The sequence below is a fragment of the Pelecanus crispus genome, chromosome 3 (genome assembly GCF_030463565.1).
Source record: "Pelecanus crispus isolate bPelCri1 chromosome 3, bPelCri1.pri, whole genome shotgun sequence".
NCBI classification, from domain to species: domain Eukaryota; kingdom Metazoa; phylum Chordata; class Aves; order Pelecaniformes; family Pelecanidae; genus Pelecanus; species Pelecanus crispus.
The window spans coordinates 63,811,514-64,076,990 of record NC_134645.1 but is presented as its reverse complement, the minus strand read 5'-3'; the positions used below and the strand labels follow the sequence as shown (position 1 = coordinate 64,076,990).

At 42.3% G+C, this 265,477-nt stretch overlaps 6 protein-coding genes across 6 annotated transcripts; 4 read left to right on the top strand and 2 right to left on the bottom strand.

Annotated features, from left to right (window-relative positions):
• Positions 1-28,323: 28,323 nt before the first annotated feature.
• ADAT2 (adenosine deaminase tRNA specific 2) lies at positions 28,324-39,229 on the bottom strand. Its single transcript, XM_075707798.1, has 6 exons — positions 39,173-39,229; positions 38,790-38,894; positions 31,319-31,469; positions 30,643-30,749; positions 28,773-28,845; positions 28,324-28,654 (listed from the first exon to the last, which is right to left on the bottom strand). The coding sequence occupies exons 1-6, from the start codon at positions 39,227-39,229 to the stop codon at positions 28,614-28,616; spliced, it is 534 nt and encodes a 177-aa protein (XP_075563913.1). The 3' UTR covers positions 28,324-28,613.
• A 115-nt stretch (positions 39,230-39,344) lies between these two features.
• On the top strand, positions 39,345-59,180 carry PEX3 (peroxisomal biogenesis factor 3). Its single transcript, XM_075707011.1, has 12 exons — positions 39,345-39,427; positions 47,219-47,350; positions 48,684-48,765; positions 52,590-52,633; positions 53,896-54,020; positions 54,680-54,746; positions 54,847-54,901; positions 55,169-55,325; positions 56,264-56,334; positions 57,157-57,279; positions 58,456-58,552; positions 58,959-59,180. The coding sequence occupies exons 1-12, from the start codon at positions 39,355-39,357 to the stop codon at positions 59,040-59,042; spliced, it is 1,110 nt and encodes a 369-aa protein (XP_075563126.1). The 5' UTR covers positions 39,345-39,354; the 3' UTR covers positions 59,043-59,180.
• A 1,734-nt stretch (positions 59,181-60,914) lies between these two features.
• Positions 60,915-71,805, bottom strand: FUCA2 (alpha-L-fucosidase 2). Its single transcript, XM_075707953.1, has 7 exons — positions 71,582-71,805; positions 68,319-68,506; positions 66,340-66,679; positions 65,509-65,719; positions 63,907-64,097; positions 62,540-62,648; positions 60,915-61,055 (listed from the first exon to the last, which is right to left on the bottom strand). Exons 1-7 carry the CDS (start codon positions 71,803-71,805, stop codon positions 60,915-60,917), a joined length of 1,404 nt encoding a protein of 467 aa, XP_075564068.1.
• A 3,323-nt stretch (positions 71,806-75,128) lies between these two features.
• On the top strand, positions 75,129-217,094 carry PHACTR2 (phosphatase and actin regulator 2). The gene is made up of 13 exons (XM_075707975.1): positions 75,129-75,273; positions 168,944-169,111; positions 179,393-179,473; positions 182,459-182,617; positions 192,722-192,958; positions 196,611-197,160; positions 198,435-198,637; positions 200,937-201,093; positions 203,262-203,317; positions 209,640-209,701; positions 210,750-210,887; positions 213,195-213,271; positions 217,060-217,094. Exons 1-13 carry the CDS (start codon positions 75,129-75,131, stop codon positions 217,073-217,075), a joined length of 2,049 nt encoding a protein of 682 aa, XP_075564090.1. The 3' UTR covers positions 217,076-217,094.
• Positions 217,095-227,020: 9,926 nt separating this feature from the next.
• LTV1 (LTV1 ribosome biogenesis factor) lies at positions 227,021-237,526 on the top strand. Its single transcript, XM_075707505.1, has 11 exons — positions 227,021-227,025; positions 228,366-228,497; positions 229,007-229,195; positions 230,832-230,919; positions 231,850-231,970; positions 232,716-232,965; positions 233,696-233,823; positions 234,780-234,919; positions 235,201-235,253; positions 236,010-236,210; positions 236,784-237,526. Exons 1-11 carry the CDS (start codon positions 227,023-227,025, stop codon positions 236,895-236,897), a joined length of 1,419 nt encoding a protein of 472 aa, XP_075563620.1. The 5' UTR covers positions 227,021-227,022; the 3' UTR covers positions 236,898-237,526.
• Positions 237,527-238,534: 1,008 nt separating this feature from the next.
• ZC2HC1B (zinc finger C2HC-type containing 1B) lies at positions 238,535-247,374 on the top strand. Its single transcript, XM_009483061.2, has 7 exons — positions 238,535-238,571; positions 239,928-239,992; positions 242,136-242,255; positions 243,245-243,383; positions 245,468-245,592; positions 246,329-246,434; positions 247,292-247,374. The coding sequence occupies exons 1-7, from the start codon at positions 238,535-238,537 to the stop codon at positions 247,372-247,374; spliced, it is 675 nt and encodes a 224-aa protein (XP_009481336.2).
• The last annotated feature ends 18,103 nt before the right edge of the window (positions 247,375-265,477 follow it).

Sequence of the window (265,477 nt, the reverse complement as noted above, 5' to 3'; positions counted from 1 at the left end):
AGACCAAGTCGTCTATTTCCAAGTGCAAGTCTATGAAAAAAAAAAAAAAATGTCTGGAAAACTTTTCTCTACTTTCCTCTTGCTGTGGAGCTGGGTCTTTGGAAGAAGGATACTGTTTATGTTAGTAATACTTCTGAATTTATGGGGAAAATCTATCCATATTTGTCCAAGTTTTAGAAAAAATGTTTGCACTTCCCTGTAGCACACAGGTAATCCTCCAAAGTCAAAGTGTTTATCAACTTTGGGAATGATCCATCTTGTGGCTGAACAGGATTTTCCCTACCGTCCCTGATCTGTTGGCTTTCTGCAGGCCTGACTCGACAAGACGCACACCAGAATGGGCAGCCCGACTTTGGTTCCCAAGTAATGTCAGTACCTCCCCAAAGCTGATGCAAATAAAGCTGCCTAGACCAAATATGAAGGAAGCAAAGCTTTGATAAAAACCTGAGCAATGAGAATAGGTTCTAGATGCATAAACTAAGTGAAAAAACTCTAGCTTTTCCCTTGAGGACTGCAGTAAAATTAAATTAGTAATGTTTGTTGAGTATGTCATAGCTGTAATGATAAACCACATAGAAAGTTCTGTGAAGGAATCATTAGTTTTGTTGCCAGAGAAGAATATAGCATGCAGTAAATAAGGCAGGCTGCCACACCTTGAACCGCAAGGCAAAAACAAAATACAGTTTCATCATTCAGTGAACACCATCCATCATGTGTTATGAATGAGGCATAGGAAAAAATATTGTGTGATCATCTAATTAAAGGCAATATCATAATTCATACTCGCAAGGGGCCAAATTAGGGTTGAACAGACGGCGTTAATTCTGACATTACCTCACTCTTGAATGCCTGACTTAGCAATCTTAATAATACTCTCTTGACTTAGTATAGAACATAAAAAAGGAGGGATTTTTTTTTAAGGCTGGCTAGAAGGTCTAGCCACCAAGTTGCTGTGAATTTCAGTATGACTGTATCCTATTTGGCTTTAGAAAGCTCATCCTGAATTTCTGCATGCATTTAGCTATGCCAAAACATATATGCACAGTTCCCATACCACTCTGTTACAAAGAGGTTGCCATAATTTGCAAACTTTTGCCACAGTTTCAAAATTAAATTATTTTAGTCTGTGATTTAGCTTGTGTGTGATAAAACTACACTTTGCCGTCTCTCTATAGCAACCATTGCCTCATTTTAAAGGAAAATGACAAAACATTTTCCCTAATTTTAAGTTGATCCTTTGCTTCTCTGCCCGCATGAGTAATATTAGCTAAGTTACCACCAGTGCGCGTCAAAGCCACTTGGACACTGTGAGTAGACTGAAAAATGGCTAACCATTCCACAGGCTCCCACATTGCAGTTTGTAATGACGGCATGTAAGGCACACACTTCTTAGTTCAATTTTCCTAATGAATTTGCTATTCAAAGACTATTTCAAAGCCTAACAACAATTTCTTCTTCACCTTTTATTTTCTATGAAGATTGGTCAGTCTGCAGGGCTCTGATACACGCTTTGGTAGCCTCGGATACTGTTAGACTGAACACTGAAGGGATTTATAATCTAAAACTTGAGTTAAAGTATAGTCCTGAAGAGACCATCAACCCGAGGTTAGCATCACTGAGGTAGGTTCAGTGTTCCTGCCCTGGGAGTAAAGGAGGAAGCAGTAGGAGATGTGTAGGTGAGGTCGCCTCTGAAGGCAGCCTTGGGGAAGTTATGCTACTAATCCTGTCTTTTAATGCTCCCATGTTTCGTGTGAACAGAGGCAAATGCTGGTGACAGGTATTTTCCATCTGCAGCAGCAAAAGAAAGCTGCTGATCAAAGCGTAATGCACAGCAGTAGAAGAGGTCATCTGCTCTAGGGTATCCCAGCTGCCCTGCTCTGCTCCCGTGGTGCAAAGCTTCCCGTGCCGCTGCAGCCAGCCGCTTAAGCTGGGGTCACAGGTGTTGCAGGGAAGGAAGGAAACCTGGGAGTTTTATTATATATTTCGGCCATCATGTTTGGGCCGACATGTTCGTATGTGTTGTAAAAGCACAGGTGTCTTGAGTCTGACTGCAGTATTAAACCTGGGGTTTGACTATTGCAGAAGTGCCAGGAAAAAGGGCAGTTGCAGGTTTGACTGGTCAGCTTTCTACAGTGGCAATGATCTCTCCTCTTGCTGAGGGAAGAGGAGCAAAGGGGAAATGAAATTAGCCTGGAAAGTAAAAAGATGTAGCTGTTGACATCTGTTTAGAACAGTACTTAGGCGCATGCTGAACTCAAAGCACACACACAGGTGCTTTTCAGCACAGGGGCTTTGCTGAATGAGGAGGCGAATGGACTAGCAGGTGGGACGCTTTCTGTAGTGCTTCTAATGATGTAATGAAAGCTTTTTGTGCTTAGAGTGCAAATAGGTCTTTTGTGCATAGTGACTTCCTCTTGTATTATTAAGTAACTAAGAAGAACAGAACTGCCCAATTTACAGACCATAAACATAAAATATATTTAACGTGTATTCTCCAAAATAAGCAATTTTATTTTTATCAAAAATGCACTCTGTTTTGTTCAAGTAACAGACGGAAATCAATGGTTTTTAATGTAACCCAGAAGAGCAAGCTGTAGTCTTATTCCCTTAAGTGCCCTTTTCTTGTTCAGACCACAGCTGTAAAGGGATTTGAACCTCAACACAATAAATGCCAGTACGGAAACTTGAAAGGTAGGCCACAGACTTCGTGGCCCACTGGAGGAGGTATCTGTTGTTCCTTAGAGCTATGTAAAATGAGACAGAAGTAAAATAGCATCTTTTTCGTATAATTTGTATTGTAGCTAGTCATGGTGTCCAAATTCAGCATTTTATATATAGCTTGTGTATTAAAAAGTAAACATCTAGCATCAGGCTGGAGAAGTATCTCCGCAGTGTGCGTTCTAAATATAGAGATTGCTGTGGTACAGTCAGTACTAGGACATAATACCTCTTTGCTTTTTTAATATGCAGATGATAGCCCCCGCTGTATGTATATTGTGTACATAAAAGTTAAACACACACATGTGTACAGAGATATATATACACACGTACACGTACACATACAGACACACATGATCTTCTGTAGAAAAAAATAATCACAGTCAGATGTTAAATGGCAGTTACTTGCTTAACATGGGAAGAAATCAGGCACTGAGAAAGGTATCATTCTTGACATGGGCAGTAATTCCACCATAACTCCCAACTGGCAGCTCCTTGTGCTCCCACTTTTCCCCTGGGAGTAAGGCTGGTGAGCTGCCGGCCATCCTGCCCATAGCAATAGGGACAATCGGCGGCTGCAGTACTTCACAGTACTGCATTTCTGGGTGTTTAATTTTGCAGGCAGAGCAGTGCCTGGATACCTTTCTACATAATCGTCTTAGCTTATTTACTACGTAAAATGAAATAAATTGTTCTTATTTAATAATGATTCCCAGTTTGGCTTCAAAGTTTACAACTGGCAGACGTAATGGGATGAAAGAGGGGGAGGTCACCCCTCTTCTGCTACTGGTATTAAGCTGCAAACCATTTTCTCTAGAGGTGGCTTAACAGAACAGGAGTGTTATTAGTCATAGAGTAGGAAGAGGCAATTAAGCGCACAATACTTAGGCAGCAAAAATTATGATAATGGGGGGCCTCAACTACCTGTACGTTGTCTGGCCAAGAATCGCCACGGGACAAGTTATAAAGAAGGAATTTCTCGAATGGTTATTTCTTGGAACGAGCAGCTGTAGAGTACACAAAGGCAGGGAGGGCTCTCAAACCGGGGTGAAGCTCAGGAGCTCACTGGAGATGCAATCCCAGCTGAACCATTAAGCGATACTGGCCACGACATAATTGACATCCACCCTGCCTGGGGAAGGCAAGGTACCGAAGCTTTGTACAGTGACCCTAAACATTGGAGAGGAGCGGCGGGGAGGACAGGAATGCGAGCGGGGGGAAAAATATAAAAAGCTGCCACTATCTGAAGGTGACTTGCCTCCAGCAGGCCATTATACAAAGGAGCTCCCTTGGCACAGAGAGTGGGAGCGTCTGCCACCCAGCAGGAGCATTTTGCAGTGAGCACTCATGAGGCAGCTCTGGAGAGCTGCGTAAGAAAGAAGACGACCAAGAGAAGGTAAACTAACCTGCTTAGAAAAACCACCTCGCTTAGGTGTAGCCCACAGCTAGGTGCATCTCCAGTCCAGAGAGAAGCACTCAGTGAAAGTGGCGTTGGTGCCCCTCTGCCAAGGCCACAGAGGCATGCAGGATTTTGAGCCCATTCCGTGGAGAAGGAGCTACTGAGGCCAACCCTTACGTAGAAATGGTGCCATAGGCATCCTGCCAAGGACAGCACAGCATGTAAAATCCCAGGTCTGAGGAAAAAATACGTAGGCATATGACAGTATATTGTGCTACTTCTAATGTCAGAACCACTGGCAGGATAGGCATAGTTAAAGGCATATATATATAGCGGTATGATTATATTCCAACTATTTCTAGTGTTACGGAGTTTTTGAAGGGAGCCACAATACTGAATAGGCGGTAAGCTTAGAAAGAGGTCCACTGGATGGCCTGTGTTACGATTAAATCAAGAACACTTCTAAAGTCAAGTACCTGGCTGCCACTGCTGTCAGGGTTGCAAACATGGTTTCACTGCACAGTGTCACAGCATCCTGCTTGCGCTGGCCCACAGCTTAGCCCCGTGTAACGTGTGGTACTTCTCCTTCAGCGGGAAGTCCACAAAGCCCAAGCCATCCCAGGGGTTAGATGGCCCTTGGCTGCAAACACATAGAGTATTCTGCTCTGCTTGTGAGCTCAGCTCCTGCATAGGGTGACATATATATTGACACGTGCCATAGGTATGGCTGGCATGTGCGTCTGGAGATTTCAGACTAACTCAAAGCAAAAAAACAAAAAAAATATGCAAGGCTTTGTTTAACAGAGCATTAATTATGCAGGTACTGGAAGATTTCTAGTTCCTTTCAGCACTTTTACGCAGAATTTAGAATCTGCTGGATAGACTTAATTTTTTAAAACCCTCTACATTTTGCAGTTTACACATTTGCATAGCGTAGGACTACTGTCAGGAACATGTATCTGCAGATCTGGGGCATGAGCTGTTCTCATCATTTCAGTGGGATGGAGAAGAGAAAACAGTTCAAAGGAGGAGGATGGGGGAAGGGAAGCATTTCCATATATTTTTTAAAGGAATCATAAAGACACACAGGCAAGTGTGTCAATCATGAGACATAGTTCTCTCTTTAATATTGTCAGGAATACAAAAGTTCACAGAGCACATGTGTGAGAGGGTGCTGTGCTGCCTTGACTACATGATCTGCATGATACATGTCAGAAGATGGGAATGTTGCTATGGCAATTCTTCCCTTTCCTGAATACTAAGTTGATGAAGAAGCCAGTCCACAATCAGGCAGGCTCACTTATGAACTTGCCTGCTTGGAGATGCTAAATACTATTTATAGTTTCTCTTGAAATGAGACAACATTGTTTTCTGCCCAGGCGTCTTAAGGCCCCGTGCCCCAGTCCTCCTATATTCCCAAGGTTTCTGTGATCTGGAAGCTGCTGAAGGCAGAGATTAAACTGAATTTTGTGCTGAAGACTGTTGGGGTTTTCCCTCAGCTTATACAGTGTCCTTCAGTTTCCAGCTTGCTAAGAAGGCAACAGACAGATGGGTCTTCCTGCATTTCCAAAAGTCATCTTGCTGTTTTATAAAGTTCTGGATCAAGTAATCCATAAATCTTTATTTTCAATCTGCAGAGGAGTAGCCTGTTCCCATTTACATTTCCTCCTGGCAGGACAGCGAGAGGGGGACTGGAAGCCTGCTGGTTCCCCCTACCAACTTTTTAGCTGGGTGACCCTTAGAGCCCGTCCTGTCCTTGCTTGTACTGTTGAGCCTTTCTCACTGTGCTGTGTGGGTACTGTGATAGGAAAGATAAGCCTTTACCACCAGCTCTCCTAATTGCACCTTTGATTTCCCTTAGAAATAATATTCTGGTTTGCTTCCTACCCTAAAAATCTGTATAGCACTGCTTTGTGGAACCAAAGCAACTGGCAGCTCTGTTGCACAGGTGTCAAACTTCAGTAGATGGAGTGATTCCTGTATTATGGTGTTTGCCGTTGTCCAGGTTGTATCGTATTTTCTAGTAGCAGGCTCTGATTTCAGTTGTTTTCCTCTTACCTAACTTTCATTTTTTAGACTGAAATATTCCCTGCTAGGAAAATTCTACATGTTTGATTCAGGCTAAATACTGGGGGTAATTTTTCTAAGATGGCTCAGGCACTCCAAAAATGAAGGTAAGGAAAAATAGACTGTATTGTCCATATTAAAAAAAAAAAAAAAAAGTTCCTTCAAATTACTTGATGACATTGTTTTTATTTTGGACTTTTTTCCTCTTTTTTTTTTTTGGTCAGGATGGATACTGCTCTAGGGAACTGTGCAGGGAGGGAGGATGTAAAAGCCTCATCTGATATGCCGTAAATGAGGCAGGACACCATAGGCAGAGAAAGAGGGGGAATCTGAAGGTTGCACTGCAGAACTGGATGCTCTGCTTACATGTGTGATGCTGGGTAAATTACTTAATTTTACCACTTCACAGTTGGCCAGTAACTTTTTTTATAGTTTGAACTGTTTATTTAGCACCTCCCATGGGCTCTAAAAAGTACTAAAACAAATGAGTTCTGCAAGGGCAACTGAGGAAGGCAAAAGGTATCATTGAAAATTATGGCAATCTGTATACCAAATCACTCCAATACGCACCTCAGAGAATGTGCCCATCATATGCATTTATTTGATGCTTCAGTGTCCAGTTATACAGTAACAAAGCCAACAGAAAATATAACAATCTGTCATGGGGAGAAACATGACCAAAACAACAACAAAAGAGAAATTTTATGTCAAGTTTAATACGTGTGCACAAATTCCAATAAGGCCTACCAAACTCTCTCAGACAAGTCACGGGTTAGTGTAGATGAAGAGGCACCTGCAAACACGGGACAGCTTTGGAAACTGCAGGACCAGGTGCTCTCCAGAGAAATGTGCCTTCCTGATGCGGCATTCATTTGTTCTCTGTAGGAACAAGAAATAAATGGAAGAATTTCAAATTTAAGGCTTGACTCTGTAATGCATATGCAGGCATAATTTAGACACCACCACCCCACCCCACCCCACCCCCCAAAAAATCTCATTGACTGAATTATTTATTTTGTGTCTGGTTTCTACTGCGCTTATCAAGAGAGCATTGCTCAGTCCAGCTGGTCTGAGGTTTTTGATACCCATCTGACTCAGAGGCAGAACTTCAAACCACAGTGGCCAGTACAGAGACATCAAAAGCTTCCACAGTGCAAAGGACACAGGAGTGAAAAGCATTTACTTGTTTAGCGGGATTAACACAGAGAGGACGCTTAGCAGTTTGCAACCATCCAGACCTAGGATTCTTCAACTATGCTCTGTCTTCTTTCTTTTCCAACTGAGCTCATTTTGTTTCCGGAGATTTAAAGGACGAACTTGAGAAGCCACCCCTGCTGCAGGTACTTTCCGTGTTTCTGAGTGAGCGGGCCAAGAAAAACAGCAGACGAAGGTAATTTTCCTCCAGTGTTCCACACCAGCTAGAAAAGATGATGAACTGCAGCAGAAAATTCGCTGACAATTTTAGCATACAGTGCAGCTCACCCCACTGAAGGGGGACCAGCAGACGCTGCTTTCTGATGGGCAGCATCACCACGCCTCCAGGTCAGGATGTTGTGCTGCAGCTTACCCAGAGCAGGTGTGAAAGGGCTGGGAAGCTTAGATTTCTCTGGTCAAAGAGTGGCTTCTACCTCGTGCTGCCAAAAGCTGTCTGCGACCATGAAGCATCGTCTGGGACGTGACGGTGTGAGCTTCCTCGGCCACGCTGTTTGCAGGCTGCCTGCCTCTAGTGACCGCAGCACTACCCCTTTGCTCTCCCCAGTGAAGCCGAGATTCACTTGCCCGTCCCTGGAAGAGCTCCTCAGCATTCACAGCCATGAAAAACCACAGGACTGGTTATGGAGTAAAAGGAGATTTATTCAGAAAGAGGGTGCGAATCCAATTAGAGCAAAATAAACAGTCTCCATGACACATTTCTTTCTCACCTCTGCAGAAGCTAATCTAGCTAATCCCTTTGTGTTGTAACAGGAAAATAATCGATACCTTACAACTCCGCAGCCAGTATTGGAGGACGCAGGCAGCAAACACCAGCTGTCTGGGCCTCCCGCCCATCCAGCTCTGCGTTTCTTACTGTGAGCCAGCAGCTGCCTCTGGTGTGTCCTCAAACTTTCTGCCGCGGTGCCTACACACAAGCACTCACTTGGGGCCACATCTCTTTTTCTCATTCCCAAATAAGCATTTTGCTTTGCCGCTGTGATGCGAGTTTCCTAAATAAGAAGACGTTCTGGGAAAGCGATCTTCCTGCGTGCTCTTGAGAGGAGACAGTCATTTCTTTCGGCAAGCGTGGCATTCGCACAGGCTGCACTGACATCCTGTGGCTCGATTTCCCCGCCTGGAAGGAGCGCGAAGGGACAGCGTCTCCCCCATCGCCTGTCCTCCGTGTCCCCCCTCTGCTCCCTGGAAGAGGCGTCTGCCCCCTCGGTGGCTCCAGCCCCAGCTCCTGCCCACCACGCCAGGCTGGAGCGTCCTGGGACCTGACCTCAGCGCAGCCCCACTCGCCCAAACACCCCCGGCCTCGGGGGCGAGCGAGCATCTCCCCCCCGCCTTTTTGGCACCCCCTGCATCGCTGCCCACAGCAGCAGGGCTGGGTGAGGATGAGCTGCAGTGACCCATCGCTGGCTGGGGTGTTGCAGGAAGGGTGGGGGCTTTTTTAAGGGAAAACCGATGAAAATCCCTCACGCTCCCCCAACCTCTGCCTGCTGGGACTCCAGGTAGAGCCGGGAGGGCACTCGCCACACGCGTTCACGGCGCCGAGCCCTGCCACGAGGCACCCAGGGTCCGCAGCGAGCTGCGTCCCCCTGCCCGGGCTCAGACACTACGTGAAATAGCACCCAGCCCCATCAGAAGTCGAGTTTAATTTTACCTTCCCCTGGGGAATAGTGTTAATCTGTAACTTTTTAGGCATCACTCGATCAGCTGAATAACAGCTATTAGCTTTGGACTCTAGGCATTTTTATGAGATATTAGTTCCAGGGCTTGTGGTTTGGCATAGAAAGCATATTATTCACACACAAAACAACTGCATTAAAATAACATTAGGAATCTGGCTTAAACTGACAAAACCTAGGAAACTCGGAATTAAGGCTGAAAGCATGTCCTTAACTCACCCACCGCGTGCCTGGTACAGCAGCTCGGGGGGTACGTCGGACCCGCTGGCTGCGGCCCCTGCCGCCTCCGGACCAGCTGTGCTCCGCTCCCCACTTCCAGGGAGGAAACAGGGCTGCACCTCGACCGTGATCCCACCACCCCCGGCGAGCAAGGACCCGTCTTTGTGCCGTGGAGTCCTTGTTCGCTCAGACGTGTGGGACATAAGTGTAATGCAGCTCTTTTCTGTGCGTCTTTGCTTACAGAGCCAGGTTTCCTCCCCGGTCACCAGCATCACCGTGGTCAGAGCAAAAACTGCTAAGAAAGCAACACAGGCTGAGGAGGAATTTGTCCAGCGTGTGGTCAGGGGTGAGACATGAGCCGGACGAGCAAATCCACACGGTGCCTGCCTTTGACCTGCCCTTGATTTGCTTTGATTGATCAAAGTACTGCAGCCAGAACGAAACGCAGCCGGGGCAGCGACTGCCGGCTCGCGCTGGGGACGGCGCTCAGCTGCGGAGGCTGGCTGGAGACAACGCCAGCCCCGAGAGCAGCAGACGGGCCTTTCTGAAACCTGCCGGGGGAAAATCCTTGGCCCAGAAAACACCTTCTAACGTTCACTTTGTGGATCGCCTTACTGCGAGGGGACCGACGCCAAGAAGTAACGCGGGGACACAGGTTGCTGTCACCGGAGCTGAGGGGAGGAGGGGAACTCGTGCGCCAGCGGTGCCGAATGGCTCCCCTTTCACAGGGCCTGTACTCAGAGGAAGCCATGCCGCACATCAAGAAATGTGTCATAGCATCCAGTGGCTGAAAAATGAAGGAGGGTCCCCGAAAGGTTCATGCAGTGGGTCAAAAAGCAGCATTGCTGGGGGCATTCCCGGTCCAAACATCTACTATGCTCCTATTTTTCTCCCAAAGCCCTGCCCTTGGTCACGGGACACAAACATCAAAATGCTCATCTGGCCACTGGCTTTCCGGAGGGTGTATTTGAGCTTTGGAAAAGGTGATCTCAGCTGCAGCAAAAGCAAACAAAGGAAAGCAACAGCCTCGGGGGTATCACAGCTCACATCCTCCAAGAGAAGAATCACCACAGCCCCTAGGAAGGACCAACCTGCCCACTCCTGGTGACAGACTGGCATGGCTCATTTGAAGATTTTTTTTTTTTTCCTCTATGGCTAAGTATTTGCCTCCAGATTGCCGTCAGACCGGCTCCTCCAAAAGCATGTTTGATATGAGCTTCACTTCTGCTCTACCCATTCCTTTTATTTATGAGCTCTGCCATTTCGTAGGAAACAACCCAAGATGTTCATGCATGAGGCATCTCTCAAGGATAAACCACATTAAAAGGAAGAAAAAAACCCAAAACCAGGAGGTAGCAGCCAAAAGAAAAAAAAACACGTTCAAATTGCAAGGTTGTCACGCTGCTCAGTAAAAAGGGGTGCACCTTAACCATATTGGGTGTGATTTTTTCCTCTTAGTGAGGTGAGAAAGACATTTGCTATTCCCATCTTGGAAGCAAAACAAATAGAATAATTATTTCCTTTCCCAGCAAAGGCAAACGCAGCTGAACTTAGCTCTGTGCTTTTTACTTGTGTGTCATAAACCAACACATTCCCTCGCTGGCTGTCATTTGCAACAGGCCACAAACACGGTACAACACGTGGCACCAAATTTGTGTTTCAGGTCAGAATTGAGACGTTCTGGTGATAAGATGAAGGATGATTGTTCTCTGGACTCCCTGTCCCAGAAACGCTGTAGCTAAATTTACCATAGAATAATTCCAGTTTAATTCTTAGGAGGTCTTTTAATGAAAAATAAATGTTTCGCTTGTTGTGGAACCACTCTCCAAACATAATTTGGGACCCCAGTGTCAGGCTTCCTTGGTTTTCTTTTAAGGTTGCTGCGTGTCTCCGTGTCTCTCAGAGTACAGTCAGCACCACAGGTACTCACTGCTTCCAAAAGACAGGTCTGAAATGACTGGGTGCTGCATGACGTATGGTCTGCGTCCACAACACGCAAGTGATGACCACATGTGAGTAGACCCTAATCCTCTGCTGCGCTTCCTAAAGAAAAAAAGCTCAGCCCAAAAACAGCAAATAGCAAAATCTCCTCTGTATTGGGCCCACCTCGTGCCACAGAGCCAACATGACCTGTTACAGAGCAAACGCCCGGGCCTTGCGCTTCCCGCGGCCGCAAGGCACTGTGCGGGGCAGTGCCTCCCCTGCACACGAGCGTCCGCTCATCGTTCGGATCTCACGGGACGGACGTTCGGAGCTGTGCCAGCGGGTGTCTGCAGGATGGAAAGTGCAAGCAGATGTACACATATATGCAGTGCATTTGCAGAAAATGATAGAAAATCGGCCTGGATGGGTTTTCAGGGGCCACCTGGAATGATCTGTTATCTCACCCATGCACATCTGCAATCCCCACAAATAAGTTTTTACCAGAAAATGAAAAGAGGTTGAGACTCCAGGTGTGTGCATCTTATTAAGCACACTGTGCCCCTTTAAAAATATGGTTTAAATGGCAGGTGATTGTTTCCATATTAAGGAAGGCTTCAGACTGACAAGATCTGCCTTTGCAGCTCTTATTTCTGCCAATCAAATTACTGAGGACAAGAGTGAATAGTGCATATTTAGAAAATGTATTTTTAAAGTTGGGCTTTGACTGAACAGGAACTTCATGAGAAAGTGAAGCCTCCCCTTCCCAACTCGCCGTGACTGAAATACAGCAAATGAAACAGGAAAAAAAAAAGCATTAAAAAATAAAGAAATGAAGCCGTAAAACAAAAAGGCAGTTTTGCCAGACATGCGCCAGCACCCTACACCCTTTTCTCAGGCTTGGGATCAAAGCTGGGTGCTTGTATCCAAGGGCTCTGATTAACCCTTTCCTCCCACCCTGGCTACCACCCACATCTCAGCTCTTCATCAGTCCCTTCCTTCTTCATCTGCTCTTGCTGCCAGGTGGTCTGGCATTCCCTTATCATGGCCTCAAAGGACTCCACAGTATGGGGGATTGAAAAAACAAACCAAATTCTCCTCCTGAGCCAGGCAGGTAGGTCCCCAGGTGCCTGTCCTCATTACAGAGATTGCTTTGGGAGCTGGATCCAGCTGGCAAAGGTTTCTCATTAGGATGGCAAGGCTGAAAAAGTGAAGCTGGAGGGAAACTATGTAGTTGTGGAGCAGAAGTGGCCTTGAGGCTGGGGTTAAAGAGGTGGTGGTAAGACTTTTTTTTTTTTTTTTTTTTTTTTTTTTTTTTAAGCTTAGCATTGTGGGATTCTGTTAGTCATGGAAGTGGCAGCACTTTTTGGGTGTGTTCAGGTTTGTTTGGATTCCCCTCCCCCCCCCCCCCCCCCCGCTCTGGAGATGTTATAATCTTGCAAGTGTTAATTTTGACTAGTTCTAGCACAGACTTGGGACAGGAAAAAGCCTGTTTTAGGGCTGCTTGAGTCTGGATTGTGTGCAATGTGTGGGAGTTGTGCTCTAGCTATTTTTCTGGTAAGTATATGAGGAAAGGCAGGGAGAGTGGGCAGAGCTCAGACTCTGCTTATTTTTATGCTAGCAAACAGCATAGCTCTAGCAGAGGAAAAAGGATTTAAAATGTTGAGCTGACATGTTAAAGCCATGGGCAGCTCCTGACAGCATTTTCTCTCTTAGAAATATCACAGACATATGAGAAGATGGTCGAGAACATGGGCTGCTGCTATTGCCCTTTTGACTGGAAAGTGTAGATATGAAGAGAATAAAAATAGAAGAAAGAAATTAGATGCAGGACAATTGCAGAAGCTTTAGGGGTCTTGGAGTCCTTGTGTTTCAGCTCTGCCAGCCCTGTGGAAGCCCTGCCTCATTTAATGTGGTTAGCCAGTGCCCTATATGACAACCCACCTGCGTGGCTGCTAAGAACCTTTTACAAAACACGCTTTATGTGGCTGGTTATAAGCTCTGCAGTGCTCTTACAATGGCACAATATTTATTTGTTGGAATTGTTGGGCCAGTTGGACCATTATGTATAGAGCCATGTGCCTTCCCAAAAGTGGGTAAGATGTGTGTTTGCACATCAAAGGAAGCTTTGCCTGGAGTGCAATTCCACCGTGATTGTTTCAGTGGCTTCTCTCCCCCTTGACTTTGTGTACAGAAGGACAGGTGTTCTGTGTAACCCAGCCAAAAATGGCCCAACTCTGTTCTACTTAACTTTCAAAGGATCAATAAGTTTAACAGCTGCACTTATTTAATGGTGATAAACACCAGCTGAGGTAGCTATTGTCTGTTAAGACAACATGCTTGTGTCCATTGGCTCTTCTTGTCTCTTATTCTGCTCTTTGCACTGATGGTGTCTGCCACATCCAGTGTTGTCTTGGTGCCAGGTGACCATGTGATCTAGCCATCCGACCACTTTTCAGTGATAAATTACTATATCTGCTGCCGGCTGCATATGGAAGGTCAGCAGCATCACCTGGTTACATGTGGTGAATCTGCATTGCAGCTACTCTTTTCTAAAGAATGTACTGGAGAAGAGGAGACTTAAGAAAAAAAGGGGTGGGGGTGCCCACACACAAATTAAATCATATTGGGGAAAAACTAGAGGAGTCTTTTAGTCTTCAGCTCTGTAGCCTAGTTCAGCTGAGGGCATAGGAAAGCTGGGCAAACACAAATGAACTGCCAAACTTTGAAATTAGCCCACCTCATCCATCCCTATTTCCTTCCATTGCAGGGAGGTTGAAAATCTCCATGAAGTAAAATTATGATCATTGAGTCACTCCAATAGCTGCAATCCTGGCTGCCTGCCCCTGCCAGCCTGCTACGCAACTTGTATACTAATGTTTGGATTTTAGTGGTGGGAAACGAATGTCAGGCTGTACTCTCTTCGTGCACCATTGGGCTGTGTTTATGGTCGCTCTTGGCAGCACCAAATGATTAAACAGATAAAACCATCAGTCTTTTTATTTCCAAACATTAACCTAACTGCTAATAAACCGTAACCCGTGTCATCCTTACGGACTCTGCAGAGCTGAGTCATATTAAAAACAGGATCCGAATGCTGGAAAAAGCCTCGTACTTCTTTCCTGTGCTGAGAGGCAGTGCCCCTCCGTGCGCAGAGCTTGCCTGGCAGAGCTTTGCCTTGGGGCTGTAGTGCAAGAGCTGCGTGGGGAAGCTGGCTGGGCTGGGCTAAGGAAAGCAAGGAGGCTGCGATCCGCACGCTTCGGCGTGAGCGCAGTGGGCTGCTGTGCTGGTGCCCTGGATGGATGGATGGTTGCATCCCTTGCCCCTTCTCCTCTCCCTCCAGTGCTCAGCAGGGATCTGCTCTCAGCCCCCCGGGGCAGGTGGGGAAGGTTTGCCAGGCCCCAAGACAGAGGAAATGGCATGATTCTCCCTGTCGCTGGACTTTGCCCTCAGTGGCTGAAGATATTTTTCCCAAAACATCCCCAGCGAAACCGGAGGGGTTTTGTAAATTCATTATGTCACTGAGGAATCTGTTTAATCAGCTGCCTTTCCCTAGAGGCGCTTTACACTTAATGAGAGACATGATGGAAGGAATCAAAATTGGTTTATGAGTGTTTAGCCTCAAACCCCCCAGCTGATGCATTACTGAGTGTGCTGTAATTTAGAGGAGCGAACGCAGACACTGAGCAGCTCTCGCCCTGCCTGCGCAGGTCAGTGGCAGAGGCAAGACGTGAAGCCTCAAGCTCTGTATTGCATTATTCCTTTCCTAGGTTTTATCACAATGAATAGCAAAAGTCTCTGTGTTACCAGGAGCCTGATCTGTGCTCCTGGTACAACTTGGCAAGCGCTCTTTCTTATTCCCCAATGCATTTTGCCAGTTACACAGTAAGGCATATCCTAATTTAGCTTATTTATATATGAATATATTAATTCAAAAAGCAGCCAAATGAGAAACATTGCATATATGTGAGAAGGAACTTTGTGAACTAGATAAATAGTGGGACCATATAGCTAGAATATAGAGTAGTTTCAACTTTAGGCTCAAAAGCCATCATAAAAAGATTTGCACGTAAAGTTAACGTAGCACGAAAGGACACTTAGTTGTTTTCTCTGCTTGCTCGTTTTCCCCAGTTGCCCATGCTACGCCTAGTCCTTTCAATTAACTTGTACCCTGCTTTCTAAGTGTGATGGGAAAGGCTGATGTAGCAGCAGCTCTCCCACTACCAAGTCATGCATATGAGTGCAAGGTCCTCGGGAAATCTCGCTCTGAAGGACTCTCTGTGGACCTGTGCAGATGTTGTGCCCTTAGAAACATGCAAAGTATTTTATTACCGTAAAATAAACCCCATGCCAGTATCTCATTAGCCTTCACCTTTTAGCTTTTTAATTTTTTTTTTTTCCTAAGTAAATAAAGACTAAGTTATTGGGAAGTGGATTTTCCTGCAGCATAATTGCTGTGCTAGCAACAGCCGAGCGTTTTCTGCAGATCAGGGGATCAACACGCTCTGCTGGGAGGGGAGCGTGGTTTGTTCGGTCCTCTCGAGCTCGCTGCAGAGACAGGCTCTTCATGCTACCGCCCTGGGAGCTGGGAGGGGACCACCACCCATTGCCATTCAAGAGGCTTTCAAAGGGATAGCCAAAAGTGAAATCCTCTGAACTGGCTGGCTCCTTTTTGACATGTTCTGGGTTCCAGCAGGCTTAATGTTGAGCTGTCATATATTATGAAGATACTGTCCAAAATCACACCCTGGAGTCATGTTTATTGAAAGAAGTGCAATTTCGCAAGGGTGAATCTATTCATTTACCTGCCAAAGCATCTGTGATAGGTCTTTTCTCTGTGGAGTTCTATTAAAAACTAGTGGTTTATTACTCATTTTTGTATATTTTATAATACACTTTTCTGTAATTGTGCATGTCTTGGATGTAGATATTTAGATTTTGATATGTCTAAAACAGTTTCTTTGTGTAAACTTTATAAGATATATAGCTTGGAAAAAAAATAGCATTTTCTCACAAAGATGAGATGTAATGGATAGTAAAGTAGATGTACATTCATCACATTTACTTTCAGCTGTTATAATTGATAGTCTCTATAATGTACACATATAGGGTTTTTGATATAAATATGGGTTTGTGAGTGCCACTTACCATCAGTCTGGAACATATTATTTAGAGATTATTTATGGACTGTTGGTATCTTTCCCACCTTTTTTTTTTTTTTTAAGTTTAAAAGGACTGAAGGGGAAAGCACCATTTAGCATGGAATTGATTTTACATCAGCTGGTTTTACATGAAATAATATTACAGTATTAAAGAATTGCATTGTCATCTCTTCCTGTGAAGTTGCATTATGTTCTGTAGCCTTGGCTCATTTGTTAATCCTTCAGTAGTGCACACTTAATTGTTCAGCAAATGACACAACATGTGAAGAAATAATACCTATGATGTGATTTATACGTCTTCAGGCAAAGATGCTGAGAACTGGATCATCTGCCTTCACTTACTATAGTTCAACACAGGAACAGCCACAGGATCTGAAACAGTGGCGAGTTAGGAAACACTGAGAATACGTGCCCCGGAAACAAAAGGTACATTTGCTCTATCAGTCAAGCACAAGTTTGAATTACTCTTAAATCTAAACACATGCATGATGTATTAACGTACACATCCTGCAGTGGAGAGGACCTTTGGGGCTCCAAGCTCGTGTATGCTGGGCAGATCAAGCACAGTGTGATCACTAAAGCCCAGCTTGGTTGCTGTACACTCGCTGTAGGGAGCAGGGGTGTGCAGCCAAATAAATACAGTCTGACTCCACTGGGATAGAGACACGTTAAGCTAGCAGGAATTCTAGGGGAAGAGGGAAGGGGAGGGTGAGCAGAGAGAAGTGATTTTTATAGCTGGTGGGGTTTCCCACTATGAGTCTACCTGGAGTAGTAAACCCACCTGCCAACACAAGCGTCAGCTAACTGGTTTCTAGAAAGTGGCTAGAAGTGGTGGAGAGCAGAGTATACTAGAGATAGTTTTTAAGAGCTAGCTCTTCCACAGCAGAAAGATTGCATCCAGTCCAATGCCAAGCTTTGTCATGCCAGACTTTGAGTCTCCCCAAATACAGCATATGTTAAAGATCAACTACTGCAAAGATCAAGTAAAAAACCTGGAGTGTGTAGACTGTGTGGCTCGCTATGATTACATCTCCTAGTGTCTTGCTCTCTACCTTGAAGGACAAAGGGTACAGATCTTCTGGTGTGACCTGTTATGGAGGTTAGAACCAGTTCAGTCTGTCTGTTCTCCTTCAGCCTCCAGAAATAGCTGAAGAGCAGAAACCTGATCTCCACCATGTTCCATGGGTGCATGGGTCATTTTTTTTAGTTAGTTCAAACTCACAGCATTTATTTTTCCTCCAACTCCACCACACCCACTTCTTTTGCCTTTTCCCAAAGTAATTAATTTAAAAACAAACATGTTTTTAGCAAAAGGAAGTTAGAAGATAAACGTATTGGAAATAGGACTGTTTTCTTTCCTTGTAAGCAAAACAGGCTCCCATGTGTGCCCTACATGTTTCCCAGGATCAAGGCTTTAATGATGTTGCATATTAGCATTTTGCATTTGTGGTGCTTTGACTTGCTGTGTCTTTAATGTTTATTTGAATTTTCCTTTCTGTGCCAATTTTTTTTCCTATTCCTCTCTATTTCTGATATTTTTATTTTGTCAGGAAGAAAAGTGCACTTCATAGGCCAAATTGAAAAATCACTTGGATATTTCATAGGTTGAATGAAACACTATCCCTGCAGGGTGCTACTTGGAAAGTGTGAAGGCGATGGTAGCTAAGTGGCAGGGTTCTCACGCACAGTATACCTCAACTGGCTGCAAGAGGGCTCTTAAGTTCATTCACGAGGTCAGACCTTGTGTGCCACCTGTACAGCTTATGGCACCTATGCTGCATGGCCACAGGCTACGTTCTGGAGATCTCTGAAGGGCAAAGTCCAGGCACGCTCACCACATTAATGTGTGTCCAAGGTAGTCTGGATGAGTCAAGTATGGACAGACTATATTTCAGCATGCTACCATCTGCAGCAAGGCCTGCCCTTCATTTGTAGAGTGTGGATGGCCCCAAGTACGCACAAAATGCACACTGGAGTTGAAAGGTGACGGTATAGCAGGAAGGCTGGAGGGGTGGATCGTAGAACTTACTGTGCTCTTCACCTCATGATGCTTTTGGACATAACAGGGTTTAAAAACCTTTCCAGGTTCCTTGCTTCAGTTTGGGAGAGTCTCCAAATCCCACCAAGAATCCTTTATGCTGGTTATTTTGTTGATTAACCTACTCAGGTCCTAAACGTTACTGTTCTAAATTATCAAGCTGCGTAGTTATGAAGAAGCAATATAGTGAGGGTTTTGTGCTCAATGGGACTCGGGCGCACAACTGCATTGTACTTGCATTTCTATGGGAAGCAAAAGTGGAGAATCCTTTGCTTACAAAATGGTGGAAAAACAGAAACTATGAGCCATAAAGAAATGCCTGGGAACTGCTGGCAGTACAGTTCAGGAAGGAAAGCGCAGGGTGTTATGCGATCCCTGTGCATGGTCATCTGTTGTACAAGCTATAAACCCTGTGGACCTTAAGGACGTCTCAAAATTTTGAGTTCTAAAATCCTGTAACTAATCTGAGTCATTTGCACAGCTGAACAGACTCAAGGTCTCTTAAGTAAATTGGAAATACCTATAATTCTGCAGGAAATAAGGGAACAGTTAGGTAGTCCCATAGCAGAGGAAGAAATAAAAAGGAGTCATAAAACCTCTGGTCTCTGGGAAAGCTCTGGGTGAAGATGACTTTCTAATAGAATTTTCTAAACTCTTTCAGTCTCACTTGGCTCCTGTCATACGGAAAAATGTTCGTAAGGCCAAAGCAAAAGGATTCCATTTCAGCATTAATTGCAGTGTTGGGTTTTCTTAACTCTCTTTCCTAGGAAATAACTCATTGATGCACCATTTGCAATAATTAAATTACAGGCCAATTCTTTTGACTAATGTGACTCAGAAGACACAGGTTAAAATAGCATCTAGAAAATGTCTGAACAGCATACCTTATGGACAAGAACTTAGCATATATTCTGAGGTTCACATTAATCAGAAAGCTGTTACAGAGTCTATAGGCCTGTTATTATCATTTGCTATTTTTAAAATTCTCTGAAGTAATCAGAAAATCAACCAGCTCAACATCCCTAAAGAGAGCTGCTTCCCACCCACCAGCAGTGGCTGACTTCACTGTTGACATAAAAACCATGAAGATCTCAGTCTAGTGTTCTGCCATGTAATTGTATCCTTAATTTTGGCCTTGTTGAAAGTCTGCTGGAAAACTGAGCTTGTATGTCCTCATTAGAAGCAATTCATATGTAAATCATTTAAGATTTTTTTTTTTTAAACTTAAAGAAAGAAAGCATCCCTGTGACTCAAACATTCTGCAGGCTTTTGCTCCTCTTGTGGCTCCTGTGTGGCTGTGGCTCCTGGCAAATCTGATGCAGAGTGAGAGGGTTGCTGGCCACGCTCTCGGCTTCTCTTGTGTTAGCTGCCCGAGAAAGCACCCGTCACGAGACTTTACCTTCTGCTGACCTTGGTTTAGTCATTGAAAGGATGTGAGATGAAGCCGTGCTGTCTTCTACACGCTTGTGCGTGGCGTACACCCATGGAAGGTGCTTCCCTCCCTTCGGTCAATAGTAGCCATCTAGTTATCAACTTCTCTGCATATTGGAAGGCTTAATTTTTGCTCATTTATGTGCAAAAATAAGCTGAAGTGTCAGCTTAGCAATAGTGGAATGACATCTTAGTGTTAAAATAGAATGACTTTGAAAAGACATTAAATAAACAACAGTCAGATGAGTTCTCTGGACCTTTATCAATAAAACTGATGAAGAAGCAGATGAGGTGACAGCCAAGTGCTTGTCTAAGAGTACAACTTTGATAAAGTTTGGGCACTATTTCTTCTGAGTATTTCTGGAGTTGGAAATGGAAGTTATAAGTATGCTATTGAAAGTGTTGACAGCGATTTGAAGGTGTAAAGGAGTATCACGTCTTTACCATGTTTTCTGTGCTTTTGAGTTGGATGAGCTGGGTCCCTTCACACTCTTAACTATTCCTAAAATATAATGTCTGAGGTATTTGTCTCTAAGAAAGCTGAGTCTTTGTTGCTCATGAATAAATTTTGAACTATTGCTGAAGGTGTTCGGAGCTTCCCTTTGGCACCTTCTTATTGTAGATACATAAAAATGTAGACAAGTGGGACTAGGTAGCAGGTGATGCAATTCAAATTGATTAAAAACTGTTTGTCAAAACCCTCTGGTTTTTTCTTGTGTACAAGAATTCTACATGGAAAAGTAGCAGGGGAAAAAGAATAAAGGTAGAGTCCAAGGTAATCTAGGAGGCAGGTAGTTGTTTATTGTTCACGAATTGTCCAGTTCATTGCAAAAAAAAAAAAAAAACCCTATAGCTGCTAGAAATCTGACCTTGTGCCCAGAAAATGTGTAAAAGCACAGCTGGCCCTGTCTGGGCTGGAAATCGGCTTTAAGACTAATGGTAAAGACTTTATTTCAAGAGAGTATTTAGCTTTAAAAAATGAATAGGGGCTGCATGTTCCAAATGTCATCCGCCAGTTTAACAAATGGCAACTATATACACATCTTAATGCCAGATTGCTGTTTCATTAGGCTTCTTGTGGGTTATTCCTTCTTGGTAGCTGGCGTTACTCTAGCTGGAGCGGCAGAAAGGCAGGAGGGCAGAGGCTCCTCACCGCTGCCGCTCCTCAGCTGCGCGGTGCAGCCCCTCACTGCTTTCGGGGGGCAGCAGGAGAGAAAAGAGGGTGCAAAATGAAAAAATGCTGGACGAGATCAGTAGGCATGTTCCTCAGTACAGCCCGGGTGAGCTCGGCACAGGACTAGACACAAAGATATCTTGGAGTTAGGTTTGTGACTACAGCCTCGGCACACAGGCAAGCGCTGGCGGCCGCTGAGTAGCGCTGCCCAACGGGGGTCCGACGCCTGAAATGGACAGGCGGGTGGCTTCAAATGGGAGCGCTCTGCAACTCTGCCGCAGGGTATGAAGGAGGATTAAAGGCTCGCCCTACCTTGGCTAAGACCTGCAGGAACGGACTGAACAAACTTTCAGTACGGCACAGGTGAGCGAGTGCCGAGGAAACAGCCACAGCACCGGGTTAAGGTAAAGACGGGAAAGGGGACAAGTCTGAGCCGCTCCCCTTGGCCCAGCTCCAACCCGTCGCGACGCCGTTCCCTCGCTGCCCTCTGTGGCACTGCAGCACTGCCAGGGCTCTCTAAATCCACCGGTTGAACCTCTTCGAGCTGCGGCTGCCCCACCCCGAAGTTGCCAGCTCTTCCCCGTGGTGGAAGTGCCACAGAAGTGCCCTGCGTTGTAAGCAATCAAGGTTCTGTTGCGACCGTGGCTGGGAGCTTTCGGCCCTCCCCGTCGGCGCTGGCAGCTCGAGCATCCTGATGGAGCTCCCTGATGGGATAAATACATTTAAATATCAAAAAGCGCACTAAGGTATAGTTTTGAATGATTCATTCAGGCTGGTGCTGCCAGTGCAAGTGCTGCACAGCATGACTAGAAAGAAGTTGCAGAGAGTAAGAAAACGAATTGCTTTAAAAAAAAAAAAAATCTAGTATTTGCTGTCTCCAGGGTCAGGTTTAGTACTAACAGGCTGGCCACTACGCGAGCGGAGGGTTTCCTTGCACGGAGCTCTGAGTGTACCGGTGAGGCCAGAACACAGGAGGGCAGCTAGGTTGTTTTGTTCCCAGGCTAAACTGATTTCACTTGCTCGTACGATGGCATTCAGGGGAGTTCATGCTGTGATTTGTAAACCACAGGTAACATGAACTACTCTCCCTCTATCCCACAGCATTCCTGCTAGGAAGCTGCTTCTCCTCAGGAGAGTCTCCCTGCTCTAGGGTGAGGGGCTCAGTACATGAGCTGCTGCGTTGAGCACCTCGCTGGGAGGCTTTTGGGAAGGGAAAATGGTGTTGGGTCCTCATGAAGTGCTGGCACACGCGCCGACATGTCTGTGCAGAGGCAGCACAGGGGTCTGCTGGGGAGTTAGGAGCAGAGTTTACCACAAGTCCAGTCTGCTACAACCTCTTTTCCTGTTCAATTTGTCAATTTTTTTTTTTTTTTCAAGAAAAGCAAGGTTTGCAGGGAGATGGTATATACAAACATGTACATACTTATTTTTGTTTTACTTCCATTAGGTGTGTGGAAAAAGCTGGTAAGCTTTTGACCTCGGTGTCCCTACAGCTGGTTGTTGAAAAGCTTGCCTGTTTTTTTTCCAACTGTATCATTTGGCTTAATAAAAGATATTGCCTCTCCCTACAAATCTTGTTTCTCTTGCATAATGTGGCTGCACAGATAATGGCAGTTGTTTATATCCTCACGAATTAATGCAACTGTAGTGGCTACCTCTCAGACTTCAAAAGAAAAAGTAGGAATCAAAGTCATGGGGAGCATCAGGTTTTATTATGCTGCCTCCTTGCACATAGAGAAAGCTCCGAAGGTTAGAGAAGTGCCACAACGAACCTTCCCCCATACGTAAATGTGAAATCCTGACACCGCAAAAATCAGTGGCTGGGCAGTTTCCCCTCCAAGAGCACTACAGTCTGAGGCGCTTCTTAATATCAGAAGCTGTCCCTGCTTTATCCAGCAACTTTATCCAGGCGGCCCCCACAAGCGCCACGGTAGCCGAGGCTGGCGAACGCGACCGTGGCCGAGGTCAGCGCACCGCTCTTCAGCCAGAAAGCAGCAACGAGCCCAAGTCACTACTCCTGGGAAGGGCAGAGTTAATTATACTATGGTAAATGTTCAGGTCTACAGAGATCTGCACTTTATTTTATTCTCTCCTGCCTGTGCTGCCACCCCACCCCCCCCCCCCTTTTTTTTTTTAATCACTTAGATTTTTTTTTAAAAGACAAAAGGAAGGCACCATGTGAAAACATCACTATGGAAACATCACGGGCTCACTTGTGCTTGCCTGCCAAGTGACTACCTAACTGAAGTTTTACATCCTATTGGATCACTGTTGGCCATCTGCTCTCCTTCAAACTTCTCCAAATTCCTTATTTCCCTGAAAAGTTCATTTTTAGAAAGGAGGGAGGAGGAGGCGGCAAGGGGAGAATCCAGCATTCTTGGCTAGTGCAGAGCTATTGTGAAAGAGGAAGATAAACTCACTTTGGGGCAGCCCCTTAAAAAGACAAAGATCCATGTTTTGCAAAGTAATTTCATAGAAAATACCCCGTTTCTAGATGCGCTTAATGATAAGAGTATATATTGGCAGCCACAAGGCAAAACAAATAAACAGCTGCTTCTAGTACTCTCGCACTAATTGTCTTCCTCTCCCCTTCTCTCATTTAGTGTCAAACGTATTTTCTTCTAAAATGTAAGTTACTGCCTACACTGGAGCTGTTGGCTGCAGGCTCCCCAGCCTTGCTCCAAATAAAACACAGAAATAGATTTCCTGCCAAGCACTGGGGAAGTTTGAAGACTTCAGTTTTTAAAAATACAATCTTTTTATCAGTGCCCTGAGCCTGCCAAAGGTAATTATGGGCCATGGCGCATTTACATTAATGCATAGGACCTACAGACATTTCAAAAGCTTAATGGAGAAACTCAATAAATGTACATATCGAAAAAATAAATTAATTAAATTAAACTGTCATGTAAAGATATCACTTAATTTCGCAGAGCGGAAGGCGCTTTTAATGGGAATGGAATGGATCAGTGAGCATTTCAAAACCCAAAGCTATAATTTAAATTCAGGCTCTCCTCTAGTGTGCAAGTCACAAGACATATTTATTACAGCCTTGGATTGTCAATTGCAATCGGTTTAGCAGAGACAAAGCCGTGTTGTTTTGCTTCCTTGCCCTCCTGGCTGGTTCGATATATTTTGATGTCAGACTATTGACAAGCAAACCAAATACAAAATATAAAAAATAAAATCATGTTCGCCTGTGAACTGGCAAAAATGCAGTCCAAGGTAAATGGAACGCTGTAGCCTACGTATTTATTTATCAAGCAGCAAGGGAAAAATGGTGATGTGAAGCATTTAAACCTCTTTAAGTAAACTAGTTGAATACATTTACTGCTGCTCTTGAGGCCTGCTATGTGGCAACATAGACACAAATAGATAAAAATAAGTAAAAGCACTGTGCAAATGAATAGCATCATTTATAAGCCGCTGCTCTGAGTTTTGCAGGCGGCAGTAACAATCAAAGTTTTTTGCTCTTGACACTCTTTTAGGGCTAGAGCCAAAGCCTGAGACCCAGGTCCCCAGCAAGCGGATGGCAACGCTTCTTCCAGGCCGTGCACCCCTCCAGCTCTTCATTCCCGGGGTGCCCCCGGCATGGTTTGCTGCAGGATTTTATTTGGTAGCGACAGCTACAAACCAAGCCTGTGCTTCCGCAGTCACGAGCGACCGTCCCCTTCTTGCTGAATGAGCGTTCCAAGAACGGTTCGGTTCTTTTTCTGACATTCTTCTTTCTGTATTCTCCAGTTCTCTTTCTTGTTAAGTTCATTTTCTGACCTGGAGCACTGAAACTGGTCCGCTCATCGGGTTACATCTGTCACGGCTGCCTCCCGCCTTCTTCCAGCCCCCGTGTTGAGCTTAGCCGTGGAGATGTTTCTCCGAGCCTCAACCTAGAGCCCTCTGCCCAGGATCTCCGCAATTTCTTGCGGAGCGCTCAAGTTTGTGAATCCGGCAGCACCGACAAACTCAAACCTCGCGGTTAGGAAGAGCTGCAGCACCGCCCGGGGCGGGGGAGAGGAGACGACGGCCGTACGCGTGTCACGATGATGTCACGATGTCACGCCATGCCTCTGATGAGTGGCTTGTCTTCAACCACGAGTTAATTTCGTTCTTTTATAAAAATATCTGCATATCTGCATTTGTTCTTACGCAAATAAGTAATAGATTTTAAGGAAAATGGGCTAAATTTTTGCTTTCAGTGTAATCTTTTAGCAGTTCGTTCCCCAAGCTAATTATTATACTTAAAAACCCCACACATCCAAATGTGCCTTTTAATACTAGACTGGGGTTTCTTTTGCTCACACATTACACTATAAACTAAACAGAAGCACCTGTTTATAACCTTTCTGTATGTGGTGGGTTGACCCTGGCTGGATGCCAGGAGCCCACCAAAGCTGCTCTATCACTCCCCTCCTCAACTGGACAGGGGAGAGAAAATATAACGAAAGGCTTGTGGGTCAAGATAAGGACAGGGAGATCACTCAGCAATTACCATCATGGGCAAAACAGACTCGACTTGGGGAAATGAGCTTGATTTATTACCAATCAAAACTGAGTAGCGTAATGAGAAATAAAACCAAATCTTATAACACCTTCCCCCACCCCTCCCTTCTTCCTGGGCTCAGCTTCACTCCCAGTTTTCTCTACCTCCTCCCCCCGAGCGGCGCAGGGGGACGGGGAATGGGGGTTGTGGTCAGTTCATCACGCGTTGGCTCTGCTGCTCCTTCCTCCTCAGGGGAGGACTCCTCACACTCTTCCCCTGCTCCAGCGTGGGGTCCCTGCCATGGGAGACAGTCCTCCATGAACTTCTCCAACGTGGGTCCTTCCCACAGGCTACAATTCTTCACAAACTTCTCCAGCGTGGGTCCCCCACGGGGTCACAAGTCCTGCCAGCAAATCTGCTCCAGCCTGGGCTCCTCTCTCTCCACGGGTCCACAGGTCCTGCCAGGAGCCTGCTCCAGCATGGGCTTCCTACAGGGTCACAGCCTCCTTCAGGCACACCCACCTGCTCCAGCGTGGGGTCCTCCCCGGGCTGCAGGTGGATATCTGCTCCCCTGTGGGCCTCCATGGGTGCAGGGGCACAGCTGCCTCACCATGGGCTGCACCAGGGGCTGCAGGGGAATCTCTGCTCCGGTGCCTGGAGCACCTCCTGCCCTCCTTCTGCACTGACCTGGGGGGCTGCAGGGTTGTCCCTCTCACATATTCTCACTCCTCTCTCTGGCTGCAGTTGTGCAGGGTTTTTTCCCCCTTCTTAAATACGTTATCCCAGAGGCGCTACCACCATCACTGAAGGGCTCAGCCCTGGCCAGCGGTGGGTCCATCTTGGAGCCGGCTGGCATTGGCTCTGTCGGACATGGGGGAAGCTCCTAGCACCTTCTCACAGAAGCCACCCCTGCAGCCCCCCACTACCAAAACCTTGCCATGCAAACCCAATACACTGTAACACAATCGGTTTTAGCTTGCTATGCTATTCCTCTTTCATGCCCCTTTTCCAAGATGCACATTATTACCCTTGATCACTCTTAAGAGAAATTTTTATTTTTTGTCACCCTCTTCAGTCTTTGGCTTTGAGCGGGACTTAAACTGTTTTCCAAGTGACAGGTTACCACTGACTGCTGTTACAAAATATTTTTTTTTTTCTGTTTCTTCACTTTTAAGGACTGCAGAATTGGACACAGCATTTAAAGCGTGTTTTGTCCCACTACCAGTAATCTTTCTACTTATTTACATGGCTCCTACTGTCACACTATCCAAATGCTAACAACATTCTTTGAAAGAAGGCAGTGGGGAAGGAAAGCGCTCTTAGCCACTCTGCAGAAGAACAGGTGCTGAGAGATTTAGGGCCTGCTCCAAAACAGCATGTAGGCTCCAATTCCTACTGTCACTGATGTCAGTGACAAGCCAGAAGTCTAACATCTTCCTTCAATTTGGACTTCAGTGACTTCTTCAAGGTATAAGAAAATTATGGTCCAGTTGAGGACTGTATGTATCTGTATAGATAAATAGCTATCTTGTATCACCAGCCAAATACCATAACCACAGGTGTGACCATTTCTTTCCCATAAAGCCATCGCAGTCAGTAAAAATGGTCTTTTCCTAAATAGCTTTTCCAGCTTAGCTGTCTGGTTCATGAGCCCTCGCAGCTCTGAAGCTGATGAAATCTAGAGAGTCATAACTTCTTTTGCTTATGGAAAGGAAAAGACTCCAAGTGCTGTAATAGTCAGGAGAATAGGATAGGTCACAGGTGTCAGTTAAAGGGCTTAAGTTAAAGGAATACTATTTCTAAACTCTGAAAATAGCTATTACAGTAAAAATGCTTCTTTTTCCCATGTCACTTTGTAAACAATAAGTGAATACACAAAATACAAATCCTAAGCTATTAGGAGCAATGGTGACAAAGTAATGCTCTTAATGCTCTTTTAAAAAACATTTTTGAAAGTATTTATTTGAAATCTATAAAAAGTTTCATTGTATTCAGCTTTTATAGTCATAGAATTCTAAAAAAAAAAAAAGTTAAGGCATTTCTCAAATTTCTGAATATCAGCCGAATAAATTACAAACAGTTTCATACTTAAGGTAAGTATCAACTAAGAGGTATATAATCAAGATTGAACTACACTTGTATTCTTAATTCATTAGTGGAACTGTAAGGCCCTCTTCTGGATTATAAATTACTGCATGAGCAAGCAAAGTCCATGGAAATGACAAAGCCAAGCAATGCTACGAAAAGATAAACATCTCCAAGATATTTTCTTCATATTATTACCAATTTCATTTCCTGGTTTTGACATGTATGTGCCCGTCTCGGTTACTATCACTTAGTAGCTGAGAACAACTTCAACTTCTTAGCGGATTCTTAACGCTAAAGCATTTCTTACGTTAATATTCACAAGAGGAGTGGACAGTCTAAAGAGAGTTGTGGAGAGTTTCTTCACAGCTTTGTTTGAAGATGCCGTGCAGCCAAGTGATGCTTACGCTTATTAGCAATAGCATACACAAACCGAGACGTGATTCCGCATATATGCCTGTCTACATATGTATGTGACTTTCAGAAGTTATGTTTGAAAATTTGGCTTATGCTAGAGGGGGTGTAAAAAAACAACGAAGAATCGTTACAATGGTCTTATCTCAAATCTTCAAGGACTGTACAATTCCTTATATGCCTTTTGATTAAATATACACACAAGGACTGTGAAGGTCTTACAAATGCAACCTCCCAAGAGATTTACTTGGGTTTGCCTAAGCAAACATTTACTATTAAAAAGCAAGATGCTTCTCCACAGACAGAAGGAAAGAAAATATTCTAGAATGTGCTGTACAGAACGGCATCATTTTAATGGTTCCATCTGGCTGTAAACAAGTGAACTTGAATGATAAATTTTCCTCTTTCTAAAAACAGCCACTTACTCTTCTGCTTGGTCATGTATGTAACAAGAAATCACATACATAGAAACGCAGGAACAGGTAGCAAGTATCCTATCAGTAAAAACTCTGTACAGAACATTAGACATAGTTTAATTGGACTGTACATTTTAAAAAAGAAGGATGCTGAAGAAACCTTCATGTATCTTTTTTTGGTAAGTTTCTGTCTCCCATCAGCATAGGGCTAATTACAATGGTCCTTTTTCCGTACTTTTGATTTTGGTGCTGCCAAGAAGAAACAGAAAGGGAGAAAAAACAACAGAAGTGAATTACAGTAATGCCAGTGCCAGCATTCTTTTAAATTAGGTTGGGATTAAAATGGCTCCATTAATGTCAAACCTACCATTGGGATTTTCTTGTCTGTAGAAAGCTTTTAACATTTCCACTGCTTCTTTGGCACGATAGCCAGAAATGCACTGTTCAAATTAGAATAATGTTCATGAGCACATCTGAGAATAACATATTTATGCTTCACAATAATGTCTTAAGTACAGAATAATTGTAAACAATGGTACTGTCTATTCCACTAACTTAACATGCACCTTTAACTATCTGGGGGTCAGAACATCTCCTTTTCAGGTTGAATATCTCATATGTTTGAAAAATACTATCTTGAGGCTTAGTAGAGTAAATAATTTCCCTAGTAACTTAAAGTTAGGCAAAACAAACTTTCTTAGTAACTTAAGTAAAATTTTTATGCAATCTCCAATTTCTTTCTTATTAATGTGTTTCCAACTTACTTCATATACTCTTCAAGCACTTGGTAATGTGAGAGACATACACCTAGGTATTTGTAGGTAAGATTCCTACCAGACAGCGTATTCCCACAAACCTATTCTTTATTCCTAACAGTCACCCCCCAGACCTTTTTGGTCCTTCCAAAATATTTTTCCAAGCCATGAACATTAATGACAAGGCATTTAAACGTCACTAACACTAAATGCATTCTCCACCCACACTAGAAAATAATGAATTACACCTATACATCCCACTGCAGTTGCCTACAGAAAGAAAGGAAGGATTTATAGTAGCAAGAATCTTCTCCTGTCTTTCTTCTGAACATACAGAAAAGTTAAATACCACGTGCCAATGTTAGCAAATGAACACTCTTCCAGTACTGACTATACAAATTAATTCAGATGCTAGTCTCACAAACATAGTGACAGAAAGATACTTAGTATGTTTACCCTGGACTGCCAAACAGTATCATCTTGCTGACTAAAATTCTTTCTGAGCCTTGAACCTTTAGTGCTTATATTTCAGCATTGAAAATATTACCTATTTTTTACATTCATTAAATCATAAATGTTAAGTGTGGAAAAGAACTCTAAGAACCCTCATCAGGATCCTTGTATAAGGCAGGATCATCTACAACTCCATATAATATAATAAATATAATCTTATAAATACTCTCTATCTATATGTATGTATAGGTATACAGGTATACTAGTATAATGCTGTAAAACGTCTAGATTTATGTGTCCTATAGAATCATAGAATGCTTTGGGCTGGAAGGGACCTTTAGAGGTCCACTGAATATACCTCCACTGAATGTCTGTCCAGCCTTTCTTAAATGACAAAGAAGCCTCACTCCCCTCAGACACTCTGTTCCAGTCCTTCGGCATCCTTCCTGTTCAGAAAGTTTCCTGATACCTAAACTAAATCTCCTCTGCTACTTTTTCAGTCCATATTTATTTTGGGATTTGAACTATATGAAGTAGATCTAAGCTAATGCATTGTACCTCATATACGGACAGACTGGGAGCAAAAGTACAATAATTTCCAGTGGTTCAGCTAAAAATCACCAACTTAGTAAGTTGCTGTTACTTGATCTTTATTGATGATGTGTTTGTATATTCTGCCATTTAAAATAATTTTTCCCTCATCTCTTCCTGCAGCATACACTTACTGTTCTAAGTATTACACACCTTTTGGATATATTTATTCCTTACCTTGTTCCACAAGTATAATTGTTTCCTTTCCTCTTTGATGCAGCCTTTTAAATATTTAAGACTGTCATCAGGCTTTTCCTCAATTTAATTTAAGCACTTAATTTTTTTCACATTATTTTCTTGTAAAGTCAAGTTTACTTGACTTCTGATCACCTTTCATCTGAGTTCTCTTAAAGTGGTGCATGACATTCTCAGTGCATGGTAATGAAGCTAGGCACAGTACCCTCGCTGAAAAACAAAGGAAAACTTTTTATCGCTTACTTCAAATGGTTCTCCTGTGTCTACCATATCATCAGATGAGATGCTCAAAACTGAGCCACAGCCTCCAAATCGCTCATTTCGGCAGCCATATATGACCCGTGGAATTTATGTGAATGAGTTAAGGTGTTAAGTTAAAGTGAAAAGCAAGCAGGAAGTAAAGTAGCCTGATTTTAGTAGTCATTAAACGTCACTAAAATGTGCTTGTACTTTTCAAACTAAATTAGTTTGCACTACAATTCCTCCCTCATAAAATGAGAACTTACTTCTGAATAATGTAAGATGTATTGCTGAAGATGCACATCCAGCCTTCCTCAGAAAAGGAGAAACATGAATCCCAAAGCAGAGGCATACAAAGCCACAGTTACCAATTGTTACACAACGTTCAAAACTGAACACTGAACTGAGATTAGCTCATTTTACATAACAACAGGTATCTCTAAAATGTATTTTTACATCCCTAAGAGAAATAATTGTTTGTCATAATTGCACCATTTTGCTTTCGTTCTTGAGTCTCTCAGTATTTATCACGCAGTAAATGGAGGTGGGTGCAGACTCTCAAAGATAGTAGCCCTGTTGGCTTTGCTTGACAGTGTCAAGCCCTTCTCTGTGGGCTCACTGCCAAAAGAGCAACATTTTGACATATGGTTTCCCAGCATGAATAAGCATGAAAGGATACTCATCAAGCGGACGGCAGCTGCACACATGATACAAGGCTCTACAGTTACATACAATACTGAGTGTGCAAACACTTCTGTATAATCTCTGTTGTGTTGCTTGCACCAGTCAAGGACCTGATCGATTGCCACCATTTCTGCATGTCGAGTAGCCTAGGAGATAAAAATAAACATTTTCTTAAAGTTTGCACTGATTCACAGCTTTAAGCTTCTCACTTGTAGATACAAATGAAATAAAATGCAATGTCATAAAATTATTCTTTCAAGTCAAAGGCACAATGGCCTGACATCTAATTTATTAATAATGCAATTATTTTCACTTCTGTTAAAGAAGTAATGTAATGCTTTCTTGAGAAGTCTCTTTTTAGTACACCTCTTTGCTGGTTCAAGCTGCAGAAGAAATTTGACGCAGCCCAAACTGCAGAAGAAATACTCAACCCAAGAAAACAGACATTCAACCTCAATCTCATATGCAGCACACACAAGATCCACAAGCACAAACCAGTTTTTTCTTCTACCTGTTCCTAGGCAGAGGAGTCTGCTCAGAAGTTCTCTCTCTGTCGTGCCAGCATAGTAAGACAAGACGAAAGCTCTACTTAGGGCTTAAGGGATACACAAAGCCCAAGAGAACAACTGATCTAGCCCACTGTGCTTCCAAGAGCAAGAATGCAAGCCAGGTTAATTTCTCAGGAAATACTAAGAAACTGCTCCTACCTGGTACCTTTTCCTCCCTCTGACAATGTTACTGTGCCTGCACAGAATGAATACGCTGTGAGTATGCAGTAATTTCAGTATGGTTTTGGAACTGCTTGACCTACTGTGTAGACACAGTATTTTCAGGTTGCATCAGGTTTAATGATGCCTGGGAATATGTACGTGTACAGCAAGTCCCTCAAGTAACAGGCAGGGATTGCAGCATATGCCTAATTACAAAAAGGCAGAAGAATACTGATTTCTCTTTTTTTAATCCAAGACGACTGAATGATGAGTATCTCGGAGGTCACAGCAACAGGTATGGCACAAAAACCTGAACAGAAAAGAAGTAGCGTTGACTTTAATTGCAGAGAGACAAAAACAGTCAGTAATGTCCCAGTATTGCTCTGGAATGTCTGCAGCACTGTGTTTTGCCAATCAGATGTCACTGCAAAAATATCACAAAGTACTAGTTATTGAAAGGACTCTGCCATTACAAAGCCTGATGCTTATTTGAATTAAGGCTGTTACTATTTTCCTTCTTTTTAATCTGTTCTGGAAAAAGGATGGTTTTGATACAGGCATTAGACCAAGACTTAATCAATCCAAATTACACTTGTACCTCTGCTACAGATGTCTTTATGTGACCTTAGATAACTTCCTTTCAATACATGAACTTGGGTTAGTATTTTAGCACTGTGAAGATCTGTGGTGATAACTGTGAGGTGCTCTACAATATATGGCAAAGGACTCGTATAAATAAGTTAGTGGTAAGTTTAATACTGCTTAAAAATGTTTTAGAACTCCTACAGAGATCTACGTTGCCTATGCCTACATTAGCAAATAGTGCAGTGCAAGAGGAGCGATCTGTAGAGCAAAACAGTGCTGAGGACTCAACACCAATTCAGGGGAGTTCACACCGGCCTAGCTCCAGTTTAGTCCCATGCACGGTATGTTCCCAGCAACAGCTGGAGTGCATTAGGTATGCTCCCTGAGTGCATCTTTTCAGTATAGTTTCACCTAAAAGGAAGACAGTTTGTCATCTCTGAGACACAAACCAAAGCATGGCAAGCAGACACAATCAAAAAATTTATTCCATGAGTGCACTTGTGATCTGAACTAACATTGTAATGAACCCACTTGGAATAAAAACTTGGATCTAAATCAATATGCAGACATGATTCGTCCAGACCTACCAGTGAAATGTTGCCATGAAGGTTCCCTAGCTGAACAAATGAGATCACACCAGCTGAAGTCTCAGTGCACACACCTTATGGAGACATAAAGCACAATGCCCTCCAGCAGAACGATGCCTCAGAACTACTACAGCTACCGTAACTCACACGTGTAAGTTGTGGCCATGCTAATTTTGTGCCCCTGAGATCAGAAGAGACATGAATACCCCATATTGGCTTTTCAACTCCTGAGCATGAATTGAAAGCATATAAGCAATAAGCCTTCATTACTAGAAGAAAAAACATGCCTCTAACCTATGACACTGCTTTATACCAAGTACACCGAGTAGCTTTTAGGCCTCTGGTGATCTTGGGAGTGCAAGTTAAGAAAAAACATGCAGCTGCTTTAAGTCATACCAGCTTCTGCAGTAACAGAACTACACAAAAGAGATTACACTAATACAGCATACTACTAGACTCCAGTGCATCCACATCTTAAGTAATGCATACTGGTTTGGGCATCTCACCTCATGAGGACATGGGAACACCAGGACAAATTCAGCACAGGGTGAGAAAGGATTATCCAAGTTGCAGAACAGTCTCTGTACAGAGACTAAAGACTACGGCTCTTAACTCACCAGATACAGTCATTCATTTTCTAAGTTAAGATTACTATGGTAGAGGTTTATTAAAAAAAATCAAGAAAAATATGGAAAAGCAAACAGTAAATTGTTATTTATTATTTCTCATAACAAGCAGGCACCCAATGAAATTATCAGGCAGCAGATTTAAAACAAACAAAAGGAAGTACTCTTTCACAAAGCACATAATTACATTGTGGAACTCATTGCCACAGGATGCTATTGAAGCCAAAAACACAAATGAGTTCAAAAAAGGTTTAGACAAATTCATGGAGGATACGTGCACAGACAGCTATCAGAAACAATGATGCAGATACAGTCTTGGGCTCTGGAAGTCCCTAAGCTATTCACTTTCAGAAGTGGAAAGGATATGCAAGGGGAAGGTTTACACTACTCTCTTCTTGTTTCTTGAGCTCCTTCCTTAAGCATCTGCTAAAGGTCCCTCTTAAAGACAAGATAGGGGGGAAAAACTGACCTTCTATGTCTGTCTTAAAATTTTATTTTGTATTGAGCTATGAATAGTCTTTTTTATTGACTTGCTGTGCGTAAAATAACATACAAAAAAGATGATTTTCATTTTGCGTCACTGACTCAATTCATAAGCTTCTATAAGCCCCTACTGTTTTTTAACTTGCCCAATCTTATATGTTATTTTAAAGCCAAGAAAACAAAAGCTGGTAAGAGTAGCAAGGGAAAAAGACAATTGTTAGAAAGTGGCAAATGGTGTTCCAAGGAGAAATTATTTGAAGCTGACGTCAGTGGGCAAAAAAAGCCTTGACAAAGCCTTAAAATAGGGCCCCAAACTGTGGCAAATGTTTTATAGACAAATAAAGATATCATCACTGCCCTGAAAAGCTTACCTTCTAAATCTCAGACAAGAATTAACAAGTGAGAGTAAAGGGGGCCAAAGCTCAAAGTTCTGTATTACCTTGTGGCTTCATTAGTAATTTAAGAGTGCAAACAATACTTCATTTTCAATTATCATGTACTGTACTTGCAAGATGATCTCGGCAAAGACACATGCTACAATGACACAACAGAAGATAACAGAGAAGTCTGCATGTATCAACAAAGGACCTAAGACAGCATTTTAGTGGTAAGTGAATAATTGGATCACACATGGGAATAAAGATGCCAAAAAAAAAAAAAAAAAAAAAAGTTCTAGTTGGGAAGGGTCACAAATGTTATAAGGAAGAAAATTTTCAGGTTGAGCTGAGGCAAGACTGTGAACAACCAAGTGTGGGAGCTGCCACAGGAAACACAGTACTGGCACAAGCTTGTGACTGCATCGCCAGGCTGTTGAAAATGAGTGTCTTGCACAGACATTTGTTACACTGTTGCCCAACCAATACAAGTAATGACATGCCTAACTATTTTGAAATGCTGGTTCCACAGCCATGCTCCTAAAAAAATAAAATAAAACAGACACAGCTGTATATAAACTCCCTTCTTCCAACAGCAACTTTTTCCAGAAGAACGTGATGGCGATCAATAATTTTGCAAATAACTTCCACAGAGTAAGCAGCAGTATCTCTGACATTAATGTGTTCTGCTGCGGACGTGCAGGGCAGGAACTTTTATGCAGGGTGACAGGAGACAGACTGAAAACAAATCAGAGAACTTTCACCAACTAAATCTTCTTGCCAAAATGAGAAGTTTAGGAACAGAATGAAAGAGGGCATAAAGAAGACACTACCTGCTCCTAACTCCAGCCAGTTAGATCAGAGGATGCAGGGACTTACTTAAGGAGCAGACAGGGAATTTATTTGACAAAAAGCCTAGTGGCAAGTTGATTCCTGAGCAAGGGCAAAATTATAGGGAAGGACTGCAGATCTAACTGAATAAATGATCATTTTTTAAAAGTGGAGAGAAAGTTTGCAAGGAGTGAAAAAAAGCCAATAGCAAAGGCTAAAGGAAAATCGCCAACTGTCAACCTTGCAAAACACATTACATAAAAAGTAAAAATGTCAAGACAAAACATGTGAAAAATGAGTTAGAAATACTATAGATGACACTCAAATATAATTATAGTACTACTCTGAAACAAAATTAATATTTTGCCTTTTCAGTAAAAATGATGCAGAGAATGTGGTCAAAAGGCAGTATAAGAGTATGGAAGCAGAAATTACAGCATACGGGATACAGAATTACTACGTTAAAATGATGAAATTGCCTAGGGCATGGAAGAGGGATGAGGGGCAAAAACCCAAGTTAATAGATCATGTCCATCAGAAAAATACTAAAGAACTCATCCATGAGGCTGCCAATCCCATAGCGATGCTTTTGATATATCAAGGGATGCTTTTGATATATCACGGGAGAGTATCACATGACTGAACCCCGTTAGAGCAAGCAGAGTCACTGTAATGAAAAATAGGAAGGACATACAATCCTGACATCTACAGATCCAGGACAGTCTCAAGAGCAAAACACGCAACACAACAAACTTTGATGGTAATATTATAGGGGCCGGTCTATAAAAGGGAAATGAAATAAAATACAATGTGGATTTACACAAGATAGCTGACAGTAAATTAACCTAGTAACTTTCTCTGACAAAGATTTTTTCTAGGCAAAAGAAACACCAATCTCATCTCTCTGAACTTCTACAAAGCACCTGGCACAGCACAACAGGCAAAATTATTGTCAGTCTGGGGAAAACAGCATAGCACAAGAAACGTAAGGTGAACAAGCAAAGAATAGAAGTTGCATTGAAAGGGGAACTATTTATCCAGAGGGAACTAACTAGGAAAGATGCTCAAAGATAATTTTGCTTAAATGTTTTCAGTTGTGACATTGGCATTAACTGGGAAAAGACCTACAGAAAATAGCTAACAATGCAATGTCATTCACGTGATGAATGACATCATCAGAAGAGACAGGATCAGAGTATCACTCAAGAAGTGGATGGCCTTATAGATGGGATTAAAAAAAAACAAAACAACAAGTGAAGAATAACAAAACAGCATTAAAGACCAAGGTAGCTCCAGAAAGGATGGGCGGACTTATTTCCAGGAAGAGTGAGAAGTATTGTTGTTATCAAACAAGGCACAAGAGAAAGTCCATCTGGAATAAAGTATACAGTTCTGGTTAAGTGAATTCAAGAAAGACGAAACAAAGCTGGAATGGATGTATACAAGAAGTATTAGAATGAACACAGAAAGAAAGCCTATCTTCTGAGAGGAGACTAAACAGCTGTCTTGGGGAAAACAAGGAAAAACAAAAGCCAGAAGGGAGTAAGACTTTAAATACCTCCAAGCTACATAAAATAAAGGATGATGCTGGCACAAGAACAGAGAGATATAAACGGACCATAAAAAGTTTAAAACCGGAAATCAGATGTTTTCTAGCCATCTGAGGAATGATGTTCTGAAGAAGTCCTCCAATGTGAGGTGAGACGAGAAATTCATTTCAAAATGGACCTTGACAAATTTATGATGTCTGCTGGAGCTACCTCAATGGTTCAAGAGGGGTATTTTTTCCCCAGGATTGTTCCTAAATAATGCCAGAAATCCTTAGGAGAAAACCAAAAACAATTTCCCAGCAAGTGCCTCTTTCAAGCTCACATTTCCCTTTAGACTCTATGGAGCAATTACATAGCTGATATAAAACTCAGAAGCACTGACTACCCAGCATTTCCAATCACTAGAACATATGCATTTATGAAAATTAAGCCACAAAAAAATTGAAACTTGAGCCAAACAGGAATTGAAAAAAAGACTGGCTTTCAAAGATATCAACAGTTTACTGTTTCCAAATTGCAGACGAATTTTTGAAATCAGGCTGCTTGGATTTAAGTACATACCTTCAGGCAACCCTGATGTTAATACAAAAAAAGTCTGAAGGCTTCCCTAACATTTTTAAGTTGATTCTGATTTTGTTATCAATCTTGTCAGTCACGTTCTGCTCGTGTGATTTTTACACAGCATTAACACCTCTGGCACAATTTTCCCAAGAAGCGTTGTCTTTGCCACAGTGTTTACAGTGATTTAACTTGAGATACTTAGCTTCTCTGTCATCTGACTTTCGTGAGCTGTATTAGAGCTATTTTAATACATTATGGATTGCCCTGCAGCACAAGTCTGTATAATGATTCATTTTTACTATTACACTTTTGAGCTTAAAAGACTCGTTTTCTCCTTTCATTAGATTTTCAGATTTGAGATATCTAATGTAAGTTAGAGCCAGATCCTGCAATCAGATCCATATATACAAAACTTCCAGTTGCACAAAATCCCCGTTGGCTTTAACGTGTCTCTCAGCACATATAAGGTCTAATTTGATGGCTACAATTGCAAGCATCACATCTAAAATTTACAGGCAATATTTTTTAGAAAGAACAACTTTGTCAAAGGAAAGATTTCTGTAAACGAAACGTGAGATTTTGTTAGCCTACACATTCTGTAATTCTACACAACCTCCCAACAACTTGTCTTACCCCACCCATGCCAAAATGAGACTATTGTTCATTTATTCCTTTATTTGTACAGCAGTTAGCCTGGAAAAGCAACAGAGCTCGATTTTCCAATTTATATTTCATTGCTTTTCAGGTAACCTTAACGCGTAACATGAAAATGCTAGCTTGCGAACAACGTAAACTGTTTCTGGCGTCTCTATGGCAAGAATTTCAACAGAAAGGCTGCACAGGTCGCTCTTTTCTCACTCGTTACGAGTGAGAACTCGTGTGAATGTGAATGTGTGAACACCTGCCAGGGACGACAGCGTCCCCAGTTCACAGCACGCCCTTACGCTCCCCCCTGCGCCGCTCCCTGCCCCGTTCCTCCCGCCACCCGCTTGCTCTCCCACCGCAGCCGGGCGCCGCGACGCCACTTTCCCAAAAACCGCCCGTAACCTCCCCGAAGCCCGCCGGTGACGGCCGGCGGCTGGAAGCGCCGAAGCGCGCCCGGGCGGGCGGCAAAGGCGGCCTCGCCGGCCCGCCCCGGGGCCCCCTCGCCCCCACTCACGTTCTTCGTCTCGTTGACCTCGTTCCTGCCCCTGCCCACGACCTCGCCGTTGTACACCAGCAGGCAACCCACGGGAACCTCCCCGCACTCCAGCGCCTCCTTAGCCTGCAGGACAGGCAGACACAGACAGACAGACAGACGCAAAGAACGGGACAACGTCACCTGCGGGAGGCACCAGCCAGGCTTTAACGAGCCCCCGTCCGCCCGCCCCCGCGGCGCTGCCGTGAGGGAGGCGGAGGCCCGCCCGTCCGCCCCCGGGCTCCCCGCTCCCCTCAGGCCTCCGCCGAGGCTTCCCCCGGCGGGGGAGCGGAGCCCGGCCGGCCGCCCGCACCCCTCACGGCCGGGGAGGCGGCGGGCGCGCCCCGACCCCCGCCCGCACTGACCGCGTCGAGGGCCTGGTCCATCCAGGCCACTGCCGCCGCCTCCTCCGCCTCCTCCATGGCCGGCACCGGCGGAGCACGGGCGCTGTTTCCGGGGGGCCGGGCGGCGAGGCTCCGCGGGCGGCGCCGCTGCCACCGCCCCTTCCGCCGACGCGGGGAGGCGAGGGCCCGGCCGGGCGCGCAGGATGCTCCGGTCCCTCTGGAGTTTCCTCAAGCGGCACAAGAAGAAGTGCCTCGCCCTCGGCACCTTCCTCGGCGGTGAGTGCCCGGCAGCCGGGCTGAGGGGCGGCGGCGGGCGGTAGCAGGGCTCGGCGCGGAGCCGGCCGCGGGGCCTCCCCGCTCCCCCTGAAGCGCTGCCGGTTCCCGCCGGGGCGGCCCCCTCAGAGGCGGCGCTCGGCCGCGGAGCCCGACGAGCCCCCGCTGGTCAGGCGGGTTCCCCGCTGGCAGGAAAGCTGCTCTGCCGCCGGGCGAGCCCGGTGCCGGCCCGCCCCGGCCCGGCGGTGCCTTGGGCCCGGCTGGCCTCGTCCCTGCGTGGCCGCCGCGGCGGGCTGTTGCGCAGGGAGCTCCGCGGTGGCGTGGAGCGGCCCCTCGCCTCGCTGGTGACACCGAAAGGCGCCACGGGCCGCCTTTGGGAGAGCTCGGGTGGCGGGAGGATTTTTCTCATCGGCAGGGAGGAAGAATCTGCACGTCGTCCCGTAAGTCCCGAAACACAGGGATTCGCGTTGCCTGGGTGTTGTTACGGCGGGCGTTTGTGTTGGTTTGGAATGACATTTAACAGTGCAAAGCGAGGGTGGCGTTTGTATTATTACTTTTAGGATGGAGGCTGAAAGCCTGTACTTTTAAAAGTGACTTGTGCATTGAGGTGAATTGTCAAGTGTAAACCAACTGCGGACACAAAACTTTACAGGAGAGGAGGATTTATATTAATTATGCAAGCCGTTCTTTCTCCCTTAAGGCTCTCGTCTAACCTGTAGGGTGGTTATGGTCTGGTAAGCACCTCCTTTCCTTGGAGTTATTATAGGCTTATTTTTAGCCAGAATTGGATTTAAAGGAACACCTTGGTTCTATTTCTCTGTTTAATAATAAAGTGCATATCTGTGCAGCTGGAGTTTAGATACTCCTCAAAAGGTACAGCCATGTCATTGCACGCTCAGTCATGAGATGTAAGTACATCTTATGCAAATGACACAGAATTAAATATTACAGAGTTGCTAAGGAAGGTTTGTATTTGTTCATACCTACTGGAACTTGCCTGAACAGTTAAATATTCTGAGGGCTTCAGAGTTTTTGCACTACATTTTGTCTCATGTTCAGGTGAGGTCTCTTGTGAAGGTGAATTGTATGTACTTCTGACTTGCCTTGGTTGTTGTGTCCTCTGCATCCTTTCAGCTTGAACTCCTTCTGTGTTTTTTCCAAAGAGTGCCGATTAATACACAAAAATAGGTTAGACGGTGGTTCCTGAAGTACTTGTCAGACCGTTTCTCCAGTTTACCCCTTCACCTGCAGGTTTTCTGACTCTGCAAGTAGAGCAGAATGTAATGTCTACCAGTTTCTGAGCCACCATACTTACAGCCCACCATCTTAAATAAACAGATTTACTTTAATATACCAAGCTGTAACCTGTAAGCTGTTCCCCCTCCCCTTAAGCTGTCTTTGTGAGAGTGGTGGGTGGACAAATGGGAATAGTAAAAACGTCAGTTTTCCCAGTTTCAGCTAGTAAACGTGGATCAATGTCCAAGGGGGAAAGCAGATGTCGGGGAGGTTGTGGCTCTTGGTAGCCCTCATAGCCTGAAATCCCAAATTCATCATGTATAAACAGCCCTCTGCCAGCCTGCAAACCATCCTAATATGACTGAGTTTTCAGCTTTTTCCTTATGATTGGTGCTGTTTATGTACAGTTCAGTGTCACTTTGACTAAAATGCTACTGACTGGATGAGGTACACTTAAAAAATAATCAGGGACTAACATAAAGTCATTTAAACTATGACCAATCCAGAAAAACCCAAGATGTTCCTCTTGTAACAAGCATTTCAACTTCTGACTGAAAATACTGAACTATGCTGTCATTGCCTGCAGCATGGATTAAGGTACTTACCTGTCTACCTGTTTCCTCAGGCCATATTGCATTTGAGGACTCTGTAGTGAATTGTGGGTTTTTTTTATTTTTTATTTGAGACTCTGTAGTTAATCAGGGCATCCACACGCAGGAGAACATCATTAGCTGCCACCAGCTGCAACTTGCACCATGGTATTTTAGGACAGCCTGGGAGATGGGGAGGGATTTACTGCAGAGTGCTGCACTACAGTTGTACAGCAGCTGAATCTTGAGTGCTTTGGCCATCTACATATTAGTGTTGGCTCAGACCTTAAAATAACTCCAGGGGCTATGGTAATGCCACTACCAATAAATCAGAACTCTGAGATCCACAATGGACTCTCCTCCAAAAAAATACTGCCTAACATTGAAAGGTAGAAAGCAACTTTACATCGCTGCTTTTACTTGAAGACAGAATGTTTGGAAGTGGCTGAATGGTTTAAGAAGAGCATCCAAATCTGCTGATTTAATGTAGACTGGGATCTACATCTCTGTGGTGTTTGTGGTTTTTTAAGAGCTGTAGATGCATTTTCTGGGAAGGAGGATGTAACAAGGAAAATGGGACATCATTTGGGGTTTAATGATTTTAAGTCTTTAACTGGCACATGGTCAGAGATTAATGTGAATATTTAATGTTTTGTTAGACAGTACAGAAGAGTCATGACATTATTAGTGATACAATGTTGTATCAGCGTTGCGTTACTGAAAAATTATTGCACCAAAATCTGAGTTCGTTGGTAGTAGCCTTTCCTCTGTTTACTGAGATGGCTTCCTCGTGCATTATCAGTGGCTGTCATTCTTAGTGTAGTTTCTGTCAATCCCAACATTGCAGCAGATTTTTCTGCTTATGAAGATACAAAACTCAAAAAATAAGAGCTCAAATTGAGGGAAAAGCAACTGAGATAAGTGTAATTTTCACTTAACCATAGAGCAGGGTTGAGAAGACCTCAACTTAGCAAAAACCCTGTACAAACCCTTTCTTAAGTCTGTTCTTTTAGCAATGAAAAGTAAATTGCATACTAAAAAGATTTAAATCTCTTTAAGCAAGCAAAATCTAGTGCTCTGGTATCAAACCCACTAGAAATATTTAAAGTAGAGAGAGAGCTAGTGTGACAGAGCTGCAAGGATGTGTTGTGTTCACTTGTTCTTATTGGATAGGTAGATTTACCTTAAAGTGGTTTCTACCTCAGTGCTTAGTGTTCAGGGCAGGTTTCAATGGATATTACAAAACGAGTCACTGTTGAAATTCTCTCACTGCAGTGGAAGAGCAAGTTTGGGGTGTGTCTGCAATGTATGGTTCTGATTTCAGTGGTGAATGAATTATTGCTCAATTTCGTCTGTTGCAACTTTCAGCTTGCGGAAAGAGCATTTCAGTTCAGAAGTCTGTCTGCTTAGCAAAGAAAGTTGTCTTGGTTCATGGGTGAGTGCAGGGATGTTAAATAGGTTTTGGTGGTACTCTGTGGTGCCAAGAGAATAAGGCTTTAGTGCCTTTTTATTTAAAATACGGTTTTCAACCATAATGGGACAGTTGTATGTCAGTTGATACATGGCTTGCTTGTACATAAGGACAAACCACAGCTTACAGAGCTGTTGGTGTTCTGGAAGGATGCAGGCTTCTGTGTGTCAGCACAATTTCTCCATAGTGAAATTCTTAAAACTGAAAATTTTTCCTTTTTTTTTTTGTGAGGGAAGTATGGCAGTGAGGGTGAAGGTTACATAGGGTTGTAAAGAGGTTTCCTGAAAACTTGATGCCTCCTAATTACCAATCGCACCCTTCTACCTATCTCTTTGTTCCACTTGTGAAGAAAGGAAAGGGCTGAGGGAGAGGTAAGCCATAACTTAACATGATGTGAGAAATACCCTACCTGTTTGAGACCACTGGCACGAATATGGAAGAGCCTGCAGATTTTGTAAGCTACTTCCATTACTTACATTTAGATGCGAAGAGACTGTACAATGCTACAGCCAAAGAGGGCTATAGAGACATTAGAGCATATTTATCTTGATTGACTGTTAACAGATGAATCAGTGTAGCTTCCACAGGGTATGGGTACTGTAGACCACAGGTATTCCCAGTGTTGTAGGACAGTGTCGTGATTTAACCTGGGCTGGCAGCTAAGCACCACACAGCTGCTCACTCACTCCGACCTCCTCCGCTGCCCCGGTGAGATGGGGGAGTGAACCAGAAGGGTAAAAGTGAGAAAACTTGCAGGTTGACATAAAAGCAGTTTAAAAAAAAGTTATAATAAGAATTGTAAAGAAAAGAGGGGGGAAGATAACGGGGGGGGGGGGGGGGGGGAGGACACACACACACGACACGGACCAAGAAAGACAAGTGATGCAGATGAAAACAGTTGCTCACCACCAACTGATGGATGCCCAGCCAGTCCCTAAGCAGCGGCCCCCCCACCAACTTCCCCCTAGTTTTATTACTGAGCATGACATCCTGTGGTACGGGATATCCCTTTGGTCACTTGGGGTCAGCTGTCCCAGCTGTGTCCCCTCCCAGCTTCTTGTGCACCCCCAGCCTACTCACTGGTGGGGTGGGGTGAGAAGCAGAAAAGGCCTTGGCTCTGTCTAAGCACTGCTCAGCAGTAACTAAAACATCCCTGTATTACCTACACTGTCTACAGCACAAATCCAAAACATAGTCCCATAGTAGCTACTGTGAAGAAAATTAACTCTACCCCAGCCAAAACCAGCACAGACAGCCAATACAAATGTAAATACATTTCACTTTGTAGATCAGTTTTAAAGCAGTATGAATTGTAGTTCAAGATCCTTACTGAGGTTCCTGTACCTGAAGGCTCTGAGAGGTAAAATTAGCTGTTGTAAAAAGTTGGTATCCACTTTGTTTATAACAACAGATACTTTCAAAATGTCAGTTTAGTTTCTTACAGTTATGTTAGCTGACTTGACGTTATGGCAGTTCTTGGGATGCGGCTTTCTCTGGTCCTGCTTCCAACTCCAGATGACAGCATTTCCATATGATGCATTCAGCCTGGACTTCTAAGAAGTCTGTGTTATTTTCAAGTCTTCTGAATTAATACTACATGTATCAATATAGATACACACGGTAGTTCTGAAGTAATATGCGAACACATATAAAGTAGTAGGTGAACACATGCAGACCAACTCCCAGGCTGGCAGCTCCTTGAAATGTCCCATAAGCTGGAGACTTGCAGAGGCTCTGATGCCGCGTGGAGGGACAGGTGGGCAGAAGTTCATTGTCGCAAGCTCATTGTCACGAGCAAGGCTCGGATTTCCCAAGTGCAGTGCTGTGTCCTCCAGGCGACTTAGAGGCACTTACAGGCCATGAAGTTAGTAACAGAGGCAGTCTGCTGTTGCCATCAAAACGTTTTTGTTGTTCATTGGTTTTGCTTAAGCTGTGTGGGTGGTGTAACTTTTACTTTGGCTAACTTCTATCGCATTGCATTTCCAAAGATGAAGGTGATACTGGAGTAAATAACATCTGTTAGTGATGGGTCAAAGTTATGGCTTAGTTCAGGGGAGGGGTGGGGAGAGAGAAGACTATTAGTAGCTGCTGTTGCATCATTTAAGACAAGTGTTTTTTCTGGAAAGTCCTTGTTAAATCTGGATGACTGCTAATGCAACTTTGGACCCTCACGGGGCACAGCAGTTCTTAGTACAGAATAATCACACAGCTTTAACAATCGAGTATTAGGCAATTAGGTGTCTCGGTCTTAATTATAAAGGTGCTGCTCCAGCATATCACTCAAGGGCACGCACATGATTCTTCTTGAATTGTTTGCATGTCTTCCTGTATCCTGTGCAACCTGCAGGAAGAGGGGTTTTTTTTATACTTAGGAGACTTTTCTGACAGAAAACCCGGAGTTAAAGCATTTATTTTGGGGGAGAGAAATAAACAAAAGTAGTCATTTGGACAAATGACTGTGAATGTAATGTGAAAAATGTGATGGGATAAAATGATTGGAAAAATCTTGTGTGCAAAAATTATTTGCTAATACTAAAAAAAGCTGTTGCAGTTTCAGTATGTTAGCTGAAAAAAAAAAGCCCCAAAACCAAACAGTACCCTGACAGTTGCGTTCTAAATACATATTCTTGGCAGAAATGGATAATTTTTTAGAGAAACATAATCCAATTGTTATTATGAAGTCTCATTTTGGTTAACAATTTACAGTGGTAAAATTGCATTTTATGTATATAGAACCATAATATTAAAGTTTGCATCTAATGGGGTGAATCTTTCACATGGCAAATGCTTACTCTGCCTAAAGGGTGAAGCAAGAGAGACTGACTTCCCCATTTTTATTTTATGAGGCTTTTGAGAAATAAATGGAAGTGGTTGTGGTTTTTCCAAACTAGTGCAGCTTGTAGTTGCCTATTAGGCAACATAAGGCCGATACGAATAGCCGGATTTTTTTTGAGCCATGAATATTGGGGCACAAAGTTGACAAGCCTTTTGAAATGCTGCTGGTAGTTTTGGAGAATGTATTGAAAGGTTTTAATTGTTTAAAAAATATAGCTGAATTCAAAATCTTGGAGAGTTTGGGTTTTTTTTTAGTTTTCGTGGATTGGGCTTATAAAAGTAGTTTTAAAACTTTCAGCGTTCAGCAACTGTTAAATGCCTCATTCATTCAGATATTAACTTAGAAATGTGAAAATTGAATTTTGAAGAAGACTTTGTAGCTCTGTGTTTATGACTTTTGAAAGTGCTTGGTGGAAAAAAATAAAGACTTGATTTCATATTCGGATTTCTTCTGTGTACCATTATTGACTTGATGAGCTGACAGTCTGTTAGAGGAGTTTCAGTACTTGGGGGATTGCTCCCCAGTGGACAGAAGATGATCAGCTTGTACACTAGTCTCTTCTGTTTGGGTTTGTTCCTCCCTTATCTCTCCCTTTTCCCCACAGTCCACCCCCATTCTTTCATGAGAGAACATGGGAAGAGCTTGTTATGCACCTAAATAGGTAAATGCTGCTATCAGTGCATACAGGAGGCAGCAAATGAACTTGATACACAGGAGGTGGTGTGAGAAGCCCTGGGTGGAGGGGGGGAAATTCAGGCAAAGCAGCTTGCAGTGGGCAAAGGTGCTGAGGATAAGTATAGAAGACGTAGTGGTATCTTGAGGAACGGCTTAGAAAGGGGGATGGAGATGAGGAAAGATAGAAGAGGGCTGTGGGCAGCCTGGAGGGATCTCTGAATGCCTGGTGGTGTGGGAAGAGCAGCTGAGGAAAACTTCAAAGGAATGTATGTTGGGAGAGGAGGAAATGTAGAGCAAAAATTTTTGGCGGGTCTTTGTGGAAACGGAGATTCATAGTGAGGGGGATGAGGGATGATCAGATCCTCCATGGTAGGAGAAGTGTGGGGCTGGAGATTAGGAACCAGGCATGGTAAGAAATAAGAGGGCCACAGTCAAGCCCCACTGAAGCTAAGGTTCTCCCTACAGACAAGTTGCAGGACCAAATGAAGGAAGTGTTAGTCTGTAACATTTTTCTCTTCTGTGATTTTTAAGACTTGAGTTTTAGCTCTAACTTCTGCTAATTTTAGAAAGATACTTGTAAAAAATTTAAATTTTCATCTATCTCCAGACCCTGTGCATTTCAGTTTCTTTTCTCTATTCTTTGTTTTTGTTACCCTACATTTTTTTCTCTTCCCAATATTTGCTTCAGTCTCTTCAGTACTAGTTGTTCATGTTGCAGTAGTACCAAAAATGCCTTCTTTGAAAGGCAAGAAATCTCTTCTCAGGAAAGTTTCTTATACTGATTCAAGTCATTACCCTTGACGTTTTAATTTATTTTGAAAATGTTATTTCTGAGTATTACTTTGTCAATCAGTATTAAAATACGCAAGACCCACGTATCCCAAAAAAGTCACTATGCACCCTTATGGTTTAAAATCAAAGAAAGGGGCTGAAGGGGCCTTCCTCAAATTTTTAAAGCAGCTTGTAATATGAAAATCTCTCTGTAGGAGTCTATTTACTGGGAAAATATGGGCAGAAGAAAATCAGAGAAATCCAAGAACGAGAGGCAGCTGAATACATTGCCCAAGCACGAAGGCAGTATCATTTTGAAAGTAATCAGAGGACGTGCAATATGACAGGTAAGATAAGGGAATAGCTGCTGTTCTTGATAGGGGGAATTGTTTGGGGATTTATAGTACATATTGACAGAGGGGAAGAATAAGAAGAAATGTAGGTGAATTCAAAACCTTAATTAAATACTAGTGCATAAATAGAGTCACTTTGCATAATAAAAACAGAGTCTGAAGAACAGAGGCTCAAAGGGATTTCTAGGGGTCATCTTAACCCTGGGTTTGAATATATCCATCTATAATGCATACAAATATACATACAGGTTACAATTTTTTTGTTACTTCAAGACCCCTTGTGTATTGCCCTAAACTTCATGTGGTACTGAGGTATGAAACAGCACCTATATTCAAACAATACTGAATTTACGGCAGGATTACTTTATTCATTATAGCACTTTGTTAGTAAGATACACAGAGAGCTTGGTGGGTAATTTTTATTTTTTATTATATATAAGAAGCATGTCAGCCCATTAGCCCATTGCATTTTAACAGTGCAAAGGTACCTGACTAGCTGGGGAGCAAAAAGTGAAGGTATTTATATTGCAGCGCTGGTTGTTGGATTTTTGGAGAGGAGATGGTAGGGTAGAGTTTAACGAAAACCTTGTTATTCTTGTAAATACAGGCCATTCAAAACTATTTCTATAAAACAAATTGGGCAGTATTTTTTTCTGCTGTTGAAATTTGTAATAATGGCTTCTTGGGTGGCTGCAAATGCTTTCTGTGCACTGTGTTTACCCTGACATGAAATACCCTGGTATTTCATTTTCATCTTTTCCACCTTGTAGTGCTGGGATTGAGTTTACTGCAAGGACTACATTTTTCTTTGCCCTTTGTTGTACAAGTACCTCCTGTTCCCATCATATAACAGCAGATTGGACATTGAATATTCTGAAAGTAAAGGATTTTTTTCCCCGCAGCTTTCTTTTGTTTAAAATGGACCTTTCTCTGATCCTCTTGTTGGGGAAAAAAACAAATCTCACATCTTTTTCTTCTCATTTGGAGAAGTGCAGCAGTGTAGATTTTCACCAGATTTTCTTCTGGGAAGTTGAAGGCATGTATATGCAGATGTGCAGGATGTGAGTACACATCTGCAGCTAGAGCCAACAAAGACATGTAGCCACGTAAGGGCAGCATTGTGCCCAAGCTCATAAGAAGCACGCAGGTAATTGCACTTCTGAGTACCCCCAGGATTTCCTGTTTTGTTTGTCCTCCCAGCTTTGCCTGTTGAATGATGGGATTTACATTGTATAGCAGCAATTGAGTGAGAGCTGGGGGTAGGTTTATGATGATTTTTTGATGTTAACCCTTTTTTTGGTTTTCTTTTTTTTTCTTTTAATAACAGTGCTGTCAATGCTTCCAACATTGAGGGATGCCTTAATGCATCAATTAAATTCTGAGAGTCTCACATCTCTCCTTAAAAATAGGTAAGACTATTTTGTTAATTGTGTTAAAGATCACTTGTTTTGATCACAAGAGAAGGATTTGGGGTTTTGGGTTTTTTTTTTTTTTTTCAAATTATGTATTTATAATGTAGAGAGCGTGCAGGATTTTGGTTCTGTGTCCCATTGAGTCACTAGTCTTAAAGTATATTGAAATTACTATGTAAATATTTTGTTTCCTGTTAGATGTCTTTTGATAGATATGGCTGGCATTTTCCAAACATTACAAGAAATAATAGTTCCTTTAAGATGCTGTAATGAGAGCCATGGTTTTTGTTGAAGTGCTTAGAAGATAGGCAGATACAGTACTTACAGGATCTAGTCCTCTCTTAAACAGGTCAGAGAGAGTATCTTCACTGAGTTGTTGATGTTGTGTTTGTAAAAATGTTTATGTAATCTTATCAAGGTCAGCTGTGAATAGTAGTGGAAAGTATCAAAGATGAGATTGCAAATGGATGTAAGCTATGAGAAATATTTTTTTTTTCTTTTTGAAGTAGAACAAATAGGGGCATGTCATACATTAAGAGGAATGCCTCCCTGTCAGAAAACACCTTTGGTTTCCTTATAACTGCAGGAACAAATAGCATATTTTTAAATGCATAAAGTGCATAATAGCACACCTTAAGTAGAGTAAGCTGCTTGGCATTTGGCACAGAGTAAAAGTGTTATGTAGGCAGTTAACACAGGGTTTTTGACTCACTCTAGACTGCCTTTCTAGTTTACCTCCCACTAGCTTATTTATATAGCTGTAACTTTTGCTGACCAGTGTTTAATAGATTACCTATCCAGTCATTGTCATCTTTCAGTCAAAAAATTCCCACAACAAGGCAAGAGAATGTGATATTTGAAGTGGGAATTACAGCCTGAACGATATTTTTATAACAGATTATCTGTGAATTTATAACTGTAATTGCATATTATTTACCCCAAACAATAAGAAATTAGGAAAAGTTAATTTTAGTGGAATATTTAATATATATGTCATAATAAGAGTTTTACTCAGTGAAAATTTAACCTGAATGAACAAGAGATCTTGTGGATCACCATATTTGTCTTCTGGACTGTGCAGCAAAATAGTCTCCAAATGCCTGTAATCCTTTGTTCAATGGTGAAGACATATAACGCCTTAGTTTGTTCTCTGTAGCATGCATTCTTTTATCAAAATGTATCTGGTGTCCCTAACTTGTTTGACTAGTTGAAAGAGTTTACAGGTATGGTGGCACACTTCTGAATTCCAGTAATCCCAGTGAAAATAGAGATGAGACTTTCTGGTACTACTGTTACGCATTTCTGAAAATAAATAGTTTTTAAAATGCTGGTTACATGCAATATCCTGTAAGCGTGGATGTCCATTTAGAGTGTATCCTACAGTGGAGTTTGTGTCTTAATGCCTCCTTTTTAGACTTATGCTGAGGAATTTTTAACTAGATGCTTGAACTCTTTGAACTGAAAAGGTAGAGAAGGGGTTGGAAAGGCACAGATCATGGAATGAGCTGTCAGGGCTCATTCCGCTTTGAAGTGAGTCTTTGAAGAAGCTCTGCATTCTTGTGCTATGCATGGAGGTATAGATTTTTCTTTCCGCTTCCATTTGCAAAGAGTTATCAAACGTCTCCGGACCTTTGAGTACCGTTGTTGTTGAATATACAAAAGAGTAGATGTGGAGATTTACCTTTCTAAAAGTCCCTGAAGATGTAGTCTTTTTCTCCCATCATCTGTATTGTGGCTTAACGTGTTACGGATCTATGTTATCATATGTTACAGACCATGTTACGGCTTAGGTAAACTCCTTTAACTTAAAATCCATTCACTTAAATTTGAAACCTTTTTACATTGTTTTAGTAATTTGGGGTAGCCAGTGGTAGGTTAGGGGTGTGAGCAGGCTGAGTCTTCAGCCTTCCAGAAAAACTTTTAAAGAGGGAGCGGCACGCAAGACCACAGACGTTCTTGCTCTGTCCTCCTCTTTTCAAAGACAATGTGATTGAATGAGATGAGGTGAAGTACCTGCTGCTGTAGCCTTGCAGGTGTTGTGTACCTCCCTCCTATTCAGCACTTAGCTTTATTCCAAACCTGTTTTGGGGGGGGGGGGGGGGGGGGTGTTGGTGTTGTTGTTGCTTGCATTGCTTTTTGCTTCCATAGCAGATAATGGTTTTCCAAATAAATAAATGTGAAATAGAAGTTGAGTTTTGAGTAGCAGCTGAGTCTTAGTAAATTGCAGCAGATGAAGACTGAAAAGTCCATTTCCACTGTTAGGCTTAATACTTGCAGACTTAAACTGTTACCTGGCTGTTGCCTTATGTTGTGAGGAGAAACTTTGTAAGCATGAGCTCTAGAAAATGTTTTGACATAATAGGTGCAAATGTAGTTGGCTGGTGTTGATGTATTGGCTTCTCTTTCTCTCTTTGGTTGGCATGGAAAACTTACCACTCGTAAGTAACAAATGTGGGTTTGAGTCCTGTTACATGTTTTATCTATAGAAATATTACTGTATTTTTTTTAACGGTCTTTCCTTTGTTTTGCTTTAGAATAGCTTTTAACACTGTTGATTTAGCTTGCAAAAAGAGAAGTATGCAAACTGTTTTTGAATGTGCCATGGATCTTTGTATCTCTTCCAGCTATCCTTTCTTTAAGCTGTCTCTTTACTTTTTGGAGTTGCAGACTTAATAGTATATTATATCAGTTCATTTGCATTATTCGATAGTGGTGAGCTTAAAAATTCATTGTTTATGTAAGTGATATCATGGTCAAACTAATGCCAAAGTGCATGTGTTTGTTCCAGACAGATGAAAACATTCCTTAATGGTTAATTGTGCCTGTAAAGAGAAATGATTTCTGGTGAAAAGTATACTATTTTTTATAAACTATGTTACTGTAAAGTCTAAGCATAGGTTAATCTGAACTATCTGCCCTAAATGTTTAAGTGTTAATTCTGATCCTAAGAAATTACCAGATGTTTCTCTGAGTGACTTTCACAAATTATTTCTTCCATAGTAGAGTAGCCATTCTTTACTGACAGCGCTTAACAGGCGAGAATGGCCAATGAAACTTTTTGGATGGTTAGCTTGCTCTTATCTCTGCTACTGCTGCTATGTTGCTAACATTACCTCTGGATAGTAGTTATAAATATGCAGTGTACCTTAGGCAGTTCAGGTGTCTCTGTGCAATCTACAGCCTTGCTCTTTTGACTACAGAACACATAAAATTTTAGGAATTGGTCAGGTCAAAAAAGTAAACACACCTCAACAAAAGAAAAAAGATCAACTTGCATTTGTGTGGATGGCACAAGACTTCTTTTCCACAAATGGTCATGATCTCTTTGTTTCTTGATGATCAAATCTGAACTTTAAAACCAAGTCAGGCAATGGTAAATCTTGCAAGAAAGTAGGATATAGAAATTCTGATCCTGCGCTTATTACGCACAGGTAGATCCAGGAAGCCCTACTGAACTGAGGTCTGTGTTAAGTATATACAGGATCAAGGCCCCGGAAGAGAGCACTTTGTACTGCCAGTGGGCTTTTTCTGACTGCTTAGCGTAGTAACTCAAAATTGATAATATAAGTGTATAATTGACATCATTAAATACTACATTTATACATTAAAGTTTGAATATCTTTTCTGTGACTTCATAGTGTATTGTTCATATACTGCTTTCTTGAATGAGGCAAATCAAGGTAGACATGAATCTGATCTGAATAATTATAGTAGCTAAATGAGCTCACCTTAGAGCACTACTATTTCATTTAACAAATTTATTAATTTCCAAGGAAAATATACTTTTTAATGTTTAATATTTCCATTTATTTTTTCCACAGGCCAGCAAACAAGTTAGAAATATGGGAGGATTTAAAGATAATAAGTAAGTGGAAATGAAAGATTCCATGTGCATAATATTTACCATAAATTTAAAATGTCTTTCACACCCTTTAAAATGCACGCTTTACGCTGGGCTGTTTTTTCAGTAGATATGAAGATAGTGTAACACACTACATGGCAAACCTCCTCCCTGCCCCCCCCCCCCCCCCCCCCCCGCCCCGCCCAAGTTCCTCATGAAGGAATTTTTTGTAGCCCCAAGGGAAGTTAGAAGCTCAGAGACAAAGGTGAAGAATTTTATTGGCCTTATGTTACCCTGCTCAAGAAGACTTTGTGAGAACTTTCTGTGCCATCACAGAAAAATCAGACTGTTTTTTCAGAAAGTTCTAGGCTGGACCTAACAGAAAACATCAATCAGAAATGTAGGCCAACCCTTACATGGCCAGCACTTTGCTCTTTTCAAGCCTGTTGGAGATAACCACCATAGCAGTGGTTATGAACCCTTTGGTTCATCATCTTATTTATTGGCTGATGGAAGCAGTGGAAGGGAAAGAAAAACAGTGAAGTCAGATAATTATGTAGTGAGTACTACTGAGACTTGGTTTTACTACTTTTGATTCCTTGGTACCATTTGTTATCCCTACCACCTTCCTGATTTTGTCTTTCCTTCCTTTCGGTTTTGTTTATCCTTTTCACAACACCTACACAGGTCCTGCTTTTGATCCAGCTCCTTTCTTCCCATGTCCTTGCTACTCAGCATTCATCCATATTTATTCATGTCGACTTCTCATGTCCCTTCTTCCACACATCCTCTGTTGCCTAGTGGCTGGTAGCTGGTGCTCGTTTTCATTTTCTTTCTTTAGATATTAGCTGCCTCTGCTTTAGGTAGCTGCTTTCCCCGCCCCCCTCCCCAAGCTGCTGTTATGCCTTCTGTGTCTTAACTGCATGATGAGGGCTAACATACTGTGTGTATTTCCCTAATGAAGAAAGTAATTTGACAGTACATCCATTTTCCTTCTGGAGCAACTTTCTATAATTTTCTTTTTTTCCAAAATAACTTGTGTAACATGCAAAATGATATGAATATAGGACTTCAAATGGGACACTTTAGATGTAGATCCAACACATATTAGACTCCTGACCATCTTGGGTATGTGTTGTGAAAACGTGTATTACGACAACCAGTGAGAGAAATGTGACCCTGCATTTAAAAATCATCAGCACTTCCTGAGTTTTGGAGAGCACTCTCCCTCCTTGACTCACCCTTATTTCTTTGAATTTGAAGTTATTTTGTTGTCTCTTTTCAAGGTTTTACAAGAAGCATTGTAGCTGTATATAGTACCTGTATGCTAGTAGTTCTTTTGCGAGTCCAGTTAAATATTATTGGCGGCTACATCTACCTAGATAATGCTGCACTCTGCAAAAACGGCACAGTAAGTTTTGGGGTTTTTTGTTTTGTTGTTTTGCTTTGTTTCAAAGGTAGAACTTGCTTTCCTTGGAATTGAAAGGATTATTTAGTGAGAGATAAAAAGGGCATAGTTTAGGAGTACTAGAATGAAACCAAGAGTTCTTATAAGGAGTGGGAGATGTGGAAGCATTACTGAAAGTAATGTATATTGATGTGTTTTAATAGCCTCTAAATTTGGATGATTCAGTAATACTGTTGCTTAATGAAGTACTAGCAATATTGAAGAATACCTTTTGTCTGCATTTGTATTGCTTGAAGAAGATTACTTCAGCTCTAAACACCAACATAAAATACAGATCTCTCTCCTGTCTTCAGTGGCACAGTTTAAGAGACTTTCCTATATATGAATGAAAAGTAAAAGATGTTTCTGTGCCACTGAAGACAGAAGAGAGATCTGTATAGTATTGAAGAGAAGAATGCCAGAGGACTTAGGAAAGATCCATGGGTTGATGGCAGGAAGAGGGTCATGAGCTACAGAGGTGCATGAGAATGGGGGAATCCATCTGCTGCAGTGTGTTATAAAGATTAAGGAAATCGGTTGCAACCGGTTTGAAGTGATTTTTGCATTGTTCTCTACTGTTGACATGTCACACAACTGTTGTTTGGTTTTTCTTTTTCCCCTAGACACCACTAGCTCCCCCTGAAGTTCAACAGCAATATTTATCAAGTATTCAGCACCTTTTAGGAGATGGTATGGTCCCTATTATGAGCTAACTACACTTTATAAAATTCTACTTTTTTCTAGACTTGAGAAAATCATTAGAATAATTTTGACACACTTCTCCTTCTAGGACTGACTGAGTTGATAACTATTGTTAAACAAGCTGTGCATAAAGTTTTTGGAAGGTAAGAGTCTATATTTCTCTGTGGTTAGCTTTTAAGTTTTATCGTGATGACTGTTCCCAAAACAATGAGTTTTATTGGAATTAAAAAAAAAAAAGGAAGGTGAATTGACTTTTTCCAAACCAACTTTTCTATTATAGCAGGCTACATCTGCCAGTGCAAACCAATATAGCAGATTGTGATCCTGTTACTTGTGAACATGTTACTGGTAGGAGAACAAAGCATCATTATTCATTTTGCAACCAACACTGTAGTCTTTTTCCTTTCCAGTATTTCCCTTAAGCACACCCTATCTCTTCTGGAGCTGGAACAGAAACTTAAAGATATCAGGAAAGTAGTGGAACATAAAGATTCAGATCAGATGGCATCTTACTCTCCTTTATGTCATTATCTGATGCCAGATGAAGAAAACCCCTTGGCTACCCAGGTACTTGTTTCAATTTCTTTTCATCTACCTTTTTTCATTCTGCATTTTTTGTGCATTTGTTTTGGGGAGGGAAGGGTGCTTAACAGTCCTCTAGCTGTACCATGGTATCTGTATCTTTAATAAATGGCAGTGCCTCTTCCTTCATAAAGCAAGTGTCCTTATCTCTTTAATCTATGCAAAGTAAAGTTGTACTTTCTTCAGATTTGTTTGAAAACAAATGTCATCCTCAGAATGTCAGCTTTGAGCTCAGAAACAGAGCCCAATTACTGCTTTTAGACTATGACATATGCTGTAACACAGTGCAGCTTCACTCAGCCCTGAGCTGAATTGTATTGCCTTGCACTTGTGTACCAGCAAAGATCATGGACATTTGTAGCATCTTGGCTGATGCACGAGGAGGTGATGGTGTGCTGGAGTCCTTTGTTGCTTTGGGCTGGGAAATGAACAGCAGTTGAGAGAAAGGTGTATTTAATGTTAGTTGTAACATTAAAGTAATTTCCTACATTTCTAAAGGTGTTTGTCTCCATCCACACCACAGGTTGGAGAAAACTCATTCTTAACTTGATATTATACTAGTATAAAGAAGAAACCTAGGCTTCAGTGTGTGACTACATGCGCTTATCTCTTTAACTTAAGCTGATAGGGAGGGTTTATTTCAGTTTTGGAGGTCAGAAGTGGAAAAAATACTTTGCTCAATTAGTCTGGTATTTCCAGCTAATACTGTTTTTTGTTAAAAAAAAAAAATCCTACAGTGAGCATTTCAAAGGAAAATCAGAACACAAATTACTAAGAATCTGATTTATGAACATAAATCTTCTTTTTCAAATAGATTTGACTTATACATCTTTACTTAATTCTGTGGTACAAAACTCTTCTTTCTAATCTCACGGTTGCAAATTGGTTTCTTACTAAATAGTGCCTGTCTTTGCTTTTTCTAGGCCTGTGGACTCACAGAAAGAGACATTGCTACAATTAAATTACTTAATGAAACTAGAGATATGCTAGAAAGGTATAGAGAAATATCCTGTATTCATAGCAAAGTCCTCCTCACAACTATTGTTTAAGTAAGACAATTACTTTCATAGAAAAAGCTGTGAACTTTCATTTGCGAAATGTGACCACTCTGCTTCATTAGATTTTTATATTCACTAATTGTAGGCTAGGATTTTCAAAATTTGAGAGCTCTGAAACTCATTTATAAGAAATAATCCTGCCTTAACAAGATGACCAGGATGTGCTTCCCAGTCAGACCCCCTTATCTCTTCCTCACCTTTTCTGTAGTTACGCAGGAACAGAGGAGTACTTCTCTTCTGCTAAAGCAGAGTAAATTGAGAGTAATTTTATTGGATTTACTTGCTGTGATAAAATGAACAGCAGTGTTGGCTTATCAGAATTGATTTTTAATGCATGGCTTTGAGAGTGGTTGCATGCATCCTTCTACCAGAGCTACTGCAGTGACGTTTCTATAATAAACACTGAACACGAGTGAATTGAGCCAAATGCCAAACTATTCTTACAATTGAGCTGCTAGAGAGCTGGGACATTTTAAGGATAAGTCCCTCCTATGTTACTACTTAGGAAGAAATAGAGAAGTGAGGAATGCTTTAGATTTATCTGGTTTTAGTAACCTTAGGGTAGAGTGTAGGTTGTTGATTGGTTTGCTGTGGAGTTACTGGGGAGCTGGTCCTTCTTGAGGTGGCTATGCTAATGGCCTTTCGTCTGGGTCATACATCTTCATGGGAGGGACATCGGTAGCATTGAATGCTTGCAGTGTTTTTTAGTTTGAAAACATAAATCCAAGGCATCAAACTTTTTTTTCCTCCCTCCCCAGTCCAGACTTCAGTACAGTTTTGAGCACGTGTTTAAATAGAGGATTCAGTCGACTGCTGGACAATATGGCAGAGTTTTTTAGACCTACTGAACAGGACCTCTCTCAGAATGGCTCTGTAAATAGGTAAATGTTCTCTGTTGTTGTGGTTCTCATATGAGGTTCTCATATCAATAATGCTTTGGGTTCATAGTGAATTCCAAAAAAGGCTATTGATTTTCCTGCGTACTTGAAGTTACCATGCTGGAAAGGATTCTGTTTCTTGCTTTTCAAGAATAAATAGAGTCTCCTCCCTTCACCCATGAAGTTGCTAGAATTCACATGAGGTATCTTTCCCACCATTACTTGCAGATCTAACAGTAGAAATCAGAAGATGTATACTTCCCGCTTTTTGCCAAGACTGTACAAGCAGACTGCCTTTCTAGCTAAGGAGGATTTACCCCACTGGTGGTGACTACTAGAGAGATGCACTGCACTACGTCCCCTGTGAGGCCGCAAGAAAGATAGCGTTCCCATACAGTTAGCAGAAAAGCTCTGTATGCCCCAGACTCTGACTACCAGTTGCTGTAGTTCTTAAGGAAGGTGGGCACTACCACGATTCTCCAAATAACACGTAGCCAAAGCACCTACAGAGCTTTAGGTTCTTCGTTGGTATGCTGAAAAAAAGATGTTAACATTCAGAACCTTCTGTCTCTTCCTAGAAGACTGTTTAAAAAATAGCTTTTATTCTAAAGTTAGCTTCTGTTTTAAACAGTGCAGTAAGAGCGTTGCAAATCCAAAAGCTGAGTTCAAATCCTTGAAATACGATTTCTAAAATATTAAAATTAAAACCTTGAATAACAACTGGTTTTACTTGTTTGTTTTATTAACTGATGGCTCTGAGTAATCTTTCTATTTAAATATATACTATACATCAGTTAAAATATCCCAAAGGCTGTAGTTTCACTGTCTGTCCTAAGCCTGGTTTAGAGTTTGAAATAGCATGAGATTGTAGACAGGCACTTCCAGTGCCTGTTTGCATACACATGCATGTAAATACTCTGGCTAAAGCATGTTTCTCCTGCATGAGAAGCAAGCATGAAACTGTGTGTAACAGGAACACCAACTGAAATTTGCCTTGGTACTTTTCTGTATCAAGTGAAAGACTTCATAGGGAAAAAAACTTGATCTGTACATTTTAGTTTGCAGTCTTTCAACTCTTACTTTTGAAGTAGTAATTATTTAGAATTGTAATAACCACAGTTTAGTGGCTTTACTAATGCCAGAGCAGGTCTAGGTCAATGTTTTCTGTTCTTTTTCTAGTCTTTCCAGTGTCAGTCTTCCTTTAGCCAAGATAATTCCAATAATAAATGGACAGATCCATTCGGTATGCAGTGAAACACCCAGTCACTTTGTTCAGGTAAGAATCTTACTTATTTAAAATATCCCAAGTAAAATTTTGAAATGAATGTTGTATGTTTCTTTCTAATAATGTACTTCATTCTGTTTAATTTCAGTGGCTTTAAAAAAAAAAAAAGGTAAAAACAGTTGGCATAACTTCAACATTTTGTAAGCTTGTATCTTCCAAAAATACACTATTTTTCTAGAACCTCTTCCCTCTGCTAAACTGCAGAAGCACAAAAAGGTCTCTCGACTTGGTTCTGCTTGCAGTTCTGTCCATAACCCTTTCTAAAGCAAGAAATTTGAGTTAGATCTCTGTGGGAGTGCCAGCTGTTTTTCTCATGATGGACTATGTATTGCAGCAAACGCAGAATAGTGGTGGATGTGTTTGCTTAAGCAAATTTATTCTTTTAAATGTCTTCCAGGACCTGTTGATGATGGAACAAGTGAAAGATTTTGCTGCTAATGTTTATGAAGCTTTTAGTACCCCTCAGCAACTAGAGAAATGAACTGCACATTTATAGGAATAGATCGTGTATTTATAACAAATCCCTTGTGACTACTGATGAGACTTGGGTTAATTTTATAATGGTGTAGGAGTGGTAGATCAGCAGAAAGAACATTTGGAAAAAAGTGAGAGTGAGCCCATATTTTTCTGTTTCAAACACCAATTAAAAATATTCTTGTTGAAAGAATCATTGTATGTAAAGACTTTTCTATTAAAAAAAAGTGGTTGAACTCTTCCATAACTCATTTGATTATTTTCATTGCATCTGAAAGGCATCTGGTGGCAGTATTACAACAAGTTCCTAAAAAAATCCATTTGTTTGCCTGAGGTTTGTAAGTTTTGGAAAAAACTAATGATAGTGATCTAAGAATAGCACAGAGTAGCAGAATGAAGTAAGGCTGCTTTCTTCTTTTTCTCCCAAATTTTTCTCTTTAGAAAGGAAAAACTCTTTTCCTTAACTTTACAAACATTATTCCAAAGAGTCTCTCATTCTTCAGAAAGCCTTTGCTGACTGATGCATGTTCCTCTTGAACAAGCTGGGGGGGTGCTGTCTCATACTAAAGGAATATGGATTTTTAGAAGTTCTCTTGTTTATGCTGTTCGAACAGCTACACTGTACACATTAACTTGTAAATATTTTATCTTAATTTGTATTAATTTTGAGCCCAATGTCTGTATTGTAATAAAATATTTTAATGTAAAATTTGTGCGTGTATTAACATTACTAGCAGGAAAGGCAATAACCTCATTTGGCCCATCACTTAAAACCTTGACATAGCTGAAAATGAATTTAATTTATACAGTAATAGTTTTGCACTTATTAAGAATTACTCAGGAAAAATAAGCCTTTGATCTCTACACTGAAGCAATTCATGCTTTTCGTTGTCCTGTGCCTCCCCCTCTTTGCAAACTTCACACTGCAGGTTTGTCCCTACATATCCTGACACGTGATGAGTTTGGGAATTTTTCAACTTGGATACAGTCTGCCCTCTGCTTAAAATGTTGTCTCTCTGCCAATGTTGAGGATCCTAGCAACTCCTGATTATTTCTCTTTTTAAAAAAAGTTAGTCACTGAAGTGTATGTTTTGTTTAATAGTCCACAGAAGGCACCCTGGTAACTGTGTAAAAACAACAGCTGTAAACAAGAGTCAGCTTTAACCATATAAAATTATACAAAACAGCAAAAAAAAAAAACCAACCCTCCCACTTTACTTGTATCCCAATAATGGATGGAATTACTCAACAGTAAAACAGGTAAAATTAATGATTTTCATGATGAGAAGTGAAGATGTACATATGTGTTGCCTCCATGCATTTGTGACGAATTCCTAATCCTTATAGGACTGTTCTTGCAGATACATTACCCTACCCAGCTGAAACTACCAGCTGCCAGTTGTTGCACACAACTGGAAAAAGTTTATTCTTTTCTCTAAAACTGACAGTTTTTACTGTGTGGTTTTGTGGCAGGCAGTTGTCTACTTTCTTTAATGCAAGAAATCTAGCTTCTGTATGTTTGAACCCTGGCTTGAGCCAGCTTTGTTTTTTCTTATGACTTTAAAAAGGTAGTGCCTGATTTTTTTTCCCCTGTTCTTCACCTAACTTGCAAAAAACCTACTAAAAAATTGGACAGGTCAAGGTAGATGCTTGGTTTTTCACACAAGTTCAAAGAAACAAATTGTATGCAGAGATTCAACTATCTAGTGCTAGATTTCATGTGAGGTTCATTCCATTCCATCTTTAATATTAAACAGCCTACCTTTCACAAAAAAGTGAAATTATTGATGTTTCTCAGTCAAGCAAGTAAGAGTTAGAAACCACTGATGAGAAACTGGGCAAACCACCAGCATGCCCAAAGGCTCCAGCAGTGTATGGCTCAGTTTATGTCAGTCAGTTGCAAAGTCCAGCCCCACTGACATGGCAATTGCTTAGGTGTTAATTGAGGTAGAGCGATCACCATTCCCTTTTCTCCCACTGCAACCCATTTCAGCAGTTCCTTGTAGCCAATCAGCTTCACCTGAGACAGAAACATACACTATAATTAGAACAGTGCCTTTTCAAAGCGCATATAATTGCAAAATCAACAAAAGAAATGTTGTTCCATGGCTACTTTACTATCCAATTATCCTTAAACACCACTTACCAACCAAATGAATGATAAAACAGTGATAAAAGGTAGTAGAGAAATACTTGCAAAGTAGATATGTAAGTAATAAAGCTAGCTATGTTGGGTCTTGAGAAGCACTTAGGTCTGTAAAAGGTACATTAAACACTTTTCAGAAGTATTTGGGATGGGATTTGGGTCTAAGCAGGGATCCAGGCACCACGGTACACAGTGCTGCATCACCTTTTTCTGAAATGCCTGTTTCCCATGGCGGAACTTGTAGTCTTGAGCGAGCAGTATTTCTTACAGAGTGCAGCCAGATATCTCAGAAAAAACCTGGCCTGAAGAGCCTCTCCGCTAGAAACACACAAATAGGTTTTACAGTGAGACTCTTACGCTAGCTGGTGAAATACTGAAAATAGTGGAGCAGCTGAAGACCCATCTCGACCCCTGAGGAACATTACTCTCTTGTGCACATACAGTCTAGATGCCTCTACAAAATTCAAGACGCATCTACATCATTTCTGCAATTACTCTTTCTCCCTTATCGCAGCGGTGCCTTGGCACTGACTAGATTCTTTTCATATGGAACTAGACCAGAAGAGACAGTCTAGAAACACCCTTAATGCATTTCAGCAGCTAGTGGACATCCAATCCATGAGACCAGGACAGAGCTAAGCCAGAGTGAATCCCCACCTTAAGTGCACAGTGTTGATACTAAGTCCTGAGCACCAGCTGTTCTGCTCTATAAATCCGCTTCCATTGGGTTACGCTACTCACTAGTGCAGGTGTGGCATCAGTGTCCTCAACTTCTGACCACCGCTTGCTCCGAGACACACAGCTAGGGTTGCGCTGACTTACTATTTAGCATCCCTGGGCAATGAAAACCTCTGTGTGTTCTTTCCCTTTCTTTGTGCAAGGCTTTGACTTGAAACTACTGCACCATTACAGCAATTACAATATCACCAAAGTCATGAGGATGGCTATTTATAGAGAAAGGTCATGCTGAGTTAGTCTACACAGGAAACAGGAGGGGCAGCAGGGTTTTTTTTTTCCTGCTACGTGGCCTCTTTTTATGATCCTTAGTTTGCAAGCTAAAACATATCCCAGCAACAATTCAGTCTAACTTTGTTGGAGAAGAAACATCCCACTGGGAGGACTATGACAAGGAGGTCCCTGAACGAAAACGAACATTTTGCTGGGTCTCTTCCAATGTACTCTGTCCTAAGAGTTATGCATTCCCAAAGATGCCAGAAACTAAAATAAACACTGATGGAACATGACAAATCTTAGAGGTGTTTTCCTTCAGAGTATGTTGATTTCTTGCACCGTGTGTTAAAAGCCTCACTGTTCTAAAGGTGAAGGGAGAGAGTGTGTGTGTGGGTGTTGTCCTTTACCTGTGTTTCTCCAAGCTTAGCCTGTGGCTCACCAAGTTCCAGAGTCCCAGAGTCTGGCCAGTTAAGGAAGATAGCATTGACTTTGCCTTCTTTAGGGCTGAAAGTGTACCTGGTTGGAAAAGGGGAACAGAAATGCATGTCAGGTTTTCCTTGTAAGTTTTCTGAAGCAATATATAGAGTGCTTTCAGGATGGGAAAAATGGATTTGAAAAGTTGGCATTAATTACATTTTCAAACACATAACCATCTTTTCAGACAATTTATACCCTTTAATAAAGTACTGTTCTGTGAAAATATGTTCTGACAAACTAGAGGTAATAGAGACTATTAAAGAACTGAATTTAGAGGTAAACATCTGTAGTAACTTTAGCAAGCATGTAACAACTCACTGCTGCTCAGCCACCTAGAAAGGAGGTACTTGCAGGGCGGGGGGAATCATTAACAGATAATGGTGGGTTATATTCAGAAAAATATGGTAATTCACATCTATTACACAAACATACAGACATTCCACTAAAAAAATTTAACAAGAGTATTTGCAACAATGAAGCTTCCACCTTGCATAGCTAGTTTTCTAAAAATTTCATTTCAGCAGACATTATCTACAGCATGTCCTTGGAAATCTTGTGGCATACATTTGAAACATTATTCCTCCCTCCTTCCTTCATTTAGTTACAATTTTTTATTGCTCACGGAAGTGGTCTTACTAAAGAGTCAACAGTTCAGCATTCCAAGGCTAAGGCCAGATAGCCAAATCTTACTGGGAATAGGAGTAAAAAGGCCCACTGAGGCACAGAAGAGGGTCAAGACCAGAACCCTCATGGATCATCAAGGCGTTACAGCAGCTGTGAGGCACAAAGGCAGAGGAGAGTCCAGAGACTGGCTGAATTTAGTGACCAAACAATTGCTGCTATCTTCCCATGCATTTTTACCTTAAAAAGAAATGTAGAATATGCTAGAGTGATTTCTAGATTTTCTCTCTAGACAGTGACATCAAGCATTCCTTTGTACAAATAGACACCATAGCAGTTTTATATGTCTGGATTTTTTTTTCTTTTTTTTTTTTTTTTTTTTTTTTGTATTTTGTGTTCCCAGCTACACTAAGAAGCACAAGATCACTAAGGAAACACCTGCAACCTTCCCATCAGCATCATCCCAAAACTACATTCTCTGGCACCCATTGTCTACCTACAGTTTTATACACACTTTTATGTGCATTGACTTAAACTGTTTGACAAAAGCGTTACTTTCTTCACAGCATACAAAGTAAGATGGTGATTTCTGTAGCATCAAGTCATTAAGAATTTCAAAATTTCACATACACTGCTGCTGCTTTACGCAGCCCACACTTTGGTTCAGTAGCCTTACCACACTTCTGGTGTGACCGTGTCGTTCTGTGCTCTCCACGGTTTCGTTCCATAGATGGCTTCTCCGTTGACTTTCAGCCAGGCACCCATCTGCCTCAGGCGCTCCTCAAATATAACAGCGATGCGACCATCGTGAGTGGGCCCGATATTCATCAAGAGATTTCCTCCACAAGACACTGTTTCTACAAGTTGCTGAAGTGTTTTTAAACACATACACAGAACATATGGTTAGGGCTAATGAAATCATATATTTGAAGTTCTTTCTAAAGCCAGGCACACTGGTTCAGAGGGATGAACTGAACGAGTTATGTTACTGCTGCATGTTTAGACTTTGGGGTCATCCCAAACAGTCAATATAAAATTTAAGCTCCCATAAAACAAAGCTCTACTGTCAATTTTTATGGCAGAAAACAGCCCAAAATACATTTTTGCACCAATATGTCTGACTGAATCTACATTAGAATCAGATGCTACAACCTTTTAATATTTCAACTAATACGGGAATTCCATGAGGGTTTTACCGATACAATGGATAGATGACTTCTCTATATGAGAGGAGAATAAGGCTAATAGATGCCACTTCATTTTTTGACTGAAGCTGAGAGAAGCAACTCCCTCCTCCTTCCTCTGCTTGATGCTCTCCATATTTTACAGACATCTGTAAAACACTAGGAAGCCTTCTACAGAGTCCATAAATATTTGTGTTCACATCCACACTGCCCTCCAGAGATCATGGACTGAGATGCACAAGTCTGTCTCCAGCTGTCTGTTCCTCAAGCTACTGAATGAATTTAAACCTTCTGCCTCTGAAAAGAGGTTACTTCAATTTGAAATTATCTTTTGCAAGGACAGTACTAGGAACAGATTTGGATTAAGCAACAATAACAATCAATCTTCCCCTCATTAGCTGAATTTTGCAATTAAATTAATTTATCTGAAAGATTGATCAGTCTTTCTTTCATTCAGTTTTCCTAAGCTTCAAATCTATTTTTAATACCTTAGACTAGCAAAAGGGAATCAATGTTCTATTAAGACCAGCTATCTGCATAGCCTTTATCTGCATAGTGTTTATGTCTGTAATGAGTGTGTCGGCTTTTTTTCTTTAAATGAAGTGGGATGAAAGGACAGTTTCTCGCTACAAGGTAAAAAGACTATTCAGAGTTAGAAACTTTCTGGCTAGAAGGGGGAAAAGATGCAGCCTTCAGTCAGGAGCTCCTAAACAGGAACTGGGAAGCTGCAGCTGTTTGCTTCTCATCAACTTAGGTGCAGTTACTAGAAAAACTTAGTAGAAAAAGTAATTATGAGTCTACCCAGATCAGTCTTTGGTCAGTTACTCACACAGGAGACAGTTTCTAAGAAACTGACTGAATTTTTACTAGACAATTTTTCTCTTAGTCATTTCTCTAAAATTAGTAAGGATTACATGGACATTCCATCCTGCCAGTGTTAGGCTGCAAATGTACAAAATGATCGATTATTTCATTATTCAATTAAAATAGTATTTTTTATAAAATTAGATATGCAATTGAAATGTTATATAGCACAATATAATGATCAGGAGGGAGAATCAGGAGTTGCAGGCAACTCCTTCGTCCCACTCTACCTTCACCAAGTCCTCGGTTGTGAGGTAATCATCAAGTTGTGCGTTCCTCCTGTACCCCCATGACATCTTGTCAATAGTCATACAGTTCTCCCACTTGTGAGGCAGGAGGTGGCCGGGGTTATACCGGTCCCTACAAGTGTAGAAGCCACCATGTGTACAGATGCTGCCAACTCCCCAGCGGTCATTGGTCACAACTGTGTCCCGGACTGGACTGGAAACAGAGAAATTTTCGGTTTATGATTTTTATTCTAAGAAACGCAGTCACAGCCAGTGTAATCCCTTCCCACACACACACACCCCTCCCTCACAGGGGATGACTGCTGCACTGTTCATTTATTACAATTAGATTACATGCAATTTCAGGAATCCTGTTCTCATCCTTTCCTAGTAAAAGGTCCAGATCAGCATTTCTTAGGGAAATATGCTGCAGACTTTCACAGGAGGTCTGCCAGAAATCAGCCTGCACTTCACATCCACTGCCAGATGTTCAGTCTGCGATGACAACAGTGTACCCATATTCTCAAATTATCCTGCTATCCTGTTTGTCTGTGCAGCAAACAATACTTAGGGAAGAATATGATTAGATAGAATACTCAATAACATCTTAACTGATAAATTTGCAAGTGTGGTTAAAAAGGTATGAAACAGTCTTTTTCTAAAGCAAGCTTTGATGGTTCTAGGGAAGACCTAGATCCTATATTCAGGAAAATTAGTATTTAGTTAAGTTCTCATAAGTAGGGGTAACAGCTTCCACAAAATATACAGAAAATGAGACAAACTAGAGACAGAGCAGAATTTCAGATAAGGAGCTGAACCAGCATAATTACATACCTGTCATTATACAGCCAAGCCAAGAAACCAGTGCTGTTCCAGTAAGTATCTGGCACGTTTCCATCCCCATCAGACCAAATTATTTCTGGTTGGTACTTGGTCACAATTTCATAGAGTTCTGGTAATGATTTACTGGTTGGAAATTTTCTTGTCTTAAAGGCATTGGTGGCATCCTCAAGGAAGAGGGGATTAAACCATTCGAACAGGGAGTGATACAACCCAAAATGCAAGTCAGTCCTGTTTCTAACAGATGTTGCTAGTTCATCCACAAGATCTCGTTTTGGTCCTACATCAACAGCATTCCAGTTCCAAGAATATTTGGACCCCCACAAAGTAAAGCCTGAAAAGAGAAAAATCAAAAGATAAGAAAGGGAAGCAGAAGAAGGGAAGTTATATGTCCTCCTTCTGGAAAGTAGTTGGAAGTGTGTTGCAAAAAATAGGTATAAAATAATAAAAATCATATATGTAATAATATTGTTATCATGGTATAGAGTATGCCTATAATCTGTTTCTGCATGGTGATAGTAGTCATAACATCAGAACACCATGTCAGGTATGTTTATGGGGTTTTTTTTATTCATACACATATGCATTTATATTTTTATACATATAAAACATTCAGTTTTCCAGTTCTGTACTGCTTAGGGTAATTATTCCTTCTCCTTAATTATTCACTCCATTCATATGTCCCAATTAAATTAACCAAAAATACAGCAACTTTTGAGGCATCTACCTTTTCACTGAATGTATCAAACGTGAACTGTGAATACACATTCAACAACCGGAAGACAAAAATGCTTTCTCAGTTGCAGAATCATTTGCACTCAAAGACTATTCTCCTCCCTTCTGTTTAGATCTTACGCAACTGTTCACTTTTTATTTGTCTTGACATTTATAACAGCCTAATTGACTACTCGGTACGTGTATATAAGCAGAGTGCAAAAACTCCTGAAACAGCTTTTAAATTATCAGCACGGATTTCACGTTTCAGACATCCAGCAATCCAGCATAAGCACTTACAAGTATTACTACACTGCAGACTCAGACCACTGCCAGAGAAGCTCCGCTCTCACCTTCAAACTGCTTTATACTTGTTGCCTAATAAATCTTGTAATGTTTTTGTGAACTGGATACATGTGATTGCATCAACTAGACAAACAAGCTAAAAATTCATACCCAAGGCTACAGGACAGACTAAATGAATCATGGTTCTTTTGAAGTCACTGGGAATTACGCCATGGGCATCATCAGGATCAAGATTTTATGTGTGTTAGAGCTGAGATTAAAATTCACAAGTTACTAGTGCTGGTCTTGAACCCACATCTCCCCAGACATTCACTAGATGTACTGTCATATTGCATCTTAGTATATTACACTTTCTTTACTACCATGTTTCCTACGAACCACTTTCTTTTCCTTTACTTTTCCCTGCAGAATATCTTACAATTACAGTGCCAAAAATCAATCGTGCCTGTAAATTTCCAGACCCGGTTCAAGGTTTTGGCTTCTATGCACTGTATCAGGAAGAGCTATACCCTGTGTACGTTTCTAACTCTGAAGCTGACTCCTGGAACATACTCCTGAATTCCTTGGAGAAACCTACAGAGCTCGTTAACTGCCTGTACATAGCAGCTCTCCATACAGGAAGCAGTGCAGCATTCATTTCTGTGGTTCCTTGAGCAATAAACTGCACAATAAAAACCAAAGTATGGCTACTGCAGGAAGCTCAGCTGCCCCCACCGCTTCAGGCTGTCCTACCTACAGCAAGAGAACAATGACACAATATATTTCTCCTTCTATGCAAGCCTCATGGTCGTAGCGTTTGCGTAAGAGCCAGGAAAACACATGCACATTTCTTGGGTGGTTTGCTTCCTCTTTGCCTGGGTTGGGCAGCCAAATCCAGGCAGGAAAGTCACCTGGATTTTTCTTCTGGTGACAGAAATGCAACAATTACTAACATTCACCAACTTTCCACTTACCTTCATGATGTTTTGAAGTTAAGACAACATATTTTGCACCTGAAGCCTGCAGAATATCTGCCCACTGGTTGGGGTCAAAGAATTCTGCTGTAAACAGTGGCCCAAAATCTTCATAACTGAACCCAGGTGGGTAATTTGCCTCCATAAATTTCACATAGGGCTCTCTCTTTTCCTTCTGCCAGTACCACCTACAAAATATAGAGCAAAAACATGTCTGCTGGTGTATTTTTAGACAAAGAAAAGATAATTGAAATCATCAGCTCCTCTTTGCAATCACACTGAAAGGGACATGCACTGGAGGTACATGACACTGGCAACGAGGTAAGACTTCTTCAGAACGTAACAGTATTAATTATCAAAGATTTCCTTTTCTCTGTCCTCTTGCCTCACGCTCTGCTTCTTTCAAGCACTCCACTTGGGAAAGATCCCAGGATTTCATCCAGAGCAACATCACAAAGCAACTATACTTGGCAGTCTCATTGACTACCCAAATCCTGAAACCATACTAAGAGAGCACAGGACACGGTCCACATAAACAGCTCAGGTGGCATGAGGAATGCACTTTTTCTGGACTAACAACTCACCCTCCTCAAGTCTCACATATCAGCCATCAGGCATCTCCGCTCTGCCCCCCACGCTGCAACACCTGCAAACCACAAGCGTAAGGGCCAGCAGCTTTACCTCTCCGCTGGTCCACAGTCCTCTATGCCAAACGCAGCTGAGTGACCTGATGTGTGAGCGGATGCCCACGGTCCCAGAGAGAGCTGTGACTGCAGAGCACTGCAGCTGCTGCACACGTGAGGCTCTGAAGCAAAGGCACCCTACTAGAAGGCACGTCCTTCAACAACAACCTGCCTCTGAAAGAACCCCACACACTTACAAATGCACCTCAGTCACAGGCTCTAGCATGCAGGCACACACATACCTCGGTCCACTGGACCGGTGCACACACATTTAGGAACCAGAAGGAAAAATAAGCCGACAACCTCTTTTTGCATCCCACCTAGCAAAGGCAGGGACAGTTTCTATCCTGTGTTTCCCCATCACATCAATCCCTGATTCAGTATTGTCACTATTCCAAGCAGTCTAGTCCACAGCAAGGTTTGGACCTTTGCTCTGTGGTCCGAGGGTGGTCTGTCACCCTCATGATGAGCAGAGATCATAAATCACCCATAGAAATACTAGTTATTTTCAACCTGCTGCATCCCTCCTCTACCTAGCAATGAAAGAGGAGCTCCAGAAACAATATCCAACAGTCCTTACCACATAAACAGCCTTACTGCTGGAGACCTTCTAACAACAACATACATTGTGACTGCTAATACAGGAAAAGGGTCTGAAAGCATTCACCTTTCTATGAATGCAGCCAAGCAGCAAAAATCCTGTTGGCAAATTTAGACATAAATGAAAACAAATTGAAAGTGAAGGAACAAAACAGGCCAGAATCTGAATGTTTGAAATGTGTCTCTCTCCCGTCCTGAGCTAGGCTCTGACCTCAGTTCTGTAAGACCACAGTAACGTATGGATATTATTGTAACCTTCCCAAACAGACCAGCATAAACAAACACAATCTCTGGCAGCTGAGGGGCGGGGGGGAAAGAAGCTGAGACAGCCTCCCTCCATGAAAGAACCTGAAAAAAAAAACCCCAAAACCTCTGACTTTAAAGTATGTAATTGCTTAAAGAAACAAATAACATCCTTGCTTCTTTTCCTTTGTCACATGGTTTGCTAACAATGTGAGCATTTCTAGTCTGACAGGATTAGGTTCTAGAAACACCCTGACCAAGATTATGCAGCTCTGAGCGAAGGAGGACAGGCTGGATGATATCAGAGTTTATGACCATGACCTTCCATTTGAAGCCGCTAACACAGGATCTCAGTCATCTGACTGCATACACTGCTAGAAAGCCCTGAGGCAGCTTCAGGGCCACATGCCTAAGGATGGGAAGCAACAGGGATATAAAAAACCCAACTTCTTCAACTACATAGAGTGTTCTGGGGCCTTTTTAGAACAACAACAGCAACAAAAAAAATGCTTGAGCCTGAATCTGTGTACCAGTATCAGAGCACAGCACTCAGAGTAAGGCTTGAACTCAAAGCTAGCCCCCGCCCCCAAAAGTCATTAATTAGTAACCAGAGTCTACCTTGAAAAAATTGCTGAAACTCTTGAACCTAATTCTGAAAAAAGCAGGCCAAATATTGCCTTCAGAAAACTGTGGTTTGTTTATATTGATGCTGGTTTGTTTTACAAATATTGCATTTAAGGTTTACCAGAGCTCTGCCACAGAGCTGCTGTTATCTTCATACTGCAACTGATAATGTGACTCACTTGAAGCCATACAGGAAGTATTTGGTAGAGCATGGAAAGAAGATGGCAAACAAATTAGAGCCAAAGGGCCTGAACCAGTGAACACTCACAAACCAAACCTTTTATTCAGCCTTTGAAATAAAATTATTTGAAGGATCAGAGCTTCAGGTTCTTTTAAGTGGAAAGCACTCTTTAATAAAAAAAAAAAAAAAGAAGAAAACCATCAACAGCACAAAATGTGCACGAGAAAACTGCAGGCACTTTGCCAAGCAAGGGCAGCGATGTAGGGAGCGAGTGATGGACTCCCACGCTCCCCACAGCGTCACGGCCCTCCAGCAAGAGCTGCTCAGGGCTCTTTCGGGGAGGCTGGGAGATCCCCAGCGCTCGTCCCCACAGAGCCTGGGGAGAGCCCCTTCATGAGGCCCTGGAGAGGTCTCCCTCTGCCACTCAACCGCCTCTTTGCCTAACGCTGTGGAAACCACAGCTTTCAGCTCCACAAGCTCTCTGGTTCGCTCAGCCAACGTATTCAAGAGGGCTGGGCAGACAGACGGGCAGACAGGCCAGAAGCACATCAAACTCCGCTTCCTTCACAAACGGCCGTAGAGTCCATGGTCTCACTGACCCGCCTCAGGTAGAAATAAACCTCTTCCCACACACCCCAGCTCCGGGGTCAGTCTGCAGAGGGGCTTCAAACCTAACCATGGCTTTGGGGCGAGGGGGGGGGACACACACCAAACCAAAGGGGCGAGGGGGGGGACACACACACACCAAACCAAACTCCACCTGCCCCAAGCAAACCCTCCGATCGCTGGTACGACCCATCCGCAGCAGCAGCTACCTCGGTGCGACCCCCCCAGCTGCCCCAGGGCCGCCGGGGCTCCGCCGCCGGGGAGGCCCGCGGGCCGGGCCGGGCCGGGCGCTGGGGCCGGGGCCAGGGCCAGGCCGGGGAGCTCACCAGAACCACTCGCTGCCGAAGCTGGGCACCGAGAACACGCCCCAGTGGATGAAGATGCCAAACTTCGCCTCGTCAAACCAGGCGGGCAGCGGCCGGGCGTCCAGCGAGCCCCAGGTGGGCTCGTAGCGGGGCCGCCCGCCGACGCTCGGCGGCCAGGCCGGCAGGAGCCCGGGCAGCCCCAGCAGCAGCAACAGCTGCGCGGCGCGGCCGGGCGGGCCCGACATGGCGGCGGCAGCGGGCGGCGGGGGAAGAAGCGCCTCGGGGCGGGGGTCGCGGCGCTGCGCGGCCGCCCCGGCGTGGGGGGGCCCGGGCGGGGCGGGCCGAGGCGCAGGGCGGGCTCAGGCTCTCCCCGCCCCGCCGCCCGCTCCGCCGGAGCCCGCCGCCCTCCGGCCGGGAGGCAGGCTGGCCCCGCCGCCGGCGGGTTTGGGGCTCCGGCTCTGCCCCCGCCGAGGCCCGGCGGAGCCGGCAGCCCCGCGTCCTTCCCCTCCTCTGTGCGGAGGAGCGTTGGGGGCCTCGCCCCCGTCGGTGCTGTTCTATCGCTCTGCTCGAGCACAAATTATCACCTGGCTTTTAAGGATTTGAAGAAAATCAAATCTTGACTCCTGCCTTGGCCAAGACCTCACCGTGCGCCTCCGGCCGCCCCAGGCCCCGGCCGCCCCCGGCCCTGCGTGGCTCCCGGCTGCCCTCCTCGCCCCGGCAGCGCTGCCCTTCGCCTTCGGCGCTTGCCTGAAAGCTGCCTGCCGGGGTCTGCCGCATCTGCAGCCTCATCCAGCCCCAGCCTGGGATCTGCAGCCAGGCCCTGCTTCAGAGGCGGCCTGCTGGGTTTGCCCTTCCCGCCTGCTTCCAACCTGTGGCTCAGCGTCCCTTCTCTTCCCTTTCCCTTTCCCTTTCCCTTTCCCTTTCCCTTTCCCTTTCCCTTTCCCTTTCCCTTTCCCTTTCCCTTTCCCTTTCCCTTTCCCTTTCCATGTTCATCGCTCTGCAGCTCCAAAATCATCACCACCAACGGAAATTTCTTAGGCAATTTCATCAAAACAGTTGAAAATGAATGAGCAGACAACCCAATTAATCTCCCTCCACCTGGGAAGGATGTGTACTTTACTGCTGCTCTATGGAAACAGAACTTCAGTTTCCAGAGCCATTAACCACAGCTGTTACATTTCATCCAAAAATATCTAAAGGGCTGCGAAAACAGGAAGTACATAATTTTTTAATATTTTCATTTATGCACGTACCTTGATGAGTGTATTAAGTTACAGGCTGATAGAAAACATTGTGACTTCCATGGTATTATTCTCTCTGCCTGACTGTTCACATTACTCTGATTTACAAAAGCACTTTGATATCACAATAGGAGCCTCTTCATATTTCTTTTACATTCAGTGTTGACCTACTTTCTCTATGTCTTCTTTTACCTTCACCCCTTTAGGTGTCACTTTGCTTCTCAAAAGGAATCCTTAAAAGCCTTTGACCTCTTGCTATGGTATCTTTTCTAGTTTATCTTTGGATTTCTTCATCTTCTCCTTTTCTTTTTGATCGTACCAAAGGATTGCAGACACTGAGCAGCTCCTTAATGTGGGAATTCTGAAGTAGACTCTCTGAAGCTTATTCTGTACAGCATGCCAAAGTTAGAACTGCTCTGTGGCTCAAAATACTTTGAAGGAAAAATGATTTAAAAAAAACTCAGGGGTCTGACCCAAAGCCTACTGACATCAGTGACCTGCCATCAACTTTGGTGAGATTTGGAGCAGGAACTGTGTATTTCAGTAATGAACTTGATCACATCCTTTAAATTAAAAAAAAAAAAGTAAAAAAAAAAAAGTAAAAAAAAAAGTAAAAAAAAAAAGTAGAAGAAAACAGTTCAGTAAATAGCAGCCATGAGTACACTTCTGATTAAGGCATAAACAGCTTCAGAAAATGTCACCAGCTCACACAGGCACAGCTACCGAAATCTCCAGTGAGGGAAAAGGTCCTCAGTGCACAGTCACATCTGTAATGATGCAAGCTGCAAAAGGTAAATAGGAAAAATTGTACATTGTAAGATTTTGTGAATAACTCAAGACTGGTATCGGCGACTGCAGAAAGCTCTCTAAACCTGGGCACAGCGTGCCTGCCTGCACGATGCTGGAGCCACCGGGTCCCCGCGGGAAGGTCTGTAAGCGGGGAGCTCGCTGCTGCGCCCTGCGAAGAGAAGCCCCCGCCTCTCACCCTCGCAGCACAGTCCCACTGGGAAAGCTCGCCGCAGCTAGGGAAGGAGCAGGCTGCTCTGCCAGCGGAGGGAAGAAGGAAAGAATGAAGGCAATTCCCTGGGAGATGCTGAGCAGAAAAGACCTTTTGACCTGTCTAATGGCTGACATACAAGACTCATGTACTGGATCGATTGCTTGGAGAAAGGCGAAGGGTGCCTGAGCCGTGTGACTGCTGGGAAGACCACAAAACCACCGCGCCTGGGGAGCTGCACGGGGCTTGGCTGTTGAGAAGGGGGCACTTGGTTCCTTGGTGGGAAGCAGAGGCCAGTAACTGAGTTTCACATGGACGTGTTTCAGACTCGATAGGATTTGATTCAGACCTGCGGAGTGGTAGTTGCTAAGATGATTTCATACAGCCCGAATGGGACTTTCATATTTGATAGCTGGATAATGTGGCACTGGATGCATTAAAAACACAGGGTGAAGTCCTGTCTATCTTTGCCATTGTGCCAGTGGCTTCAGGGCAGCGAGGATGTTATTCACAGCGGAATATAAAATGATTTGCCTGTAAGCAGCAGTGAAAACATTACATATCCTTTTAAAGACGAATCGTGTCATAAAAGCATATCTGTAAAACAAACACCAGAAAATGAAACCACGGGGCTTGGGTTCACTTTTGCCGAAGTTGGTGTGACTCCCGCTTCTGATTTGAAAGGCAGGAGGAGTACCTTCCTCCCAAAACGTTGAGTCACACGGTGGTAAAACTGGTTGTGAAAAGCCTCTTGCCTGCAACCCAAACCTTAAGACCAAGTGTGTGTGTGTGGCGGGGGGGGGGGGGTAGATTTGACTCACCACCCTCCCAGCTCGGCTGCAGGGGTGCGAAGCCTTGTGCAACCTCCCGGTTTAGCGGGGGATGGCCGGGGGAGGAGGGAGGGCACCCGGTGACACAAAACAGAAGTGGTGGTGTCGGTTACTCGGCTCTTTTTTAACCGATTTTTTCTTTCTTTTTTTTTTTTTTTTTTTCTTCCCGGGAGTTGGAAATGACGGGAGCTGGGAGCACGAAGACACCCTGAGGGGGGATGCAGATGCGCGGAGGGAGGGGACGCGGGGGGGACCCCCGCGTCCCCTCCCTCCGCGCATCTGCACCCCCCCCCCCCCTTGCTTTGCCCCTGTGCAAACACAAAATTTAGGCTCCAACAGACCCAAAATCCCCGTCGCCGTCCCGGCTGGGCGGCCCCGCTCCGGCGGGGCGGTCGGAGGCGAGGGGCGGCTCTTCCTCTGCAAACTTTCCCTTTCCCCTCCCTCGCCGCCTCTCTCCCTCCTCTCCTCTCCTCCCTGCCCCTCTCGGCTCCCCGACGGCGATGGCTGAGACGCCGGGGAGCACCGGGGGAGCACCGCTGCCTGCCTGGTCCTTGCCCGGTCCCCGCGGCCGCTCCCAAAGCGACATCTCCTCCTTCTCCTCCTCCCGGAGAACCTTCCTGCTCCGGTCCAACGTGGGCGGCTCAGGTAAGGGGGAGAGAGGGGAGGGTCCTTGTGTCTGAGCCCCGGAGCCGAGCTGAACTGGGGATTTTGGGAAGAGACATCCTCCTCCACACCCTGCCCTGCCCTCCCAGACCTGGGACTGTCTTCTCTCGGTGGCCGAAGTGTGGGTCCCTGGCTTAAGTGGTGCTTGATCTACCCATCGAGATGATGTTAGTCAGGTTCCTGGCTTTTCGTACCTGTGTTCTCTGGTTTAAATGAACCCCAGTAAAGTCTTGGGTACCCACCCGTTCGCCGAAGCATCTCTGACTGCAAGGGCAGAAGAGCCCCAGGAAGGCTTCAGCGTGTATTGCGGGGACATCAAAACTCCTCGTCCTGCCCCTTCACACATTATGCTTCAATTGCAAATTAGGATTTTACTTCATGCACTTACATCACCTTCGGGTTTTACACTAACAGGCGAGGCAAAAAAATGCGTGAGTTGGTATCCCACCGTCCTCCTTCAGGAGGTAGCCACTGCAAGTGCACAGGGGGTGATTTGGGGGTGGAAGCTGAGACAGAGTAGGCTTCTTGCAGGATTCGGAGTAGTTTTGCTGTGTAAAATGAGGAAGCCAGGGTCCTAGTTTATAGTGCAGATATCTGAAAGTGCTCTAAGTAAAATAAATACATACTCATTTGGGCTATTCTTTACTCAGGCTGTTTCCTGAGGTCGGGTATTAAGAAAAATGAAATTCTGGTCTCCATACTGCTGAGAACATTTTGAAAATGTGTGCTCGCCCAGTTGCAAATCAGCCCTGTTCTACTGACTAAAACAAGACTGTAGGCACAGACGTCCCTGGGGATGTAGGTATTTTGGATGCACTTGTACACTCTACTGCACAGAGGTACCCGTGAACCACAATGCCATCAGGGAAGCTCCGGAGTGCACTGAGGAACCTCCTGTGCTGCAGCACAAGTAGGACAGCACAGTGCGTGGTCGGGTCTGCAATGGACCACAGTGTGCTCTTACGTTTGCTCCTCAGGGATTGTTAAGATGAAGCAGACCATTTGCTTGGGGGAGCTCAAATATATGGCTATGCCTGCCTGATGAGGAGAGAGGGAGCAAAAACTTGCTCAGTCACATAGGAGCAGGTGGATTCAGCTTGTGGAGCCAGAGGCTGCAAGCAAAAACTACTCTACGTGCCATTTTCTGCATCATTTTCTGCTCTACCTTTTTCCATGTCTACTTAAAAGTTATGTTGAAGGACATTTGGGACAGGGAGGAGGGGGGAGGTTCCAGTGATTTGTCCAAATCAGAAAGTACTACTTTTAGGTGTAAGGTGTATTTCAGCACTGTCTGGAAGAGTGCCGCACGAACAACGCACTACGACTTCATACGTACACAACATGCCTTAACCTGGACGCAGAGGGGTTGCCACAGAGGTTGGCAAGATTGAGACTATGTCAGTGTTAGACTATGTTGGTTTTTAGCTTAACTACAAAGACTACTAACAATGAGCTGGGTTCGTTACAAGAGACTGGCAGATCCAGTGGAGGTAAAGTGATGGTGTTTTCGAAGATGTGTTCTTATTTGTAGTTTCTTACACACAAAATTTAGGCCTCCCTGTTGCCCTACCTGATTTTTTTCTTTTAATTTTGAGGATGTGCTTCCTGCCAGTAAGTGACAAGAGTTGCTTTCTCTGGTTTTTAGTTTTCTTTGACATCTTTTCTTTCATTCTGTATTTTCTCCATTGCTGCTTCCTGTATTTTTTTCCGGCTGCTCATTGGGCACAATAAAAATACTTACATGCTGCCACACAACTGTTGATTCTGTCCTTAAAAAAGAAAGTATGCATTAAAGATGCAAAGCTGTTTAATTTTTAATGTGGTGGTTAGAGAATTGTTTTTATACTGAGATGCCATTAAAATAACCTGCTTTTTCATTCCCCCACTAACCTGGAGAACAATCATAATGGGGACAGAAATGTGAAGCACTTAGAGAAACAATATGAGACATCATTATTTTTGCTTCTACCTCTTTCTCTAGCTGTACCATTTGATTAAAGTAGGTCACTCATTTACATCAGCTGTTACCTGTGCTTCAGCTGCTCCATTTAGAAACAAACAATTTGCATTTTAAATAACCTGCAAAATGTTTGCTTACTGCCTGTTCTTGGAGTGATTCACCTGCAACTGTTGAAGTCACAAGCTGCAGCTGCTGTTGCGTATTTGTTTTCATTTTCTGGATCCTGATGCCAGTTGTGCTGAGCAGACGATATCGTCTCCTCGCGCTCCACCAGTGAGGCGTTGGTACCCCTATAGAGAGTTCACACTGTTGTTTATTTTACCACCTTCCAATCTACCATTCTCAATGCAGGATCTGTTAAGATGCAATAGTTGTAGAGACCCTTCTAGCTAAGGGAAATATAACAGCCTTTCTAAAAGCAGCTTTGGCAGCGGCTCATAAGATGCATCTGTTTGTTATTCTAGGTCAGTACTGTATGTGTGTCGATAGTAGAGCGAGGCTGGTCCGGTGGTCCCCATGTTTATGCTGCCCTGTGCTTTCTTACCCCCACTCCTTCCTCTGCTATTACCATATGCTGAAAGTAGCAACTTCCTGGTGTCACTTTTCAGCATCTCACTTCATCAGCTGCGGTCCAGTTTGTGAGGACAGTATATTTTCAGGTTTTTTCTTCTTCTTAAAGCTGGCTCTTTCTTTTATGGTTAGTGCTAGAAGATTACTTCATTTCCCTCTCTGGGCTGTCACCTCACCCGTCGTTGTATCAGGCCTTTACTTTCCAACTCTTTCTTTACTTCTGGTAAACCCTGGGAGGAATAAGGTGATCCTCATCATGATTAAGAGTGGCATGATCTAGACTTTTAATTTAGATCCTGAAAAAGTACAATGTCAGTCAAGTTCAGAGCCTCTGTGGCAGACGTAGCCTGTGCATCACTTCAACATCGTGGTACGCCCCGCCTGACAACTGGCTAGTTTGTCAGAGCATCTCTAGGAGATTGTTGAAGAAAAAAACATTCTCCTAAAATTTCAGAGCAGTATCAGAGCCACTACAAGAATGCTGCTTGAATTACATACCTTTAAGCAGCCTTCCACATTTAGTGACTAGATTGAAACCCACCTTAAAGGTGGATCAAGTTAGCCAAGTTTCTTGATTTGCCCAGCACAGATGGGGACCAAACTGCATTTGAAATAAAGACCCTGTTCAAATGCTTTCCCAGCACTTCTCCAAAATCTAGATTTGGTGGCCATGGGGCTGAGGGTAGCTCTCAGCATGAGTGGTGAGCCCCAGGCTGCAGGGTTGGGGGGGAGGCTGCTATTTCATATTAGCCACCTTTGTGCTCCAGTTGTGATGCGATGCCGGCGCTTCTGTTCATGACAGCTCTCAGGCACCAACCTCAGCTACCGCAGTGCCCGTTCTTTATCTGCATGTCCATGTAGACAGTTTTCAGTTTGTGCTCTTTTTAGTGTTGTGGGTTTTGCTGTGCAGCCTTGCATTTTTTTCTGAAGGTAGTGAGGTTTGTGGTGAGGTACATCTTAGTGAAAAGGGAACTTTACTGCTCAGACTAGAGGTCAAAAACTCACCCATTTCTCCACTCTGGGACTGACACTCTCATATTGTTGCAGTTCCTCTTGAGATCTTGCTCTTCAGCAAGAAGTAGAAGTTTCAGGTAATTTGTTCCACTGCTAAGAAGCACACCTTTCAGGTAGAGGTGAGCTCCTCATGCATGTTTCTGTTTCTTTCATGCTTTTTTTTGTGTCTTTCTGATGATAGACAAAAAAAACCCCAAAACCTACCTGGGAATTCAGACAGCAATTCATCAATACCTCAGGCTACACCCCAGATGCTGGGTTGCCGCAAACAGTGAAAGGGTGAGCGCAAATGACAGTCCTGCCTCAAAACTTGTACATCCCAGGATTATTCTGGGAATTTTTGGCTAGCAAAGTTGTCCTTTGCAGGTTAATTTATTCAAAATGATAATGAGTAACAGCTAGGATTCCTTCTGCAGCTGACTCCAGAATAGGGTGGGTGAAAGGATGGCTTAAACTCACCCACCTCAGTGAAGAATCAGGGAAGAGTTCATGTAGTGATCAGAGTGGCTGATGTTAGATGGGAAGAAAATTTATGATTTTTGGAATTATTGGAGCTTTTCATTATTAGAGTGCTCCACTTTGCAAACTTAACAAATGTCAGATTCTCTTCTTAAAGGACAAACTTTCTGGCTTATGCAATGGAAATAAAGTGGGTTTGACACCTGGAGGCATTTGAGCATCTAGAAAGAGTGAAACCCAAAAAACTCTTATCTAGAGATTGACTTGACTATCTGGGGGCTTGGGAACTAGGAAAAGAGATAAATTTTTGGCTAGGTAGATAGGTAGCTGTTAAGGTTTGCCTGTATTTCCCTCTGCACTTGTATTTCCCAAAATGGCTACAGATTCCAGTTTCTTGGATCCAATTTCTGTATCCACCAAGCAAGAGTCCTACCAAAGTCTATGGGAGTTGAGTTCAGTGTTGGTGAAGAAGACATCAGATGTGCTTTGGGCGGGTGGTTAGAAAGATGGCATTTTTCAGTCATCAGATGGGGGTGAGGGGGGAGCCGCCTCACGATGTGGAAGAACACTCATAACTGAAGCATCTAGTTTTGGTACAGTATATGAAAATAGGGGAGTTACGGGAAAGCATGATTCTCCATTGTATCAAGCAGGACTTGTTTGCAACATAAATTAAAATACAGAACTTTGCAAGAAGCCCAAAGCAGATAATTTGGGGTAGAAAACTATAGTAGAAGTTAAGACAAATCATAGTTGTTCGGGGTTTGGAAACTAAACTCAAGACAACTCTGTAACTACCAAGAAATAGTGCATCCTGTCCCTAAGTCCACATTGAGAGTTTCCCATCAGTTTAAAAATTTGAACTCTCAGAAGGAGGCAACAATCATAACCATATGAAATTTGGCATATGCTTATGGAATTGAAACATCTACTTCTTCATAATCTGGAAACACACTTAGACCATCATCCCATAATATTAAATCTCATTCCAGTCATCCTTACATGTAGTTTCAGAAGTGTGCTGAGGAAAATACCAGGAATCATATAACATTTTCTACTGCATACATTGATAAAGTTTAAGTCTGCCTGAAAACTGGTTTAGTTTATAAGATTAGGTGGGCGTGCAGGGAAGAAGTGTGTGCCAGAATATCACCAGCTGTTTCTAATATGAATTTATACAATATTACATACGAAATAAGAATCTGCTGGTTTTGTCCTGGTCTAAAAGACACTATTCCACACCCAACTCTTGCAGAATAACTGGGATACATTCTTGATATTAACCCTGATTAAGTGTTGAAACGGGGAACACTGGGAACACAGGGAACACTATGATTTACAAATACAAACCATCTATACTATCTGTCATTTACACATGACCCAGTTTCTGGGACAACTTTACAATCAAATATTCAGACTTCAGCTCAGGATTAAAAAAAAAAGTATTTTCTAAATGTGGTAATAATCTTCATGGTTGACTAAGTAAAAATTGGACTAGAAAAATTCACAGTGTATGATTTAATGTGTATTTTGCAGCAACTAATCAGTAGCTGACTGTGGGATCTGTTCAGCATTTTGCAACTGTGTGTGTTTTAGTTTCTCAAGGCCCTCTGGCATTTAGCGCTTCCTGCTGATGTGTGGCTTCTAGCAAGTAACCATTTAATATCAGACCGCATGTCAAGTATGAAGCCTGAAGAAGTGATCTAAAGAGGAGCTAAAGAAGATATTTTATTCCTTCTCTTGCTGAATGTAAACAACTTGTTCCAAAAAGGCATTTGTTTTGGTTTTAAAACCTAAATGGTTCATCAGTCAAATCCATCATTAGCATAAATCATTTATCTTTCTTCCCCACTCCCCCTCCCCCTCCTGCTCTTTTTGCTGTTATTTCCTGAAAAAGCAGGCACTATTTAAGGTCAAAGGGCTGGGGATAGTTGGCAGGTTTTTAAAGATTGGTGAAGAATTTGCATTTTTATTTATTTTTGCTTTTTGAGGTCAGAATCTTTTCAGTGCCAGAAATTCTGTAGGATTTTAGTTTTCAATAACACCAGTATTAGTCTTGCTTCGGAATTTTTGGTAGTTCTCATTGAATATGTTTTAGCATAAGACAAAGATATCTTCAGTGGTAATCTTTTATTTACTTATTTATTTATTTATTCCCACTAGCATTTTACCTAGCATGTTGCTATTTTTAAGAGATGGAGAAGTTAGTTTTTTTTCAGGTACAAACCAAGTGGCACAAAAGGAAAAATATCTAGAAGAAAATAGAAAATCCTGGCTTCAGTGTTCCAAGTTCAATCACTTTTCACTTCATCTTTGAAATTGTCAGTCTTAAAGCACCACAACAAGGGATGCTCTTGCTTTTCATTCATGTGGAAAGCACTGTGATCTTCCTGAAATACAAGCATAGTTTGTAGGCAGTCAACACTTCCCTCGGCGGTGAGCTGAGAAAACTTGTTCCCCATCATGCAGTTTTGATGCAGAATTGGACTTTTAATATGTTGTGTTGTATAAATTCTATGAGTGCCTTTAGTATTGTTAGGATTTTTGAGTTTTGAAAGGCTGAAGCAGTGAAATATTAGTAAATTATATCAGTATCAAGTACTTAGTATAATGGGCTCAGAAGCATTGGCGCTGCTTTAATAAAGTCTGAAGCTTCAAAGCCACTATGCCTTGCAAGTCTGCCGTGCTCTCAGGTAGAGGACTCTATAACAAAGTGGAGCTAAAAAGCAACTTAAACCACTGCATGCTTTGGCAGTAAGACACTTTCTTACCCTCTCTCTTCTCTCTCGTGTTTCTTATATATTTCTGGCACGTTCTGGATTGCTCTTCCCATTTCTCATATTGTGGTTAAAACTTCTTGGCCACATTCAGAGAAATACAGGGCCGAACAGTGGGGAGCTGGGAGGGAAATGTGGAAGAGGAAGCGTCTACCAGAGGTGGCAACGTGGCAACTCTTCACATGCTAAAATACTGTGCGTAAATGGCTTCTCTTTGAAATAATGGTCATGTTTGTTACTAAATGTCTTATTTTTCAGAAAATGTAGCATTTCATGGTTATTTTTAATTAAACATGTATTTTACAGCTTGCCCTACATTTTTTAATGTTTGCACAATTTACAGTATCAAGAAGAAAAACTTGTTTGGGGAAAGTGGACTCCTATTAAAAGCACTTACTTCTTCTTCACCTTCAACTCCAGACATGACTTCAGTGTCACACACAAATTGTGTTGGTTGCCACTTGGGGAATTTGTCCAGTTGCACAGTACCACACACTATTTCTGTTAACCGGATGCATCAGTCGGTAGTTCAGTTTTGGCACCTTTACCCAAGTTGTCCCTACCCAAACTATACTGGAAGTACATCTCTTTCTTCCTTTCACCTTCTCCCCACTCTTTCACTCCCCTCTCCCCTACTAGCTTCTTTTCTATCTTCTCCACAGCTTCTAATAAATCTCATTTACATTGTGTCAATAGCCTACGTACCACTTTTGATGATCCTCTCTCTAGGTCTGGCTGCGTATGCGTTAGGTTCTGTCCTCCCCACTCAAGTCTGATGCACTCCAGTGCTTCCCAGATGTTGGAGGCTCTTTGACCCCAGAGACTGAGATGTGAATGGACTCAAAACCTGCAAACATTGAATTTATTTTCTGACTGTCACAGGAAGATAAAGGTCAGAATTTGTACAGGTCAAGCAGAGATTTGTTCAGTTTTAGGAATTCATTGGGAAAGGAAAAAAGAACTCTGAAAAATTGAAAAAAAAGGTTGCTGAATGTTAGGAATGGAGGAGAAGTTCTTCAGAGCCTTTTTAAGACAAAGCCTGGTGCAGTGGTGAGGATCAGGAAAAGGCTGAAGTCTGGCATGATCCCTACATTATTGAAAGTTGTTAAGTTAGCTAAAGTTTCTTTGAATACAAATGTATCCTGATGAAATAAGAGTTTTGTGAAAATCCACTTTTTTGTAGAAACAATCCTGATTTCAGGCACATCTCTGCATTTTCAGGAGAAATACCTGACAAAATTTGAAAATGGTAAATTGTCACTTCAAAAAATCAGTCTAAGGTTTTTAGAATTTTTCACCATATGGAAGTTTGATATAGGAGGCTTTTTTCTTCTAGTTTGGAGAGCAGTAATAGGAACAAAAGCAGCAGAGAAGTGTCAGAATTTCCCTGGCACAGAAATGTGATTATTCTAAGGGACCCCATCCACCTATACAGGGCAAATGTAACCACTGCCACTTTACTTTGTCATGGCTAAATCATTGGATATCAAATTCTTTAAAGGTTCAAATGCCTTCTTGAAAGAATAAGGATGTATAAGGAAGTATTTCATGGAACCAGGCCCTAAAGAGTACATTGAGCACATGTATTTGCTTTTTCTGTTTTTGGGGGAGAATCGAAGCTTTTAAGATACAGCTGTGACTAATATACACAGTACTCAAGAAAATTACAGGCACCAAGTAGAACTGGTGTTGAAAGTATTGTTTTGTATCTGCTAACAAGCACAGGAAAGAAGGGGTTGCGGTGCATTTGCAGTTGAATGTGTCCTAATTGCAGGCCTTCCTTGTGTTCAAACACAGGCAGCTATATTTAAACTTTGTGAGTGAAAGGATAATTAACAGTCACCTGCTTGCCACTTTTTTATTTCCTCTGTTGCCCAGTGTCAGGGCTGACAGTTAATGTCAGTGGTTTAAACCACCGATGAAACTGTGAAATTTTTATCTGAAAAAAGATGAGTGCTACCAAAGCGCAGCGTGAAAAGGCAGTGTCTACAAGGCATAATTCTGGTGGGTTTTTTCTGATTAAAAGCAGTTTTGGCAAGCTCAGAAGGGTTGGATTTGAAACAATTTGGTTTACTTACACAGCCAGAGAAAGTGTAATCCATTGGGGACCAGTGGACGTCCCAAGTCATGATATGAACTGCTCTAGCCCCAGGGATGAAGCGTGGCATGCTGCTTTCATTACGTGGGCTATACGCACCTCGCTCTGTGTTTCTCTGAGTAGAATCTCAACTTTGTATCCTCTGGAGGGAGATGAGAGGGAGAGTAACATCTCTCCAGGGGCACGGCATCTTTCTTCCAGCCTTTTGACTTTTGAGCCCTGAACATTTTAAAAAAATAATGGTGTCTTCCTGTTATGCCTTGCTGCAAACAAAACTGAATGGCAATATTTCACACCATGTTTATTTTAGCGAATAGCAAATCCAAAAAATATGCTGCCACCCAGCTATTTAAGCCTTTGGAAACACATCTGCTATGAATTTTGCCTTATTCTTTGGAAGTTGAGATAAACAATGGCTTTTGATCTGCAAATAGCAAAAATCATTTGAGGGAAAGATTTCCAAAGGATTGATGCAGTAATTTTCAGAGCTTTCTCTTATTTATATAGTCAACTTGGGATTTGTCTAATGGGGTCTTCACAAGGTGAACTAGTGCATGTATATATGATTTGGTAGGTGATTTTGGCTCACAAGCCAACAACGCCCATTTCACTCTGTGGTATGGGTGTTTCTCACCGGGCAGGTGGCACGTGAGCGCGTTGTACTACAGCCTGTGCATTTAGTGGTCTGTCAGAAACAGCATCTGAAAGCTATACCCTTGCAGTGCAGAATCTGGAGGGAAACAGCAGAGTGAAGGAATGACTTTCAACTATAGGGGTGCAAGACTTTGGGGTGAGCTTGAGGCTTTGGCTGTGCTACCTGCCCTTTTTGGTTCTGTGTCAAAGAGCTCTCCTGATCATCACCAGACCCTGGAAGAAAGTTTCTCCCCTTGCAGCTTCCATGAGGACAAATAAAGCCTTTCACTCAGTGCCTGCCACAGAGGCAGCACCGGGAGGCCAGCAGCTCTGCAGATTTGCCCATCCTTGGGTGAGGGAAGGTGGCACGCTCTCTCGAAATAGCAAGGTAATTGCCTAATAGCAAGTTAGGAGTTACTTTGAAATCACTCTTAACTCAAGCTGGGTTAAGAAAAATGCAAACAAAAGCACTTTTTTACAATGTCTAAAATAACGCAGCTACCAGTCTTTTAAAAAGAGAAAGGAAATACAAGCTACAGACCAGGCGCTGGCAAGATGTCTGTAACCAGTCTGCCAAATTCAGGGGGAAAAAGACCCATCAGACTTAGTCTTGGTGTCAGCAGTTTAACTAAAGATTTTCTTTACTTATTTGCTTATGTCTTCTATGAAGTTTGTAACGATATTATCTGTTTTGGATGGTTTTGCACTTTGGTGGAGTTGTCATTTATTAAAATTAGAAATCATCTATTGCAAGCAACACACAAGTTGGTATCACGTAAATTCCTGATGAGTGAAAGTAACTTGACGGAGCACACAGCTTCTGCATTTTTATCGCATTATTGTGTAAACTCTGTGGGGAAGAAGACGTTTGTTCCACTAGTTCTAGGCCAAGATTAGAAAAGTGCTGCAAGCACAGGAGGGGACATGTGTAAAGGAGGTTTCTTGGGAGTGAGGGACATGTGTAAAGGAGGTTTCTTGGGAGTGAGATTTATTGGGCTGGGGAATAGTCTTCCAGGAGGAGCAGTGAAAGCAACCCTGCTGGAAGCACTCAAAATCAGAGCTGGAAATGCACTAAAATGTGAAAAGAAGCTGGTTTGCAGCAGCAGTGAGCAGGGTCTTTTGCAGTTGCGGGTCTTTTTTATTGTTCTGTGTTTAGGCCGCGTCAGGAATGACAGTGGGAGACACAGGACTGAGCATACAAGCCATCCACCTGCACCAGACACACTGCGCTGAGGAGGTGAAGATGGATCTTGCTTTTTGGCTGGATGGAAGAGCCACATCTATGTCACCCCATCTGTGGCAGAGGGAAAGCAGAGGGAAGTGAAAGAGGTGGGAAGGAGTTCTCCCAAGCAGCAAAGAAATAACTGACAATAAGATAAGTGAAACGAAAGGGCAAAACCAAAGGAAATTCTCCTTCAGTGTTTTGAAGAAGCTGCATTGCACTCACTTTTACCCTAGGCTTAAGTTAAATATATACTTAGATGACTTTAGATGAATATTTAGAATATTCAGATGAATTCTAGGCAACTGTCTTGACAGTGAGAAGTCCACTGAATAAACAAGTTTTGTCTGCTTTCTAAGCCCATTGCTATTTTTAAAGAAACAATGTCAAGGAGATTTTAATTCAGGCACTAATTAGTAAAGTGAATTCTGATACTTACTAGAACTCCATACTTCTGCTCCAGTGAATTTGTCTCAGTTATATATATGCCATAGAGGAAATAAATCCCAGAAAACTAAACTTCATGCAGATCATGTATGAAGTAAATGAGATATGATCCAAAATGTTTTTATACAAACATTGATTATCATAATGGAAGAGAGGGGAAAAAAAATCCAGAAAGAGCTCTGTAAATGGCAAATATGCATCTCTCAAACTCAGGATTAGATGCTTCAAATTATGCACCTTTATAAGAAGGACCTGAGTTTTAAAAATACATGCAAAATGATTTCTGATTCTAATCCTTTTAAATGTCAATAAAAGCTATGAAAATATGCTTACTCTCCATTTGTTAATGGAGCTTAATCTTTTTGAAACAGAGTTGTTGCAGGAGTGGCTTTCATGTTTTGAGGCAGTTTGGGATCACTGTGAAAGTGATTTGGTCAGTGTAACAATTGTACCAAGGAGAAATCAGAAGCCAGGTTCAGTGGCATTTGGCAGATGCCAGATGTCTGTCTGGATTCACTCTGACATGGAAGACTCCTGGTAAAGGCTGGTGTGGTCAGGGAACCCAAATTCTTTGCTTGTCTTCTAATGGAGTATCTTCTCTCTGTGCTGCTCTGAGGGATGTAATGTCCCTAAGTGGATTGCTCTGAGCCCAGGAATTTCTGTAACAGCACTGAACACTGGCTGAGTCGTGTGGATAGTGGGCATTGAAATACTCTGCCATAGACCGCAGGGCAGTTTTTAGAAAAGGGTTACATATTTTATACATAAAATTGCAGTATGGGTTCTTCTGTTGAGAATTCATGACATTGTATTGGGTTTGTGTGGCAAGGTTTTGGTAGCAGGGGGGCTACAGGGGTGGCTTCTGTGAGAAGGTGCTGGAAGCTTCCCCCATGTCTGACAGAGCCAATGCCAGCCGGCTCCAAGACAGGCCCACCGCTGGCCAGGGCTGAGCCTGTCAGCGATGGTGGTAGCACCTCTGGGATAACATATTTAAGAAGGGGGGGAAAAAAACCTGCACAACTGCAGCCAGAGAGAGGAGTGACAATATGTGAGAGGGACAACCCTGCAGCCCCCCAGGTCAGTGCAGAAGGAGGGCAGGAGGTGCTCCAGGCACCGGAGCAGAGATTCCCCTGCAGCCCCTGGTGCAGCCCATGGTGAGGCAGCTGTGCCCCTGCACCCATGGAGGCCCACAGGGGAGCAGATATCCACCTGCAGCCCGGGGAGGACCCCACGCTGGAGCAGGTGGATGTGCCTGAAGGAGGCTGTGACCCCGTGGGAAGCCCATGCTGGAGCAGGCTCCTGGCAGGACCTGTGGACCCGTGGAGAGAGAGGAGCCCAGGCTGGAGCAGATTTGCTGGCAGGACTTGTGACCCCATGGGGGACCTATGCTGGAGAAGTTTGTGAAGAATTGTAGCCTGTGGGAAGGACCCACGTTGGAGAAGTTCATGGAGGACTGTTTCCCGTGGGAGGGACCCCACGCTGGAGCAGGGGAAGAGTGTGAGGAGTCCTCCCCTGAGGAGGAAGGAGCAGCAGAGACAACGTGTGATGAACTGACCACAACCCCCATTCCCTGTCCCCATGTGGGGGGAGGAGGTAGAGAAAACTGGGAGTGAAGCTGAGCCCGAGAAGAAGGGAGGGGTGGGGGGAAGGTGTTTTAAGGTTTGGTTTTATTTCTCATTATCCTACTCTGATTTGATTGGTAATAAATTAAGCTAATTTCCCCAAGTTGAGTCTGTTTTGCCTGTGATGGTATTTGGTGAATGATCTCTCCTTGTCCTTATCTTGGCCCACGAGCTTTTTGTTATATTTTCTCTCCCCTGTCCAGTTGAGGAGGGGAGTGATAGAGCTGCTTTGGTGGGCTCCTGGCATCCAGCCAGGGTCAACCCACCACAGACATGTGAGGAATAAGAGCATGTCAAGTATGCCCTGTCCATAGGCATTGATAGGTTCCTGGGTATGATGATGTGTGTATAGATGAAAAAATTACTAACCACCTTCAGTTCAGTCCAGTTCATTTAAATGATGTTCTTCTAAACCACTGAAATATAAGCATCTAGCTATCAGACTCGTGGAGCCTTGCTTTCTCTGCTAGAAAATACAGGTGCACAGTCACAGGCAAGGAAGGAACCAATTGGTAGCTATCAGGCATCTCCAAGAGAAAGGCTGAGGGCTGAAGGCTGGCCACGCAGACCTTTGCTCTTAACAGGGAAGCAGGTTTCGGTCACTGTGCTTTGAGATTGCCATGGAAGGAGAAAGGGCTGGGCACCCCCTTCATCTCCCCCTCCAGTCTGTGCCGACATTTTTCCTCCCATTTCAGTGTATTTGGTGTACTCTTAGTAGATAACATGGACATCTTGAAACCTCAGCAAATGCATTGGCCTTGAGAAAAAGGAGGAGACCCAGCACTTTTAGCGGAGTGAGCATTCTTCAACAGTGCATGCAGCTCAGGCTATGCCAGCGTGGCAGCGTGGTCCAGAAAAGCCATCACTGTGACTGCAACCCACCCGAGCTTCACCTTCAGCTGCTGTGCAGTCGTCTTCTAAATGCAGCAGTAAACTGCTGTGGAAGTCTAATGCAGTGTTTCTGTGCTTGTGATTTCATTGTGACTTTCCAGTGTTTAATACTGTTTTGGTTTGGCTCTTATAGTCACATTCTCAGTTGTTTTTTTTTCAGTGGCTGCAGGGCTTCTTTGGTGTTGGAAACTTCTGAAAACATGATCCTGCAATGCTCAGGCATTCAGAAACTAGAAGAAAAAGAAAGAGACGGAGAAGTTTACTGTTTCTTGGTTTTTTTTTTTTTTACTTTAAATGAAGTTATAATATGCTTTCTATGTCACCCTCATGTTTCTGGGGGCCTGACTCATGATTTTTGTATGCTTTTGGCTGGCAATGCTGCTATTGACTTCAGAGGGCTTTGGCTCAGGCTGAAATACATCGCTGCAGCTTTTATCCCAGGAAGGCCTCTTAACAACACTTTACGAAGGTGAGGTGACCTGAAGTTCAATATAACAGTCCTTCAGAAGGCAGAAGTCCCTCTGAGACCAGACTAGTTTTTTTTCAGTTCCAGTCTCTTAAGAAAATCCTGATGTAAGCAGGCATGAGATGCATTAACACGTTTTGTGATTGTCCAGGCTCAATAATGATCAAAGTAAATGTGAGATTGTTTTCCAAAGGAAATTAAACAAGGAGGAGGTAGAATACATCTACAGCAATTTCATAGTAGGTAACATTATATAGCTACTTCTACCTTTTTCCTGTGAAAGCCCTATGAAGGTACACTTGATGACATGGGGGTCTCCAGGCAGCCTGACTTCACGTGAGAGGGTCTCCTTGTGGGATGAGAGCTCTGCCTGGGCTCCTTGTTACTTAGATAAGGACAGAAAGAGGGGGGATTGTCCGTGATGCACAGAGTTACTCCAACCCCTTCTGCCTGTGAGTGGGAGTGGACCATGTTGGCTCTTCTCTGACTTGAGGGATATTACCTCCTTCCATTCAGCTAGTCCTTTTATTATGATATCAAAAGGAGGAAAAAAAGTACAGACTCAGACAGCAAAGGAAAATGGAGAGAGTTTAAAATGTGAAAAATCCCCAACAGGAACAGAAGCAATTCCTTCATTCCAATTTTTGACAGTTCTTTGCTAATCCCCTCATTATGTCCACAAACTGAGCAAATTATTTTTTTTTTTATCTAGAAAAATCAGTTGATTCTGTTCTGCCTCTTCCACTTTATCTCCAGCAAACCACTTTTTGGCTCTGCTTTCTTGATTCCTGTTCAGTGGAATATCTTTATTCTCCAGATCTTTTACACTGCAATGCCCACCAAGTGTGAGAAAAGTGGGGATGCTCTCCACCTAGCAACAATTACTGCAGGAGCCCATCTACCTGTGGTGGCCAGCAGAGCTGACGTGCTGGACCCTTACCAGCTCCAGCTCTGCACCACCATGGAGATGAGGAGAATTGTCCACAGGTCGGGATTTTCCAACAGGTCCGTGAAGGAGCCTAAAAACACAGACCATACAACAGAAAACAGCAAATGAGTAGGTTGGTGGCATTAAAAATTTTTTTTGTATTATAGTAATTTCTTGAAGAGAGTCTCACTCATGTGAGAAATCTTTTTTCTTTTTTTTCCATGCAATGAATCTATAAGGTAATGGAGCTTTCTTTTGGCTTTGTTCATGATATTTCCAGTCCTATAAGGCCCAAGAGCTTAGGTAGCCTTCCTGCTGCAAGAGGAGGGAAATGGAGAAAAGTTGGAAAAGTCAAGCTTTTTGCTTTTGTGAGGATGCTCAGGTTTATCAGTACATGGTCGAAATGGGATGTTTTGCCTAGCCATAAAGTAGGATTAGCCCCCTTGTAGCTCCTGTTTTGTTACCTCTTACTTACTCTAGTTATTTTTGGTAGGACTTAAGAAGTAAGAGCATCCTTACGATTACTGCAGCATTGGGCCTTGTCACCACTAAAACATCTTTCCCTGAGCCCAGCAATATGCCTTATACCATATGCTCCCCACTGCCCCCGCAGTCTTCTGACCCATTTGCCGCACCTCCCCTTACCTATCACCTCCATACGTTTGTTTAGGTGCCTTAACCTCTCCAGCTGCCCAGCTCACTGCCGGGGGCTGCTGGGGGAAAAAGTCGGTGGGTGAGAGATTTTGTGTCTCAGGGAGATGCTGCCGTGTGAGGCTGATACACTAGGTGGGGTGGTTGTTATGCTGATCAGCAAAAACACGTCTCTCTGGTGCCGGATTTCTGCCTGGATCACCCACCTGCTTGCAGACGAGAGGATTTGAAATATGGGCTTGTTTCTATGAAGTGAGCAGGCCTTCTGCAGCAGAGTTGGTAGATTGCCCTGAGCTGGTTTCAGCTGGGTTCTGTTCCTTCCTGCATGAAGTCATGGCAGAGTCATCATTAGTTTCAGTGTCTTTAAATGCAAACTCAGCTGTCTTTAAAAGCACAAAGCTGGAGTGGGATGGGATGGCGCGGCCGCATTTTAAATTTTCTGAAGCACCCCCCTCCCCTTTTTTTTTTAAATCCATAAATTGTGTATTTAAACAACACACAATGTTATTATCAGCCATTGCTCTTCCCTCAGACAAGGTAATGCTGCAAGCTTGACATTATTGGTTGTCCTGGTGAAACTGGATCTCCTTGTAGTATTGATTCTGCTGTACTTTGGTCGGGGCTTGCGGGTTTTGTATTGATCTGTCAAAGAAACTTCTGAGGAGCAGGTGAGCAAGATCTGTTGTCTGTGTCATTTGCGAGCTAATAGAAGCTCTTATTCTTTGCCGGCAGCCTGCTGCACACCTGAACATTGATTCATTATGAGAGAAGTTGGCTTTAATTAGAGCCAGGTTTTCCAGTATTTGTACAATGTGCTTTGACCCCGCTCCACAGCAAGTTCATAAATGCAGACTCTCAGGCTGAGTTGTTCATTTATTATGCAGTCTTCTGAAAAAGAAACCATTAAAATAATTGGTCTAAAATTTTTGTATGTGCTGAACCTGAAGTAGTCTTTTCTAAAACAAAACTCAACGGGATCTATAAAATGTGTTCAGACCTTTTCTAAAACAAAACTCAACGGGATCTATAAAATGTGGTCAGACATACACATTTAGACCTCCATTGGCATTGTGCATTGAAGTAGGTATTGCTTACCCTGATGGTTTTCCGGCCTGCTAGAGATTTAGATTTGATGTATGCAGCTCTAAGGGCAGATGCAGAATCCCTTGACTGGTCTGAAAGAGCGTGAAAACAGGAATTCCTTCTCCCAGCCTGAAAATTCCAGCATTAGAAAGGCTTTCCCTAGAAGCTTAAAACAGAGACATCACTCATTCTTTCCAACCTCAAAACAATTTTATGGCAGGAAAAAAGTTTTGTTTTCCTTTTTTATTTCTTTATTCTTGGAGGAGGAGGGCCTGGCTAGATTTTTGCTTTTAGACTGTATTTCACGAAAACACCCCAGTAATGTTAAGCGGTTCGTACACAATTGGTAAGTATCAAAGATAACATCAAAGCGTTCATGTATGCCAGTATGTGTGCAACAGAAATTTTTTTGTATATGAAATAATAGAAGTATAGACACTAGATATATGACTAAAAGTAAGCTAAAGCAGTTTTCCCATGCCATATCCTCCAAATGAAACATGAAAAGAACACTCTTACTAAATTATCAAAACATTTCTCAATTATTTATCCAGTACTGCCTGAAACGATCATGAAGAGTGACTCAGTGAAAAATGACTGTGTTATTTTATACAATGTAATCCATGTCCTATAAAATTATAATATTGAAGTAGTACAAACAAATCCAGAAGCCCAGTAAATTACAGCTGTAAGTTCTAGCCCCCTCCCACATAGATGTGCAGATGAATATAATGGCGGGGGCGGGGCAGAAAAAGAAAAAAGGGCCCTTACAATAGCTCTTATTAGCCAGGTCCCAGCCAAACGCAAGCCTCTAGCAGTCATACTCTTCCAGCAACCCCCAAGCAGCCATTGCAGCATCTGCAAGACTAAGGAGCCAAAGCTCCCTCACCCCACAGCACCCACAAGAAATCTTTGGTGTGTTTCAGCCTCAGTGGCTCAAGAATATCTCGTCTACTGCAGGCTTTCTGAAAGCTTTGGGGCAGGCTGCATTGCTAGTACAGTGTGGTAGAAGATCTCCACATCCTGGACTCTGGGGGAGGAAGCATGGTGTAGTTCCATCCAGGTCTTGAAATGTGTAGTTGATAATATCCTTACATCAAGATGAAAAGCATAGTTGCTTTTTTTTTTTACCAGTTTGAAAATTATGCACTAGCCTATTTTGGATTCAGACACAATATTGACCTTAAGATGCAATAAATAAGGTGGCCGCCTTCGCTGCTAGTCACAGCCTTAATATCCGAATGCTTCCTTTTGGGTTAACTGATCAAAACACTTCCAAAGTGATTTAGTTCTAGATTTGGACATAAAAGCCCGTGGGAGATGTATAGCAGAAAATCTGCATGTTCTGGCTAAGCATATTAGAAGGTTTGCCTATTGCACTTGACTTTTCTTTCTTAAAATAGAAATGTGATCATTAAATCTGTAGCAGGAGAATCTCTTTGTGGACTGGTCCAGTTAAAAAATTGATGTAATTTGCTTAGTTATCTTTAAACATCATCTTTTTCCAAAAGAAGCATGGCAAAATTAATAAAAAGTAACTAAAAATGTTAAATTACTAAAATGTTATTGGACTTGTCCTAGGTGTTCTGTGCAGAGAACTCCTAGGCTGCACGGCTGATTTCTCACATGGATGAACATTGACAGGATAGTTCCTTTAATTTATATGGGCTCACTGAAGCATGTGGGGCCAGCACAATCTTCTTTTTAGATCTTCACCTCTTCCATGTCATCTTGTAAACCACGTGACAGCAGCTTGAGAGCATGTACCTCCTTAACTGATTTTAATTTGTGCTATCATAACCATGTAGAATTGTTTCCTCCTTCTATATTTCCTGGGCCTCTCTATGGATTCTTGTGCTTAGTTTGTAGGGTTCCACCATCCCCGGCAGCCTTCACTCAGCCAAGCAGCCGCCTTGGCCTGGTTAGTCCACGCCACATGTGGAAGAAGCTTTTTCATTTTGGTGGATCAAGACAGCCCTTTGTTTGGAGGTCTCTTTCCCAGTATCAGCTGGCAGGGAGTGGAGGTGGGCTGGCCGGAGGGGATGAATGGGTGTATCATGCTGTCTCCTCTGCCTCCATCCCTGAAAGCCAAACAGGAAAATTAACTACCTGGATCTGTGTTATTGTTTCCATGTAGGGCTTCCCAGAGCAAGCCGTGGTCATGCTGGCAGAACTGCAGCAGAGCACCCCACTGCACGGCAGAGGAGCTGAGCTTGCTGCATGGGCCCAAGGCACCCACGTTGGTGGATGACCTTGGCTCTTTGCGAGCGTGTTTTGCAAATCAGTGTCGCTTGACAGCGTCCTGGACTCAGTGTGGTGTTTTACGGCAAAAGGTGGAGACCAGTTAGACTAAAATCCATCCCAGGAAGGTTCCAGAATGAGTTATGCTGAATGATTGGCAAGTACTTAGAAGACAATAAAGTCAGTAACTAAATGAGAGCAAATGTGTGGTAAATCCATTTGATTTTCTGCTTTTGGAGGGCTAAGTTGCCTAGTGAAGGAAAACATTACGCGTATCTTGATTTGATACATCTTGATGTCAAAAAGGTTTTGAGACTGTTTCATAGGACTGTGTTTTAGAGATAAACTAAGGAAATATGGCCTAGATGTAATCTCCATGGAGTGGGTGTACAACAGTTTGATAAATTGCTCTCAAAAATATTTATCAGTAGTTTTCTGTCAGACTAAAAGGGCATCTCAAGCAGGATCTTGCAGGGGGCAGTCCTTGGCCCAGCTCTACTCAATACTTCAGTTTTGATTTGAATGTAGGATTACAAAATACGCTTGCAAAATTTGCAGCTATTACCAAGCCACAAAAGTTGCAAGCCCTTGGGAGGACAGCACTGGGAGTCAAAATGGCCTTCACAAATTCAAGCAAAGAGGTAATACAGCTTTCTGTCCACTGGCATACTCCTCCTTTGGCCTGGTTTTCATATAACTGTGGCACTCAAAGAAAGAATTATTGAAATCCAGGTAAAATTCCAAAGCACTTGAGAGGTTAATCGTTGTCAAGTAACTTATGCCCAATGCTAAGGTTTTCTGAGGATTTAAAATAAAAATGTTTAAAAAATGCTTTGGAGAAATCTCGAAGCTACCACATACAAACATACCATTTAAAGTTTTCACCAAAATGCTTGGAGTTCGGGGGTTGTCAGACTTCAAGACTGCAGCCTGAGAGGGCAAGTAGAGAGCAGAAGGTTTGGGAGGTTAAGACTGCATATGATTGTGCCATATGCCCACACTGCTAAACTGAAAGCAAATTAGAGGAAGTGAATTATCGAAAGACAGTATGCATGCGCTTGAAAACCAAGACAGAAAATGGGGAATAAAAGAAGAAACAATCTTCATTGTAATCCCATTGTCCATGCTGACTACAAGTGACAAAAGAAAAAATATCAGCAGTGAAATAAGTAGCTATTTCAAATTCATTATGTTTTAATAATTCAAACACTATTAATAATGCAGGTAAAAAGAATATTTCAAATCTATTTTTGTCAGAGTCCTTCTATAATATTCTCTTCCTCACTGAAGCAAAGAAGCTTATACTTCTCACTACCCTGCAATGTAAAGAGAAGGACAACATAGCTCTAAAATACCTAACCGCCTTTTGTAACAGCTTTAATGAGCTTTTTCGTATTGCTCTCAAGAGGGCAGCCTTCCCTGCATTTCTAAATATGCTCTCTGGGCAAATTCAGAAGCATGTTCCTGATGAAATTTTGTTATTTTTAGAAATAAGCGAAGCAGGATACATCATTTCCCCTCCTACACCTTTGTTGATGCTTTAATATAAATACCTGTGTTCGGAAGTTAATTACAGCATCCTAGATTGCACACCAAATAGGTACTGCAACTGCAAGTGGGTGCTATTGTAAAGGGAAAAGAAAAGGAACAATGCTGTAAAAATGTCGCTTTGGAGGTCTTTTTACGTCTGATTACCACCCCAGGAAAACAGTGCTGACTTGTTTGCCACAAAAGGGATTAAACTGCCTCGCATGACACCCTGGGAATGGATGCCTAGGTGAAAGGCATGTTAAAATAAACAGAGTATTGCGGGTAATAGCTAAGGAAGGAAAGAAATATCACAAACCAACTTGTCGTGCGTATTTGGCCCCTTTTTGAACTTTTACGCAATCTTATACGCTGTTTCACTTAGAAGGAGAAATTGATAATAGAAACAGGAATGTCTTTGATTTCTTCATCTGTTTGTACACCAAGTTCTGTTTCCCTGAAGACAGCAGGAGTCAAACAAGAGGGCATAATTTCATTGCGCGCGGCTCAGTCTTTTTCAGCTAGCATTTGGTCCTTACGTTTTTCTTGGCATACTTTCCAGAGTTTCCCTGGCTTCATTGTTGCCACCTCAGTCAAATTCTCTGGTCTTTCTGCCCGTCTTCCCCAGACATGCATGCTTCTGAGAAAAGCATCCAAGCAATTTGAAACGGATTTATAACTTGTTGAGTTCATCATAATACACCTCTCAGCAGTGGAAGTTTTTATGTTGTATTAGCAGTAGCTTACCCTCTCGCTCTGCGCTGGAGCAGAGCACTGTTAGAGTTTTGACTCAGGATAAAAAGTTTGGGCTGCTGAATTATCAGCATTATTACCTGAAACGGCTCTGGGGTTTCATTTTTCTTCTGCTATACTGGCCAGCTGTGGTCTAATGAAAGTACAGCCTATGGTGACACAGTTGCATCCTGAGCTGGAAAATATTTACCTTGTCTGTTCATTCAGCAAAAACAAACTCCCTCTAATGCATATTTTCCCAACACCTGCATATGGCACATCTCCAGCTTGCCAATTTGTCTGATGTGCTTTGCTGATATCAGTTCAGCTCTGTGTTTGTCACACACATTTTGCAGTAAGTTCTGGCAAACATATTCATTATCAAATCACAATAAAAATAACTAGTGCTGTTAACTAGCCTCTTTCAGGGCAAATATATATTTTATAAGAATTAAAATATACCTGTCCTTTCATTTTCTTTGAGGTGCATTTGAACATCTGGTTTGTTGCTGGTTTTAGAAGATCATCAAGCTGTACAAGGAAAAGTGATCCTCTATGTGGTACCTAAAGCAGTTAAGGAAAAGAGTTTAGCAGAAGTAAAAGAGAACGCAGACATTGGTGTGACTGACAAGGGTGCTGGGAGTTAAATTACACATTCACCAGCAGACAGTCAACTCACCACACCTTCTGCGCTTGAGAAGTGAAGTCAATCATAGAGTCATAGAATCATAGAATGCTTTGGGTTGGAAGGGACCTTTAGAGGTCACCCAGCCCAGCCCCCCTGCAGTGAGCAGGGACAGCTTTAATTAGATCAGGTTGCTCAGAGCCCCATCCAGCCTGACCCTGAATGTTGCCAGGGATGGGGCCTCTACCACCTCTCTGGGCAATCTGTGCCACGTTTCACCACCCTCGTTGTAAAAGTCTAAATCTATTCTTCTTTAGTTTAAATCCATTATTCCTTGTTATGTCAAAACAGGCCTTGCTAAAAAGATTGCCCTCAGCCTTCCTATAGGCCCCCTTTAAGTACTGAAAGGATGCAATCAGGTCTCCTTGCAGCCTTCGCTTCTCCAGGCTGAACAAGCCCAACTCTCTCAGCCCGGCCTCGTAGGAGAGGTGCTCCAGCCCTCGGATCATTTTGGTGGCCCTCCTCTGGACCCGCTCCAGCAGGTCCATGTCCTTCCTGTGCTGAGGGCCCCAGAGCTGGACGCAGTACTGCAGGTGAGGTCTCACCAGAGCAGAGTAGAGGGGCAGAATCCCCTCCCTCGACCTGCTGGCCACGCTGCTTTTGATGCAGCCCAGGATTTGGTTGGCTTTCTGGGCTGTAAGCGCACATTGCCGGCTCATGTCCAGCTTTTCATCCACCAGTACCCCCAAGTCCTTCTCCACAGGACTGCTCTCAATGTCTTCATCCCCCAACCTGTATTGATATCGGGGGTTGCCCCGTCCCAGGTGCAGGACCTTGCATTTGGCCTTGTTGAACCTCATGAGGTTCACACAAGCCCACCTCTCCAGCTTGTCCAGGTCCCTCTGGATGACATCTCGTCCTCCTGGTGTGTCAACCGCACCACTCAGCTTGGTGTCATCTGCAAACTTGCTGAGGGTGCACTCGATCCCACTGTGTGTGTAATTGATGAAGATGTTAAACAGCACCGGTCCCAGTACGGACCCCCGAGGGACTCCACTTGTCACTGGTCTCCATGTGGACATTGAGCCATTGACCATGACGCTCTGGATGTGACCATCCAGCCAATTCCTTATCCACCAAACAGTCTCTGACTATTAGTCATTAAAAAGAAATATCCTTTGGTGGGAGTATGAAGCACCTTGTAGTGGCAGCATCTGGAGCTGTGATTCTAGTCTAGCTGGATACCTTGGGCAGGTTGATCAAGCAGAAGAAGTTCTCATTCATATATATCTCACTTTGAATCAGGAAACAGCAAGTGAAGTAGACGCAGGGAAAAATGTGAGTGTTTTGTTTCAGGGATCTGTGCTGGCATGACACAGATAGACCCATTTAGGCATGCTGGGCATGCTTCACTGTTACATGGCTTATTCAGCTTGAGCTCCTGCCCATGAAGGACGAAAGTAATCTTTGCAACTCCATGGAAACTCAGGGGCTGAAGTAATAGTAACCCTGAGCTTGAAGAGATGAGACATAATTCCATTAGACCTCATACAGATACCAATTGCTCATATAACCATAACTTGGACTATATGTGGGTAAAGTGAATCCCTTCTGTGTGGAATAGAAATTGCAATTAAGTGAGAATCCAGTCCCAGTACAGTAATATAGAGAGTAAATTTATATAAAAATATAGATAAATAGATTTTTTTTAAACTCATTTAGGAGAACACACTCCTTTACTCTGCTTAAGTTGGGTTCTCCTGCCATTCTCCTTTCCAAATGTTGCAGAACATCTGGCAGCACCTAACCATGCTCCTTTAATGGTAACTTCTGGCTGGTGGATTTTACTTTTTTAATGCACAGTATGGAGTAAAAAGCAACACAGGTTAGCAGAGAGATCTATGTGATAACTAGCAGGACCTCAGGGGAAGAGACAGTAAGGTAACAAGCTGAAGTTATACCTCTCTGTAATGGATCTTGTCAAGTGTCTCCTCCGGTTGTTTCTAATTTATGTCTGCTCAGATTTCTGTCTCATGAATCAAGTTACAAAACACTAACCTCTAAAGAGTCAGTCAAGTTTGTCTGGCTAAATGTAGAGTGCATAATGTATAGCGCATGACTTCACACTAGTGGTAGTTCATCAGCCTTCAGAATTTGAAAGACTTCTTTTTCTTTCTCAGTATTTATTTTATCATTTTCCTATGGGTAGCATTTGACATTTAAGTGATAATTATCTAGCTCTCACTTGCCTAAATTTCACTTCAGCTGGGAGAGAGGGATTAAGGCAAATGATAAATATCTCAAATGCACTCTTCTATTCCATTGCTTAAGTCTTTCTTCATGTATTTTTACTCATTCTACTGAAAACAAACTGACATACCCAGAATCTCCCCTATCCTTAACATAAGCCCGACCACATGTTTTATGTCCAGAGATGACATCCTGGTCCACTGAAGTGGAATTTTTGCTGTTGGCTTCACCATGAGTGGCATGTCACCTCAGATCCTCAGACCAGGATATATTGTCTTTCCTTGGTTTTCCTTCACTGACTTAGTTAGTAGATTTTAAGGCAAAACCAAAAAACAGCTACGTTTGTACCTCTCAGTAAGGTTAAAGTCCCTCTCTTTTTACTGTACATAAGATTACAAGAGAGAAATCTGCAGAACACCCAAGAGGAAAAGTGGGGGGCAGAAGGTAAGAATAAGGTCCTGAGATAAGGAGCAGGGTAAAATGTTTTGTAAATCTATTATATGCAGTCATTAAGGCATGATAAAAGTCTGGTATTTCATTTCAGCAAGGATAATGAAGACTGGCCTTTTTACATAGATTCATAGCACTAATGCCAGAGGGGTTATTAGGTCTGACTTGTGAGATACAAGCCCTTAAATTATTCTCATTTACCCTTTTGTTGAGCTCAGTAACTTACGTTTGATTGTTGTTATCCAGAAGGACATCCAGTCCTGATGTGATGACCTCCAGAGACGGAAAACCCACTGAGAGCCTTGGTAGCTTAATCACATTTGCTGTTGCAATAGATACTTGTTCTCATTTGAAACTGCCTGTTCTCGGTTTTCAATCATTGTTTCTTACTGTAACTTTCTCTGCCAGACTAAAAGGCCTTTTGTTTTCCTTGGTGCCTTGTCCCTTATGACTCAAAATGTGTGTTCACTTTTTATATTGCAATAGAAGGCTGAAGCATTTTTGCTCATATTAGCCATCCTCCTTGAGTTGAACACTGAGAGCAAGGTGTTGCTGCACCAGCCACACTATGAGCCAGAGACAAATGGAGATCCAAAACTGGCTGTCCTTGTATCCAGAGCTTCAGTTTTGCCTCTTTATAGAAAAATCTGTCCAAATACAAATACTGCATGTAGCCAAATATCATAATGGCTTCAGAACATTTAAAGATGTTCACAGGTTTTCAAAGCCAGAACATTTTATAAACAGGCTTTGTAATTGTCTAGCCCAGGTGTGGGAAACCTGCAGCCCATAAAATGGGGTTTGAGTTTGGGACTTTATTTCACAATGTACATATAGATACAAATTTTCTATTCCTTGTTATTGCCAGATAAAACTGAGGATTATATCAGCTTGCTACCTTACAATTACACTCAATAGTCTTATTTTTCCCTGATTTGCCCTATTTTCTATGCTTGATTTAGCCTGGCACTCCGGATAGCAAAGGCCATGCTCTATGGTAAGGTTTTGGTTGGAGCTCATCTCTGTTTCCATAGGAATAGTAACTTGTTTCAATGCACTTGTTTGTGCTATTTAAAGAGAAAAGGAGAGAGGTTATTTCAGTTTGCTTGGCAGAATTCACTTATGGGAGCAATATGTTACATTAATGCATGAACACCTGTGCCAGGGACTGTAAATGGCTGTCCAGGTCTGGTAGCCTTTCTCCTAGAAGAACACTTACCCAGTTTTCTATGACAGAGAGGAAAATATCTCTTCTGCACTTTCCCAGATCATAGCCCTAATCCCTTTAGTAGCCATTTGCTTTTTCAAGTCATTTCCAATTTTGGGAGACTGTAAAAAGCAAACAGAAGGGCACGTTTTGTTTCTGAGGACAAATACTTGATGGTTCAGTGGAAGATGTGTGGCAGTTTTGGATCCATACCCCTTCCCTCTCTTCCAGCCTGCTCAGGTCTTGTACATGACAGAAACAGAGAGTTTACTTTCCAGTAAAACAGGAACAAGGAGGACTAACCGCAACCCAGTTTGTGTGTGTACGTGCGCCCATAAGAGAAAGAGAGACGAGGGAAGAAGGGGAAGCGGTACAGAAGTAATGGCTTGGCTGTCTAGGAGAAAGGAGAGAGCACAGAGGAGTCTGAAACTTAGGGCATTTTTACCAGCATGTCAATTAGACCTGACTCTGAGTAGATGTAATTGTACTCCAAAGGCAGCCAGCCTGCCAATAGTTCTGAGCTGGTTTAAGCACTAGTAAAAATGCTTGAAGCCATTAGATGTCTTTTTTCGGAGGTTCCCATTGCCAGCAGTACAGCTGTGCTCACGGTGGCACCAGCAGATATTTCACATATATTTACTTTTGGTCATGTGAGGGCATGGCATAAATCAGTCAAGCACATCCAAGTCCAAGAAGTTCTCTAAAGATTTCCAGGGCTAGGTAGGCAGTCAGGCATGTGCAAAGCTGCCTGACTCCATAGCGGGATCAGTGGGAAAACTAAAGGAGAAAAACATTTGTTTGTTTTTCCAGACATTTCAAAGTGTTCATTACAAATAGCTGTTCTCTCTGGAAGAGTGACACTGAACATGCACCACACCTATGTCTAGCTTTGTGTTTACTAAAAGCAGGGATTCACAAACAAGTTAGAATTTACTTAAATAACTGAGCATTTAGAGGTGGTTTTCTTGTCCTTGCTTCTATCTCCCGCTGAGCACCCTCTTCATGATATGCTGAAACCTCCTTCTTGACCTCTCCCCATAACCCTGCTTTCCCGTCCCGCTGCCTCCGTGCCTCCTCTCGCTCAGCCCTGCCACTCTCTGCACTATACTCCGCGTATGCCCAGCCCCTTCCTGCTCTCTCTGAAAACCCATCTGTGCTGTGAAACTCCCCACCTACAACCACCACACGTTGCTGTCTGGATCCCACTCTCTTCTTGTTTTCTATCAGTTTAAATCTGTTGGCTTCAGTGGTGTTGCTTCTCCCCTTGCAGCTTTCGGCAAGAGTCAGAACCTCTGCATCTGGCTGGGCTGTTCAAGGATAAACTCTTCCTGGGGAACAAAAGGCTCCTGTTGTTTGCTCAGCAAAATAAAACATCCTCTGCACTTGTAGAGGTATATTAACAAAATTTCCAGATTGAACAGGAGCTTCTTCCCAGGCAAAGAGCGTTGTTGTTACTGTCCTGCTCTCAACTCTTCTGCCTCTGTGAGGTGGGGAAAAGGCGTTTGGCAAAACCTTCTCCCGACGGTGCTGGGAATTGTTGCTGAGGCCTGGGGAAGGCTTCTGCTAGAGGTTGTTCCTGCCATATGCTGAACCCTCAGCCCTGACCCAGGGAAACCTAATTCCATGCATACAGTTCAGGACTTCCTCAAGAGGCTTTCCCTTTTGCCTAGCAATTTTCAAGAACGTGCCAGAGGAGAGATGGTTTTCATATACCTAAAGCCTGAAGAATGTGCATCTAACAACATTGTATTTATAGAGACGTTACTAATCAAGGATTTTGGTGCATTTTATAAAGCATCCTTTTGCAGTAAGTGGCAATCTTCACTACTGACTGAAAAATTAGGATTTGTCTGTAGCAGAGCCCAGACCTTTTGCTGCCATTCCTGTGCCTTCAAAGTGTCCTTCCCTCCCTCCCTGTGAAACCGCCCCACCACTGGTGGAGAGAAGTGTACTTCACAGGAAGAAACAGCTTTTGGAGGGCCACATATCCCTTCTACTCAGCACAGTCACTGCCCTGGGATTTGGTGGATACTTAGAAGAATTGCATGAAGTTGTATATTTAGAGTGTTGGCATTGCCTATGCAAACCCACAGCATCTAAAAACAAGTACAGCTTCTCCCAGAGCCACCTGCATGATGGTTTCTGTGTGGGAAGAAACAGACACAGTGAAAGGGAAGTGAAACATTTTGCCCGAAATGGCATCTTAACGGAGTCAGATCTTTGCAGTGACAAATCTGCACTGAGCCGAGCCAGATTTCACATTTTCTAAATGTGTTCTTCGGCTTCTTTGTCATGATTGGAAACACCAGAGCTGAAGCTGTACATCAATCCTGCGGGTTTGTCAACTCAAAGTGGTTTTGATGGCTGGGCGCGGGCGCTGAGGTCTCTGTTTACCCTGCTTTCTCTGTTTGCTTCTTACCTGGGCAGATTGCTGTGCCTCTGTGAATCCTCATCAATTTTCCTGGGAGTGAAATGTCATTACTGCAGCAGGCTGTGTACATCGGGTACATTGAAGAACAGGATCATTAGGGTTCTGTGTCATTAGCGGTGCTTCTAATGCACCTCCTAATGCTTTCTTCTCTAGGAGGTGGCACTGATTATCTGAGTTAGCTGCTTCATCGGCTCCTAACACTGTACCACCGGGGTCTTGCACAACCTCCAGCGCAGCTGAGGTGTGGGGAGTGAGCATGGTACAAGCCATTCCTGTAGGAGATCAGATGTTGGAGGAGCTTGCACAAAATCCTTCAGGAAGTCTGTGGCTGAACAGGGAATTGAACCCAGGTCTTAAGTGCCTATGACCAAAATGAACTGTGAGCCAAGATCACCTCATAGCTGAAGAAAACTGGGATACAGGTTGATGAAGTGTGAGATTTTGGGAAGGGGAACAGAGAGCTTTGGACCTGTGCAGACCTGATCTTCTCAATCTTTACCCAAAATTGCCCTTAAACAGACTAAGGTGTTTTGGTGTCGTGCAACTACGGATTGTGATGGGGTGGCTCTGTACTCACAAATTAAAGAAGTTTATGCCTGGAATATAACTTTTAAATATAATATATATAATATGTATATTATATAAATATAATATAACTTTTAAATAACCATTGCAGCCAACTGTTCAACCCCACCTAATATCTGTATCTTTCTTTTGCCCATGTGCAGTCAGGGAGACACTGCTGTAATCCTGCAATAATGGCATCTGGTCATACACGCTTGTTAATTTCTATGCAATAATCTAATTACCTATAAGAAAAAAATAAGTCATGTATTTTGTAAAGTTTTCTTTTTTTGGAAGGTTCCTGGTGAGATATTTTGTGTTCAAATGGAAGAGATTTCGGTCATATATAATATTAAGTTTCCATTTATAGTTAGCTTTCAAGAGTTAATAAATGGTTATCTGTCACACAGCCCTGATGAAGCATCCAAACTCCATGCTTATCAAGCTGTTGTAATTGGTACTTCCCATACTCTAGTTAGCACCTTACAATCCTGATCCTCAGCTGACTGGAGGCTGTGACTGTATTAGAATTGCATGTCAGGGTGGGACCTGGGTACACATTAGCGTCTTCCAGAGCTTCTTTGGAAGGAAACTTGTGCATGCGGGCAGGATGGGAGCTGTGGTATGCCTGGCTGGGGGACGAGCACCCTGAAGGACACCATGAAGCCCATATGCCCCGCAGATGGGGTTCAGCCACAGTACATACACTGGGATCTGCCTGCCACGTAGAAGTAGTCACCATCAGGAGCTCTTCATTGCCCTGAGGTCTAAGTAGGCGCAGCTTTGCTGGGCTCGTGGGCTCTTTGGTACAGGTTGTTGCCCACCTGTATCCCCAGCCACAAGGGTCTGTACTGGTTTCCTATAGCTGCACCATTGCCTGGTGGCTGCTCAAGTGCATAGCTCCCCTTTCCCAGCCCAAGTGAAACTCAAAGCGATCAGACTGGCTTCAAAACCAATCCCTTTTGGCTTTAATCAGCACAAGACATTTGCTTACTTGCTAGGATTTAAGATGCACATATGCCCTTCTGCCCTGCGGCAGTTTTGTCACCATCCCTCAATGTTGTTTGGGCTCAGTCGGACACCTGTAGGTTTTGCAGATCTGTAGAGCCCCATCTCCAAACCAGGGAATCTCTTCCTTTTACGCAGGTGTCTCCATAGTTAAGCAATAACATCCTGGCACAAAGGCACAATCCTCTGCTCTTCTCTCCTGAGCCATCTGCCAGTGCTGCAGGACATCCCCCAGCGCTCTCCAGGACCTGTGGGTCTTTGAAGACCCACCAAGAGTCCTCGCTTTCTCTCCTTTTCTCCAGGAACCCAGCACTCTCCAGGCAGCTGCCTCCCACAGAGGAGTTAGAGAAAACTGTTTGCATCTATCAGGTGGCCATCTCACGGCCTCCAGTTTAGCGCTCCTGTGCAACTAGATTTCATCAGATGTACATTAACCAATTACCTAAATTGGCACATTAATCAATTCTCATTAACTGATACAGAATCTAGCAGATGAATAAGCTCTTTATTGATCGTTTTTAACCCTTTGCATTGGGGTGGTTGTAGCCGTCTGTGACATGTACTAATGCAACATGCTTATGATAACTTCTATTTTTTTTAAGCTCTTTATAAGCCACTTATAAATAGAAGCTTAATATGAAGTGTGACAGATTTCTAATCTTTAGTCTCTCCTTAGCCCTCCAAGCGCTTCCTTTCTGGAAATACAGAATATATCCAGTATGCCCTAGATATTCTCCATTCTTGCTGATGACTTTAGTTCTCAGCCATTGATTCTCTCCACTTCTTAATCAGTGTAAATAGATCAGTGCTGCACCTGTCTTTTTATTTAACATTTTAAAAGGACAAATAAGATCAAAGGGGCAGTGAAGGGGTGATGAATGGAAAATGTATTTTTTTGCTCCTGTGATGCTGTGAGGGTGAGGGGGGGGGTCACATCAGTATAATACAGACAAAAAAAATCTGTACTTCTTTTCCATTGCAATAGAGTATTGCAGTAGCTGAGTGAATTATTTAAAAGAAGGGAAAAAATATTGAGACGATACTGTGTGGCATTATGTGGTGTCAGTACTTTGTGACATTCTTTTTCACCAAAGGCAGTGTGTGTATCGGTCTCCCTTTCACCACTGGGCAAACACTGTGGCACAAAATGCCTTGTTTAGGGTTGCACAGCAAATCAGTGCCAAAATGGGGGATGGAACCCAGATTTCCTGGTATCCTCCATGTACTGCTGCTGTTCACCTTCTTCTGCCAGGGGAGAGACTGAAAATGTGATATTTTTTTCATTTATAAGGAGGAAACTCTAGAAGTGTAGGGAAGAGAAATGTTTAGGAGTCTATGCTGGTTTTGTTTGTTTGTTTACTACTATGGGGAAAAAGCCTGTGCACCAGAGACTCAGGTGGTATGGAAAATTTAGAAGTAATGCCTGTTCATCTCAGCATATGTCATTCAGATTTTGTTGAGTCTAATCCCTTCAGCATCCAGTTTGACTTTAAAAGAAGTAAAGCCCTGTAGTTACTTTTCACCCTTTCCTTACATTCAGCTATGAACAGTATAATAATGAATGTCTCCAGGCAATTAATATATTGGCATACATTTGCAGATAAGCACATGTACTGTGTTTCTCACAAACCATAGGCAACATCAGGTGCAGAACTTGGACTTAAAGCACAGCCGAAGTTAATGGCTGCAAATTGTAATCTAACCTAACACTTTCTCAGCCACAGATTCCTCCCCCTTTTCTTTCTCCTTAAAACTTTTGCTGTTGCGTCACTGATAAATCACAGCCCTTTGCTCTGTAATATATTCCCTTTTTTAGTTAAAGTTTTGCCTTCCTACCCATTAAACCTTTCCTCATTAGCGTTACTTTTACTTTTCAGAAACGTATATTCAGTATTATAGGCTTGGAGTTCTTTTGTTTTCTCCCCGAAGAGGTAAAACCCTGGGGGATTTAAGTATCTACTTGATAGGCTCGCACAATCTTAATCAGCCTATAATGGAGCTAATGGCTGTTTGTCATCCTTGGAGATATAAATTTCCTGGTGATGTCTACTGCAGTCAGTGCATGAAGTATGCTCAGACTGCCAGCAAGGTCTAATAACCAGGAGAAGGGCAGCCAGCTTCATTAGCGAGACTGAGACCGTACCGGCTGCTTTTCTGGGGACCTCTGCTTTTTTGAATACCGAGGGGGGAAAATGGATAATGCTGGTAAGTGAAATAAAACAGATCTTCATTCTTAGTGGAGCTACAGGGTTCGTTTGTATCCTGTCTCACTTGCTGCAGGAGATGTGTTTCTTTAGCCTTTGTGGCTTCTTCCTTTTCAGTGTCCTTTATTAAAGCAAATTTCTACGTGTAAAATGTGACACACTTAAGTTGTTAACCCTTTAACAGTCTGTTTTTTCTGTTTTAAGTCTGCGTTTCCTGGAAATGTGAACCTAAACTGTAATGTAGGATCTGCCTTTTTAAGGTTTTCAGTGTTATTTTGGAAGCTATATGCAGGAAATGTGGCAGCAAGGGAAAAATGCATATACTTCAGTAGGAAAATATCTCTCACAGATTGCAATAGGTGTGGATAGGTAACTAATAAAGCTAACGAAAAGTAGATAATGCATCTCTCTCATATGTCTCATTTTAAGCTGTTTCTATTTTCTCCATAGAATGCCCTGCTCTCTTTTGGTTTTAGTACATAAAATATTGACTATATTTGCACTTTTTATTGTTTTCTTTGATGCTCCAACTTTAGATCATGCATTTTCATGCCAAATAATGCACTTCATGGTTTCTAAGGAGGTGCACACAATACCAATGTTGCACCTCTGATGAAACGCATTAGTTGCATTTCCCTTTTGCATTACCTTGTAGCACTAAGCAGAGCAAAAAGAGAGCTCTTTGGGATGGATATTTTGCATGTTGCTTTGACTGCTGTAAAACTTGAACATGTCAATGTCTCACTGATTTACTGGTATTAGTACAATACATACCAGGACACAGAATCTGCAGTAGCTTCAGTGCGCTTTGAAACCTGCTCAGATCATCAGATTTGTCTAATGTTGACCTTAAAAGTGATGATCACCTCTACTGTGTGTGAAAAAATTATTCTACAGTAGATTTCAGAGGTGATACTATATGTGTAGTTTGTTTTTGTGGGTGGTTTTTATTTGTTTGTTTGTGTTAAAAATAATAGCAAAACTCTTGCTTATGTCGGCCAAGCTTTCCAGGTCAATCTCATCTCAAGAGTGTTGCTATCGACTTCTGCAGCAAACAGATTAAAGGGTCTTGCTGCTTTTATTTCTATAATATCCAAGGGGGAAAAAAAAAAAGTTTTTACAGAAATTAAAATGTTGGCATCATGGAAAACTACATTGCCAGTACCTATGAAGTTAAAAACTGACATGGTCCTAGTATAAAGTTCATTTTTGTGAAATAAATAAGATTAGGAAAACTCTTTGCACTTGGTGCTTTGGCCAGCTTTTAAGAAGCCTTAACATAATAAATGATAATGACGTGTGTTCGATATTCCATGACAAGGCAGAATTTTCTGGTCAGAGGTGAAGGATTCCTGTTCTCCGGCACAGAACGCCTGTGGGCAAGAGATACCCTGGCAGGCAGAGCTGCTAATTCCTCCAGGTTTTTAAACTCCCCAGCATCAACAACTAATACTATTGAAGTCTTGACAGAGCTATCACTTTAATCCAGCTATAAGAATCTGTTCTGGAATGAGTCACATTTATTTTAAAGGCCAGTTTTGGGGGGGTGAAGAGGGAAGCTAGTATCTGAAAACCATAGAAACAGATTTTCCTCTGTGGTTTTTTGGTTTTGGTTTGTTTTTTTTTTTTTTTCCTTAGGAAGATTCCAGTTTGGTTGCTATCTGCAAAATTTGGAAGTTAAAATAAGTAAGGTTTTGCTCTCTGCACAACTTTACCAACTACTCTCAGAACCTCTTATAACACCAGTTTGCTGAATAACTCCGGAGTTTTTTTTTTTTTAATGCAGAAACAGTGACCGATACTTTGCATTTTTTAGAAAACAGTATATCTACAGTTGAAATTAGTTAAAATCATCCTTTTTGCAGGAGAATTAAAAACTAGTTGGTTAAAAAAAAAAAAAAACACCCAAACCAACCTAACAACAGATGGAATTAAGCCTTAGTGAGGATGTCATGGCAGAGGGTAAGGCCATGTTCCAGCTGCCACCACGGTTATCAGCGAGCTTCTCGCTGCCTGCGGTCAGCCTGGCCGAACCCCCAGTGAGCTTCAGCCCCACACGTGGCATGGGCACGCTCCCTTCTCCAGGCAGCTATTCCAAGAGTCCAGCCAATTCCACGCTTCGAGCGGTGTAAGGAATACATCCGTTTCCAAAAAGTCTACAGGGAGCTGGGTAAACATGGCTGGGTGTGCAGAGGTATTTTGAGGGCTCTTGATCCCTAATTACAACCAAATGGAGTTGGGTGCCAATGTGTGGGGACTGTGCAGTTGAATACCTCTGTAGATCTGGCCCATGCCCTCTGACTTCTACGGAGATGCGAGCGCACCTTTGAATACCCACGCGGTGTAATCTGGGCACTTATGAGCTCAAACAGAAAGGAGCAGGGTATTTGCAACCATAAAACTAACTGCCTAATTAATTTGTTCGTCAGCAGTTCGCCAATTGAAATGTAAACATGCTAATGTATACAAACTGGATACCTGCCTGAATTCTTCCTAAAGAGATGCTATTTCTGGCGATACGGAACTGCAGAATATTAGCACAGCTGTGAGTTTCAGCCACCGAGTGTTAGAAATAACAATTTGGTTATCAGTGTCAGTGAATCAGGCCTTTGTTATTAAATTCATCATGCTGCCAAAGAGACTTTCAAAGTCACACCATGGATAATTGTTGGGCAAAACTCCATCTTCTGCTCTGCATAACAGAAATATCTCTGTAATTCATCACTTATCTTCTGTGCCATCGTTAAAATAATATTCTGGCCAAAAATGTTATTTAAAAAGATCACTGTTGCTAACAGGTCACCTGCGTGCACCCTTTAGCTGTTTTGGTTCGTGCTATTCCATGGTTTTAAGAAACAATGTTTTCATTTAAAAAGTCCTTTCCTTTAAATGTTAGATGGCTTATGTTTTTAATCTGTATACCGAGACAGGTCCACATAATCGTTGTCTCATGTGTTCTTTTAAAAGCCTTTCCTGGAATAACAATAAAATATTCATCCATCTGTGTATGGCACATCAGGACAGTTCTAGTTGTATTTTTTTGCCTATTTTGGCATCAGCTGTTTCTGATGGGCTGGCTGCAGGTATTCAGCCGCAAGGCTGCCTGCCACGACGGGCAGGGGAGGGCAGCCAGCAGCCCCCTGCCTGCCTCCACCGGCAGGGCCTGGGCTCCAGCTTTGCTGCACACATCTGCTTCGGGCCAGGCACGCCAAGCCTGCTGACTGCAACGATGTAGTAAAACTGGCTTTAAAAAAACCAAGGAAGGGCTGGAAATAACTCATGGGAAAGAAAGCAAATACAAAAGTAGCGGGAAACTTGCGGTAGCAGGAAGAGAGAAGCTGCGGAAACAGATGTGCTCCCAAGTGATGCTTTTTGGGGGGATTTCCTGTAAGAAGGAGTGAGATCAGCATCATCCCTTCCCCCAGAGCTCCTAGTCAGCCGTGTCCTGCCTGGGCAGGCGTCTCACCTTAAAGTGGACAAGTCTCACACACTCCTTGATACCCAAGGACCGTGCCAAAGCAAGGTGCCAAAAGCTGGTGGGGGGGGGGATCTCATCAGGGTGAGTGGCACCATAGCAAGGTGCGTACCATACTAGTATTGAACAAAAATGGGAGGCCTTGTTTCATATTTCTTGAGGATTGATATGACTTCTTTGCACTTGGAATATTATTTCAGCAGTAATGAGCTAGCTGTGGTTAATTGTTACCCTGAATTATGTAGGCTCTACGGCTGTGGCTGCAGGCTATGCCTTCCAGTAAATAATCTGTTTTAAAGGGACTGGAGGTCTAGCGCATTGAATATCCTCACTGAGGAATATCCAGTAGCACATCAAACTTCATATTTGACCAGCAGTGAAACTTCTAGCTTTCCATTGAAGCAAGACCATTTAACCTGAGGCCTGAAACGTTGTTGGACAGGGTGAATAGCAAAGTGTCAATTTAGCCTTCTTCTGCATGATAACACATGTGACAGGAAGGGTAAGAGGCATAGGAAGCTGTTTGCTGACTGTAATTCCCTTGCTTTTCAAGTAACTGGTCATTTTTGTCTTTCAGTAAGTCAATAGGACTTATTCAGCATCCTTTAAAAATAAGACTGCTGGGATTGAATGCTGGTTAAGGATTTGACCTTACAGGTTCTTTGTAGTCTCCTACCTGAATTCGAGGCAAACAGGGTGCATCTTTTTAAAGCGTAAGGGAGAGAAACATTCAGGTAGTTAGAAGAGCAAGCTGGGAGGCAGGCTTCAGATTATGATCCTGGTTTTCTCATCAACTCGCAGTGTTCAAAAACCTCTAATGTGGCCCATCTGATCTGTGTGCAGAATTAGGCTAGATAACAACCTCAATGTTTTTTAAGGTTCACTTGTGGCCCATAAAGGGCTCTGAAATCCTTTGGCCATCTAAGACTTAAGCTTGGCTGAATTGTCCCTATCAATTTGGAAACCTACTGAAACAAAACCACTTGCAATGGAGACAGTGACAGTGTAACTGCAGGTTTTTCAGCCCTTGAGATGCGCTGACAGCTCCAAACTCCAGCAGTAAAATCAGCTGTGTCCTGCTGGCAGCTTCTGTTTCGATCTTTGGTGGTACCTTGCCCAAGTGACTTGTGTACGTGTTCTTGGGGTTTTTCATCTCTTGTTCTCCCCAGCAGTGGAAAGACGCTTTTGGACAGGACAACAGCATCTCCTTTCTCTCCCTCTTGCTCTTATGTACAAGTTCACTCACTGTCCTTGCAAAATGTGGCCATCAATGATGCCATGTTGACTTTTATTGGGTTCATATGCTGTGTTCTATAGATCACAAATGGTTTGCACATGGGCAATAAAGTACAAAGCAATAATCAACTCTTTTATACTACATCGTGTATCTTTATTTGTCTCCTATTTGCACTCATGGCCTCAGTTGAAGCAGATGCTATAGTGTGTCACAGGTCACTGTCTGCTAGAAAGTTGAATTTCTTCTTGTAATTTTAGAATTATACTCATGGCTTATGCCCCTTTACCCAGAAGCTGGAACAGTGTGCTTATAAAGCCATGATCTTGGAAAACATTTCTGTGAGGATTAAACTTCCTTGTGATGCTGCTGCCTCCAGTGTTATTTTCAAGTCTGTAAACACGTAGCCAGGAATAACTCTATAGGAGCTTGCACTAGAAGTAACCAAATACCATGTAGGACTAAAACGATGGTGCATCTTCTAATGCAGTGATGGTCCACCCATCCTACTTCAAATGATTCTTTTTTAGCTAGAAATGCTGTGGTTGCACTCTGTTGACACACACTCAGGGTATTTTAAGCAACCATTCCAGTTGCTACAGTACTTATAAAGAAGCACCATGAACTCTGGCTGTTTTGGAGAGATGGTATAATACAGATTTGATTTCCTAGTAAGTCCTGAGTTTGTTTTCTGATAAAAGCTAGCAAGCATCAGACCATCAGGTGCTGAGTTTATGCCTTATATTTACATCTGCCGGTTGTGTGGTTTTTTGGCAAACTGCCCTCAGACCCCTGTTCTGCGCTCTGAATCATCACTGCCACCTATGGTGAAGAAACAAGTGTTGTGTACGGAAGTAGAAATCCAAATTTGACAGGTAATTGCTTCCCCGTACGCTTCTAGCAAGGACCAGACCATAGCTGCAGGAGCCAACCATTTTGACAGCACGAGGGAGCAGTCCAGAGGAGGAAAGGTTGTATTAAGAGAGGCATCGGCCGTAAATTGCTCTGAGTAAAGCATCCTGCTCTCTGGGGGCTTCAAACACCCCAAACTGAGGGGGCTGGAAGTGATCTGCTAGGGGGGAAGCAAGATTGTATGACCAAAGAGCAGGTGGCTGATAATAAGGATCTAGTCTGCTGCTCTTTAATCATCGTTCATTGTCTCTAACTGTGAGTCTTTTAGGAAGTTTGATGCTTAATTATGGGGTGACTTGCAGGGGTATTGCTTTGGGATCTAAAAGTAGACTGGACAGAATTTTACCAAAAAGTCTTTTTTTTCTCTGTCTCACTATTTAACCATTTTTAATATTTTCACATAAAATGTTTATGAGACTTCTTCCTAAAGTATAATTGGAAAATGTAAGTAGCTTAGGGCTATAAGAATACCTAGCAACCTTCTCCTGGCAGACAGAAGTAAATCCTGAGCAAAGCAGCTGAGTTGCTCTCTAATCGCTCCTTCTGGCGGGGGGGCCTGGCAGTCCCTGGGTGAGCATGGGGGGGTCCCAGGGCCAAAGCGAGCAGCCCCCACTGGTGCCCTGTGGCGAAGCAGGGTGTCGGAGGAGATGGGGCGTGGAGGAGATGTGGGATTTGTTATCCCACACCCAAGAAGCCATGTATGCTGGGCACAGCTCGGCGCTAGAAGGGATGTCCTATTTGCTACGCAAGCATCCTCTCCAAGGACCTCGTGGGGGCAGTGGTACCAGCAGTAGGACTTCTTGCAGGGAAACAGAAGTAGGGATGATGTTTACGGTCAGCTGCTTCCCTCCCAGAGGAAACAAACTCGACCCAGACTTGTCAGCAATGGGGTATCTGAGTTGCTGGGATCATCTGACTCAAACAATGGACCTGAGTGCAGAATTAGGTCCCTGATCACACCCAATTTTCAAATAAAGCAAAAGGCCCAGGAGAAGCTAAACTGGCCAGGGCCAAAGTTTTGCTTAATCTTAGTTTGCTGAGCACCACTGTTCCTGTAATGTAACAATCAAAAGTTACTGTGTTTGCATATTTCACAACGTATGGTATGCAAAAATCCCTTTAAATGTATTTCTGAAGAGCAACAGGTTATTTCATCATGATAAAGACAATTCTATGTCTCTATAGGGAGGTAGACACAGCAGGAGACAATCCCAGAAACGATCTTTTCATCCATGGCTTGACCATTGCTAGGAGAAGCCTTGCACAATGTAATTCAAACACAAATATGACAGCAGCTGGTATTTCCACAGGAAACAAAGTTGTGATCGATTTGTCCTAGCTCCAGCTCCTGCTGACTCACAAGTCCCTTCTGTCTTTCTCACTGGGACTTGCGTCGGTCCAAAAAGCAAGGGGTATTTCATTATGGAGGCTTGCATGGAAACTGTGTGGAGAGATGAGCTGAAAATATGGCGATCTCAAACCAGCAGAAAATGCATGTTGCTGGGAGTTGCTTATTGACATTCAGACCATAGGTTTTGCTATGGCCTCACTGTCAAGGGAAGTGGTTTGTTAATGTAGGAACCTAGAGAGCTGGTGTGTGTATCGCAAAAACAGCCTATATATTTTAGCTGCTTTGTTTGTAGCTGCAGTTGTTATATAAGTCTCCTTTTCTTCTCTTTTCTGTTTCTGTTTTTGTTGTTTAATATTATTAAAATAACTAACATGACGCATTATTCTGTTTTAATTTCAAGTGAAATTTGGCAACTTCTAGTGGTGGGATAAGGTTTAATTGCTCTTGGCATTTTAAAAAGAAATGCAAATGACAAAGATATTAAACTGACAAATTATGACAGCTCACATAACACTTTTTTCAATGGATTTTTCTATGCATTTTTAATACCCAGAATAGTCAGCCTTAATACTACCATATTTACAATAAATCATTATTCTAATGGAGACATTCTGCTCTGTCAGGCAATACACAATCAGCAGTTTTCAATAAAGAATCTGAAAACTGTTTAACATTAATTCTGTGACACAAACTTATAAATGCCAAAATTAAAATTGGGGCCAATATGCTGCCCTTAAATTGGGATATTAAGAAATAATTAGAGCACAGTAAGGGCAGGTTGCCAAATGTAACTTTTATATTCCCCAGTTTGTATCACTTAGCATGGTGATTGTAATATATGGCTTCTGTAAGGCATAAACATGCATTTCCTACGCAACAGCTTAAGGCTCTGAGTGGTGCCTGCAAGAGGTCGAAGCAGCTGTTTACTTTGGCATGTGTGGCTTCACGAGGCATAAAGCGTCGCAGAATTTACGAGCAAGGATGGCTTTTGGGTTAAAAATGGGAATGGGAATCAACGGAAGAGTCCACTTTTCCCACTTTTCCTACAAACCTCAGCGATGTTTTGTTTGTTTGTTTTTTTTCCTCCTCCGGCACCCCACAAAGGCCATGTCTGCTCTGTGTAACCAGCACCGTGCCAGAGGTCCTTGAGCTAGCTCTGAGCATGTTTACATGGTGCGGTGCCTTTTGCCCAGCAGGCATTAATCCAAACCAGTAAACAGCGTAGTCGCATCAGTACTGGTGGCTGCACCCAGACTGGTTAGCCAGCGTGGGTTAGATGCGATGCAGTGTCTTACATCTGCATGGCGTCCAGCTCGGGACATATGGCTTTTCTACTTCTAGCTGGAGGATCTTTGAACACTGTGATGTTAATTGACGCAAACAGGCCTCAGAGCCCAACCCTGCCCACAGTTTTGGAGGTGCCATCCATGCTGATGAATTACCTGTCTTTCTTAGAAGCAGAAGGTTGCACAGTGCCGTGCGAGGGCATCTTGGCAGTCTCCGAGGTTAGATAGTCTAGGCAGTGGGGAAAAATACTTTCTTACCTACGTGTGGGAAGTTCTGGGGCCAAATTAAATGTCATGAAGTCTTGAGCAAGATTTTGGCATCCCTCAAGGTGAACAATTTACTTTGCAACATGAACAACATCTGAAGGTGATCATCATTACATTATATTATTTTATTGTCTGCCAGTTCAGAATAATGTAACATCTATTAATGTTCATTGTTTTAGCTCTGGATGTTGACTCTTCAACATGAATACTAGAGGAGGTGGAGTAATTGTACACATAGCTCTTCATTTTCACAAATGTTTCTGTCACCTTTGCAAACTCTCAAATTCCGTAAGTGTTGTGTGTATTCTTTAATACTGTAGTTTGGGAAACTTGTCTGCAAAGTAGAGTTGGCAGGTATAATTTTGGCAAAGTAGACGTACTGCTCAGCACCATTCAGAGTCTTATTTTGAGACACTGAAGGAGGAAGAATAGCCAGTGTTATTTCCATCTTCCCACCCAAAAATGTTCCCTTCTCCCAGGGAGGAGTAAGAAGGATGGTGGTGGGGTCCTCTCCCTCTCTCAGGTTGTAGCCTGCCTTGCTTTTTCTTCTGCACTGCAGGTGAAGAAGCTAATGACATGCTGCTTGAGTGAGGGGGCAGTTTGTACGGCTACTGTTTAAGAGCACTTTTCTGAGAGTCATGTTTTTCCGCCGCATTAGTAATGCTGTGCGTGCATCAGTGAAGTCTGCTTCTCCCTGCAGTCCTGTTGCCCGTTGTAACAGAGAAACATGCTGTTAACTGTTGTCTACCTGACGCAATGGCTTGCTAATTCAGGGAGATGAAAGGCTCGGCTGAGGTAAAGATTGCCTCATCGCTGCTTGCAATCACAGCTAGATTTCTTTGGGTTTTTTTAATCTAGATTTGAAAACTTGAGGGAAAATTCAGCTTTTTTTTGTCTCATAGAGCAGATGGCTCCCAAGAGTTAAAGTTTGTGCACCTCTTCTGGATGCAGATAGGTTGTGCAGCTATTTCAGAGGGCTACCCTTGGGGTGAGCAAGGTGAAGGCAGAAATTAGCATCATTCCTATGATCAGCATTTAACCACACTTTTGTGGCATCACTGCCTCTTGTCTCTGATCTCCTTTGCCTCTGCTCTACCTTTAAGCTTCTTCCCCAGACCAGTAAGTGCTACCTCAAGTAGCAGACCAGACTGCTAATGTAGAAGAGGGCTGTCACCCTTGTGAAAGACAGCTGATGTGTGCTTGCCTGAAAAAGCAATGTGAATAAACTTCTCAGCACATTGCAGATGGAGCTGTGTGACCTCAGGCTCGCCTTTTCTCTCCCTCTGGCACACCACACTTGTCTTTTCCACCTTTTCCTTTTTACAGCTCATCAGGAAGCACCTAAGCATCCATAGGATGCAAAAGTGGTGTTTCCCACAGCAAAGCATCTATTGTCTGCTACCTTGTTGGATTGGTCCTGATAACTCCTGTGGTCCCCTCCACTTTCACGTTCCCATGCCGGTCTGCATGCTCAGTGTGAACCTGCATCACTGGGGTTTCTTTTCTTTTTTTTTTTTCTTCTATTTCTGCCCATTTTCACAGTCACAGTCTATTATGGGCAGAATGAAAAAGGAAAATAAGTATTTTGACAATATTAGTAGCTTGGCAACCATAAAGCTTTCCTGGGGCTTTGCAGAGGAATTTGGAGTACATATTTTCTGTACTTCCCCTGGTTGTGCTATGCACTGTGCACTAGAGCTCCAGTTCTGCAACTGATGCCATGAAAGTAGGTTGCTCTGCTCAAATCCAGTGTTTGCATGAGTCTTCTGAGTTCAGTTTTAGCGCTGGTAAGGCAGCATGTCTGTTGCTGGTTTAGACAGCTTCCACCGTGGGTCATCCATTTGGCTGTCTCATCCCATTTGGAAGGGGGAGTGGGTGAAATCGTAAAACCAGTTTGGTTTCTAGAAACACAGAAACAAAATGGTAAGAGAACACTTATCTGTATCAAACTAGCCTGCTTTTCAGCTGAGAGAGAAAACAAAGGAAGTTTTCATGCACCTCATGATTTCCCTCCTTGCCAACTCCCTGGTCACACTGGCTAGACCTGAATGCTCAGAAATCAGATGTTCTTTACAACTGGTACAAAAGGACATCCCACAGCTGAGAAGTGGTCCTTAAGATATTTCAGATTTTGCTGTGTCAAAGATGACTAGTCCAAGATTTTTACCATCCTTATAAAACATATCAACACTTCCACTTTGCTCCAAATTTTTTCCTCCCATTTCAGCGAACATTATATTAAATTGAATTCTGTTACGTGTTCATTTATAGAACAAGCTGTCTCCTCATAATATTTATGCATGGCTGCATCACGTTCTTTATGCAATTCAGCAGGCATTGCAAACACATGGGAGCAAAAAACGTTTCCCAAGCAAAACAACGCACTCTTCGGCACACGGAGGACTGACATGCATGGGTGATATTCAGCCAGAGCACAGAGCCTGTGGAAAGTCTGCAGTGCTTAGGGACACTGTTGGTGACGGAGTGCTGGGCTAGGTGGACGTGTCCTATATGTGTAGGAGGGGTGCAAGTAGGGTAAGGAGGCAGACAGGTCCCAGTCTGTTGCAAGACGTGTTAGTATACAGTAGCGGCCAGGAGAGAGCTACAAAAGAGCCGCAGACAGTTGGCCACACAAAGGCACAGAGCTGCCATTTGTTTTGTAGCCCAGAGACGGAGCTGGCAGAGCTTTCCAGCCTTCTGTTTGTGGGCTGGGAAGGCAACAAGTTACATGGGCTCAGAATCATTCCTCTTCTGAGGGTAACCAGGTAGGGCACACAATGTAGCCCCTTGGTCTCCCTTGTAAGAGAGCTGCATGCTTTTAAATAAATTATTATTAATCTGTTTTGTAACAATTTTTAAAGGGACTAAATGAGGTAGACTGGTAATCATTAGCTGGTGAGTCTTACATCAGTCCCAGGCAAAAATATGGAACAGATGATACAGGGACTGAGCCAGAAAGAATGGAGAGATTGAATACAAATAATTCCAATTAACATGGGCTGGAGGAAAAACAGGTTTGAGGGAATTATTTCATACATCTATCTTGCTGCATTAGAAGATGTTTGGCTTGGTTCTGCTGTGTAGAACCTAAAATGATACAAAATCAGTATGTTATGTATCAAATGGGTTGTTCTGTGCCTAAATGCCAGGCTTCAAAGTACAAGTGTATTTTGGGAATCACTGCAACCCATCAGGTGTGATTCAGGAGGTATCCAGCAAGAATTGGTTCTTTGCTCCAGGCTGTATGGTGCTACTAGCACTGACTAGCAAGAAAATATAAAACTATTTTTAGGCAAGAAACCAATGTGTTCAGTATGGACAAATGAAAGGCCATATAATCAGGGGGAAGATTAATTAGGTCATAGTTACAGATCAGGAGGCTCAGTGTTGAGAAGCAGTGATTTTGAAAGATACTTGCATAATAATAGCATTATGCTTGAAGCATATGTTCAGCTGATGAGCTCTGTCCCAGAGAGCTAATGCACTCTTTAAATATATTTGCAACATTAAGAGATGTTGTCTTACTCTGGTTTGAGCACTAGAGTGACTGCTCCTGGGATATTAGGTAATCTTTGGTGTCCCACGTCTTCCTTGCAACATGAAAATGTGGAGAGGATTCAGGAAAGCCTTGTAACTAAGCAATCTGAGTCACTGTGAAAGACTGCTGAAATCAAATTTCTTAATATTCTGAACCTCCTTTGCACCTCACCCTAAAATCCCTTTTGCAGCTTTCTAACTATAATAATTTTATGAAGAAAACTGTCTCAATGTTTCTTACTGGAAAATACTAGTGTGGACCTCTTCGTTCCCACTTATGACTGAATATCACCAAGATCTATCTGTAGAGGTACATTGTTGGGAATTGTAATATATATGTGCGTATATATATATATTACATCCAAATACTGGTAGTGGGCGATTCGGAATGTATTTCAGATTAGAAAAAGGAAGGTAACTATTGACTACCACCAGGGAAAAACAATATTGCACAACTTCAAGCAGACAGACTGCTAAAAAGGCTAGAAATCAGGGGTCCCAGGTGTTAGAAAGCCTCTAGCAGGATGCTTCCTAATCAACCCTCAGAATTCTTCCTTCCAGTTTTAATAAAGGCTCTGTTTCCACTGGAGCTAGCTGCATCTGCCTTAATTGCCGCCTGTTGGACACTACAGTATGGCAACACTGACACATGCAAGCCTTGGCTGCCCTGCCTCCTCAGCAGGAGAAGAGCTTGTTGAAATAATGCCCATTATACTGTTTTTCAGTGCACATGTAGTTAAATGAAAGATGCTCAGTTCTTTCTCATCATCCCAGAGTCAGCACTGGCCAGGGTTCCTGTGCAACGCATTAACTCATGTTTCTTTTATGTGGTAAGTACTAGCGAGTGGGGCTGATGGGGGCAAGCCAGAACCAATTAAGTCATTTATCTCCACTTGCACCAATGGAGGGCAGATTTTGGCATTATTCCAGTGTCTCTGAAATCAGGCACCATCCTCATTCCTCAGTGTCGCCGTCAGCCTGACAATGTAGCTGGAACTTGTACAGGGCTGCAGTGAAGACTGTGGTTAAAAACCGCTTTGGTGTTTTGCCTAGGAGGAAGGGTTCACTGGCTGAATCTGGCTGTTTAAGAGGCAAATTACTGGTGCTGCTTTTCATACTGCAAGGAACTGCTTTCCAGTCTTATTACTGTTGCTTTATGCAGATGGTTTCGTTTTCTCTTCTGTGCTCCGGTGAGAGAGAGTTTTCTTAAATTTTATTTTTCCAGAAACCATCAAGAGGAACCTTTAAGTCCTGTCTTTCTTCAAGTTTATGATGTCTTTCTTTGGGTGGCACCTGGGAATTCAACTCCACAGGGCACCCCCTGCCACGAGAGGCCCCCTGGGACAAAAGAGCTGGAGGCAGCAGAGGAGGTTGTGGTGAGGGTTAACGCTGTCGCTGCAGCACGCAGCCAGGGTTTGCAAACTCCACGGTCCCTAAAATAACAAGCAGTTCTTTAGGCCTTAAATAGACAACACGTATGATAATACAGTCTATTGATTAGGGCACTCACCCGTCACCTGTCCTACTCAGTACCTACTCAAAATGCTGAAGCACTTTTTTTTTTTGGAAGGAGGACTAGAAACAAGAGCTCAGCCCCATGCCACCGTGCTATACAGAGGTGCCAATGCTGCTTTATTCTCTATGCGAAAGCATCACCAGTGTTTCCCCCTAATCCCAGCTGGCAGGACAAAAGTCCCCAAATACTTGTACTACACCAGCAAACAGTTCTGGTTGGTTTGGCTGTTGGAAGGTAGGAGAAGCAGGAATGAATCCCTTCAGGCAGAAAAGAGGATTGAGTCAACACCTTCCTAGCTATTCTGCCTCCTGCCCAAGCTACTGCGTGGATGGACAGAAAGGGTCCCCTCCATCTAAATGCTGGTCTTGTGTGGGATTTGGTTTGGAAAGAGAACCCTGTAACACAAATGACAGGGTACCTCTTTATCCAGCACTGTGTTGTCTAGGCTCATCTCTTGGGAATGAAGACCCCAAGGAGAGAGGATAAGCTTTTTTCCCCAAACATGCATCCTTTTGACAGCCCAGTATCACTTGAAAAGGCACAGGCTCCTCAAAAAGCACAGCCTTCAGGCTGCTCTCCAGGACTCTTTAAAAGGGACTGGATACCATTTATCCAGCAGTCTAAGTGCTAACAGGGCATCGCTGTGGTGCAGACAGCTGTGGTGGTACCCCTAAGCAGACGTTTATGTACCAAGGACAAAAGCTTCAATGTATGGGTAATTCTGGTGCCTGTGTGGTTGGGCAGCAATGAAGGAGGGGATTGAGGATGGTGAAACTGAGCATTTGTGGATCCAACCACATTTCTGTAAAAGGGAACAATTTCTCACATGGCTCTCCTGTTACCCCCCTAGATTATGCCTGTAGCAGATCTGTGTGCTGGGTACTGTGAGGTACTCAAATATTGCAACGATGGGGAGCCTGAGATTTGCTTTACACCATAGCTGGTCACCTCCCATCAAGCACACTGTTGCAGCTAAATGGTGTTTTCAGGACAAATGTGCTTCTCCTGTACCTTGTTCCCTTCTGGCCTGCAATGAATGGCAAAAAAGACTTTGACCATAATGGAAATAGGTACTACACACAACATGTGCTTTCTTCATAGCAAAGGGAATGGGAGTCAAGAAGTCAGGTCTGGGTGCAGGCTGTTGTTGTAACCTTTTGCTCACATTCACAAACAATACCCTATTGTTATGTTGTTTCCTGCAGATTATACTAATAACCAGCGAGCAGTGAAGCATGAACATGTGTTCAGGTTTCTTAGATTGAGTTCTAATGTAATAAAATGCATCAGCGTTCTAAAGGCCAATCAAAAATGAACCAGAAAGCGAATTGGATAAGACTGGGCACAGGGGATTTTGCTGTAACCCTCAAAACTTGGAAACTTCCTGGAAGAAATTGATTTTATACCTGAGGCCACATGATGCTTGCTTTCTTTTCAGCTATTTTATGATTTGGCAAGTATATACATAAATTTCTTCTCTAAAAGGGCATAGTCTGATGTTGGTAGTAGAGCTTTCACAAAGGCTTGATTGCAATTACAACAGGGATAGGATTTTTCATGTATGTGAAAAATACACAGCCCGAGGCCTCGCATGGTGTGTGAGCTGATACAAATGCTGATAAAGTACCTCACCAGGGAAAATAGGGAGACCTGGAGCTCCTACATGGCCACATCACTGCATGTGCGCTGAAGTATTCCAGTTATTTAATGCATCAGCAAGTTTATAATACATTAGGTATAAAACTGATTGTCACTGAAGTACGTTTTAGCAACTTCAGTGGAACAGCACCAAAAAGGAGCTGAATGACACCTCATTTTGGCAGTTCAGTACCAGGCTATTAGCAGTAGGCTAACGATGTATGCACATAAATGTTCCATCTGAGAATATTCTGGGTTTTCTTCTGTCCTTTAGACTGGCTCAGCTTTTAGTGAGCATTAACCTGGGAGGTACATAATGTCACGGCACTTGGAAGGGTTTGCAGTCAGAAAGGCCCTTGCAGTCAGACAAATTATGTTCAATGTAAAAATTAACAGACAGACAGACCAGCCTAAAATAACTTCAGAAAGGGTATGAATTTTTCTTAATACAGTGTTATGGTCCATTAGTTAACTAATGTTACTAGACAACTTATACAAACAAAAAATTCCTTGCATGTATTGTGGATCCAGTTACCTTATATTTATCATATGATAAGGAAATGCCAGATTTGTGTAGGCTGCCTGCACCACAATTTTTCACCTACTAGTTTAGTAACAGACTTAAAGTTCAGATATTTAATTTTCTTTCTCTTAGTCTGGTAAACAGATCTCTTTGATACGTCTTCCTTTCTGTACCTCTTCCAGTCCATGGGTTTGAACTGCATCAGGTCTCTCTGCTGGAACTCCTATTCAAACTTAAAAACTTCTAGGCTTAATAGGATGTTTTTAACACAAACATCTGTGCACTGAGAAAGTTTTCAGTGGTGCTGGCTACAAAAGAAAATTTTTACCTTTTTACCTGGGTCAACATTCAACTGACTTGCATCAATTTAGCATATCTATACACAGGTATGCATGAATATGAGCTGAGTATGAGCCAGCAGTGTGCCCAGGTGGCCGAGAAGGCCAACAGCATCTTGGCTTGAATCAGAACTAGCGTGGCCAGCAGGAGCAGGGAAGTGATTGTCTCCCTGTACTCAGCACTGGTGAGGCCACACCTGGAATACTGTGTTCAGTTTTGGGGCCCTCAGTACAAGAAGGACATTGGGGTGCTGAAGCGTGTCCAGAGAAGGGCAATGCTGGTGAAGGGTCTGGAGCACAGGCCTTATGCGGAGCGGCTGAGGGAACTGGGGTTGTTTAGCCTGGAGAAAAGGAGGCTGAGGGGAGACCTTATTGCTCTCTACAACTACCTGAAAGGAGGTTGTAGTGAGGTGGGTGTTGGTCTCTTCTCCCAAGCAACAAGTGATAGGACAAGAGGAAACAGCCTCAAGTTGCACCAGGGGAGGTTTAGACTGGATATTAGGAAAAATTTCTTCATGGAAAGGGTTGCCAAGCACTGGAACAGGCTGCCCAGGGAAGTGGTTGAGTCACCATCCCTGGAGGTACTTAAAGATGTGTAGGCATGGTGCTTAGGAACATGGTTTAGCGGTGGAGTTGGCAGTGTTAGGTTTAACAGTTGGACTTGATATTAAAGGTCTTTCGCAACCTAAATGATTCTGAGTCTAAATACATTCACTTTAGAAATTATTTTACTTAAACTGATCCAGCCCTTGTCCATAGATATGACCTGCCTCATGAGGCCAGGAGTTAGTAGAGTGCTGAGCAAGGGTTAAGTCTCTGTACCTTTGAAAAAATTAACTTTTATTAGCTTGAGCTGCAGTGATCTGACCCCTGACAATGTAATGTGCTTTTAACCACACTTTGTCTTGAGCTGAGTGGAAGTCTGCCTGGATCCAGGTATAATATCCCATGCTGAGACATTTGGCTTTTGTGGAATTCAGCTGTGCAAAATGAAGGTGGCCCTGTTTCATCCCTCAACCAAAAGGCGATCTCTCTTAAGAGCTACTTTAGAAAGGAACAAGTATTTTCTCTGTATGCATTAAAAAAAAAAAAGCCACTCTGCGCTTTCCTCAAATGCTAATTCTGCATACTGCACTCTGATTTATGTTCAGTATGTCAGGATAATGGGGATGGAAAACACAGGACACACTTCTCGGTCACATAAATACATTGTAAAACATTCTGAAAGTTTTCAGCATGTCTCCAGCAATGGATCATTAAATAAGAGGAATAAACAAAGAAGGGACCATCAACCTGACCTCCGCATAATGTACTTAATGACTACCAGCTACATTCATAAATTTGCAGGCACTGGGTTTTATCACCATGTGTGAATTAAGGTCGTGTTTCATATTTACTGTGCAGTTCATGGGAAAATGAAGACTCTGACATCTTGCATTGTATTTTAGGAGTTTAAGTGAGTGGGATCTGTGCTTGAGAGTGCTTAGGACCACCCCCCCTCCTGGTATATCACATGTGTAGGCGAGACTTTATATAGACTTTTGCTTACTCTTTTGGGAGAAAACAACTATTTACTGTGGTACAGAGCTAACATGCAAGGAACTGTCTCAGCTTTTCTGGAAAGGGTAACTGTTTAAAAAGAGAAATGGAACGGGTTTGGGTGTCTTATGTAGGGTATCTTTTTCTTCTCTTCTTAACACCATTAAGACCTATCAAATGAGAAGGACAGCATTTACATACCCCAGTGATAGGAAAGTCCTACACCAGATAGGACAGTTCTCTAAGTGACTTTACAGAAAACACTGGAGCATAATGCCAAGCTGGATTTTGTGGATGGTACCCCACAACCAAAGGTATCTGCACCGCAGCCAGAGAGCCCAGTGGATGCTATTTGCAGTGCCCATGAAGGCACTCCTGCATGGCATGGGGCTGCTCCTTGCACCAACCCAGGGTTTTAGAGGGTGCTTGGCATTGCAGTCTGGCTCCCGATGATGCCGGGGATTGCGGAGGAGGCAACAAGGGCTCCCCAGGCAGGTCATGTTTCTGGAAATGTGTATTTTCTGCCTTTGGGAATGGGTCTTCCTGGGTGATTTTTTTTTTTTTTCCTACACTCAAATACTTACAATAAGCACTGTAAAATTAAGTTATTTTTCTCCCAGTAAGTAACATACCAGTAAAAGTCTTATTACTGGCTCTCCCACATCAGCTTTGTGGCTTCTATACAGGAATGTAATTCAGCGAGCCACAGAACCATGAAAATATCTGAAGTACTATTTCTTTTAAATGGATTTTCCTTGCAGACAAGTTATCTTCCTGGGCATTTCTATGAAAGCTTTTGTCAGACCAATTTAATTGGATTGTAGCTGAAAACAATAATATTACATTTACATTAGCTTTAAAAGTCTCTGCATTTTTTCCCCCTGCAGCCCATCTGGCTTTAATGCTGCTGAATTTTAATTTAATGAAATGTGTTCATTTTAACTAACTAAATGTGCTGCATTAATGATCTGCTGTATTAAGCAGGTAGTTAGAATAAAGTGTAATATTGATGTTTAGTCCTGGTAAAAGCACTTTTCACAAGAACCATATGGCATTCCTGCTTTAGTTCATATAATTGTTTTAGTTTCCTTATGTGTGGGTTTTGTAACTGAATGAACCCGAGCTAAACACGATCTGGATCAGCATGAAGAAAAAAACCCAGGACTAGCGTGATTAAAGCACGCTGGTTCCCCTGGCCACCAGCAAGCAAACGAATGATGCATGAGAATTTAAAAAGCAAAATGAGACCCACAGATTGACACTTGATTTAAAAAATCGCCATGTAGAGACCAAATGCCATGCGTATGGGAGGAGCTTGCAGCAAAGCTCGCCAGGCTTTCTACCTCATTAAAAGCAGCCTTCTCCAGGGAGATGTTAGCAGGTTACTAGATCAGAATTCCCCTACAGCACACCGGCAAGGGTGCAAAACCCAACCCGTTATAACCCTCCCCATCCACAGCAATGCACTCAGTCACATGGAAGTTAAACAGGGATGATGTGTTTCCCAACACTGAGGATGGCTTTAGAAAAGAATGGTATGTAAAACCTATTAAGAAGAAAGCTACATCCAGTTTGGAGAATGGAAGACAGTGGCTGATTCTGAAGGTTCAAAACAAAACCCCAAAAAAACTGCTGGGGAGGGAGGGAGGTGCCCGGCATGCATATAAGCATGAAATTGGATCTACTTGTATCTTTGAACCAGTCGCACCTTTTTGACATTACGTCTAAAGCACAGGGCCCAACCATCACAGCCCACATTCACTGAACCCATCTGTGTTCGTGAGGCTGTGTGACCCTCTTGGCTGGCTGCTCTTCCCTGGCAGAGCAGGTTGTGCGCTTTGCCAGCCCTGCTTGCTTGCCCGTGTCTGCTGTTTGTAAGCCCCGCAGACCCCACCACCCCTTTGACCCGTCGGCCCTTACGAGGAGCTGCAGCTTGGGCGAGCGCTGCAAGGCTGATCTGTGCCATGCTGCCCCTGCAGTACATTTTTTGAGGAGGAAAAAGCTGGTGGGCACAGTGCCCAGAGACCCAAGGGGTGACTTTCTTTCTCCTGTCCCAATGTCCTCAATCCCTGGTGACTTTGGGAGCCGCAGCTGTCCATCCCCCCGGAGAGCCAGGGAGCAGCCAGTCATTTCTGGATGAGTCTGGGTCCTTCTCAGAGCCAGGAGGTAGGTGCAGCCACACACACTTGCTTGGAGGCATGAAGCCGGAGGTTTTGGTCTGTCTTCCCAAGGGAAATGGGCTTGTATGATAAATGCTCTAGTACAGTGGCCTCTAATGACAGCTCTTGAGCCCTGTAGAGAGCTGGCACCAGACCTGGCGAGGAAAACCAGCCTGAGTCAGTGCTCTGCAAGTGCTCGCGTGCATCTGCAGCCAGACAGACCTCAACAGAGCTGACAGGAAGGGGACGTCGCTCCCCTGTTAAACATCTGGAGAGTTTCAAGTGGCGGAGGGGGATGCTCCACCAGCCCGTCTCCTGGGGCTCCTGGGGAAGCTTTCAGTTGGTGTTTGCATTTTATTGCAAGGCAAGAACTGTAAGCAAAAGCCACAAATCCACAGAAAAATCAGGCTGCACAGAAGCAGAAGATTAATCTTATGCCCTTGATTAGGACGCTTTTAACTGATTGTGGGCTTTTCTAATGACTCAGCAAAGGTGCAGGCCAAGCACCATAGCTGTCATCATGGTAGGTGCAAAAAGGGGATTTTCTCTGATAGCAGCAGGAGAAAACTGCCGAGGGCCAGGCCAGCTGCCTTGGAGCAGCTAGAAGCAGCAGACTGAAGGTAGCTGAAAGAGTCTGCCAACAAGGAGAGTGCAGCTGAGCAGGATGCCCTCACCTCTTTTGTAGCACCGTCCCTCCCCCCATCACTCCAGATGAAATGTGGAAATCCTACCTTGGGCATGATAACACTTCCCTAGGACGAGTGAGGGGTGCTCACACGCCCTAATAATAGATGCTGTATAAGTGCTGCAGATGGAAAGTGGATATTGGCTCAATATTTGCAAAATGGGAATAATAAGCCTGGTCTTGCAGAAGACCATTTGGGGAGCATGTGGTGTAGGAAAGAACCCAGCCCAAGAAAAGGAGAGCACCTCCACCACCGGCCCCTTATTCTGTTACTCTGCAGACACTGATGAATTAAGTGTATAGTGTCGTGCTGTGCAGAGTAAGTGGAACAGACACAGGGAGATGTCTGACATATATTTTGAGGTGTATTTAATATTGTGGTGCTTCCGGATTCCACTAGCATGCTAGGGGTTTTGGCCTCAAACCAATGTTTGCATCAGTACCATGTGTCTCTGGAACAGCAGTGCTTACTTTAGAGCTGGCTATGAAAATAGTTTCCATTATAACCCCTTGTTTTCACATGCTTCTTATATTTTATTTTATTTTGAAAATCCTCTTTTGAGTCAAAAATTTCCATTCTATATCTTCGCCAAAAGATGAAGTTTTTTCTCCCTCTTTTTCTTAAGCTTGGAGGAAGGAAGAATCTTTCTGATGTTTTTGAGTCATGGGGGAGTGGAAAAAATGTATTTTCCCAGTAGGGTAAAAAAAAGGTCCACATTTTCATAGTAGTAGAAACATGGGGGGGAAATGAAACTGAAGGGTGAAACTTGTATTTTGGTCTAGAGATTTCTGTAGTAAGCCAGCTTCATAGGGGACGACTTTGATTTGCCAAAGGCAGAGATTATTCTGATTTTTGGCAGTTAATCAGGCACGAGTCCAGGTTTCAAACTTTGCTGGCATTCAGGATATCATTTAAGGTAGTGTCTTTACAGCTGCCCATTTAAAGAGGAAAGAGCCAGTCCCCTGAGGTCTTCTGTCCTTCAAAGCTAATTATAGTCCAGCAATACAGTTAGATTCATTCTAAAATCTGATTGAGTGGAGAAGAACTAGAGGAACAGTTGTGCCAACCACTTTCAAAACTTCTCAATTCTCACTCAAGTGAGCAAGAGCAAATGGATGTGTTGAAGTCATGGACAGGCTCAGGCACTTTGAAAGGGCCAAAGTGCATGACAGGGTACGTACACACTACTGGCTCGAGTAACTGAGAAACTTCATTCAGTATGCCTGCCAAAATTTTTGTTGATGTCTTTCCCCCTTTACACAGGCCAGGAAGCATCAGTGTAAAAATCTGCTGTGCTATGTGTAGTTACACTGAATCAGTTAATAAACAGAAGAGGAAAGAAAGGGCTAGGCATCTAACAGTCATGCTGGTGAGTGGTCCTGCACCCCTACGCTGCTTTCTGTTACTGGTTTTTGCTGGTGAGAACTGTAGCTGATACACGAGTGGTAACCCCCCTCCATGTGTGCTAGAAAATATACAAAATGTGAACAACCATTGTGCTAACGGGACTGTTGTGACCTTCACATTTGCGTTTTCTGGCTTTTTTGCAACTTTTAGCTACGCAGCCTGCACATTTCATTAAACCTTTCGCTTTCTATCATTCAAAACCTACTCTAAGTGTATGTACATTTGGCAAAGGCATCCAAAATGATGTGTTTATTTTGCCTCGGTGCCAAAAGCAGTGATTCATTAAGGAGCTTGGAGCCATAGAGGGAAAGCTGCAGCCAGCAACCACCACACATGCCCTGAAGAGCAGAAAGCTGTGTTTCCCTAAGGAAAATGGTTAGTGCAGCTGGACTAGCATCATGGCTGACTTCTCTGAAGAGAGAAGGCACTGCTGGACAGGCTGGAGAGCACAGAAGTTCTCCTTGATAACTGGGCTTTGCTGCAGCAGCAGCAGCCAGGAGGCATCCAGAGGCTGCTATTAAGCCCAGACCGGAGAGAGAAAAAATGCCTAAGGGGAGCCAGTCCAGCTGGTAGGAGCCTTTCCTTGAAATGATGAATTAGGGGGCTCCAGTACCGTGACCACCACTATGGTGAACACCATGAAAGGCACAGCAGGCCTTGAGAGAAGAGGTGGAGGAGGAAAGGTGGTGTCCCGCAGTAAGACGTCCAGCCGCTTTTAGCTGCACTACATTTTCTCTGCTGGGAACGTGCCAGCTTGTATCAGCAAAGGGGCCAGTCCGCTCTGTTTATTGTAACTATTGATACGAACTTGCAGCGGCTAAAGCCTTTGAAAACCTGGCAGAAACCCGACTCTTGAGGAACTCTGCACTCTGGCTTGTCGTTTTTACGCCATCGCTTTCTTCTTCCCCAGTGGCTTGAACTAGGACAGGCAGAATGCTATTTATAATTTTTAATGTAGTCCTTTTTGTCTTTCATCATAAATCTGGAACCCTGGACAAAATTGATATCTGGTGACAAACACACGCTTGATTGGAAAATTTCTGATGGTTATTTTCTACCTGGAAAGGAAATGCTGTCCGGTACTGTCACAGTGTTGCCACTGCACGGCAAAACGCAACACAACAGGACGTGCTGGGATCAAGGAGTCAGTATGACGCACAAAGGAAATGATCACGTATGAACAACATTAATATCAAGAGTTCTTAACAATAACAGAAATGTAAAAGATTTTTTGAAAATATAAAGTTTAAAATTTAAGCCAGGACTGTAGCATTTAAATTATTAAGTATTAGGGACCTTACGGACTTTGGATAATACATCATACCATCTACTGGAGGGTTTTTCAGCTTTTTTCAGGTGTATCTGATCTAAGGTTAGGGACACAGTGTGATCTGGTGGTATGTCAGTTCCCCTTGTGCTTTAAACAAAGACAGAAGGTAGCTTTTTCCAGTATTGACTGCACAGTGCTTAGCTCTTCCTAAAAGAAGACGACAAGATCCTTGCGCTGAAGAACACACATTTCTTACAGCGTATTAATTTTCAGTAAACTCAGTTTTAAAAAGCCCAACCTGTTAGTGTCAGAAGGGTCTGATTAATCAGTGTCTGCATCTTTCATTTGCTCACCTTTCATAATCTTGCACAAGAAGTTCTCCAAAACCTGGATTACACCACTTCTGCTACTTATGCCATAAGTCTTTAGGCAGGTGATAACTTTTAAAACAGTAGGTGTGAAAGTAGTAATACCACAAATAACTATTGAAATACTCTGGGTCTGTGAGAAAAGAAAGGTTCCTGCATAGGCAAGGCTTGCTGAAGCAAAGCAAGGGAACTGACTCCAGATATTCACAAGCGAAGTAAACAAACATTAGCAACAAGCGTGGGATGGAGAAAAGTCAAAGAACTCAGAGGGATATAAACTTTTAGAATTTGCCTTTAAGGATCATTAGGGAAGGAAAACACTTTTGAAAGATATTGTGGAGCAGAACTGGGGTGGAAAAGGAGCGTGTCGAAATTGAAATGTTAGAAGAAAGCGCAGTGGGGGAGCAGGGCAGTTTCTGAACCTGAGGAACACACACAGGGGACGAGTAGATCGGCTCTCCATGAGTCCCCAGATGTTTGTGTTGGGACCATTTTCTTTCTATTTTCTGCCTTTCAACCACACCCATTATGTAAATTACTTTAAAAGCTCAGTGAGTACAGTACCACAAGAAACTGCAAACTGTTATTAAAATGAAAACAGGGATTTTTCAACATACTCGCCATAGTCAACTCTGTAGAAGTCTTTCCTAGAACAACTTGCCAGGCAGTTACTTAATATAGGCAAGAGTAACATAAGTTAATGGGTGCAACACAAGTCATAGATCAGATGATAAAACCACATGAGTAATCTATAAGCATTCACCACTAACCATTTAAAACCGTATTGATGCAACTATTATGAAAGTTTCCTCTAGGTGCAGACAGCACCACCAAGTCAGAGAGCACAAACAGAGCCCCACGGCTGAGAGCACCTAGCACACAGCCTGGATAATAAATTATTGAACTGCTGTTGCCATGAATTGTTTACCTGCTTCCCAGTGTCTGAAATTTGCTTACAAACTGTTACGGTGAATAATTTAGAGTAGCAAACAAGTTTGCAAGTGCATAACCTATTTGCAGATAATTTGTGAGAAAAGAAAACCTGCCTGTGGCAGATCACCATGAGGGAGCTTGTCCAGCTGTGCTCTTTTCCTGCCTGTGATGGGTGAGAGCTGGTAAGGATAAATAAGAACAGGCATTGAAACAGGAGATGAGATCACCTGAATACTAACCAACTCTGAGCCCCTCAGATCTTCAACAGGTAAGGGCCTTGCTACCTCTCTGCTAGTGCAGTCTGAACAAGCAAATCTCTTCCAAGAAATGCCTGCTATTTGTTTTAATCAGAATAGCCCTTATTTGCATATTAACGGCTCTGGTCCAAGGCTCTGAACCCCTAGCTTCCAAATTGAGTGACTGAACTACAGAAGCTTCTCTCAGTCAGTTATTCTCTATAGATGCCTTTCATTTTACTCTGTAGAAAGTATGTACAGTGGGTTTTTTGAGGGGGGCAGGGTAAGCCATAGACTTGTGATGTTCACTCGCAAAGACAACAGTCTCTTTTTAAAAATAAATTTCAAATTCCTTTTTTTTGCGCTATACTTGTGCATTGGAAATGGGAGGTGATGCTGGCAAGAACATAGCACTGCTAAGCCATTAAAAATAAAAAAGGACACATAAATTTATTTTAAAATATTTCCAAATGAGAGCATGATCTAGTGTTATTACAGAAGTCCCCAGTTATTAAAAGGAAATGGCCCAAACTCCCAATACGACCCCAGTATAATTAATGAATGTGGCTTGTGATTTTATTTTGACAGTTTAAGAACTGCATTCAGTTTCCCAGAAAACAGAATTAGCTTTTTGCTCAACCATGTCTGATGTTCTAGTCTTAAGCAAACAAACTGATTTTGGTGGTGCCCTCCTTAAACTCTTCCCCTTTGTAACTGCAAGTTCTCTATGGGCAGGTACAAATTCAATGTCATTGTTATAAACCTTAGTGTGACCTATCACTAAAAAAATTACTTAGCTTCTTGCTCATGTTTGCTCATGTCATATCCTTTGCTTTGTTCATTGACTCGTACAGCTCTGCAGCCTGCAGGACATGAAGCTGCTCATCTTCCAGCAGCTCTGCAAACTGGCAGGAGTTGTGAGTGGGGCGTGGAGGGACTGGGAGGACCACACAAGAAATGGCCTGTCTGGATCATTTCTGTTCTGGACTCACTGCCATCCTCTTGGTTTATCTTGATAAGTGCCCGGGTAATATTTTTTTTTTCCTGTTACAAGTTTGAATGTGTTTGCCAGTCCTGCATTATGAATCCTGAGATTAAATGTGATGGTCCCTCCTATAGTTTCTGTCACATTTAGTGCCATAAGTTAGTCTTGGTGACTGAAGGAAGAGTAATACAAATTCACCTTTCTAAAATGCCTCTTTACTTTACGTGAGTCTACAGAACTCTAAAGACTGGGCAACAGCATCCTACAAATTGTAGGTCCTCTATTGCCATCAGTCATCCCAGTATAGTAAACACACTGAAATACAGCTGTCTTTGAAGCTTTATCGATGGGAGGGAATTTGCTCTTTGACATGTGAGATAGATTATTGTACGTATTATTTCATTCTCCCTTGGGAACAATTCTGAAGTTTTACATTCTCTTCCATTAAGAGATCTCATACTAGACATCTACGCAAGTGCAATATTCTTGTTTTACAAACATATCTGAAGTTCATGAAGAAGCCATTCTTTCTCTTTTAGTGGAAGATTTCAGTTCTTGAGGGAGAGCAGAGTATCTGTTTGACAGTATTCACTACAGTACCCAACATTATAGCTTGGGAGAAGAAGGGAAGAACTGTGCACGCAGCATGAGGCAATCGGACAACCACAGTATTACTACTACTGGCACTGAAATCTAAGCGGAACACTGGGTCCAGGAACCCCACTGATGCTGATGTTGTGTCAGAACAGTCTGGCACGACCTACCAGCACCTGTTCTACCCATCAGCTGAGCCTCAGCTTCCCCACCTGATAGAAGACATGTTCATGTTTTAGCATCCTGTTGTGGCATTTCCTTCAGTATGAGATTAGCCCTGGCTAAAATGACAGTGGAAATTTTAGTCCTGAAATTCTCACTTTTATCTTCCCAGGCCATTTTTGCTTTGTTAGTAATTGCGGATTTCCAGAAACCCCCAGAAGATTATAGTAACTACAAAATGCTGGGCAGTCCATTTGTGTCTCATCCTATTAGTTGTTTAAAGGCAAAGTGGAATATACATCCAAACACATCATAGAAAAAGTCATCTAAATCCTTAAAAAAAAAAAAAAAAGTATAGCCAATAAAAATGTATTTTATCTACATAATTGCAATCTCAAATCTCTGCTAGAATCAGTTGTTATCACACATTATCGTATCCTTAAACTATTAACTGTCCTAAACGCCAGCTACCAACATGGCAAGAAATTTAATGCGCAGATGAAAATATCTCTGTCATACTGCAGAATAAAAGTCCCCAGACAACTGAATACTAAATGTATGTATTTTGTGTGGATGCTCATATGGGAATATCAGTAGGATGCTAGAATCCCTTCTGTGTGGAGGCAATTACATAAATATAGCTCTACATAGGAGTAATGTAATATATCTTTGCTTTCAACAGTCCAGTTTCTCTCATAGATTTCTACCATACATTGGTAGATGTCTTTTTGTACAGTGTTGATTCAGGGTTCATTCCCTCCCATTGGTGAGTCGTAAGCTGAATTCTTAAATTGAATGGCTTACAAAGCAGGATCTAAGCAGAAACGTGCTATATTTTTTTTTTTTCTAATTTAATGATTAATGACTGTGAGTAGTCTGAGATGTATACATTGCCCCTTTACATCTTTAGGCAGGAGATAAAGCAAAAAGAGACGTAACTGTTGTATGGGCCAGTACTATTTTATGTATTCAACTACTATTCCCTGTTCAGGATCAAGAGAAAGTATTTATTTTTGCCCACTTTACAAAAACTGAATAAAGAATCTATGGTGGTATACTGGATGCTCCCAGTATCTCATCCATCATGAATAAAAACCTCCTTAATAAGACCTTTAAATTTTCTGATTCAAGTAAATTATTTATTGTTTACAAGTTGCTCTTTTGGGCAAACTTTTATATTCAGAAGCTTCATTTTCTTATTCTAGGTAATATGATGCCTACAATCTGTTAGTGCTAAAAATTAACGTTTCCCTAAACTAGAGTTGACATCCCCTACTTTCTAAAGCAGTAATCTTATTCTGCAATATACCACTAAGCATCACTGAAGTATGAAGACAGGACCCTTAAAAAGGAGGCGGCTGCAAAGAAAACATATAAAGGAAAGTCACCATCATCAGTTAATTTATGGAAAAAAAAAACCCAAACAAAAAGCCACCAACAACAACCAAAAGAAAAGAAATTGGCAACTAGTTCATCTGCACTGGAGGATATGATAACTATGCCCATTTTATTGGCTTACGAATTGACCTTGAGAAGTTTATTACCTTCACCCTTCACAGGAACCGTTGCAGGCAGATGATACATACTTTTACATTGTAAACTGGGCTTTTACATAGCAGGGGAACACAAATTCCTTTGATAAAATTAATGAAATTTACTGGAGGCAGACAGGAACACTTTTATGTTCCTGTTTACGAGTGACTCCAAAGAGGTAGCTCGAGTTTCTCAAAACAAAACCTTTTAAAATCATTTTTCCAGGTAAGAAAAATAAATGTGGGAAATCATTGCAAAAAAAAACTCTCCTGAGAAATAAGCAACAGGAGTTGGTTGTTCAACAAGCCGTCCTTCCGAAAGACTTTCCTTGGGTGCAAGAAGGGACCATTAGGCCACCTACCTTCCACTTAGCTCCCGCTGCGTAAATCAGCCCGGTGCCTCTGTGCTCGCCCCACTCACCTGTCTTCAACTCCATGCTTTGTACAGGGTCTGGATTTGGAGGTGTCAGGCAAAGAGCCTTGCCTTCAGTGTTTGGAATTCCAGGAGTGCTGCAATGCTATTTTTCTCCTCACAAAGGCACTTTTAGGTTAAATCGCAACATGCCAATCTTCCCTGAGCACATCCGCACCAGTCAAGCTTTTTGTTGGAGACCACTTTCTTCACCTTCCATCTCATCTTGTGGATCTCTTTTGAGCTGTCTCCCATCATTCAGCATTGTTTTTTTTAAGGGGTAGACAACAACACTGGACATGGGACAACACTTTTTGTCTGTTAAAAAGCGCAACGATGTAATGGGATTCCCACCTACCCCTTTCCTATTTGCACATCCATACGTGAATATCAGCTTCCTTCTGTACCAGCACTAGCTCACTAGGAGCTCATGTTGAATTTCTCCGAGCCCCTACATGGAGCAGCTTTCTAATAGTTGGACTGGATGATCTTAAAGGTCTTTTCCAACCTAAACAATTCTATGATTCTATGATTCCTCAGCCCTGCAGGCTGCGTTGCTCCATCCTGCAAGCCTGACTTTCTTCTTTTGACCCTATTGAAACTTACTTGTTTGAAAGAGCTGAGTTTACTAAATAATCCAGATAACTCTGTGACTGCCTTGTCCTCTTAATTGCTCTGGTAATATTTACTCTGTCTAAAATTGCTGCTGGTCATTATTTATTTAGTCTCTTAAAGCTGTTTGAAACAATACTTCTCTAGATTGCTGATGAAAACACTGAAGAGCCTCCCTGCAGCTCCCCAGCAGAAACATCTTCATTAAATGCTAGCGCTCCTTGGACAATTGATCTTCTTTTCATTTAGTTCTTCATCTGTCTGTGCTTTATTAATTTTGTGTTGTCCTCACTTTTTTCTGACTTACTAAATCAAGTACCTAGCAGAAGTCTATTACAATCAAGCCCGTACCTCTGGCAATTTAATGTGTAATCATATAAAATGAGGAAATAAAAGACCTGTTTACCATGACCCATTTTCTATAAAAAACATGAAGACTAGTATTAGTTGTATTCTTCTCTCTTCACCATGTATTAGCTGATGACCACATCTCTTCTGCTTATAACCCATGTTGGGCTACCCAGACTGCAGCTACCTGTGGTGCTCCATTTGCTTCCCGAGTACAAGCCCCACACTAACACAATCCTCCGTCTCCTGAAATGTCACTGCAGTGACAACACATAGAAAGATCAGCAGGTCAGAAATCTCTTCCACCAGCCCCTCTAGGACTTCCAGGCCACTCAAAACATAGTAATTTAGTAATTTCACCATATATCTCACTAATAGATGTTCTCTAGCATGTTCTTTAGATGGGCCTTGAGTGTCCTCACATGATGGGTGTGCATCTCCCTGCTTGCTTCTAGATCCCGCATAGTAATAGCTATTAGGGACCTGAGCTTTTTTTTTTTTTTGTAATCACCAGTAACAGTGACCTGTTTGCTGTAGGATTAAGGTTGTATCACTGCTTGGATTATGGTTATGCATTAAGAAAACCAAAATAAAACCTTTGTTCCTTTTGCCCTTGTGCTGTGCACAATCTCTATTTCTCCCCATCTTCCCCTTGAATTTATCCAACTGATTATGTCCCATCTTCTTGCCTGTTATGGCAGAGTGCTGTCTGGGCGCTACTGTCATAGACTGTCTTCTTTCTTCTGAAATTAAAAGTGGTCCTGTCCTTGCTTGCACACCTGTGAGAGAGGGAAGGGTTGGGCACTTTTTCAGATCTCTGTCACAGCAAAACCAGGGCTGGTAAGGGCCCCACGAGCTGCCCTGCCTGGGCCTTCCCTGTCCACTCGTCCTGGCAGCAAAGCCCCGAAACCTGCTCCTCGCAGAGAAGCGCCTCCGAGCAGGGCGACAGGATCGCTCCCTGCAGCTGTCCCACATTTTCCCTATACCCTCAGAGAAGGGCTGGAAATCACTTTATCTCTGGACCAACATTTTGGACTCGGGCGGGGCTTGGGGTGGCTAGCAGTCTGAGAATGCTCACCAATTAAGTGCCATCTTTCCCAATCTCTGTATAATTAAGGGTGTTTTCTTTGTTTCTTTTTTGATTTGTTTATTTATTAAAGACTTTTGGGATTGCAACCATGTAGATGTGGCACTTTGGGGCACGGTTTAGTAGGCGCGGTGGTGTTGGCTTGACGGTTGGACTGATGATCTTAGAGGTCCTTTCCAACCTTGACGACTCTATTCTAGTTTTTACTTGCATTAAAAAAATAATCCAGCCACCAAGCCAGGAAATATGAAATTAATCATTACTCCGCCCTTAATCGGTTTAGTGGTGGACTTGGTGGTGGTTCAGTCAATGGTTGGACTCGATGATCTTAAAGGACTTTTCCAACTTAAACCATCCTATGGTCCTAGGAGCCCCCCCCGTGCCCCCGCCCCGCCGCAGGGATCCGGGCAGGGAGCGGCGCGGGGGAGCGCAGCCTCCCCGTCCCCGTCCCCGTCCCCGTCCCCGTCCCCCCCCCCCGCTGCCGCCGCCGGCCGGGGGCGAGGCGGCGGCCCGGCCCGGGGCGGGGCGGGGAGGGAAGGGAAGGAAGGGGGGGACGCGGAGCCGAGCGGCGTCCCGGCAGCGCGGCGGCATGACGGGCAGCCGCCGGCCCGCAGCCGGCCCCCGCCAGCCGGCGGGCGGCGCGGCGGGGAGCGCGGCCCCGGCGAAAAGCGAGGTGGCCCCCCGGAAACAGCCGCGGCGGAGGCCGCACGCCCGGCGGGCGGCGTGATCGCCTCCCGGCCAAGCCATGGGCCAGACCTCGGTCTCCACGCTGCCCGAGCCGGCCGGCGGTGAGTACCGGCGGCGGGACGGCGCGACCGGGGCGGGGTGCGCCCGGCGGCGGGGAGCGGGGCCGGGGCGGCGGCGGGGGCCGGAGGGCGCTCCCCGGGGCGGGGGTGCGGTGGCCGCGCCGCCTCCCTCGGACCGCGGCGGGGATGGCGGCCGGGGAGGCGCGGCTGCACCCCCGCTGCCCTGCCCGGCTCGGCAGCCCCGGGGGCGAGGGGCTCCGCGGTGCCCCCCACCGCCCCGGGGGCGAGGGGCTCCTTTTTTCCCTTTAATAAATGAATAAGTACGAAGGTGGGGGGAAAAAAAGTTGGGGGGGGGAGGAAAGGAGCTCTGGCACCTCGCCCAGCAGCGCGGCTAGTAACCCGCCCATCTGGTTGCTTTTGGCTCCGGGACATTTTAAGTGTAAGCAGACTATTGAAAATAAATAAATAGCGTGTGAGTGGAACTCCCCCCCCCCCCCCCCCCAATAAAGCAGCCCTGGCTGTTTGCAAGTTTTTGAAGATCGTACGGACTACTTGGGAACGCTGTTTGGAGGCGTCTTAGGATAACCCGGTGCGTTTTAGTTACTGAAAAACAGAGCGGGTCGCTTCCCACAATAATAGGATGTAGGACCTAAATTAACTCCAGCGAGGTTTGAAGTTTCCTGTGAAAATGTCACTGCACGCACGTTTTTCCTCAATGCCTGTTTCCTTTGCATCCATTTAAAAAAAATAAGCAAATCCTGTTGCAGACTTCAATTCTGAAGGCTGAACTTTATTCTCAGTTTGCTTATTGCTATTACTGTGGGAATGTTTTGTCAAATAGGAGACAGCGCAACAAGCTTTCTTTTTCCCCTTTTTTTCCTTCATGGGTGTTTCAACGAATAGTTTTAGTAATAACACATGCATTCTCGGAAAAGCTCCATTATGTCGCTGGTGGTACAACTTTCCAGTCATACCATCGCAGTCAAAATCTTGGATGATTTCTTCTCCTGCCAAACATTGCATGAAAGAGAAATTTGACCGTTTCCAGTAAATTTCACCGTCCTGTTGAAGGTTTCGCCCAGCAGCCAGCACATTAGAATTATATCAAGGTAGGCGTCGGGAAACAGATGTAAGGAAACAGATGGACTGGTTAAAAGTTTTTGTTAAACTTCCTGTACAAAAACGTGTCCAAACTCTTACGTGCAAAAGTCTATTGTGAGGGTGTTTTGCCTGGGAGGGGGCCTGTATCTTGCCTAATGATAGCTGTGGTGCCTGTGTTCCCTTGGCAGAACGCTAACCGACAAGAATTGGGCTGGATTTCTAGTTTTAGCTAAAAGAAAAAAGTCACCCTCGAATCCTTTCCTAGCTGAAACCAAGATTTTCAGTCGGGAGCGATGGGACAGTTATCTGAAGATGTAAGTTATGGTGGTGCTACCTCAATATTGCCAAGTAAATTCTAGTTATCGCCATTTTAAGAGCACTGCACTTGTGGTGGGACATTGGTAGTAGTGCCTGCTGGTGGTTTCACAGAAGAGCCGTCCCGTTGCACTTTCAGCCCCATTGAAAATGTTGGGAGAATATATCTTCAACAAGAAACCACAGGGGCAGGTAGGTTTCTGGGTGGCATGGATTCTTGAGGGTGCAGTCATTTGTTTTCTCTAGTCTGCTGCACAGGTATGGTCTGAATCCTTAGTATATTGCAAAGTTTGAGAGGCCCCATCCAGCTGTAATCAGGGCAGGAGAATGACTTCCAGTGGTTCCAGTTCAGATGGGTTGCCCCTTAGGCAAGTAGTCCTAAAATCTTCGTTGATTTTGGCGTGCCAGCCAACTACAAGCCATTTAAGTCTTTGACAGCTGCTAGAGATTAGAGTTGAAGGAGATCCCTGTCTTGCACATGCAGGGGCTACAAATCTGTTTTAGTGCTAAGGAATCAATAGTGCATTCAGATCCCCAGTGAGCCACATAAAAGCAGCTGTGAGAAGGTACTTGCCTGTTGGCTCCCTTTTTTTTCCGCAGCCATGCCAGCCTGCAAGGGCTCAGATCCTGCCCTCAGATCCCTGCTGTGCCCCTGCAGGGTTCAGAGGGGCTCTCGGCTGGGCACAGGGGAGGGCACCACTAGCAGATCACCGCTGGGCCTTTGGGTGGACTGATACAGTGAACATGGTTTGATGTAGAAAACTGAAATATAAGTTTTCCTGAAAGTCGCAGAGTGTTGGAAGAGAGAAGATACATGCATAATACAATACTCAGTATGGACCCCAGCCTATGTCCTGCTTATTTTTTTTTTTTTTTTTCCTTAAGATTTACTTTAAATGAAAGATTTTACTCTTGGAAAGGGAAATACATACTGAATTACTTAAATAGACCAAGGTCCTAGTGGCACTTTCCCATTGGGTTAAGTGCAAGACTGAGGCCTAACCATAAAACTCAAAGTCCTTCTCAGCTGGGCAAATGTGTGCTCATACCAGATGGATGAGAGTGTCTGTAAAGAGAGGAAGAATCGGATTTTCATGCACCATTGGAACCTTCTTTAGTAGCAATGCTCTCTCATTAGAGGTTGCCATCAGCTGCGGGTGAATGGGTGTTGAAGTATTTTGGACAGGGGGATCAGGGCTTTAATCATCTCCCAGAACCATGAGCGGTAGATGGGCTGCAAAGGAGGTCTTAGCTGCCTGTGGACACCCACTAGGCAATCCTTTGCTCGGTTCCAGCTTTTCAGTCATTTAGGTAAATTTTTCTAAAGCTTGTTTGTTATTTGTTGTGGTTAGCAAATGTGAACAAACAGTGATAGCAAGAGGGGCTTGGGAAGATAGTATGCAGTACAGATACGTGGAAAAGAAGGAGTGCGTACTGTCCTTGCTCATCTTCCTTCCTCTTCTGTGATTTTCCCATGCCTGGCGGGACTTGATTAACAAGCTCTCTCCCCATTCAGTGGCTGGTTTTCAGTGCTTTTGGGTGTTATCAGCCATCATGTGCATAGGCTATCACTTCTGCTTTCTGATCTACAGCTTATCAAAGGGCAGCAGAGCTATGAACTTTTCTCAGTCTTTTTGGTTCTTTTTTTGGATTTGTTCTTGGTTAGTTCAGTATCAGCGCCAGTACTGGGAAACAGCCAAGTCCTCAAGTGGAGGCATGATCAGCGTATTGGGAAGACAACACTTAAAAGCGGACCTAGTTAGGTGGCAAAAGATTTTTGTTGTTTCTTGAATAGTGATGCCTTGTTGAGAATGAAACTTGCAATAAAAACAGACCTGCCAGCGTTCCTAGGAAGAGGTCAGGCCGTTCAGCGCGGAGTCTGCGGAGCACAGCAGGGGCTGTGTGGAGGGGAAGGACAAGCTGCAAAGGGAAGGTCCGGGAGCCTCTTGCCCCGACGGTCCGGGTGCTCAGCGGGGCCGCTTGAAGACTGGGGTCAGATCCCTGTGCTGACCTGCAGCGCCAAGGACGTAACCAGGGGCCGGTTTACTCTGGGGTGGGTGGGAGTGCCTCTCGTCGTATACAATCTTACAGAAACAGAGCACAAATGGCCAGGCTTGTGTTTCATCCTATTACAGACCCCAAGTTTTTTCAAGGACATGGAAATGTACTTCCACAGCACAGGAAAACCATTTCCCACCCAGCTCCCCCCGTGAGATGAAAGCAGTCACTGGTAGGATCCTGTTGTTTGTTGACCTTGGCACTCGGTGAAATGACTCTCGTAGTCAGAAGTGAGCGTGTTTCTCAGACTGCTCGTTTTCATCTCTCCTGGCTTTGTGGGATTTCCTGTTCATTGGCGAGGGAACGGCAGCTTCACCTGTGTCAGTGCAGAGGAATTGTAATTGCCTTAACTGGGCAACCTCATCTTAATCCTGAAATGAAATTGAAAACTAGTATTTGTTTCAGCAGCTCTAGGTGTTGGTAAACAAACTAGCTGGTTATCAGCGCAGCAATTTCAGGACTTGTCTAGGAAGAGAAGTTATTCCAGTAGTGCTCTTCGGTAGGAAGAGCTGAGGGTGCTGTTCAAGCACTTATGTTCCTGTGGAGCTGGACATGGAGATACTCAGCGGTAGCCTTAATTTCTCATCCTGACTCAGTCTGCTACGAATCTGAATGTGCAGATAAGCACTTACAGTAATAATTCTTAATGAAGAAAAAGATGAAGTTGAATTTTCTCCTCCAGCTTCTCTTCCTTTCAAAAGTGGAAGAACTTTGACATCATTGCACTTTACAGGAGGGCATCTCAAAGTATTTACAGGCACAGTGGGCTACTCACAACACACCTGTTAGCCGGTCATTTCAGTTACTGGTGCACTTTAAAAGAGTGGAAAGCTGAGATACCGAGCTGAGATCTCAAGTCCCATTTGATGTGAAGCCCTAAATGACTTGTCCACAGCCACAAAGGAAGTTCTGGGCAGAGAGTCTCATCTTCCTTGTTTTTTCCAAGGATTAAATTGATTGGAGGCTTTGAGGCTGAACGCTTGTAATACTGCAATGGGAACCCTATTCCTTTTTTCCCCTTCTTTATGCTTTTGTAAATGATGGAAGAGTTATAAGTACAAAGGGAACTCTGTTTTCAGTTGCTGCTAAATTTACATCCAAAGCTTTTCAGTGTTTGTGGATCTTGAGCATGGGAAACTCTTTCCTCATCCTACCAGTGTTGTCAGATGGAGCTACAATTGTGACAGCTCCAGAATTTGGGTTAATTAAGTAGGCAGTTTGCCCCAGACTTTGGGCTGATTGAGTGGATATTTTAGCTACCTAATCAAAGGCATGAAAGCCCATGTTTTCAGACAGAATGGGTAGCCACAAATTTGCGTGCTACTAATGGGAACTGCGAGAACTCTTTTAAAAAAAAAACTGGTCCTTGTGTGTCTTGAGCTGAAATATCAAAAGTAATAGCAACTACTGAAAATGTAGGTCTCGGCACCCAAAAACATTCTGATTTGTGCTGTTGGTGAGGGTCCCAGTGTAAGTATGTGGAATGAATCACAATTTGTGGAGAAAAAAAATTGTACATGTTTTTAAATATAACACGTTTATAAAATATAAAATGTATTTCCGTGTTCATGGGTGCTGCTGTATACTCTGTGATCTGCCAGAGCAAAACTGTGCCCAGATAGATACCTTAGCAGTTGCTGCTGGTTGGCCCAGACCGAGCTCCTCAGCTGCGGCAGTAACTCGCCGCAGGGGAGGTTGCAATCCTTTGCTACGGGGCACGGCAGACAACAGGGATCTTGTAAGGACACGGGACCAGCCACACCACAGGAACCATGCGTGAACCGCAGGAAGGCGTGTGTGTGAAAACAAAGGCCTAATGCTCAAGGGGTCCCAGGTTGGTGTCTCACCTCTTCTCGCTCTGAGGCAGCTTCAGGGATGACCAGGAATTCTCCTCACTTAGCTGCCAGGGTACGTGACCTTTCATGTCAGGCGCGCTGGCTGAGACGCCTTCACGCGCTGATGTTTGGTAGCCGCTGGTCGCCTGTTTGCAGTGTTCATCGTCAGCTTCCTCATCTGCCCACGAGGAGAATGAGAGCTGGCTCCCGGGAGCTCAGCGCGGGCAGGGTGGCAGAGCTTTTGTGTGGAGTTGTCTTCTCAGGTGACCACCTCGAGACTTCCCCCAGATGAAAAGCTCTCACAGGAGATCTCGTTTCCTCCTGAGCCGCCTGTGCTAAGCCCCACTGACAACTGATCCCGCCCTGTTGGACCTCGGCCACCCCTTGGATCGCTTGTCCTTCCTTTCTCGATCCTCTTCCTCGGCTTTCTTACTGCTCCTGGGTCGTACAGCCTTGTCCGTAGGTGGTGTTTTCAGTGACAGATTTCAAAATGCTTTCCGGTCCTTTTTATAATATACGTTGATTTAAATGGGAAAACTGAGCACAAGGAGGCGGGACAACTTACCTGTGATCGCTTGGTGGGCCTAAGGCGCAGCCAGGAGGAAACCAAAGAGCTCCCAGGTCCTCATCGGTGTTCAAGCCGTATCAACAGTCCTGCCTATTAAAAGCTGAAAAGACTTGGACATTTATATCTTGCTTTATATGTTTTTACCTACTTAAAGTTGTCCTTTATTCACATTGGATACTGGTAATTTTTGAGATTTAAAAAATGAAGAAACAGTAACATTTCTGGAAAATACTTCTGAATCAATGCTGGATTTGGATTTGGATTTATTTTCACTTTATTTTCTTAGAACATAATGATGGTGATTAAAAAAATAGAGTGCGTTTAAATGCTTTGGGTCAATCACTGATGCATTTTTTAAAAAGTGCTTCAGCAGACAGCGAGCTTCCAGAACTTATTTCTGCCCATTTTATTCAAATTGTAACAGTGGCTAGAAAAATTTCTGATCCACAGCAATGCCCCAGGCAGCTGCCATTCAGCCCCATATAGAGAAGTGATTTCTGAAAGGTCCATTCGTTGCCTTCTCTGGTTGACATAAGGGGGATTCCTGATCCTGTGCTTTTTCTGATGGGGAACATGACAACACGGCAGAGGGATTTTTATTCGAGTAGGTCTGGGCAAGGCCAGTGCTAGGCATAGGAAAAAAGAGAGGAGGTAGTTTGCTGGTGACAATAAAATGTCTCTAGTAACAGGCAGTGGTGACTCCGGTCTGCTTTGCCCCCAGCAGATCCCGGAGAGCGAGGCTGGCTGCTGCTGCCCCTGCCGAGAGAGCAGCCAGGACGGAGGTGTGTGTCAGGGAAGGAGGCAATTCAGTTTTGCCTGTAGCCCTGAGTTGGCAGAATTCAGTTTTGCCAACGCTGCTGCAAAGTCGTCAGTCAGGTCTGGTTGCAAGCCACATAAAGATATTGATGTTAAAAATATGTGCAAAACTGAAGAAGGAAGAGAAAGAAAATATGAGTGCAAACCATCAGCAGGGAAGGTAGGCAGATAGTGAGGGGTTTTTTAGTTTATTTTATGCCCCTCAAACAAAATCAAAGGCAAAGAACAAAATGGAGTAATTGATATCCCCTCTTAGGTGAACTCTACAACCACTAGACTTTTAAGTGGTTTTTTGGGCAGATGTGAAATTACAGTAGGGCTCCAGGGTGTGCTATTTCCTACAATGTTGTATGATAGAAATGGTTCAGTAGGAAGTAGGTAGGAAGGTCACTGTGAACATCAAAGTGATGCATGGCATGAAGATGGACTGTTTTCTCACTGTCTCTGACCAGAATCATGTGGTTAACAGTGCTGGGTGTCCTCTCTTTTGGGTTTGGTTTTTTCCCCCTGTTTTGTTCTGGATTTAAATGTTACGATATGTGAATCAGTTTAACCTTGCCTGTTTGCAGTCCACAGAGTGTTTTGGACTAACAGTCTGCACAGACAATGCAATTACCTCTGTCCATCATGTGGAGGCCCATTATTAGGAACTTTGATTTAAGACTTGAGTTGATTGCAGGCTTTATACAAGGTTGCTGCATAGGAATGAATTTCTTCTGTCCCTGACTTGGTTTTTGGGCACTTGGAAATAAAGTCTCTGTCAAAAGTGAAAGCCTTATTTACCTTTGTGTTCTCTCACTGCTTTCAACGGCTGTGATGATCAGTGTAAGTGGGGAAAAAAAACTAGGGCAAAAGGAGGATCTAGGTTGCTCTGTCATTGTATGGAAGTCTAGGGTATGCTGTCAGGTTGCATGCAAGTAAAATGAGAAAAAAATGTGAAGATAATGACTTGCTGTCTGTTTTGTATTGATAAAGGGTTGACTAAGTGTGTGTTGGATAATACTCTTCTATAAAATAGTATAAAATTGTGAAAACACTTTGTTACTTGGCAGGTCATAGTATTAATACAGGATCCCACATCGATGATACCTTTGTGAAAATTAAGTTTTATATGAAAAGCTGTAAACAGCAAGGGGTGTGTTGCTTTTCTCTTCTTTGGTTCCTCCTTTGGTTTCATATGAATTAGAGTTATGTTTTGTTGAGCAGAGTTTGACTGTGATACAGCTGTCCTAACATTTGAAACTGCGTGAGCAAAACCGCTGCTGTTCCCAAAGATCAGAGTGCATCCCTCACCCCTGAGAGTGTGCCTTTTTTATTAGTGTTGGAAGATGTCTCTCTTCACTCTGACCAACTGTCCAAACCATCAGCAAATCCTCGTCATGTAGACAGACCATCCTTGTTTCAGTATTATTTAATCCTGTTTGTATTTTCTGGATCTGAATGTTTTAATGTGTTGCTGAGTAAAAGCCCAAGAATGGTGCAGAGACCTTAGACACCGGTTGGGCTTTTAAGCCTGGGCTATTACTGCTCTGTGCGAACAAATCGCATAGTTTATAGTCTAGAAATAATTCATGAACGATACAGACAATCTCTAATGTTTATTGCTTTAAACTAACTAGGTAATTTGCACAATTAGAGTAACTGTGATAGACCACGAAACTTGATGTTTTCACTGCAATCGTGTAATTTACATTTTCAGCTTAAACCATTGCTGGCAAATCTTAGAGGCGCTCAGGGACTCTTTTTCAGGCTTAAGAATTTTTCTTTGATGCTTGAAGCCTCAGTTCAGAAAATTAACTCTTGACTGGGGATTTGTCACCTCTGGTTGTATTTCTGGGGTTTGCAACCCAGAACTTTGTTGATCACACTTTTTGCTTGACCTTTTCTGCTGACAAAGACGGGGCTCTTCTCCTTGCCTTCTGCCTGCGTGGCTGCAGAGCAAGAGCAGGCCACAGAAAGCGATTTGGATCTCAACTTCTGTTCAGTAGCCAGCTGAACGAAGTAAAATAGCATTTGTCGTGAGTGAAATTGGGTCTGAATGCCCAGGAGGCTTCATGGGAGGGCAGCCTGGTGCTGGAGAGGATGATGGGTTGAGGAAACAAACCCCAGCGGTGGGAGCCAGCTCTGCACTCCAGCTCAGCCCGCTGCAGTCGGGTGCACCGGTGATCTTCCTTCTCAAAACCAGGAGCTGGGAAGCCAGCACCATGTGCCAGCGTCCACGTCTGCATCCTGTGCAGACTGCAGCCTCTGCTGACATATCCCAGATACCAGTATAAGTCGGTGTGTGTTGTTGTACGGATGCCAAAAGGCAGAGCGGTTCATGGAAGAGTCATGGTGCTGTAGCCCTAGGTTACATCCTTCTGTGCTCCAAGTCAGTTTTTTGCAGACACTGTAGGGAACGAGGTGCCTGAGATATTTACTCCTCACCAGTCTTTGCCCATGAGGCCCAGGTAAGCCTCAGTGTGGCTTGTAGACCTCCCACCTCTACTGTCTAAGGGACGCATAGAGGTTTTTAATGCTCAGGCACCAAATTGGTGAAGTTCACCAACGCAGCAGCATCCTGAATTAAAAATGTAGTGTGGCTGTGAATAGTGAGGCATGGTCCCTTTTGTGACTTTCTCCCAGTTGCTTTCCTTGCTTATAACCCCCACAGATCAACCTACCTGAAGCATCTATGTCATAACAAGCAATGTAAAGTCACCCAGGCTGAAAAATAATCTCCTGTGGGCTTTCCCTGCCCCCCCCTCTTTTTTTTTCCCCCAGATCCTGGATGAGTCAAGAAAGAAATGGCACTTTCATTGCGTGCTTATGAAACACAGATTCAGTGGGATACAGTCAAGTAGTTTGAGTCACATTACCACTTAAAGTTGTTGTAAGCTGGTGGGAAATGATTTTTAGATACTAGCTGTGTTTACGAGGAGGAAAAAAAAAACCCAAACAGTTCATTGCCAAGAAATTGGGCATGTTTAAATTATACATATATAATGTGTTATAATTTATTTCATTGGTAATAATTCAAAACTGGCTGTGCATTTCCTTTCCTGTAAATTCATCCAATGTGTCTGAAGATTACTGGTTTGTTTCTTGGAGTTCTATAGATTTATTGCATTTCTGAGGGGAAGGAAGTGTTGGTTTTGGCACGGGTGCTAGGAATATTCTTGTTCTGAAAATCTGAAGCAGTGTTCTAGTGCACTGCTAATCTGGCCTCTTTTATGTTGATACAGAGAAGGGTGTAGTGGTTTTCGTGTCCTACACGTTATACCACCATGCATGGTTCTCCTCTTCCAATGAATTATTCAAATGATTGATAAAAAGAAGGGAAATATTAGTATTAATAATTAGTATTAAAAATCCGTATGTAATTTAAAACAATTGCACTAATTGCAGAGTAGTTCCTGTGCTTAAATTCTTAAAATGAAAAGTTTTAGAAGGCTGGTCTGACTCTTCTTGTAAGAAGACACTAGATTCAATTTCTTGGGAAGAAGATGCTATTGTTGTTTCTTACTTGAATATTGCTGCTTTTGATGCATGGAAATAGGGTATGGAAGAAATATATGAGGCCTGATGGTGAAACATGAAAGAGGCTGTGTCTGTGCAAGGGAGTGAACGATAAAATGGACAACTAAGACTGTGGATAAAGCCAGCTTGTCAAGAGCTGGACAAGGACCAAGCAGAGATGAAACATGGTCTATACTTTAGTTGGAGGAGAAAGTCATAGAGAGTAGCAGAACATGAGCCAGCAGGAGAAAGAGAGAGATGTTAACTACAAAGCATTGCAGAAACTACATGACCATGACGCTTGGCTTTTAAAGCCTTTTGTTGGACAATACCATCACGTAACTCTGTCGTGTTGCAGAGTGAACACGATTCTGAGGAGAGGAAGAAAGTTTTTGTTGGAAAAGTTTGGGGGAATTCACAGAGACCTGAAACTGAAAAAACAAATATCTTGGACACTTTCAGTAACACCTCTCTCATAACTCCCCTCTGGCACTGCTGCTTCTGCTGATTTAATTTTCCCGTCACTACTGGAGGCAAGGGGGGAGAAGAGGAGGAGGGCATATTTCAGCCAGGCCCAGCAAGACAAACAGTTTACTTCCGAAACATTTAATGTATCTGGAAACTCTGTAGCTTAGTTTGAAGTGCATAATAAAAAATGTGTTGAAGAGAACAACATTTAATGTCAGTATTGGATCTCTAGGATCATGTCTTTTTGAAAGGAGAAGAGGAGGAAAAAAAGAAGGTACCTTTCTAGCTGTCATCCATGAAAGATAAAAAAACCCCTTGAGAATACAGAGGTAGGCTACTAGAAAGCATCCAAAAGCTAAGCATTATTTCCAGTACATTTTAAACCATTAAGCAAAGGCTTGGGACTTTGGAGGTTTCTCTAGTTAGCAGGAGAAGCTGGAGACAAAATTTGATGTATAGCACTGCACACTGTATCTAATGCATAGACCGATTATTAGTTTGGAAATGGCTGCAGTGGCTGAAGATGCACTCACCGATGCTGACCTTCCCCCACCTCAGCTCCGCCCTGCTAACGCGCAAGCCTTTCCCAACTGCTTCAGTGCAAAATCTGTTAGCATGTAAGAATAAAGGCCACAGCTTATCACCCTGGCATGATCTGGAAGGGTTCATTTCTCCCAACTCTGAACTCTTCCATGAGCATTACTCAGTCCTGAGAATGGTCTTGTGTGATAATTAAATATTGCTATTCCCTCACCTCGCTGCAGGTGGAGCATGCCAGACCTGAAGGCCGTAGACCAAGGAACTAACTGAGCACAAATGAACAAAGTCAGGCTGTGGGTTTTTGTGTTTGTGCCTTTCAGCCAGCCATCCTTAAGGGGTCTGTTTGTAGAGAAAACATCTTTCTCTCTCTCTCTCTCTGCCTACAATGCATTCAGGGTTTCCTCAACCACAGAAAAACAACATTGCAAGAAAAGTCCGGAGAAGATGAGATGAAAAAAAAAAAAAAAAAAAAAAAAAAGTAGTCCTTTGCTAAGTGAGTTCACTGTGGTGGAGGAATACAGCTGAAGACACCTAGTGAGTTAACCCCGTGCTGGGGCGAACTCTTCCTTTAGCTTTTCAAGGGGAGGGGGAGCAGCCTCCTCAGACCCTGCCTGCCTGTGGTTTAGCAGATAACATCATTACACTCTGACAGTCCCTGGATGGGAATGCTACTGTTTAGCATATTTGGCAACCTGTTTTTTCCCTGAGGGCTTGTTTCAGGGGATGTATGCCAGCAGGGCAGAGCTGAGCTCCCAGTATCTTTTCGTCAGCACAGAGGTGTCTGGTGGCACAGACCAGTTTTTTTTTTTAACCCCCCAAGAATTGATACACCCTCTGTATATACAGGGCCAGAGGTTTCTTACGTTCAGTTTGATTTTTTTATTCTTTATGCAGTAAATTCCACATAGGAATGAGGGGAGAGTGGAGGAAGAACAGAGGCAGCAGAGCTAATTAAATTAGCCATTTCTTGAAAACAAATAAATACCAGGCGGTTCAATCTCGTGAAAAAATACCAGCATGGAGCCCATTCTTCTGGCTTAAGCGATTACTTGCATGCCCAGATGTCAATGTGGGGAAAACTTGCAAATCTGGAGGTTTATTTTGTCTCACTCTGTGTATTTCTTTATAATTCCATCTTTGCACCCACCATTTTTGGCTTTTTTTTTTTTTTAACATATGGGGTGGTAGCAAAAGTTTTGAGACAAACAAAAAAATGTCATTCTTGAGGGGTAAAAAGAAAAGGAGTATGTTTGGGATGAGAGAGAAGGGAGGGAAGTTCAGGTAGTGCTGAGGCGGTGCAAGAGGTGACCCTTCAAGGAGATGGGTAGCAGAGTGAAAAGTCTTTATGAGGACTTCCAGTAGCCATAGCTTGCTATGAAGTTATATGAGAAAGCCAACCATTAGTATATCTTAATGCAATTATTGTTGGTATCGTATTGATTTTTTTTTCTGACATATTTACAGGAACATTTTTTGTCTAACCCAAGAATTATGGCTGAAGTCCCACAGAGAGATACACATATGTGTACAGTCACATACGCTTGCAGAAGTTTTTTATAATCAGATTATGGTTTGCATTATATTTTGCTGTAAATTTCTGTAGCACAATTTTCAAGAAAACTGACAATTTTTCAAAATATTTCTCATCTCTTAACAGTTAAAATAGAGAAGACGGAGCTGTGGTAGCAGTAGCTGGGTTTAGATGTAGAGAATGGTTTGCAGTTGGAGTACGGATACGTGAAGTCAGTGGACATGAGAGAAGCTCAGAGATGGAGCAATGCTCCCCAGAGCTCCCCCGTAGTCGAGTAAGGTAGGTTTAGGGTAGGAGTAGATGAAGAGCCCCTTCAATAGCTCGGGTTTGCTCTGGGTCTCCCCAGTTCTGGGTAGGTGCCATAAGAGGAAAATAGGATCCTTCAGTTTTGTGGGTACAGCCCTCCATTTCTTCTAGCATTGCTGTAATTGCCTGAAAAGAGAGCCACCCAAATTAAGGTCATGACAGTGCAATTACTGATGAGAACTCTTCCTTGCACAGAAACCTACACTAATGTTTTTTAGGTATTGTCCTTCCAGCATTTTCACTGATTACTCACCTGTTCCTACTGGCAGGTAGTTTTGTGCTTATAAAAACAATATCCAAGTATACCCCAGAAAAGTACTTTGACTTCAGATAAAATTATGATTACATTCTTTTCAACAGCTTGACCAAAGCACGCAAAGGACAGTATTCTACCATTGTATATTTATCTCTGGATTTAAGCTCTAGCTTGTTTTAGTTGTGAAATAGGTGAGTTTATCAAAATATTATGTGGAGGCAAAGGTCCTTTCCAAAAGCCAGCATGTAGGGCCACGGCCTCCAGAGCAGTTACAGTAACGAGGAGCTTTCATCTGCACAAATAGCAAGAGCTGCGTTGTATTTCGTATTTTTGTTTTCCCGCGCTCGGCCACCTCCCCAGGGAGCAGGCATTGAGGTCGGAGTGCTGCTGCGGCCGGGGGGGAACTGCGCATCCCCGTGAGCTGCGGCTGGGGCTTGCTCTGCGCCCCTGTGGGTGGGCATTCCTGGCCACCGGCGCCTGTCCTTCCGCCTGCCCTTGCTGTGGCGCTGGTCTACAGAAAAGTGTGAGTCTTTTGTCTTCCTCTGAGTGTGAAGAAAATGTATGTGCTATAGTAATGTGTTATTTTTTTCTTCTTAATTATTCTTTTTTTTTCCTTAATTTTTCTCAAAGCTAAACTTCCCCCAAAATGCAATGATACCTTAGAATTCTGTGTTGGGATGAAAGATAATTAAAAGTCCACTCAAACCTTTGATTTCCAAGTGGGTTAAAAGACACAAGTTCAAAGTTAGTGTAGGAGCTGACTGGAGTGGGAAGGCAGTGTTGGCGATGGAGCTCAGTGGGAAGGAGGCTGTTTGGATTGGAAGCTTCAAGGTGACATCTGAAGGTTCTTCATCCTCTTCAGAGCTGGTGTTGCCTGAAATAGGATCCCATTTTCCCTGGGACCCGCACACAATCCACGCACCCTACCCTTCAGTGGGCTGCTCCAGCGTGGCTGAGCCGCTCTTGCAGGGGCTGACTTACAGTGGGTCACCAGCTGGGTGCTCGGCTGGGCTGCTCCTCATGCCGACACCTGCCCAAAGCCTATAGGGCAGCCTTTAAAATGCCAAGGTGACATATGGTCCTGTTGATATGGGCCATATACATGTTTACAAATGTGAAACTGAAGAGTTTTGGCTGAAGTGAAAATTCTTACAGAACTGGTTCCCAGTGACCGCTATTCATAAAAGCATGAAATGTCATAAGGTTTGCCAAAAAAACTTTGAGTTAGTTACCTGCATGCCTCTGCTGTTCAAGTTTAGTATATTATTCCTGATCTTATACAGGAGTTTAAAAAAAAGAGCCAGTTAACGATTGGTTTTAATTTCATTTTATTCCTTCTAGAACAAGAAAATATTCAGTGAAGGTTAATGATGCTTTTCTAGCAAATTTTTTTTAACCTGAGTCAGGCCTTGCTGTTGTGCTGGCCTACATTCATTGTATTATACATCCGTATTGGTATACAGAAAATCTCCTACCAAATACAGAAATCTTCAATTTTACTCATGTGGCTTCTGTATGTTTTCAGCAGAGTTTCAGGTTTTTCCCTGAAATACCTTAGCTTGTGTGAGCACCGCGTGCGAAAGGTTCAGTATGACCAGCCAGCAACGTCTTCCGTACCTGCTGCCTCCACGGGGCAGGAGCTGCGTGGTGCAATGCGCCGGTCCCTTTTTGGGTCCCTCCTGGGGTGAAAATTGCTGCTTCCTCCTGGAGCTCAGCATCCAGCTAGGGTGAAAAGTGAGCGCAGGGTCTAATAATGTTGAATATGTGTGCCGAGTACTTGAGTGTTCACAAGAATGGGAGGGAGGATTAGAGGAAATTATAAACCTTTTTCAAGGCAAGAAAAGTGACTGAACCCTTTATCGCTTCTTTTCATTTCCAGAATGTCACAACCACTCCCCTAAGCTTGGGAAAGTTGCCGTCATTTGTTTGTAAGCTGCTTGAAGGCGCTCTTTTAAAGAGTAATAATTAACCTCTTTCTATTTCAAAACCTGCTCTTATACAAAGCGTGTTTTTCTGGCGATGGAGTTACGCAGCAGCTTTGTTCACCATGGCAAAGAGAATTTTCCAGGAGGTATTTTCTGAGGGAGGTAAATTGCCGGGGGCTGCAGGAGGGCCCTCCGCTCCTTCGGTCGAGGTTGGAGCTGAAAGGGCGTCAAACCACGTGGTTGCAGCAGCACTCGGGGGTGGCTGCGAAGACGTCGTGCCTTACAGAAGTGCATGGGGACTAGGTCTGACCCCTGATCGCCAGCCCAGAGCTGCAGCCCGCCGGCATGGGGGCGAGAGCATCCATCATCCGCAGGGTCTCTGCTTGCCTTTCCCTCCTCGGATCCCCGCAGCAGTGCCTTTTTGGGGCCACTGAGCTGGGACCCAAGCGAGCCCTGGCTGCCGGGATGGGCTGCCTGCCTCTGGGCAAACCCCTGGAGAAAGACCCCTGTGGAAAGACCACCGGTGGAAACTCAGCATTTGCTCATTTCTTTGTGGGAGACTCTATCCATGTATCGATTCATTATTAAATGAGCGGATAAATAGCCTTTTCTCTCCCTTGTTGGGTGCATCAGATGCTGGGTGAGTTGCAGAAAGCCCAGGATGAGAGCAAAAGAAACAGTTGGGACAGGCAAAAATTGCCAGCAGGAATTTCTGAAGTATTCCTGTAGGCTTTCTTGAGGGATGGCTCGCTTTCCCAGGGACTGCTGGAAACAGGCAAGCGCTCCGTCACATAATGTTCCCTCTCTAGGAAAACATTTGGTAGTAGTTTAAAAAAGAAAACTTTACAGAGCTTAAATAAAGCCAAAGATGAATTTGGTGAACCCTGATGCTGTACATACTTTACTTGGGAGGATTTTGAATTTCCAGTGCTGCTTGGAGTTAGTAGTGATAGGTCAGGGCTTGCCAGTCATATTCGGGCTTTGTGCACCACCTTTTTTGGTTTTTTTAATCAAGTCCTTACTATGGCATATACAAGCACATGGCTAAACACAGCTTTTGTGTTCAGTTTATCTGTATCAGCATGGTCATGGCACTCACAAAGATACCACAGAATTTGAGTAATCATAAAATTTATGAAATCCTGATAGTTATGAGAATGGCTTCAATTTCATTCAATTTTTAAAGTAAACCATTTTCGTGTTTTCATTTGTATTCTGGCTTGTAATTGCTCAAGGGTCATTTAGCCTGGTTTACCTCTGCAGTCATAAATAATAATTAAAAAAATTCTTTTTAAGGGAAAACTGGGTTTTTTTAAGGTTTAAAGAGAGTCTTGAAGAAAATACGAAGTACAGTGAAGTGTGTCATTCCACAGAGTGGGGGTGACCTCTGTCAGCATTACTCTGGCTAAAGTAGGCTAAATTATTCTTGATTTCTGTATAGGGTTTTGTGCAGAGTAAATAAATCAATATATTATCTGATTCAGGACCAGCTTGAATACATCTTTATGGTAACTGGAAGACTTAAAACTTATCATTGGGCTGCAGTGACTGCTAAGTTCTAGCTGCCTGGCTCAGTAGGAGAGGGAAAGGAAAGGTGTTCCCAGATGGCAGCGCAGCGGTGCGTGCTGGTGTGGCTGGGTGGGCTCAGATCTCCCCTGCCAGGCAAACAGGCATCACCGCTGGCTCCATTTGAAACTCTTACTAATGATGCGCGTGGAAGCTAAGTACTGAGTAAATGTTGTTAGGCTCTGTGACAGTATAGCGCTGAAATGCATTGGCGGGGGGAAGATGGGGTCTGGTGTTTCTTCTGTGGGAAGTTGCTTTCAGATTGAAGGCATGCTCATCCAGCTCCAGCTAAAACAATACAGTTTAAACTGGCACACAGAAGTTCAAGTTGGCATTTTATTTTAGCCTACAGATGACAAAGATACAGTTTATGATTGCTCAATGCCAATGTCTGAATGAGAGAGGTGTTAGAAAAGGACATGCTGCAAACAAAATCATACGGACTTTTGGGTAGCTAAAAACTCTTGAAAATGCAATAGCTGAGCAGGTGGCAATGAAAAATCAGAAATCTGTTGTTCAAGCTGTTCTCTTTCATTTTATACTTAGAGCTGGAGCAAGAATGGTCTTTATGGTTTTTGTTTGTACAGCTCTTGTCACAAAGAGGTCCTGATCTACGACCAGCCCTCTTAAGCACTGCAATAATACAGTCATTCATTATTAACAGAGAGCAGAGGAGAAGTGGGGACCTCAAATACAGCATGAGACAAGCAAGTGGGGAAATGAAGGTATCAATTATGTATTTGCCATGTTGATGATGCTCTTACAGAGTAGTTGTTTTCCCTTAAGGGAAGAATCTGCTGGAAGAGCCGAGCGTATCCTTGGTGCCTTCTCTGACAACAAGATGACATCTCCCCATCCGAGCCCTCACCAAGCCCTTTTCTTTAGCCCTTTAATCTCCCAGGAGGACTTGATGCTTTGGCTAGTCCTGGGCTGGTGCCTGGCCCTAAAAGGAGAGCGCTGCTGGCTCTCCCACAGGGAAGTGGGATCCTGGTTCCCAACCCCACCTCCATGAGCGTCTGCACCCCCAGGGCGCGGTGCAAACAGGGTGCTCTCCTGGCACGGCATCCCGGTGCACTGAGCCGAAGGGGAGCAGCTTTCTCATTTTCAATTTGTTCCAACCAAAGCTTTTTGATTATCCGTGCCTCGCTTCTGTAAACACTGATTCCATGGAAAAATTGAAGTCCAAAATGTGTTTGAATACAGCCTTTAAATCTACATAAAGACAGTACAATAATTCCACTGGGTTTTGCTGTAGCGGTTTTCGGTGCCACCAGCTTGCTTGATGGAATTACTGTTTTTTATTGTGCAGGAAAGGGAACAAGCTACCTTTAAAGTATAACTGAATCCCATCACAAATTACGCACAGACCTGTCCTTTTACTTGAACATGCCTCTGAGTGTCCGAGTTTAAATTGGCAAAGGAAGAGCAGCTGGGCTGACAAATATGTCAGCTTGTGTCCGATTTTCCCCACCCTGGCCCTAATAAAGAACAAGACACAGGGAATAAAACAGCTGTTTGCTGTGCAACTGGGGATGGAGAGAGTAATGAAACATGATGCGGAGTGAAAGTCAGCTGCAATTTGGCAACTCCCATTTCTTCATAGCAAAGAAGATGACTTAGACTGTATTCAGAATTGTATATTACAGGTACAGAGTGATAGGAACAGTTTTTACAGGCTGTGGTTTTAGAGTTGACAAATTGGCATTTTGACTGAGAGGAGCTGTGTTTAATCATTAATAGTTTCTTCTGAATGTGTTGGAGTTTTATTATTATTGTTTATCCAAGCTGGTATCTAGCAACAAAGACAAACATTTGAAAGGCAGTTAAAAACTGAACTTAAAAAATAAACACAGTTTTCTCTACAAAGACTGCAGCGCTAATAGCTTGTACAAACATTTGCAATGACAGCAACACTCAGAAATTTGCTGGTTGGATTTGAAAGTGTCCTTGACCTCCCCGGCGGGGTTCTGCGGCCAGCAGGGTCACAAAAAGAAACTATTTGCTTCGGGTTTGACTTACACACATTTGGACAAGTGCAATATGCTGTTTCCTGTACTAGAAAAAAGGTGTTGAAGTGGTGCCAGTATAAAAGAAAACGTCGCTTTTAGAAGGCAGCACAGTGAGCTCCGGGCTGTCCCATATGGGGGATTTAATTACATGACTGATCAAATTGCTCCTAAGGTTTTTTGTACGTAAATGTTCTGTTGTTTGTAGATCAAAAGCTCTTTGTTACAGTACTTAAGTGCGAGGAAGCGTTGGGATGGGAGCCCACAAAACCAAACCTGCTGTCAGATGTATAAACATGGTTAACTGTGAAAGATTTGGTTAAAGATAGTAATAATAGAGGGAAAAGCACATGTGTAATGTTCGTACAGAATTGTATTTAGCAAGGGTGCTGGGTGGTCTGGAATGAGTTGGGGTGGGATGGGGAGGAGAGATGTGTGCCTCCTTCCCCAGCTTCCTTCATGCAGCAGAGGAGAATAGCTCATGGTGTTAGCACTTCAGGCGGTCATTGCTTCAGCGCTGGATGTGTTGAAGGGGTCGGGGTGCGCTGCTGTGAGGGGCAGCTCTCGCACCCGCTGGCAGCGAGCCCCGGTGCTGACTTCGTGGCAGAAGTCTTCCGTCTCCTCCCAAACTTCTGCCCCATCCCCTCCTGTTCTGTTCCTGCCCCAGCTCCACGGCGCGCCACCCAGCTCAGCAAAACTGTCTGCCTGACCCTCCCGTGTCAGTAGCAGGAGCTGACTCCGTTTCAAAAGCCTCGGCAAAAGGTTGTTTTTCTTCTGGCTCAGTGCAGTGATAAAGTGCGGCCTCACAAATGGTCACCGGCAGGGTTGGTGGTTCAGCTGACGTTCCCGTCGTGGTGGTGTGAAGGCACAGGCCGAGATGACGAGGGACCCGCTCGCGTGGGCAGCATCTCCGTCAAGCCGTACCTGCGCGCCGCCTCCGCCGGCAGCGGCGGTGGCTTCTGGGGACACATCTTTAGTTTAGTCTAGTCTACCCTTGATTGGCTTAGAGTAGACTTGGTAGTGTAGGTTAGTGGTTGGACTGGATGATCTTAAAGGTCTCTTCCAACCTAAACGATTCTATGATTCTATGATCTAGCGAGCTGCGGGGAAACGCCTCTGTCTTCCCAGCTGCACCGAGGGAACGGCCAAAAGGCGTCGGAGGGGGATCAGCAGCTGGGTCCTTTAGCCGGTGCTGCAGGGTAGGCGAGTTGTTCGCGGAGTAGAACCCTCCTTCGGGATGGTGGGCGCCTCCAGAGGAACCAGCCAGCTGAGATCTGAAGCAGCCCCAAGCTTGTGGTTGCTTAGGTACGGAGAGGAGAGCTAGAAGCAGCCCAGAGTAACTTTCGGCCATGCTTTGACCATTTTGCTAGGTTTTTGACTCAGCTCGGGTAGCAAGTAGCAAGGGCTGCCTGAGAGTGTGCGGGTTCACTCTCTGAAGGCAAACGGGCTCCTCAGAGGAGTCGTAGGCGAGCATCTAGGCCTGCCCGCGAGGTAGCAGCCTGACGGTACGGGGCTGCTCGGCAGAGTTTGCGCTAGACGACAAGGTTTGCCTTCGCCTTCCGTCTTTCGGTTTCCCTTTCCCCAAATGCCTGTGGGACTGTGTTTCTCATCTTGTCAAGTTCCTGGGAACGCCGGGAATGGGACGTTCCCAGAGGGCAGCGACGTGGCGTACCTATCGCCTCGGCTCTCTTGTCAGGACAAGCCGGGACCAGGAACCTTCCCGCACCTTCCCATTCCTCAGCGGGCACCGCTGCTGCTCAGACGGGGCATCCAAGGGCTCCCGGCCCGTTTGGGGCGGATGGAGAGTCGCTTTGCCGCTAGCTGGAGAAGTGGGAACAGGGTCAAAGGCTTCACTGTGGCACGCTTGGCCCGGTTTTATCTCAGCATCGGTATTACGTACCAATTAATTACCACAAAAACTTTTAATTGCTGTTTATTACCACACAGGGGAGGGGTCACGTACTCACTTTGGTTTATTTTCATACTCCTAGGCACTATCTGCTGGGAAGTTTTACCACTTGCCTGTGGCTAAAAATATTTGTTGTAAACTTACTATAGTTATTTTTCTCCCCCATATTAAGGCTATACCAAGAAAAGTCAGTAAGGAAATATTTCCAGTTCTGCAGTTCTGGTTTTCAGATGTGACATTTTAAAAATATCATTGCAGAATTTAACAAGATCAGTATGTGCAGCTTACTTCTAGGTAGAATTACAGAAGTATCCAAAAAGATTTTTAAACTATAAATAGAAATCTATACCATTGTACTCCCAGGAGATTTATCCCTTAATATTCTGACACAAGAAACAGTAATTTTCAGTCCTCAGCTGTTCAGAGTAGTTTGGTTGCTCTTTTATGTACACTGCTTTTAGTTGTTACTGTTTTTTCTGTCCTCCCACATCTCTCGTACTGTGCCTGGATTTTTTTTTCCCCTGTTTTTGTGGAGAAGTTGCTTGGATCCAGAATTTGACCTTTGGCCTGATGTTTCGTATATCTGGAAAATGTAACTGTCCGGAAATTTTCCATTTGCTGCTTTTTGCTCAAGTATTGGGGTTGAGAAAAAAGGAATAAGCAGCCTGCATTAAACCTGTGATCCCTTTCCTACTGGTTGGAGCCAGCTGTGTTCAGGTCAGAGAGGAGGTAGCAAGAAGATTTTTGGCCAGATCACTTTCACACCTAACGGGATTGCTGAGCATTTGCTTATTCCTTTCTTAGCAAGCCAAAAGGATGGAATTGAAACATTTGGTTGAAGAGGATGAAGTAGTGCAGGTGTTCTAATAAGGCCTGCATGATGCCAAGATGTAAATAATTAATTTGCAAACACGTGCTTGTGGGCATATGGCAAGCATAAGGTCAGCTCCTTATTTTTATTCAGACTTTAAGCAAATGCCTTGCGTTTTGACACAAGAAACAGGTGAGAAGAGAGGTGGTGTGATTGCAGAGGTATAACTGCAGTGCTTAATGCACTGTAGAACCCCCTGAGCTCGCATGCCAGCGCGGATGTAGCAGACGAGCTCTGCACAGGTTCCTGCCTGAGAGGTGTGATTTAGTCCGGCTGGGTAGCCCCGACTAGCTGTATTGTCAGTTGTATTTCCAGTGTCTCTACAGAGCACCCTACAACCATAACTTTGCTTTTTTTCTCTAGAATTAACCCAACGGGAGTGAAAACTATACCGTGAAGTAACTCTAAAGCCGCACAAGTGCGTTATCTGCATTTGGGTTGCATTAGCAAGAGACAACTTCCAGTAACTAATGTGATAACATGATAGCCTGTAACTTGACAAAACAACCAACAGCACTTAAGTTGATGCGGTTACTGTGACCAGAAAGAAATGGAGCAACACTTAAGGTAACTCTGAAGCAAAGAGGTCCTTTGTGCTTTACCGCAGTGAAGCAACAAGCACATCTCAAGCCCTAAAGTTAACACTGTTTTATCTTCTGTTTCTTCTGTAAGGTAATAGGAAACCAAAGTCAAGTCCCCTCCTTGCTTGCTGGGGACCAGTGTCTTGCGGGGCAAGGGTTTCCTACCTATGAGACAGATACCTAAATAAGCTTTTCTAGGCTCTGAGCAAGTTAATCCCAGGTGTACAGGTGAGAGAGCGAGACCAAGAATAAATGCACATGGGAGGCAGCACCATTGCTTGCAACTTTGCTCATGTTTCTCTTCTGCGCACTGTAGAAGAGGACAGCACGGCTGGGCGTCCCTCTGAGCCATGCGGCTTTTCTTCTGAAATGTGGAGCCCTGGGCATCTGTGCTATCACTTTCGGGGGAGCGTAAGCTCCCCTCCTTGCCTTGTACGTACCTGTGTGGCAGGACCTGTGCTTTTTGCAGAGCTTAGGCAGGGGCTTATCACAGGGGCAGAACAGAATATGGCCTTTTGAGCTGAATTTTCCACCCCTTGCAGTGTTTGACTTTCTGCAGCGAGGTAACATTTTGCTTGTGGCGAGGTGGGAGTTACAGGGTTCAGCCCCCTGAAGCCCTTTCTGGACTTTGGCACCACTGGTTTATGCGTGACTCCAACAAGCCGCAGGGTGTTTATGCATGTATCCTTGTAGAAACCTGGAGGCATTCAGGCAGTCGTATCCATTCCTGCTGTGGTTATCCCAGGAGGATCCCCTCCGGCTCTTACAAGGAAGCAGCCAGCATCCCTCTAAAGTAGCCGCTACCCAGCCTGTTTAGCTCATCGCCAGCAGGAGGTCCAATTAACATTTTGCAATATTGGCAGTTCCATATGGAAACTACCATTCAGCCGCCTACAGTTGAACTTCAGCTTTTTCCTTTCATTTAATTAAAACACAATCAAGTCAATTAGCTCATGACAGAGTTTCCTCAAAGTTAAACTCCAGATGTATGGCAAGGCAAAAGCATTCAGATGCCAATTCATTGTGCTGCTCGGAGGTAGATTATAGCTCTCCCGTTTGTCAGTTTATCCACTGGGGATTAGTTGCATTTTTTTCCCTTCCAAGTAGAAAATAAAAAGGGAGAAAGAAAAAAGACCCATCTTTCTGCCTGGTTCTGGTCAGAAAAAAATGATATAACATTACAGAAATTGAGAGATTTATTGAAAATGACATTGATAGTGTCGGAATGACTTCTGGTTTTTAATGACGACGTCAAACATTTTACCATGTGGTATCTTGATTTTCTTCCAGTAAGCTCCAGGAATAAGTAGCTTAGCAAGACTATAGCAAGTCGATGAGTTATTGTTCTTGTCACTAAATGGGGATAATATGCAGCTGCATAAACATGGTGATTTTGCTGGCATAAAAAACATGACTTCCAACTCTGTGCCCTTTGGCAAGAACATATAGAAAATCATAACACTGTCAGAAGAGGTTTCAATAAACCAAGATGACTTTGCAGCACATCCCTGTGGGGCAGCTGGGCGCAGTGAGAGGAAGAGAAAAAATAACTGTACTAGCTAACTGGTAGTTAATAAGCATAGAAATCGTGCAGATCCAAATCCACACATAAGGTAGCTTTGAACTGAAGCCATTGCATCTTCTGTTGCATTTCTTAATTAATTTATGGCTAGGTGTGGCAGTGCCCTGAGTCACCTGTATTATAACAAAAAGGTTTTCCTCACACGCTTTAAGGGTGATGAAGTGATACCATGCAAGATCCCCAATGCTAGCCAAAAGTATTAGGTGCCAGTACTACCTTAGTACCTTGGTATTGGTGGAGCACTTGGTTCTGTGTCTTTTCCCCTCTTGGTTGTGTTTCCCAGTGGTGGGGTGGAGGAGGGGCTGGAGGCAGACAGTTCCTTCATCTGGCCGCTCTGCACCTTGCTTTTCTTGACAAGGATCCCAGGCAGAACTGCGGTGTAAGTGGGCAAGTCTTGGGAGGCAAGTGGGTGGGAGAAGGGATTGCAACATGAAAGGTGCAGCACCCGGAGGGGTGGAGAAAGAAGAGAACTTGCCACTCTGCTGGTACCCTCTCGTACTTAACAGCCCTGATATGAGAAGGAATCCCTTAAATATATATCCTGGTGCTCCAGCAAGGTTGGATCAGTTGTGGAGAATGGTGCTGGTGAGGGGAGTAGAGAAACAGAGGAAAGAAAAAATGCTTCTGACGACTCATTCAGAAGGTTTAATAGCATTGCAATCCTGTAATACTTTTTTTTTTTTTTAGTATGAGAAAGATTCAAGTGATATTGTACATTCTCATCTAAAGTACAACAGCTAATTTTTTTGCAGAAGACCCATATGCATCGCATCACCCATGATGTATATGCATTCCTGTATCTTTGTAAATGAGTGACCTTAGCTACCCAAGTACAGCATCATGTTCCTCCTCTTGCCTGTGGCTGAATGGCCCCAAAACTGCTTTCTGCAGAGGGCCATGATTCCCACACCCAGTTAGCGTGTTGTTCTTTGGGAAGTATAGTAGATTTCAATGCTCTTTATTTGAGAAGGGGGAGGAACCCAAATCTTCCACCTACCCTGTGAATGCTGTAGGCAAAAGCCTGCTTATTTTGTGGACTTACCCAGGTTCAGGCACGTGGTATGTGCCAGGCTGTGTAGCACTGCCAGGTTCATGGCTGGAGTGTCCTGGTGTCTTGGCTGCAGCTGTGAAGCTGATTTCGGCTGCCTGCCCAACCCAGTCACCGGCTCCCACCCCATGCCACAGCCTGCTCCTCGCCCGGCCCTGACACTTCAAGTGTTTGTAGGATTGTGCTGAAGACTAAATCGCTGAAGTGGCCCAGATTAAAAATAATCTTTTAAAAAAGGAAAGAGGTCAGAAAGGGGGAGGCATTTTTGGTTGGGATCATTCAGAGATCTACTTGCGATGAAGCCCAACAAACAGTTGTATTTTTACAACTGAAGGGGTGGCATATTTTTTTAGGGTCAGGAATGAGCAGATGGAAGTGCAAAGAAGAAACTTCCCAGGCTGACTGACTTCATCACCAAAGCCACTCCGCAGTGAAACTCCAGTCTGGGATGCTGTTTTACGTATAGAGAAGCAGAGATTGCAGATAGTTTTAATGTCATGAATTAACGGCATCTGTACCTTCAGAGTCAGGGAGCATCTGATGAGAGTTTCTCAGGCTCCCAATAGCACAACTTTTAACATACACACCCAGATTCTGCCTTATTTCTTTTCTTGGATGTCACCCTAAGTGCTTTTTACTCCAGGACCTCAAGAATCTTTGTGACAAGAATAAACTAATTAAATTTCACTTACTAGCATTGATGCCAGCGTACTTGTTATCAGCTTGGAGTCTCTGTAAGACTAAATTAAAATGATTCATGTTTTTCATATAGTGCATTGTTGTTGGCCACACAACACAAAACTCCGTTTAAAACACTGTTCCGATAAGAATTACTAAACAGCAATTTCATAAGACATTCCCTACTAGATTACAACCAAGTCTATCTAATAAACTCTTCCCTGTTGGGACTGAGTGTGAATGTGGACTAATGTGAGAAAGAATCTTAAAACTATTCAGATTTAGTAAAGGATTCTTCTACAGAAGAGTCTTTTGAGTATAATCCTACTGTAGCTAACTACTTAATTACTCAGGTTTGACCTTTTTTAAATCATCAGTGACTCAAATTACTAGTAGTAAACTACAAGCAAGGAATTTTGATCTGTTAACTATTAAAATATGGTTCTACTAGAAAAAGAATAGCATAAGGACATCATGATGTGGTTTTTTTTCCCATATATCTTGTATTCAGTTGTGAGGTTAGGTTCTTCTACTGGCTTTCCACTTCCACTGCTGAGACTAAAAATACACAGAAGTAAAAATACAGAGCAACTTATGGCGTAAATGTAGCCCTCTTTTTCTATTCATGAATTTCTTTGAGTCAGAGCTTTCAAAAAATGGTCTTACTGCGTTCCAGATCGAAAGGCCTGGAACCAGCAGAATCACAGCTATTTACTTCAGAGGAATTTATATTAGACCTGCTTGAAATGATCTGATGGATAGTTTTTTGTTGCATTTTGCTTTTGTAAAGTTAGTTGTAAGTTCTTACCTGAAGAAGGTGTTAGCATGTGTCAGTGCTGACATGAACGTCTCAGTGCTGAAGTGTACCACGCCCCAGGAAAACAGTGATGAATTCACACGCCTGCCTCAGCTGCACATCTCTGGAATCATTCACAGCAGAAAAGTGTCTCCTAGGCAGCTAGAGAGATCAGCGTTGCTTACTGCAAGTAGCCTGCCTAGGATAAGATGTGTTCAGGCATTTCCGTCTTTGGGTGTTTATAGGAAAGTCGGGGTCATCCATAAACTTCTGCTGCCTGCCCACAAGCTCGGGGAGAGGCTGGCCTTTTCGTATCCCTCTAGCTCATGGCCTGTGCCAGCATGGTTTGGCTTCGCAGTGTCTCAGCGCAGTTGTTGGTCTTTTACAAGCTCTCCACTTCGCATGACACTGACGTGCATGGTTCATAGACTTACTTCTTATCCTTCTTATGTACAATTTTTATCTTTTACATGCAAAATCTACACCTAGGGCAAAGGACTGGACTATAATAACAAACTATGCAGGTAGTATAGTCAAAAGTCAAACTTAATAATGATGTTTATTCAAGGCAATGAAGTGACTCACTGGCTTTTTGAAGATGGTGGGAAGAAGGCAGGACTTCAAGACACTGTACAAATAAAAGAATAACACAAGTGACCAAGCTCCTCTAATCTTGGAAAGCTAAGCTGTTTCCTTTCATCTCAGTGAATATGTATAGCATTTGTAATGATTAATAGAAGGTACATAAGCTCTCGGAGGTGAAAAATACACTGCTTTATTCTTAAATAGTACACGACCTATAAAGCAAACAGGGGATTGTACAATCTTAAACATCAATTTCCTGCTGAGTGTTTCAAAGATGAGGAGTAATAGCTTTTGAAAAGATCTTTCCATAAATGCTCTGGAATGTCATTGCTGAATTTTTTTCTTTTTCCTAGGCAGTTTATTAATTGGTACAATGTGCTACCTTATGATTGCTTTTGAATATAAATAAGTTTTTTTTCCTAGAAATGTTACTTTATCTTAGATTATTTCTGAAACCAATCAATGATGTTCGGCCATGCTTATTCTTCCTTTCCAGATACATATTTGGGTCCTTTTTTCAAATGAAGGAACTGGTACAAGGTCAATGGTTTAGTAAATGCCCAGTTATGAGCACTTGTTCAACTCATTTGATAAATCAGCTCCTCATCTTTTATTGTTGGAAGGAGTTAATGTTGAATCCTGTTTTCAAAAGTTGCAGTCTTCCCAACCAGAATTATTCAGCACTGAATGGATCCCTTTTTTCATATATTAGCTCATTTGAAGCAGACAGATTTCTTTAGCTGGGATGAATATCATTATTTCAGAGTTAAATATTTTCAGCAGAGGGCAGAGCAGTGACCGATGCAAATTCACATTTCTCTGTGGGGAGCTATTGGAGACATAATCCTCCTCCATTCCTGCTGGTAGGCACTGGAGGAAAAATTGACATGAGGCTTTTGTGAAAGTGGTTGCCTGCAACAGACTGGACTCCATGACCCAGGAGGATTTGAAAAGATCTATGTTTATAAAGACCGTGCTCTCTGTCACCAGGGTGCAGGCTCTTCACATCAATAACCCAGACTTTCTAAGCTGGTGGACACAAGAACATGGGTTCTGTCCTGCTGCCTCCAAGGAGCGGGTAGCCTTTCCCTCTAATGAGCTGATGGACTGCCTCTGCCAGTGAGATAATGCTTGGCTCCTGTCCCAGGACAAAACTCTTCAGCCACCAGATCCTGATCTCTTTTCTTCAGCACTTCTTCAGATTCTTTGGATTTGCTAGCGTAGGTTTCCCAGAGCAACCGTGTCTTTCCACATCCCTTAGCACCATGGGAATCTTGACTGGGAGGGACCTCAGGAGGTCACTCAGTCCAGTCCCTCACTCAGAGTAGGACTATTAGTGACAGTAGGTGAGGTCAATCCTGGCTTGCCTGGCCGAGCTTCCAAAACTGCCCAAGACCTGTTCCAGTGCTGTGCCACCCACCTCCTGGAAGTGTTTTCCTTACATCTAAGCTGACCCTCCCCAGCCGCAAGCTGTGGCCCTTGCCCCCAATATCAACTGGAATTGCCAAGATAAATTTAGCCCTCTAGTCTTTGTAACTACCCTCCAAGTAAATGTACTTTTCCCTTCATCCACAGTTTCCAGCAGAGGCTTCTGTATTCCATAGGGGATTGTACAACGTAAGCAGTGACTGTAAGCCTAGACAAAAGTGCGATCCCTAATTCCAGGTGGGGCACCCCCGCAGAGGTCCTTCTGCTGTTCCTTGCCTCTCTTTCTGCAGAGCTGCTCGCTCTCTTTGGTGGCCTTCTCATCCCCACCTCTCACCCAGCTTCTCAGGGTCTGTAGGGTGGTGGCTGGTTTGTTTTAAGGGAGTTTCAGCTTAAACCTCCCTAAAGATCACCCTATTACGTTCTCTAGGATGCACAGGTGAGGAAGCTGGGGTTTTGTACTTGTGCAAGGGGTAGACATATATGGGTTCTTACCAAAACCTTGGCTTTTTACATTTAAAGCCCATTTGCATGCCTGCCTTCCATCTTACCTCCATGTTATAGACCAGAAAGTACCCAAGGAAAACACTTAAATGAAAGCTTTAAATTGCAATGCATCTGAATAACAGTAATTTATCCTGGAGAAGTTTTCCATCTCTCTGACAGTAGAGAATTTATTACATTTTATGGTGTAACTCAGATTTGTTGATTTAAATGCTATCATTTTCATACAAATTTATCTCTAGTTTTAACTTCATAGACTTCAATGAAGTTATACAATGGGTCTTTTTTCCCAGTACTTTATTTCAAAACATTGGAAATGAAGTTTCTTGGACTCTGATTGCATTACATCAGCTTTCTCACAGAAAAGCTTTTTTTTTAGCATCCTGGATCAATCTAAAGTCTAGGACAAATATAGGACTCATTAAATGCCATTTGCCTGAGAAACGGAATAATAAGATTGCACCATGATGTTATGTGTCTGAATATGTATCTTTTTAGCAGCTAGGACACAGGACCAGGATTCAGGAAGCCATTTGGCAAACATAAAATTAAGCATTTAACAATTCTGTGCTTCATATTTTCCATCTGTAAAATGGGGACAGTGATATTTCCTTCTTTGAATAGCACTTTCTGATTTAATGATCTATGATTATCATTATTACTGTTGACAGTGGCATCAACTCTGTTCCGAATTGGTTATAATTAGAATGTTTAGATGAATGAAAGCAATTACAGAGCCCTTATGCCGCAAACATTTAAGCCTGTGATTAATTTCATGTATGTAAGTAATCGCAGTTACTTCAGTGAAGCTGCTCACGTGAATAAAATTAAGCACATTTGAAGTGTTTGCAGGACCATGAATGGAAGGCTCTAAGAAACCTCAGTTCTTAAATAGAAGTAGATAACAGTAGACTTCCTGGGGAAATTTCCGGGAAATTTATTTTAACTGTATGCTACGGCATGTTGTGGAATGAGTCTTAATTTGATTCACAGAACTCAGTGTTAGAGCTGTCGATGATAAATATTGGCTTTCATATCACTCAATGTGTTTTTGCGGAAAAGTAATCCTTCGTTAAACTTTGGCTACAGCCCAAAAGCTTATTGTTAAATGCGTTTTGTTAATAAGAAGCCTGACTCACGGCAGGCTGTGCTGTGAATGACTGATTACCAGGGATATAAAATGGACCTGTTTCCATTCCACTGCCAGAACAGTTATCTTTGGAGCTCATTTAAGAAAGGATTCATTTTACTCAAAAGAAATAGTTTATGTTTTTACATTGTAAGGGTTTTGTTTTCTATATGATGACAGCTAGTTATTCATCTTTGCCAAAGATAGGGAAAAAGTCACCCAAATACATGTTGAAAGAAATCCTCCAGTAGCCATGAAAAACCACAGAAACGCGCAGACGTGCCAGACGCGTGTCATGAGAAGCAAGTTCTGGCCTGCTGCAGCCGAGGTGCTGAGCAGCAGCGAAGCCCAGGGCTAGCTGAGGTGGGGGCTGACGTGACCACGGGCTGCAGTCAAATGCCCTTTGGCAAATGCCCTGCTGGAACAGAAGGCACACGGACCCACACACAGCCTGTTGCAAATCTGATAGTGGCAGAGTTTATCTGTCGGGTACCATTTTGTGTTCCATCCTTCAGTTACCTTTACTTTTCTTGTTTCTACAGTTGATGGTTTGGATAAGGCTTCAATCGCTAACTCGGATGGACCAGCCCCAGGATCCCAAACTCCACCCTTCAAGAGGAAGGGCAAACTCTCCACCATTGGCAAAATCTTTAAACCGTGGAAATGGCGGAAGAAGAAGACTAGTGACAAATTCAGAGAAACGTCAGCGGGTATGTCTGTGGCCCTTTGGTGGCAAATAGCACAAAACACTGTGATGGCTTTGCAGAGTAATATTTGAAAAGCTCTTGGAGCTTGTTAGGTGGCAGGGATTACTTAGGCACAGTATTTGACAAAAAACAGTTTGATCCTTGGCAAGGAAAAGCCTAACTTTGTTCAGCTTCTGTCCTGAACCTGTCACCAAAAATGTGCAGTTTAGTTGTTTACTATACATTGTACATGATATTCTTTTGATGTTGACAGTGCTCTTTTTTTCTTTTTAACTAAGAAAGACTAGGCTCTATATTACATATCCTCACATATGTTGGAAATGTCTCTATGTCCTCCTAATAGTCAGTGACTTGGATAATGAAACAAACCTTGCCTTCATGGGGACAGAATTTTGGTCTGTTCAGAGGGGAGAAGCAGACGTGGCTGTGCCCAGCAGAAGAACAAGGATCAGCTTTGAGACCACTGCCTTCCTACAGTGGCAGGCTGCTCTGCCCCTTCACTCCCCCATTGGCAAGGCTTGAAGAATGGTCTGAAATAAAATGCTGTGATTGAATTACACTCCTTCTGAAAAAGACGAAGATTGAGGGCTGGGATTCAGTTAGCTAAACACAGTTGCTTGGTGCCACCTGAGATGCTCTGGGTTGTCCTGGCTGCTCTCCCAGAAGGTTCTGCATCATATTTGCTATCCCTGTGCAGGCATCTCCAAAACCCTGGGGCATCTCAAGTGGCTGTAGACACCCACGTTTAGGAAACTGAATGCTCCCTGCATATATGTGTGTGTGTGTCTCTGTGTGTCACGGCTCTGGCCAAGCTTTCTGCAGAAAAATCCCAAACTTCTGTTTTGGGAATCAGACATTTGATGTTGTGCTTTTCTAAACTTGGGCCTAATCAGTCCCGGGAGCATCTGTGAGCTCTTCAGATTCATTACCACAGTGCAAGTCCTCTGTCCACTGTCTTCCATGGCTCTAGGCAATAAAACCAATACTAATATCCTAAAATGTCCTCAGTAGGCTCTCCTGAACTCTTAGGAGTACACTGCTTGACATTTTAAACCCATATCAACCCCTGACAGTTACAGCAAGGAACTCTATGGTTTTGCAGTGTAACTTCTAAAACATGCTTTTTTTACACAAAAGGCAAAAAGAAGCCATCTTCTCTGGTGCCATCATCACTCCAGATACCAAATGAAGTTTTGGACAACCTTTCTGAGATCCTGAAATCTTTCACTCAGTCTCTTTCTTCTTTTTTTTTTTTTTTTCCAAATTTTCCTGGGTACCCTGCAACAAAATCCCCACAATTTCTTCCACTACTGCAATCAAGATAATCCCCTCAGTCCGCTATCTCCTTCATTGCTTCCAGTTTCCTTCAGCTTCCCCAGTACTTACATTGCTAGAGCAAATTAATTTCTGGTTAATGACTCCTGAATGTTCTGCAGCTACTGTTGGACAGGTATGTGATTTTATATGCAATGAATTCTCCAGAATAATCACCATTCATAAGCTGTGTATACAGATTCCCCAAACTGTCACAACATATTAGCATGTGTTAAATTATTATGCCATTAAATAATAATGCATGTGTCATTTTGCAGTTAATTTTTACAAATCAATATCTGGTAAATTCATGTTAAACACAGTATTTCTTATGTTGTACTGTACGTTTCTTTAGAGGGCCTCAATCCAGTCTTACAAGCATGACACATCAATTCTTACAATACCAAGGCAAAGCATGTGTTTGTATTTCTTTTACAAAAGGAAATTGGGCACAAAGAAATTAAGGTTAACATCTCCAAAAGTGCCTCTGTAGTTACTTGCTTGTACTTAATTTGCCTCTATTGTTTATGATGGTGTGGTCCCTCAAGTCCTTTCAGGGGTGTGGAGAACCCACAGTTCCCACTGGCACCGACTTCAGATGGAGTTATTAAGGACAATTTGTCTCAAGGTGAGCGCCTGAAAAATGGGGATGCCTAACAGTAGGTGAAATGGACAGAAAACAGTAAATAATTTCAGAACTGTAATGAAAACCAAGCTTTAGAACTATGCTATAGATATAACTGGACAAACTTTGAGCCACAAAATATCTTTTTCAGGTGCCATACAGCTACAATAGTTTGTAATAAGGGTTGTTACCTCTCTCCCTGAACCTTGCTGCATTCATATACCTAGACCATCAGAGCTAAGGTACTAGTAACATTACAGCAGAATATGTGCAACGTTCTACATTCCGAGTCTCTGGTTTTGCCACTGTGTGCTCTCAATGCATACCTGCATTTATTACTCTTAAGACAAAGGTAATTGGGAAGCAGTGTCCCTCTTAACTACCTCAAAACTATTTTTCAAGTGATAATTTGTCTTCCCAGTTCTCTCAGCTGTGTCTGTTTACTTCCACTGCCTCCTTTGTACTGGCACCAGTTTTGTGATGAGTGGATCACAAACCTGATCCAGCTAAAAACAAATCCAGCAAAACACAGCAAGAAGTATTTTTTACTCTTCTGCAAAGGCTACCACTTGGATTTGTGTCCTAGCATTGTGATTACTATCAATAAAGCATGCTGAAGCAGAGAGGAAAAACAGAGCCACTCTTTTGGATGACTTCTGAAAATCTAGACAACCTGATTTTTTTCATTCCAGCTGTGGTTTTGCAGCACTGCCTTTTAGGTCTGGAAACTAGAAGAGTAATATAGACCTCCTTGTCTGTAGACCTCAAAGTTAAAGCTTTATTTTGTGATCAGTCTTTTCTTGAAAATGGAGCACACCAGTGTGCAAACAGAAATCCATAAAAGTTGGGAGAATTTGCACTACAAATTGGCAGAACAGAGTTGATGGTGAAAGATAAGTATAGTCCAGAGATCATATAAGTGAGCTTTTTTGGTCAATTGAATACATGATTATATATATAATTATGTATTTGAAAAGTGGAAGTTAATTTATCTGCACAGTGAAGTATCTCTGTAAATGGTATAGTGGATAGGAAAAGTTCAGTGCAGGAGGAGGTAACACCTAGTTGACTAACTGAAGTCCCCGCTCTAGGTCCAGTCACAAGACTTTATATTTAATAGTCATTTGTGGCAAAAAAGCAACTAACACAACTGATTGACTAAGTGCTTAATGTGTCTTGTGTATCTAGAATTATCATCTTCTATATAGATTTTTAAGTTACCCTGACAAACCTTTCATTTTTTACTTCATTGTTTAGCTAGCATCCCGCTAGATAACCCTGTAGTACGTAATCAAGCTTATACAGTAAAGGCTGCTATTGCGTTTAATAACATAATGTAAAACAGCTAATAAAACACAAAACCATTCTAATGCTATGAATTATATAAACTACAGTATTTCAGTGCCTATATAGTTTGTTTGAATAGTTTGAATCTACAAAATTCAATGCATGTCTTGATGAACAGAACTTAAGATGTCATACAGGAGGTTTGGGAATTTTTTTATATTTTTTCATTATTCAGTAGATTGATTTTTTTTTTTCCTCTAGGGAGTACATATGCTCTATTTTTAACAAAGTTCTGCTTATCCATCCTGTTACACTATAAAATTCTTTTTATTTGGGTGAAATTATACAGACATAGTGACATAGGGAATTAATTTGAGGTTTTCAAAACTTTCATATCATTTTGTACATTCAATATATCAGCTTGTATTTGTATGTCCCAGTTTACGTGCATTTTGCCAGCCATCACAGTATTTAATGCTGGTTTTTTTCCTTGAAATGAAATTCTGGGAGTTCTGTAATATTTGAAAATCTTGACTTTCACCTCAAAACCAGCCAGACTGGCTCACTAAGCTAGGGAGGAGGAAAGAAAGTAAACCTGGCCGATACGAATTGTAAGAGTTCTAAAAATAAATAAAAGGTTCCCAAATTATATTCCCCCTAAATTTCATATGAGAGTTTTACTCCTTGTGACTCTCTAAGATGTAACCTACAAATTCAGGCATTTGGCTCTACGACAGTGATCCCAGAACAGTTCCCAGAGCTTCTATGTTGAGAAAGAAGAATGTATCTAAGTGCTGATTAATCTCTACAGAGCAAAGATTTGGAGTACATCTTCAAGGCAAATATAGTTCATAGTCTTGCTTAGGTGTCACTCCTGTTTACCCTCCTGCCTACATACAAAGCTTTTTCTTCCAAGTCTGGCTGTACTTTCCATCTTTTGCCAGCAGCCGGTTGTGGGCTAGGCGGATCTTTCATCTGTGCTGGTTGCCCAGTAGTAGTACTAGTAGTGCTCATCGGAGTGGACCAGAATAAGTCATTTATGTGTTGACTTCCAGTGCCCTCCTGCAGTTCCTCCTCTGTCTTGGCCAGAAATGCAGATGACCTCCCCACGTACTTCCGTACAGAGAATAACAGGGATAAACTGTACTGCAGCACTAACTGTAAGATGGGTTGTGTCCCCAGAAATCCCAGAAACAGACAGGGTGCTGGTCCCAGCTGCATCATGAATAAGCTGTAGCTTTTCAGTGCAAATCAGGTTAGCTTGCAGTGGAAGCATATCTTTACATGCTTGAGGACTATTTCACTGTCAGGAAGCCCCAGAGCTGTAAGGAGATGCTCATTTGCTTTTGAACTCTATGTATGTGAAGTATGGAATCACTTAACGTTTGTGTATGTGCTTCCTGTGAGGCTGGAATTTGAAATGAAAACTAGTTTGGATTGCATTCGTCCTGCCTCAGATGGCAGTTTCAGAAAAAAAAAAATTAAAAATAGTTATCCCTGTATTTCTTGAGGAGGCAGACCCAGGACCAATGGAGACTGAAAAGATGCATTTACTTGGCAAGTTGCCCCGTGCTGCATGCTAACTGACACCAAATAAAAATCCTACAGGAAATCCTCTGCCTCAGACTGCTTGGTTAGAGATGTATTTACATTACAGAACAGGGTATGTGTATGTACGTGTGTGTGCATGCATCTTACATGCAGGAAGCCTATTTCCTGGCCTGAGACCATGGGACAGTACAAGGACCATCACATTTATTGCCTATTCTCTTAACAGGGCTGCAACTTGATAAATCTATATGCAGCTGAAGAAAGTTTCTTCAAAGACAGAATGCGGGCTATTGGAAAGAGCTTTTATTGCTTTATCTAGGTTTTCCATAGGCTTTTTGGAAGAGGTTCTTGCTACAGCCTTGCCAGGGCATGTACCATGCAGTGCTTTGACAAAATCTCAGGTGACTCTCTTATGCTAGCAACTGAAAGCTGTTCATAAACAGCAAATACCACAAACATCAAAAAAAGATGGAGGACTAGACGTGGAAGTACTTGTGCTGATGTGGGAATGATGGTTGGAATTTTTTCCTTTAGCAACATATTTTCCATGCTGTATCTCAGAAAATCTGTTCTCTGGGCATGGGTTGTATACTTTCTGCCTAGAGGGCTTTCAAAATTAAGTAAAAACAAACAGAAAATGGCATCATCTCAAGGGTTTCTCCCCTCCGCAATGTTTTGCTGTGAAGGAAAAGAAGGCAGCATTTTGTGCCTTGGCACGAAGCAGATGGCACTTCAAAGCTCCACTGCAAGAGTATATACAGACAGGGAGCAGGAGGCGATTTTAGCTCTTACTAGGTCAGAGAAAAAATAAAAATCGGAATTCTCTCAAGCTTCTCTTGGAAGAGCAAAACTAAAGACTGGAGAATATCCAGAATCTCACAGCACTCTTTGAGTCAAGAGAATGGGTTTTAAGACTGCCTGAAGTTTGTAGCTGCTGAATATCACTAAGCAGTCTCTTTTGAAGGGGTAGGGAGGGAGGGATGGAAACTGCTTTTTGAGTTAAGCTGTTCTTATGTTTAGTGTTGCTATTATCTATATTAGGCTAAAAATACAAATGTTTGTGGGATCCCTTGGATGAGTAAGATTCACTCAAGTAAATGAGGGCTGCATACAGTGTGATAAATTCACACGCTTGCTGACAGTTACACGTGAATTCAGGGAAAGCTTTGCTTTTGACTGCAGTAGGGGAAGGATTTTGACACGGTGTTTTTTGAGTCTGCTGGAGCATGATGTCTGAGAGTGGAGCCCACCTCACCTCAGCCTTCCTCAGCAGGCAAGGACTGATAACCAATTACAGTCACAGTCAGGGCTGACTTTTTTGCGTAATCAATCTCAATATGTACATGTATACAGATGGAGAAATTGTTATTTCCATTTTATTATTGCTTAATGTTATAAACAATACGTTAATGTTAATGTTGAAATGCTATATATGCTCACATTTGTATATACATATATATATCTATATATCATATATATTACAGACATATGTTGAGATATGTATTCACAGATATATATACACACACACATTATTATATACACATATGACAGAAAAGATTTGTAGTAATAAGATCAGCTGGTCGCTCAGCTTAAGGTTGTCCACATGATGGTGGTACAGCTAACAGTATTTATCATACATTTGTTCCAGGATAGTACTAGTCGTCTGCTTGCTGAGTGAGGAATAGGTAATAACTTGGAAGATCAGTGATTGCAAAAACAATGATCAGCAGGAATAAAGAGACAAAGGTGTGCTTATGGGAGAAGCAAATGGGTAGCGTATTGTGGCAAGTTCTACTAGAAGAAGAAAGGAGAGAGGTACGTCTGGAAACCAAAGATAAGAAGTTTAAACTTCTTCAAGTGAAGGAGAAAGATCCAGATGATGAAGTCATGACAGAGGTGGTGAGAGGAGGGAGCATGCCGGGTGGGACAATGGTGGAAGCACCAAACTACAGTCCTCTCCCTGTACTGAACTCAGGAGACTGAACTGTTTCTAAGGTGACAAATAGTGATACCCATCCCAGGTGGTTCAGGTAGATGATAACTGTTTCTACAGTTACCTATGCCATTAGCTCAGCAGCGGATGGCCGATGCTCATAGCTTCACTTCTGTTGGTTAGATATTTTAAACCATAAGTTGGCAATTCAGCTAGAATTCGTATGCTTTGGGTTGGTTGGTCGTTTGTTTGTTTGTTTTATCACAATTTTAATGTGAGAAATTACACCTGAAAAGGTACCTCAAGTTAAACACGTAACAAATGTCAGCCTGTTTGATAATATGACTTAATCTTTCTATGCCATAAGTTGCCTATCTATACAGTCACAACGACATCTTTGCGTATCTCAACATGGGCGTCAAGGAGAAAAACATGTTGTCTCTGGTCCACTCAGTTGCTGCGGTGACGTTTGGGAAAACTTTCTGTTCAAATGAAGGTTTAGGTTGTTCCTCAGATGAGGTCTGGGCCCCAGGTTGAAAGGTAAGGTTAAAAATTTAGGCACAGAAACTGTTCATTGAACACAGTGCAGTCTGTATCCTAAACGAGGCAGGGATGGCAAATGTAAAATATGTAACAAGCAAATAAAAGCTGTACCATCTGCACACCCATCAACCTTCATTCAAACATTTCCTGACTTCTGATTGCTTGACTTTGTAATTCTCTTAAAATAGGAAAGTTTACTGAACCATAACGGTAGTCAAATGTGATTAGCTCAACTGAGTAGTTTGAGACCCTTAAAGCTCAGTGCAACTGGGCTGTGATAATCAAAATACTGTGTAAAAGTTAAATGTATTGCATAGTCCAAAGTCTGTAATAAGCAATAAATTGTGATGAGTCCACCCTGGGTAAATAGCAGCCAGTATAGGTTCATAAGTAGACAGGCTACTCATTCCTGTTATACAAGGGGACGTATTTTTGGTCACTTTAATTTAAATTAAAATTCTTCCTTTTTCTTTGTAGGAATTATAATTTTGAGACTCATACTGAATACTAGCATGAGTTCTAATGTTCTTTCCATGGGCCAAATAATATTTTAAATAAATTATCTTTTCAAGCTGAATTAACTGAGCTTAATCAGTTTAAATAAAAACACCACTTATGGCTAGCATTTTAGATGATGAAGGATTGGGGCTTAAGCTTCTTATCTGTTCATAAATTTTCTAATCTGTGAAATGGAGATAGTTATGTCTAAGGGATGTTATGAAACCTGTGTAATGTTAATAAAATGCTTTGAGGTCTTCCAGTAAAAGTGTAAGTAGTTAATGTCTTTTAGTGCCAATTGACGTTTTCCATGATAATTAATTTGATACAGTTGTTAATTCAGTGTTATAGGACTGAAAAAATTTATCACCCTGAAAACTAGAGAGAGACATTGATGGGGGGTCTGAGTCAATGTTCTTGAACTTGATGGAAAGAGCATCATTGTTTTCAAGTGGTATTGGATTAAGTCCCACAAATAAATATATGAGAGATCATCTCATTTCACTGTCCCCAAGAAAACAGATGTAAAAAGGAAGCAGAGAGGAAAAATAGTAGGAAGTAAATTATACTTGTAAAGCTGAAATAATGATAAGAGAATACATATGTTCACCTGCATGAAAAACTCTTTCCAAGAATAGGGCACTCTCCGGTGCTTTGTTTGCCATGCCAATAACATGTGACACACAGTTGCAAGACATATACCTTAAAAAGTAATGGGGAAACGTTGGAAGAGCTCCTGCATAATTTAGGATGGGGACCCAAGGCAGTCTAACCTGATCTGAGTTCAGGCTACCACACTCTCCCCAAGGAGGCTGGCTTACACAGAGAGTCTGCAGCCACACTCACGGGCTCCTTTGTTTTGTCAAATGTGATTTGAATGCCATGAAGGTTTGACCTTTAACGGACAGATCCCACGAAGTACCTGAGTAGCTAAGCACAGACCTAGTGCCAACTTGCATGTTCTTGTGCCAGTACTGTTTGCACTCGCGAGCTGTTGATCTCACAGGCATGGGTAGCTTGAGCTGGGCTGGTCAAAACGGTTACTGCCCCCAGTTCTTCTGTCCAGATTTGGTGCTTTTTTGGCAGGGAAATGCATCCCATGTGGAGCATTTGCTGAATCGCCACACTTTGCAGTGTGAGAAATAAACCCAGTGCTGTAAATTTGAGAAGCGCAGAATCTGCTTCATCTTCTGTTCAGCCGCCCCCTTCCCTGGTGGAGAAGGGGAGTGGGAAGCTGTGCTCCGTGATGCCTTCAGGCATCCGAGCTCAGCCAGTCTGGTTGCAAGTCAGCAGCTGGGATTACCTGCTGCGGGGAGAGATGTTTATCAGCTGCTACGTGTAGAGGGTAAATTTCTCAGAGGCGCTAAACTGCCTCTCTCCATGCCTTCACAGGAGCCGACACTTCACCGTATGGCTGTTCATGCCAACTGGGCTGGCGCAAGTGAGATTGACAATACTTCTTGCAGTATTTAATCTTCATACAGCAATTAGACTGGCCCTAGAGAGTAATTGGATTACCGGGGTATTTGAATTAATTGATGAGATAAATAGCCCTATCCCGTAGCATTAATAGGATGAAGTCCAGCACGGCTGAAGCTTTGCCACATGCCCTCAGCTTGAGCTCCAGTCGTCACTTGGGTTTTGATGTCCGTATGTAAACAGAATCAGGATGGGAGATTAACTTTTCCTAACAGTGAAGACAGGATTTTACAAGTGATGCTCACGTTTTATGGACTGTGCACCATGGTTCCATGGATCATCACAGCGGCCTCCCAGATCACTGACCAAAACTGTACTGATTTGGCGGTGGGGTGCAGTGGGGAGTTACTCTGTTTTGCCATCTGTAAATGCTTTTCCCTATAAAACTATTTAGCATTTTTCCCACAGGAAATAAACATAATAATTAAAATGCTTCACGTCACAGTCTTTTTTTGTGTATTGTATCCTTCTTTTTTTTAACCAAAAAACAGGATGCTGCATTTTTTTCCATGAAAGCCAACCAGCCTGGATGAGGATGTTATTCCCTTTTAGAACAGAAATTTCTAGCTTCTGTTTAAGGTTTTTTTTTTTCATTTAAAACAGTTTGCATGTCATAAAGGCTGCCCGGTGAGTTGCTTGCTCTGAGCAGGATTTGTCTCTCCCAACTCAAAACATCTACAAAACAGTTGGAGATATCTCCTGCTGAGCTAGTCACCCCAGTCAGTGGTAAAGAGGTGCTTTTACATATTAAATGCCTATGCTAGGATGAATTCAGTTTCACTCTGGAAGTACCTTTTTCCGTTGACTATAAAGGAAGCCTCACGGAGCCTCGCGCAGCTGAAGGCATTGGGTCAGATGAATCCCCACTTCTGTGCCTGAAATTGTGGGAGAATATTTTCAGAGAGCGTCCATGAAAACCCAGACTACTTCTCCTGCAGAATCAGAGGAAACAACATTTCTCAGGGTTTCTTTAAAATAAAAATCTTTTTCTACATTTTCCACAAGTATCAGCAGTATGAGAATAAATCTATTCTTAACTGTGCTTTTTCTTTAGTGTTGGAAAGGAAGATTTCGACAAGACAAAGCAGAGAGGAGCTGATAAGAAGGGGAGTGCTGAAGGAAATGCCCGAGCAAGGTGATAACACGTTACCTAGAATTTAGCTCCTAAGTGCTAAACATGGATGATAAAGCCACTATTGCATTGTTTCCATGTAGTATAAATAGGTATGAGGAGACAAAGCTGAGGAGGGTGAGAGGTAATTTGGGCCAGCTGACAAAAAACTCAAGTTGGAGTTGAGCAATTTGTGTTCTGTAACTGCTCCTGCCTTAGGTACACCATCTGACTTCTGGTCATATCCTTAAGTATTTTGATGCTCTCTGTAAATAATGTGACTCCTGTGGTTCCTACTTACTGTTTGCCAGAATTTTTTAAAGTTAGTGATTAACCTGTTTTTTGAGTCAAGGTCTTCTTTCTAAGGCAACTGGAGTATAATATGAGAAATTTTGGCTGAAAAATTAGAGGCTTTGGGACCCTCAAGCAAATCAGTAGCATCCATTTCAGGTATCAAAAAGTACCAGTGCTGGGATTTTACAGATCCCACCACTATCACACACACTACATTCACAAATGGCACAAACATAAAACTGTGGGGAAGACACCACTTGTTTCAAAATGCTGTAAGGTTTAGTAACTGGTATTAACCAGAATTTGTGTTTCAAAAAGCATAAGTAAACCATGGTTATCACCTCTGTGCTACATCTGATCTATGTTTCTAGTGGTATTCTTTCTAATATTCTTGATCCTCTATAAATCTAGATCAAATAAAAGTCAAGTGAGTAAAATAATTTTCTGTAGCTTAAAATTAAACCATTTGTCATTTTATCAAGGAGTCTAAGATCTCCATGATTTCAAAAAAATATTTTTCTCCTAGAAATTGTGTTACTCTGCCTGAGCTGAAGAATCATGAAAGTATCAATGTGTATGGTTAGTGTCGTACACATTGATACTTAAAAGTAAAGGCCTTGTTTGTTGACATGTGACGTCACTTGTCTTTACAGTGTTTTGCTAATTACCAGGCTATGGCATTCAGCATAGCTGGCTTCTGAATTTGTCTCTGCCACTGTCTTTGACTTAAAACAAGGAATACAAATTCTCCATACCTCAGTTTGTCCCTCTGTGAATTTGTTATATTTTTTTTGCTACATTCTTCACTGGGGAGCTGTGTGACTTTGTCCATTGGTGGTTGTAAATTGCATTTAGACTGCTGGGACAGTTAATGAAATGTGTTAACATTTCAGGTTGGTTACAAACAGTCTGAACATAAATACTGTCATTTGTGCTAAAAGTGTGTATGCTTTGGTCATGAGTGTCCTTGACCCTCTATTCCACTCTTAAAAGGGGATGGGACTTTGGATCCCTTACAGAGATTGAGCAAAGTGAGAAAAGGATGTAAAAATAAACAATTTGCTTCCCTTCCTCCCATCTTAAGAAGACCATCAATCCAGTCCGTGTTGCCTTCATCATGTTGTGCTTCCTGTCTGATGAAAATTACAGTTTTTAAGGAGCAGTTTGAAAGAATACAGGATTGGTTTGAAGGTGCTAAAAAGAGAGACAGAAAAGACGGCGATGGAGCAGTGTGAAGGTGGTTAGAAGGAATGACTACAGAGATGAAAGCTAGATGAGGAAATTACGTGGATTCTCGAAATCTGAGAGGTAAGAAATGCGAAGACGTGACTGTTTCGCATGTGATGGAGAAGAAAGAAGTGGAAATTGACAAGTGCCACTTGGAGGCAGGAGGTGTTTGCAGAACCATGACATGGCTAAGAGGTGGGAATGCCACACATGGAAGCAGAGAGGAAAGAACGGAATTCTGAACACCTGGAAGAAAGGAGCTGAAGAAACTGAATGTTGCGGTAAGGTAAGAAGGAAGTCTTGTGCAACTGTCAGCTATAGTAAATGAGACAGGGTTAAGGCAGAACTTAGTTTTTACACATCAAGTTTAGGTTAGTGTGTGGGTGAGAATGAAACCATCTGCTAACCCATGGAGCAGCCCAAAGTGGTAAGAGAGAGGCTGCATAATTGTGTTGAAACCAGGGAACTGCCAAACATCCAGATCTGATAGCACGCAGCAAGGAAGAGGAGGAGAAGAGAGTGGAATTACCGCAGTTAATGAAGATACAATGGGAGGAACCAGAAGAGATGCCAGGTAGATTTGCATAATTTTTGGATGGACAGCAAGAGAATCCTGCAGAAGGAGAGCAATCATCTATGTGAACTGCAGGTGGGGTGTGAGCAACATAAGGATAAGAAGCCTTAGAAATGACCAGAGAAGATCGGCACCAATTTTAAAATGCATGGAACAGAGAACAAAAACTGGTAAATAAGGGAAGAGAGGAAGCAGTGAGCCAGCAAGAGTATGTAGCATTTTTCAGGAATATAGAGACAAATAGGGAAGAAAAAAAGTTTTTTTCAGGATTTAAAAAAAAATATCATAGCTGAGGTAGTCTGCGTAAGTAAGTAAAATATCATCAGAGCTGGGAAAGAATTTGACTTGCAGAATTTAATAATGGTATGATACATGATACAGGAAGACCTCGCCTTGGTTCTTCAGACTGTATAATGACTTTGTAACATATTTTATTCATTAACTGGGCACACATATTCTGAGAACTTCTGTCTGAATTCCTGGCTGATTTACCTTACTGTGATGCGCCACAGTAGTTCTGCAACTCTGCTCCCTAATTGTCCAAAGTTGGGGCCTGTTGGAACACATTGCAGGTCCGTTGTGGTCCATGCACACATTTCTTTGCTGTGTAAACCAAGATGCAAGGAGGAAGAGAATGGGAGGCTAATGTGTACAGACACGAAGCTGGACCTGAAAACCCACATGCACTTCCAGGCTGACTACTGCAGAGGTATCCACCCAAAGAACATGGAAGCCTATAGAGTTCCTTTACAATGTTAACTTTTCAGAGCAGATCTGCAGCCTGATGTTTCACATTTCAGTAAGTCTTTCTGCTTTGCTCCATGGAGACTTGAAAGCAGAGGGATGCTGTGTGTTTTCAATGGGTGCTGAGGAAGCAGTTAAACTAGACAATAGCTTTTTAATTTTCATTTCAGATGGTGATGTAACAGTAAATTTTGAAACTTCAAATGGACACACCATAGCCATCAGTGAAGAAACCATACAGGAAGAAAATATGGTAAAAGCCAGTGGAGATAATGGTACTTCATCAGACAAAGCATCATCACTGGAAGGAAAACAAGAAGATCAAAAAGGTAAATGAACATATTCTTCACAAATTGTTTTTCACCTACTTAAAATATTAACATGTTCTTCCATTAGCACCAATACATGCTGTGAGTTCTGTTCTGCCACAAGGATGTCCGCAGAACCTGCCGGGAAGATAAGACTTGTGAAACACCAGTATTTCATCACTGGTAGGCATGCCTTTTACTGTGGATATAATAAGGTCATAGAGAGAAGCATGGGCTAAGCATGAAAACGCGTGCAGGGATGTTCGATTTCTAAATTCAGCGTGAGCCTTTCCTTGCAGCCGTGGGCAAGCTTTGGTTTCACGTTTTCCTCTTGTGAAAAAAGACACTAAGTGCTTATGCATCACCTTGCAATATCATTGTAGAAGCGGCTTATGGGTTGAAAGTTCAAAAGTGTTTAAGCCACTTAAAAACCACATACCATTTTGAAAGTAACTTCAGCAACTCATTCCTATTGGTTTTCATTAAATCTTAAACACTTGCAGTCCAGCTCTTCAGAAATATTCAAGGGACTGTATCACTACCGCAAACTGAACCTAGGTAATTTATGGAAAATGTACTTTATGGCTGTGGGGTTTTCTATAGATGAATTGCAGTAAATACTGCTAAATATTTAGCAGTCCCAAAGTTCATATTAATTTTGTTACCTTTACTAGTAACAAGAGCTTGACTGAAAAGAAAGAAGTAAAGATTAATGCAGAATCACAGGATTTGGACCAGTTTTATTTTTTCCTCTAGCCTCTTGAATAATGCACCACTTCTTTTCCCTGTCAAAAAGTGTTCCAAATACTATTCCATTTATTGGATTTTCCTAGAGGAAAGAGCAAGGATACAAAAGATCAAGAACTTCATGGCTGGCTGTTAGACTGAGCAGTCCAGTGTCTTCTAGTAACTTCTACCTAGTGATGAATGAGCCTCTGGAGGTTGAGAGGGTCAGTTTGGCTAATGCAGAAATTTGAATTCTTCTCTGAGCTATGTAAATCACTTGACTATGTAAAAAGTGGCTGGATGTCCAAGGAGAACTGCCTTTCTTATGAGATTTCTAGGACTTCCTGTCTCCCAACAAGACAGAAATGCAAGATTAGCTTTTTTCATGACATTTAAATACGTCTATCTTTTGGTGCCAACTAGAACCATATGTGTATTGGGTCAGGGGAAAAGAGTTACAAAAGCCATGGAAAACTCCTTTAAAATGGTTCAGGTTAACTTTGAGGTTAGATCAGTCCACTTATTATTTTATGCATCCCTAAATACAGTCTTTTGGAACTGTCAGGTCTTAGAATTTGTCCTGAGGTACAGCATTTTTTTAGAAATACACATTTCTAACTATGTTGAAATCACCTCTATCTGACTTTGCAGAATGTAGAACTCCAGTGAAGCAGGAAAGGTTCAATACCTATTTCAAACACATTATTACACTCTGCACTCCATATATATTGTGTTGACCTTACAGGGAGAAATTAAAAAATGATTGCTGTACAGGAGTAGACTCAGTACAGAAGAATATATAGCTATCATTCCAGTCCCTTTCAGAAAATGAAGTATGTTTGGAGAAGGGAGAATGAAAACAAAAAATGAGCAAACTTGGTATTCTAGGCTTCAGAGAATGTCAATATGATCATATAGAAGATGCAAAACACTTCAAGTATACTTTCCTCTCATACCTAAACATAAAGTTCTTCTACACATAAATGTCTTGAGTCCCCTGAAAAGGAACAAGCTAGATTTATTGCAGAGGAATAGTCCGCCCAAAAAAGGTGTTAAGGATCAATTCCACACATCAGCAATGGTGTTACACAGTGCAAATCCAGTACAACTCACTGGATAGGCATTGTGCATACACTTCAGTTATTCTTTACTTTATAGCACATTAAGCAAGAAGGTGAGCCAGTCTGTTGAACTCAGTGGAAGAGTAAGGCCCACTGCATCTCACAGGTGCATCTCACCTGACAGATTAATCCTCGGTGATTTTTTATGGCAGATGCAGTAGGTATGCATTACACTCACACCCGCTGGCAGAGCAAGGAATTAACAGCCACAGAGTGGAGATTTGCTAACGCTCACAGAGCATCAAAATAAGAGCTGAAGCAGGAATACCTAGCTCACTGTCTTCTGCTCAGACTACAAAACATGCTGGTTTATCAGATCACAACTGTCAGTCATGAGAACTGAGATAGGTGGAGTGAATACTAGCTGGACAATCAGGAGTAACGGATGCAAGGAGTTCATCTTCAGTGGGCCTAATGTTAGGCTTTTTAGAGTCATGAACCCTTATGTGTAAATCTTGAAGGAAGTTATATACACTTTCCGTGTTTATAAGACCTGAAGACAGGATTAATTCCTGCTCTTTAGTAGCACAGTGTGCTGCAGTTCCAATTCCAGCTGAATCAAAATGTTCCAAAAAATACATCTCAGCCCCTGAAAGTTATGAGGTTATTTTAAAATGTTTTTGTGAAATGGTGGTGGTCTTTACTTGCTGCTCTCTTGTTCATGTGGGTCTTGAAAATGGCCTTCTCATATAAATATGATGCCTGCTGGAGCTGGAAGCTTAAAAAGAACAAGTGATACAGGCACGTTGTGATAATACAGTGAGAGTTGGCAGCAATGTGTTTTAGAATGTGGAATATGGAATATGTTAGGAGTTCAAAGAAGTTAAAGGAAAAAAGTTGTTTCATCATGAGCCACAGAAGTACAGTATCAACGGGGCAAACAATAGGCTCAGCCATACAATGTAAAAATGAGTTAAGCAGAAGCGAGTGAAGAAGGCGACCCCTGAAAGCTGTTCCCTGTGCTGCCAGGCAGTTCCATAAACTGGGCACCCATCTGCTGCCTGCCAGCTCACAGGTGCCTTTCATATTTGGTGAAAAAAATTCCCTTCGGCAATTTAAAAGTGTAACTGTTACTGTTTATATAATGATGAGATGTCAGTCATGCAAGTGGGGTGTTTAAAAGGAAATTTCTCCTTTATGGGAGGATGATGAGAAGCTGGTGACAGTTTTACATAAAACAGGTAATTGATGGATAAAGCTTTGCAGATGAGAAATCAGAGAAATCTTTTTCCTAGATCATTTATTCACATCATGTTTGTACTGGGTTGAGTACTGAATTCTTTTGGTTTGCTTTGTTTTGACTAAGAAAAGTCACTAGCATCTTCTGCAGGAAAAAAAGAGCTAAGCCGTAGCCATTCTCTGTGCGCGCCCTGGAAGGGATACAGAGCAGCAAGTAGACAGGCAGCAGCAGCCCCTGCAGACCCCAGCGCTCCAGGTTCCAGGTGGCGTGTGAGTATCGCAAAGGGGATGCAAGGAGTCTCTCTGTCTCCTGCCCCCTACAGCAGTGTTGGAGAAGACCAAAAGCCACATCCATAGAATAGGTGTCAAAATTGTCACTGTTTGCCTCCCTAGGTATAGGAACGTAGCATGCTGCCGCAGCATGCATGCTGCACGTTGTAAAACCTCCTGGGACCATGTCAGAGCTGCTTTTCTCCTTTCCACCCTCCCAGGGTGTCTCTGTCGTACAAATGTACCAGAGAACCCTGAGTTTGTATCTGAGTTCAGTTTGTAAACTTAGGTCTTACTCATTTTTATCACAACAAGCTAAATATTTTCATGATTCTGGTAGATACTTCCACATTTCATTGTTAGCTTGGGCTTGAAGAAGTGAAAGGCTCAGTAACCATTAGCAAGATACTGCCTGGAAAAAAGTAATAGCAAGTTTCATTTTGCATACTATCAGTCAGGTGTGTTCGATGCTGCTTTGATAAATAATTGCATTGCAGAAAGCCAGAGTTTTGTGCGGGTGCTGTGGGTATTGTGAGTGACATAGAGCATAAGCTTCTGAAATGTTCCTATGCCATTTATAGCAGACTGATCCTCCCAGGTTTTCTCATGTCCTTCAGTGAAAGGAAACAGTTTGTAGTCTTGTTTCCAAATGAATTCATGGCATACATACGCATAATGTTTTTCCCCACAGGATAACTAATATGAGAGCTGGCAAAGGTTCCAGGTCTTAGTATGTTGGGTTCAGAGTTTCTTTCCTCTATACTTTGTCTGCTCCCTCTTAAATCTGCCATTAAATTTAATCTTATCTTTTTTCATGGGTAACCAAAAAAAAGGTTAGAGGCACAAGCTCTTGTCTTATGAGCATGCATTGTTGCTGACCAATGCTTTAGTTTGCCTGCCAAGGAATGTTCTTCAAAGTCAAATTTTCTAGATTCCTTTTCTCAGAGGTCTTTGCTTTATTTCCGCAAAGTGGAACAAAACCTGTTGAATTTAAGATAGTAACCCTCATCTTCCAGGGTCTCAGAGAAGAGCCTGCTTTCTCTCAGAAGACTAATCCTGCAAACCACTCACTGTGAGAGACAAGGCAGACTTTCTTCCCTCTTACGTGCCTAACTGGCTTCCTACACTACTGAGCTCTGTAGATCATCGATATGAGCACCATACATAAAACATGGGTTTGGTTTTTTTTTTTCCTGACTCCTAAAGAATCTCTCACTCCAACTGAGTTATTGGCTGGCTAAAACCAGTTCTTCTAAGAATAGTATAACTTCGATTCATCACCTGAACTATGTAACTGAGGCTGAATCCAGATCTTCTTAAATGGAAAGCTACTCTAGATAAAGCTGTGTTTGGGCAGAGCCTGTCCACTAAGTCAGCCAGGCTGGCTCGTGACAGTAGGCTGATGTGAGAGGCACGGGCTTTCACCTGCCAAAGTTGAGTGGGTAAAGCTGCTAAATTTTTTTTTCTTTTATAGGGAAGGTATCCTAATGTGGCTCCAGAAATAAGACTGTAGACATGATTTTAACGAACTAACCACTGAATTATTTGAGCATATCTATACAGAAAGTGTAAGGGAACGTAGAAGCCTATGTGCCTTTCACTTTCCAAGTCTCCCATAGACCAAGAAATGGTAAAAGTATGCAGCAGACAGTGAAAATGTTTTAGGTATTCTCTCTTGATTTAACAGCTTACTTTTTATGCAAAGGTTGGACAGTTAGCAATTTAAAATGACAATCAGTGGGTTTTTTTTCCTTTTTTATCTTGGAACCAATGCAAAATATCTGAACGTGGTTGCTTTAGGTCAGATGTTACACCTGTCCCTTTTCCCCCCTCTCTTGTTTTCTACACTGTCTCTCTTACACTGTCTCTGCAAGACCTCTTGCCCATAGTGCTGTTGAAATCTTCAAGGAAGACGAATTCAAAACTGCAGAGAGAACTGCGAAAAGCATCGTGAGACAGCTGTTCTTGTTCAGCCTAGCAAAATGGAGCCTGAGAGAGCCTGAGTGCATTTGATGAATGTAACAAGTTGGTAGATAGCCAGGAGAGAGCATGGCCAAAGGACAATGCTGGCACAAGTAGAAAGGAATAAACAGTGGCTTGGAATACATTTAGACTGGAAATTAAAGGAAGCTTTCTAACAATTAGAATGGGTCTTTTCTTGAACAGAATTTTAGTAGCAATAGCAGGAACAAAAAATGGAGCTGGTTAAGTCTGAAGTTTATGAAGGGATTTGTATGAGTTGACCACCTGCATCAGCACAGTCAGTGAGTCCAAAAAAGAGACAAAAGACACCTTGTCTTGCCCTGTGTCCCATGTTTCTGAATGACAACTTCCAGGATTTTGATTAATCAAAACACAGCTCTCTGCATAGGCTGGAGAGGAAACTCACGGTTCTCAAAACTCTTACTGAGTTTCGTTTTGCAGGGAGTCATCCTGCAAAAGACAACAAATCATACTTTATTTCCAACTTCCATTTTACATAGCGTTACTCCACTGAGTTGTGCTCATCTTCTGGGAGAAGGGTGCTTTGCAGTTGAAGTAGATGATATGCTTGTGCTGCAGCATACTGGTTTTCCATGATCGAGCTTCATGTCACTGCTTTACCTGTAGAAACAAAAATACCAGTACTGTATGACAAAACCCTGGGGTAGAAAAGCTTTGGCCTTCAGTTCCTTAGGAGTTCACAGAAGTAAAGAAAAAAATTCGTGTATTATACAACCCAGTCATGTATGGCTTCTGAAACTATGCCCAGGATTTTCATAGGTCCATTTGGTCCAGTTTGCAAAAGGTCCCACATGTAGCTTCCAAAATAAGTCGTCTGATTTTCCAGTGCATATGGCACACTGGCATCTCTCTGAAAGTCTTTGAGACTTGATGAGTCCCCACAAGAGCTGCTGTATACCGAGTACTTTGTAACCCTGACCATCATTTAGGTGTTTACATGAGAACACAGCTTTCTTAAGAGTCTGGCCCCAATCACAACTTCTGGGAACAAGAAAATCTGGTCTCAGAGTAAGCTTTCTTGAAAATCTGGCCTTTGGAAAATTTATTCTAAGCATAAACATATTATTGATCCAAATGCTTAATGAGACATTAACATTTGCTTTGCTTTCCTATTTAAAGAGTAATTTATAGGCAGATTGATTTTACAGCAGATATCTTGATGAAGGCAGCAGAGAATAAAAGATATTCCTATCTGATGGTCTTTTGGAGACCTTTTGTTAAAAGGTCAGTTCATGATGAACAGATGTCTACATTAAGAAAAACAACAGCGATAAAAATACATTGCAGCTGGTACTGAGGTACCTGGGGGATTGGCTTGAACAAATAGATGGGTCTGAACTGATTCAGATGCCTCCTTGTTTTGGTAAAAGATGCAAAAGAAAGAGCAGGCATGAAGACCAAGGGTCCATATTCAAGCAGAATTATGTTAGGGAGGTACAATTACAACATAATTGTATCTCAAGCCATTTACAGACATCAGACCATCCCTGACACTGTTCAGGATCAAGCCACTGTTGCCATTATTAGTTATTTGTATTACAACAGTACTGATGTATATACCAGGAATTTATTGTAGTGTCTTACATAAATGCAGAAAAACAGAAAAAAGTTCCAATGGACTTCCAGTAAAAGAGAGGACACTGTGGTTAGGCACTGAAAAACAAGAGGGCACCAGACCAGGATAACAAGCCCAATGTCGGCAGCCTAAAAATTTTCAGCTTTGGCATCACAGCAGATGGGAATTTGAGAGAGGATAGTCAGTGAATGTTCACAAAGCCTGAGGGGCAGCAGAGGAAAAGCAATGAAAAGCATCTGGTTCAAAACTTGGCTTGTCACTGGCAAAAGCTGGTATAATGGACTGGTCAGGTAGGAACTGGAAATCTGTATCTCAAGAGTAAATGAGAAATAGTTTGGGCAAGACCAGACTGACACTGAGGGCAGTCAAGTTTATATCTGATGAGATAAAAAAGATGAACCTAACAAAGAAAAAAATGACAAGGCTAATAAGATGCCAACAGGGACAATATAGTCAAAGGCAATCATCTTCACCACAGCTTTCCTCATGGCTATGAGCAAAAAGATTCACTGGTCAAGGCCAAGAAAAGGGCGTGTCAAGGCGCAGTCAAGACTCTACGAGAACTGTAACTGAGCAGATAGGATGCTGCTGTGCAGAAAGAGTCTGCCAGTCTTTGGTATGATGTACGTAACAGTATGGAAAGAGCTGTCCTAGATAACGATGATATCCCAGTGATGGCAGGGTATTTCAGTTAAAATCAATGTTATATAAATCGCCAGTTTTAATCACAGCTGAAGTCTGCAAGCAAGAACTTTGATATGAATGAACTGTTCCAATTTTTCTTTTCATTTATAGTTTTTAGTTCTTTCTCTAAAGAAAATTAGAAAATTATTAGTTGGTTGGGTTGTCACTAAGATGTGTTTATTTGCAACTAAGTAAAAGGTTAGCCTTGTATTTTGTACTTTTTTCCCTGAATCAGAAGATAAATTCTAATACACATTATTTAATCAGTTATATAGTTTAATGTAGATTGACTGAGATTATAAATAATTGCACTGTATTACTTCAGAATATGGTGAATGGTGTATTTCTTTTTACAAGGTTATCATTCTCTTTTTAATATTTTCTCTACTAATATGGCTGGAAACAAAACACAGGAAAGGTGTATAAGTACACAAGTTTTAAATTCTTCCTTACTAGTAAATAAAATTTTAGCATGTTGGACCCATGAGTAAAAGGTATATCAAAGAATTGTTTACACTTAAATTTTTTTCTGATCATCATGTCCTTCAAGATCTTCAAAATGCAAAATCTTATCTTCCCTTGCCATGTTTGTTATTAATGGAATTAAAATTTTTAAATGTCCTGCTTTTTCAGAATTAAATCAGTTTTTCAACTTTGAATGAAGGTAGGTAGAATTTCACAAGGAGATGCTTTTTGCTATAAAAGAGAAGAGCAAAACGTAACAAATATGTATGTTTCTTTCTTCTTCCAAAGTCTTTCTCTGGTCCAGAGTTCTTTCTCTGGAAAACAAAGAGGCAGTACAAGAATCTGTGCTCGAAATAATCTGTTTGAAAGATGTTAAAGGTTGCTATGCAATGATTCTTGCAAAACATTAGCAAAAACATATTAGTCTATAATGGGCTGGAAATAAAGGAGGAAGACACTGGACAATTAATGTTAATTCCTTCAGTTCATGAAGAGACATATGTGTGCATGTTGCTTTTAATAACTGCAGGTGATGCTTTAGGTTCATGTTAACAAGCCTTAAGCTAGAGGTTGAAAAGGCTTTGTTTCTTCAACAATGAAGAATGTCATTGTTGTCCAACACATTATTTGTTTTTCGTCTACTAATCTTAAAATGAAAAGGTGCTGCTTATCTCTTGGGAATCTTTTACATGGGAAGGAAGAGAGCAGGGAACAGACAGGAGATCCAGGAAGGGCCATTTAATGTGTGTGGGAGTGAGGCTCTAATAGGAACATACTGCAAGAAATGAATTGGTTTCCTCTTGAGTGATAAAAGAGACTGTTAGAAGTCCTTTCAGTATTTGCTTGGCTCCTCTCTTCCCCAACCACTGTAGTTTTTAATAACATGCAAATAAAGCCCATATGATTCTGATGGTATGTTCTTGCTTTTATAATATCCTTTTCCTGGAAGGTTTGGGAAGGCTGTCTTGAGGCAAAATGGGTGCAGAGTTGGTGTAATTGAATGGATGAAGATACCCATCTGGGAACTTCAGTTGTTCCCATCTGGGAACAGCTAGTCTTACAATCATACGGATTATGTTGCAAAATTTTGTGTTGACTATAAATGGCTCACCTACATTAACATTACAGTTGGCATTAGGTGTGCACTTTTGAAGTGAATTTCCTGGTCATCCCCACTTACCCTTCTTTGGTTTGCAGAGCACACAAGCCAGGTTTCTTCTGGATGAAACTAAGCCAAAAGATACATTCAGGAACTTGGGCTCCCACCACTACTGGGCATGCAATCTACAGAACTAGCCTGAAGCTAGTCCAAAGTCAAGTCTCCTGAAATGCACGTTGTGGACATTGGGTCCTCAGTGCTACTACCTCTTTCACTCTACAGAGCCATTCCTATTGCATGACACAATGTAGATACAGTCCAAATTCCTGTTGACTAAGGAACTGCTGATTCTTGAAAGTATAGTCTTGTAAGAGTACCCAAAGAGCTTGGAGGAGAGAAGAGCATTCCCATGGCAAATGATATCCTATTTGATTTGGCTTCGTCTCTTTCTGAAGAGTAGAAATGCCCTGGGGAAGATACCCAAAATAAAGTTGCTATGAGCAAGCAGTCTGCAGCTTAGGAGAATGGGTTGCTTCAGGGGAAAATTTCAGCTGCATAGCCATATTTGAACCTGTGGCTGAGAGAATGGCCCTGTTCACATTCAGATTCACATGAATCTGAGTTTTATAGCCTGTTGATCTCAGAGGGCTGGAAAGAAGCCAAGGGAATTTGTTAGAGGAGTAAATGGCATTTCCCTTGTTTAGTTTGCAGCCAGCAGTCTAGTTGGGGATACTGAACATTAAGGATGATCCTTGGAGGTCTAGAATAGATGAGACTGAGAGGAGTGCTGGGCAAAAATCTACCATGAGAAGGACTTGAACTGAGATAGATGGCAATTTTTTTCTGAGATAATACTTCAATAAGAGGCAAAAAAGGAAGAAGTCTTTCCTGGTTCCCAAGAACTGAAGCAGCGAAAAGTAGTCATTGTTGCCAGGCTTGCTGTTGAATGTACGTGGCTTATGTCTGTGTCAGTTGGCTTCTGTTCACTTTCTTATCCATAGAGAGCACTACTGATCACTGCCCAGAAATACCGGCATCCCATGCTCCACCACCACCCAAGCCTAAGCCTAAATCTAAAAAAGCTCCACTACCACCAAAAAATGCTATCGCTGCTTCCACCACCACCAGCCATAAGAGTAATGAAGCACCTCATGCTAAAAAAAAGGGAAAGGCTCCTGCTAAGCAGCCTCCTCTCCCACCGCCCAAGCCAACAAGTCACAGTGCAAATCGAGAAGCTGGTGAGTACTGCACAGGCAGCGCCAGTTATGGTGGGTGCATGTGCATGGGGGTGCTTGGCTTGGTCTTACGATAACTTCTGCCTTTATACACAGAAGCGTTACTAACGAGCATGCCACGGATGTTTTTAGCTAGCTTCCCACTGAGCTCTGGTTCTGCTGTCTGCAAACACCCCAGACAGAGGACAAGTTACTTCACTGTTTAATGAACATATGCACAACACCAAGCACATCAGAGACTATACTGAATTCCCAGCTCAAGTGTGAATGCTGGCAACAAAAGGACTTGAAGAACTGCTGAAGAATCAGCAGGGGAAAAGGTGACTTCTGAAACCAAACATATGAGTAGCCCCAAAGTAAAACTACCTTGATATTTCTGTAACTTTCTGATGGAAATAGCTACTGTTCTGATCAATTTGACAAGATTACAAGATCTCAAAGAGGTAAAGGATAAAACCATGAAGACATCTTTAAGGACTGTTCAGTAGCAGTTGTTTTAGCTGGGGGGGGGGGGGGGGAAATTATAACTCATTAGAAATGGCCAGGATTCCCTGAGCTGGTTGATGTCTTACTGTGATTCTAAATATGCACTGGAAATGGAAAATGTTCATTGTCAGGCACATAGCAGATGTATTTATCACTACACTTTCAAACTGAAATTCAAACAGTGATGCTAGATTAAAGATTATAGGTAGCTGTTCTTAAGGTACTGATCTCAAGTTTGAGTGGTTGTAATTTAGATGATGACCAAAATTAAAACATCCAAATATAATTTGAACACAAGCAATATTATGATGAATGGACTGTATATATGCATTGGCCAACTTACACAAGCCTTGGTTTTCAATCCTCTGTCAGTCTTTCAAAGCTCTTCAGTCCCTCCAGTTTTCTCTCCAAGTATACCTCTTCATAGCTTATACATTTTGGCACATTTTATATTTGAAGCACACAGAAGAGGACTGTTTGAAAACATTGCAAGGCTGCTAGAGTTACAATAATAACTTTGCCATAAAATATCCATTAACTTGGTATTAGCTGTCCCTACTACATCAGACCACCACAAGAATAAATGTTTTGAAAACCCAGAATTTGCTGCTTGTATTTCACATTCAGCTGGAAAACTCCTTCTTCACTTCCCAGGTGAAGGAACCTTACAGCAGCAGACCTTTTGGAAATAAGAAACCCCATCACATAAAGAAATGATTAGACTGATGGTTGTTAACAAGCTCTCAGGTATCTCAGTTCTTAGATTAAAATACATTCAGATTCCAGATTTGTCTTTCTGTAGCCTTGCTGAAATTTTATGCAATGCTTGAGACCATATGGGTATAAAATATATCAATATATCCCTTATATAAAATAGTGTACATGCTACTGGTAATTTCTTCCAAAATTAGGTACAGTGTGTTCATTTGAAGTAGGGCAATACTTAATACCTAGAGCTGATCAGGAGCAGTATTTAGTACACGAGGTTTATCAGATGCCCGTGAAAGTGAACACATGATGCAGCCAGTGATCCAGTCCCATGAAGGAGAAGAGGAATATGAGTAACAACTGAGCCATAGCTCTCCTGGGGGCACCGCAGCAGGTTTCCAAACTGAAATAGTGCAGTTGGGAGAAGGGGGGACTTAAACGTAAGCATGGACATGTGCCAGAAGGCAAGTAACAGCCATGAAATTTTTCATTTAAACAAAATTCAAATCATTTACTGAAAAAGAGGCATGACAGAAAATTGTCAGCCAGGCCAGTCAAAAGCAACAATAGCTTTTGACCCACGTGGAAGTGTAGGGGGGATTTTCCCTGGGAGAAATCTTTCAAGTTGCTGTATCTGATTGCAGGTCCATAAAGGTTCTGAGAATAATGTAAGGGTTTTTTTGATGGAAACATCTTTCAAAATTTTCCCGGCAACAAGTATAGTGTGGCTGTATATTTGTATTATGCTGGTGTTAAATGTAAGCATGTAACTGGTTCTGCTGACCTCCAGCCTGTGTTTAAGTGCTTTGCTGGATCAGAACCAGAGCCCTTTCTTACTACCATCCACTTACTCAGTTAGGTTTCAGCTAAATAATATGTAGGTTGGAGCCACCATCTATTTCCACTGCAATTACAAACTGCTGCCTATATCATTTCTTTGTTTCCCTTTGATTTGCCAGTAAGTTAAGTCAGTGGTTTGTAGTTGACGTGGATGATCAGTGCAATATCGGTAGATTCTGTACTGTGCCCTTTACACTTACCTTGCAGCACAAAAAGGGACAGTGATTTGCCTGAAGTCATGAGTTTCTGTGGATTTTTCCAGATGTACTGAAAGCCTCACAGCACTCTAAATGTTTATAAACCATAACATTCAGCTACAGAACAGAACAGTATAATGTGTCCTCTGAATTATTTTCCATCTTCTTTGAGACTGAGAACAGTCTCACTGTGAAAGCTATTTTTATATCTGAGCTTATTATGGCCAGTATCTGTATTTTGGTTCTATCCTAATCTGCTGGGGTTTTGTTTTTATTTAAATGCTTATAAGTAAAGTAGGCCTTTCAGCAGATTTCTATTACAGCTTTCTGTTTTACTCAGTAAGCTTAGCCGCAAGGCTGCTGTGTAGCTTTATAATGGTTTCATTTGTTCTCTTGAGGTTAATGTGTTTTTACTACAGCAGAAGTGTTTGAGTTGGATGCATTTTGATGAAAAGGACTGAATCATTAAGATGGTTGTCATTTTTATTGCTTTTTAAATGAAAGTCAGAAGTCTGCAGCTCCCAGGCCAGATGATGGGTGTATCAACACAGCAATCAGAAATGTGACTGGAATGCACAAGGGCATGCAGGCTAGCTGAAATCTCTTACAAACTTGGGCATTGATACATATATGCTTCAACATAGTAAGTATCACAGGATTAAACAGCAACATCACTGGCCAGCTTCTACAGCTAGTGTCAAAACCTTGTGTCACTACTTTTTCAAGGCTACCTGAGTTGGTCACTGGTAAGACAAAGACCTCCAGTATACACAGGAGACCTTCAGCGCCTCCTGCATTCTGGACATCATTTGTGCAGAGTGAGATCAGTGCTTTCCGCCTCTGTTTTATGGACATGCCCAGCTGGACCTGAAAGTACATCTTGTTTTGTTGTCCTCTGCTGCTTGCCATTAACTAGGAGCACACCACTTGCAATAACATTGTGAAGGGTAATTAACTGATATCCATAATGGTCCTGAGGTGGTCACTGAAAAGCATAAGGAAAATCATGGTGTTCTCCTAGTGCTCAGACCAAAAATTCACATAATAGAAAAGGTCAGGCAGTTTTCTGGTAGCAGTTTTTTTAAATAGGTTACTCAACATGTTTGGAATAAGTAGTGGACTTTTTAGATGATGTTGTAATGGGCCAATGCAGAATGCTAGAATCAAACTCTCACCCATTTGTGGTGTTGATCCCCTCCACTGTTCTTGGGCAAGTATTCATTGTTTCAGTTTTTCCCACCTCAAAGGTGAAATTTGAACTGCAACATTTACTTGTCTTGAGCATATAGATGAAGGATTGCAGAAGTATCAAGTGTAATTTTTTCATTTTTCAAATGTCAGCACATGTCAATCCATGCAGAAAGAATGGTACAAAAATCATATAGTTGCAAGACTGTAAAATGCTTTATCTTTTCTTATTTTAGCTAGTTCCTCTCATGCAAAAAAACCACCAGTCTCCAAGTCCTCTTCATCACCATCTTCTTCGTCCACGTCATCTCATCCCAAATCCTCTAAAGAGACTTCCAGCAAATCGGGCACATCAGGGACTCCCAGGGGCAAGAAAAAACCTGGGAAACAGTCAGGCCCACGAACAGCGCCGGATGGGGCTGCTTCTTCCCCCTTGGGTGCCACAGCCTACAGGTTGGAAGCGAAAGCAGAAAAACCCAAGCCTGAGCAACCTTCCATAGTAATTTCTGAAATGGAGGAAGCAGACCAACCGAGCAAGCTTGTTGTCCCCCCTCCTCCCACCGCTGCCCCTCCTCCACCTCCACTTCCACCTCCTTTTCCTGCTGCAGCCGGTCAGCCCGCTGTCTCCTCAGATGCCCAAGATGTGTCAGATGGCTGCGTGGCGGGGCCAGCCATCCCCGGATCAGATATTAAACCTCTCCTCCAGACTGAGCATGGCACAGATGAGAGTCCGAGCAGCACGGCCCTAGACAGCAGCCCAGATGCTAGTGGGGAAGACACAAATAGGTAAGACTGTATGGCTGTCATGGGTAAGTGGTAAGACCCACAGCCAAGGAAGCCACATTTCTTCTCGTAAAGGACACTGTAAGCACGTGGGGTTCTCTTCTGTTTCTTCTGCTGACTGGTAACAGTTTGTTTCCTTTTCTTGGAGGCCCAGGGCAGTGTTGCATCGCAGCACAATTTGTTCTTTGCCAACATCTTTGAGCCATTCACCTGCAGTACCTCATGTTTCCCTAGAAGGTCATTGCTCATAACCTGCCTCCTGCGTCATTGTGTGGCTTGAAGTGACCGCTGCAGACAGCAGTTCAGCTAGTAGATGATAACGCTTTTGTTTCTCTCTCATAAAGGCAAACAAGAAATGATGCTGAATTACAAGGGTTTTGGGGTTCTTTTTGTGGATATCATTAAATATCTCACTGCTAAAGCTCTCAATTCAATAGCTGAATTTACTTGCAGACTTGAAAATAACAGTTTCAGGCTTTCGTTAGTAGGTTTTTGGTCTGTCACTGCTTAATAGCTTGTCTAAGTCTCAGATACTGTAAAATCTAGTCAAGAGCAAAGTCATAATTGCATTTTTTAAGTAAAACAGTTGGCAGCAAAAAAGAAACTGGCTTATTAATCTGTCTTTTCCCTGCCACGAGAACCAGCATCTTTCATAGCAACCCAAGAGAGTTTAGTTTAGATGCCAGTGGCCTAGAGACTTTCCTTTAGATTCTTGCTGGTATCTCTGTGCCAGCATTATGTTCCTGTGCTGCTTCTCCCCTTGCTCTACCTTTCCTTTACATAAAGATTTTTCCAAGGCAGAGAGATGCTGATTTCCATGTTCATCAGTGATGGACCTGAACCTTTTGGACTCAACAGCAGTAAAACTGTATTTACAATAGAGTTAGGCTTCCAGAACAGGAAGGTTTGCACTCCCATCCACTCTCTGACTCGCTCTTCTCACCCCCAACCTTATGAACTGGTTTTCTCTTAGTAGCTCTTATGTACTATTGGTCCCATCCCACAAGAAATAAAAAAGGATTAGGATTTTTCTTCATACAGGCTTTGCAGCACATCATTCCAGACTGTTTGCATCTTTTTTCCTAACATACATGCATACAGATACGTATACACATATGCATGCTTTATATATGTTTTACATATGTATGTTTTTCAGAAAGAAAGAAGTTAGGCATAACAGAACTTTTGTTTTCATACTTGCTTATACAGTCTGTCTCCCATTTGTGTTCTGTGCTGCTTGCATTAGTGTGACACTGTTTCTGCTTCTGAATTAACAGCTTGGCTGCCAAAGAACACCAAGAAGTGGAGGCACCTGACCAGGCATGCTCTGAAACAGTGGAGGAGGCTTCTGATGCTGCTGCCCCTCCTGAGAGTGAAAGTAGCAGAGAGAGCCACAGCAGTGACTCAGACTCTGACGGACCTATACTGTACACAGATGATGATGATGATGATGACGATGATGATAATGCAAGTGCTGAAAGTAAGCCCCTGACAAGAAGGGTGTACTGGGAAGGGGTGGCCACCTTCGGATGTATCTAATATACGTGTTTGGCTTGCACTGGCTCAGAGAGCCTACTAAGCTTGTGTGATTGCATCCAGATTGCTAACTGGAGCCTACTGGTTGAGTGTAGTCCAAAGACGTCTACACCCAGCGAGATTTTGTGCAGCTGCCTCCATTAAACTGTGGCCTTCAGGAGAGCAAAGACTTTTGGGATGGAGCTGCTAGCAAGCACATCAACCCATGGGTGATTCTGTTCCAGGATCTGGGTCTCTGGCAGGGCATCCGGCCAAGAAGTTGCAGGCTGCCTTTTGCACATTGCATTATGTGAGCACGCCTGGCCCATGCTAGTGGAAAGTAAAGAGAGGAGGGTATGGCTGCATGGGATGTTTTTAGGTGATTTAGTATTTTACCACTACTGAGAAATGAGTGTCCTGCTTCTCCCAGGCAATTGTGATGATCAGAAACCTGCTGGGACCTGTGCAATGGTGGGAGCAGATCCAGCATTGCACGGATGGGAGTGGAGGTGGGAGGAGCGGGTTCAGGAGGACATGAGGATGGAACAAGGCCTCCACATTAGGGCATCAGCGAGCCATTGATTTGGCTCGCCCATGTCATGAACCTCTACTGTTAAAGCCCCAGTGTAGCTTTCAACTGAATTGCACTAGAAATCCCAGAGTTTCTTGCGGGAGTAACAGGCAAGAGTGGACAATGGAGGAGGCCCATCAGTCAGCAGCTTCACTGTCTGAAAGTCATTTGTTCCTCTTTGATCAGGGCGTTTTTAAGCATTGGAGCACCTTAGCAGACAGAGCAGATCACAGTAGATTACTTCTAAGTTTACAGCTTTGAAACTTCATCTGGGGTCATGGCTGTATCATAGAATCATAGAATCGTTTAGGTTGGAAAAGACCTTTAAGATCATCCAGTCCAACCATCATCACCATGTATGATTTGGCAGAAGTCATGCTGCTGCTGAAGGGGGTTGTGCTGCCCACCCCCTGCCTCCTCTCTGCTCCCAGCTGTTCCTTTTTCCCTTAGGCCAGCACTCATGTTTGGCTTTGCAGTGGTGGCTGCTTTTCAGTAGAATCGGCTCCCTGATCCACCTCACCACATGGTTGCACCTTTGCTGGAGCACAGGAGGTGGCAGCCACAATCTGTCAGGGGTAGAGAGGAGGGCAACCCTACCCCTACCACCTCTAGGGTGGTCTTATGTCAGAATAAAATGACCATCAAACCATGGCTTGAGACCCTTGCCCGCAGCCATTCAGCAGGAGGTATTTCACTGTGCCTAGTGAAGAAGGCCTGAACACAAAAGGGCTGTGTGCTGAAGGGGAGTGAGGGAAAATGAACTTTTTTTTTTTTTTCCTGGGACACTGGTGCAGCAGAAGGTGAAGTGCCAGCTAGCTCAAGAGACAGAAGTCTTCTGCAGCTCTGTGTTTGGTTTGAATATGATCCAAAGTGGTAGCAACCAAAAATTCATGTATTCAGACAGCAGCACAGTGTTTCATGAGAAGTGAGCTGGGAGCCTGTGGTCTTACCTGTCTGTCATGAAAGCCTGCCGACCTGGTACATATGTAGCCCTCTCGGTCAGAATATCAAGAGACAAGGGAAGGACTAAAGGCCATGAAAAATATTCTTCCTTCCACAGCTGGCTGAAGCTAACGCTGGCAAAATTGCACGGCCCTTGTCCCTACTGTATCTGTTTTATGGATAAAGAGATTGCCTCAGTGCCTGGGGGCTCCTGCCTAGGTTACTTTACAAGCACTCAGAGCACTTTTCTAAACTGTATTTTTTGTTTTAATTTACAAATGAGTTAAAGATGAAAAGCACTATACAAGAACTAAGTGGTATTAGATTGAAAAATAAATTGAAAGAATGAGGGAAAAGATGAGAGAATGAGACTAAACCTCTTTAAGGCTGAAGAAAAGAGCAGCAGCTTGCTAAATATACTAAGTAGATAATTAAACCAACCTGTACTGTATCAGACTTCAAAGACACATAAGTGTAGATTTGTCATTTTTATCCTATCACTTCACAGATGACAAGTGATGTTTGTAAATCTCTTCTGTCAATTTAGCTGGCAGCTTTTTCATCCAAGCCTTTCAGCTTTTTATTGTTGCGAACTGAACTAAAACTATTTTTCTTTTGATGTTAATTCAAATTCCTCTCTTGCATGTGGGAACAAGGCTGCTTTGGGGAGGTATTAAAGTTCTTACTCAGAGTTTGTGTCTGTAACCTAAGCATGAATGAACTAAATCTACCCTCCTCCTCCTTTCCTCAGGCTCTTTGGCAAGTAAAATTCGTCGCAGGGATACTCTTGCTATCAAACTTGGCAACAGACCATCTAAGAAAGAATTAGAAGACAAAAACATCTTGCAGCGTACGTCTGAAGAGGAGAGGCAGGAAATCAGACATCAGATTGGAACGAAGCTAGTGAGGTATCAGTGGCAGGGTAAATGTGGTTTCACAATGCAGAGGTGGAGGAAAAGAATCAAGAACACTGGGTTCACGTTTTAAATGCAGCCCAATGTGTGGTGCAGGATCTTCATGGTACAGCTGCCTGGAAAACAGTATTTTTATTTCTCAAAAAACTTTAAAATGTGAATAATGCATTTTTGTTCTGCAAGCAACAAATCCGAGAGCTTCCGGGGTTTTGGGTTGTTTGGTGTTTTTTTAAAAAAGAGGAAGAGAGTAAGAGTGACTCCAGAATAATCAGTGCCATGGTTCAAGCTTTTTGTCACATTGGTTAACAGGGACTTGCACTTGTATATCCCCATCTCAGACAGAGTAGTAGTTCCTGACACACAGAGCATGCCTGTGCATGTTCAACCCTCCTGGCCCTCCTCATCCTCCTCCTGCTCTATGACTCCTTCATTACTCATGTGCTGGTTCCATCAAAAGAAATGGAGGGAGGCTGACTTTGTAGGTCAGTGTTCAGTGTTTTACTCTGCTCACCTCTGAGGCATGTCTTTCTCATGCTGTTTATTTGCTATGGGATATATACTTTCTCTTCCTGGACTTGAGGACATTGCATAAAAAAGACTAATTTTCACTTGCATTTTTACAAGCTTTTTAAAAAAAAATCCTCATAAGTGTTAATTTTGGCTTTCATGGTCTCTGAGAATACACTACAACATGTCTGGATTTTCCCAGACCTGTCCTTGTTTCGCTTGTGCTCAGAAAGGTTGTCCAGGCAGATTTGGAGGATGTCCTGTGTTTGTTGGAGATTTCAGATATTGGGTAGTCCAGCTGGCACTGCTCCAGTACAGAGAATGACAGTCCTGCCTCAGCACTTGGGGGATGAGCTGAGTTGCTCTGTGAATCGGGTGGCTGGCTAAGTCATTTATATCATCCCTTAACCATAAGAGTGATCTATCTATTGTGTAGAGCCCAAGGGTCATTTTTCTAATGCTAATAAAGCAGCATGGTTGTTATCACTGTTTTCCTGACCGAATCCCAGCTCCAGTGATCACGTCGTGCTTCTCGGTGCTCCTTTGGGGGCTTGAATTGCAGAAGCCGCTCCGCTCCCTGTCCTGAGCTCCTTGCACAGGGACATTGCTGGCTCTGCTGGGAAGCTGGCACGCTCCCCACACAGCTCTGCTTTGGTGGCAGGAGACAATATCCGTGCATGTCAGGGCTGTGTTCATGCCTGAAATCAGAACCAAGTTTGACGCCAGTTCCTTAAAAATTCCTGGCGTGGTGGTCAGCACCCGGCAGATGGGAAAACTGTTCCCATAGTTTGGTCAGGGTTGGGTCAGGTCCCAGCCTGGGACTTCCTACAGCAGGGGCTGGTCACTTGGGGTGAAAGTCCTCCTCGCCAAATCTGAAAGTCTAAGCACAGTTTGAATGAGATGGGTTTCATGAGGCCAAAGATAATCTGTAGTGAACTGTGTGAGGCTTTCTGGACAGAGAGGCATCTATCTTTAACACATCTGCAAAATTAATGTTACTGCTGAAATTTTTCTTTCTCCTTCTTTCAAGTGAACAAGTGAACCTGTGTAGTAAACATAGAGACAATATCAAACATGTTCTCCACTATACAAACCAGCAAATTAATATCTCAGGGCTTTTTTTAATGGAAGTTGTTATTTATAGGTAACTAAATAAAATTAACTTTCAATTAAAACTCCCAATTGTATTGTACGTACAAATCAGTGAGGAATGCACAGCTTATGTTATGGGTTGGGTTTTTTTTTAAATAATGAATAGGATTTGCATTCAAAATATCTGAGAATAATCTTACAATTGCACAACTTATCATAATTATGGTGTTTGGGGACAAAAAAGGTTTACGAACTCTTTCATAAAATTCTACCTGTAAATGAGGAATTTAAATTTGCTGGTACAATTTCTGTAATATTATGCAAGTATCAGTTATTTATGTGTTTGAGTGGCAATAGTACATCTTTTAAAACAAATGGCCACTCGGTACTGTGCTTACATGCACAGTTATTATAACTGTGTCTGGAAATTACCTGTGTTGTTAAATACCTCTGCTGGCAAAGAATAGCATGGCCCTATGAGAAACACCTTTTAAGCTGTATTACAAATCATAATGTGTTATTTGGATCTGGTTTTAAATCAGTCCCTTACTTTGTTCTCACAGGAGACTTAGCCAGAGGCCTACAACTGAAGAGCTAGAGCAAAGAAATATCCTAAAGCGTAAGTATTTTATTCAGGTTTCAGCTAGTATTTACTTAGAAAGCGAGCATATGTTGGATTCGTATGGAAGCCTATCATTGTTGCTCTAGTGTTAGAGCCATAACTGGAGAGAAATTATGTTCTAGAAAATAATGTGTCAACACTAGATCTATATACTAACCTGTAATGGTAGCTGTGAAAATTGCATATGTTCAAGATGCTGAATTTTGCTTGTCTCAATCCCACTTCTTGAAGCTGGTCCCAAAGACCAGGAATGACTTAGATACCCCTTAGAAGTAGTTCTAGGCTGGTTAAACTTCCACCTAATTTTGATGAGGAGGAGGAGGAGGAGGAGGGAATATCAGTAGGAGGCAGAGGTGGGTTGTAAGGGCAGAGGTTGGAAGGTGGAGTAGAAGGAGGAAAGGTGAAGCATTCAGGGGAAACTGAATAGGTATTTGCCGACTACTTCAGCATGCTGGCCTTCATATCCACTTCTGACATCTTCTGTACTGAAACTTGCATGAGACATTCTCACTGGATATCTTCCCATTGATTAAATCCTTCTTCAGTATCCCTCTTGAAAAATTTAAGTCTATAATTCAAATAGTCAGAGGCAGAGGAATGAAGTACGTTGCATGTTTACCCTCTATACCTGTTCTCCCATTTACTTATGTTGGTTTTGTTCCTTGGCTGGCAAACACTTCAGAACAGGCATTTTTTGTCTTCCTTTATGAATCTTTCAACAATATGGATGTTACTTAAACACATACTGTAACAGTTGTCATGCCCAGCTCCTCTAGCTCTGTGTTTGTTCTGCAAGGGTAGCTAGTACTTGATGCTTAAGTAGAAGAAATGAATTAAGAAAATGCACATGGAAGCATTTCACACATAGCAACAAATCCAAAACCTTATCTGTTATTAAGGTATAAGAACTTTCCACACTTGATGTAACCAAAAGAGCAGGTGTAATGCCGTTATTTCCAACAATTATTCAGAAGAGTTGGAGTTCATCTGTGCAATCCTGATGCACAGCGTGCTAATGGAAGAAAAGAAAATGGGCTCTGTTTACCTGATAAAGTCCGTGGACTGATCACTATGTCACCTGCTCAGGCCAGCAAATCAAGGAGACATAGCAATTATTGGCTTTCAGGCAACCATCCATGCTAACGAAATCCTACTGCTGTTATCTAAGCTCTCAAAAGCCAAAAACTGCCATGTCTTATCGAAAAGGGAAGCTGCAGTTCATGCATTATGGTGCACAGTTCAAGGGACTCCTGTCCAATACATAATGTGAACAGGCTTTTTAAGACTATAGTTTCTGAACCTATAGATTGCATAGATAAATAAAGATAAAATTTGAAATACGAACATTTTTTTATATGACAAACCGCTCATGCTGGACTATGTGAGAAAAGCAATTCCAAAACATCTTTTGTGGACCAGGATACGGCCACTGAGCTCGGAGCACCAGCTGGGCTTTCTTACTGTCCTGTCTGGCTGGCTAATCTCTAGATAAGTAATCTAGCAACAAACCTGCGACGTATTTAATGTCCCTTTTGCCATCGTTTATTCCATTCACCAATTTTGCAATAAGTAGCTCAAGACTGGAAAGCAGTTAATAGGTTTCTTCTCCTGTTTCAGCTTGTTTACTTTAAGCTTTCGGCAGCGTACCAGGCTTTGCACTCAATGCCTCCAGCCGTCCTCCCCTGCTGCTGCCGGGGGGCTCTTAAAGAGGCAAGGGAGAGCAAGAAATGAAGGCCAGGAAGCAGCATTATAAATCACAAAAAATTGGAGAGTTATTGATGAGCACGTGGAGAATCCAAAAGTGCTTTTTGCTCATTGCCATATATAAAATATTTCAAGTTGACAGTGATCTGTAAAAAGCAAAGTGAACCAAAGCAAGCCAAGGTTTGTGGTGACAGTCTGATTCAGAGCCCTTTCAGGGTGCATGTTCTCTCTCAGCTCTAAGGCAGTCATATTGTTTATCAAAATTATTACATGCCCTTCCTGTGGATCATTGAAAAATGTTTACATCTCTTAAATGTCTTTGTTGTTGTAGGCAGCTTTTGTGAATAAGTTGGGATTTCTTTCATAAAGCTTCCTTCCTCCTATTTTTAAGCAGTGGATGGGGAGAAGGGGTTATATTATTGCATGTATGTAAACCACAGCTAAGGGAAAGTATTGTTTTGAGTAATATTTATCAGACTTTGAAGTTTCATGAAGTGGTAAAGGTCTAAATGTTTATTTCAGGATTAAGTTCAGCCCAAATCTTCTAAGAGGTTCAGAAAAAGTCTGTATTTTTTCTTTTTTTTTTGTATTTCCAGTTAGTGCGGAAATCTGTCTTGCAAGAAGTTTTGTTTTGATCATATTTCCAGATAAACCAGTTACTGAAAATCTTGTGACCAAGTACGATTGCAGGCTGATTTCTATAAAAACAATTTGGATAAAACTATCCAGACTTCTGAGTCTTCCCACACTAAAACGAAGTTACGATAACTCAAGAGTCATTGAAGGAATTGATAAAGCCCTGTGTTTTTAATAAAGACAGGTTTCTTGTGTACTGGCTTTGAGCCAGTAGTATTTATAGTATTGCATCACGGCAAAGAAACTTTTTATTCTTCCAGGAATTTTGGATTAAGATAACTGTATTTTTTCCTGTATTTATAAGGGACAGCGAACTACTTGTACTGTGCACCTGCATGCCTGCCAGTCGTGGCTCTGTGGAAAATGGGGTTTAGCTCTTGATGCTAGTTAAGGAATATTAGTGGTTATCTTTGCTTGTAAAACCAGGAAAGAGAAACCACTTTGTGTGTTCAGAGCATTGCAAGAGGCAAGCGCTTTATTTTTCTTTTCTTTCTCTTTCCCTAGCAAGCCCACAGAGAAGTCTAAACATAGCTAATCCCATCGGGACACAATGGAAAGTTAGGTTTTACACTCCGGGAGTTCTTTCTGGTCAAGAACAGAGCAGTCCTCAGGCAGAACAATTTCTCTCTTCTCTTTTCCCCTTCTGCTACAAAACAAACGTCCCACAGAACAGAAAGTGACCAGATTTAATAGAGCAGGAGTTCCAGGAGCAATAACGTATAGATGCCAGGGAAGCTGCTTGTTCTGCTTTGACCAGTGGTTTTTTTAACTCAAAGGCCATGATAAGTAATGCTCAACAAAATTGTTTCAATTAGGAGTCAAATCCCAGTTTGACCTCCTAGGAGCTGCAGGCAGGGAAGGAGAGAAACCATAGTTTTGCTGGGATCTAACTGGAGACTCGTGCAAGCAAAGGGCGCTCGCTGGGCTGGTCCTTTGCCAATACGGCAGCAGCAGGACATCTGAGGAGGGGACTTGCAGCTGGGAACGCTGTGTTTATATTTGCTTTCTCCACATCACACAGATTAGATCTGCTTTTAAGGTGGAAAGCAGGCAGAAGTGTGTTCCTATGCATTAATGTGTTCCTGTTTGGGCAAGCGAGTCAGTTCATACCTGCAGCCAAAATGTGGCCCTCCGGCTGGAATTTTCCACAACACCTGAAGGAAGCAGGAGCACCGAACCCATTATTTTTAGCACCACACAGCTTCTTAACTCACTACAGCAACTTTCAAAACTTTTAACTTAAAAGAGCAAAAATACACTGTAGGTGTTCCTGTTGGTAGGAATTTGTATCAGGGCAGTGTTTCTGTAGCACCGGGCTTAAAGCAACACTCTGCCCAGCAGGCTGGAGATGGGAAATAGGTGCTTTAGGTAGGAGTCAGTGCCATAAACGGAAGGCCGTTTGCCAAACAGTGGATTCAATGTATTAGCAGCAGCCACTAGATTTCAGTCCCTTTCTGTTAGCTCTTGAGTTTTATTCCTAGAAGTAAACCCACCTGAACATACATAAACCGCGTCCTGCCCCCTGATCTCTCATGCAGAAGACTGTTCCCCACGGGTTCGATCCCCACCTGCTTTGCCCGGGAGTGAAGGAAGCTCCTGGTGCCTCCTGTTAGAGCTGTCCTCTGAAAGGTGGGCTTCCAGCCCTCCTCACCAGCCTCCTCCAGGGCCTGCCTGGACTCTCAGTCCAGCAGCTAAGATGATGGCCTTGCTCATCTCCCATTTCTAGGTGGTTTCCCATGTCCAGCCATCCCTTCGTGCACTCATCTGTGCTCGGAGTCCGCAGCCCGCAGGGAGGTAGCTTCACAGCTTGGGGATAGGCAGCTAACCTTCAACCTTCCAAAATGTCCAGATCAACTTTTTTGAGTTACTTTATCCTCCCCCAGAATATAGAAAAACAGTATTTCAGGTGGCCATGCTGTTGGCAGTTGTTTCTTAAGGTATGCATTAAGCACCATGAGCCCCTATTTCTTACATCAAGCATCTTATTCTGCTTCTTAGGAGACATGGTGGTTTAGATAGCAAAGAAATGTCAAGATACAAATAATGCAGAATGTATTTTACAAACTAAATTAAGGAGAAGGCTGTAGAGTGATGTGTATATCCCGCTGCATTTTTTTCTGCTGTGTCTGCTACTGAATTTCTGAGGTAGGACTTAAGTGACTCAGTTAATGAAGGGACAAAATTTTTTATGTCAAATGATTCCCAGGTGAATGGAACCCCAAATTAAGAGTTTGTGGTTAATTACCTCAGTTACTATGTCTATTTATTGCAAAGACGTTACGTTTAAACAAAAGTCTACAGATGATTTACCTGTCCTAAAACAGCTAGAGAGCTTTTGATTTTGTTAGGTGAAGATGTTATAAAAAGAGTTCTCATTTGAAGTCAGAAGTCCTTAAATACACCCAACTTGTTTATTGATAGATATAGTAACAAAAATTTTTAAAATGTAGATCAATCTTTAATTCTCCATTTTTCAGTTTTAGTCAGTTTACAGTTCCTTTATGGAAACAGGCCATCCATTTCTTCGCCATTTAAGAGGAAAACTATTCATAAACCATAAATCACATTCACATTTCAGTATCTCAGTAAAATCACCATCGACACTAGATCCAACTTAATCCTGGCAGCAAGCCTGTGCGATTGCATCTTGCTGATGGAAACCTGGAGTTGGTGTTGGACTCTTCTCACAGAGGAGGTCTTGGGCTGGCATTACCTTTTTCCTACTGTAATTTTCTTCTTTTTGTTCTTTATCATTTGTTCCTCTTCGCCTTTCCCTTGTATTCTTATGTGAGAGCCTTTGGGTCAGCAAAGAAAATCTGCAAGTACCACGAGATGACCTGTCGTAGTGTTTCTCCAGTGTGTCAGTCATGATACAGAAGGTCCTCTGTGGCCAGGTTGCCTAGACTAACACAGCAGACTGGCCATAGCAGGCGGGGCAAATCGGACTATACCAGCATTTAAAACCGCCTTTTCATCTGTACAGGTTGGCTGCATCCACAATAGACAAATTAATTTCTTTAAATTTATAGTTAGCCTTGAACTGCAACGTGGAGTCCATAACCCCCAACCATGAATAAAACGGGATCAGAATTTTATGGATATCTCTAGGTGGGATATTTCAGCCACAACAAAGTTAACTTTGTATATAACCATCAGAGGTGGACCCAAAGGGTAAATAATATTCTTCAAAATGTACATCAATTAAAAAACCTGCTGAATCTATATGAACATGCCTTTGTAAGTGTGCTTTTCACTGTCACTCAAGAAATCAAGTTTGGTTAGCACAGAAATTTGTTAAAAGTGCATTTCAGTCTCATGTCCAAATACATTCAAAAAGTGCATGTAATTTTCTGCTGTACTCGTTCATTTGGTCTAGCTAGTGGCCTTTACCAAGAGGGCTTGAATGCTGAATCATATGCCCACATTATAAAATCAGAAAAAAAAATTAAAGTAACAAAACCAATCTGCACTAACAAATGACAGCGAAACGAATTGTCATTGATTTATTGCATCCTGTAGCAGTAGAAGACACTCGGCTGATTCAGTCATTCAGAGCAAACTTTTTTCTTGACCCTTATGAATAATTAGACTCTTACTCTAAAGTCAATAGGTGGCATGTTGGAAGTAAAAGCAACAGTGATTTTAATATTTGGACAAGTAACCGAAACTTTAGGCAGCTCTTTCAGGGTGCTTCTTGTTTGATGTTATACAGAAAGGAAATGACAGACGTCTCCTCTTTGCTGTGTTCCTGACCCACAGTGGTGACTTGAGGTGCCTACAGAATCAGGGGAAATGAGGATAGGGCAAAGAAATGAGAGCACACAGAATCCAAAAAGCCGACAACACGTGCAGGATCACCCAGAAATATAAGGAAACATGAGCCAGGACTTGAAGTCCTGAAGCTTTCAGCCAAGAGAAATACAGTATGTGCAGTTATAATACTTAAATATTCACTCCTTTTTATCTCTTCTGAAAACAGAGAAGAATGAAGAAGAGGAACAGGAAGCCAAAAGAGAAATAAAACGTAGACTCAGTAGAAAGGTGATGATGTGTTTTCTGTATTGTGTATTTGTGTACATAGGATTATTTTTTATAAGATTTTAAAAATCAGTGTGTATACATTACTGCAAATGTCCATCAGTCATGCCCCCAGATTAGAAATCTGTTTAAAAAGCAGTACAAGCCAAGTCCATCTTGGGGGAGACTCCATCCTGTCTAGTTTCACATACCTGGAAAAGCATACAGAGTCTGGCCATGCTTAATATTTGTCCCTGTAAGCAGGGGAGAGAAATGACACGTTTCCTCTGTAAGCATGACCACTGCTGTCATGTATGTTGGAGGGCAGCCACACCTGTAGATCCACTCTTCCCTAGAGCAGCGGAGAGGGCAGCAAAGCAGTGTGGGCCCTGAGAAATCCCTTCACCGTTCTTCTAACCACGTCAGTGGCCTTGGCCGCTGCAGGTGGGATTGCGCTTATTGTCGCTGGAAACAAAGCAGCTATGGATCTGCTGCCCTGACTTCGGGAGCTCGTTCTGGGAGAGGGTGCGGGGAGTTTTCATACATATCCCTAGTCTGCCCTCCTCTGCAAAAATACAGTTTCCTAAATATGATTGTCCTTAGTTAATTAAAGTGAATATTGTTTGAAGTGACTGAAACAATTTGGCATCATAATGACCCCCAGATGTTCAAAACCAATTATTGTAGTTAGGCAGGCATCTCCAAATCCTGCTTATTTTCAATATTATAGTTGAACACAGCAGACTGTGTAATTGTTAATGCAAATGGACCTACTGCCTAGGGGAGTAAATGGTGTGACAGTTGCAAAGTCACAATTAATATTCCAGGGATAACTGTCATGATTCTCTGTGACCTGCCCGACACAGACTATTTTTATAATTGGAGAAATTAGGTTGCGCTTCTTCCCCATTCCCGTGCAGCGCTCCCAGGATGGTGCCTTTTTTTAGACACCTGAAAGTGACCCTGTTTAGAAATACCATTAGAGTTCTCTTGAGATTACATCATACCCTCGGCTTTTATTTTATTTTATTTCATCTTATTAAACGTACTATTTTCTGTCTCCTGCTTACAGCTCAGCCTGAGGCCTACAGTGGCTGAACTTCAAGCAAGAAGAATCCTTCGATTTAACGAGTACGTGGAGGTCACGGATTCTCCAGATTATGACCGTCGTGCCGACAAGCCTTGGGCCAGGTTAACTCCCGCAGACAAGGCAAGGGGCAAATGTAGATTATAAGAAAACGCTTGCATCTGCCACTTTTGCGGGGGGTTTCCTCTGGTTTATATTCTCTTGATGCCAGCATCACGAATGACATCTGCTGGAGGCAGTGAGATTGTCGTGGTACTGCTTTGCATCTACTGCTTGCAGCTAAGAAAATCCACTCAGGTGCCTCTTAAGAGCGTATTTGCCACCTCTGTTATGGCAGTTCAGGCCAGAATTTCTTGCATTTTTAAAGCCTTGCTAAGCCAGGCACACGCTGTTAGCAAAGATGGCCACGACCCATGGAATTCAGGCAAGGTTTCTGCAGGCAGAAGCCTGTGTCACTGCCACCGAGAGTTACTTTTGCAATCCATTCAAGTGAAAAAAGGTAGAAGCTTCTCCATCCTCCTAAGCATTCTTGGCCACAGCCGTCAGTGCAGGAGCTGACCGTATGCGTGCAGCACACCTTCTTGGGAAGTTTGCCCCCAGCATGCTGCAGTTAATAGTTCCTCTGCCTAACTACAAAAGATGAGACAAATAATTCTGTGGTTCCCTTTTAAAAAACAGATCAGTCAAAGGTTGCCATAAAATACTCTTTCATTTCCCTCCTATACAGCTTCATAAAAGGAAAGCTGTAGGATTTATGTATCAAAAAGTGCTGGCCCTTTTAGCACTGGGTCTGAACCAACTTTTATGGAAATCCTATGAGACGTGCTTGGCATGAAAAGTGATATGTACAAGAACCCACTGTCTTTTAGCTAAGGACTGCGAAGTACTGATTTTATTTCAGCTTGGTTTTAATTTTAATTTTAATATTAATGCCAGCTCATCTGACAATCAAAGGAGACTCTTGTATCAAGTCAAGTAGCAGATATTAAAAATGTACCGTGAAGTGTTTGTAGGTGTTGGTTTTGGGAGGTGCTGAGCACTCTCTAGTCCTCACATAGTCTGTGGGAGGTTAGAGCACCCAGCACATCCACTTTCACCTAGGTCCAACCAGGGTAAACTGCAGTAGAAAAACCACTGGAGTTTCCTACCTACTTTAGGGTAGCAGGTTTTAATCTCGATTCATTTTGTAATGAACAGGTGCCCAAGGCTGGTTCTGTGATCCCCATGATTGTTGGCCTCAGCAGAAAGGCAGACCCTGGGTTGCCTGGAAACTCCCTTGCCCATTTTTCCCCAAGGAAGTAATTTTTCTAATTCCAGTGGGAGCAGAAAATTGTACTGTAACTATATTACGGAGCTGGGGCTCTGGTGTCTTTGCTGCTGGTTTGGTGCTCAGAAATAGCCAGTTCTTTCCTAGCTATTACAGCAGCCTCATGTAAGCAAGCTGTTGTGGCTGAACGGAACCATCCCCTGCTTAAAATGAAGGTTCTCATTTATGAGACTGCAGTCTGGTGATGCTATAATTTTATCATGCTGCTTGTCTGCTCTGCATTGAAAGGTATGCACACCAGATGAGATTTCTTTAGGCAGTAATGAAATGATACTGCTTTTATTTAAAATGGTGAAAGAAAAGAGTGAGTAAGGATAAATTGTCATTTCATTTCACACTGAAGGTAGGAAAGCGTATGGCATAGAAAGAAAAGCCCTTGCAGTATATATTAGAATATTTCAGAAATTGTATATATTACCTGATGAAGTAAATTGCTTATCACCCTTTTAACATAAGCAACGAGGCATTTACGAAGTGCACTGAATTTCTGCTGTTCTTTAGTATCTGCCAACTGAAAACACAAGCCTGAAATGTCTGAATATTTCATCTAAGTTCACATAAAACTAATCAAACCAAGTGACTAATTCCACTTAAAAAAAATGCTCTTCATCTTGCATTCCCGAGTTCGTGTCTTCAGTGGGGAGCTACAAGGCCCCTGCTGTGTGTACAGTGCCTGTGCAGGCAGCGTGAATCACCAGCTCCTCAGGGGCTGCGCCTGGAGATGCAGTCCCCTCGGGGTTGCATACTCAGCAGGTGACTGTTGAGGTAACCCCATCCCTTGCCCGTTTTTGTCTGTAGCAAGTGGCATATTTCGGTGGGGGGTTGGTTCACCCATTGCAGTAGCTTTGGTGTTTCTTTGTTTATTGTTGGTGGTTGATGCTTTGGGTGTCCTTCTAGTGTATTACTGCTTCAGATAGCTGTAATTGAAAAAAGTCATTCATGTTGATGATGAGAAATGTGTAAGAGCGGTGGATTACAGTAAGGGAGACTGGAAAATGGGAACTGTAAGGGAGCCTGCAAGAGTAGGGCCAGGTTCTTCTCAGACTCTACTTTCTGTAAGATTCATATTTCTTATGGTTGCGTATATCATTATTGTTTATTAGGCAGCAATACGGAAAGAACTGAATGAATTTAAAAGCACAGAAATGGAAGTACATGAGGAAAGTCGGCAATTTACCAGGTGGGTGAACCCTTCTTCTTGTGTAAGTCAGAGAGATGAGTATGACAGCGACCCTCTCTGCAAGTCCTCTGCAGTTGTCTCATGACTTGTGTAGATTCCTACCATGAGTCCCCTTGAAGCCCACCTGAATCCCACCACTGATTCTGTTGGGATTCCCAGTGTTGCTGGTGCCATCCCTGAAGTTGGGTAGCTGATACAGCAGTGAAGGTGACTGCAGTGGGTCAGCTGCTACATGGAAAAAGATTGTTTGGGAAATCTAAAAAATAATCCTTTGAAAGGACTCAGCATTTCTTGCAGATGAAGTTAACAGTCCTCAAGCATAAAAGCAGGGATGTCCTTCTCTGGCAGTACTCCCTTCCTCATGAAAGTATACATTTTTGTAGATGCATTTGGTAAAGTGAAAACTAGATGATGTGTTGAACTTCAGAAAAGCTCACCAGTGTTTTAGGGAGCTTCCTAAGGGTCACCTAGGCTCCTGGCAGCAGTTTCTAGGAAACAAGACAGGTTCTAATATTCCCTGTTTCCTACTTCTAATGTGTTAATCTGGATTTGTTTTGTTCTCTGCTTTGGATAGCACCAAGATGTTGTCTGAAACATTATTGTTTAAAGAGCTCTGAAGCGTCCACAGTTTTTAGCAGGACTTCAAATTTGGCAGTTATTCCTAGGGGGTAAGGAGGCACTTTCTGCCATCACCATAGCGTCTGTTAGTATTTTTTTGAAGTTATAAAGGCTGAAAATTGCCACCAGCAAGCAATACTCGCTGTTAGGATCAGCCAACATTGCATATATAGTAGTATTGTCTTCACTTCCACACAGAGTTAAGTCAGATAAAAACAATTGCCCAAAACTGGTCCCTTCCTTTTCCTGCTGCTGTTTTAATCAAACTCAGGGTCCAAGCAAGTGAGTGTGAATCCTCTAATTAAAGAGAGTGTCACAAGGAAAATTCACAATGGGAGATGGGTGTTCGGTGATTTCTGGCAGGTCCTAGTTCAATGCTTGATTTCACAACTTCAGTGACTTTTTTCTCACCAAAACATGGATTTTTCTTTCTAATACTGTAAACTCACTTCAGTGTAGGTATAACATGAATAAATTAATTTTTAAAAAATGAAACCAGTTTCATAGACAGCAAACCTAAGCCAGGAGATGAACCAGGAGGCAGGGTCTTAATGTAGTGTCACATTCTGACCATTAGAAAATGTCCTTTTCAAACATGGATTTGTGTATTTTCATTTGGCTTCTGATGTCATTTTCTTTTCAGGTAGTGGGTAGTATATCTTCTTCAGAATATATAAAAATACTACTTTTTAAAAATGGACATCCTAAGGGAGAGAAGGAAAATGAGCAGGAATAGAAACCTGGCTGTGTGCTGAGAGAGATGGAGTGCAATCCCCTGCTTATGTTGTTACATTTTTTTGAGTTGTATTGCAATATAGAAGCATAAATACAGATAGGCATGAGTCATACAAAAAGAATTGGATATTTTTTCACGAGAATTGAAAACAGTTGAGACTGATTACAATTGGATTCTTGAAAGCTGAACCAAAAGTCTGAGAGATCCAGTGGAGTGACAAACCAGTTAAAAAGTGAAATTTTTTTTTGAGGAGGGCCTTGGAAAATGGAGTAAAAAATAGGCACAGCCAAATTGTGATAAATATAGGCAATGATTCTGTAGGGTCCTGGAAGAATTTCAACCTGAGGGAAATCAAGCTCTCTCTGTTCCCTCTCCATCCTCTGTTTTTTTCACTGGTCATGTTGTGGAGCCACTGCACAAAAGCCAGCAGAGTAACACTAGAAAAAGCTAATTAAGAGCAGAATTAGATGCGGATGTTTTAAGTCAATTGCAATTTTGAAAATAAAAAGAGACTCCATTTCCTCCAGGACCGCTCATTAAAAATTATGTAGCTCACCACTACATTTGGATTGATACAACAGAAATGATTTGTTTTAAGAAAACTGTAAGACAAAAGTCTCTAGCCAGAGAATGAATTACTCATCTTTTAATTTTTCAAGGAGATCACTGAGATAATAGAAACCAAAAGGCACTTGCATTGGCAGCTGGTTATCAAAGGCTTATTCATGAAGTTCTGTGACAGAATGAGACAACAAGGAAGCTGCTTATTAAACAAAAATAGCTTGTAGCATATAGTTTCTTATATTACTACATATTCAATATAAGATGCTTTAATATTACCGTCAGTATTTACAATATCTTTGAATTGTTAATTTGATACTAAACTTGGGAAAGAAAAAATGCTGGTTTTCATTGTTCATCATTTATTGTAACAACGGTCAGTTGAACTGTTTTTCTACTCCTAGTAATTTAGACTGATTCCTTCTGTTATTTCATAACAGAATCCAAGAAGTTGAATCTCTAAAAATAAATAAATGAAAGTTTGGGAAGAGGATATTAGTAGATTTTTATATATATATATATATATATATATATATATAAAATATATATTTATATATAGTTTTTATATATATGTTTATATCATGCTTCTAATGGAAATGCTATATGTAGTCCAATATATTGTTGTTCTACACAAATACAAAAACCCTGTGTCTTTCTTGCAATGCACTGTACCCTCACTTAGCAGATGAGCTGCATACTTGTGAATGTCAGCTTTTGTGTACACCTCCTTTATATGAGAAATGCATCCCTGTATTGTACTGTACCACATTACAGGGGTAACGTGTAGCTTGTTTTCTTTTCTCTTCTCTGGAACTGTTAAGAGAAAATGTGTCAAACAAAAACTTATGTAAGTCTACTGTGTTAGGTGCATCATTAGCTATGGTGCTGTAAAGTTGCTGCATCTTTTACTACTTCATGGATAGATGTATTTTTAAAGCCATTTAAACATAGATTTAGAAGTCTCGTGATAGATACATTGAGCACCTGATCTGGTGCCCTTCTTACCCTTTTGCTTTGATTCCTTACATTTAAGCTAATTTCAATTGCTGTAGGCTCGTAACTTATTCTAGAAAAGGCTAGCAACACCCTTTGGAGCAACCCACCTCACTATCCATCATACAGACAATCTGGAGTGATGTACATGCCCTACCTAAAAGTCTAAAGAATAGTGAGGTGTATTTGGACCTTCATGTGCCACAGTTGGCTGCTGTTAATAGGAAGAAAGCATCTGCAGTGCTATAAAATCTATTGCTTACTTAAAAAAATCCAAAATTTTTGTTAGCTTCATTTTACGGAAGGATTAAAACCCAGAAATTTAGGTTTTATGGCTTAGCAAAGCTTTTCTGATTTACTGGCAGTGTCTCCAAATTGTGAATGCAATTGTGGCCAAATCTATATTGGTAAACAAAACAGACTGGAGACTGTTCTCTGGCCCTGAGGCCAGCAGGCTTGGCACAGCTTGAATTCATACAGTTAACTTCTTTCCCCCACCCCAAAACAGGGTGACGTCCCCCTATACCCAGTCTGCCTACTGGCCTGTGTAATCCCAGCCGTGGCCAGGCAGTATCTGGAAGAGTGCTGGCTGACCCAAGCAAAACTCTGCCAGGGACCACAGGAACAGGTTAATGGTATGGACAGACAGACGTACACCAGACACGCCTGAGCCACGCCATAGCCCTGTTTGGTTTTCTAGTAGAGAGAGATGGACAGCGGGGGATAAGAGGGCTGACTCTAAACCCACATAGAGCAGGAAAATGAGGAATAATTCTGTTCAGGCAACAAAAGTAAACAGCTGTGAGAGCAGGATGAAGATCAGTGTCATTGCCAGTTGCAATAATATAATTCTAAGTTTTTTCATGATTTATCATTTCAGGTTTCATCGTCCATAACTGTTGGACCACATCCCGTATTTCATGTAACAATTTTCTTTGGGGAAATCGTTGCGTCCTGAAGACCTGAGATTGCACTGGAACTTGACTGAGTGTGAGTGTGTGCTACAGCTTACCCTGAGGTTAATGAAGGATGTGGCCCTCGTCTTTACCAATGGACAAATGATTTGTCTAGGAGAAGAACCCACATGAAGTGTTTGTCAGTGTTGAGACAAACCACCGTTCTGTGGCTAGCCCACATGGATGAATTGGTGGACTTCTTCGGAGCTCCACAAGTCAGGAAGTGCTGAAGACAATCGCTTGAGAGCCTGCTACCAGGAACTCATCAGACTTCATAGGGTTGTGACTGAGGGTAACTGAGAGGGGGGAGTGTGAAAAGGACTGAGAGCATGGGGGAAGAGAGACTTTGCTTGTTGGTCCACAGAGAAAAGTAGAATGGATGGGACTGCTTAACAATGCACTTGGCCAGTGGGAGGAATTATTTAAAAAAAAAAAAAAAGAGAGAGTGTGAGCAACTGTGCATGTATTTTTTTAGTGGCCGCAGCCTGTCTTAGAAAGACAGCAAGCCACAAGTCCTCATGTCATCAGTACTTTAGTGAAGAACTGTAATTTTCTCTGGTGCCAGTAAATACAGTTGCCAGAAATTAGTCTTAGTGTAACTCAGCTGTCTTTTTTAAAATCCCGATGAGCATGCTTCAGGAAAATACATTGAACATTCATACAGAACAAATCATATATTTTTGGGGTTTTAATGTTGACATACTCTGGATCCTCAGAAATACATAACAGGATTCGAAGGACAAATAACGTGACACTATGAATGCAATGAAATGCTTCATGTTTCGAAACACTCCTTGCTGCCTGTCACTTGCCATTCAAACCACAGGGATCATCATCTTTTTCACCTATGGCAGGCAGTGGTGACATTTTTGACATCATGCTAGTGTGAATCCAAAATCAGAATTGAAATTGGGCACAAAAGTCTTTACTAGTAGGCTTGAGCAGTGATTACTAATGTGACTTCTCATGTTTAAGGACTCTTGCACTGCTTTGAGGAAGAACTCCCAGAAGAATCAGTATGTCTTCAGCCAGTGGTCTTGTAAAAGTGAACGGAAAATCCTTAGAGTGTCTGCAGCCTGTTTTTGTTGAGTGTGAAGAATGCTTCTTAGATTCATAATTTTTATACTATCTTGAGATTGTATATGGGAATACAGTACTATTAAAATTCAGTGGTATGGAGTGTGAAAGGCAATACATGGTTTTTCTAAGTTGGCCCAAAGGCCTATTAAAAAGCCTGTGGCATTGTTTACACTAAGAAATTCTCTGTCTTACATTAGCATTTATTTATCCTTTGAATTAATGTACACAACATTTGGGGGGGTCTGGAATTCACATATGCATACATTTAATGCAGTATTACAATATATTTGCTATTTATCCTTTCTAATGTGTGTACATATTACAATTTATTTTTGTCTTTTATGTGCCCTGTTTAGTTTTTAATTATGAAGTGTAAGTATTTCTTTTTCAGGCAATAAAAGGTCTGTGTCGATGTCATTTTTACCTCAGAACCTCCAATAGATTCTTGTGGAATGTTTTTAGTTTATAAAATTGAAGGTGGTTGTTTTAGATGTCAGCCTAAAGGCAGGAAGGCAATTTGGTGGCTAAAATTAGATCTCCCTCTTTACTGATATTTACAAGACTAGGTTTGCATAAATGGAGTGGATTATTTTAGTAAAGAGCAATTCTAGTAACAGGAGAGTGCTCTACAACAGCTGGCACTCTATTATTTTTAGAGGTTGACAAACCTTTTTTTAAAAAGATAGCTTTATATGACTGTTAAGATCACTTATATTTTAGTAAAAACCCAATGACGTACGGACCCCAAAATATCAATAACCAAACAAAATAACCATCTACATGCTTGTAGCAAAGAAAGGAGGCAGCACCTTCCTTTTTTAAAGGAATCAATAAGAGGCATTAGGATTCCATTTGCAGAAAACAATTTAGCTTCTGTGAGGCCCATCGTTTTATAAATATAGGAACACCACTTTGACATCAAGGAAGCAGTGAAAATGTATTCTTTGGCACTAAGTCATGAAGGAATGATCAGGCTATTAGAGTTAAGATTTGTCAGCAATTCTGGTAGAATCCTAATTTTTATTTTTAGAATTTCAGAGTAAACTTAAAAACTTGCACTTAATAAATAGTTCTCCTGCTTAAACTTGTTGTTGTTGTTGCCAAATTCAGAAATGTGTCTCCAAAATCCTATAAATGCCTACTATGTTGACTTTGAAGTATAAAACACAGTATTTCACTTCAAAGGAAACAAGTGGAGCAATTAAACAGACCTCAGTGTTGCCTTAATCACTTTCAAACATTTGAAAGCAGCCAAGATACTAAAGGTAGAAAGATAGCTGTTGCACAGGCAGAATAACTTGGACAAAGGTAAAGTCAGACTATATAAACTTCATATAAGACAGTAGTTCCACTGACATGCCAGGATATGTACGGGTTACACAAGCGAACTAAAACTTGTTAAACTCTTAGGATGAAGTGAATGAATTGGCTTTGCAAGAAGACATTCCTCTATACTAGGCCTGGAGCATGAACGGCAAGACATGCGGCATCTTCTCGTTTAAGAGTCAAAACACAAAGATGAGGATACAACTTCTGGCTCAGACTTCTTCAAGCTGCATTTTGACATAAGACATGAGGATATGTAGGTGAGGTATCACTTAGGCTTTCCCTATCCTCCTTATGGGTTTGGGTTTGGGGTTTTTTTAAAGTATTCACTACAAGCCACTGCTAGAGGCAGAATACTAGCCTGGATAGAGATGCTGAGCTAATCCTTAATTTCTTATGTAATTTCTTATTATTTTGATGATAAATAATCAGATGCATTCTTTGGCCCACAAATCAGCAAACTGCTTAAGCAAATTTATGTAACTGGACAAAAAGAGTTGCCTTTATTGGGACTTACATAAAAATGCAGTATACTTGCAGAATTAGAACTATAAAGTATCCATTGTGTATTGTACCCACACACAGACTTACAATTGTATATACTATTTTTATATTCTAAATATCAACTGGCAGAAAACCAACAGCTGTAAAGTGTTATCCATGCAATAAAAAATAACACGATTTTGGTATGTCGCTGTGTGCAGTGAAGCAAGTTTGCTTTACCTTATTGAGCTGCCTGAAGTCAGTTTCTGCTGTATCTCCCAGTCGTCTCTATTGATGATTTCAAATGTCTTCAAGTTGCTACAACAGCCTGTTGGAAATAACATGTCATGTACCTAACTCTCTGTGGTGCTGCGTACCTGTTTGAAGGGAAAAATCAGAGTAAGTCCTGAGAAACGCCCGAGTACAAAAATAAAAAGATGTAAAAAAGGCAAAGAAAAAAATAACACTTTCCATGCAACACGTAGTACAGTCCAGCTGGCTAAAAAGGATCAGTGTGTAAATTTTTATCAAGTTGGACAAATCATTTAAATGTCATCCACAACATATGACAAACCTTACTTACGCACATACCTATGTTCCACAGAGTCAGGTATGAACTCAGATGTTGACATTCACACAAAGAGAAAATGAGTAGCTTGAAGTAGTGGTTTCTGAAATGACCTCATATATTGCATTTATCAGTAGGATCACGCATCACAGCATGTTGCTGTGGGTGCAGAAGAATGGATGCTTAATCAAATCCTAATTTCTTCCTCACATAACAAATTGAAATGGTTCTAGGATGTCTCTCATCTCTCTCTTCTTTCAGGTAATACATATTAGTCCTTACAAATGAAATTCATTGTTTCAAATGCAAAATAGTCTGCGTGAATTTCCTCTAATTGTGATATATGTGTTGACTCAACAAGTGCCGAAAAAAATTATTTAAGCTAAATGCTAACAATTATTTCAGCTAAATACCATTTCGACCAGTGATTTGAAACAAGGTAGGACCAGGAGCAGTGTCTCTTCAAAATCACTGAAAGTATTCACAGCCATTTGTAGGTCTGCAAGATTGTATTTATTTGTTGGGTTTAGCATTTACCTACAGTTGTGCATGTCCCTTGCTGTGGACTTTACCGACCTCTGATGTGGTGTGGGGCAGGGCAGCCCAACCTTCGGCTTTGGCCACAGTGAGCAGCTCTTAGAGAGGCACTACAATCTCAGTGTTGACACATAAAAACCATATGAGATGACCTTTTTTTTTTACTTTTTTTCCTTGAAAACTAAATGAAACCTGTGAAACAAAGGGAGGAAAATGTCCCTGATATTACAGAAGTTAGACCCCTCCTTCCAGGTGAGATTAGTGCTTTGTTTCCAGTGGAGATGCTTCAAACCCAGATCTTGTGACTAGTAATACTATAGCTATGTCAAAGAACTTGTTTCAAAACAGCTGTCACTTAACCTGATGATAAATACAGTCTGAGCCACTATTTCATATCATCATAAAATGGAAGGAAGATCCAGCTAGCACAGATTAAAAAGGTGGATCTGCTCTGGCAGCCTGGGAATCAACCGAACCCCCTCATCGGCTGCAGCTGGCAGCGGGTCGGAGCTGGGGTAGGGCGAGCCACGCTGTCACCTGGGTACCTGGCAGACTGCATGGAGCGCTCCCAGCATCCTAAGTAGAGACTAGAATATGAGCCCATGTCTTAATGTCTGTTAACGTTTTAATAATAAAGCAAACCAAGCTAAAAACCTACATTTGCATTAAATTGTCAGGTATACCAGAACTGTGTCCTTTAACGCTTTCACGTCATCTGTTTTTATTCATATCTCAAGGAGTTCCTGTGCCGCTGCCCTAAACTAAAATAAAGACATACTCAGGGTGAAAAACAGAATAAATTTGCCTCCTGCCTTTAGGAGCTCCCATATTTAGCTCCATTACTGTTGCTATCTTTATGATTCTTATTGTACAAAGCTCAGTGCAATGCTCACTGCTGGGACCTAGCTTTTGATGAACAGCAACAAAAAAAAGGCAATTCTGAAAGTTTGTGTTAGGTTGATATTAAAATACTTAAATATTTTGAGGATCAAATAAAATGCAAAGTAAATTCCCCAGAATAGCTTAAAGCTTCTATTTAACAGAAATCTGAAAAAAACCTCATGGAAGTGTAGCTATATAGAGAAAAGGAGAGATGGAGTAAAAATAACATATTTCACTCTAATATTTTGACAGCTTTCTATTTATTGACTTTAATGATTAGTAAGATCTTGTTTCACTTTGTCAGTGTTCCCATCTTGTTTCAGGATTTAAATGGAAATAGAGCTCATGTGAACCAGATACAGCATTTCACCAATATTTCATTATTTTCTAGAAGCTAAATATTGCATTGGATAGGAACAAAGAAAGTAATGATATTCTGTCTCTCCTTGTTCAATCATTAATTCTTTATATAAAAAAGTCTTGCAATACTATGTCAAATTTAACCATATTTGAACATTGTTATAACATAGTAAGATGTTGCTGAACGTACCTCCTCTTCCTTTCACTACTTTGTGTGGTGGTATATTGATTTGTAAACTTGTATAAATTTTTGAATTAAAGAAATACTGTGTTTTGGACAATTATTTTACCTGGTGTGATTTGAAACAAGAAGATATCAACGGCTTATTTGAATGGGCATCTAGCTGTATCAGTAGGGGTGGGAAGGGTGTGGAGATGGAACATGCTAATTACCTACAACCATTTAAACAGTTCTTAAGAATTTTTTTTTCCTCCCTAAAAGAGAAATAGAATTCCATTTACAACCAACCTGCAAATCTAGGAGAGGTGCAAGAACGCTGCAGACTACCTTGCCGTACACCCAGGAGCTAGTAAGTTCACATCCCTTCCCAGCTTTTCACGGATCAATTGCTCAAACAGTAAATCATAGCAATATTAGTATGTCATGCTCTATAGACCCAACTGTACCTTTAAACACTGGGCATTCAAGAATGCGTATTTCTGTGGCAGAGCTGCAATATGCTGCGGCAGGGTACTACTCAGTGCTAAGAAACCTTGCGCACATGATTCTTCCACTCACATCTGCAAGGACACCTCTTGGACATGACTCCAGTAAGGAGGGCTTGATAACCCATCCACACTGGTGCAGGTCGTTAAGCTCCAGTAGGGTCTTATTAGGATCCAGTAAAGCCAGGAGGTTCTTAGATGCTGAATATACTATGGGCAGGACACAATCACCTGAAATGAAATTTTCATGTGAATTCATTGGAATTAAAATTTTGCAGCACATAATGGAGAGTGTCACCTACTAATAGGCACTGGGCCAGTTCTTCGTCTCTATTGTTTTTATTAATTTGATTAAAAATAGAAAGAAATCACGCTCAAAGTAACTTGCTTGAATTTCACTAAATGTTCCTATTTACAAGTAAAGCAAGGCAAACAAAATTCAAGACTTGGCTCCCCACTGCCCTTCATGCTGGATGGTTATTGATAACTACAAAAAAGGTATCAGAAACATTATCAGCTTAGAATTGCTGGCATTTTAAAATGTACTTTCCACATGTTTAATGACTTTCAAAAGATGTGGAGAATCATATTGATAACTTTTCAGCTCATGCAGTGTGTATTTTACATAACAATTATAAAATGAATGCATTTACTTGTATTTTAGCAGCTTGACTTAGAATGACTGAATATGATAGCTTTAAGAAGTGGCTGGTCTGATACTGCATTTTACACAGGGGTATTGATATCTGTGAATGTAAATAACTGGAATTGTTACAAATTAATGATAGCTGCTGCTTGGGGGTTTATCTGTACTGTAGTATATACCTATACACACACAAAAATATATTCTAACATTGTCATCTGAAAAATAGAATATGTATTATCTTTTTTATACAGTACACATACTATGCTTGGTTTATGGTGTTTTTATTTAACAAGCAAAAAAAAAAGTGTGCTGCCTAGTTGTATAGTACTGTAGGATACTGTGTTGTGCACAGTTCCAAGTGCCTTAGACAACTGTTTAGCTCTTTGAATGATAGATATATATCAATGAATATATATAGAGATACAAAATGAAGAAAATTACCTCAATAAAATTGTTCAGAAAATCTTTACAGAAAGTATTTTGTTCTTGAATCTCTGGCAAGTACATGTGCGTGTATAATGGAGTTAACTTCAGAGAGCAGTTATTTGTTGGAAAGTAGCCCTAGAGACTGAATTAAAAGTCCCTCTGCATGGAAATGAAATGAAGGTAAGTTCCTGAAACCTTCCTTTGAATTTTGGGAGTCCTTCAAACATAGCTGGTATCTCTCCTTGTGGATGGTGTATTCATGCAGAGGTGTGTTCAAAGTGCTGATAGTTATTTTAAAAATACAAAGTTAGTGTTGTAGCTCAATGGTTCAGAGACCTAATTTATGCTCCCAGTTTCCTAATTGTTTTTTAATCAGCAAGAAGTGGTTTTCACTAGTTTTGGTGGAATAACTTCATTGACAGCAGATTTGCACCAGAATCACACCTACTGCACATGGACAAGAACTGATCTGCACAGCTGAGGGTTCAACCTAGTCTGCAGTACGTCTGCCAATCTTTCAACATTACAAAGTGACTGACAGTAACTTTTACTTTTTAATTATTTTGTAATAACTTCTGCTTTGCAAGAACAAAGAGAAAAATTATTAGCATAAATTTCCTCACATGGAAGGCAAATTGTTGATCATGTTAAGGAAATGCATGCTTCCAGCATATTATTTTTCAAGTGGCTGCCTCAACAGTGAGACTGTTCCAATACTGACAATTCTTCTTCCATAAGCGTAAAAGAAGTGATTAGTGACCTGAGCGCTTTTCCCCTCGGTCTCTGTAGATGCTCTTTGTTGAGTTTAAACTGCAAGGTGTCTCAGCAGAGAACACAATGAGAGAGTACAGTGGGTTGGATGGCCTTGTAAAGCTTAGATGAAATTAGAAGCTTAAGTGGGGTCTCCATATGAGAGACTCTCTCATCCACATTTCACATACACGTGATACTAAATTTTGAATTTTGATATATCATAAATCAGTTGGAAGATGACTCACCCTTAGGTATCAACAAAGGAGGCAATATGGTGCCTATTATTGCTAATCCCTCAATCTTAAAACTAATCTCCAGATGTATTACTGTTGGCATACATTATCAATCTTCCGTGATAAGGGAGCCTGTTGTTTTAATCACAGTGTGAACATATAATACAGGTCCTTCCCCCTAAATGCTTACAATCTAAACAGGAAATACAGGGTGGGGATATGAGTTAAAGCAAGACAGAAAACCCTGAGACTTAAACAACCGAACAGGTTAATTTAACTTACACATATTAAAGGTGATTAGCAACAGAGCTGAGAGCAAAAGCTCGTTTTTCCCACTTCCAGACTGACATGATACTCCTAGACCAGATTTGGGGTATATGGAATGACAGTACTGCCACTATTAGATAGGGGGTCACCAGGCACAGGAGATTGCCAGGTGTAATCCTGTTACCAAGTCTACGTACAAGTACATTGCACTTCTATGGATGCCAGAGCTACCTCAGGGACCTGGAAGCAACAAGAAGTAATCTAATCTACTTGGTTATCCCACAGATAAATGCTAAGCACAGTATTTTTAACAGCTGGGTGATTCTGCTCTTAATTACCTTGTAAAAAGGTAGCTCTGCTATTCCACCTGTCACAGGGTTTGCAGTATTGACATACTATAGGAAAGGAGTTACTCCTGTTAGGTGCAGTCCTGAAAAACCCATTCATGGCATGCAGTCAAAGGGTTGCTGACCTTCCTGTACCACGAGGCGTGTACTACAACCTTCGGATGGCTGACAGCAACAAGATACTCAACACGTACTTTTAGGGAGCAAGAGGAAAGAAAGCTCTAGCCTTTGTGCGGATATAGGCAGGCATAATCTGAATCCTCCGAGTACAGGAGTCATTTCAACCGATGGAGCAGATCCGAGTAGTTTGCACGCTTCCATGAGAGTGATGTGATGAAACTTGATGGTAAAGATGCAAGACTTCAGAAAACAAGAGCCACAAGACTGAAAATCGGGGCTTTTTTGGAGCTTTAGTGACACCTACTGGAAAAGCAATGAAATCCACCATGTAATCAAATACGATTAAAGCTAGTATTTTAAGGTCTACACATACATACGTATTTAGATGTGTACATATACACACATAATATGTGGATAATTCTTTAATATTCAGTCACAACCTTTCCATAGTTGTTATTGTTTATATGCACACGGAAGAAACTGCTCCTTTCTGTGTTTTACACTTTTTCTGAAATGTAATAAAAGGGTTTTGCACCACATTCCCCAAATACCAAGCATACTTCACACACACACACACACACACACCCACCCACCCATCCCCTTAGCAAGGATCGCGTATGCCCGTGTTTGCGCACAGGCACGCTGCATGGCATCGGTGCAATTTATACAGCTAGAGTGTCACATCACAAGAAATAAGGATTCATACGAGAAACCACTGTTAATACGAACGCGTACGTATGAATGCGAGCGACGGCGCGGCCACTGCGCACGCGCGCTGCCCTTTGGCCTGCTCCCGCGTGCGCTGCCGCTGCGGCCCGCTGGCGAGCGGAACCATTCTCCACAAATTTGGGGGGAGAAGGTCGAAAATATGTCTGCGAAGGGTGGGTGGAAAAGTACCCTGCTGGCGTTCACGGAGCCTGTCTTTTATTAAAGTGCTATTTAAGTCTGGGAAAACTCTCATCGTTGTTGTTGTTGTTGTTACTGGGGGGGAAAAAACCCAAACAAACCGCCCACAGTGGGAGCCTGTCGCCTCCCCCCCGTCGCTCACTGGTTTATCCCAAGATGGAGGCCGCAGCTCGGCGGTGCTGACGGCCGGCCCGCGTGAGCGCGAGCAGGAGCGAGGCTGCCGGCAGCGGCCGTAGCGGCTCCCCGCGCCGGCGGGCAGCGCGCGCTGCCCGGCCTGCCCTGGCGCCATGGTGAGGAGCGGCGGGGGGAACGACGAGCCGCTCGCCGTAACTCTGGCGCCTGGTCCGCTCTCCCCCAGCCTTTGGGGGTTGAAATCGGGCCCTTTCCGTAGCGCGGTTTGGAGGGGAGGAACGGCCCGGTGGGCCGCTCTGCCGCCTGGGCTCTCCGGGAGCTTTCCCCGGCCCGGCCTGAGGGGCCTGCCCCGGTAGCCCCGGGCCTGCGACGGGGAGCGGGAGGTGGTGGTGGCGGCGGCGGCGGCGGCGGCGAGGGGGGAGTCGGGCCGGGGAGGGAGAGGCCGCGCTGAGGGAGCGGCTGAGGCGCGTCCCGGCCTAGCGCGGCGGCCCGAGGTCTGTGCCGGGAAGCCACCGTGAGGGGCGGGCGGGGGCTTTCCTGCTCGGCGTCGTGCGGCGTCGCTGTGTTACAACCACCTGGCTTGTACCGTCAGCCACCGGCAAGATTGTGCGTAGGGGCAGCGCGTTGCCTGCTTCCAAAAACACTGTATTTCCTTTTATGGTTCCTCCAAGCATAAGACTTTAAAGCGCAGCGTGGGGTTTTTAACTCGAAACGTATGGTGGCAGGTGATACGCTCTGAACTTCGATATGATATGCTGCGTAATTTTGTACCCTTAAAGTTACCAGGTAAAGAAGATAGGTTAGATCCATAGAGCAGTTTCCAAGTTGCATGTATTTGCTATTAACACATTTTGGTAGGTAAGTAAAGCTGGAAATTTTGATAAAAATATTTCCCCAAGTCAGATGTGCTAACTTGTAGAAAAGGCTTTCACCCAGTTAAGAATACTTCAGATTTTGTTGATCCAGAATGTAGATATATTTTTGATGTTAGAGCTATGGCTGCATAATGCTGCGTTTGACAGTTTTCATGGTTGATATTGAATTACTGGTGTAGGAACAGCTGCCTAATCAATTTTCAAGAAGCTGGGTGTGTCTAGATGAATTTCCTTATGTCAGTTTCCTGTGTTTCTTGGATGAAGTTTGTTTCAGCTTTGACCCGGGATTTAGAAAGTAGTTACTTAAAAATTCCTCTCTAGGATTATGTGTTAACATGTACATGCTATAATCAAGTATTTATTGTACCCATGTATTGCCATTTTGCAGCTGTGTACAGCTGCATATGCTATTAGAACATATGAAATGGCTCTTGTGCATGTGGTAAGAAGAGTTAAGCTACCACTAGTCTCTTTTTGCTTTGTCTCTAAGTATGTCTTTATAAGTCATTGCCTTAAAAGGAATACAGTAGCATGCTCCAGACAAAAGATTCTTTTTAGGTGCATTTAATATTTCTTTTTTTTTTTTTTTTTTTTTTGATGATTAACCAAATGTCCTTTTGCAGCCTCACAAGAAAAAGAAACCATTCATAGAGAAGAAGAAAGCAGTAACATTTCACTTAGTGCACAGAAGTCAGAGGGATCCACTTGCTGCTGATGATACCGCACCCCAGAGAGTTCTGCTGCCTACACAGAAAGTAAATACTCGTTTTTAATATTGAGGTTCATTCGGATAAGAAGTGCTGCAGGAGAGAAAAGTGGGTATGCAATCATACCATTCAAAAACATAGCCTGAGAGAGGCTAGTTTTTAGTCCAGCTTATTAAAAAGAAAGGGATATTGTAGGGAATTTGATAGTCGTGAGTTACTACCTGATGGGTTGAAGGATGACTCACTGGCATTAGGGATATAAATGTATTAAAAAAACAACAACAAAGATTGCCTGACCCACCCTGAAAAAACAGGCTTTGTAAGTTGTGCTGCTTATGCAAAAGTTGTTTAAGGTCCTGCTCAGACAGCACCTGAACACTGAACCAGATGGTTACAACATTCTAACTGGATTGGCCGTGCGCTAGGGTAATGAGTGGAGAGAGGACTACGAGGACTTCAGTTTTCGGGCATTCTCAATAGATATGTTACTCTTCTTTTTGCTAATAAGTTTTAAATGGACTTAAGTAACTAAATGTATTTCTTTTTACAATTCCAAGGGGCATGAGGAACAAAGGAGGGAAGAGCAGCGGAAGTATGGAGTCTTCTTTGATGATGACTATGACTATTTGCAGCATCTAAAAGAAGCCTCTGGTCCCTCTGAGCTTGTCCCTTCTGTGCGTGGACAGCAAAGCAGAATTGTTGTCACAAGTGAGGGGTACATAGAAGATGAAATTCAGCGAGTTCCAGTAAGTACTATTTTTGTTAATAATAATCTTATACTGTTCTTTGGCGTTTAGCATCTTGTAGACACATTAACCATATTCAACAAGTGTTATTGTGACTGTGAGCTATATGTATATATATAGGATCCTTTTGACCCGCAATCAGACTTCCCTACAAGTAAAACCAGAAGTTGACAAGCCAAAGTTTATTAATGAACAGTATTTTGCTAGCGCAGTGTTAAAACACTTTGTGTACCCATGACAAGCTTTTCTTGACAGAGGTGGCTTACAAAAGTATTTATTTAACAAGTCATGTGTTTTTATGGGGTTGGCATTTGTTTTTAAGATTTTTAGGACTTTTGAATGCTCTGGGAGTTATGAATATACCAGATTGTATTACCAGTACACCATGTTTTTAAAGTGGAATGTAACAGAACCCGGAGGGAATAAAAACAAACTTTTCAATTGCTGGCATAACTTTGTAGAATTTCTTGATGCTAGATCATGTTGGAATGGAAAATCAATAAGTAATTTCAAGCAATGAAGTATGCAATTGCCAGTCAGTCACTTTTAATTGAGGGAGTTTGGTTTAACAAAATACTGTAATTTTAGTCGAAACTGATGTTCTTAGTCAGAAATACCTTTGAGGTACAGTTTGGTGATACTGCATAAGATTTAAAGTTATTTTAGATGTGCATGTTAGTAAGCTTTTAATAAGCCGTTCAATAAAGGGGTAATTTCAAATGCATGTTGGTGTTCTCCAAAACAAACAAACAAAAAAATAGATTTCATTATGCCTCCTGTACAACCATTCTCTAAAAAGCTTCAGACATGCAAAAATACTGTCTCTGTACCTGGAGAATATTGACATGAGAATTAGCGCTTCTAACACTTTACCTAGATTTTATTGCATAACTTTGAAAATTTGCCACCACTAAAGTAGCGCTTGTCTTAAATATTTTAAGTAGCACTCAACAGGGTTTCTTTTGGTCACGCAATTATCTGCACATTTTTGTTAATGTGAGCTCAAATGAGAAACTGAGAAGTAGTTGTCGTGGTTTAGCCCCAGCCAGCAACTAAGCACCACGCAGCCACTTGCTCACTCCCCCTACCCCGATGGGATGGGGGAGGGAATTGGAGGAGTAAGAGTGAGAAACACTCCTGGGTTGAGATAAGAACAGTTTAATAATTGAAATAAAGTAAAATAGTAATGATAATAATAACAATATAGTAATGATAATAATAATAACAATATACAAAGCAAGTGATGCACAATGCAATTGCTCACCACCCACTGACCGATACCCAGGCAGTTCCCGAGCAGCGATCGCTGCTCCCCGGCCAACCCGCCCCAGTTTATATACTGAGCATGACGTCATATGGTATGGAATAGCCCTTTGGTCAGTTTGGATCAACTATTCTGGCTGTGCCCCCTCCCAGTTTCTTGTGCCCCTGGCAGAGCATGGGAAGCTGACAAGTCCTTGACTAGCATAAGCAGGACTTAGCAACAACTAAAAACATCAGTGTGTTATCAACATTCTTCTCCTACTAAATCCAAAACACAGCACTATGCCTGCTACTAGTAAGAAAATTAACTCTATCCCAGCCGAAACCAGGACAGTAGTATATTGTGATGTTGATTTTTTGTTTCTTTTCTAAGGCTCCATCTATTAAATTGCCTTCCTCAGTATTTGCCACAGAGTTTGAAGAGGATGTGGGCTTGTTAAATAAAGCTGCTCCTGTTTCAGGTATCATTAAATCTTTTACCTTTCTGTAACGTGAGTTGCCATCTAGGTACTAGATGGTAATTCTGGTTTCGATTACAGTGTCATATTAGTTTTGGTTTAGAACCTGCTCAGTGGCTGACATGAAGAATGCTCTATAAGAGAGCTATGTTTCAATTTGAGACCTATTTCTGTGATTCACTAATAATAGCACTTTAGCTTTGCTTGAGGGGGTGGAATCCATGACTTCTTACTATTGTGTAGCAAATATAAACTAATAACGCAGACAAACTGTAGATAATACTGTTGATTTATTTACTCCATCTGTTTGAGTCCAAGTCTGGAACTGGATTTTCACTCTCAAAATTTCTTTTCAAATGCTGAGTGGTGTTTACTTCCCTTCATTAGTATTATTTCAGTGTTACATGCTGTAAGTACGCTTTTGTTATGTATCTGTACTTGCGCTGAACATTCACTTTACAGCTATCTTAATATTTTATAACAGGAGGTAATTGTGGTAGTTCTCTCTGTCCTGTCAGAAGGTTGCTGAAGACACTTGTGTTAATTGCAATAGAGAAACACTTCCTGACCTTTTGTAATGTAGGGAATTTTAGGGGGTGAGAGCTAGGGTTGGCAGGTGATTGTACAGTACTTTAACTTGGATATTTTTTCTTCTACAATATTCTAAGTAAAATATATTAAAATAAGTTTATGGAAGCTTCAGACCTCTGGGGAATGTTCTTTTCTGGATGAGGAAAATTTACAAGAGGCTTGTGACTTACCCTGGCTTGTGTCAAATCTACAAATATTATTGAGGAATTTTGTGGTTCTTAGGTTTAGTCTTTCCTTAGTGCAAATTACCAGTCTAGTTGGATTGGTTTTTATCCAGGAAAGTAGCTTCATAATGTCAGAGAAACTTACGTATTTATCTTTTGGGGTTTTTTAACTTTCTAGGACCACGGCTAGATTTTGACCCTGATATTGTTGCAGCTCTTGATGATGATTTTGACTTTGACAATCCAGAAAATATCCTGGAAGATGATTTTGTTCTACAAGCAAATGAACCACAGAAAGGGTACACAGAGCTTTGTAGAACTGGTCGTCATATGTGAATAGGAATGATGCTGGTTTTTGTTTCATGTATTGTTGTAGGAAGCAAGAATGGTTTCAGATTTCAAATTGAATACTTCGGTGTGTTAAAAGAAAAAAAGTATTACCTTGTGTTATGTGGGTTAGATGGGTTTCATTTGTTACTTTGAGCTCATGGATTATATGTATTTGTTTACAGATACAATATATGGAACAATGGGATTCTTGAACCATTTAAAACATTGCCTTCTATCACGTTTAAAATACATCAGTAATAATATTGATGAAGGCTAATGTGTGTTTCCAGAACATTTACAAATGCATCGTGTGGTATCCCACTGGATATTACTTCTTTAGGTTTTGTTGTCGTTCTCATCATTCTATGAAGAATGAGAAATTTTGCTAGTTTTAATATTCAAGAATACAGCTAGTATTTTTCTTTTTCTACTTTGACACATATAGCTGAATGTAAATGTAACCTCACTCTCAGTTCACAGATGTGTGATCCAAGAGTTAACAGAAAAGTTTTCAGCTTTCAAACAGAAGTAGTATTGTGCTACCGTTACTGCTAACCTTGTTTTTCTTTTACTGGCTTGAAAATAATCATTTTTTATCTTTGCCTCTCAAGATTTAAATCTATTATTGCCGAATTGTTTCAGATAACTCAACATTGGTCAGAGCTGTGGAAAGGTCCGTGTGTTATTCTAAAACTGTTTTATACTTCTGTTCAGGGGATCAGGTGCTGAGGATGAAGATGAATGGGAAGATGTGGAGGATGATAGTGATGAAAAGGACAGTTACAGTAATGATAAAGACTATGACTCAGAAGGTCCTTTATCAGATGATGGGGTTAATGGAGAGACAAAAGAATTTCTTTTTATGCAAGAAGAAACCAGGAGTCGTTTCACAGAATATTCTATGACATCTTCAGTAATGAGAAGGAATGAGCAGTTAACCCTGTTGGATGACAGATTTGAGAAGGTGAGGCAGCTGGAGAATGTAACTGTTAAACATAAGGGTGTTAAATGCTTCTTTGTCATTTGATTCATCTCATAAAGTGGTGTCCTGTACGGCTGTGCAAATTCTTACTGCCTTCAGTAGTCAGGGCATCAAACAGCTGTTCTTTGCACATATTCCACATTTAATATTGTGTGCACTATTGTATTGGCTTGTATTACATAGGTTATAGTGTTAATTGCTATTAAAAGGCCTAACACTGATATAGTTAAACAAAATTATTCCAATCACTATAATGAGCATTCATAGTTGGTGTTACACTTTTGACTGAGAGGCTCAGTTCGACGCAGCGAATCATGTACAAGTGCCTGGTAAAGACTCACTCACCCTTCCTCCCCACTGTGCCAAGTTTACATTCATGAAGTGATGTCAGAGCAGTGGAAATACGGTGTAACTATTGTCCTGAGCAGTGACAGGCTTTTTAATGTACAGATTGAAATAATGCATCAGAATAAGAAATATTTTCCAGAAGCTGACATATATTATTAAAAGATAACTTTGTGGCTCCCATGCTGAAAGAATCCTGACAGTAAGGAGGAAATTCTACTGCAGATGTGTTTGGCAGTTGTTCAGCAAATGAGAGGGGAGAGGAAAAAAGGGGCAAATAGAAAGCAATGTGTAGATCTTCTTTAAGCTGTCATGAAGTTGCACGACAAATGCGATCTAATTACAGACACTGACTTCTTTATTTTAGTTTTTTGAACAATTTGATGAAGATGAAATTGGAGCCTTGGATAATGTGGAGTTAGAAGGCTATATTAACACAGACAATGCTCGGTTGCAGGAAGTCCTGAACGATTACTACAAAGAGAAAGCAAAGTAGTATGTATTCCCAGAAGTACTGCTTCACATGAGTAGTTATGTAATCCTGTGTTTATGTTAAAAGTTTGGGTATGTTGTTTCCCGTTCATGTACTCAAAGATTACATCCCACTATAAAAGCAGCTATGTACAAGTATTAACCATTTTTTTTTTATGTCACTGAATGTCAGTCTTAGCTTATAAGATGATAAAATTTGGTGGAGGCATTTTGTTGGTTTGTGAGATTATGCTTCTTTTGTATAATTGTACTGAATTTAGTGTAAGTAATATCTAGAGGCATTCTTCCTTTCCCTTTTTAGTGTAACTTACTTTTCTCCTTATACCTTTACTTTTGTTTTTAACGGACTCTGTAACCAAGTGTATTCTGTCCTGCTGGTATGCAGCCGATTCCACTGTATTCCTAGTTACATGACAATAAACTCGCAGGTGACTGTTGCATGGGTACTGCGAAAATTAGTGCTTATAAAGCAACCCCGTGTCAATGTAAAACTGCATTTCCACAGTATATTCACTTTGTCTTAAAGCAGGTGATGTTATCCCAAAGTTAAATGGTTAAATGTTCTCACATTAGTCTTGTGTTTCCTGATTGAAAGATATGGTAATGTGTCCCTTGTAGTGAAAGATGACTGGTCAGTAGCAGAGCACATAGTCACCTCTAGAGCTGCCTTGCTTACATGCTAAAAAGTATATCCTCTTCACCTCCTGCCCTTCAGTCACAAATTTTGGTGCCACATAATTTTGAGATGCAGAAATACTTCTTTTGTCAACTATGTCTCTTGTCCTAATATTTTGGTTTATTTTGGGGGTGTTTACTTAAGGAAACTTATTTTTGCTGCAAGTTTCACTAGGAATAGCTTTCTTTGTTTTGGAGTTTTACTGAGGGAAGACTGGATTTACATAATTAGATATTTTCGAGAAAAGATAAACCTTATTTTTTTCCTTCTCTGTACTTCAAAGTTGTGTGAAATTGGATGCTCTTGAACCCTGTGAAGATTTAGATTCTGCTGTGAATGAAGAAAGTGAGGAAGAAAAGGAAGAAATAGTAGCTGTAGTTATTGAGGAACCAAAAGAAAAGTGGGATTGTGAATCCATTTTGAGTAAGTATTTTAGAGTTTGCTTGTTTGTTCCTAGGATTTCAAATTAATGATGGGTGATCTCAGAACTTTTCTAACAGTGCTTTAGGTAAAACGGTTTATGCTTCTGGAGCACAACAGCAGGAATTCTTGCTAGATAAAACTCCTGCTTTTGTGTGGATAACTTAATTCTTGCAGTTTTGTATCTTCGAAGACTAAGTAGTAGTACAATTCATAATAAATTTACCTGATTTCTATTTGCAAGCCTTTCTTCACTACTTTTTTTCTTTTCCTTTGTGACCTAGGTACATATTCAAACTTATATAATCACCCAACACTTATTAAGGAGCCATCAAAGGTAAAATCATTAAACTTACTCTGAGTAACCACCTGGCTTGGGAAAATTTGAGACAAAAGTGATTGTTTTCTCAATTGATATCTGTTTTTAAAAGAAGGAGGGAGCAGAAAAGAGGGTTGGGGAGGGTGTTAGCTTCTGGTATTAGTTCTTCACTGAAGAAGGGTTTGGATATATTTTTTTTCTATTAGAAGGAAGATTGAGTAAGTGCAAAATTTCTGTAGTAGCTAGGCAGAAATGTAGAGGGCAAGGAATGAACTTTCTTGTTATCTGTGATATGCCTTTGTGTAATCTGTCTCTCACAACCACATATCAGGTTTTTTCTTGAAAATAGGTGTGTATTTGCCTTCTGCAGTTTGAAACAATTTATTCTAGTTCGTTGCCCTTCCAGACATTCTCTGTCATTAGAGCACAGCTCGTTGTTCCAAATGTGTGAGATTTTGAAAGGAAACCTTTTTCTTGAAAGCTTACAAAGGAGTATTAAATGCCTACTTAAGTTCCTTTTTTTCCCAGTAGTATTTAAATAAAAGGGAGAAACTTTTTTCTTGTTCTGGGAGGCCAGATTCTTCTCACAGGTGTGTTTGATTTCTTAGTTTGAGATTAATGTGCGTTTTTCTGAGGGAAGAAAATAGTATGAGGGAACTTATGTTTATTACTGTTAAATCGAATCTAATATTTTTATACTGATAAAGCAGTGCGATGTGCTCTTCTTGGAGAGAAAGCGAGGGACCGTTAATACATACGTGCTTTCTATTTCAGCCCAAACCAATAAAAATTTCTCAGAAGACTGGAATTCCCCTACATATCTTGCCTCAGAAAGGTCTTACTGCTAAGCAGATTGAACGCATGCAAATGATTAATGACAGTGACCTGCCAAGAGCATCAACTCAGCCCCGCTCCAAAGACGAGAGCAAAGAGGAGCGCAAAGCTAGAAAACAGGCAATAAAAGAGGAGCGAAAGGTATGCCTTATTTTAAATAAAACACTGGAAAAACATGATACTATCTGAATTCTGTCTTACAAACTTTTTTTTAATGCTCATTTGTTCTTGTGTCTGGAAATTAATGGGGAAAAACTTGCTGGTCCCAAAGAACTAATTATTGCTTCTTTAAAAAAAAAACTACTGGAAAGAAATTTATCATCATAATTTTGTCATCCTGATTTCCGGTATGGAAATATTGGTCTGTTATTGTGGCCACTACTACATGTATAACTTCAAAAGGAGCCCTCATATTTCCTTATTATCTAGGGAAGCACAGAAAACAGTTACGATGTTTCGGAAAGAAATGTGGAGAATCTAATTGGCCACAATGATATACTAGTTGTTTTGTTTAGGAACAGAAATTGGCAGCATATAAGAAGCTTCAGCTAATTAAAGATGATAATCCTGGTGGTACATATATTAATTGGACTACTAATAATTAGTGCCATAAATAATATTATTGTCCACATTGTAGTTGTTTTCATGATCTAGAACTGTTAATTAGAATTGTTTCTTTTTGCATATTAAATTTGTAATTATTCTTATGCACAGGAACGCCGAATGGAGAAGAAAGCCAACAAGCTAGCCTTCAAATTGGAGAAAACAAGGCAAGAAAAAGAGTTGCTCAATCTGAAACAAAATGTTCAAGGACTGAAGCTGTCTTGACAAATCTGAGGAACTTAACTGTGGAAACATCCTTAAGTTTTCATTTGTATTGAGAAGGGAACTGCTAACTCATAGCTTTGCCAGTCATGCTCAAAGGGGGTTATTCAGATGCTACTGTAACAAGAACGGTAACTTGTCATTCCTTCTGAACTGAAGTTATATATAAAACAATGTATTAGTGATGTCTTTTCTGTCATGAGTCCCATGGCAACTGTTGGAAAGTTTCATTACAGTAGAAATGTATTAAAATGATAAAAAAATATTTTTCTTACAAGCTATGACTGGACAAAGTTTTTTATATATATATTTGTTGAATGTATTCATCAAATCAGCAGAATCCTACAGATTTAATCTGATTAGATTCTTCTATTAAATTATTTCAGTTTACAAAGCAATATATCCATTTATGTTGTCTCTCCCTGATGGTTAAATATAGTTCCTTGATATAGCAGTTTTGTAAGTCAAGGAGTTTTCACCCACTCCTTAGTTCTTTTCTGGGTTGGTTATTTATTGTTCAGGTACTGTTACGAAAGATGTGAAATGACATTTTGTAAACAGAGGTGTCTGAAAAGCTGTTGTGTAGCTAGACATCCCTGTTACCTCACCTGAGTTTCACATTTCTTCGCAAATAAAATCTGTCGCAACAAGTGTTGCAGTTGCAGTAGTCAATGACCGTTACTGTTGCAGTTGTAATCAGCTTTGCTGAAAGGACTCAGTCCTTTCTAGCATGGCAAACAAAACAGCTGGTTCTTAGGAAAACACTGTATGTTGCAGATAGCCGTTGTCTTGATTTTCTTGAAATAATATTCTTCAGGTCTTGCATTCAGTTTGGTTTCATTGAAATACAAACTTATGACCCACTGCAGTTGTTGCACTGACTTTCTGAAGATGAGCAGAGCTCCAGTATCCCTAGGCTTGGTGTGATCTTAAATTTCTGTACTGTGCATGTGAATGAAGTGAACAGGGTTTGTAGTCAGTCCTTCTGAATCCTTCTGTATTCCTAAGAAACCCTCAGCTTTAGGTCTTTAGGACTATAGACTGAGCAATCTTCTGCCTTTAGGTGAAAAGTTAACCATTTTACTGGTAAGGAGCACAGTAACCAACACACTACTACTACACTACACTGCTAAAGTCAAAGCATTTTAAATATTCCTTATATAGTTTTGTGAATACTAGATGGACACAAGCTAACAGTAGGCCTGATGAGGCCTTTTAATGTACAGAAACAATTGAAAGTACTTGTACATGGTTTTGGGAGAAGGGAATAAACAGGCATTTAAGTCTATGAGTCTCTTGATCGCTGCTCAGAAAACTGAAGTGTCAATACAGTATTCACATCTAGATTAAGCCTTCATTTTCCAAAATTGTTCAAGAGTTTCTCTTAACCAAATCAGACCAGAAATTGTCTGTAAAATTAGAACAAGTTTCAGGGTTTTCATTTAGCTGATGTCTGTACTAGTTTTCATACGTTTCACAGGCCTAAGCAGGGTCTGCCTGTGTCATAATTGTTAATTATGTAGTTGCTGATGCATGGTAACTTGAAGTGTGAGCTTTTGAGTAGCGAAGACTGAACACCTCGTCCTCCTGACTCCCGACAACAGTGCAGAAGAGGAACTTTGAGAAACCATTATGTTGAGATGAGTCAGATACCAGGAAAGAAGTTAAATGGAACAAGTGAGTAACAGATGCTGTTCAGTGGTTTGGGTGGAACATGATTTACTGAAACTGAAAATCTTTTACTAAAGACAGTGCACGTGTTCTTTACTAGTCCTTAACTCATCTGCTGTTGTACATGTCTGAAGTAACTAATCTGTGGCAAATTGTCCTTTTTCCTGACTTCTCATTGCTGATTCAGTGATACTGTGCTTGTATGTAAATCCCTTAAACCCAAAACAAAACAAAACAAAAAAACCCCAAAAACTGTGTCTGTCAAAACTTTGAGAGGATGAAAAAAGAATAAGAGATGGGGGAGGCAGAGGAAGATGCTTGAAAGGAAAAGTATAGTCCAGACTGAGCGGAGACACACAGAAAGATGTTGCTTGGGAACAAAAGTGGAAAGACATTTAAACAGAGGCAATAGAATTAAGAGGTTAGACAATTGCTTTGTTCCTCTGTACTTGTAATCAATGAAACACTGTAGTAACCTTAACTGTGCCATGGAGTATGGTAAAATCTGAAAGAAAAGGTAAGAAACAAAAGCAGTCGCACATCTGCTTCTGCTCAGCAAGACAAGGGTTTCTTTTGTTTCAGCAAGAGCAGGTAAGGAACACTTAGATGAGAAGTCTTCCCCTCTGTAGGTTACAAGTCTCATGAAAAGGGTTCTTTGTTATTGTTCGATTTCCTGAAAGCTGGTTTAGTTTAATACAAGTAATGCCCCTGCTCTGAAATGAGAGTATGTGATTACCATTGCAGTCAGAAAGGCTTGAAACTACTTTCCAAGTAACTTAAAACCCTATTTTTTAAAAAAAATTACTGATTTAAAAACAAAATCCCCAGAAATTTGACATCCACAAAGTAGGATCACCTTTGCTGTTTAGCACGTCATGGAAACGTTCTGTCTTAAGAATGAAGATTGTGTCACATTTAGTGTGCCACCTGCTACTTTCTCAAATAGCAATGGTTTACCCTGAGCTAGCTCCTGATGACTTACAAATGAAATGGAATAAATGTGGGTGCAGATCGCCTGCTCTTGCTTTCTAGCCCCCCTCCCTGGGTTTAGGCAGCGGTGACTTTGAGTACTCTTCCGTCATCTCGCCCAGCTGTGATGTTGTGAAAGGACGTACCTGGGCACTCGTGTAAAATAAATAAAACAAAAAGCTGTCCATCGTAGTTAAAGGAGAGCTTGTGCTTCATAGGGGCAAGATAAATAAAGTAGTTCTGCAAAAGGGAGCCCTGGCATGTGACTATAGACGTCCCTTTCTGACAACAAAATACTATTTCAGCAAGGGTGCAGTCCAAATGCTGACTCTGGTAGTCAAGCCGTCCTATACTGTGTAACTGAGTCTCTTGCATGGTTTGAATTTTATACAGCTGCCCAAAGTCAAGATCTGGTTCCTTGTCCAACTTGTGGAAGATGCTTTGCACAGGATGTTCTGGTAAAATAATTTTTTTTTTTTTTTTTTATGGGAATGTCAATGCATTTAGCTGAAAGGGGTGGTGAGTACTGGGGAAGAAGGAGGTGGCTGTTAGTAGAGAAATGGGTTGAACACATGTTTAAAGGAGCAAATGATCTAATAACTGCTTTCATTAGTGAACTTGATTAGATAATTAATGTTCATAGAAATAGTGTGATTTAATCTGCAATCTTGCACTATCTTAATTTACCTGCTTGTCCAGAACCAGATGTTTACTATATATCACGTTTAAAATCATGTATTATCTCTTGGTGAGACATAAATTACCAACCTGAAGCTTCCTTTGTGTTCTAGGTTTCTAGGCAGAACTTGTTATTTCAGGCTTCCTGGGAAAAATAGACTAATAAACCATCTGATAAGTAGTCCCTTTGACAGCATAATTTAGGCACCAGGCTCTGTTCCAAAGCCTGCTGAAGTGAATGAAAAGATTCCCCCTGACCTCCCTGATCCCTGGATTACAAACCAAATGGGTGGCTGCACAGTTTGCCTGGCACAACCCAACTGCCGGGTTTTTTCTGCAAGGCGGGGGTTCTGCACGCACCTCTCCCCTCCTCAGTTTGCATTACCAATCCTGTGGCTCTGTGGTAAATCAGATCAGCCCCACGATAGAACTAAAAAATTATTTAGCCAAAAAAAAAAAAAAAAAAAAAAAAAAAGACAAGAGAAATACCCTGAAAACTTGAGTAACTGTGAGCGCTTGAGATGCAGGTGGAACTACCCTGTGTTAGTAGTTCCACATTTGGTATCTCAGATCCAATACATGAAGAACATGATGGTTTGATCTAGCAAAATCATTTGAAAAGACAGTTTATCTATGTTTTTGGGGAGGCAGCAATTTTCTTGTCGCTATGACTAGCGTGAGATGCAAGTCCTTGTAATGCCTGTCCATGCCCTGATGAAGGAGGACTGGTGTGCCCCTCAGTGAGCAAAGCACAGGTATCTGCTGCCCTCTTGGTCCTGCAGAGGAATCCTTCTCTCAGGTTCGCTGTCAAAAACGTCTAGAAACAGAAGATAAGGACCTGAAGCACATGAGTAAAAAGGTTCAAAGGGAAATGAGAATGTAGAAAAGTGTGTTGTGGTAGAATGAGGTGCTTCTTGGCATATATATATAGCTGTTAATATAGATATATATATATATAGCTGAGCTATAACTGGAATGCCTTGCTCAGGCGGCTGCTTAACTCATACGGGAAGAGAGTGGATGGCATAGAGAAATTAATAAGAAGCTCAAGAAGAATAACTGAGGACAGGAAAGGGGGGGTAAGCAAAGGAAGATAGGAATGGAGTCTTTAATTTACCGGCTGTGGGTGGGCTCAAATAGGTGTGGTCCGCAGCACACCCTTGGCCCTCGCTTTCACGGTGTTCCTCACAAAAGGGACTGGCCATCCTTATTGCAGAAGAGTGAGGTCCGTGCTAAAATCTGAGACACTTCTGAATCTGAAAACCTCCTTTGTTGTAAGGTGCGGCTCTTCCGCAAATTCGGCACTGGATATCTACCTACCTAAAATTTCCCCGTGCTTTCAGCTGCAGGTTTTATCCCTAGTTTTCCTCCTGAGTTGTCAGGGTACGTGTGCTGGTAGGCAGCTGCTCCCTTTCAGCCTGGGGCTGTCGCTGTTTCAGTGGTGCTGGTGGGATGGACAGTGCTGCTGTTTGTCAGGGGAGCCCCCAGTCTGGAATACTTCTCTAAAATCAAAGAACTTATAATGTAAATATCAGCCCCTTGGACAGGATCAGTCCGTTCTCCCTCTTAACCAAGAAAGAAAGAAAACCAAGGGGGCGGGGGGGGGAGTCCAACGGGACTTTTCCTGTTCACAGACCTGCTCTGTTATTCTCTGCAAGTTGTTATTTGTGCTGGCCTCCAGCACATCCCTGACCAGAACAAACTGGAAATGGCTTCTATTTCTTATTTGTGTCGAACTGCAGCTGTACTTGGACAGCTTTTTAAAGGTTTGCTGAACTCCTTCAGGAGTTAAACTGAACCCAAAATAAGTACTGCTTCATCTCCCTGTTCCTGAATAGAAGTAATTTTAAAGCCTGAGTAAGGAAGCATCATTAACAAAGCATGACTTCAACCCATAAATGACTGTTTTTCTTTGTATCCCAGCTGAGACATGATCCAATACGCAAGAAAGTCTTTAACAAGAAGCGCAAGCCCTTCAGCTCTTTGAAACAGAGACTGCAGGGAACAGACATCACCACTGTGAAGAAGCAGCCCCCGCAAAAGGTATCGTTAAAATTGAAGCATGTGTGTTACCTCCATATGAAGTCTTTCATTCAGTAACACTATTGTTTCTTCAGGGGACAAAGCCTGGATGTTGTGGATGGGTCTCATATATGTGCTTGACCCTGTGCCAAATTCTTTCCTCCGCCTCCCTGTGCTGCTAGTGTTTGAGAATATTTCTCGGTTCAGAAGCCAAACCAGTAGGTGTCATGACTACTCTGGGCACATAAGTGTCTCTGCACTTCTAGGAAATGTTCATGTATGTATCTTAAAGACTGAGTCTCTGGCAGCTTCCTCTTCACTTAAATCTGAGAGTGTGATCCAAGATGGCTGGTGCATGAATGCCCCAGGTTGTACCTGAGAGCTGTCAGTAGCCCCAAATCTTCCACAGATGAAGCTACGGAGATTCACTGCTACTGAACTCAAGGGTTTAAAAATGCGTTTAACTTCAACTTATTTACAGAGCTGGAGGGGAAGAGGCTTAAGCTCTTACTGGAACAAGGTTTTTTCCATGCATTGTTGGGGAGGAGGGGAATACACGTGGACATGCATGTGTATAATTTTACCCAGAGATGCCAAATCACTGCCGATTTGGTATCCATGCAGCCTGCTGTTGTAAAATGTCCTTTAAAATCAGTTGTGGAAAGAAACAGAAGTGCACAAAGGTTTAAAGCAAGAAGAAGAATCTGACAAGTGGAGGAGAAGGGAAGGCATTGGTCACGGTGTCTTTTCTATTCCCTCTCAAGCGCCCTTTGGTCTGCCACGACAAGAGTGTTTTGTTGGAGGACATTGTTCTTTTGTCCATCTTCCGGTGCTATCAATAGACGGCAAAGGGCTAAATCAGCTTTCCTATGCCTTTCACAAAAAGCAGATTTCTTTTGTTTGTAACGATTTTCCTTTCCCTCAGAACGGAAGAGACCTCACTCTAAGATTTTTCTCTGTCTCTTGCAAGGGGGAAATATAGTTTGTGTCTTCTATTATTTCCATTACAGAAACAGCCAGGGAAGAAATCTAACTGGAGGCAGCACCATGAGGATTTTATTAATACTATTCGATCAGCCAAGCAAGTCACAAAAGCTCTGAAGGAGGGCCACCCTCTTCCGCCTCCTCCCCCACCAAGCATCAATCTAGGTATGTGGTCTACTTTATCTTATTACTGATCTTGAACTGATCTTTGGTTAAGCAGTGACATCTTATTATCCACAGCTGGGCTTCAGTCTTGCACCCCCCAGCACAACACCACATGAACACTAATTCCCTCCGTACTCTCTAATTTTCAGCTGTGTTTCTTGGCTTAAATTGAGTAGGAGTGCAATGCAGAGGTGGTGGGGCAGGAGATGAAACTAACTGTACCTTTTAAGTTTAAAGGCAGCAAGTTTGGGGTCTGATATGTTTGGACCTCCTCCTCCTTTGGGAGGAGGGTCGGGGTGCCTGTGTTCTAGCACAGGCTGTACCACGGTATAATAGAGGATGAAATACTTCCCCTCACCATTCGAAACAACTGTAGTGCACACGGGCTTCCCCCCTCCCATGTGATGGCTTTTCCACTGTCCCCTTCTCCTGTGCAGTTACGGGAAGTCTGTTAGAAAAAGATGGGTCTTGTTTACTACTAATACCAGGTGTGGTCTCTGCACAGAGCTCACCGTGTTAGAAATCACGGATCCAAAAAGATGCACATACAGCCAGTATTTCTCATGATATGTGGTTTATGAAATGTGGGAGGAATCTCGGAAAGGGTCTCAGTGGAGTCCCGCCTGCATTAGAAAGGCGGAGGGAGAGAGGGGGAATGGGAAGGGGGAGGCTCTCTGGGCTCACTTCCAGAGCAGGAATTCGTGAGTGATAGCAAAACCAGCTGCCATAATTCCAGCCTTTCTCCTCTTCTAGATGACAGCGATGCAGTATGAGCAGCAGGACACATCTTCCTTCCTTGATTGGGGTCAAGCTCCTCTCGGAATTACCACTGCTGAATTCTTTAATGACCCTGTTATTTCTTGTCTGACTCTACCGACGCTAAGAGCAGACCCCTCCCTTTCCTTCTCCCTCTTGGAGGAAACCAAGCTGTGCAAGAGCTGCTGTAGTTGTGGAGAAAGGAGTTGGAGAACTGCTTTTTAGGAAAGATGAATTGCTGAGGGGCCTAGTGAGGATGTACATCCTATACTACACAACTGGAGAGAAAGCACTTGGATTGTGGGGAGCAAAGGGAGAGATTCCTTTTCCCTCTCCTCCTCCTCCAAATAGAACCCAAAGTTCCCCGTTCTCCCCTGAAGTGCCAGGTCCCCCTGCAAGCCCCACCAAAGCCAGGCATCCGCCCAGCCTCGTCCTCCCCTCCTGTCTTCAGAACCATTTTGCCCGTGCTGCTGGTCTGGGGCTGGCTATTGGTGGCTGCTTGGGCCACCTTTTCTGGGCTGTTACTGGGAGAAAAGATTTGTAAAGATGCTGTATCTGTAATATTAGAATAAGGACACTTGGCTGCTTTTGTAAAAGGCACAGGGAGGGGAGGAAGGGTCTGAGGACAGCAAGGGCAGTGCGAGGGCTGAATGTGATTGCCTTGACCCCAAACACCAATCATTCATTGAAAAGAGTCGGTCTGCACCAGTGATAAATGTAGCTGAAGAGTTTTTAGCAGACTGAGGACTATAATGCTGCCAAAAACAACTCTAGGAAGCACTGCTGTATGTTCTTCGCAGTGCTGCTTCACACCCAGAAACCTGGCTCTTGGAGGTGCCTCAGCTGGCAGGACACAACTTCTTAAGCAGTATTTTGTCAATGTCCAAAGGAAATGGATTTTGTGAAAACAACTGACAATCTTAATGACCAATCTTCAAAAGTAGCCTTAAAATCATTGGTTTAGACTACTCGAGGAATTTCTAAATATTGCTTTTTCTGCAGATATGTTAATTGCGAGGTTGGGGATGGGAATAGGAGAAAGATAATAAAATCTGCTTTTATTAATCCCCAGGGATTTATTTCTGAAAGTGATTACTGTTTGCTGGGTTAATACCATAAGCATGTATTTTGGAATCCCAAGTGCTTTTCTAGAGGAGGTTTTTGTAGTTCTCCTAAGTTTGTACTTTGGGAGCTCATGGGAACTCACCATGGTCACCTGCTGATGGAGCCAGGTTGTGAACTACATCTTGAGTGCTCCAGTAAAGTAGGGCAATTCTTCTCCTGTAGCATATAAACTGTGACATGAGTCGTTCCTTTCTTGTGATCAGACTATATTCAGTGTCCACACTGCTCACGAAGGTTTAATGAGGCTGCAGCAGAGAGGCACATCAAGTTTTGTGAAGAGCAAGCTGCCCGCCGTGCCTTTGCTGCAAAGACCACCGGACGGGCTTTGGTAAGCAAACACAGTCACACTCGTCTTGTCCTGGAGGCAGATGTGCCAAACTGTGCTTTATGGTGAGCAAAGACCTATATTAATATAAAACATAAGACTTCAGAGCAGGTTGTAAACTCTTAAGACAAGATATATGCTGAACATCAGCTAGGAGGTCCCCAAAACTGGAGGCCTTTGTCTGATATAAAAAGTGACAGACTATGGTAGTACAAAAAAGTTGGACAACAATTTCTTCAGACTCTTCTGTGATTGGATTCCAGGGTAACAGCTGTAGGGAAGCAGAAACCTGGCAGCTTTTGCACTATATAGAGAAAGCTCTTCCTGTTCATTAGGGCTCCCTGCTGTTTGCAGGTTTGCTGTTCCCTGCAAATGTATAGCTGATTTACTCCCTGGTCACTAGACACAAGGCCAAAGGGCTAAGCCCCTTTGGGGAATCAGAAAAGCGGAGCTAATTGGCAGTGTCTTGAAGTGAGGTCCTCTTTTATTACAGGAAAAAAAAAATAATGTAAATGATTCCTTTAGGAGAGTACTATTTTCTTTTTTTTTTTTTTTTAAAGATGTTTGAAAATCTTACTACTCTTTTCTCTATTTTGGTAAATGGCTTCCAAGTGGGATGGGGGTGCACCTTTTTCCTGTTCCTTCCTAGCATTGCTTCAACAGTGATTTGGAGAGTTTTCACCGGGCTCTGTATGCTCCTTGCTAGAGTTGTGTGGGTTGTGCATCTTTTTTTTACTAGGGCAAGCAGCCAGTGACTCAGAGAAAACCCCCAACCTTAACAACTGCCGTGTTATCGCTTCAGAAGAGAGTACAAGAAGGTGCCAATACAGACAAACCTAGGCCAGGTGAGGCGTTTATTTAGCCATATTTATGTTTTTCTTATAACAAACTCTGATGTATTTGAGGTGGGGGGTGGCATTTTTAAAGGACATCCTAGGCTTTGGAATCCAGTTTTCTGATAGAATAATAAGGTGTGATTTTTTTTTTTTTTTTTTTTTTTTTGCAAGTCCAGGCCTTGACATGAAATCTTAAATTAATTTCCATACAACACTTGTTAGAAATGAGGTCAAAATTTTCCAAGTGGATGTTATTGATATTGAATGACTTTCCAAGTCATTATCCTGATCTGTTGTGCCAAGTGTATACAGAGGTTTTCATGTGGGTCCTCAGGAGGGGCTGCTTAGCTTTTCAATTAGAGGTCCTAGAACAGACATCTCTATATAGACCTAAAATATGCAGTCTGGGTGTGAGCTTCCTTCTGTCCCATAAAGGACTCCATAAGCTTTAATCTTTGATGTTAAGATTTATTCCATCATCTTTAAATTTTCTCAAGTCCATTCAGATGAAGCATGAAGCTGTGTATGTTGTTTGTTCCATATGACTTTCCCCCTGTTGATTCAGCCTTAAAATTAACACCACCACATCCCTAAAAGAGTTCCCTCTAAGCAGGATACCATATAATATGTTTGCTAGCACCCATTGCTACTGGTAATCATGACCCATACTCAGTCTATGTTTAGAAGATGTTTTATAAATTTATTTTAATGGTTATTTGTAGTCTAACCTGTGAATGATAATACATACTGCTCTGTGTATCAATATCTTTGATCCCTACATTTAGAATCATCTGGATTTTATATTGAATTTACATAGGTTATAATTTTTTATGGCCAATAGATTTTTTTAAAATAATGATCTGCAGAGACCTCTCCAGGAACACTACAGAAAACCAAAAAATCTTTGGGTGTATCTACTGGAAAAAAATCTTCAGGACAGTTTGGGTAAGAAATATTTTTTTAATTTCAACATTATAACATAAAAGGACCTAATTTGTTTTTGTGTATATACGATATCCTGTTGCAGTGTTTGCAGTATGAACTTCTTTATATTAATTGAAGCAATCAATTGCACTGAAAACGTTTGCAGAGCTCCTCATGTACCCAGTATAGGCTGCTGAGAATATTTATTTTGGTGTTAAATGTTCTTTGGTTTGGAGCACCTCCATCTCAAGCAGGCAGTGACTGTGTTCTGCTGTAACAGGCATCTTGAGAGGACTTGCTACTTGATAATGCAAACCTCTCTAGCAGGTCTTGTGCTCTCACAATGTGCTTCTGTTGTCTGAGTGAGGAAGATGCCAGCATCCGTTTCAATAATCACTATGTCAGGATGACAGTGTGGAGGCTCTTCCTTCTCCTCAATGTTTACTTTCCCAGACCATGATGTTTGGTGCTTCTGCTCTTCAGACCATGCAGTCGGTGGTGTTCCCATCTCAGGCTATGCAGAGCCATGTCAGAGCAGCGAGAAGGCCTTCCAGCCCCTGCTTAAGGTGGTTGTGGTGCTGTTGTGCAAGGGGCTGGCTCAGATGATCAGCATCTTCCACCCCTGTGACGTGCATATAATTGCAGAATATGAGATCCTGGCAGGGAATGTGGCCAAGACAGATTCCCTGTAGCTGGCAAGATATTTTGAGCCTGGGAGATGAGCTTGTAAGGGTGATTGGAGCGTGGGATGAACAGTAACATGCACAAAACAGTCTGTTGCAGAGGCTCACGTTCAAAGTCTTTGTTGGGTTCTTCTATGTGGAGTTTTGCTGTCCTCAATTGCTGCTTATCAGTGGCAAAGTACCTTCAAGTGTGGGGAAGTCTGCAGTGGGCATGGGAATGTTCAGTCCACACTGCCATCATCAACTCTACCTACCTCCTTGACTTTGCCAGCTACAGGAAAAAACATTGACAGTACCCAGCGGTCTCATCTGGTGTTCTCTACGAATTACCTGTGACTATGTCCACAGGGTAGTAACTCTTACAGTTATCATGCAGGGTCTTGCAGACCACCAACAGGGATTTATTGATACCATTGCCATTCTCAAGGTTTAGCTACTGAACTCTGAAACTCGGGGCTTGGCAGGCTTGGGGAGATGACACCTCTTTCCCTAGGGACACTGGTGAGTCCAGGTATTGCTGGGATTGTAGTTGCAGCCAGTTTACCGAGGCTTGGGACAGCCGGTGCCTCCAGCAGGTCCCCAGGACAGGCATCCACACTAGCGTCCAAAATATAGGAGAGAGTCCTGCATGTCCCTGGGAACTGTGGAAACAACTGGCCTGGGTGAGCTTGTAGATGCTGGGCTGTTGGCAACTGCTGCTGCATTTTCTGTAAAACGAGCTTCGCCAGGGGCTTTACAGAGCACTTTGGGCTAGTGAGAGATCAATTTCAGTGCAAAGCAAGAGTGCTTTTTAGCTGAGAAAGCAGACATGGGAAACTGGCTTTGAGTGGTGCATCTAAACATTCTCATCCTTAAAGTGTCTGGAAATGATTTCCAGGATAAGCTGCTCCATCACCTTCCCAGGGATTGAGGTTTAATCTGCTTAGGCAAAATGGAGTAAAATATAAAAGCTGTTTCTATGCAAATAACAAGTATATGGCTTGTTGCTGCTTTCAGACCGTAAATGTGCACCAGGAAATAGAGTGGCTGGTCAGCAAGGATGCGTTAAGGTTTTCTTCTGAAGCATTATGGAAGACCTTAAGCAACACAATTTTCCAGCACCTCTTCCACTCCAAGTGCTATAGCTACCACATTCAATAAAATAAGCAAACTGAAATTCACTGTCTTTTTTTTTTCCCCCTCTTTATTTTGCCCCTAGGCTACAAAGTTTATTATGCTGTCCTTTTTAAAGTTGTGAGATTTGTATATCAGTTGCCAAACTTTAACTGATGGCCTAAAAGGAGAGGGATGTTACCAGTGGTTCATTCAATGGTTTCAAGAAAATGTAGCAAGATCCCATATCATGGTGGGGGTGGGGTGGGGGTGGTGTTTGGTGTCGTGTCCATCCCCCCCCCCCCCCACCCCCGCAGTGCTTTGCTTTTATATATTGAACAAGACAAATGAACATTTTGGAATTTTGTGTATATATTTAATAGACTCTTCCAGTAAACAATACATGATAAATGGTAGTGATTGATAAGTGATAAACAGCCATGTAAGCTGTGCACCAGCTTCAAAGCACTTCAAGTTCAGACTAACTAAAACCAAATTTCATTCTTCCATTAAAAACTTCAGTTGCTTTTAGAAATCAATTAGCAAGACAGAGATGTCATGGAGGCATATCTTCTTATTTTTTGGCCACCTGATTTATCACCAGCCTTGGATCACCTTGCATAAACTTTCAGTGTTGCAATACATTGGGCTGTTTGGGTTTTGTTGTTGTTGTTGTTGTTGTTTTGGGGTTTTTTTAGCCCAACAGTTCCCAAGGCTTTCAATTAAAATGTGTAAGGAATGTTCTTGCCCATTAAATGTTTATAGAGTGAATGAAGATGAAAAGTAGTTGGACACAGCAATAATAAATACCAGACTTTACAGAGTTTAATTAAACTCTGCTTAGCGTGTAGCTAATAGTGACTAGATAAATATAGAAAGGATGACACTGAAACAAGCGTCACTGCTATAGCTAGCCTGTCTTAAAAACAATGGGCCCAAATATACTAAAGCAGTGCTTCTTAGCCTTTTTTTCCAACCCAGGAAGGGCGGGGGGGGGGGAAGCCCATACCAGACTATCCTGTGTGGCATTTTCACAATTGCTTTTTTTTACAACCAAACAAATGAACCCTTAAAAGTCAGAGCAAGTTTTACCGTGTTTGCTTCCCCCTGCACCATTATTTTCTATCTCTGTGTAGAGCTGTTTGGTATTGATTTCACAGATCATTTTCCCATGTCTTACAGAAAACGTAATGATAGGGACAGGAACACTGTATTGAAGAAGAGTACTTGAAAATTCTGCTAGCAGAAAAATGAATCAACAGTTAATATATGGAACTTACCATCCTATTTCAGACTGGCTGGGAAAAACTCTCAGGAATTAGGGCAACTCATTGGTTAAGAAAATGGGGAGTCCCAACAGAAACTGTTGGTAAATAAACCCAAAGGAATAAGAAATTAACATAATTTCTTATAGGGGATGGGAAATGAGCACTAGAAATAGCTGTGTTTACACAGAGGATGCAGTCTTTTGTTCCATGTAGTACAATTTTAGCTCCTTATTTCAGCAGGTTTACATGGCTTCTTAAAAAAAAAAAAAAAAAGTACATTTTTTCTATGAGACCAAATGTTTACTAAGTTTCTCTATTTTATGGTATCACTTGATTATAATAATTTTGTTGTTTAGTTGGCATGTATCACTCTGCTTCTGCAGCCTTTGAAGCAGTGTTCAGAAAAGAGTATTTTTAGCTCTGCTATGATGTGAGGTAAAATATCCTAAGAAAGATCTCCAGAAGGGTCAGTGCTTGAACCGGGTCAGATCTTTCTGTTCTGTCTCTCAGCTGCTATGCCACGGTCTGTCCTACTGTCCCCAGGCCACCTCTCTGCCCTTGCAACCTCCTCTCCCATTTGGAGGAGGAGCGGGCTGCGCTGGAGAGGAGGGAGGACCGGCCACTGGTGGGGCTGCCTTCGCCTTCTTCCTCCACCATACCCCCGGCGTGCGCGGGGCCGTCTCTCCCCACACCGGTGCCATCGCAGCCCTGCATGAGCCGAAGGCAGCGCCACCAGACAGACGTCCTGCAGCCCTTGCTGCCTTCTCCACCACTGCTGCCTGAAGTCACACCTGCCCACCCAGCGCAGCCCCATCCTCTTGGACACCACAGGTAAGCCCGGGGAGAGCTGGTGAGGACGTGCTGCTGTCTCCACACCTCTCCTTTAGCTGCCTGCGATCTGAACCCCACCAAAGCCAAACTATTGCTCTGTCAGAAATGCGATATTCGGGCCCACAGCAGGCAGGTCTGCTGCGCTCCAAGAATTTGTTTGCCCAGAAACAAAGCATTTGTGAGCCTCAGCTACTGATGGCCTCTCAAAAATGCTCACAGAAGTACCCCTGACAAAAGCTACAAAAAAGTCCAGCCCTACTGTAAGTATTACATGACTCGGGGTATATCCCGAGTTGTGAGAATTTTAAAACAATTTTTCTGCAAACATAAGCTTTTGAAATAACTTGCCTTCCTTTGTGATGGGACATCAGCTTCCTCTACATTTATGATGTCAAGAATCGGGAAAAAGAAATCTGAATGGACTGGAGGGTTAAAGCTGCAGTATTACACATTTAAGATTTGCTTCTGTGTTTTACTTGTAGACACTATCATCGTGTGCTTTTTAAGCATTTTAATACCAAAAGTGGTTATTTTCTTTTTACTTGAACATGACTTGGTCTTTAACCTGTAGTTACATACAATAAGCATCTCTTGCCAACACATCCTTCCACTCTTCAGAAGAGGCTGAGGTCAGGCAGCAGCACCTCTCTTTGCAGCTTGGAGCTCAGCTGCTACAGTCGAGCAGCTCAAAGAATGTGAGCACCAGTCTAGCTCAGTGTTTGCATAACGTTTTCTTCTTAAAATCATGTTTTAATTCAAAGACAAGTATTTCAGTAATTAGTTACACCTCTTACAGAAGCAGAAACCAAAATGACAACATGTCTATTAACAGTATATGATCAGGCAGTGCTACAAAACTTGTGGTTTGTTTTTTGTTTGGTGTGTTTTTTTTTTTTTTTTTTTTACAAGTACATAAGCTTGGATGAAGCCAAGTGAATACAATTTGCATGAACAAGGAAAACAATGCAGTAAGTGAATATACACACACACACCTTTCCAAGTCCGGATGAAAATATGAGCCTAGCTGCAGAATGTGCATGTAACATTGTTTGCAACCTTTTCCCTATTCTGGAACTCGTAATTTAAATAACCGCTAACTAGGCATGAATGTACAGCACCTGCTCTTCCTCCTGCTGTTGTCATTACAAGAATGGTCTTAAAATTCCTTCTGGTTTGCCTTATGCCAAAAATTTTCATAACAAAAAATACCCCTCAACAGTGTATCTGAAGAACATATTCTTGCATGAACTGCAACAATACAACCCTTCCTTAATCCAAGTACTGATAAACTTGTAAGAATATTCGGATCATTGTAGTTGTACAATGTCAGTGTAGTTCATTAACAGCAAACCAGCAGCCACTTACTTAAAAAATATTTTTTTTTTAAGCTGTCTGGAAATAATCCTGTGATTCATGGGGGAGAAGAGAACATGCTTGCTTCACGCTATACTTGCAATGATCATGAGGTGCTATTAACGCTCTTCGGATTTAATGGAAGAGTAGCTCTCTGGGTTTGAGAATTTACTCAGATTCAGAAATCCTGTGTCTGTTTTAGCTGCAACAGACTCCGTTAGTAACTGCATCATTCACTAAACCCAGGATTTTTCTTTTTTTTATAACTATGGGTTTGGCAAGAAAGTAAATTGTGAAGAGTTTGGCGTTTGTTTTTTTTTTTTTAATAATGTATCTACTGGGAGATGTGATTTTTGCAATTTCTGCTAGTTCATGCCTCAGGTGATAGGACTGTCACACCAACACACTGTTAGCTGGAAATGTACATGGACAATTTACCCCAGAAAACAAACAAAAGTCCCTGTGGTTCTGGTTTAGAAGAAACAAAGGCTGGAAGTCCAACAGCAGTTGTCCCAACTGAGCAAAACCCCTGTGATTAAAATGGCCTCGACCATTATCACACCCACTAATTTCAGGCAACACTTGTGAGGCAGGTTCAAAACGTGGTTTTGAACAGTGCCTGGTGTCAGCTCAGCACCACAACCCTTCTGTGCATGGAGCTGCCCCTCGCCCCACGGAGGTCCTGCTTGGTTGCAGGCTCCCCTGGCCCAGGGCTGGCTTTCCGTGAAGGAATCCACATTTCAGATGGCTACGATTAATAATCATTTCCCAGACTAAACAAAGGGCATTTTTATCAACAAAAGGGGAGTAAAAGTCCCTTAGGTAGGAAGCATTATTTTTTTATTGAGTGTTGAATCAAGCAAGCTGTTGACCCAATGGGATAACATGCTTAAATTTAAGCAAATGCTTAAGTGCTTCGAGAGAGACAGACAGCTACCAGTGTCTGCTACCTTGCCAAATCCAGCTCTAAGTGAAAATTAATCTTTTGCTCTAACCTTTGAGACAACTCACTTCGCATTCTGAAAACTGCAAATACACAAGATACCAATTCTTACACAGTCATGCAGAAGTGGTAGTTATTTCCAGCCCAGCCCTAGGAAGAAGTGCAGGAGATGCACACAGCTGAAGTACACTTCAGAAAACAAAATCTAGTTAAATGTAATCACAATAGTGATCATCATCATTCAAAAACAGCGAAACAAGGAGGTAAGATTTACCTTGGAATGATTCTGATTTAAATTAAAGATTCATCAAGTTCAGTAATTAAGTGCTTAACAGAAATCTGTGAAGTTGAAAAATCGTTTGTTACATTTGCCATGTGTATAAATTTGCTGTGATTTATGGCTCATTAAAATTATTTTTCTGTGATTTCCCCCTTCTTCCCATTCGCCTTAACCCTATTTCTCCTAGTGCAGCAGCTGTAATTTTATTGTGTCTGTTATGATGCTTTGCTATCACTGAAGATATTTATTCAGTTGTTTGCGTGAAAGGTAAGAAACAAAAATATAGAGGGTGTTGAGGGAAATATGTTAGTCCTACTATTGTCATATGCTAAAAACCTAATAGTAGTATGAAAAATAGAGCTTCTTGTTTATTAACATCCTGAATTTAACTAACATGTTCATAATGTGCTTTGAAAACATTTGGGGCAGTTCTTAAAACAAAGCCAAACCAAAACCACCCCATCCTAACAGATTTAAGAAAGAAGCACAGTCTTAAAGAAGGAAAAAAGCCCACCCACGGTGATAGTTATTTGAAGGCATGGTGAAAATGAGGCAACGTAACAGAATTTGTAGTGGATGGAAAGGAGCGAGGAAGATGATGCAGCTGGTTTAAGGCCATCCCACCAGCTGTTAGCTGAAGACCTTGCTGTTGGCTGAGGCCATTCAGCCTGTGTGATGATTCCTCTGGACCAAATGTCATTGTGATGTCCCCAGTAGTGTTCTGGTTGTCACCTGGTGGGAGCTGCCAGAAACTCGTCACATGAGTGAGATCCATGAAAGGCAGGCTCGTAGTTTCAGCTGCTGCCTCTGTCTCCTTGTGCACTGGGTACTTGTTAGTATCCCCTACAGGCCCTGAGGAAGCTTCTTCCAGACTGATTTTGTGAAGAGATTGAGGTTCTGGCAACGGCAGGTCCTCAAGAAGATGCACATTGTAACCTTTAACATCCACTTTTATTGGCAGATTCTTGAGGGATCCTGGTGCAAATGAGGTAGAATTAAGGTCGTATTTATTAGGCTGATGGAGATTCAGATTGGCAGGAACGGCTGTCGAGCACGGTGTGGGATGCACAGCTGGAAGGCTGTCTGCACAGCCCATCCTTTGCAAATGAGGAGAAGATTCAAGAGGAAGAGCAGTTTGTAAGCTTGGCTGGGAATGAAGATGTGAACAGTTGTATCCACCTGATTCTGAACTATTCAAAATCCCATTCTGCACAGAGACCCCTTCAGGAAAAGGGGACAGTACGCTGGCATCTTCCTTCAGTCTGAATGGAAAAAGCTGGTCAAGGAGACCCACTGAGTCACCGTTCTGCAACCTGCTCTTCAGCAGTTCTTGTGGATGAGTCTTCCTAGTATGGCGAGTCAAGTGGTCCTTCCGCCCAAACCTCTGGGCACAAAACTGGCACAGAAAGTCTTTGCAGCCTGTGTGAACTACCATGTGACGCCGCACGTCTTTACGGGTATAGAAGTGACGCTCACAGTGGTCACACTTATGTTTCTTTTCCTTGGTATTGCTAGTTGGTTTTCCTGCATGGCTTTTGAGGTGTTCCAACAAAACTTCAGTACCGCCAAACTCCTGGGCACACACCCTGCAGGTAAGGTCCCCACTGGTGGCTGCATGAAGAGCCAAGTGTCTCTTATAGCCTAGCTTGGTGTTGTACTTCTTGCCACACTCTTCACACTTGAAGGCCATCTTGTTAGGGTCATGAGTCTGAAGGTGATTCTTTAGATGGTCTTTCCTGTGAAAGGTCTTTTCACAGTAGCCACACTGGTGAGATTTCTGTGGAGAATGAGTGGCTGAGTGCCTAAGACCAGAAAAAAAAAAAAGGTTATTTGCATTTACATTCACTCTAGTACACAGTGCAGCTTCAGTGAAAACACTGGCACTCTTGAAGGAAGGCATTTTCACAAGTTCTCAGATTATTAGTAAAAGCCTAACTTTTTGGAGGGTGAAGGTATTAATCATAAAGAATAGAGTAGGTTAAAATTGCTTGACATAATCTTTTTGAGTAGCCACTGCAATTGGGGGAGATTAGTTTTCTCCAATTCTATCAAACCAGGAACAATAAAAACTGGAACTCAGGCATTAACTGTCACCAGGACGCTCAAGAAGAAAAACGATGTCCTCGTTTTCTTCCCCATGCACCCACCAGGAAAGGAGTGCCTTCAGAGCTGTACCTGAGCAGTTTATATTTGGAAATGAAGGCTTTCGTGCATCCGTGCTGTGAACACTTGTAGGGGCGCTCCCCTTTGTGCGCGTAAGTGTGGACTGTGAGCTTGTCAATGGAATCAAATATCTTCCCACAGAGTCTGCAAGGGTAACTGTCTGTCTGCTTCACTTCTCTTCCCTTCAGCAGTGAAGACCGGCCATTTCTCCATTTAGGTATAAACCTCACAAGAGCATCACAATTGCTTCCTGAGCTGGCACAGCTAAGCTTTGCAGCAGAGGAACAGGAAATGGTCCCGTAGCACTGAGCAATGCTTTTGCCTAATGCAGCTCCTCTCAGTTTCCCTTTGAGTTTGCTTTTTGCTTTTACGGGTCCCAATTTGTTTGGTGGTCTGAACCTGGTGGTAAGGACTCGGTCTTTATAGATGCACTGGTGAGATTCTAGCAGAGCAAAAGTTGCAAAAGTGGTTCTACAGCTGGAGCATATCCAAGGGTCTACAGGCTCTTTCTGCAATGAGAACAGAAACAGGTCTTTCTTATCAGCCATTCTAAGGAAAGATCATATTCTTCTCACTGACCCTACATCTTCTCCTGGGCTTTCCCAAAACCTGTCACTGTCCATTTACTTCAATGTACTACTACACAGCTGTTCAGATGGAAATGGATTCTCTCTCTAGGAGTCTACAAACTAGAAGGAAAAAAGAAAAGGTTGGCTAAATACCAATTTCCATGTTTTTGTTTAGTGTTTACTGTAACAGTCCTCAGTCACCTTTATTTATCTGAGCTTAATGAATTTCAAAGTCTCTACATTTGTTCCTTTTACGGAATTACTCATAAAAGCAGTTGCAAATTGTACTTTATACTTAGACTGACATAATTTATCTGCTATTGCAACCATACAAAAATTGGGTGGGTTTCTGCACACAACTGTAGTTTAGCTGTACAGGATTTCCTTATGTTTTGGGCTGACTCCATGCTTTACCAGACAGTAATGGCCAATGCCCCCAGGATAGACTTCCTCACTTAGCTTGACATTTGGCATTAGACTTTCTTAAACTCAATAAGAAACACCTTAGGTTTGGGGATCTCAAGCCTATCCTGACTTAGAGGCATTAAAACATAAAAGTTTCTTGGCAAGCAATGCGTTATTTGGAAGTATTATTTCTGTGGAAATAAGAGCTCTACTGGATTCAGTTGAATTCACTAAATATTGACATTTAAAAAATTCCAATGAAAAACAATTGCAAAAAAACCCCAGTCACTGATGAAATGTACTTCCAATTAATACACAACCATGTACTTCCTTAGCTGTCTCTATATTAAGCTTCTCATAAACTGTCCTAACTTTCCCTTGCTCTTGGGCTAGTTTGCTCTGGAGAACATGGTGAGGCTACGTCCACTCTGTCTTCACAGACAGAGCCCTCCTCTACCTTACCTGTGTCTGATGCTGTGGCCCTCCCACACCTTCTTTCTAGCATATACTCTAAAGCCCTCATATGCAAATGCAACGATGGGGTTACTTCCCTTCCTGGAGCACCACAGAATTCCTGGTTCTACCATATTCCCTGTTTAACATTTCCTCCTAGTGTAGGTATCAATCTTCAGGCTCATGTTTTCAACACTTACAAACTTTTCCTATCAGTTTAAGGATTCCTACTATCATACAGAGGGAAAGGTATTGGGATTAGAAGAGAAGAGTTATTGCACAGGAAAGACTGAAATAATCAGCACATTATCTGACCAACCGGTCAGAGCATAACAAGGGGGAACTGGTGAAAGAAGTCGGAGGCTGTACAGCTTCGTTATCTACAAATTAATATCAATCTTAAGTCTTTCCAAACATCCCACTGGTGCCACTTCCTTCTGGCTATATCTAATGGCTCCATTGGATTACAAACACAGGAGAGGAAGAGCAGCCTTTCTCTAAGTAGCTGTTTGGTTAAGATTGCTCTTGGCTTTGTGTTAGTCTACTACTCTACGGTCTACTCTAGCATTACCAGAGTTACATAAACAGAGAAAGCACGTAAATTGTAATTTACTATGTCTGGTGATGGCTTGAATGCAGATTAGGGGTACTTACTGCTACTGGAGGCAAAGGACAGACATCAGATTCTTCTTTAATGAAGACTGCAGAAGCTTCCATAAATTTGGCATAATCGGCAGCATACCATACTTTCAATTCTGTGTGGGGTTCTATTGGCTGTAAATGGAAGAAAATAGCATGTTTACTTGTGCCAATTTTCCTATACCAAATAATATTGAAGATTGGGGGTGGGGGGTGCAATGTGTCCTTGCCCAAGTTGAATTCTTTGAATCTGTTTAAATTATTAGTAACTTAGTTTCAAGATTCAAGTACTTCTTGAGCATTACTATCCACTAGCATTTGACATCTTCACAGTTTCTAAAAGCAGAAATGCATATGTACAGCGATTTTGGGGGGACAGTAGTAGGAGGGGTGCCTCAACCCTCATGACCTCTGCTCAGTGAGATCTATTTTTCTGTAATGTCCAGACATCCAGCAGTCTTTGCAAAATCCCATGCCTATTACTCAATTTTTCGAAGCCCACTGGACACAACACTTAACTATAGGGTAAAGGCAAAGGAAAAATGCATCGTGAATGCACAACAGCATGGATGCCTCCTGGATGTGTCGCACTCAGTGTGTAGGTGCAGAGCTGATCAATATGTGGACTGCAAGTCAAACTTGCATGTTTCCACACGCTGGCTCTAATGTGTCAGGCTCACTGCATGTGCTTTATTGTACCTCTGCCCTCCTTTCACTGAAGCCTTCCCACACAGGTCTAAGGGAGCCCATGATCTGCAGTCTCCCATCCAGTCATGCCTGCCCAAATCTTTCCTTGGACTGGACTATGACCTGCTCTGACAAATACTTTCAGTCAATAATACAGCAAATAGAAAAAGAGAGGAGTGATAATACTCACTGGCTAAAGAGCCATTAATTATTTAAAAGCAAAGGAGCAAACTAACTTTGGGGTCATGATTTATATGACTCCCTGGCCCTATACACAATTTTTGTCATCTATAATAAAAACTACCATTTCTGCAACAGGGGTAGAGCCAATCTGCACTGTACTTGCAGTTTTATTTAAACTAAACTAACCTGTGCCACTAAAAAGAACAAACTTGCCTGGAAGGAGAGCAGATGAGTCTTATTCCACAAAATATGACATCTTAAAATGTACTTATTTTTAACATCAGTGTTGGATAAGCATGGCAGGTGAAAGACAACTTAGACTGTGAATGCTGACAGGTGACAGATAATTGTGTGTATAATGTCAAAAACTGAACTTTTGAACTCCCAAGCACAAGCCTGCTTGCTAACTACAGCCAGTATGGGTTGGTTGTACCTTTTGATAACACCTGTCCTAAACAGAAATGGCATGTGCTGAATTTTCCGCTCCATAAAGGACATGAGGCAGAGTCATCAACTAAGAGGCTGATCGTGAACTGTGCTCCTGCATACAGTCCATTTAGATGGAGAAAACCAAGCCTGGGGGAGCTTCACAGAGACAGACGCCTGGGGATGCCCCAGGACCTTGGCCAGTGACACCTGAGACTACTACCCACAAACAGCTGTACAGCATGATACTGTCATGAGTTTCCGCCCAACATTCCTGGACCAGTGGTGATCTCCTCTGTGAGAAGCTGAGACCTAGTCAATGTGACTTTGCAGGGAGAGAAAGTGCATCGGTGTGTGAAAGTCAAGTAAGGTAAAAGTTCTAATGTCAGTAAAACTGAGATTAAACACCAGTATCCAAATCCACTACAAGTTGTCATTTATTCTGTCTCACCTGTGACAATAAGAGAAAGCTACGGCAGCACCCACGTGAAACTCCCCTGCGATCAGACAGACAGCAACCATGGATGATTTTTACTTCCTCATAATTCTATACTTTTTAAAAATACTTATTTTTAGGGACTGCAGTCATTAGGTCGGCACATAGGCTAACAGTGCTGTTAGTATGCCACTTACATGTATGCTTTTGTAGCTGCAGTTTTCACGTCACTGAAATTCCATCTCTTTGTAAAAACAGTGGGGAGAGGATCCAATCCTTCTACTCCCAACTTAAGAGACTTTATTCAAAATACCTTGAGAAACTATCTTCATAACCACCCCTAAGGTAGCCTCATGACATGACCAGCAGGGTGTGCCTAAGTGTAGCAAAAGGCTGTCACTTTCGCTGACCAAGGGATAATCTGCAGGATGCCACAGTACTGTGAATGATACTGGGACTTCGGAGAAAGAAAACCAAAGTAAGTCCCCATGATACACAGCACAGTTCCAAGACACATTCCTCATCCTAAAATACTCTTTATATCAGCATATAGGATGCAACTGTCCATTAATGCCAGCGATCAGAGTTCTGCTGAAGTCGGCAGAGAGATAGTTCAACAGTATTTAAATTATACTGGAAATTGTAAATTACCAGTTCATAACTACAACTGCTTCAAAGAGCATGTGTTCATGCTTCCCAAATATAGTATTATTAATCCTGTCAGTTCATGTGTATAATATGCATTGAAAAATCAAATTGAAATCTCAGATGGTATGGAGTGCATCAGAATGTCAAACACAGCCTAAACACCATCTCAGATTAGCATATACTGTTTTACATTGATTTTCCTTTTTTAAAATTGTTTTATTATTCATCCAAAAGCAATTATACTTAAGACTGTTATAAAAGACTTTATAGAAGTGTTATCACCTTTAACTTATTCTCACACCATCACTGTGTGGTAAATAGTTTTGTCACTTTGCAGGTGGAGAAAGAAAAATGGAGGAACAAAAGTAAACACTACTATCCCACAGAAATGTGTGCCAATCTTGGAAATGAAACCGAAATGCTGGATTTTAATCCCACAGTAACTTCTTTTGACTACTATTCTCTTTTTTTTTTTAATGTTGTCCACAATGATATACAAGCATTAACTTAAGAATAAAAAAGGAAAACAATGAAAGTTCAACATATAGACTTCAGTGTCCTAAGTGTACAAGAGAGTAAGTTCTGATTAAAACAAACTTTGCCTGAGAAAGTGGCCAAAACAACAAAACCCAAGGCTGTATGTTCCAGTGTCGTTTATAAATACAGAGTACTTTGTTCTCTCTCCTCAGACAAAGCCGCAGTCCAGAATCTCTAACATAAACTGATCATTTCATGGCAACATCACAGTATCGTAAGTTCCACAGTTAAGTCTTCAGATTTAACGAGAGAGGAAAATAGTATGTAAGGATTCTACCTAGCACCCTGTTCCTGAGCACCTGGTAACGTGCTCAGAATACAATGTGTGTCCAAAAATGTAATAAAGGAAAGGAATGTATTTCTTCCTTCCAGGATGAAGTACTGTTCAATGTAACACTGATAGATAATCTCACCCTGTACCTATCTGGAACGGAAGAACTACAACATTCACATTTACACATTGCCAGCATGAATATTTCTGTTTCTCTCTGCTCAGTTTCTTCACTACCCACAACAGTAAGTACACACCAGGTTTACTGGAAAAACCCATACACTGCTTGATTTACTAAGGATTAAGTGATATAAAAGGTGGTATACAATAAAGATCCAGTTGCCTGAGTAAAATCAATCTTTCACCTCTAAAAGGTTAGTCTTTCAGAACCTTTGCCTATAAATTTCCATTTGGATGACAGGTGAAGCAACGTGGGTTTAACTACCTTAACAGTTGTGAAGTAGACTTCTCCACAGTGCTGATAAGCCACAAGGGTCTGTTCTTCTTGGTTCCGGGCTAGCCGGACAAACATCATCCAGTTTCCACAGTCTTCATTGGGAGTGTCCAGAAAGTACTTCCCTCCATCTTTCAATACCTGAAAGAAGAGGGGAGGACAGGAGAAAGAACATGATAAAACCAAGTTTTCTTTAACTTGGAATCATGGGTATCAGTTATTTACCCTGTCTTGGTCCTATGTCCTTTGAAATCCTGGTTGTTTTGAAATATATCACTCTTAAAGAATAGTGAGTGCAAAAGAAAGTGAAGAACGAATACCTGCCAAGGCACCCAGCTACTAAAATAACTGTAGGCCTTTGTATGTATTTCCAGTTTATATTTCATCATTTTTATGTTATATAAAGATAATATGATAAGAACTAGGTGCAGGCAGGTAGAAAGATAAGCTTTATGCCTTAATGTACTTCCTGAGTACATGATAACCTCAAACTTTAGTGCTGTATTAACGCTACATTTTGCATGGAACAATTGTATAAATTGCGTAGTAAGTTCAGAGAGGTAACAGACGATATAACATTGGCATTTTAACGGTCTTCTCTTTTTCCCCTTAACAATGCAAAAGTAAATACAAATGAACAATTGTGCCAGAAAGATCTCTTTCTTTCTGCTCTACTTCATTCCTCCTAGATTCCTTTCCAAGAGAACGCCTCTACAAGGCAAACACTCCTGACCTCATACGAGACAGTTGCTTTTCTGGAAATACACTCTCAAACACGGACAGCTGAAGCAGCACAAAAGATGTCCGTACACCCTGTATCTGTTCTACTAACCACACAAGCGAGCAATTAATTGCAAAACAAGTTGCATTTCCATTGCTTCTGGGAACTATTTTATCTAACTTTGTCATGTTTCCGATGAAAACACCTGCCTGTTGGACAAGTTTGGTCACATACTCGGAATGCTGCTAAGGAGAATTCAAGGCAGCTACTGCTGTCATGTAGGAAATCTGGGACTCTGGTCTCCTCTTTTGGAGAAACAGTCTATTCATCATCCAGAGCTGTGCTTATCACTGTATACTTTTAAGCAAACGGGGCTGACTGATAGAGGATAGGGTGTGGTTTACAATGGCTTGGTGAAGAGGAAGGAACTGGGTGCTTAGCTCATCCATGCTCGCAAGCTTGTTAGAGAAGTACGTTTTCTGCATTTGTAAGAATGAAAGTGTCTCATAAAAAAAGACGGAAGAAGTTTAGTTATGGAGAAGAACAAATCCTCTCTGGTGTCAACATGCCATGAAAATCCCACAGAAGAACACTGTTACTTTCCCTGCACACCATTCACATGACTTTCATGAGCAAATGAAGTTTACAGCAATTACTGAAGATACTACTTTTGCTCTCAAATGAAATTACAGAAGTATTTATGCCTTCCTCCACAACAGACAGTGTTTTCCAGTCCCGAGCTTCTGGAGAAAGCTCAAATGAAGACATAAAAGCATGTCACAGGACAGCTGCTGCTGGTCCCTCTCTCCTAGGGGGTGAGGGGGCCTCATATGAAATGCAGGCTCTGGAAGAACTGTGACCTATTGGGAAGTCCTGACAGAGGCTGTGGCTTGATCACGGACTCATAGTATGACAGAGAGGTGTGCCGAGGCATGACCCCATGCAGCTAAATGCAGAGACTGGGGCATAGAGGATTATGATCAGTTATCACTCCCAAGGAATTCCTGTGGGAAAGGATGTGCATGCCGCTATGTCTAAGCTAGGCTGGTCCTGAGAGGCCATTATTTGTGCTGGATAAAGTACAAACAACAGTGTCACAGTCCAGATGAGATGATCAGTATCTGTGCATGCAGCAAGGGATGGTACCAGCCCCAAATAACAAGCTGACTGAATAAACTGAGTTAGTGCCCTGTATGTCAAAGTTTGTACATAATCACATTATTAAGAAGTGTTTTCCCATCCCTGCACTGCTAAGCAGGTGCCTTAGCGCGTATTTCTGCCACTGTTGCTAATTCAGCACACAAACTTAGTCCTCCCAGTGGCATGCTATCAAGCACAAATCCTGGTTTATTTGGGAAGACAGTACCATCCTTGGATGCTTTCTGTAGCTGTGCTCTGAAAGTTTATCAAGAGCTGTTAGACTGATAGGTAAATCACCCTGGAAGTGGTAAAACTAGAAAGCAGGAAGGCAAACTTCTAGAAAACACAGCATAGAGGAACATTTTGGTACTTCAGGGTATGCTGTGCAGTCTAATAACTTGATTTAAATTCAGAGATACAGATCAGAAGTACAATTAATTAATCAGATTTGAAGGCAAATTGACTGGTTAAAATACATAAATACATACTAACTGTTAAAGACACGTATACACTTCATAGTAAGTCACTGGGTTTTTACCTGCAGGACTAGCCTGCTCTCATCATAGCGGGTCAGTTTTGTAGACAGTTGACCAACATAAGGACCAAACTGTGTTCTCTTCTGTATTACTTTCTTTGCAAATACTCCAAGGACTGTGAATAAAAAAAGACCAGTCTAATATTAATATAGATATCAGAAACTATTTCTTGTATACTTACAGTTGTGAAAATGGAGATAAACACAATAGTGCTGAACACATGAATTCTTCTTCTAGATAAGTAACCCAGGTAAATAATTCTAATGGAAAGAATCTGAAAAGGACGTAAATATGTATAGAGACTTTTTAAAAATGGGTACTACATTGAACACAAAAGTGCCTAAAATCCATGACAGGACATTAAACTGAGTACGCAACACAAATGTGCTGATACTCTTCAATCTACAAGCTGACGTTTATCATAGTGCTCTGCTTGTTGGCATAATTTACAAGGTTGTTCTCTCCCGATATGAGTGGAGAGAATCTACAAAACCACGACATTAGCCATCTTAATCGTTCTAGTTATTCCCCCGCCTAATACCAATGGTGCAACACAACAGGAGTCTTTCTGAAATGCAATCTAGGCAGAACTAATTTTACACAGGTAGCTGTGGAAAATTTGCACACTAAGGATGTAGTTCCCTTGTTCAAGTTTGGGCATTCAAACTGCCCTGCCCTCAGAACAAAACAACAGTCTTTCTATAGTATACACTGAAGATGCCGCAAAAGGTAAATTAACCCCCTGTGTTACTTTAAGTTTGCAGGGGGTTCATGAGAGATGTTATCTACCATTTTGTTTCTGACCTCTAACTGAACACACTTTCCTGTTTGGCATGCTTGGGGGAAAGAAAAAAATACGTAATAGTGCATGGCTGTTACTACCAGATACAAATTCAACATTCATTAAACTTGTATTGACTGAACAGAGCTAACTGATTGCTCACAACTAAATGTCACATCAGCTCTGGCTAATGTCCTGCCATCAGTCTATGCATTGAGGTTACTAGAAATCAGCCATAAAAACCAGGAGCTGAATGTGAGCTTTAGCTGTGCTCAGCTGAAAATAAAGTAGTCTTAATACTGTTAATACCCAATGATTATGCCTTGAGTTATTCATGAAAACAAGCCAATGTTAGTACTTTTGCCTCCTCTTTCTCAAGTGTGGGAAAAAGAGTTCAAATACTTACTCTGCTGGTTTCCAGCTCGCAGCTCCAACACTCGCAAAGTGAGGTAATGAGGTAGGGTGAGACGCGCTCGGCTAGGAATAACCCTATCTTTAGCCCTGATGAGTGGTCCATGGAGTATGCATTCTCCTATAAGGCTTTTACCGCAATCCTCACACCCTACAAATCCAGAAAAGGGAACCTGTTACTAAAAATTACATACTGCTCTCCAATTTAGTCTCTTCTA

Excerpts from the sequence above, each read along its gene's own strand:
- ADAT2 (XM_075707798.1), bottom strand. The coding sequence starts at position 39,229 with ATGGAGGAGGCGGAGGAGGCGGCGGCAGTGGCCTGGATGGACCAGGCC. Across the intron at positions 38,895-39,172 it reads TGGACCAGGCCCTCGACGCG|GCTAAGGAGGCGCTGGAGTG; the intron begins GTCAGTGCGGGC and ends CCTGTCCTGCAG. Across the intron at positions 30,750-31,318 it reads AGCTGCCGTCCGCTTGATGA|AAATTCCACGGGTCATATAT; the intron begins GTATCCTTTCAT and ends ACTCATTCACAT.
- PEX3 (XM_075707011.1), top strand. The coding sequence starts at position 39,355 with ATGCTCCGGTCCCTCTGGAGTTTCCTCAAGCGGCACAAGAAGAAGTGC. Across the intron at positions 47,351-48,683 it reads GAGGACGTGCAATATGACAG|TGCTGTCAATGCTTCCAACA; the intron begins GTAAGATAAGGG and ends TTTTAATAACAG. Across the intron at positions 52,634-53,895 it reads GGAGGATTTAAAGATAATAA|GTTTTACAAGAAGCATTGTA; the intron begins GTAAGTGGAAAT and ends TCTCTTTTCAAG.
- FUCA2 (XM_075707953.1), bottom strand. The coding sequence starts at position 71,805 with ATGTCGGGCCCGCCCGGCCGCGCCGCGCAGCTGTTGCTGCTGCTGGGG. Across the intron at positions 65,720-66,339 it reads GCTTGGCTGTATAATGACAG|TCCAGTCCGGGACACAGTTG; the intron begins GTATGTAATTAT and ends CTCTGTTTCCAG. Across the intron at positions 61,056-62,539 it reads CTAAGCTTGGAGAAACACAG|GTGAAGCTGATTGGCTACAA; the intron begins GTAAAGGACAAC and ends TTTCTGTCTCAG.
- PHACTR2 (XM_075707975.1), top strand. The coding sequence starts at position 75,129 with ATGGCTGAGACGCCGGGGAGCACCGGGGGAGCACCGCTGCCTGCCTGG. Across the intron at positions 198,638-200,936 it reads TGATAATGCAAGTGCTGAAA|GCTCTTTGGCAAGTAAAATT; the intron begins GTAAGCCCCTGA and ends TCCTTTCCTCAG. Across the intron at positions 201,094-203,261 it reads ATTGGAACGAAGCTAGTGAG|GAGACTTAGCCAGAGGCCTA; the intron begins GTATCAGTGGCA and ends TTGTTCTCACAG.
- LTV1 (XM_075707505.1), top strand. Across the intron at positions 232,966-233,695 it reads TGGATGACAGATTTGAGAAG|TTTTTTGAACAATTTGATGA; the intron begins GTGAGGCAGCTG and ends TCTTTATTTTAG. Across the intron at positions 234,920-235,200 it reads GGATTGTGAATCCATTTTGA|GTACATATTCAAACTTATAT; the intron begins GTAAGTATTTTA and ends TTTGTGACCTAG.
- ZC2HC1B (XM_009483061.2), top strand. The coding sequence starts at position 238,535 with ATGAGTCAGATACCAGGAAAGAAGTTAAATGGAACAA. Across the intron at positions 238,572-239,927 it reads AAAGAAGTTAAATGGAACAA|CTGCCCAAAGTCAAGATCTG; the intron begins GTGAGTAACAGA and ends AATTTTATACAG. Across the intron at positions 239,993-242,135 it reads GCTTTGCACAGGATGTTCTG|CTGAGACATGATCCAATACG; the intron begins GTAAAATAATTT and ends TTTGTATCCCAG.